The 286,404-nt window shown below is 50.4% G+C and overlaps 3 protein-coding genes and 1 long non-coding RNA gene across 6 annotated transcripts in view; 1 reads left to right on the forward strand and 3 right to left on the reverse strand.

Moving 5' to 3' along the window:
* The first annotated feature begins 33,957 nt into the window (after positions 1 to 33,957).
* DBH (dopamine beta-hydroxylase) lies at positions 33,958 to 72,597 on the forward strand. Its single transcript, XM_006123799.5, has 12 exons — positions 33,958 to 34,299; positions 39,341 to 39,487; positions 44,689 to 44,946; positions 45,909 to 46,085; positions 46,566 to 46,668; positions 52,386 to 52,552; positions 55,036 to 55,179; positions 55,582 to 55,620; positions 59,616 to 59,675; positions 62,884 to 63,011; positions 65,604 to 65,763; positions 72,431 to 72,597. The coding sequence occupies exons 1-12, from the start codon at positions 33,958 to 33,960 to the stop codon at positions 72,563 to 72,565; spliced, it is 1,860 nt and encodes a 619-aa protein (XP_006123861.3). The 3' UTR covers positions 72,566 to 72,597.
* Positions 65,758 to 79,304, reverse strand: LOC142819333 (uncharacterized). Its single transcript, XR_012897192.2, has 3 exons — positions 78,050 to 79,304; positions 72,044 to 72,231; positions 65,758 to 67,054 (listed from the first exon to the last, which is right to left on the reverse strand). It is a non-coding gene; the product is annotated as an uncharacterized LOC142819333 (long non-coding RNA).
* A 9,570-nt stretch (positions 79,305 to 88,874) lies between these two features.
* SARDH (sarcosine dehydrogenase) lies at positions 88,875 to 214,152 on the reverse strand. Its single transcript, XM_075905253.2, has 21 exons — positions 213,998 to 214,152; positions 210,507 to 210,834; positions 207,846 to 208,024; positions 204,610 to 204,789; positions 202,262 to 202,385; positions 201,630 to 201,730; positions 194,839 to 194,943; positions 192,271 to 192,400; positions 178,852 to 178,938; positions 178,511 to 178,601; positions 159,707 to 159,848; positions 154,805 to 154,888; positions 153,314 to 153,427; positions 151,462 to 151,600; positions 149,911 to 150,024; positions 142,833 to 142,980; positions 138,615 to 138,708; positions 106,668 to 106,830; positions 102,740 to 102,908; positions 101,312 to 101,447; positions 88,875 to 89,272 (listed from the first exon to the last, which is right to left on the reverse strand). The coding sequence occupies exons 2-21, from the start codon at positions 210,826 to 210,828 to the stop codon at positions 89,147 to 89,149; spliced, it is 2,748 nt and encodes a 915-aa protein (XP_075761368.2). The 5' UTR covers positions 210,829 to 210,834; positions 213,998 to 214,152; the 3' UTR covers positions 88,875 to 89,146.
* Positions 214,153 to 219,834: 5,682 nt separating this feature from the next.
* VAV2 (vav guanine nucleotide exchange factor 2) overlaps positions 219,835 to 286,404 on the reverse strand; it is a 412,625-nt gene continuing 346,055 nt past the window's right edge. For 2 of the 3 annotated variants that reach the window (XM_089772904.1, XM_075905173.2), the window contains 19 exons: positions 267,763 to 267,862; positions 264,017 to 264,112; positions 263,493 to 263,561; positions 255,242 to 255,328; positions 252,868 to 252,953; positions 252,025 to 252,157; positions 249,542 to 249,651; positions 247,671 to 247,772; positions 243,663 to 243,751; positions 241,478 to 241,494; positions 240,555 to 240,576; positions 238,261 to 238,388; positions 237,303 to 237,377; positions 235,490 to 235,542; positions 234,185 to 234,301; positions 232,901 to 232,988; positions 232,673 to 232,796; positions 226,786 to 226,940; positions 219,835 to 225,094 (listed from right to left, as the gene is read on the reverse strand). In XM_089772904.1, coding sequence (XP_089629030.1) covers positions 225,050 to 225,094; positions 226,786 to 226,940; positions 232,673 to 232,796; positions 232,901 to 232,988; positions 234,185 to 234,301; positions 235,490 to 235,542; positions 237,303 to 237,377; positions 238,261 to 238,388; positions 240,555 to 240,576; positions 241,478 to 241,494; positions 243,663 to 243,751; positions 247,671 to 247,772; positions 249,542 to 249,651; positions 252,025 to 252,157; positions 252,868 to 252,953; positions 255,242 to 255,328; positions 263,493 to 263,561; positions 264,017 to 264,112; positions 267,763 to 267,862 — 1,696 coding nt within the window. In that variant the 3' untranslated portion in view covers positions 219,835 to 225,049. Of the gene's footprint in view, positions 225,095 to 226,785; positions 226,941 to 230,309; positions 230,397 to 232,672; positions 232,797 to 232,900; positions 232,989 to 234,184; positions 234,302 to 235,489; positions 235,543 to 237,302; positions 237,378 to 238,260; positions 238,389 to 240,554; positions 240,577 to 241,477; positions 241,495 to 243,662; positions 243,752 to 247,670; positions 247,773 to 249,541; positions 249,652 to 252,024; positions 252,158 to 252,867; positions 252,954 to 255,241; positions 255,329 to 263,492; positions 263,562 to 264,016; positions 264,113 to 267,762; positions 267,863 to 286,404 lie in introns of all 3 variants that reach the window. The other variant, XM_075905174.2, reaches the window with a different exon arrangement.

The following is a 286,404-nucleotide window of genomic DNA, read 5'->3' on the forward strand; positions in this document are numbered from 1 at the left end:
CGGTTTCTTGCCATAGTCTCACAATCTGTACTACAGCCACAACCCACGGCTCTTTAAAAACACATTCCTATTGCTCAGCTGCCCGTTAATAGGAGGAACAGTGCTCTCTCTTTACATTTCAAGTGCAGGACTAGTCCTAGTTTTTAGTTCCACATGCAATTAAACCACATTTGACCCCATCCGGTCTCTTCCTGCTACTAGCTCCCCACATCTCTGTTTCAGCAACCCACTTATCTGCCTGCAATCGTAATCCCCTCATATCTTTGGTCACATCCAGCCTTTGCAGCTCTCTGGTGCCTAATGTTTGGATCATAATAGGATTAAGAATTAAGCACATACTATGCAACATTAGCAATAACAACTCACGTTTGTTTAGTGTAAAGACTGTAGTGGCACCTGAAAGCCCTCGCTCTAATGAAATGCAGTTGGGCATAGCAAAATCCAGACAAAAACTCCAAATTTCAAGTTGTTGTTATTTAATATTTCTGTTAGAAGTACACTCAGTGCATCTATACTGCACTGTAACTCAAAATAAGATATGCAAATTGTGTATCTTATTTCAATGCTATTTTGAAATAGCTTATTTAGTAATTTGGAAATAAAGTATTATTCCAAAATGTCCCTTACTCCTTGTAGAATGAGGTTTACAGGGATGTCAGAATAGTGAGCCCGAAATAATGGGCTAGCTGTTAACGCGCGGGATAGCTATTGTGGGATACTCCGGTCACCTCAGAGATCACGAGACGTAGCCTCAGCGATCACGACTCGGCCCTCATAGTGCTAGCTGTGGTGTAAACTGGAATGACTTGTGACTCCTAAAAGCTTGCAGTGCAAAAAAGCATCATCGACAACAGTTCTTCCAAAATACTCCAGCAGGTCTTTGTGATTCTGGCCCTGTTTCTGTGAGGTGCACAGTGCATTCAGCTCCCGCTGGGAATACTCAACCATACTCCGGAAGCAATGACACTCTTGCCTGATCACAACCTTTGCCATACAAATCATTTGCTAAGTCATCTTGATGGCATGAAAATCCAAATGCTTGTGGTGGGGGGTACCCCGCTGAAGGCCAGTAGCATCCTCCAGGATTGTTTCCATTATCTCTGAAAGAGGAGAGTTTTCCTTGGCAAGCAAGAATTTCCATTACTTGGACTATTCTCACAGCTGCAGTTATTCCTAATATTTAAGTTAATTCTTCCTCTGCTGGAGTTCTAAGTCCATTACTTCTTGTTCTGTTCTTGTTGACTAATGAGAATAATTGGCCCCTGTGCTCTTGATAGCACATCTGCTCTTTTAAGACGGTCTCACTTACAGCTCACTTTTAACCCACGGAGAGGGGAACAGTTGCATTTAATTAATTACTCCCTAAATAAACTAATTACTGCCGGTAATTTCAGCATGCTTTGCACAGGCGTTTGAACTGTGTGCTAAGATCTGGTGTACAGACCATCTCTGCTGTTGACAAGATGTGAAAGAACCAGGCAGGAAATAGCCAATTTGTACTAGAAGAGTCCATGTGTGATTTGTTTTATTGATGTTCTTGGCTAATATTGGCATTACTACAGCATAGTTACTTTTCAAATTCATTTGATGTTTGCTTGGACTTAGGCTAATGTCCGCAAAGAATACTGAACCATCACACCAAGAAAACAGGCGCTTGCTCTTTTTTTTTAAACTTTGGTGAGTCAAATATCATTGCTGAGTCATTCCATTGTATAGCGATGCAGTGTGGATCAGTTAACCAGGTTATCAAAAGTACAGTTATTTGCAGGGTGGCAGTGTCCAGGAGCCTCAGTCATGTGCATGCTAGGCACTGTACAAACAGGAGACAAAGATAGTCCCTGCCCAAAAGATCATAAGTCTAAGTATCAGAAGACTAAATGGCAATGTAATCAAAGCCTGGTTAATCGCACACTGGCAGTCCAGACACCTGTTTGATCTCCCAGAAGGCAATTCATTCAAAAGCAGCTGGCCAACTTCACATTTCATCTGAAACCCTAATCGTCTGGGAAGTTGCTGATGTCCCCCCAAGACCAGGAGATAAACAGAGCGGTGACAGGCAGGAGCTCTGTTCGGCATTCCTGTGCAGGAGGTTTCAGATGGAGACACATCTGTTTCCCCCTCATCAGTAGTTGCAGATTATTTGCAGTCCAGCTCTGCTGCTATATTCACGCATTCAAGCAGCATCCTTGCAGCCACAAGTTCTGGGTTTTGCTGACTTCATCGGATGCATCGTGCACCGCTGTGTGCAAGGCTGTGTCCCCACTAGTGCTGACTCAGCAGTCTGTTGCAATAGACCCCAGCCTTTATAGCCCATGTGCTTCCAGGACAGCTATCTGGGCAGAGTCCAGACACCATTTTAGGATGCATCTACACAGCACCCTAAACTCAAAATAAGATACGCAATTTGCGCTATGCAGATTGCATATCTGATTTCAAATCTATTTAGAAATAGCTTATTTTAAAATTTGGCGCATCTACACAGCACCAAATTTTGAAATAACATGCTATTTCAAGACATTCCTTAACCCTCATGGAACCGGATGCCGAAATAGTGCACCCGTTATTTTGAAAAATATTTTGAAATAACGGGCGGCTTGTGTAGACGCGAGGTAGCTATTTCAGGTTATCTCCGATATCCCAAAATAGCCATGCAGTGTAGACGTACCCTTATAGACCAAGCTGCTGTGTTCGTGTCCAAATATTAGACCCAGTGTGTTTCAAAGCCTAGGTCTGAGTAGCACTGAGGCAATGGCTTGGACATCTCAGATCCACTCCCGGAGCACCCTCATAGACTCATAGACTTTAAGGTCAGAAGGGACCATTATGATCATCTAGACTGACCCCCTGCACAGTGCAGGCCACAAAATCTCACCCACCCCTCCTAGAATAATCCTCTCACCTATATCTCAGATATTGAAGCCTTCAAATACTTTGAAGACCCCCAAGATGCAGAGAATCCTCTAGCTGTGATCTGTACCCCATGCTACAGAGGAAGGCGAAAAACCTCCAGGGCCTCTGCCAATCTACCCTGGAGGAAAATTCCTTTCCAACCCCAAATATGGCGATCAGCTAAACTCTGAGCATGTGGGCAAGACTCATCAGCCAGACACCCAGAAAGTTCTCTATAGTAACTCCTGCCTGATATCCCTTCTCAGAAGTGAGACCACATGATCCAGGTGCGCTAGACTCCAAGACAGCTGCTGGCCTCCCCAAAACTCTCCATCTGCTCTAATGCATCCCTTTCCAGAGTTCCACCCCCTCAGAGGGACTCTGGTTTATTGTTTAACCCTTCAAGAATCCATGACCATTACAGCAAAGAACTTCTTAAGCACGCACACACACTTCATTCTAGCAAAAGCACGGATAGTCACAGACCCATATACAAGCAAGAAGCGTGCAGCAAAACCAATCCCTTAGAGTGCCACCACCACTTCGGGTTTTGGTCAGTCCTTTCAGGGTCTCCAGACCATCGTCTTGTCCTGCTCAGCCTTCAGATTCTCTCTTTCTGCCCCTGCAACATGCTCTCCATTACTTGCCCGGGTTTAGCAATCAACACATTCCTCCCAGCTCAGAGAACAGGCGTCTTCTTAACAGCAGCTTATAACCTCTACCTTTCTTCTCCCGGCCTGCTGAGGTGTTTCTAGCATGCCTCCCTCAGGCTACATCTAGACTACAAGCCTCTTTCGAAAGAGAGCATCTAGACTGCAACCACTTCTTTCATGAGTGCACCCAGAAGCACCCAGGCAGTCTGGATGCTCTCTTTCGAAAAAGCCCTGTTTGCATTCAAGAATACCTTTTTCCAAAGAGCACTTTAAAAAAAAAGGCGTTCTTCCTAGTAAAATGAGGTTTACTATGGTCGAAAAAACCAACGCGTTTTGATTTAATTTCAAAAGAACGTGGCGGCAGTCTAGACACAGGGGAAGTTTTTTCGAAAAAAAGGCCACTTTTTTAGAAAAAACCCTGTAGTGTAGACACACCCTGAGAATCCTAAACATGGAGAAACCATTTTCTTTTAGTTTGGCCAATCTCTTTAGCGTTGCCCTGCTAGAACAAGGAATGAGTCATTTCATAGTTCCTGCTCTTTTGATGGTCCTCTAACTCCTTCCCAACAGGGGGATGTGAAATTGGGGAAATGGTAGGCATTATAATAAGCTGCCTCTTGGTATCTCTTGATAGTCCAGTGGCACATTCTTCAAAATGGTGTTCCAGTGTCAGATGAACGACATGATGTGATATAGGCTTATACAGAGATACCAATCTACCACACAAGCACTGTCAGCACAGCAGAGCTAGAAGAAGAGCACTCCACAGCAAGGACCCTGGATCATCCCTTCTTGCCTGAGGTTTGACAGTGTGATTAGAAACTTGACTGGAAAGCTGACGTTAGTGGAGGTACACCAGTTAAAACCATTATATATTAGTAGAGAATCACGACCTGCTTCGTCTCTGGGGCAGATTAACAAGGGTGGGCCAAACAGCCATTATGATAGCCCCTAAGTAAAAACATCAGTCAAAGAATACTTGAAATGACATTACAAATCCTTCAACCACAGGAGACAGGAATTATTGGGAAAATCTCTGGCCTGTGTTATCCAAGAGGACATACTAGCTTATCACCATGGTCCCTTCTGACTTTAAAATCTATGAATCTGTTGTAAGTAATAAAAACCCTTTCTTAGTTAATCTCGGCTCGGAGTGAATGTTAGAACAGGTTGGGAAGTGACCTTTTAAATACGAGTTCAATAAAAACATAAATAATTTTGTTGCTAAATGTGTCATTGAAAATTCGCAATGAAAACAGAAAGGTCTGTTGCAAGAAAAAATATCCTTTAGATTTAAAAAAATTGTTGGTTTTTTTTGGTTGGAAAACATGGGAAATGGTCGATACTCTCCAGTCATTAGCTCTACCCACTCCTTATATGGCCTCCTTTACGATGGTATCTGAATGCCTTGTGATCTTTAATATAGTTATTCTAACACACCTGTGTGAGGTTGGGCAGCATTCTGATCTCCATTGTAGAGAAGGAGATCTGAGATGCAGAACAGCTAAATGACTTGCCCAAGATTACATAGGAAGACTGTGGCAGAGAAAGGAATTGACTCTGGTCTTAAGTTTCAGGCTCACACCTTAACCACTGGTCCAACCTTTCTCCAGAAAACATATCACAGTGCCCACATTAGGGAAACTCAGGTTCAGATCCAACCGTCATCACCCAGCATTCCTTGGCTTGCAACAAGCCAATCTGAGAGCTACACTTGGTAGGAGTGAGAAAGAACCCAAGTCTGAATAATGCCATCTGCAGTGGAATACCGAAGCAATTCACAGTTTTCATATTTATTTCCAATATTCTACAGCTCTCACTTCCATGGTAACTCGGTGGATGATAATTAGGTCACTCCTGTATTCACGCATCTTTCAGCAACACCAGTTATTCACTGGACACAGTTCAAATCAAACAGATGGCCTATCGGGATTAAGTAAAACACAAGAGGAGCTGAAATAGAGCTAATTCTGAGCAGCAGGCACCTAATACTGGTAGATGCTCACGTCGTCTTCTCTGCTCTGCCTGATGCTACAGTTGACTCACATTTGGTTTGTAGCACTCCGACTTAAAAAAACAAAATTAGCTTTTCGTAAACAGCCTGCATATATAATATGCAGGCAAAGACACACACACACACACACACACACACACACACACACACACACACACAAAGATACAGGTGACATCATGCAAATTATTGCCGTATACAAAACACCCTGGTCTGAGTAAGCATCAATTGGATTTTGATTTAGGGGCCAGATACATTAATTAAAGCTGGATTTTCATAAGGAGTCAGTATCTGTAAACTATCCAGTCATTATGAGGTGTTACCACGATGAATTCACCACTAAAAACCAAAGGCATTATGTAACTGCCACAAATAAAATTAACATTTTAAATCCCTGGCTCTGATTTTTAAAAAGGCAGAACATTTTGGTGTGTCAAAAGTCCCCAAGGTTTTACCTTCATGGAAAAGGACCTGAATACCAAAGCTCAAGATACAACTGACTCAGTGGGTATTTTGACTTCATTTGAATTATGTAAATTTTTTTAAAAAAATTATACATCAGGGCTGTGTCTATATTGGCACCCTTTTCCAGAAAAGGGATGCTAATGAGACCAGTCGGCATTGCAAATGCCGCGGGGATTTAAATATCTCCCACGGCATTTGCATGAACATGACTGCCGCCTTTTTCCGGCTCGGGGCTTTGCCAGAGAAAAGCGCCAGTCTAGACAGGATCTTGCGGAAAATAAACCCTTTTCCGGAAGATCCCTTATTCCTACTTTAAAGTTATAAGGGATCTTCCGGAAAAGAGTTTATTTTCCACAAGATCCCGTCTAGACTGGCGCTTTTCTCCAGCAAAGCCCCGAGCCGGAAAAAAGCGGCAGCCATGTTCATGCAAATGCTGTGAGGGATATTTAAATCCCCCGCGGCATTTGCAATTCCGACTGGTCTCATTAGCATCCCTTTTCCGGAAAAGGGTGCCAATGTAGACACAGCCTACGAGAGCAGCATATCCCAACTACAGGCAGAAAGTTCCATATGAAGATGGCTCCTCTGCCCTTAAGATCTGTCACAGTATATTAGCTAGTGCAGTGGTTTTCAAACTATGGCTCATGATCCAGGACAGGGTCGTGGCGTGTCAGGCACTGGGTCTTGTTGCTGGGGGATCAGGTGAGCAATGGGGGTGTTAAGGCAGCTACCTGCTTGTCCTGGCACTGCAGACTGCACAGCAGACCTGGCTCCTAGGTGGGTGGGGAGCACGTGCAGGGCTCCGTGCACTGCTCCTGCCCCAAGCACTAGCTCCGCACTCCCATTGGCTGGGAACCTGCTGCTGGCTGCGTCTGGGGCACAGCATGGTCTGTGATGCCAGGAGAGGCAGGATGTTGCTTTAACCCCCCCACTGCACCACTGACCAGGAGCTGCTCAATGTAAACCCCTCATGCCCCAGCCCTGACCCCCCAAAAGCTGGATTCCCCCCTCCTATATCAAAGCTCTCCTCCTCTGTCCCACCCCAGAACCTACACTCTAGTCCAATGATGTTGGGTCCCAGACACCAATGATTTTCTAGCACATCATCTCCCCACAAGCTGAAATTAGCACAAGACCCATGTACCACTTGCATCCCACTTAACCCCTCAAAATAGGGCTTGGGGACGTAAAAGGGTTACGAATGCTGGCTGCTTCTCTAAGTGGCAAATTTCATCCTCAGGCGGCCTATTCTGTCCTGTGATACATGCTCACACCTGTTGTTGAATCAGCGGGAGTTCTCTCTAATGTCCCGCTCTGCATTTTTATATTGCATTCATCACCATGGTTTCTGTGTGAATTAGGAGTGAGCATCTGAAGGCAGAATTTGGCCTTGGTCCTTCGGTAACAACAGGGTTTGATTAAGTGAGTTAGTGAGAGCAGCTGATTTAGAGACTTCTGATTTCACTCTGGGGTGAGATCAGTGCTTCAGTCTTATTTTTATTTAATTTCCTCTTTATTTTTCAGCTCTTTATCCAGACTGGCCAAGAAAGGTAGCAAAGCCTGATGTATAAAGCTGGAATCTCTTCATGTTTCACTTTGCCCACCTGTACATGGGGATAATTTTACTTCACCTCTGCTTTAAAAACGAATGTCTATAAAATGGGTTGTGACCTCCGGATGCCAGATGCTATGCAACCACCATCATCATCATTATTATTAATTATTATTGTCCCAGCATTGGAAGTTACTGAAGTAGAAAGATAAGAACTTACTTGGACGATGACAGGAATAGGGTAGGCAAGAAAGTATCCATCTGGCAAACAAAAACAAGCGAAAGACAGAACAATGAGGCAGAATAAATTCCCAAATTAGAAAAGAATGAGTTCAGCTATTTTACAAAGGTTGCTGCTAGACCTCCCAGCCACGGGGGGGGGGGGGGGGGGGGGAGGAGGGAAGGGAGAAGATGACCATGCAATAGCAACAAAAGAGATATTAGTTACAGTATTGCCAATCCCAACCATTAAATAATCATAAGGTTGACTTAGAATCATGACATATTATTAAAAAGGATACATTTGGAGCTTATTTATTTGTCCTCTGTTTTCTGAATTTCTTGGATGCACGTGGGTCATGTTTTCAGGTTTTTTCTCTGAACTTATGAGGACTAGAAATTGAATGTTTAAAAAAAGCAAAAATGAGCGGCTCACCTCATCACCAGACTCCAGAAGCTGGGGCTTTTAGAAAAGCATCAAAGTCACAAGACTCATGATAAAATAAATAGAACAGATAATCATCAAGTGATCCTCCCCCTGTCACCCATTATCAGCTTCTCATAGTGGCTAGGAACACCATTCCTGTCCGTCCTGGCTAATGGGGCCTATGCTCCATTAATTTATCTAGTTCCTTTTCTGAACCCTATTAAAGTCCCGGTCTTCACAATATCCTTTGGCAAGGAGTTTCGCAGGTTGATTGTGTGTTGTGTGAAGAAAAACTTCCGTTTGTTTGTTTTTAACCTCCTACCTATTAATTTCATTTGGTGACACCCTCGTTTTTGTGGGAGTTTTGCCACTGACTTCAATGGGGCCAGGAGCACTAAGATGAACCAGGAAAAATAGTGGAATGGAAGTAAAAAACATTTTCATCAGCTCCATTCCAGGCATTTTTATTTTGTATGTTGAGCCCTTCAAAAGCAGAAATCAGTTCTGCTCATTTCCATGGTAACTCAGATAACACAAATACTGTGTCTATTCAGCATCTTTTGACTAGATTTAGTCAAGTGGACACTGCTCAAATCTTGCTGACCTTGCTGGTAAAAAGATAAAATCCCAGGGAGAAAAATCAATAGAGGAAAAGAATCTTTCTCCTGAAACAGCACCTGAAACTACAGGTTCTTCTTCTTTCTGACAGGAACAAACAGCCACTGTAGGGCCTGTGATTGCATTTGTGAAGTATAGTAAAATTTGCTCCTGTACAGAGGATCTAGTACAAGGCCTGTGCATGGGTTAAGCTGCCAGATAGCTCTGTCTACACTAGGGAGATTTTGCTGGTACCACTATATCAACCAGGGTATGTCTAGACTGCATCCTTCTGTCGGAAGAGGGATGCAGATTAGGCAGGTCAACATTGCAAATGGGGCAGGGATTTAAATATCCCATGCCTAATTTGCATAAAAATGGCCACCGCATTTTGCCAACTCAGCACTTTGTCAGCAAAAAAGAGGTAATCTAGAGGGGGATCTGTCGAGAAAGAAAGCCTTTTTCGACAGATCCCTTATGCCTCCTGCAAGGTTTACAGGATCTGTCAAAAAAGGCTTTCTTTCTCGACAGATCCCCCTCTAGACTGCCGCTTTTTGCCGACTAAGTGCTGAGTAGGCAAAATGGGGTGGCCATTTTTATGCAAATTAGGCACAGGATATTTAAATCCCTGCCTCATTAGCAATGTCGACCTACCTAATCTGCATCCCTCTGCTGACAGAGGGATGCAGTCTAGACATACCCTCAGGAATTATCTCTCTTCCTCTCTCACCAACATAGCTATGCCAACATCTTTAGCAGGGCTAAAGTCAAATTAAACTGCGTCACTTCAGCTACGTCAATTACATCTTACTCGCTCTTCTGAAACAAGCCCCAAGAAAAGATGAGAACCAACTGGCTACTGTTTGTGCTGTTTTAAAACTTCACATAATGCACCTTCCCTCGCCGTCTCTTCACATAATCCTTTGCTGCTCTGTTTATTTTAAAACAATAGAGGAAGGGTAGCCAAAGATGTAGAGCAGGGCAAATTGCTGGATATTTTACTAACTCATTCTCCACATCTGCAGAATGTCATGGGACAGACACATCTTTTGAAGCATGTGCAAAAAGATACAGGCTATCTGGGGTGTAAAGATTTGGCTGCACCATAAGTAGCACTCTTTTCACGCTTTCATAGAAAGGAGGTGAAGCCAACATACAAAGGACAGTGGGCACCACGGGGTTAAATGTGGGAGGGTCTCATTGGGTTAAACGTGGGAGGTTCTTAAACACGGTTCTCATTTTAGTTCTGACACAGGCTCACTGTGTCACCTGGGCTAAATGATTTAGGGTCTGATCCAAATGCTCGCTGAAATCAGCACACACGCTGGTGAAATTCACTCTTATGCAGGTGGCCAACCCAAAGCTTTGGCGCTATTCAGTTCCGCAGAAACTCTCCAAGTGGGATTTTACGTAGTGGCACAGATCTGCTGCTGGCCCCAGGCATGTGGGCATTTCTCACCTCCCTATGCCTTAAATTCCTATCCGGTTGCTATAATATTTACCCAGCTCCTAGTGGGACTCAGAGGCTACTTCATGAATGTTTGCATGGTGCCGTGGGAGGGAGGGTGATACAGAAAGATAAAGGACAAAGTCTTTACATTACTGAAAGGCAAAACCTGGCTTTCGTGTGATAGCAGCAGACCTCCCCTTCCTGAGAATCTGGCGCTTCTCCACGCTGCGTAGGTACTGAATCCTGGAAAGCTGCTTCCTTCCACTCACAGGCAGAGAATTGGAGAGCAAACAAATGAAGGGCCCCAGGCAGAAGGCGAGGAAGTTGAAGTGGCAACAGGCTGGGCATGTCACAGCAAGCATGGGTGAAGGATGGGAGGTGAAAAGCGACTGCACGTTACAATGGAGACCCAGGGGGACTTGCAGCGATGGCACCCGCCACGCAGAAACACGTGGAATCCCGCTCAGTCCAGGGATCATAGCTCCAGAATGAGACCTTCACTCTTCTGTGGCAGAATGATGCTGCAGTGACAGATTTATCCCTAATGGACCATCTGCTGGGGACACGTTAAGCTGCCTTACAAAGAGTGTAGATGTTGGCAGTTATTTAAAAGCAGCTTGACTTTAGGACTTTTTTCTTTAATTGGAGCTGGGATGTAATTTTAGTCTCTATTACGTGTTTAGATCTGTTACTATTATTTATTTAAATGCAACCATGTTGAAACTGGGGGATTGCTTCCTTGCACAGGGCATGGCACATGGCTTGATCTTTGGGTCCAGCTGAATTCTGCTTGATGTAAGCAGAGCCCTGCAAATCTGTGGATCTCTGCTTTATATCCACGGGTATCCACATCCATGGCTGTGGCTGCAGATACCCGTGGCTTATATTTGCAGATATGGATGCAGATGCGCATTTTGTATCCATGTAGGGCTCTAGATGTAGGGTTCTGATGATGAAGGGAAGGCACAGAGAGTGTTGTAGGACAAGAAGCAATGGGCTTAAATTTGGCAAGGGCGGGTTAGGTTGGAAATTTGGAAAAAACTTTCTAACTGTCCGGGTGGTTAAGCTCTGGAATAAATTACCTAAGGAGGTTGTGGAACCTCCATCACTGGAGATATTTAAGAGCAGTTTAGATAGACATCTATCAGGGATGCTCTAGACAGTTCTTGGTCCTGCCATGAGGTCCCTTCCAGTTCTAATGTTCTATGATTTCATGATTCTATGTATATACACCAGCTTCTCCTGTCACCACTCATGGGCTCCTTCTAGCTGAAATCACAGAACACTCTGTCGTCATCTTTGCATACAGCAAGATCCTTATTGGCTGAACTCCCTTCCGGGTACGGCAGAATCAGAGGCGGGCCAAGGTGATGCACATTAGGGTTGAGGTTTGACGCCGGTGATCTCACCAGCTCAGTGTGGGAGGTTTTGACTCAAAATGGCCACCGCTCGCTGCTAGCCCCAACGTCGGATGGAATCAGCTGAGCGCCAGGATTCTGGACACACCCCTTGATCCGCAGAGAACATCCTGCTGGGCCGGCCAAACTGGTGGCCTCTCTGCTATAGCTGTGTTGATTACTCCATGGGGCAACAGCGCTGGCCAAGAACCTGGCTCTCTACACTCGCCTCCCCCCACTCTTGTGCACCATCCCAGCAGTGCAGAGGATCTACCCTTCTGTCTGTCAATGAGCTGATGGAACCCGCCTGAAAAGACAAACGTTCCGATTCTAGTGTCTGAGCCATGCAGGGATGACTTGCACTGAGTAGGAGGCAGGCCCTGCAGCTGGCATGCATGGGTGCACATGCAGGAGCATGGATTCAACTGACTAGGGTGCCCGGGTGCACATGCAGGGGCAAAGAATCCCTTGTGGTCTGCTGATTGCTTATAGGCCGAGGCAGCCCACCGCTGCAGCTGCGCCAATAAAGGTGCCACTTTCCGTCCAATAAGCATTCCGGTCGCTGTCATCTTTGGCAGGAGCCAGCAACGAAAGCAAATCACAGGCCGAGGGAAGCAGGCCGAGGGAACCAAACACCAACATGCCGTGAAGGGAAAACAGTCCCCTTGCTCAGGGTGAGGCAGACCCTGGCAGCACACAGAGGAGACGCGAAGGAACAAAAGGAGGCCTTTCAAATGACTGATTGCTGGCTGCCAGCAGGGCTTGCTGCCTGCCGACAATCAGAATCACTTCTAATCATGCTCACTTTTCGCGGCGCGTGGTTGTTGTTGCTTGTTTCGCTTTCTCAGCTGAAAGGGCCTCAACCCGGAAAGAGCCCTCGAAAAGTATTTTGAACGCCGTCCCCCTCCACCGCCCGCCCTCAGTGAGACTGAAAGCTTGCCTTGATTGTACCAGTGTGCTCTGTGAGCTGTTACAGAGACCAGAGCTGGCCTTGGGGGCAGGCAAACTGGGCCCGTGCCCAGGGCGCCATAGCCACAGGGCGACAGGTGTGACGGCACATTGGGGTTTTCCCTTCTCCTGCACCCCCGTAATGGCACGGACAGACTCCACCAACCAGCAGAATAGAGGGAGTTTATTGCTTCTTGTACTAGGGCGTCCGTGCCCGACGGGTCCCGGGGTCCTCGAGCCACGTCCCGTGTGGGCTCGGCACCCACAATATCTAGTCTTCCCGCTTTCAAGGAGGGGGATTCGGGTTGTCGGTCGCGTGCTTTGTCGCCGCACGGCCGGTCCTCTGACCATGCACTTCCCCCACTACTGAGGGGGAGGGAAAGGGGGGCCCGGGCCCGCCCTCACTCACGGGCCCCAGCCCAGGGCCCTAAGGACGCGGAACTAGCTGGCTCCGGTCCGGCTGACGGGGCTCCTGCCGCAACTCGTCAGCCCGCCAGCTCGAACGAGCTCTGCCCTGGGCTGCTTCCTTTCCCTCCTCAGGTGTCCCTCCTCCCCCCCCTCCTCGGGGGGCGGTCACCTTAGGTTCGTCCGTCAGTCTGGCGGTCGGATACACGTACACCTGCCCCTTCACGCCGGGGCTGGTTCTACAGCCTGGATGGCCACCGGGTCTGGACTCCGGTGGGGGGGGGTTTCCACCGACCTTCCCCTCTCTGCAAGCTATCCTACCCTCCTGCTCGCCACCGCTCGCTTCCCCCTCCCCTCCTAGGCGGAAGGGGTTCCTTTTTAAACCTCCCGCCGGGTTTCCGCCCTCACCCACGTCATCGGGTGGGCGTTACCACCGCCGCCCGTCCGGCCCCCGGGTTGGCTGGCTACCCTGTCCGTCCAGGCGGGGAAACGCCGCCCGCGCTACCCCCGCGCCGTCTGCCGCCTTGCTGCCGCTTGTCGGAGGGGCGGCCCGCTTTCCCTGCCCTGGCGCGGCTTGCGTGCACGCCGCACACCCCTGGCAGGGCCTCTCCCCTACGCCTATCAAAGCCTGCTCGGCGGCGCCCCAGGGACGGGTGGGGGTCGCCCCGTCACACTTCTCCAGGATACAGCACAGCACAGATGTAATCTGGTTACAGGGCAGGCCTAGGATGCCTCAGCCCCCCTTGAGATGGGGGAGTCTGGGCCCCTAAATCCCAGCCTGTTGCCTAGGCTGCTTCCTCCATGATACCAGCCAGAACCCAAACTCACTTCCAGCCCTGCCCCCAGCCAGGGCTCCACTCCCCTTCTTCCCATTGTTCCACTCCCTGGGAGATAACTCGTCAGACAGGTTCAAAGCCCCTTGCATAATGACTCATCCCCTGCCCTGCTGCAGCCAGCAGCCAGTGGAGGTTACTCACAACCCACTGCCCAGCACAGCAACCAGCAAGGTGCCCCCCACTACGTCACAACAGGTAACTGGGCAAGGGTGTTGCTGGGCAAAAGGAGGGAAGGCACTGGGCTGGCAGGGGAGGGGGACACGGCATGCTGGAAGCGCAGGGGTGGATTTGGGGCACAGGTGGGAGGAAAATGCAGGCGTTGGGAAGAAGGGGGCACTGTGCAGAGGTTAGGGGCAAAGGGGGAATAGGACAGAGGTGCATGGGTTAGGGAGCCCAGGGGCGACAGGGGAAATGGATGGTGTTATGCCCACAGGATCAGGGGCACCAGACCCCAAGTTTCCATAGGACATCATCCCTCAGGCCAGCCCTGGCAGGGATGCCAGCTTCTACGGGGATGCATTAATGAGACTAATGTGGAGCAGCTTTCCCAGGCCTTGTCCTAGGCTCGGGAGGATTAGTCCCACGTATCAGCGTTCCGCAAGCGACTATTTTCTGGTCGTTGAGATGCTCTGTGGGAAAGGCCATCCGTGCTATTGCTCTCAGCCTCTCCTGCTGAGAGCCAAGAGAGCGCTGCCTGGTAAATCTTCCGGGAGAGGAATGTGGAGTCACAGGCACTGAAATTCTGTCCTGTGCTGAGGGCCAGCGCCAAGCCAAGCTCGCCTCCCTGCGCATTGGCCTGGTGCACAGACAGCACACCTGTAAAACTTTGAGGCCTAACCATCCAGCCCGACAAAAGCCATTGAGACCTGCCTTGGCATGTTATTGGCCTGTCCTTTGGATACACGGGGTTTGGATCAATCGAGGGTGACTGGGTAAGGCTGTGAAGCTGGGGGGATGTTAACCAAGACACGGATAGCGAGAGGGAGTTTCACATCAAAGGACGTCACTGAGACGTGGCTTTGTTGCCTCCGAAGCCATTTTCATTGTGCAACGAACGCACGAGTAGAAATTTGACTGGGGACAGCAGAGACTGATGTGCTTCATGACACTCCACAGAGGAGCTGGGATCAGTCTTCCAGGAGTTGTCTGTGCACAGATGGGCAGAAAAAAACCACACACACACACACACACACACACACACACACACACACACACACGTACATACATGCACACACATGCGCGCGCACACATGCAAGCGCACGCACGAGCACACACGCGCACGTGCAATAACTAACAAGCCCCTCTCAACAGATTTGCAGCTACATTGTTTTAGGAACATGGCAGGACGGGAAGGGCCCAAGGCAGAGAGTTATGAGCTCCCCGTAACCTTCATCTCCTCAAACACACAGAGATTATCACTTGTCCTTTCACTGCCCCCTACCAGCCTGGGTTTCTAGCTATCCGACCAAGATACTTACATGCCTCCTATTAGTGCCCAATCTGAGCCAACCCCGTCTTTAATGTCTTTAACCTCACCAGTAGGTCTATAAAATCATGAGTGGTGTGGAGAGGGCCGATAAAGAAAAGTTATTTATTAGTTCCCTAAATAGAAGAACTAGAGGACACCAAATGAAATTAATGGGTAGCAGGTTTAAAACGAATAAAAGAAAGTTCTTCTTCACACAGCGTGTAGTCAACCTGTGGAACTCCTTGCCAGAGGAGGCTGTGAAGGCTAGGACTATAATAGAGTTTAAAGAGAAGCTAGAAAATTTCATGGAGGTTAGGTCCATAAAAGGCTATTAGCCAGGGGATAAAATGGTATCCTTGGCCTCTGTCAGAGGCTGGAGAGGGATGGCAGGAGACAAATCGCTTGATCATTGTCTTCGGTCCACCCTCTCTAGGGCACCTGGTGCTGGCCACTGTCAGCAGACAGGATACTGAGCTAGATGGACCTTTGGTCTGACCCAGTACGGCCATTCTTATGTTCAGTAAGGCCAGGAAGGTTGGCAGGTCTATTCTACCCATTTTGCAGCTGGGAAGTGAGGGACAGAGGCTTGCCTTCACTGGCGTGTTAACTCACATCCCAGACAAACACAAAACCCATTCACTCCGCGAGTGGCTTTAAGTCCAGCCTACAGCTGGCATCAGCCAAACTCACCAGCTGCTCGTCCCACCACTCTGCAACCCAAATGCCCTTTCACAGTCTGCTTCCCTCCCTCAAGCTAAGCTAACTCAAGAGGAGATAACACTGCAGGGGAGACACGGGGAGTACCTGGCAAAGCCACAAACTGAACCCAGGTGTCCGGAGTTGTAAGCGAGCGGCCTCTTTCCTCTGAGAGGAGAACTCCCAGTGATGAGCTATGCCATCCCTTCCATGCACATCCTTCCTCAGTAACGAGCTGGGGCCCCCAAAGTCATTGCATGCAGGATCTTAAGCCAAATGCAAAACTTCTCCTCCTGGGGCCCTAGCCACTAGGCAACACAACCCTCCCCTGCTTTTAGGTATTTAAGCCAAATATGCCTGGAGAATGCTTCTGCCGCTTCCTACTATTTTCAGCGATTTTAGGTGTTTGTGGAAATCTTTCTTGTTTATATAACAAAGACACAGCAGTGTTTGCGATACCATATCCATGGTAACCCTAATATAGCATGCACGGAGACGCAGGATTTCATTATGGGGATAAGCCGCAGGAGGATTAGGAAGGAGGGGGAAGCATCTCGAGGATGCATCGGAAAGACACCTCGCCGTAAGACTGGACTTGAAAGCGAGGCAATAGCAGCGCTTCTTGCTACACTTTGGCCAAGGGACAGTCTTCATTTACCGCAGAAAAGCCTCCGCGTCTTCACGGTACGCACACAGGTATCTCAAAGGAGCAGCGAGTCATCTCAAGCAATTCACAGTCCCCTAACTGCCCTTTCAAGGAGCCATAATAAACGTGCATGCGAATCAGGCCCTTGCTGTCAGCACCAAAATGACTCTACTTCTGCCAGCTCACTCCGCCCCATATCTGTTGCAAGAACTAAAAACAGCACGACGAGCCTGCGACGGCCCTTTTGACCCAATCCTGACGTCTTTCCTCAGACAGAGCGCCCCACGGAAACCTGTGGGGAGTTTTATCTGCAGGGCGGAGCCGGTTACAGGCCGTCTTCGCTGTAAGTCCAAGGTACGTTCCAAAAGACTTGGACTTATAGCAAAACAACTTAAAGTGGGGAATTTTTTTTTAGTGGCTGGCTTCTATTTGTGCACATTGGAGGGTGCGTGCGTGTGTGTGTGTGTGACTTAAGAGCGGGGAATGGGAGGACTTATATCAGTTCCTACACGCATCAACGACTTTAGTGCAGAACGGATGCATACTGGCGTGACTTATAGCAGGGCCCTTTATTTTCTTTGGGACTGAGTCTGACATCCCCGCCCACCAGGCCACACTGAGATTGAAAGGTGGGGGGGGGGGGAAGCACTACTCAGGCAGGGTGTCAGGAGCTAGCTCTTAGCAAGTGACAAATCCAAAGAATCGCATCTGCCTCACTAGCATGGAAGTACAAAGTTTGCTGATTCTCATGCTCCAGGGCACAAACAAATCACCAGCAGAGGCAGAGAGAAATGTTCCCTTTCCTCACATGGCACCTTCCAATTATAGGAGTCCAGCCTGAGAGACGGGCTCCCAGACGAGACGAGCCATTGGACTACTCTGCAAAAATCTGACCCCTCCAGTCTGTCTCTTCCTTCCTCTGCTCCTCCCCAAACCTCGGCCTTTGTTCTTACTGCTGCTCTGCCTTGCACCTGCCATAAAGCAACAGCCAGCCGAGCCAGCGGCGTAGTACGTACGCCCCGTCTGTGGTGCTAGCGTCAACTCTCGCTGCTTATCCATGTGCCGTTCTTTATCCGCTGAGGACCCCGGAGGCCACGATTATGTTCACTTGCAACCAGTGCTCAGTGCGGCGCCTGTTACCCCTTAATATCGTCAAATAAGGTTTGCTTATTAAAAAAAAAAAGCCACTTGTAGGTCTGTAAACTCAATGGGATGCCACTTGTTTACATCCAGGATGTGCCTTGATTTCACTACCATGAGTGCCTGGAGCAAGAGGCAGCCGTTCCATTGAAACAGAGGTGCTCCTAGTCTACAGAAATACAACTAAATGACATCAGATAGTCCTCTACAACTTTACTTTCACATGACCTGTGATGAGACACACTGAAGGGTTATCTCCAATGACTGACCTACTCCATGAGGTATGAATAGATGTTTACACCATGTACGTTTCTTATTACAGTATTTGTACTGTGACAGTACCAGGGCACTGGGGGTATGTTTAGACTGCATCCCTCTGTCAGCAGAGAGATGCAGATTAGGCAGGTCAACATTGCAAATGAAGCGGGGATTTAAATATCCCGTACCTAATTTGCATAAAAATGGCTGCTGTTTTTGCACACTCAGCACTTTGTCGGCAAAAAGAGGCAGCCTAGAGAGGGATCTGTCGAGAAAGAAAGCCTTTTTCGACAGATCCCTTATGCCTCCTGCAAGAAGGTTTACAGGATCTGTCAAAAAAGGCTTTCTTTCTCGACAGATCCCCCTCTAGACTGCTGCTTTTTGCTGACAAAGTGCTGAGTCGGCAAAAACGGAGGCCATTTCTATGCAAATTAGGCACAGGATATTTAAATCCCTGCTTCATTTGCAATGGCGACCTGCCTAATCTGCATCCCTCTGCCGACAGGGATGCAGTTGGGTAGTGGTCTCAGCACACCATCTACCCATCCGTGGTCAGTTTTTATATACACACACACTAGAAGATTTACCTGGCGTTGCTTGGGTCCTTAATTCAAATAAGTTTTGTTTTTCTTCATTTAAATCATTGTTTTAGGGTGGGGCTGGGGCTGAGGAGTTCAGTATGCAGCTGCCCCAGGAAGAGAGGCCTACCTCAACCCTTTCTCTGGGGGACACAGAGGGTATGTCTACACTACCCCGCTAGTTCGAACTAGCGGGGTAATGTAGGCATACCGCACTTGCAAATGAAGCCCGGGATTTGAATTTCCCGGGCTTCATTTGCATAAGCGGGGAGCCGCCATTTTTAAAACCCCGCTGGTTCGAACCCCGTGCAGCGCGGCTACACGGGGCACGAACTAGGTAGTTCGAACTAGGCTTCCTAGTCTGAACTACCGTTACTCCTCGTGAAAAGCCTAGTTCGAACTACCTAGTTCGAGCCCCGTGTAGCCGCGCTGCACAGGGTTCGAACCAGCGGGGTTTTAAAAATGGCGGCTCCCCGCTTATGCAAATGAAGCCCGGGAAATTCAAATCCCGGGCTTCATTTGCAAGTGCGGTATGCCTACATTACCCCGCTAGTTCGAACTAGGAGGGTAGTGTAGACATACCCAGACAGACACACATACCCTCTCAAATATATAGTTACTAGCTGGCCCTTTCTGCAGCCCTGCCCCTGCTGGCCCAATGGGATTATAGCTGTCCTGTCCTCATCTCTGGCCCCTTGCTGCCCTCTTGTGGTCATTATACAGTATAACTGTCCCTCCTTCCGGACCCCTTCCTTTCCATTTTATAACAAATTCAAACCGCATCCCATTGTCGTGGGATAACCAAGCCCTGACCTTACTTTAAGTTATGATAAAAAGAAACTGCATATCAAATGTGGTGGTTCTAGATCTCACCATTTAGGAGGAGTTCTTGGACTTATAAATGGACAGATGGACACACTAAGTTTCTAAAATATATGGTAGATATATTCAGAGGGAGACGGTGTTGGTCAGTGGTTAGAGCACTGGAATGGGAATCAGGAGTAAAGGATTTGATCCCCAGCTGTGCCACTTCCTTACTGTGTGACCTTGGGCAAGTCACTTTGCTTCTCCTTGCCATCTGCATAATAAAGATAAAGATACTGATCTTCCTTTGTAGAAACACTGAATTCAGTGGATGGAAATATCTAGATAAGAACCAAGCACCAAGCCTTCATTCTCCACAGGGCCCAACCATACAGTGTTAGTCCCTTCCCTGTGTGTCACGTCTCTGCGCCCTCTTGTAATTTGCCTTTCCCTGATGCACAGCCTGACTCAGACTCCACATAACCTGATCAGCACCGAGGAAAATTTGATCAGGGCATTCAAGCATAGTACACAATCTTGCAGTGAATGTGAGCTGTGAATGTCAGAGGCCCTCCGGCAGCGAGACCGGCTTGTCTTGTGTGTCCCTTCGTTAGCAACGCAGATGGCAAGCTCCCTGTTTTTCCCCTTTCCAAATTCAATTTACATTTACGGTTCTGTTGCCTTTTATTATTGCTGGGAGGAGGGCTGCCTCCTCTAATCCCTAATTTAGTGCATCAATAGTGTCTAAACCTACTTACCTGTAAGTAACTCTTTGTACCATGAAGGCATATTTGCCTCTTGCTGGTGGGGGTACATGGAACAACGCAGAGATACTGCTTCTTCAAGGTCCCGAGGACAAACCTTTTACGGGATTGATTTCAAGGCTCTGGAAGTTGAATCTTATCTCCGAATAGGGCTGGGGTGCGGCAGAGGCATTAGTGGCATGGTTTTTTGGCATGCCTCCAGAGCTCAGAGGTTAAACATAGGGTTGCCAGATGGTTTGGACAAAAATACTGGACACACTTGATCTCATATGAGGGGAGGAACTGGCCATGGGAGGAGCGGGGCTGGTGGGGGAGATGGGCGGGGAACTGGTTGGTGGGGAGCAGGGCTGGCCGGGAGAAATCGGGAGTGGGGAACCAGCCGGCAAGGAACAGGACTGGCCGGGAGGAGGTCAAGGGGAGCGGTGCTGGCTGGGAGAAATCGAGGGTGGGGAACCGGCCAGCAAGGAACAGGACTGGCCGGGAGGAGCTTGGGTGAGAGTGGGGCTGGTGGGGGAAATGGGGGGGAACCAGCTGGTGTGGAGCAGGGCTGATCGGGAGGGGATCGGAGGTAGCGGGGATGACCGGGGAGATGGGGGGAAGGGGGGACTGGCCAGCGGGAGCAGGTCTGGCCAGGAGGAGGTATGGGGGAGTGGGGCTGGCCGGGGGGAACTAGCCGGCAGGAAGCGGGGCTGGCCCGGGCACATGCAGATCCTGGGGCGCTGCCTGTCCCATGAATGGTCCTGGTGGAGCACACAGGCACGTCCGGCCCCGGGGATTCCATCTCGCCCCAGCCCCACTGCATAGTTGCATACTGCCTAGCTGGTGAGCGTGTCTACCAGCCAGGCAGTATGCAACTATTTACTGATACTCATGATAATAATAAAACTTATTTTATTAGAAAATACTGGACATTTATATGTCCAGTATTTTCTCAATGTGTTTGCCGGACAGAAAGCTCAAATATCAGACTGTCTGGTTCAAAACTAGACACCTGGCAACCTTAGTTAAACATGCAGCATACAGGGCGAAGATTCAAGTCATTCTCTCTGAGGCAGGAGCTGGCATTTATTGAATGTTTGTACAGCACCCAGCACACCGGGCCTCTGACCTGTCTGAACATTAGATTCATGTAATGGGTCCAAGTCAGCGGGAAGCGGTGCGGACTCTCGCTACTGCCCATTAAAGAGCAATTGCAATGTCACACTCTAGAACTAAGCAGTTTATCAGGCCCAGCCCTGGGTCACGGCGTTGCGGAAAGACAAAAGTTTACAAGGGGTGTCGGGGGGGGGGGGGGGGGTGTTCAACAACAGTTCAAGGTTCAGGCCGAGTCCCAGCCAGGCCGGGGTTGGGTCTCCTAGCTGGTGGACAAATGCAGGGGTTTTATCTCCACTGGGGAACTGACAGTGGTGTGTGGCAGCCACAGGGTTGGCGGGGATTCGGACCACAGCACGCCGACCAGATCTGTGGGTCCACGGGGATCCAAGCTGTAATGCACTTCCCACCCGACCCCCATCTCCTCAACAGCCGTGGGGTTGGCGGTCCCTGGTCCGCTCCCCAGATCCCCCTGGGGGCCTACCTGGCTCAGGTGCTGCATCTCAGGGTCAGCTGGGGACGGAGGTGCTGGCAGCGTGTCCATTGGTTCTGGCTCAGGTAGGAGCCCAGGGGGACTGGTCCAGTCATTAGGGCCAGGTGGGGGTCATTTCGGCGAGACTTTGGGCCGTGGTAGCAGTCTCCGTGGCCCGGGCAAGTCGTCACGGGCCGGCAAGTGTCCTAGCGGCCAAACCCAGTACTCCTATCAGGTCCCTTCACTGTGGGAGCTGAGGCTGGGCATCTGGTCTGTTCAGCCACGAGGCTCCAACTGAGCTCTGTGCTCTTATATACCCTAGCTTCTGGCTTCCTGTGGGCGGGGCTAGGTGAGGCTGGACCCGCCCACCAAGGGGTCTTAGAGGGCCCTTCTTCTTCCCGGTCAGAGGGAGGCCATGTTGCTGTCCCAGATCCATTACAGTGCACTCACAATAAGTCCTTTCACTGCAAGGATCCCAGGCATGGTACAGGTATTGAGCCTTGCCTTGTTTCTTCCTGCTGCCTGACAACTTGACAGCAGGCCAAAGAGGAAGCTCTGGCAGGCGTGGGATGGAACTGTTCACCCCTTGAGCAGGTGGGGCCACCGGGGTCTTGTCTAGGCCAGGGGATGTCAGGGAAAAGCCCCCTCCCAAGTTAGCACAGTTCAGCCACAATGGGCGGAGCACCCGACTAAGCCCAAATGTGGGCAAGGCTCTACTGCAGGGTTACTCAACACGCGGCCTGTTTGTTTGCGCCCCGTGATGCGGTTTGGGTTTACGCGGGGCTCAACACACCGCCCGCGGGTGGGATCCTGGGAATGTGGCCTCCTCTGGGAACACGCTCCACAACGGCGAGGCGTCTCCCAGGTGGGGTGAGCATTGAAAGATGCAAGCGGATGGTCTGGCTGGAACAAACGGGTGCAAGGTGTCGGCGTTTCTAGCCCCCGAAGAGGAGGCGCTGGCAGCGCCGGGGCATGGTGTGAAAGAAGCTATTTGCATATATTTACATGTACATGCAACCACACTTAAATTGCGACCCTCGGCATGTGCTGAGAGTATCATTGTGGCCCCCAGGGCTTCCAAAGTTGATAGCCCCTGGTCTACTGGCTTCCAAGTATTTACTTCAGTGGCCATCCCTCTTCATCTCTCTGCTCTCACTTCCGAGGACAACTCCCATTAATAGGGACATGCAGGCCCCACTTATTCAAATGGGGGAGCCAGATCATCGGAGGCCCCTGCTGGCCATTATAGGAACTGCCACACATAAGGAGCCGTCCCAGAGTGACTCGTAGCGACTCTTTCTGCAGGACAGACTGCTTTCAGAGCAGAGAATCCCCGGCCGTTGGGTCTGTGGCCTGGAAGATCAGCCAGCTCCTGGTCACAGCCCTTTCAAAAGGCTCGTTTGGCTAATTCTGTGCACACCCCTCCCACAGCTGCGGAGCGCAGCGCCAGCAACTTCCCTGCAGCACAGGGACTGCAGGAGGGGTGAGTCAAGTGCGAGTGGGGCTTTTTTTTTTTTTTGCTTAACAACTTTGGTGAGGGGCAGGGTCACACAAATTCAATGAGCATTTTAGAGGGTTGCAGTATCAAAAAGTTTGAGAACCCCTGCATTAGAACATAAGAACGGCCATACTAGGTCAGACCAAAAGTCCATCCAGCCAAGTATCCTGTCTGCCGACTGGCCAATACCAGATGTCCCAGAGGGACTGAACACAACAGGTAATCCTCACATGATCCCTCCCCTGTCATCTATTTCCAGACAAACAAAGGCTAGGGACACTATTCTGACCCATCCTGGCTAATAGCCATTGATGGACCCAACCTCCATGAACCTACCTAGCTCTTTTTAAACCCTCTTAAAGTCCTAGTCTTCATGACATCCTCTGGCAAGGAGTTCCACAGGTTGACTGTGGGCTGCATGAAGAAAAACTTCCTTTTGTTTGTTTTAAACCTGCTACCTATTCATTTCATTTGGTGACCCCTAGTTCTTGTATTATGTGAACTAAGTAAATTAACTTTTCCTCACTCACTTTTTCCGTACCAGTCATGATTTTATAGACCTCTATCCTATCCCCCCTTAGTCTCCTCTTTTCTAAGCTACAAAGTCCACATCTTTTTAATCTGGCAATCCCAGTGTCCAGGAGAAGCCGCTAAAAGAGGCCATGAGATGAAGGCCCAGGCTCTGAATCTAGCCAAGCAGTGGGGCATAGAGCCAGCTTTGCCTCCCCAGCCACCTCAGGTCCTGCACCTCATGCAGCTTGGCGAGATTCGGAGGCTGGGCCTTCACCTCATGGCCTCTTTTAGCTGTTTCTCCTGGACATTGGGATTGCAAGGTTCGAGATTTACCAGCGCTCCAGGAATCCTGGCAATTTCACAGGTATTTTTTGGAACCCGTCATCCTCTCGGTTCCTTTTCATTCCCTTCCTCTTATGCTTCCTCTCCCCCAGCACTCTCCTCCCTGGTTCTGCTGCCTACCCGGAGCAAGGGATTGGGCTCCATCTGCAAGCTCGCGTCCTTCCGTGTCTCTCAAATTCGCCTGACAGCCTGCTGGCCCTCAGCAAAGCATTTGCGTCAGAATCAGGGGTGAGTGTCCAGTCTTCCTGATATTTCCATAAAATAAACAGCCGGAGCCAGGGGTGGAAGGATGAGTCCTTGCTCTTTGCATGGATTTATGAGAAACTATTCAGGAGGATACATTGAAAGAAAGTATTTTTTTCCTCCCTTCATATAAATTCCGACAGCTTATCTCCAAAGTTCAGCTGCTTTGGAGCTCACCGGCCTGCCTTGTGCTGTGGTACTGCTGATCCTTTATGGGGAGAACAGCTCAGGAATGCCACTTGCACACGATAAAAGTCTGGGCGGGTTCTGTTCTAATCGATTTGAGACTTACATGCTTGCGGGAGGGGAGCAGGCAGGCTGGGGGTAACGAAGGGAGGAGAAATGGTCAGCTAAGGAGCCCTTTCTATTCGCCTGGGAAAGATCAAACAAGCTTCTTAGCACACATAATTAGGAAAGGTCCCAAGAAAACTGGAGAAGCGTTTGCAACGGTGGCTGGGTGGGAGGGTAGTAAAAACCGGGTGTGGCCAAATCTGCTTTCCAGTCCCTTAGTGATGGCAATCCAATGAGAAATGGGAGTGTACACACAAGTGCACACACCCACACATGGGCACATGCGCGTGCAAACCAGAACGTTGTTTTGTGGCTTTCAGGCAACGATTTCAAAGCACTAGGTGGACAGAAATCAAGTCTGGCACCCTCCTCATCCCTCGCAACAAGCAGCAGGTAAATAATGTCTCCTTTTCCCAACTAGAGAAACTGAGGCACAACGCTGTTTAGGGCACACAGGGCTGGGACCCAAACCCTCATGCCCTCTAGCCACCAAGACAGTCTTTCTGCCTCGTAAGAAGTAAAGCCAAAGGCCAGATCCCCAGGTGGGTTAGCACAAGTAGTCTGATTTACACCAGTTGAGATCCTGTCTCCGGGAAAAGCCGGCAAGAGCCATGAGATCATGACTGAACTATTCTCAGGCCTGGCTCACTCAGAATTAGGAGTGCCTTACCAGCATGCTTACCAGTTAACTGAAGGGCATGGCCAGCGGGCAGCCTGTGTGTTGGCTATCCTGCCTCTCCCAGAGTGCAGGGGGAGGGGAGGGGAGCAGGCACCACTCTGGGAGAGGCAGGATAGCCAACACACAGGCAAACGCCCTATCCCCTAGGCCACACCAGAACCCGCCCCACCACCTCACACCCACAGTGGCTTGGCTGGCAGGACTCTGGCCGGAGTGGGCCAATGGGGCTGGAGCAGCCCTTCCCCTGTCACCAGTGGTTACCCTGTTAAATAAATCATTTAACTGATTAAGCATTGTAGATGGGTTTTACATCCTTCCTCAGAATATCCACAGTTGCCTCCTTCATGCCCAGCTCCCATGATGCAGCAGTTTCTCACAATGGACACAAGTGAAATACTGATGGACAGCCAAGATCTCTCCAGTCACAGAACCCAGTGGCACTGAGCCAGACGCAGCGTAACCCCTGGGGGAGGGAAATACCAGCATTCATGTGCGGGAGGAGTTTATTTTAGGCAGCTCCTGGAGTGGGTTTTACCTCTTCTTCACCCATGTGGGGGTACATGCCGTATTCACACTGGGTCACCTAACAACGATAGATGCTTCAGCTCAATTGCCTCATTCCAGGCTAATGGTTGGATCCAAAACCAGTAAAGCCGTATCCAATTAAATGTAATGGTGCAAGAATGATTCCCCAAAACACTGGTGCTTCAAATTAACCCTAAGGCATTTCATGAGATGGAAGAGCGCAGTTTGGAACTCGGGACACATCCCTAGACACTTCAAGTGACACCCAGGACCCAGCTGGGAGTGGGGGATAATCTGCACGTACTAGGTGATAGTTAGCAGCCATTCATAAAGACCAGAGTGGAAAAGCAGGACTGTTGCTGTGTATCATAGCTCCAGGCAGTGCCTTATAATTCCAATTAAGGAACACAAACTGGAGCACATAAAACCTTTAAGGAGAGTGAGGGAAAGAGGGAGGGGGAGGGATGTACCTTTAAACTATCGCCCAAAGTCACAGCTGCCACGAGAGCAAAGAAATATCAAATATTTAGCATCTTTAAAATGTTAAATGAGTTATGCCCTGTCAAATCAGACCCATGTACAGGCTGGGGACCGAGGGATTGCTACAATTTTTTATGCACTGGGCACACCCAGGGTTGGTTTTTTCCTTCAGGATCTGTTCAGGATCGGGACCCCATTGTACTAGGCTGGGAAACAAAACAAATACAACAGATGCTAATCTCGGACACCTTTCGGCATCTCCTCCTTGCCTGGGTATTCCTGAGATGCTGAAACTCAGTGGATTATAAAGGACACCGCACCCTGCAGCATTATAAAGGACATTATAAAGGACACTGAGCCAGCAGACACAGGATCAGGTGGGAGTGACGGAAAAGCATTTCTACCCAGGAGTTTGCTGGGGCTACTCAGCAACCAGGAGACCCACTTTTCCCTTCTTCACAGCCATGCACAGTTGTGTGTTTAACAGAGCAGCACTTTCATCTTCCAGGCAAAGGGCCAGATTCTTAGCTGGTCTAAATCAATGGTGCAGCGCTGATTTACCTCAGCCGGGGAACTGATCCAGACAATCTGCACAGGGTGGCGGCATCAATGCTCCGAGCGATGTGGCAACTTTCCAGGACAGGGCTCTGCAGCAGCATCCCACAAAGTCCTACAGGCCAGGGAATGGGCCAGTGGTCACAGGTGAGGGTGGTGAACAAGGGCAAGAATTCAAGGTGCTCAGTGCTGAAGCCCGCCTTTCAAAGGTATTTAGGCATCACTCCCTTAGAGCCTTGCTGATCAACTAAGCACATGGTAAGGAGGAGTAAGGGACCCTGTGTCCACTTTAACTTACAGCCACCATTGGGCAAAATGTTTCCTGTGAGCTGAGCGCTTGGGTGGCCACTCAGGAGAGATTGGAAGGCAGGATAAGGGACCCGCTGAAAGAAGGGAGGCGGGGTGGGTTCTGGAGTGGATATGGGGTAGGGCATTCTCCTTGGAAGCCCTAGCCCCACTTCCCCCTCCGCCCACCCAGGACAGCCAACACAGGGATGGAGCTGCCTCGCACATTAGGAAGTCAGGATAAGGGTCCTGCTGACGGTAGGGAGATGGGGTGGGTTCTGGTGTGGCATAGGGGATAGCTCACTGGCTTAGGAAGCGCAGGTTAGCAGAGCACCCACAACGAAGGTTTTTTGTTGCTACGGCTGGTGCACATTTGCACCTGCCTCAGTGCACATAAAAATTTATTCCTCACATGGATGGAAAATATCCGCGCATGGCTGGAAGAAATGAGAGGGAACATTGGAGCCAGTGGACAATAGAGAAGTCCCATCTGGATAAAATACCACAGACCTCTAGAACATCACCATGCTTGTGACAAGAGCAGCCTCTTCTCAGATAGGGCTCATTACTAGAACTTAAAAACAACAACAACAAAAAGCCAACGCATGCCAGCCACTCTGCACTTTCTCTTCCTGTATTTCATACAGAATAAAAAAACCACCACCACCACCACAAGAAAAGCCCAAAAGCTTAGGAAGAAGCAAAATGTGAACAGCTCTGACTTTAATCTCCCTGCTGGGCCAGTCGATTAAAACAACCACATAAGTTTAAATTCCCTTTAACTAGGGCCTTTGCACTATAGACACCAAGGCAAACCCAACTGCATCAAGCCCCCCAACTCCTCACACAGATGCCAAGCGAATGCTGTGCCTTCTCCATCCAGCTGCTGCCGACGATGCAGTTTGAGCTTCCTCGGGCCGCGAGAAGTTCTCTAGCACTGAATGAAACATTAGAGCAGAGACAGAGCGAACGCAAGTGCCGAACAAACGATGGAACTCAAAACTCATTCTGACCCCTCCCCTGGAAGAAGAAAACGAGGAAGGAAGAAAGGGAGGATGCTCCTGCTGCTGGCTTCGTGCTGCTCAATTATTTACTTCCCAAATGAGAAGGTGGCTCAGATACACTTAGTGCTTCAAGGAGCAAATGCGAGTAAGAAGCAAAGAGAAAGGAACATTCCTTTCAACTCGGACTGCTGGGTCATTGGGTTTCTCATCGTTAAAAGGAGGCTTCACGTGGAAGAGAGGCGATTTAATGGTTGGAGCAGAAGACAGAGAGGGAGGACTCCTGGATTCCAGCAGGGCCTCTGGCTCTGTCAGTGACCTTTCCATGTCAAGTGGAGGTGATCGGACTTCCCTCCCTTTTAGTGGGATGGAGGTTTGGTGCGTTAATGCTCTTGGAGCATGTTGAGACATGAAAAACAACGCCTGCTTGCTTATCATGTGGCTTTGATGCTAACCGTCCTCCCCTGGTTTCTTTGGATGCTAACAAGCCCTACTCCACTGTGGTTTTTATTCCATCCACACCAGGAGTCTCTATGGCTTGTACAGCAGACGGGTTGTGCGTGGTGATCAAGAGAGAAAGACGTGACAGGTTGCACCTCTGTAACCGGAACTCTCTGCTCCGGCAGCATCCATGGTCCTGCCAGGATCAGAAAATCCTGGCGCTGTGGGGAATGGGGGTGAGGAGCCCGGAATGATGCAGAGGAGGGGCGACGCATGACCCAGCTGGACTGGAGGGGGCACTTGCATGGCTCAGCTGGGCTGCAGGAGTTTGGGGGGAAGGAGCCAGCATGCGGTTCAGCTGGGATGCAGGGAAAGCTGGGAAGCCTGGTGGTGGCGGCAGGGCAGGGGGCGGGGCCGGCAGTAGAGGGGCAGAAATGACCTTCCCTAGTCCGGCAAAATCCCTCATCTGGGACCAGTTAGGTACTGAGGGTGCCGGACCAGGGAGGTCCAACCTGTATTAAGGTCTGTGATAGGGGCCTCTCACTTCTCTTTAGAGGCGTAGGAAAGCCCAGTCTGCTAATGCTTCAAAAGGTCTCAGTACCCAAATGAGTGACCCCCTTTTTTTTTTCCAATCTCAGAGGGGTCGCTGTGTTAGTCTGTGTCTGCAAAAACAACCAGGCGTCCTGTGGCACCATATAGAGACTACGGGTATGTCTACACTTGAACCCTCTTTCGAGAGAGGGATGCAAATGAAGACATTCAAAATTGTAAATGAAGCTGGGATTTAAATATCCTCTGCTTCATTTGCATATCCGCGTTATGGCGCTATTTCGAAATAACATACACTGTTAAGACGTGGTTATTTCGAGAGAAAACCCTTCTCTTGAAATAACCCTTATTCCTCATACAATGAGGTTTACCAGTTATTTCAAGAGAAGGGTTTTCTCTCTAAATAACTGCATCTTAACAGCGTCTATTATTTCAAAATAGTGTTATTTCGAAACAGCGCCATAACATGAATATGCAAATGAAGCATGAGATATTTAAATCCCGGCTTCATTTGCAATTTTGAATGTCTTCACTTGCATCCCTCTCTCGAAAGAGGTTGCAAGTGTAGACATACGCTAACAGATTAATTAGAGCATAAACTTTTGCAAGTAAGACCCACTTCTTCAGGTGAATTGGAGTGGAGTTTAGTGAGACGGGGGTGTATATACATAAGAACAACAAAAGAAAGAAGATACTTGTGTAAATGAGACCAATCAAGTCAGCCTGGAGGTGGCTCATTCACAGCAGCTCCTATGAAAATGTGACTATCAAGAGAGGGGAAGTTGCTTTTGTAGTGTGTTAACCAGTTAAGATCCTTATTCAATCCTGCCTTGACAGTGGTGAATTTGCAAATAAGGAGCTCACCATTTGAACGTCTGGCCCCCTGGGCTTGTCCTGGTTCACACAGGAAGTCCATGACACAGACAGGAAGTGAAGCCAGCTCAGCTGAATCCCAGTCTAATGCCTTACACAAAAGGTATAACCGTACACCAGCTTAATTAAATCAGCTCAGAGTGGATGGATTTAAAGCAGCTGTATAGTAATTTAGGACAGGTCTACACTAGACCCAGCCGCTCGTCTTAAGATACGCAACTCCAGCTATGTAGAATACTATGTATTCTACATAGCTGGAGTCAGATTACCTTCAGCCAGACTTGGCGGCATCCCCACAGGAGAACTACCAGCTACCAGCGGGGGTGCCCTCTGAGTTTGATTTAGCGAGTCTTAACTAGAAAGACAGGGCCTTAGTTTGCCTCTGTAAATATGCAGGCATCAACTACTGCAATAGAAGTGCGTCCACACAGGATTTTGCTCTGGTTCAACTAAATTGGATTTTTAAGTCATTTCAGTTAAACCAATGCAACCCCTTTGTATGTAGGGTTGCCAGGTATCCGGTATTGAACCGGACAGTCTGGTATTTTCACCTCCTACCTAATAAAAAAAATTCAGAATATACTGGACACCTAAAATGTCTGGTACTTTCTGATTTTTTCCTGGCCAGGAGGCGAAAATCCCGGGTGCTTACCGGGTTCCACAGGGGAGCTGTCTGGCCTGGCACAGGGAGGCAAGACAGTGGGTGGCCGCCGGCTGCCTGTTAAGGCCAAAAAGCCTCAAAAGTGTTTCTTCAAGGGGCCATGCTGTTTTAAAAAAATGTATTTATTTATTTATTTTTGCTTAACAACTCTCGGGGTCCTTTTTTCTTTTTTTTCTTTGTTCGGTATTTTTTCAGAAACCATCTGGCAACCCCATCTGTATGGAGAAGTCAGTATATTCCACACAGGTCCGTGCACAACAATTCAGCATGGGGGTGCCCTTCCCATCAACCCCTTAACAAGGCCTGCTTTTTCTTACACCGGCTCGGACTCTGCCTGAAACCCAGGCCAGCCACTGGCTTCTCATTACGCGAAGGTCATGACCCTAGCTCTGGCTGAGGGGGCGAGAGCTACAGTACATGAGAGCGGTGTTCACAGCCTTTTCTTTCCAACAGCATGATGCACAAAAGACTGATCAGCTGTGGGATGGACCTCGATGCATCGAAAACTCCTGCAACGTCTTATTAAAATGTATCCCACATGGGGTTGCCCTTTAGAAATTATCTTGGCACCTCATCAGAGTATTTGTTGTTATTTAATGAGACAGGCAGGCCCAGGCCGTGGGCTTGGAACATGATACAACGGAGATGCAAAATGAACCAGGGCTCTGGGCTTTGAGGACCGCAAAGGGGGGAGAGGCAGGAGCGTTGTGCTTCTCTGGATCTGGGCTCCGAATGTGCAGAATGGGTAGGAGTTTTGGCTCTCTGCATTAAAAAGTGCAGCCGCAGAGGAGAGGGCTTTCTCGTGCCGCGTCAGCATTTCATCCCAGCAGCAGGTCTCTGGATCAGAGTGACAGCTGTGCAGTAGCGCTGACATGCAGCCGGGGTCTGCCCCAGAGCTTGTCGGAGTAGTCACAATACAGGATGCAGGTCACCCATCTCCAGAGGAGAGATTTGGGCCCACTGTGATAGGCTTACAGAAATGGTTAGAGATAGAATACATACATGCATGCACGCACACATATGTATTCACACCCATACAGAGGCACACGCGCACGCACACACACACACACACTCATACAGAGGCACGCCTGCACACACACACACACATTCAGAGGTACACACACATTCGCATCTATACAGAGGCCTGCACACACATGTATTCATACCCATAGAGGCATGCACACACACACACACACACACACACACACACACACACTTATAAAGAGGCACTCACACATATTTACACCATACAAAGGAGCACGAGCACACATATTCAGAGGTGCACACTCACACATATTCACACCCATACAGAGGCGTGTGCACACACACATACTCACACCCATACAGAGGTGCACACACACACACTCACACCCATACAGAGGCGTGTGCACACACACACACACACATTCACACCCATACAGAGGCACACACACACACACACACACTACATTCATACCCATACAGAGGCACACACACACACACACACACACACACACACACACACACACACATCCATACAGAAGCGGGCGCACACATGTATTCACAACCATACAGAGGCACACACATACACACACACACTCACACCCATACAGAGGTGCATGCGCACACATATTCACACTCATGCAGAGGTGCATATACACACGTATTCACACTCATGCTGAGGCGCACACACATACAAGCACAGGCATGCACAGACAAGCATATCCAGATGATCACCCACATACACACGAGCAGGCACACAGGAGAGTGCACATGCACGCTCATGTGTATGTGTGTGATCATCCGGATATGGAATTCCCCATTTTTTACAGTCACTTCTGAATGAAAATGGCTACACTGGCTCACTGACAGGTTCCTCGTTGCCAAGCAAAAACCCCTGTGATCTTCCAGATTCCACTCGGATAAAGATGGAGAGACTAGCAGGAATCCACTGGGCTGGGGCTCCAACAGGCACCTCTGTCCTGCAATGTCAGAGGAAATGACTTGGCCTTGGCTGAGAAGTTCTCTGAGGCCACCATTTACCTGCCCCATCTCCTGCAGCACCCCGGCTGCTCTCAGCCTCGCTGCCTTAGCGGGAACGACTCTGTTCCATGGGGGAGAATGAGGAGGAAAAAAATCAGTTGGGCAACAATGCTCCGACTCACCTCAGGGCAGCAGAGGGGCCCCCAGAGCCCGGCCTACCCGGTGCAGCAGTCTGTGAAATCAACAACTCTCCGGGCTTCGCTTTTTGCTCCAGTCAGCCGAGAGGAGTGTTCTTTGAGGCAGCCCTTTCGAGGCTCCGCTCCCATATGCCGCCTCTCTGAGGGGAATGGAGGGGCATGGGCTGGCCTAAGCATTATTATTCTAAGAGGGGGCTCCGTGTCGAGTGGTCCCACAGTTGAGCTGAAAGACAGTTGTGTGGGCGGCACGCGCAGATCGAAACCACGTTACACGTGTGTGTGCACACGCACGCCCGGCACCACGCGTGTAGCAGCCGGAAAATTCACACTCGCTGACTATGGCCCCTGGCAATGAGGGGTCTCCTCAGGCAAACAGCAAACAGCACTGAGGGATTCCACTCTCCCTTCCTCAGGTGGGGGATGGGTGACCATGGGGCATTCTCATTATATTCCATTCCCCGTCCCCTCTACACATGGCTGGGCACGTCAAGGCTGGGAAGTGGATCCCTGAAGATGTGAGGATGTCAGGTGCCTTTGGGGCCTGCCTACAGATATGGGAGAACCAGCAAGAGAGGGGGGCAGGGGTTGCAAAGGAACCACTCCCAATATTAATGCTTGGTGCAAAGGTCTTGTGTAAATTGAGGGGATGAGGCAGAAGGATCAGGCCCTCATAGAGTTGTGTGGGAAGCTAGGGGCCAAGCGTGCAGTAGGGTGTCCTTCTTGGCAGAGGGGTGAGGGGAGCAAGCTGCCGCTGTGGGCAGGAGGAAAAGCAGGCGGGAGAGATCCGTGCAGGGCTCAGGGAGAGCAGCTCGCAGGTAAACAGCCCTTTTCCACCGCGCCAGATGATTTAGGAGAGAATAAAATCAGCCCAGTCGGGTTTAATTCCCATTGATAATGTCCATGTGCAATTAGAGCCAATTAGGGCGAGGCAGAGAATGACAAGTGTTTGGCCAGGAGGTGGGGGTGGGGGGTCAACACAGCAATCCAATTTCCCAACCACCAAATGCAATTAAAGAGTATTACTTACCCAGCTTGCCCAGGAGGGCCGACACATAAATGGCAAAAGCTGGGAGCGTGCGCGCCTTTCTCCCCAGCATGCAGACCGACCGGAACAGGCGAGCCCCCTGCCCAAGTCTCCGGCTCCGGGAGGTGGCCTCCATGTACTTCACCATGGTTATGGTTTTCCTGGTCATCCTGGTGGTGGCTCTGCAAGGGACGGCTCCCCGGGAGAATTATTTCCCTTACAAGGTGCCCCTGGATCCCCAGAGTTCCCTGGAGCTCTCGTGGAATGTCAGCTACCCGGAGCAGGTGGTGCATTTCCAGCTTTTGGCCAAGGAGCCGAAATTCGGGCTGCTCTTCGGGATGTCGGACAGGGGCGAGTTTGAGAACGCGGACCTGGCCGTGCTCTGGAGCGACGGGCACAGCTCCTATTTCGGGGTAAGCTGCTTGCACACTACCAAGGTTCTAAGCCCAGAGGCCCGTCCAGGGAGTCCAACCCTGGGGTGGTTTCCTGTAGTAGGAAAGGACTGAAATGTACCAAGGTGTAGGTCCCAGTGGAGCCCACGGTGTGCTGGTGTAACCCACACACCTCCTGGGTGTGGTGCACTGTCCCGCGTTGTGGCACCGAGACCACTTCCAGGGAGATCAATGTGTCTGCTCTGAAAGCCAGTAGAGTTTTAGCTCATGTGGGAGAGGTTCATGCACTAAGCTCCATTGTCCCAGATGCGATTGGTGTTACACTGGCTGAGTGAAACCTTCAGGCTTGGTCTGTACATTTAGCTGTGGGTAGTTCACAGGTGTGTGGAGGTTAATTCCGAAGGATCAAATCCCCCAGACAGGAGTATGGTCTAGGATGTTGAACAGAGTAAACTAGTGACTGAACCACACCTGCGAGTTAGACAAGGAGAGAGGAGATAACAATGACTCTCATTTCTTGACTCCGGTGTCTTTAGAGTACTTTGGAAATAAATAAAGTAACAGGTGACTGGCTATCAGCAGCTCCCACAAGCACCAACAATGTAATTTGCTTGTGCGCTTGTCAGTCCCATTAAAAATTAACCACAGCTCCAGTTAATGACACCGGCAAAGTGTAAAAGTGACCCTCCAGAAGGTCTGCTCCTGTCAGGGTCTCTAAGCCAGACACAAGTCAGATGTGGAGCTGTAGCAAAGATCAGCAGGACATTGGAAAATACAATTTGACTGCTAGCTGTCAGGAGCACAGTCTTAGAAGAAAGTAAACCCGCAAATGCATGGTGGAGGGGCGGGGGGGGGGGGGGGGAGGGAGAGCAACAATGCTGAAAAGCTAGACAAGACACTGGATAGCTCATTTCTGATTATGCTTTGATTTTGCTATTGCAAAAACCAAACCCATTGGAAAGGAAACTGAAGTATCTGAAATAACGAATCATACGAACTCCCCCAGGCCTTTGGGCAGGGCTCACTGTCAGTTTGTTTCAGGGTAGAATGCAATGCTGATTTTTTTCCCCCCATCAGTTTGAAATTACCAATAAAATAGGCCTTCACAAGTAACAGTAATGCAATCTACAATATAATAGAAGGGTGACAGAGGGCTTGAGACATTTATCTGTGCGCTGGTTTTCTCACTAATTACCAGCTAATCACCAGTGTGGGATGACCTGAATGCTACAGGATTGCAAAACATCAGGTAATAAAGAACATAAAGGAACATTTCTAGTATGGCTTTTTTCTGTTCATTGTAAGATGTACAGCACTCAGTTCAAAAGCACTGCCTTGACTTTCAGTTCCATTTTTGGTACGTAATAGCCTCCTTTAATAACTGGAGGAGGATCTATAGAAATCGGTAGACTATTGTCTCTCTTCCCAGCAGTCTCTCTTTTGGTTCTGTTTGTCAGATGCTAAAAGATCCCAATTTCACCTTTCTCACAACGAATTTTGTATGAAAACAAAACCTGTGCTTGATTCCTGATTTTCTCCTTCTAAGAACAATATGGTCAAGCAATATAATTCCACACTTCAAGTTGAAACAATGCCAGGATGTCTATTCCATTTTATTTCTCAGACAAACATAAAATGAAATCAATCAATAGCTACTGCACTGGCGTACAAGGAATAAGATACTGCCCAATCTCCTCTTAGACCCAGTAAGAAGAAGAGACCCACTGGAGATGGGAACGTCTCAGAGGTGTGGCCGTGTTAGTCTGTAACTTTCATAACAATGAGCAGTCCTGCAGCACTTTAGCCCTAGTCTACACTGGAACCTTAGTCCGAAATACCCTACCCCCTGTTCAAATTTGTAAACAATGCGTCCACACTACCAAGCCATATTTCAGAATAACGGGCCACAGAATTTAAACTCCTGGGCTGTGTCTACACTGGGCCACTTATTCTGGAAAATCAGCCGCTTTTCCAGAATAAGCTGCGAGCTGTCTACACTGGCCTCTTGAATTTCCGGAAAAGCAACGATGCTCTACTGTACAAAATCAGCCGCTATTCCGGAAAAACTATTCTGCTCCCGCTCGGGCATAAGTCCTTATTCCGGAACACTGTTCCGGAAAAGGGCCAGTGTAGACAGCCCAGTAATCTTTTCCGGAAAAAAGCCCCGATTGTGAAAATGACGCTCGGGGCTCTTTTCCGGAAAAGCGCATCTACATTGGCCACGGACGCTTTTCCGGAAAAGGGCTTTTCCGGAAAAGCAGCCTGCCAATGTAGATGCTCCTTTTCCGGAAAAACTTAAAACGGAATACTATTCCGTTTTAAGCAGTTCCGGAAATTCTTGCCAGTGTAGACGTAGCCCTGCTTTTCATGAGGAATAACGCTATAGGTACAAAATAACGTTAGTGTGGATGCTCTGATGCCACTAATTTGAATTGATTGGCCTCCCGCAGCTGCCCAGGGGCTCTAAGTCTGAGGTAGTGCGTCCACATTAATGAAACCCACCTCAGACTCATTTTGAGGCTTCCCCGTAGCGAGGACATGCAAGTTCAAATTTGTTAAATTGGGAAGTCTTAACTCAAATGTACTAATTTCAAAATAATTTCCCAGTGTAGACATGGCTTTAGAGACCAACACAAATATATAATATCACGAGCTTTCGTGGGTAAAACCCACTTCCTCAGATGAGATGGAGAAGTGAAAGACACAGGGGCTTTGTCTACACTGCAGGGGTTTTGTGCAAGAAGAAGAGTTCTTGCGCAAAAGCATGTCCACACCTCAAAGCGCACCGCAAAAGTGCTGTGCTTTTGCACAAGAGGGCGTCCACACTGCATGGACACTCTTGCGCAAGAAAGCTCTGATGACCATTCACAGAATGGCCATCAGAGCACCTCTGCTTTTTCCCATAGGAGTTTCTTCCGCAAGAAACCCCTCTGGAGCGTCCATACCTGCCTTTTTGCGCAAGAGCTGTAGCGCAGAAAGGAGTTATGCCTCGTAGAAGGAGGTTTATCTACACCGGCAAAAGCCCTCTGTTTTGCCATTTTACTGCCGATTTACTTGCGCAAAAGCACATTTGAGGTGTGGACGCTCCACAGGTTTTTGCGCAAAAACCTTGCAGTGTAGACATAGCCATACTTGATAACCCAGTCCATACTCCCAGAACTAGTACAAGTTTTAGGCCTTGATCTACTAAATCTTTAAACCCAGCACTGCTTATGGGGCCAGTTTTGCCACCCGTAAGTAGTGCCCGGCCGTCCTTTACTTTTAGTTCCGTCTTGCTGAGATCATGGGCACTATTCGCAGAACATGTTCTGGCTGCAGATAATTAAGGTCGATAAAGGTGAATAATGGTCTGCAGTACCATCCCTTTAGTCCTCCAAGGAAAGGCTGGGTCTGATCCTACGCCAGCAGCAGCTGGTCTGCAGTAAGTCTTTGAAAAAAAATGTTTCAGCACGGACAAGTGCAATATCTTCTTAAACCCCTCCAGCCACGATTCTCAAACTGTGGGTCCCGGCCCCCAAGGTGTCACAAGCAAATTAGAGAGGGGTCGTGAGCAACTTAGAGTGGGAGTTGTGGTATCACAAAGTTTGAGAACCCCTACCCTACAGGATCTCCCTACGGGTATGTCTACACTACAGAGGTTTTTTTTTTTTTTGAAAAACAGCCATTTTTCCGGAAAAAAAACTTCACTTACGTCCACACTGCAATCACGTTCTTTTGGAAAAAAACTGAAAGTACAGAGGGGTTTTTCCGACATTGGTAAACCTCTTTCTATGAGGAAGAAGCCTCTTTCTGAAAGAGCTCTTCTGGAAAAAGGCGTGCGTGGACGGGGAAGAGGGAGTTTTTTCAAAAGAAGAGGAAAAAGCACAGGTGCCCTGGTCCATAGTAATTACAGCTTACATGCGAGAGAGCGTCCATTCAGTGTGGTTTTGCTGTGTAGACGCTCTCTTTTGGAAGACGTTTTTTCGGAAGATCTCTTCCGGAAAAGCTTCTTCTGAAAGAAGCCTGCCGTCTAGACATAGCCTACCTCTGCGCTGCTTGTCTGAAATCCAGTCCTTTGCTTAAACAGGGGTGGGGAATCTTTTTTGGGTTGGGGGCCACTGGCCTACAGAAAAATCAGGCAGGAGCTGCGCACAATTGAGAAACAAAACAAAAGCAAACAAAAAACCCTCCCCCTCTGGCGTGGCCCCAACTGAGAAGGAGAAAGACCCTCCTCACATTCCCCTCACACACCAGAGCCTAGAGGAGCCCAGCCTAGTAGATTGTGTGTGCTCCAGTCCTGCAGGAGGATGGTGGGGAGGAAGGGAAGGGGATGGAGCACCAGCACGGACACCCCAATGCTGGGGGGAAGTTGGGGGCTGCATCCGGCCCACGGGCCTGAAGTTCCCCACCCCGGCTTAAGGAACATGGATGCTGTGAACATAAAAAGTGAGGAAGTGGGTCTGGCCCATGAAAGCTCATCATCTAATAAACCATCTTGTTAGTCTTTAAAGTGCTACATAGTGCTGTATAAAAAGTGAGACACTTTTCAAAAAGTTACTAGCAGTCACTGTGCTTAGTAAACACACTATCATCACCCCCACATACGATACATTTTGATTCCCTAAAAAACATCGTTTGGTGCAGTGTAAATTCTGGGTCTGATTTACTCCTACTCTGAATCTGCTGTTCCACAGGTCCCTGGGGAAATGCCCCTGATCAATGGATTACTATTTGTATCACACATGCACCTAGGAGCCCAACTCATGGGCCAGGACTAGTGTTCCCTGCAAGCTGAGCATTTGCGCAGCCACTTTGGAGAGATGCAGATGCCACCCAGCTGATTAGCAGAGCACTCACAGCTAGGTGTTTTGTTTCTACGGGTGGTGCACATCCACACATTCCCGAGGGCACATACAATTTATTCTGCACGTGGATGGAAAAAGTCCGCGCAGGGCTGGAAAAGTTTAGAGGTGTGCCAGGTGCTATACACATACAGAGCAAAAAGACAGGCCAGATAAGATTGACCACCACGGGCAAATCAACATCTAACTGGTGATATGGAATTTTTTCCCCTCTTCCACAGGATGCTTGGACTGATGAGAAAGGGCAGGTTCACATGGATTCCCAGCAGGACTACCAGCTCCTGAAAGCACACAGAACCCCTGAGGGACTCTACCTGATCTTCAACCGAGCCTTCAGCACCTGCGATCCGAAGGACTACCTTATAGAGGTACTGCCGCGCCGAGCCATGGGCAGAGGCAAAGCGCCGGCTCAGTATTTCTCCTGTGTACGGGATGGTCTGTACTCCCGGGAGCTCTGCCATGCAAGTGGATTGGCGCATTGGGATCACTTAGCATTGCGAGCACAGGACTGAACCGATAACAAAGAGGTGAAATCCTGGCCCTACTGAAGTCACAAAAAGCCTTTGTGATCTGGTGAGGTTTAAATAGCTGGGGTCTAGTGGTTAGAGCTCTAGGTCAAAAGTCAGCAAGACTATGGCTGTGGATTGAAAGCCAGGGCACTTGCATGTCTGAGCACACTTACATGGGTGTACATTAGGAGCAATGTTCCCTCTCATTTTTTTCCATCCACGGGCGGAATAAATTTTGTTAGGTGGACAGAGGCATGTGCAGATGTGCACCACCAGTAGAAACGTATGCCCCTGAATCTCTCCTGGGTGGCCGCTCAAGTGCTCGGCTTACAGGGAACACTGCTTAAGAGTCACTCCATTGTAAGGAGTGAGTTATACGGGTGTAAAACGGGCATGATATCAGAATCCAGTCTCTGGCTGTGGCTGTGACATGCTGTGTGAATGCAGATATGTGGTCTCACTCCTCTGTGATTCATGTGCACAAAGACATTACATACACCAGAGGTGGGCAATAAAACAGAGGCAGTTTGCCAGGGTTAGGCCCAGGTGGGCCACTGCCGCTTTATTTACCTGCACCTCCACAGGTACAGCTCCCTGTAGCTCCTATTGGCTGTGGATCACCATTCCTGGCCAATGGGAGCTGCGGGAAGGGAATCAGACCAGGACATAAGAACGGCCAAAGGTCCATCTAGACCAGTATCCTGTCTGCTGACAGTGGCCAATACAGCCAGTTCCCAAGTTACGAACGCATAAACTTATGACCATTCATATTTACGACCAACCTCCTATACAGCCGGAACCCGAGTTACGAACGAAATCCGCACTTACAAACAGCACGGCCGTATGTAAGTGAATGTAATCCAACTTACGAACGGATCGAGTTATGACCTAGTGTTTGGTACATAACTTGTTCGTAAGTCAGAGACCAGCTGTACCAGATGCCCCAGAGGGAGAGATCACAACAGGTAATCCTCACTTGATCTCTCCCCTGTCTCCCACTTCCAGAGAAACAGAGGCTCGGGACACCATTCCTACCCATCCTGGCTAATAGCCATTTATGGACCTAACCTCCATGAATCTATCTAGCTCTATTTCGAACCCTGTTAAAGTTCTAGCCTTCACCACATCCTCTGGCGAGGAGTTCCACAGGTTGACTGTGCGCTGAGTGAAGGATAACTTCCTTTTGTTTGTGTTAAATCTGCTGCCTATTAATTTCACTAGCCAATTAGCCCGTCATAAGACGGGATTTTCAGGTCTCTCCTCCACGTCGGTCTTCTCTCCTGAGCCTCCAGTCTCTCTCTCTCTCTCAGCTCTCTGTCTCTCTCTTTCTCTTCTCCTTCGCCTCCTGCCTCTAACTTGGGGGACTGCGGAGCCCAAACAACTGTTTGGGCTCTGTGCTCCCCGTGCTGCATGGGGAGCGCGGAGCCCAAATAGTCGCTTGCACCACTTGCTCCCATGTGGCAGCCCAGCTCAGCGGCGCAGAAGTCAGCCGAGCGCCACTGCGGGAGGCGAAGGGGGGCGGGGCAGTGATGTTCACGGCCAGGGGGCGGGGCCTGGAACCACTGTCACCACCCCGCCCCCCTTTGCCTCCCACCATGGCACTCTGCTGACTTCTGCGCCATTCAGCCGGGTCGCAAGTGGCGCCCGGCTTATGCAAATGAAGCCCGGGAAATTCAAATCCCGGGCTTCATTTGCAAGTGCGGTATGCCTACATTACCCCGCTAGTTCGAACTAGCGGGGTAGTGTAGACATACCCTCACTCACAACACAGGCACTCTTTTTTACCTTTAATTCCCCCCTACTCGCCCTTCCAAAGTGCAGGGAATCGATAACATCTTTTAAAACTCCCCAGTCCAACCACAACCCCATCTAAGCAAATTTGGACCCACCCCAAAAGGGAGACATGTAGGAGAATCCATGAAGCCTATGGCTGTGGCTACAGATTGTACGGTGAAAGTGCTCAGATCTCATAGTGTGAGCAGCAGGATAAAGATGATTAGCTAGAGAGATAGCGAGCTCGCCTTCTTTTCACCCACAAGTCAACTGTTCTCCCCCCCTCCACACACACACACACACACACACACACTCTAAAACAAGTATCTGAAAATCAACAGCTCGGTGGCACACTGCCCGGTTTTTCATTTATGCAGTCCTACTTTGCACATGCTGTTTGTAAGAGAACATCAGACATTCATCCCTTTTGCAAGGAAGCGCCCTATTGATATTATTTCTGAGCTTGCAGGAACATTTACACAATCCACATACAACTCTTTATAATTTCCATACTATGTAGATTTTATCTGGGTCCCACTGTACTCTGCCATTAAGTACATGCTAGCTCAATTTAAATGCATCTTCTACATGCATCACCCAAAAAATGTTCCCCACCCCTATGCTACATCATGCCACCTCACAATATGGAGCCAGATGTTGTTAGAAGGACAACAAGGAAGAGGATTTTGAGCCAAAGTAGAGTCCCAAAAAAACCATTTCAATTAAATGTCTGGTTTTGGGTTCATTGGACTTATGTGAAATTGCAGACTGTTAAGAAAAAAAAATGTCCAACTCTGGATATCTAGGAAGGACTGGGCTATATGATTAAGACAAAGTGTAGTCCAGTAGAGCGAGTCGAGGACTAGAAGAAGGAACAGGTATTAGTTTCATAATAGGACAAAGATTTTAGTGGCTGTGAAATTTTCAAGCCAATATGCTTTGTTTTTTAACACGCTTCATGGTGAGAAATCTGCAATCTCCCCAAATATTGCAAACTTTTGAGGACCAGATTGTGTGCATGAACTCCTGTGAAATGAATCTGTGAAAAATGTTGCACTTTTTTTTGTGGGGAAAAAATGTTCATGCTAGTCCCAGCTCTGCAGCCCACCCAAAGCCCATGGAAATCAACAGGTGTCTTCCCACTGCCAGTAACAGTTTCTGGATCACACGTTTCACAGCAGCCTTGTCTACACTGCAGGGTTTTTGCGCAAGAAATCTTTTGCGGAAGAGTTCTTGCGCAAAACCTTCTTGCGCAAAAGCGCATCCATGCCTCAAAGCACATTGCTTTTGAGATGTGCTTTTGCGCAAGAGAGCGTCCACACTGCATGGACGCTCTTCCGCAAAAAAGCTCTGATGGCCATTCACAGAATGGCCATCAGAGCACCTGTGCTTTTTCGATAGGCTCTTTTTGTGCAGGAAACCCCTGCGGAGTGTCCACACATGCCTTTTTGCACAACAGCTGTAGCGCGGAAAGGAGTTATGTCTCATAGAAAGAGGTTTACCTACACCACAAAAAGCCCTCAGTTCTGCCATTTTACTGTCGATTTACTTGCACAAAAGCACACTTGAGGTGTGGACGCTCCATGGGTTCTTGCGCAAAAACGGCCAGTTTTGCGCAAAAACCTTGTAGTGTAGATGTAGTCAGAGTGTGTGAACATATGTGTGAGTGAATGAGAAGGATGGAGAGAGAGAGTGCCCCTTGTTTAGGGAGGGTAGGGGTATATTTCACTGTTAATGTGCATGCATTAATTTATTATACTTAGAAAAGAGCTGGAATTGCCATGAGCTGATACACACTGAAGAAAGCAGTCCAAACCATCTAAATAAATAGGGAACTGCGTCTCATTGGAGATTAATGCTAGGAAATAATCTCAGCCAAAATTACATAACTCTGTAATGCCAATCTAAGCAGCACCCTGTACAACGCAACAGTGACAGACATATTAAATAACAGTGGGCCCCCAAATTGGACATGCTTGACAAAGTAGCATCTGTGACAGGTTGGATCACAAAAATCCCCTTGGCACTGTCCCCTGGTCTGCTGATCAAGCCACTGACGCCTGCCTTTCTGCCCTCTGGAATTCCCCAGCATCTTGTCCTGTTCAGCCAGAAGCTCTGGTCTCCCCCAGCCAAGGCACAGAGTTGGGGTTATAACTCCCCAGCAAAGCAACACAGACAATGAACCAGTTCAGCTCCGGGAGAACTCAGCTATAAGATCACTCATAGCACCTAGGAAATCAACCCCCCAAAGGAACCAAAACCCCAAATAAATCCATTTTACCTTGCAGGAGAGCGCTCACAATGATGTTCACCCCCTTTATCAATGAAAGAGAGATATGCACAGTGGTTGCTCTCCCTGCTCCCTTATCCCCCCCCCCCCCCCACCGCCATAACAGTTATTTACAATGGGCTTAATATTAAATAAAAAGTAGGATTTAAGCAATTTCAAGTGAAAACACACAGATCAAAGTTAATTATTAAGTTAAAATAAACAAAAGACACCAGCTAATGCTAATACACTAAGAAGCTAGTTATATGTCAATTCTTACCCTAAACAGTTGTTCTTATCTCAGGTAAAATGCTTCAAAACAGAGCTGATCTTTACTCTGGCCTGGGTCTATAGCTTTTCAGAGTTCTTTAGAACTCTTTGTTTTCAGGTTTCTTCGTGTGTATCCTCTTAGGGTGGGTGAGGCAGTTCCAAAGGCCAGCTGATTTCCTGAAAACAAAGACCTGATTGATTTCCAATCCTTAAATAGACTTTACCCCACGGCAGGAACCCTTTGTTCAGTCTCTCCATCTCCATGGAAACGTACTAGATTAAAGATGGATTCCAGTACCAGATGACATGATCTCATGTCTTTTAGGACCAACCACAGTTTGGGCTTACAGGAAAAAAGAAAACATTTGCAGGTCATTGGTTTGAGTACTCAGCCGTTAAGTTCCTAAAGTATCCCTAATGTCCCTCATTAGCACATTTAGAATTAAAAACAGATTAACACTTCTTATTTCTAACTTCACCTACATGAACGATACATGCACAAGAACAGGATGCAGAGATTCAGAAAAGTGTAACTTTAAAAATAAGTTCCATGACTTGTTTCGTATAAAACATCTCCAAGTTACGCGTATTCATATTCATAAGCCAATTTTCATAAATCATAGGGGGGGAACATGACATCATCACCTTACTTGACTCATCCCAGCTCAAATGCACTAAAACTGCAAGGGCTCTCCAATGTTCTGCAAGACATTGCCTGCTTTACAGACTCCTTCATCTCTCATTTCAGGATGGCACTGTGCACCTTATCTATGGGGTCCTTGAAAAACCAGTCCCTTCCCTCCAAGCAATCAATATTTCTGCCATCCACAAGGGGCTCCAGAGGGTCCAGCTGCTGAAGCCCAACATCAGCACCCCTGAACTGCCGGATGACATGAAGACCATGGAGATAAGAGCTCCTGACGTGATCATTCCCAGCCAGGAGACTACATATTGGTGCTATATGGTGGAGCTTCCAGTCAGCTTCCCGAAACATCACATTGTCATGGTAAGGAGGAGGAGGAGAGCTTTTTCTGAAGAGGGATGTTTTCCACATAGCTAATTCGTTAAAGCTTAGGCAAGCTGTTTCCATGGCCTTAGCCCCCAGGGGAGGTGTTCCTCAGTTCTTTCCTTCATTGGCTAGTGCCCTGGACAAACAGTGCTCTCTGTGCTCCAAAGCCGGTCTCTGGGCCTCTCTTCACTTCATGGTGGACTGACACTGCAGCGATCAATCCACTGGCGGTCGATTTATCGTGTCTGTTTAGACACGATAAATCGACCTCCGAGCACTCGCCCATCAACTACAGTACTCCATCAGAAAGAGAAGAGTAAGAGAAGTCGATGGGAGGGCAGCCCCTGCTGACCGTACTGCATGGAAGACATTGCAGTAAAGACATCGACTTTAGCTATGCTATTTGCACAGCTGAAGTTGTGTATTTTAGATTGGCGGGAGGGTGGGTAGTGTAAACTAGGCCTTTGAGTTCTCGAGATGGGACCTTCCAGGAGACACTTTCAGCAGCATCAGCGATATGGCAGCTTCTCCCTGGCTTGGTATCTACACACCCAACCTCCCCTCGCTGATCTCTCTCTGAATGGCGATGTCCACTAGGGTTGCTCGTATCGAGTGTCAGATTTTGAGTTTCTTCTCATATGATTTGATAATTGGAAACAAATTCCATCTGGATTGTCATCTGGTTACATTTTTCTTCATTCCCATCTTTAAGCACTGTACATCATTGCCAGGCACTGTTAAACAGCCACGTCAGAAGTGGCTGCATTTCAGTGGTGGGTGAAACAAGACAACTGTATCATCAATATCTCGGCACATGCAAGTTGTAAACCGTTTTGAGATCTTCTATCTGGAGATTGTACAGAGACAGGTAGTATGGTTATAGGAGCTTTAGGTAGCTGTAAGATCATCATCACCCATTATAACTACTCATGATTTCTTCTTGGATCCCTCTTTTGTAGTATGAGCCAGTGATCACGGCAGGTAACGAAGCGATAGTCCACCACATGGAAGTCTTCCAGTGTGCCGCAGAATTTGACAGCTTTCCGCACTACAGTGGGCCCTGTGACTCCAAGATGAAGCCAGACCGACTGAACTACTGCAGACACGTGCTTGCCGCGTGGGCCATGGGCGCTCAGGTGTGCAGATAAAGCCATGGCCGATGCCTTAATTCTCATGGCCGATGCCTTAATTCATTGTGGGTGCTTTGCTTCCCCCCACCCCCAGTCCATTGGTCCCTGGTGCATCTGAAAGGTGAGTCGGAACACCCGCTCCCATTGTGCGGTGCTCAAAATCTGAATCTCGGTCTTGGGGCCTGGGTTCATCTTTGCTTAATATCCCCTCCCCCTCTCCCTCCCCCAGACACATGAACCTCATGCATGGGTTCTACTGAAATGAGCAGCGATGCCAGTACACATGCAGCACAAGAACGCTCTTCCAGAGGGGTAGACGCTTAGCCGTTCACCCAGTCATTTGGAATGGTACTTCCCAGCCCACAGCACACATTAACGGGCCACAGAACAATCTCCGCCTTGCATACTTCCCTCTCTAGCTTTCTCTGCCTGACTCCATGTATCAGCTGCACGCAATCCCCTCACAGTCTCTCCTCCTGCTTACAGGCCTTCTACTATCCAGAAGAAGCAGGACTTGCCTTTGGCGGTCCGGGATCCTCCAGATATTTACGGCTTGAGATTCATTACCACAACCCCCTGGTGTTCAAAGGTAAGCAAACCTCCAGTTACTTTGGATCTGGGGCCAGAGATTCCTGTACTGGCCAGCCTCTGCAGCACAGTCTGTGGAAATTTGTGAGCCAAGGGAAAAAAAATCATAAAAACTCTTTAGCTAACACACTGACACACTGAGGTCCCAGAGTAAGCACTCCCAGGCTGTCTTCTCTTGCAGTGGCAGGTCATCCTAACCTCCCAGGCTCATTCATTGGAAAGGGAGCCCACATTTGCCCCAAGGACTAACCGCCCATACTGGCACACCCTCACCCAGCTCAGGGAGAAGGATGCCAACTTGTATCCCAGATAACACTGCTTTCATCAGGCATTGTCTCCACTACAAAATGTCAAGAGAGAATGCACCTCAATGTGACTTGTCACGGGAAAACACCCAGTTTTGGCGACAAAAAAATTCCACTCCTATGAGAGACTTTTTTTCTTTTCCCTTCCTTTTACTGTTGACAAAGAGCCAGTGTGGCTCTTTGTTTTGTCAACAGAACTGGCTTCTGCCAGTATCCCACAATTTCTGCCCTGGTGGCTCTGCTCAGTGTTTTGTGATCTCTGCTGCCCTGCAGGCACACACCCCTTTCATAGCTCTGGGAAGTGTCTGACAGCTGAGTGAGCTGCTCTGTTTGGGGAACAAAAAGCAAATCAATGGACTTCTTCTGTTCTGCTCTGTACCAGGAACACGGTGGCAAGCAGAATGCTGCTGCAGGGGGAGGGGGTTGGCTGCTGTGCTGCTTACACAGAATTATAGAATCATAGAGTTGGAAGAGACCTCAGGAAGTCAAGTCCAACCCCCTGCTAAAAGCAGGACCAATCCCAACTAAATCATGCCAGCTTTGATGTTTGTCTTCACCAAGAGCTCAGAGATATTCACGATGCTACTCCTAGGCAGCAGAAGAAGCTGTGGGAGAATTCAGAAGGAATCCCAAGATGCACAGGGCTCAGCTCTGCCTTCCCACAATACGGCATTGTGGGATACCTATCTGCAGTGCCGTGCTCACACTGTTGATGAAGGTGCCCCCAGTGGAGACACAATCTGTCAACAGAGGGAGCATATGGGAACGCCCTCTGGTGATTTTTGTTTTCTCGACTTTTTGGGTGTCAACATAAGTTGTGTCAACAAACCGCGGTAGTGCAGATCTACCCTGAGAAGCAGCTGAGGCACTGACATTTGTCCGCATAGTCACTGTGCAAGCAAGGAAACATGCCATGGAAAGCAGCTCCTACCCAGACCCCTGCAGGGCCCAACAGAGCACCTTAATGGGGCTGCCTGTGGGACATGGGCGCCTCATACTCTTTTACTAGCTGTTCACTAGATTCTGCTGGGTTCCACTTTCTCTGCTCTGATCAGCCCAGGGCCTTGTACTTTTAACCCAGCCGAGGTCAGGAAATACTGGAGGACTCAAGCAAAAGGCCCTGCCTATGAGGGGCCTGGCATTGCTTACAGCTAAGAAAGGTTTGGCCTGGTCCCAATCTCCCTGCCTCGTCTGGCGTGGCTTGTGCTCTGCCTCACACCAGCCTCTGCAGACTGCGATCCTGCCAGGCAGTCTGGCACCATTCAGCACAGCTGGCAGGCGCAGGTCCAGGGCGGCATCAGCCAGGAGCGGGCGCAAAGGGACTTTTCAGAACTGGACTGAGAAGCCTTGGCAGAGCTGCCTTCGCTATGCCTCGCTCGCAGCAAAGGTATTAAACCCTCCGACGGGGATGTTTCTGTCTGAGCCCCTCTTGCCAGCCTTTCCAAACAGAACCCGCCTCCACTCCCTGTAGAGCTTTCAGGCAGAGCTTTGCCTCACCCCATACAATACAATCAAGGCAGACAGGCAAAGAAAATCTGCAGAGACGCAAGATCACAAAACCACCCATTACATGGGAGAGTTTTGGACTGGTCTACCTGAAACAGCTCCCACCTAGACTGGCCATGTTCTGAACAGGGATCCTGGCTTGCAACATATCACAACATAAATGGCCAGCACTGTGCACTTCTTTTACTTTTCACGTGAGGAACTAAAAATGCCTGTACAATTAGTTTAGTCGCCCAATCCCCCGATGAGGCAGATCAGCATTAGCAGTCCCATTTCACAGACAGGAAAACTAAGGCACAGAGTGGTTCAATAACTTGCCTGACAAGTCACACAGTGGCAGAAATAGACCTTAGGAGCGATGGATATTAGCCCTGGACTATGCAATCTCAGAACTAGGTTGTACATTCTTCGCCTCATACTCGAGTATTTAGAGGGACCTATCGACGTATTATCTGAGCTCCTCTTCTCTATGCTATCATCACCGCTGGGGATCTGATGCACCAAGAGGCTAAGAGACTTATAGGAAGGGTCCCATAGAAAGCATGTGGCTAAGCAAGGACTTAAGCCCAGGTCCCTCAAATTCTAGGCTAATGCTACAATGACTGGACCTTCCTGCCTGCCTGTGGGGAGTGAAAACATCTTCCTTACCCAGCCCTGCAAACTTTTGGTCTTCCCACCACTGCTTTCCGACACCAGGGCTGAATTTCATTACAGAGGGAGAAGTCTGGGTGGGAGTGGGATGGGGGAGATGTTTTTAGAAAGAATAAATAGCATTTCTTGGTTGATACATTTGACAGTCAACACATTTTTTTAAAATAAAAACTCAGCTAAATTATCGAATTTCTGCATTTACATCAAATCAAGTCACTCCGTGATTATCCCAGAGTATTTTTAGGAGGCCAGAGCATATGTACTGCAGATCAATCATATCACATTCCGAGACTCGAGAAGTAACAGGTCTATAAATATGCCGCTCGCGCCTTTCATTATTTTAACCGCTTTTTCCTTCTAACCAATAACATCACCCCATTTATTCTTGTCCGCTTGATGAATCCAACCCAGAGACAGATCCTTATAAATAAGTATGAGCCCACTTGGCCCCAGCTTATCCGGCCTTTCCCGTTACAACTCAAACCTGAAAAACATGCCCAGGGAAGGCACCGTTGGCGCTAACTTTGTTTCATTGCTAAGAGAACCCAGTAGCAACGTAAATACGGTGCACAATGTAGTGGAGTCCTCTTGAGCTGTACAATGGGGCTTTAACCCTAGACCTTCAGATCCAGAATCATAAGCTTAATATGTATGCTAAAGGTCTACATCTTTTAGATGCACGCAGCCACCAGCTCCTAAATCTTTTATGCATCTCAGCCACTGGAAGTCACACCAGTATTACTCCTAGACATGCTGGAGATTTGTCACACTCCTACCCACCCAGCTGCTATCATGGGAGCAATTTTTGGTTTTTATTCCCATTGTCGGAGAGAAAGAGTCTTCATTGGGGCAGGGCTCCCATCTGGACAAACCCACCTCAGGGCTTGTCTCCTCTTACTGGGAGATCGCTGTGGAGATCGATCTCCCAGGGTTCGATTTAGCAGGTCTAGTAAAGACCTGCTAAATAGACTGCTGATGGTGGCCCTTGTTGACACCGGCACTCCACGGGGTCACAAGGAGTAAGGGAAGTCAACAGGAGAGTTTCTCCCATTGACCTCATATATGGGGACACCACAGAAATTCGACCTAAAGTACATTGACCCCAGCCACGCCATTCATGTTGCTGGAGTTGTGTCTTAAGTCAACTCTCTTTCCACCATGTGGACTGTGCTCCAGACAGGCTCCTCAAGGATTCTTCTGTAGTTTCAACCATCCTTCTAAAAGGGCTGGACAGAGCCCTCTACTATGCCAGTCGGCCTTGCTGGCAAATCAGCCTGCTTAGTCTGCCTCCCTCCACTCTTGGGGTGAAGGCCTGGTCTACACTTAAAACATGTGCTGGCACAGCAATGTCGCCTAGCGATGTGATTTTGTTAATGCCAAATGCAGCAAAACGTAGCACAGACACGGTTATAGCAGTAAAAAGTCCTGTCGTTAGTTAGTTTCTTTTGTTCAAGGACTTGAATGGAATAAAAGGGAACTCCCAGTGCCTAGTGCTCAGTAGCACATCTCTGGGTGGTTCAGCTGAGCTCAGTCTGAATTCACCGAGAAAATTCAGGTCGGTGGGGAATGCTGGCTCACTGATGTCTAACCTCAGGAAGGGTGGCTCTGTTCTCTCTTCGGGCTAGGACGTTACCTGAAGGTGTGGCGGTAATTTCATGAATTCACTTGTACGGGAACCAGGTTGCAACGAGTGGGATGCTCAGAGCTGGGGGAAGGAGCCCGGAGACGAAGGAGATGATGGATACAGTTAGGTGCTGCATTCCAGCCCCAGGCTCTACAGAGCATAGAACAAGCATCCTGTCCACTCGTCTCAAACTAGGCAGGGTCCAAACCAGTTTGTGGGGGCAGCAGAAGAGAAGCCCCATTGCTAGCAGGCTAGTCGCTGTAATTGGGGGATGGATCTCCCCAGCCACAAGGGAGAGCAGGACCCTTTCATTGCAATGGCTGCCCTATACGTGGATTCCCAGGCCAGAAGAGAGGGACAGCTGCGAGCCTGACGTCCTGCATAGCTCAGACCACAGAACCTCCCCCCAAATCCTTCCTGGAGCAGGTCTCTTCAGTGGGGACTCTCACACCCGTCAGCACCAAAGAGCTTTTTTTGGAACCCCCGGGTGCCGAATGCCTCTAATCCGCAGAGAGCCCAGTTAGGAACCTGGCTTTGGGACTGCAGCAGGAAGTAAGGGAAAGCAAGGAGCCCTCTTACACCTCTGCATGAGATGCCCCCACATTGCCGGTCCCCGCACAGCATTGCTCTGCCGATGTGGGCAGGGAAGGGAAACAGGGGGAGCTTTGGTCCTGTCCTACCCCCTGGCACCGTGCAGGCCCGTACAGCTTTTCCAGGGGGTGTTGGGAATCAATCATCGCATTAGGGCAATCAGTGCTTACATCTCCTATAGACCTAGGGGGGAACCAGGCACTAGTTTGGGTCTCTCAGGCACAGGCTGGCCCCTTCCCTGCTCTTGGGGCAGAGAAGCTAGATGCTAACCCTTGCTGGGCCTGGATTGTCGGGCTCCCAACCAGCCCAAATCTGGGATACACGTCCTGCAGCCTTTGCACCGAGAGTCCCTAGTTTAGAAGCAGAGTGAGACTGGAAAAGGTAGAGAAGAGAGAGATTCCCATCCCTGGGTCTGAACTGAGCTCAGGGTTTCTCCAAAATCTGCCTCCTAAACATACTCCCCTCCTCAATGGACTCTCATGGTCTTCCAAAGACATTCCCACTTGATTCCCTCCTCTCCTCTTGGTGCTCCTGGGAGCGATCAGTGGCTGGGATGGCCACCAGTGTTCCCTGTAAGCTCAGCACTTGGGCGGCCACCCAGGAGAAATTCAGGTGCCACCCACCTGATTAGCAGAGCACCCATAGCTGCACACAGCCAGCAGCATGTGTTTCTACTGGTGGTGCACATCCACGCCTGCCTTGATGCACATAACAAAAGTCATTCCACCCCTGGATTGAAAAAATGTGAGAGAACACTGCTGGTGACCTTTTTAGATTACCAAGTACATATTTAGAGACCATTTAGTCCAGTCTCTTGTTGCTAGTACAACTGCCTAGGGGGAGAGGGGATTACAATAGGATTTTTAAAATACTGATACTAGGTCAAGGAATGGATGCAGTCTGCCAGCAAAGGGAAGCTGCTTTCCCGAAGTGTAGTGCCCTGACGTTGAATTTTTCATGCCTGACATTTTCCCACGTGTGATTCTTACTCCCACTGCGATTTGCAACACGGTGTTATGTCGTGTCCCCTCTCTGCACCAGGTCGTCACGACTCCTCGGGGATTCGCCTCTATTATACTGCCACGCTGCGACGCTACGATGCCGGCATTATGGAGCTGGGCCTGGTCTACACGCCGGTGATGGCAATCCCACCTGGCGAAACCGGTTTCCTTCTGAAGGGGTATTGCACAGACAAATGCACCCAAGCGGTGAGTCGGCCAGAGCCTGGCAGAGGTCTGGGCAACCTTTCCCCACTCAGTGGCACATGGAAAGTCCAGGCCTAGCGCCTGTTTACTCGGATGAGAGTATTGAGGTTTAGAGATGAACTGGCCAGGTAGTAGCTACGTGTCTTTAGCATCTGTGCATCATCCTCAGGAGGCAGGTGACCAGGTCCGTGGGTCGGATCAGTGTTTTTCAACCAGTGGTACGCGTACCCTTAGGGGTACTTGAGAAGTCTGGGAGGTACATCAACACAACTGAAATTTGGAGAAAACAGAATTTTGGTTTTAAGTTTCACCGTGTTTAATTATTTTTGTATTTTTTACACCCAAAAATTTCATCGCCCACCCGGCTGCAATTAAATTGTTTAAACGAATGTGTTGCAATGGTAGAAAAAAAAATTGTGTGTCTGAAAACTGTAGGTACTGGGGGTACTTATCATTACTTTTTTAAAGGGGGTACTTTATATTGAGAAACACTGGGTTGGATCATTAGCGTCCCCGGCGTAAGCCAGCTCTTGCCAAAGTAAGCACCTGTGTGTAAGCACATGGATGAAAGCTAATCAGGAATGAAAGAAAAGTTGCAGCAACTTGGTGTCGTTTATGCTGCCTTGACAGCAGCCTCGCCAAAGTGGCTTTGCACCATGGAGGAATGTCTCTTTCTCGCCACCCGTTGGGCACGGTTAATTTCTCATGCAGGTAGAGGGGCAAGGTGGGGTTGATGCAAGAAGGTGTGGTCCAAGGCCAGAGAGCTGATGGCAGACCAAGGACTGGGACTTGGTCGTTCCTGGCTCCCAGCCCTGTGTTTAGACTGAGGTTTTTAATCGAAGTGCTAAGACCGGGGAAGCAAAAAACGCCCCCCCTGGGTTCTCAGCATCTTCAAGCAGCTTCTTTTCTCTAGAATTGGCAGCAGACTGACAAGCAAGAACATGACGGGGTTAGGTTCCTTGGGCCAGTTGTTTAGCCCCATGTAGGTTGCTATCAAAGTCCGCGGGGCAGCCGGGTGTACCCTGCGTGTCCTCCCACGGCATCCCTCCCCTTGGTGAAGCCGCTGTGTGTATGAGGTATCGCCGATCTCACTGCCTCACAGTCACTGCGCAGCCAGCGTCCAATTCACTGCCCGATAAAATGCTTGTGGCTACAGTCGGAACCCCCCTTTCCAGCCCGTAGTACTGTGAGTTCCATCATAAAAATGCTGTTTCAAGCAAAGACCCAGGAGTGTTCTCCAGATGTTCAGAAAGTGCTGACAGTCCATTTGAAGTCAATTCTCCTGAACAGCCATCGGCTTTATCTCCCTGGTCTAAGCCCCATTCCCTGGCTGTCTCAGAAAACTTATCACTGGCCTTTCAGCTCCTGAAAGGTGCATTTTTTCTCCTTAAGACAAACCAAATGAATATTGAACACTGGTGGACGGGCACCATGCAAGGATATAAATCCCACCCCAAGGCAGCTGTCTGTTGGGGTTTTACATTTCTCCTATTTAAAGGCCCGTTATCCAATTTGATTGAACATTTTGTTACAGTACCACCTGTGGTGTGCTCGATTTCAGTGGCTGTGGGTGCCTGACCTGACAGACATGTAGGCTATGTCTAGACTGCAGGCTTTTTTCGAAAGATGCTCTTTCGAAAGCATCTTTCGAAAGAGCCTCTTTCGAAAGATCGCGTCTAGACTGCAGGCGGATCTTTCGAAAGAAAAATCCGCTTTTTCGAAAGAGAGCACCCAGCGAGTCTGGATGCTCTCTTTCGAAGACGGCCTCTTTACATTGAAGAACACCTTCCTTCGAAAGAGGAACTTTCGAAGGAAGGCGTTCTTCCTCGTAAATTGAGGTTTACCGCCATCGAAAGAAAAGCCGCGTTCTTTCGAAATAATTTCGAAAGAACGCGGCTTGAGTCTGGACGCAGGGGAAGTTTTTTCGGGAAAAGGCTACTTTCCCGAAAAAAACCCTGAGTCTGGACATGGCCGTAGGCAGAGAGGAGGGGGAAAGAAACAACACACCAGGATTTTTAATTTGGATGTGAGGGGGAATGGGGTCGGGATTTGGACTCCCTCCGTCGTCGTGTGCTTTCTCAATTTCCATTGTGACATCAAAGCAGTTTTAAAGGCTATTTTTAGGGGCCGTACTCAAAAACAATAGCTGGTGTGGAGCACTAACCAACATAAGCCAGGCGGCTTCTGCTGAATTAGAAAGTGGTGGTGAGTAAATCAGTGCTGGACAAACTGAATTGCTGGCCCCCCAAAGAACATTAATTTTCACGCTGCTAAGAGACTTTAAAAAACAAACTGCTCTTTACATTTACTTGACACTGTCTCTTTAAGTGCTTGCCCTGCCCCGCCCAGGGAAGCCATGCTCAGTTCCCGAAGAGCACAGGGAAAAAAGGGCTTTAGGAAAGAGGGAGTGATGCTGGTTGATTTATTCATTCATCGTTATTTCGGCCCACACAAGCCTGGACGTGCTCATGGGGTTTTTCTTCCAGGCTCTGCCCCCAGCCGGGATCCACATCTTTGCCTCCCAGCTCCACACTCACCTGACGGGAAGGAAGGTGGTGACGATCCTGTCCCGCGACGGGAGAGAAAGGGAAGTTGTGAATGCGGATAATCACTACAGCCCTCACTTCCAGGTACTCTCCTTTCCCCGTTGCCTGCAGCGTCAGCCCACCATGAAAACAACCCTGCCTCCATTCAATGGTTGGTCTCATTTCCCGCACACATGGGTCAAGGTTCCAATTTTTATCCTCCTGTGTGCAGAATAAATTTTGTTTATGCGCACTAAGGCACGTGCTGATGTGCACCACCAGTAGAAACACATGCTACCAGCTCTTGGCACTCTGCTCATCCGCTGGGCAGCATTTGAATCTCTCCTAAGTGGCTGCCCATGTGCTCAGGTTAGGGAATGCTGACACGGGTGCAAACCGGGTTCAGTGCCGCTCTTAACTAAACTCATCAGTGCTTAATGGGGAAGCTAGGGTAGCAAAAGGGGGAACTGGTTGCATCTAACTCCAGTGTTGTTTTTCTTCCTTTAGGAGATCCGCATGTTAAAGAAAATGGTTTCTGTGTTCCCGGTGAGTGTCAGCAGAAGCAACTAAGCCGCTCCCAAGGGTAGGACCTGGGAGCTCCTCTTTGGCCTGTGTTCCATGGGGGGTCAGATGACATCAGAGCCAGATGATGTCTTCAAAGGCCCTAGGCACTCTCATAATCATAGGCCTTTAAATTAGATTATATAGAAATTCGTAAGGGAGAAATGCCCTTCCCCTATATCCTAATTGTAAGATGTTTTCTTTTTTTATTTTCAAATTAATTATGATTTTTTTATAGGCCCTACATTTTTCCTAGGCCCTAGAGCAGGGGTGGGCAATAATTTTTGATGGGGGGGGGGGGGCATTCCAAGATTTTGGAAAGTGGCCGAGGGCTGCACTCTTCCATGATATTAATGGAGGAGGTGTGGGGTCTGGGATGGAGGTTGGGTGCAGAAGGGAGATTGGGGTAAGAGACTAGAGAGCAGGCGTGAGACTGGAGGCTGGGAGGGAGTTTGAGTGAAGGAGGCGGTTATGACCTAGCACAGGGAACTGGAGCGCAGGGGTTTGGGATGTGACCTGGGGTAGGAGGGTATTGCGATCTGGGGCAGGAGATTGGGGTGCCAGATCTGGGAGGGGTGTGGTATGGGTGTTAAAAGAGGGGGACAGAGGGTTTGGGTTGAGTGGGGAGGGGGGGCAGAATAGGGCTGGGGTGCCAGAAGCAGGCTGTGGCCCAGCGACTTACCTGCCAGCTACCAAACTAGCCAGCTTGCAGAACTAAGGCTTGCAGAGCTTAAAACATTTCCTAGTCAGCCATTCTGCCTGCTTGCCTGCCCATGTGCTTCACTGAATAACTGAGCAGAGGGTGTGGTTCTTCTTGGCTGCCTGTTATTCCAACAAGCAGCTCTTATTGGCTGGTTTCTGGCCAGAAAACGGCCAATGGGATTGTGCTGGGGGTGGGGCAGTTCCTGAAACTCCCCCCCACCCCCAGTTTGAACACAGTAATGGAGCCCTGCAGCCGTGTTTCTGCACGGCATGGGGGGCACGCAGGGGAGCCTGCTTGGAGCTCCCCGCTGCCTCCATGGGATGGATCTGGTGGGCCGGATCTGGCCCACGGGCCGTATTTTGCACAGACCTGCCCTAGACACTGTGGCTATTATCAGGGGTAGATGACCGTTCTGCGGGGCCCCGGGCAGCATAATTCTGCGGGGGCCCCCCTTTGCCACGGTGCATGCGTGGGGCTTTCTGAAGCGCGGGGCCCGGGGCGGCCGCCCCGTTCGCACTGCCCTATATCCGCCTCTGGCTATTGTGCCTAATGGATAATCTGACAACAGGATCATAATGAGCCTTTAAAACTGGGGACTCCCTGACATGATTTGATCCTACGTGCTGTGACAATAAGTGAAGCAGAAAACCGTTAGCAGGGGGTGCCGAGAGACCTGCCAGGCACCTGGACCAGGTGTGTGAGGCGGAGGGACGGCTCTGCACTCTTGGAAGAAGTGGGGCCTCAGACACAAGGGGCTGGGCGGGGGGCAGCCAGCACTCGGTGCCGCCAGGCAACCGCTGTGGTCTACCCACTACCAGTCCTCAGAGCCGCCTAGTGGTGCTCTGGTGGCAATTTAAAGGACCCAGGGCTCCATCTGCCACTGCTTCTATCGTAGCAGCGAGCCCTAGACACATGAATTTCTGGACCCCAGGGCAACTGAGTCCTCCCGCCACGTTGGCAGGCCCAATTCTTAGCCAGACGCTCTCACTTAGCCGCTAAGCACTGGCCAGGTAACTCAGCTCTGCAGGTTGAGGTTAGAGATTGGCTCCGGAGCCGTCAACGTTCACTTTGCACCTGCTAAGTAGCCATGGAGCAGATTAGCTCAAGTAGCCCCTCTCCTTCAGAGTATGTCTACACTGTGGAGTTTTTCCAGAAAAACAATACTTACATCCACACTGCTATTGGCGTTCTTTGGACAGGGGTTTTTCCAACGGCGGTAAACCTCATTCTACGAGGAAGAAGCCTTTTTCCGAAAAAGCTTTTTCAGAAAAAAGCGTGGGTGGATGTGGAAGAGAGTATTTTTTCAAAAGAAGAGGCCTCCAGGAAAAAGCACAGGTGCCCTAGTGGCCATTCCGTCCACAGTAATCACAACTGAAATGCGAGATTCGTGTGGATGCTATCTTTCGAAAAAGCACATCGCTTTTTCGTTGCGCTGTTGCTGTGTGGACGCTCCCTTTTGAAAAAAGTTTTTCCGGAAGAGATCTTCCAGAAAAGCTTCTTCCGAAAGAAGCCTGCAGTCTAGACATAGCCTCAGTGACCCTGGTTTTCTCCTTCCCTTCCGTCTTGCTGCACTCAAATCTCCATCCTTGGAAAACTCTCTGCCCCCACCCCAAGCCAGCTTCAACCTGCAGGAGCGGCATGCAGAGCCCTCCAGGAGCTTGCCATACAAATGTAGCAGGAAAACCATATTCAGTATTATTACTAAATATTAACAATTGGAATCCATTTGCCCACCAGCTGTTCTGGGGATCTCACAATCGCATTGTTCCAGCAGCATGAACAGACAACATTGAGCAGAAAACACTTTTTAGGCAAAAAAAAAAAAAAATTACAAACACTTTTGGAAATTTTCGTGGCTTGGAAACGCCCTGACCAGCTTCAGAGGCCGTAATGACTTTACGCCAATGGGAGTTAGGTGCCTAGCTTGCTTAGGCACTTCTGTCATGCCACTCACTGCCTGTCTGCTGCTTTAGGTGCTTAAAAACCTTTCAGAATCTGGTTCTAGATTCCTTAGCACAGGGATGGGGAACCTATGGTCCATGGGTTGCATGTAGCCCCTAAAGCCCCTGTGATCTGGGCCAGCCCATCCGGGAGGGAAGGTGGGGGGAGGCATCTCTGCGCGCTGCTGTGCCTCTTCTCTGCAGCTCCAGGTTGGAGCTGTGTAGCTGCATGTGCCAGGGGAAGCTCCGCCCCCTGCACTGCCCTCATGTGCAGGCACCCCCCTAACCCTCCTCCCGTAGCTCCCATTGGCTGGGAATCACAGCCAATGGGAGCTGCAGGGAGCGATGCCCACAGCTGAGAGAGCCACATGGAGCCATCTGTGCCCCCGCATCAGGAACTACCCCTGGTAAGTGTCCATACCCCAACTCCCTACCCCAGCCCTGAGCCCCTCTCGCACCCTAATTCCCTCCTAGACCCCACACCCTAATCCCAACCTCCTGCCCTGAGCCCACTGCCCTTAGCTCCAGCCAGAACCCCCTCCTGCACCCCAAACACTTTGTCCCCAGTCCCACCCGAGCACCCAGTTGGAGATCTGACTCCCTCCCACAGCTACCCGCCTGTCTTCACCCACTGCCCCCTCCCACACACTGAATCAGTGGCAAAGCCAGAAGAGCCCACTTGGCCCTAACTTCAGGTGGGTGGGCAGCAATGGGGGTGGGCCTGGATGCAAAGTGGGTACGGGCCACAGCCTGTTCAGGCCCCCCTGTGGCTACACCACTGCACTGAACCCATTTTGTTGTCTCGCCCTGCAGTCTAGGGAGCCCAAAAGAAACCTAATCACCCCGGGCCCCCAGAGGTGTTAATCCCGCCCTGCCCACGGTGAGGCTCGGAGTTTCCCCGTGCAGCAGGACAAGCCGACACTTGCGATTCAGCCCCTCAGCAAGTCTCCGAGCCTCGGCACCCCCCTGCAGGGCTGAAGCCTGGGCGCCAGCTCGCCCTACTGCCAGAGAAAGCCCTTGTGTGTGGCCCCTGACTGATTTTTCTGGGGTTCAGCAGCCCCCAACCCAAAAAAAGGTTCCCCATCCTGCCTTAGAAAGTCGGCAGGGGTTGGAAAATCGCGCACGGCAATGACTGGAACCCTTCCCTTCAGAGAATGGTTGATTGGCACAGACACTTACCCGCAGGCCGGCCTGTCAAAGGGCCTGATGTCATCTAAGCCGCTGTGGGGATGGAGTCTGGGATAGGGCTCCCATGGCACCCTCCTGGCCGTGCAGATATAGAAGCAGTAAGAGGGTTTCAAGCCTAACGCTGTGGCAATATGTGCTTACACACACAGGGCGATGTGCTCGTCACGACCTGCACCTACAACACAGAGGACAGGAACCAAGCAACGGTGGTAAGTGTGCGCACAGGTTACATACGTCCCCTACCTGAGGCACGGCCCACGTGTCAGAGACATCCCACTGGAAATCCTGGACAAGCCCCGAATTGTAAAGCTGACAAGCAGAATTAAACCTGGGACTTCTGGTGCTTCGTGCATGAGCCTCTTCCACAGGGGCCGGGGGGCCACGGACCCACAGGAAAATCAGTCGGGGGCCGCACACAAGTGAGAAGTGACCCCTGTCCTAGAAGGAGAAAGACATTCTCCACATTCCCCTCACACACCAGAGCCTTGGGGGGGCCCAAACTAGTTGATGTTGTATACTTCAGCCCCATAGAGGGACGGCAGTGGGGCTGGAGCACCAGCATAGGCTCCCCAATGCTGGAGGGGGAGCCCTGAGTCTGAGGGTGAGTTCCAGTCATGCCCAGGAGGCGTGTCTGGCCCCCAAGCCGTAGGTTCCCCACCCCTGGTATACCGCTTGCGCTAAAAGCCAGCTGGCTCTCAGCTAAGGCTGTGGAGCAAACTCATTCTCTCTCTGGGTATGTCTACACTACCCTCCTAGTTCAAACTAGGAGGGTAATGTAGGCATACCGCACTTGCAAATGAAGCCCGGGATTTGAATTTCCCGGGCTTCATTTGCATAAGCAGGGCGCCGCCATTTTTAAATCCCCGCTTGTTCGAACCCCATCTAGCGCGGCTACACGGGGCTCGAACTAGGTAGTTTGGACTAGGTTCCTATTCCGAACTACCGGTACACCTTGTGGAACCTAGTCCGAACTACCTAGTTCGAGCCCCGTGTAGCCACGCTACACGGGGTTCAAACAAGCAGGGATTTAAAAATGGCGGCTCCCCGCTTATGCAAATGAAGCCGGGGAAATTCAAATCCCGGGCTTCATTTGCAAGTGCGGTATGCCTACATTACCTCCGCTAGTTCGAACTAGGAGGGTAGTGTAGACATACCCTCTCTGTAAGAGGTCTAAGTGCCACTACATGGGACAGCGCACCACCCCCAGGAGGTGTGTGGGTTACATGTGCACATGTGTGCACGTACAGGTGTGTATGAGACAGGGAGGCACAGGTGACAGGTTGCACTTGATCTCTGTGCACTCTTACCTCGAAATAAGCTACACAATTGGCACTATGCAAATTGTGTTGCGTTGCTTATTTCAATCTTATTTTGAAATAAGGCGCTATTCCGAAATGTCCCTTAAATCTCTCGTGCAATGAGGTTTGCAGGCACGTCGGAATAGAGAGCCCGTTCTATTTCGCTATAATGGGCTTGCTCTTAAGACACAGCATAACTATTTCGCGATGCCAGGGGTATCCTGAAATAGCTCCGCAGTCTGGACCTAGCCTTACACTGTGGGTCAATGCGATTAGATGAGTGCTGCTGCAGGTTAGACACGTGTTTAAATACCTCACTGAGTCAGTCTCAGAGGGGTAGCTCTGTTAGTCTGTATCTGCAGAAACAACATTGCGTCCTGTGGCACCTTAGAGACTAACAGATTTACTAGGGCAAATGAGGACGTGGGATTTAGCCACAAAAGCTGATGCCCTAATAAATCTGTTAGTCTCTAAGGGTATGTCTACACTACTCTCCTAGTTCGAACTAGGAGGGTAATGTAGGCATACCGCACTTGCCAATGAAGCCTGGGATTTGAATTTCCCGGGCTTCATTTGCATGAAGCCGGCTGGCGCCATTTTTAAATGCCGGCAGTTCGAACCCCGTGCCGCGTGTAGCCGCGCGGCACGGAGTAGCTAGTTCGGATTAGGCTTCCTAATCCGAACTAGCTGTACTCCTCATTCCACAGGGCTCCTTGTTGTTTTTGCTGAGTCGGGGCCATCAGCCATTTCCCCAAAGAACAGTGACTGAGGAATGGGTGCGCTAGCTGACCACACCTTGGGTATGTCTAGACTACATCCCTCTATCACTAGAGGAATGTAAATTAGACATTCTGAAATTGCTAATGAAGCGGGGATTTAAATATCCCACACTTCATTAGAATAAAAATGGCCGCCGCTTTTTGCCGACGTGGCACTTCGCTGGCAAAAAGCGGCAGTCTAGACAGGGGTCGGTCGGCAAGGAAAGCCTTTTCCGACCAATCGCTTATGCCTCGTGCAACGAGGTTTACAGGATTGGTCGGAAAAGGCTTTCCTTGTCAACCGACCCCCGTCTAGACTGCCGCTTTTTGTGGGCAAAGTGCCGCATTGGCAAAAAGCGGCGGCCATTTTTATTCTAATGAAGCGTGGGATATTTAAATCCCTGTTTCATTAGCAATTTCAGTATGTCTAATTTACATCCCTCTGGCGACAGAGGGATGTAGTCTATACATACCCCTTGTGCTCTCCTTAGGTGCTAAGTGAAAAGGAACATGGGTCATTTTAATTCCCATCACAAGCCACTATCCCAGTTAGTGATGGTTCATGAAGACACGCAGAGTTGTTAACAGGTTGCATTATTAGAGCCCTGCAAATCCACTGACATCCACTTTATATCTGCGAGTATCCACCTCTAAGAGGCAGGTCTTAATATACAGGCACATGAAAAGAAAGGAGTACCATGAAAAGAAAGACATCTACACCACACAATCCAGCCTTGTTATCAGTTCCTGCTAAGGAGAAGAGAAGAGCCACATTAACAGAGGATACAGCATGCTTTGTGTGGTCTTTGGTTTAGAGGTTCACATCTCTGGTTAAAAACCACAACGGTTTAGCGCGGTTAACGTGGATCAGGTTTTTATGGCATCTATCTATCAGCATGCCCACCCCATGGGAATTTTTGATAGTTTGAAAAATTCTCCAGGCCCAAATTGGGATAAAAAAAAATCAAAATCTGAACATCTCTTTGTTCTGCCCTTCAAAACAATATACATTAAGTTAAATTTCCAAATGAAAAGTTACGTGAGACTGAGGAACCAAAACTTTTTGTTTCAGAAATGTTGAAATGGGACATTTTGACAATTTCAAAAGTTTTCCCCTGCCCAACTTGTTTTGAGCCCTTTCTCCTGAACAGGTTTGGTTTTGCCAAACCGGAGTTTTCTGCAGAAAACACAGTTCAACCAAATCCGTTGCTGCAATTTCCTATTTGAAACCCAGTAACTGCCCCGGCAGCAGTCTGGGACTGATGATGCACACGACACAGGAACAAAGAGCAGCTGCTTATTTTTGACCAGGGAGGGTGCATCAAAATCTGCACTCATGCCTGTTTCCCTTCTTTCTGCAGGGCGGATTTAGCATCATGGAAGAGATGTGTGTCAATTACGTGCACTATTACCCCCAGACGCAGCTGGAGCTATGCAAGAGCGCTGTGGATTCTGGCTACCTGCAAAGATATTTTAACCTTGTGAACAGGTACAGCATCCTCCTCAGCTCAGGCTGGGCCTCAGTGGATGATGATGAACAACAAACCATTTGCTAGTAAAACTAAAAATAGGTCATGCCGCAAGTTAAAACCTCTGTTATGCGGTGGCAGAGCTGGGTGCACGAAGGCCATGTCGGCTCAGGGGGAGCAGAGGAATGATTCATACTTGGGTGCTTGAGCAAAAGCACAAACCAGGCTGTTGCTAAAGGAAAGGTTCGGAGAGAGGTCGCTGGGAAGGGGACATCTTGTTTCTCTCGGTGTATGAGGGAATGCAGGTGACTCTACTGTTTACAAAAGCAGTTTTAGGCCTTTCACTTTCCAATGGTCAACATACAGGGGGATCTTAAGTACGGATGACAGCAAAACCCCTCCAAGATATGGTCCCCAAAGTTATAGAGGCTCACAATAGCCAGGATGCTCACAATGGTCCCTTATGATCTACAAAGCTATAGACTGCAGAAGGCCACTTATTACTTCTGGCCACCCATCTGCACATCCAGGTGCTTAGATAACCCCCATCTCCGTAGGATCAGAGCTCTGAAAATGTGTCCATGTAACAGGGTGCAACTCATTGTCATGGCGCCTCCTGCTGGTCACTTGGGAATGAGCTCAATTCAGCCCTTCCAGCCGGGGTCTCATCTACTGTTAGCTGTTTAGGTGTTAGTGGTTCTGCCACCTTACGCAGAGACCCGTGTCCCTCCCAGGCCTCAGCGCCCTCCCCTCTGGGCACTGTCCTGCCGCAGGGTCCCCACACGCTGGAGTCCTCCCCCTTCAGGGAACCCCGAATTCCCCTACACCCACCTTGCCTCAGTGACCCACTGCCAGTTGTCATCTAGCCTCTGCCTGAGGGGCAAACTGCAGCCTGAAATGGCCACTCATCGTAGGCAAGCGGGTGTGGACCTGCTGCTTTCTCCTGCCCTGGCTGCCTCCCTGCAGCTCTGCTTGCTTCAGGAGTTTTGTGTCCAGTTCTGGGCACCACACTGCAAGAAAGCTGTGGAGAAATTGAAGAAGGTCCAGAGAAGAACAACACAAATGATTAAAGGTCTAGAAAACATGAGCTAGGAGGGAAGGCTGAAAGAACTGGGCTTGTTTAGTTTGGAAAAGAGAGGACCACGGGGAGACATGATAGCCGTTTTCAGGTATCTAAAAGGGTGTCACAAGGAGGAGGGGGGGAAATTGTTCTCCTTGGCCTCTGATGACAGGACAAGAAACAATGGGCTTAAACTGCAGCAAGGGAGGTTTAGATCGAACATTAGGGAAAACTTCCTACCTGTCAGGGTGGTTAAACACTGGAATCAATTGCCTAGGGAGGTTATGGAATCTCCATCACTGGAGATATTTAAGAGTAGGTTAGACAGACATCTATCAGGGATGATCTAGACAGTGCTTGGGTGAGGGCAGGAAACTGGACTTGATGCTACCTCAAGGTCCCTTCCAGTTCTATGATTCAGGCCCTGCAGCCCAGGTCTTTGCCTGCTCAGAGTTCCCCAGCGCTGACTGCCTTTCCCAAGCCCTATTTTGTCTAAGGAAGCCTCCATCTGCCCTGGCAGCCAGAGCCCTCCTGCTCCACAGCTGGAGCAAGAGTGAGGGCATGTCTACACTAGGAAATTATTTCAAAATATTTACTCCTGAAACAACTATTTCAAAATAGCATGTCTACACTACAGGGAAGCCTCAAAATTAGTCTGAGGCAGGATATTGGGGATATCCCAAAATAGCTACGTTGCATCTACACAAGCCGCCCGTTATTTCGAAATATTTTTCAAAATAACGGGCACACTATTTCACGATCCCAGTAAACCTTATTGCATGCGGGATAAGGGACGGTTCGAAATAGCGCGTTATTTTGAAATTTGGCACCGTGTAGACGCGCCAAAGTTCAAAATAAGCTATTTCAAAATAGCTTTGAAATAAGATACGCAATTTATGTAGCGCAAATGGCATATCTTATTTCAAGTTTAAGGTGCTGTGTAGACGCATCCTTAATGCGGATGTGCTACCTTGACGTGCAGCCCCAGGAAGCCCGGGGGAGTAGTGACTTTGAATGACTCTAGGGAGTCGTTATTTCGAAAGAGCCACAGTGGAGCAGCCACACGACCGCTATTTTGGAATAACTATTTCAAAATTAGTGTGAGTGCTTGTGGAAAGCGGGAGTGGTTATTTCGAAATAATGGGCGCGGCAGTGTGGACGCTCCCTTCTTATTTTGAAATAACTCCCTAGTAGAGACCAGGGCTGAGTGAGTCTTCTCCTCTCAGGCACCCTTATTTATACAACCCTCACCTGGGTCCTAATTGGCTGCTACCACAGGGCTGGATTTAACCCTTCGTAGGCCAGTGTGGTGCAGACATAGTCCAATATACAAGGCATAAAAAGAAAGGCAGTTCCTGCTCCACAGATCCTGGAATCGGACGCTGTGGTTCTATAAGGTACTGAGCATGTCCTGTACTGGGGGTCCCTGTTTTAAATGCACTAAGGATGCGCACTGCCCTTCAGGATCAGGCCCCAGTCAAGGAGGAATTAGCCCTGTCCTGCACAGAAAAGGAATCAGCACGGCCTCTCACCGCTGTGTCTCCCGCCTTAGGTTTAACGACGAGGAGATCTGCATGTGCCCGCAGGCTTCCGTCCCGCAGCAGTTTTCGTCCATCCCTTGGAATGCGTTCAACAGAGACGTTCTGAAATCTCTCTATGGCTTTGCTCCGATCTCGATGCACTGCAATCAATCCTCGGCTGTCCGCTTCCCGGTACGTACGGCCCCCCTCAAACAACCCATCTGAAAGCATCTGTGTGACTATATAGACACAGTGTAACAGCGTACTGGCTCCCGAGTCGGAGGTGCTGAGGTGGGTTAGCCCTGCAGAGTGGTGCAGAAACGGGCATAGATGGATTTTATTCTCTCTTGGACCTCATCAAATTCCTTACTAAGGTCCAGTGAGCGACACAAGTGTAAAGCTATTGAAAACAACAGGGCTTTCCACAGATTTGGCCTAGGGACTCTTCCTTACAGGTGTGGATGCATGAGATGTAAAGAACTCAGCTTGACTCTAGGGCTGAAATCAAAGCGAGTTTGGCACCTACGTGGCTTTGAAAATCCCAAGAGGAATTTAGCTGCATCTTTAGACACCCAAATAGCTTTGAAAAATTGGGCCCTAGGAGTCCAGCACAAAGTTGCCGTGTTCAAATTTAGAAAAACATGCCACAGTGATGGGCGCAGTCTAAAACACCTCGTTATTATGTAAATTAAGTTAGATGAGTCTTATTTGCACAAATCCATTTCCTGAGTTGCTTCACAGACACAACCTTTAAACTAGAAGCTCCTTCTGAAACAAGGGAAAATAAAGGGCTCTTTTCCCAATTTGGGAAAATTATATTGACTCCCAATAGAACTAACCCACTGAACACAAAATCGGTAACATCATAGGCTGGGAGGCACTATGGCCTATGGTGTAGCGCACTGCACCGCACCAGGACTTGGGATACTTGAGTTCCAGTCCTGCCTCTGCTGCAGGGTGACTTTGGACAGTCATGTCCCCTTTTTGTGCCTCAGTTCCTCAACCTCTAAAATGATAAAGTGCTTTGAGACCTTTGAATGGAAAACACCATCTTAAAGGATGATGATCCACCCTAAGCACAGTTTACAACCTCATATCACTTCTTAATCCCATGTGGGTCAGCACAATAGACTTGCCGACCATACCCTGAATTCTTTTCGGAGCAGGTGTAATCCAAAGCAGTGGGGAGAAAGAGACAACAGATTGAAAAGGAGGCGCTTCAGTTCTCCATGAGATTGTTGTAATAAAGTCTCCATTTGAGCTGGCAGAGGCCTGTTAAACTCAATGAGCCAAATTCTGCTCTCAGGATGAAATTCTCCCCTGCGCAGGGGGCCAAAACAAAGATCAGTTACATCCCCGCTAAACCCTCATTTGAGGATTTCAGTGCTGCCCAGACCTTGTGCCAGCTGTCCACAGGAGGCGAATTTCTCTCCCAGTTACTTCCATTGAACGTGCTGGATGTACAGAGGTCAGATGAGGGCAACTGGAAAGAGAACTGGAAATTAGTGCAGTCCTGGCACTAACCCAAAGCAAGCAATCAGGAGTTTAAAAGTGAATAAGACAAGAAAATAAGAACTTCCCCCTCCTTCTCTGTTTGGTTTTCCAACCGAGGGGGATTTTAAGCCAGCTCATTTATTCCACAGAATTCCTGTCAAGAGAACACTAGCTTCTAATTAGCTGCTTGCCTTTCTGCACTTCAGCGATCCCATGTCTGTCTTGCTTTTCTGGAAGAGCTCTGTGCTTTTAATTATTTAGTAACATTAAAATCCCTTTCCTGCACAGAACACAACGGAAGGTAATAGCTGTGTGAGGCAGTCATGAAGGGAAAGGTACTTTCTGCTGACATCCCCTTCTATCAGAGCTTGCAGGGTATTTATTTATTTATATCTATAAACGCGCAAGCAATCAGAAAAGAACAACTTTCTTACCGTATTCTAGACATCCTTGATGTCGCTTGAAACACAACAAACAGCTGAGGCGTTACCTCTATGCACATTGTGAGCTGCATCTATGAGAATTTTTTTTGACATAGGCTGTGTCTACATTGGTGCGATCTTGCGCCAAAGTGGTTGCTTTGGCACAAAAACATGCTGCCTGTCTACACTGGCGGGGAGTTCTTGCGCAAGAACACTGACGTTCTAATGTGTGAAATCAGGGCTTCTTGCGCAAGGACTATGATGCTCCTGCTCAGGAATAAGCCCTTTTGTGCAACTGATCTTGCGCAAGAGGCCAGTGTAGACAGGCAACATGAATTTCTTGCACAAGAAAGCCCGATGGTTAAAATGGCCATCAGAGCTTTCTTGCGCAAGGGAACGTCTACACTGGCATGGATGCTCTTGCGCAAAAGCACATCTCTTGCGCAAAGGCACATGCCAGTGTAGATGCTCTCTTGTGCAAATACTTTAATGCAAGAACTCTTGCGTTAAAGAGTCTTTGCGCAAGATCATGCCAATGTAGAAGTAGCCATAATGTATTTTTTCTCCCCAAAATGCACATTCACGTCAACCAAAACCTGTTGTGGATTGATGCTAAAATCTTTCGTCAAAAAGAAAAAAATACCTAGAAATGTTCAAATTGTTTGGTGGCACCTTTTCTCAAGAAAACCTTTTGAATCAAAAGGACTGGTGCTGTTAAATTCTGCGCCCATTTTATCAAAAAAAACAACCCCCCTAAAAAATGAGACAAAACTGTTTGCTGGAGGGTTGATCAAAACCGTTTTCCCAGAAGTTCGTTTTTATTGAACAGAAGAATTAAAAACGATCACGTCAAGTCAACCCCAAATGAATTTGTCTTTGATTTTTTGGGGCAGCCATTGAACCAAAAAGACAAACAGTGCTTCACGCAGCGCTAATATTGAGAGAACCGTGCAGGGCCCCCGCATTGGGAGCACAGATGGTGCTGCGGGACAGGGAATACGTTCGTTCTGCTGGGCCGTAGGCTGGTATCACAGGGGTGCGGCAGGCTAGGAGGTTTAGGCACAGCTCTGTGAGGTGGGGTCCTAGCCTGGAGTAGCAGCATTGCAGCCCAGGTGAGAGGCATCGGCAGTGCTGGGTGTTTTCAGACGCCGACATGGTGCCTTTTCACACCACTAGCCGGTGTGTGGAGGCCCTCACTGTCACAGGCACCCAACCCACAGGACACTTGCCAATGTGTGAGGTGCAGGGGCTGCATTTCAGGCAAAGTCCATTTTTCATGGGCTTGTCCGGCTAGCTCCCTCCCTCTGCTCCCCGGCAAGAATTATAGGAAGCAGCCTGAATGAGCACAGCCATTATGGGCAAATGATGCTCATTAAAGTGGCGGATGGATCCCAGTCAAAGCACAGGAGAATCAGCTCTCCCACCCCTGAACCCTAAACCCGCCCTCTCGAGGAGCAGAGCCCAGGAAACTAGACCAGCCACTTCTCACCTTGGATTGAGGTTAGGGTCCTCCGGGGGTATGTTAATTAGGATGGAGTTATTCATGGGGAAGAGCGACTGCACCTGTAGAATGCTCCTAATGTCCTTCCATGGCAGGGGTCTCAAACTCATGGCCCAAGGGTCATCTATGGCCCGAGCAGTTCCACAATCTGGCCCTGCACAGCTGCCGGCACATGGGTCCCTTTGACCGGTGGGGGGGTGTTCGTACCCCTCCCCCAAGCCCAGCTCCTTTTCCGCCTATGCCCCAGCCCCCCAGACTCCTCACCTCTTCCCCCCCATTACATTCCTTCCCTCAAGCCCCCTCCCCAGAGGGATGCGGCCTTGGGGATTACCAGATGGTCTGGCGCAGGATGGCTGCAGGGAGCAGGCCCGGCACTCACCGCGGCAGCAGGAATTGCGGTGAGTGGAGCAACCGGACTGGCCTGGGAGACGGCCGCGGAGCATTGCTCTGCTTCCCCAGGGCTCCCACTGCCGCAGTGAGGGCCTGACCCCTGCTGCGAGCCTGGCCCACCCAGGGCCCCATGGGCTCACCAGTGGGGGACCGTCCTGTCCACAGAATGGTTGGGGCAACCGCTGCGGGGCCCCCAGAGTGTGGGACCCACCCTGAACCGTCCTGTGGACAGGACAATGCTGCACACCCTTCCCCCGGGCTACCAGGATGTGCGGGCAGCAGCATGGAGCTAACAGCTGGAAGCCGCGCTAGCCCCACTGCATTGCCGGTGGCGGTGGCAGGGGCCCAGGAAGGGGCGGTAAATTGTCTGGGGGTGGCAAGTGGAGCTAGGGGACGTGTGGGGGAAGGGCACACAGATCTCTTCCCCCCCCCCCAAACCCTGCCAGAGGGGGCTGCCCTCTGGCCTGCCAGGAGGATTTGAGGCCTGGCATTGGCCCCAAGGTAAATGGAGTTTGAAACTCCTGCTCTATAGCTCTTAACACAGGGCGGATGTCTGAGAGAGCTTAACTGACAATGCCACAGCATGGGGTAGAAAGTAGGGATGTTACAGTGTACCACTGGCTCCTGGCCCCATTCCCAGGGAGCAGGGCTGGGAGCCAACTTAAAACATGGCTTCCAGGGAGCTGGCAGCTACCTTGCACTTTTGCCTCTGTATCAGAGGCAGCATCGTAGGGTGGCAGCTGGCTCCCTGGGAGTGGGGCGCAGCAAGAGGGAGCCAGCACATGCTGGGAGCCAGCTTAAAAGACAACTTCCTGCATGCCCTGGCTCCCGGGGAGCCAGCTGCTGCCCCGTGCTACAGGCTCTGCAGTGTAAAGCTTATACTGCAGCGTCCGCAGTGCAGCCGGCTCCCTGGGAGCGGGGCCGGCCGCTGGGAGCCAGCTCCTGGCATGCCCTGGCTGCTGGCCCCACTGCCGGGGAGTCGACCGCACTGCGGGCTCTCTAGTAACAGCTTCATACCACAGAGCCCTCAGTGTGTAATCATGAAACCAGGAAGATTTTTAACAGTTACCTAATTAACCACTTGTTAACATCCCTAGCGGAGAGGCCCTGGGGCATTCTTAACACTGAATGTTCACCACAAGAAGGAGCTGGCCTCCTCACAGCTCAGGAGCAGCCTTTCCCCCAGTCTGGACGTGGTCGGATCTATGGTTTGTGGTGGGCCTCTCTGGGAGGGACAAGCGGCTGGACAGGGGTTTTCCCAAACATGATGGGCATTGGCGCCACAGGACGACTTTGCATCCACTGCCAGATCTAGCTCCCTGTTCCTTTGCAAGCTCTGTGAGACTCTCTCCCTGGCTCAGGTCAGCAATGCACCCGTCTAACGATGCTTGCCCTCACATAATGATGCCATTTATACCGGTGCAATTCCAATATAATTACACCGCAGGCAGGAGCTTAAAGCAGAAGCCAGCCCTCAGATTTCATTTTTTTGTTCATTACCCTGCAGGCGCCAAAATGACCAACCCTCATTATCGCTGCCTTTCGAATGGGCTGAATACAATTTGCAATCGCACACCGGTTATACCTTCTTTTTGCTCTTTAAGCACTAGCAAGTTCTCAGGAGCTCGTGCGGCACACCCGTGTCTGGAAGGCAGTAGCTGCCTCAGTGTGCAAAGAGTGGGTGGATATAGATGACCAACATTTTCACCAGCAGGGAGCTACTTGCCAAATGAGCTGTCTTTATACACCTGCTCAGGGCAAGCACCGTGGAATCCACAACTCAGAGCAGCTGGAAATCCAGCTCCAGCTGCTACCCTGCCTTGCTTACCTCAATGCAGGTCTCCTCACCAAAGGAATATGGCCTAGCTTGGAGGGTGTTCAAATCCAGGGATTCTCAAGCTTCATTCCATCATGATCCCATAACATAAGAACTAGGCGTCATCAAATGAAATGAATAGGTAGTAGGTTTCAGACAAACAAAAGGAAGTTTTTCTTCACACAGCACACAATCAACCTGTGGAACTCCTTGCCAGTGGATGTTGTGAGGACCAGGACTTTGACAGGGTTTAGAAAAGAACTAGATCGATTCATGGAGGTTAGGTCCGTCAATGGCTATTAGTCAGGATGGGTAGTAAGGTGTCCCTGGCCTCTGTTTGTCAGAGACTGGAAATGGGTGACAAGGGAGGGATCACTTGATGATTCCCTGTTCTGTTAACTCCCTCTTGGCCATCTGGCATTGGCACTGTCGGCAGACAGGCTACTGGGCTAGATGGACCTTTGGTCTGACCCAGTATGTCCATTCTTATTCCGTGACCCTTGGGGATGACCAGAACCTGAGCCCACCCAAGCCCCCTGCCCTAGGTGTGCTGAGGGTGGAGCAGGAAATCTTGAGATCTCATTTGAGCCCTGATGCTGACTCACTGTGGGATCTCCACCTCACTGCCTCAGTGTCCCCAGTAGCTCGACACTTGCCGTACAGGGGGCTTGTTAGGGCTAAAAAAACAAGGGCTTCAGCCCCAGGTAAGGGGCCTGAAATCTGAACCCTGCCACCCAGGGCGGAAGCTTTGATGGCAGCCCTGGGGCCCATCAATTTTAAGGCAGGCCTGGCAACCCCATAAAAATGGGGTCCCACCCCACAGTTAGAGAACGGCAGTTCTAATCCTACCTGCTGGCCACGAGGCAGCGCCTTCTCGTCACCACGGAGAGTAAAATGCTCTGAACGCATCCCGCAGGCAGATGCTCGGGTGCTGTGCAACAGCGTAGCTCCGCGGACACGGGAGGCAGACTGACGGACGCTGGCTAGGATCTGGTGCCAGGGTCTGGAAGCCATTGCTACAGTGTGCTGGGCCTGACCTGGGAAAATAGGAGGGAGAAACATCTCAGCTCCACCTCATGGACTTTGGGTTATTGAGCCAGACCCTTCTCCAACCCCACCCTGTGTGGTCTTGTTGTTATTTGTGCTACCGTAGTTGCTCAGTCCTGGATCACACCCAGGCTCTCCGCACACAAACACCCCAGGCGCTGACCTGCTAACATCGAACTCTCTCCGCAGGGTGAATGGGAGAAGCAGCCTCTGCCCAGGATCACCAGGGTGCTCCCGAAATCAGCCCCCCACTGCCAGCCCGCCCGAGAGACGCCTCCCGCTGTCCCTGCTCGCGTCAACTGGGGCAGGGCAAAGGCAGAATGAAGGCTCCGTGTCTGCCTGCCCCGCCGCGGCAACGCGCCACGCGTCGTCACCGGGACGGGATGCGCCTCAGCCCGGGGGTGGTTTGGGATTTGGCTCAGCTTTTGTAATGCTGCCACGGACGCGGTGGGCACACGCCAGACCGGCTCCCCTGCCAGTTGCATGCTCTAGCCCTTGCTCAAGGCAGCTGGGGCTCCGTGGGTGAGCTGCGTTCACACCCTGGGGGGGCAAGGCCTGGGTGGGACACGAAGAACACCTCTCCGCACCCATGCAGGCCCTGCTCCCGCAGGTTGGGCCCCAATCTCTGGGACCACACCGGTGTAGAAACCAACCCCACACGAGGCTCTCCTACTGAGCCAGAACGGCCGAGGGATTTGCAGGTCACAGCGCTGGCTGCTGTTCCATCTAGACCCGGGGCTGCCCTGTATTTTATACCCTGAAGGGTGAGGCGCCCAGTTAGATAGGTGCTATCTAGAGGGCAGAGGGCAGGCCTGGGAAATGTGGAGACCTAATTCCAGCTCTAGTGCTGCCTCGCAGTGGACCCTCCACCGCTCTGCCTCAGTGTCCCCAAACACGAATAATCAGTCGCTCGACACTTGCCTGACAGGGGCCCGTCAGGGCTCATTCGTTAAAGTTCCGGACGTACGCTGAAGATGGCAAGCGCTATTATTAGCGGGTGATTAGCAGTGCCAGCGCTGAGTAAGACAGGCTGCCGCCCCCGAAATAACAACACTCCGGATTTCCATTGTGCTTTATAGCCAAGCACTCACCTCCCTTCTTCCCCCTGCCCCGCACGCTCCGTCTCTGCGCTGCCCCTGGCCAGTGCTATCTTATCGGGAGGGAAATTGAGGCCCAGCGAGGGAGCTGCACTGGCCAGGGGCAGGCAGAGCAGCAGCAGCAGCAGCAGATGTTCCTGGCCTCCAGCCATGCGCTGCCTCTTCCCCTCAGACGGGTTAACGACAAGCCCGCTCCTCCCCAGAAGGCGATGGCGTGGGCGCTACAGGCTGAGCGACGCTGACATGTCACTGACAGCTCCTCCTGACATTTGCCGCACAGACCTGGGAATGCCTCCCTCGCCCCCTCGCGCAGGACCAGGAAGAAGCGATGGATCTGAGGGAGGATTTACATGAGGGGGGCTTCTCTCTGGCCGGGGAGGGAGAGCAAATCCCTTAGCCAGAGAAACGAGTCCGTTAAGGAAATATACATTGGCACACACAGCGAAGCCAACCTCCTGGACCCAAGAGGATGGGCCACAGGTTTAGCTGGGGTCAGTCAGCACCAATAGACTGTCCACCAGCCCCTAGGCATGCAAATCACCAGAGGCCCCAAACAACAGAGCCTGCCCACACCCTCACATTGTCTTTTTTGCTGTAGGAGCCTGAAGGAGAAATCCTCAGAGAAACAGGAAGAGGCCTGGGCTAGTGAAGAGGAGACTCATCCCTCCCTGGTCACGTCAGCACAGCCCACATGTTTCCAAGGCCTGGGCTACACCTCAAAAATAGCTGGGCCTAGCGACATTGCTGCGGGCTGTGGAAGTTCCACGCCCGGCACGACATCGCTTGGTCCCCTGGGTCCCCACTTCCGCCAACCGCACTACCTCCGCTTGGCGGGATGGATTAACTGCCTCATGGGGAAACCGCTTCTGTCCGGAAGCATCCGCACCAGGCGTGGGCTAATACTGGCCTGCAGGACGGATCCGGTCCACCAGGGTTAGTCCGCCACGGCTACGTTTACCTTCGCTTCCACGCGTAGTGGCGATCGCAGCTCCTCTTGGTTGTGGCCGTTCCGGGCCAATGGGAGCTGCTGGACGTGGTGACCGATCTTCACGACTTCCTGCTGCTCCCATTGGCTGGGAACAGCAATCCGTGGCCAATGAGAGCAGAGATGGCCGGTCCCTATGGAGGTGTAGGTAAATATAGCGGTGGGGCCCGCCCACCCCCGCCAGGGATTAACCCCGGTGAACCACTGCCTTTTTATCATCCACCCTGGTGGTGCAACAGATACCCAGCTACAGTCTTGCCATTATAGCCATTCTCGGAAGGACATGGCCTGAGGGAACAAACAGAAATCCCTGAGCACACCAGGCCAAACTTGGATCCAACGCGGGTGCAACAATGGTCATGTATGTATCTGGGCCACATGCAGCGGTGAGGGAAATTGAATGGACCTGCCCCTTGTTTACTCTTGGATCTCTTTATGAGAGCAGAAAAGGACCTTAACATATTGCTCCCTTGGCCAGAGGCTTCCTGGTGGCTTAGAGCTGGAAGAAGGTCTCTCCCTGCAGTCCCACGACCCCACCCCGCCGCACAAAGTGGCCAGTGTCTTGGAGCTTTTCTCTGCTCCCAAGCAGCAGCCTGTACATTAGCACAATCCTGAAGCTGCTCTGACTTAGGCCCCAGAATACAGGGAGCACGCCGATGACTTTAAGGCCCTTTCAACCTACCTCCATACCCGCCCCGAGTGCAGAGAAGCGGGCCTGAAGCAAGTGTTTTAGCTGATCCGAGTTACAAACGAGATCAGTGCCTTCCAATGCGTTGGAGGAAAAGCCTCTGCATCACAGCCCCTCCCAAACACTGCTTCCTCCGTACACGCCCTTCTCCATGTAACTCCCCACACAGCAGGGGACCTGGACAAGTCTCTGTGCTGTTTTACCAATGGGGAGGAAAGAGAGGGAAGGTCTGGCCTACAGTCCAGGCCCAAAGACCCATCCCTGAGCAGGCCCTAAACTCAGAGGCTACGTCTAGACTGGCATGATTTTCCGCAAATACTTTTAACGGAAAAGTTTTCCGTTAAAAGCATTTGAGGAAAAAAGCGTCTAGATTGGCATGGACGCTTTTCTGCAAAAGCACTTTTCGCCATCGGGGCTTTTTTGCGCAAAACAATACCGCGTTGTCTACACTGGCCCTCTTGTGCAAAAGCATTTGTGCAAGAGGGCTTTTGCCCAAACGGGAGCAGCATAGCATTTCCACAAGAAGCACTGATTTCAGAGAGTAGGAAGTCAGTGTTCTTGTGGAAATTCAAGTGACCAGTGTAGACAGCTGGCACATTTTTCCACAAAAGCAGCTGCTTTTGCGGAAAAACTTGCCAGTCTAGATGCAGCCAGAGGGTTTTACAAAGGGCCACTCCACTTAGTACAACAGAACTGCATCTACTCACAGGGCTGCAGGCTGGGACCAGCGTAGCTGCGTACTCAGGCAGCCACCCAGGAGAGATTCAAAGGCCAAGCTCATTCACAGAACATCCCCACAGCCGGGAGCAGGTGTTGCTACTGGTGGTGCACAGCTGCACATGCCTTGGTGCAAATGACAAAATGTATTCTGCACATGGGTGGAAAAAAATCAGAGGGAACAGTAGCTGGGACCTTGCTGTTTTCTTTCCTTAGGCCAGGGGAGGGGAACGCGCACTCACTAAACAGGTGATAAGGAAGGGGGAGAGCATGCTCCAACCCATAATATTCCAAGTCACCCAGTTAACGCCAAGATGACCATTTTACCACAGGAGGCCGTTAGTGCAAACTCCTCTGCCAGTTGCAATTGCTCAGGGCATTGCCCCGGGTTCTCTCTCAGCTCCTGAAAAAAGTGCCCCCGTTGGGGTGGGGGGGAATAAGCCGGCAATGGCATTGTGCCTCTCCTGGAGCTGCAGAGGGGCTAAAGACAATGCGCCAGCCTGTCCATGTGGTCGAGTGGATTGGCAAATGGGTGTCCCTGGCTTGGAAAAGCCGTGCCACTTGGCCCCCGGGAGCATGCGGGGTTTGTGCAGAGGCGCGTCCCCTGAAAGTCGAGCGCGGGAGCTGGGGGTGGGGGCATGAACGTAGCAGAAGGAGAGCGCGGGCTGGAGTCTCATCAGGGACTCCTGGGTATATCCGAGGCAGCAAAAACGCACCTGATCGCGACCGGCAAAGAGAATAAACCCTTGGAATCGCCAAGGCAGCTCTGTCTCGTCAAGTCCTGGGTCTGCGGCTGCACCGGGAAGCCGATCAGAGCAGGGGGGAAAGAAGTGAGCAAAATCCCTGCTCTGCGTACCAGTGGCCTAGTGCCGCAGTGCCAGCGACTGCACAGGAGAGCCGGGCTCGGGCAGCACCGGAGCCCCTGGCACCCGGGTAACCAGTCGCGGGTTCCCAGAGCACCACGCAGCGTGCACACTGCTGCAAGCCATGCCGGGAGCAGCTCCTGCTGCCAGCGGCGGGCGAGGGTGTTCCAGCCTGGACATGGGCCTTTCCCTCCACACAGGGGCTGCCGTGTCTCTTGTGACCCCCGGGGCACTTGGGAGCTGCATTGGGGCAGGCTCAGTGCAGGCAGGGTTTGAAGTAAAGCGGATCCCCTCGTCCTGTCTGGCTGCATCAGGGTGAGCAGCGCTCCCCTTCTTCCCTCCCGCTCTTCGGGGAGCACTGCCCCTCGCAGCGCCCCTCCCCGCCCTCGACTGAGGACAGCTGCCTCGCTGACATCAACCTGCCCCCATGCCCAGCCAGGGAGCTGGCACAAGGAGCCTTCTGGCCCCTTCAAGACCCTGTTTGCAGCGCCCACAGGCATTGCAATAGGCGGCCCAAGGCACGTGAGCCGGCGACGTGCCCTTCCCTTCCCCGCCGCCAACTTTCCACAGTGGCTAGTGGCATCGGGCCTGCACAGGCAGGTTTTGATGGGTGGGGGAGGACACTGCCCCCAAGCTGCCCCGGAGGAATCTGGGCTGAGGCCTTCTCGCCTTGCCCCAGTGCAGCCGTGTCAGAACTGGCCGGGGCTGGAAGCTATGGGGGGATTTTGGCTCTGAGAGGAGCCCTGGGGCGCTTCTCTCTCCAGGAGCCCAGACGGGCAGCGCCCTGCGCGCCGCAGACCTGCAGGAGGGGCTGGCACACACCTGCCCTGGGAAGTGGAGCTCGGCCAGGGGCCTCCACACACTTCTCCACAGAGCGTCAGGAGGCCATCCCTGTGGCTGTTCTGTCAGTGGTCCCCTGTGCTGGTGGCTCCAAGATCCCTCCATGGGGTGGCACAGCAGGGATGCGTCAAGCACGGGACAGACATGCTCACGTCACCCTTACAGCCGGGGAGGCAGGGAGCTGTGGGCAGCCACCCGGCCGGGGCAGAGCAGAGAAGGGGTTAAGTCCCTACCCTTCCTGCAATCTATGTCCTACAGCCTGGGGGTGTGGCCAGGTGGCCTTTGAGATACCTTGGAGCAACCAGAGTTAGCTGCTGGGTGTGATGGTCCCTGTCGAAGGTAATGCCACATTTACACACCTCTTCCCAGCCTACTAAGCATGCCCGAGATGGAGCCATCTCTGGGCTGGGGATGGATTGATCTGATTGATTGAGGTTTAAATAATTATTGCAACAGCAGCTTCTGAAAAGGCCTCTGCATAAATGGGCCCTGTCAGGGGGTGCACACCCCCAGTGTGCCTCAGTGCCCCCTGACTGTCCTCATATAGCCCCTCTCAGGGCAAGTTGCAGTCTGTATGGGTTGCTCATCATAGGCATTTGTCTCAACAGCTCAACTTACCTAGTCGGCCTCATGATCCACCCACAAGCCAGGGGCTTTATTTCCAGCCCCTAGCCCTCCTCCAGCCTTTGCTAGTCATCTCCTGCTGCCTCTCCAGTCAGCCCTCCACTGGCTCCCCCCTTTAGCAACCTGTGCTTCTCTATATATACTTGCCAGCTGGGCTCTCCCTAGTCCCAAACAGCTCCAGCTGGCCTCTTTCTTTCTAGCCCTGGCTCAGGGCCTGAGTCCTGGTCTTAAAGGGCCAGTGCAGGGCAGGCGCCCTGTCACAGGCCCTAATCACTCATCTCTGCTACAACAGAACCGCAGCCACGGTCACACCGCTATTCCCAAAGGAATGCTTCCCTCCTGAACCCTCACCGTTCCAGCAGCCCCCTCCAGAAACCCAGCTGGACCCCAGGGGGAGCATGGAGCTCCCACATACCATGCAGCTCACGTCCCCAAGTTAGGGGTGGCATCAGGAGCTGGGGGGGTACATGGCAAATTCACTGTCCGCAGCAGATCTCCAGATGGGCTTTGCGGTAAAAGCAAACAACCGGGCAATGCAGAGAATGAAGCAAGACTCCCGGCACAGCGGTGGGCAATCACAGAGCTGCTGTGGTTCCGTCGCCCTTCCCCGCCTCGCCCCCGCTCATTCTAGGTACACAAGAGCAGAGAGCAGAACTGCCCTGTCCCGGGAGAGCGTCTTGGTTATGACAATCTTCCGGCCCCCTGAGAGGAAGGAGGGCCACTCGTGCGGCCACTCACTAGCCCAGGTTGCCCATGGCTTCCCTAGCATGAGTTTTCTCTCTGCAGGAGGACACTGATTGCATGGAATGCTGAAAAAAAGTACCCGCCTCTCGGGTAAGGGTGATCTGTGAGTGCCCTGGGGGATGGATGATACAGGTTGAACCTCTCTGGTGTGGCACTCGCTGGTCCGGCAACATCCGTGGTCCGGCATGATGTTAGTTAGCTGGATGTCTACTTTTCATGGGTGTGGCCAACTTTCCTGCGGTCCCATGAAGTTTGTTTTCAGCCACCAGTCCTGGCTCTCAGGGTTCTGTACTATTATTTAGCTCTAACTGACCTCTACATGTCTTTTAAGAGACCAGTTAGCAGTGGAAGTGTTGGTCATGCTGCTAGAGAATACTGACCTGCCATGGTCCAGCAAATTCTCTGATTTGGCACCAGTCAGATCTCAAGGGTGCCGGATGAGAGGTTCAACCTCTACATCTCTATGTAGCACTATGCAGAGGATGTCTCCATTCTAGCTACACATTTGTAGGGCTAGTTGGACATTTTCCTATGAAACATCTTGCCCTCAGAAAATGCTGCTTTCCCAAAGTCAAAACTTTCTGCTGAAACATGTCACTTTAGGTGAAATTTCACATAATAGAACACAGCATTTCGATACGGGCAAACTTTCTGGAATGGAACATTTTGATTGTCTGCTTCATTTTTTAAAGTATTATAAAGTAAGACGTCAATGTGAGAATGAAACATTTCAATTTTATAGAAACCTTTTGATCAACCTCAAATAATTTTTTTTCAGAATATCATTTGGCTGGAAATTTCAATTTACTTTGGTTGGTTGGCTGGTTGTCATTCTGTTTCGGAATGGAAAAATATTCTGAAATTCTGAAACGTCCCATGAAATGGAAAGTCCAGTTCCCGCCCAGCTTTAAAAGATTCCAGATGGGTTGTACTTGGAAAAAAAACCCACCTCAGCTTTACTCTGTCCCTTCAATAATCAGATTTGCTCCCACTAAATCTCTTTGCGGTGACCAAGCATAGGGTAGGAAGATTTCCCACCTTGCAGAGTATTTCAGAACTGGCAGGGCAGGCTTTTGCAACAACAGCTCAGCCTGATAGTCCTATTTCAAAAGAAGCAAGTGTCTCATTTTGAAATGAAGAATCCAATCTGCTTGGACTAGTTTTGCATGGAAGATGCAAAACACTTTTTCAAAATTCTCAAGCGGTAGCGGTTTCTTTCAGGAAGATAAAGCTGCATTATCTCTACCCAGCACACAGTTAATCCCTTGCATGGTGTTTAAGCACAGCATGGACGGGAACATACATCTTCTGTCTTTCTTACATCTACAGCTTAATTTAAAAGATACACTGTCAAGAAATTTTCATAGATTTTAAAGCCAGTAGGAAACATTGTGATCATGAAGTCTATCCCATTATTTTGGGTTGGTTTAGAAAGAAGGTGGGCGGCACGGATAAAGGTTGGAGGAAAGATACTGCTAACAGAATATATTGTCAAAAATATGGTTATATTTTTAAATTTCCGATAAAAACAGGGACGGAAACATTCCCCCAAGGTGCTGTAAACCCCACAGTCTTGAGCGAGGTGCATGAGAACCAGGAAGTGAAACTGACCATAAAGAGAAAGTGAAAATAACCCGTTCATGTCATGTGCAAGAAACAGGACTATTATTATATAGGACCAATCAACCCCAACCGAGATGAGGGCCCCATTTTGCTAGGTACTAGACAAACAAACCGTGAGATGCAATTGCTGCCCTGAAGACCCAATAGCCCTGGAAGGATTATTCCTATTTTACAGATGAGAACTAAGGTTTAGAGAGATGATGTGATTTCCCCTAGGACAGACAGGCAGTCTGTGGAAGAACTAGCTCTGTGTTAACAATTCAGGCAGGGTAGCAATGGCCGTCAGGGCGTGATCCCCAACTCCGGATCTCGGCAGGAGTCTTGGCGGTCATTTAAAGGGCAGCCACACTGCAGAGGAACTCACCTTTCCAACCTGAATTCCCTGCTCTTAGAAAGAAGAAGGCAGCAGGGGGGATGCGTGTTGCCAGAAGCCAGTTGTGTCTGCCCAATGCTGGCCAACAGGCCCAGGTCGATGGAACCGTGATCCGACGCTGGCCCATTCCCTCGATTGCACGGTTCCTGGACTCGTCGCAGAGCAGACATGGGGCAGCTGTCCTGGGGACGGAGTGCAGGAGCAATGTCGCCCAGCCAGGCAATCTACAGCAGGAGTTTCAAAGTGCGGTCGTGGCCCAGTACTGGGTTGTGGAGTGTCTGGCGCTGGGTCTCCTTGCTTAGCCTCCCAGGGACCCTGGTGGCTCTGGTCAGCACGGCCGAGTGGGCCATTAAAAGTCCCATCAGTGATGCTAAGGCTGGGTCATGACCCACTCTTTGAAAACCACTAGGCTAGTCCCACTATGTTCTGACACTGCCCTGCCCCCCGGAAGTGACCAGCAGCAGGTCCAGCTCTTAGCCAGGGTGGGTCACGGGGCTCGGCATGCTGCCCCTGCCCCAGTCATCAGCTCTGCCCTTCCATTGGACAAGAACTGGCCAATGGGAGCTGGGGCAGCAGTGCCTATGGGTGAGAGCTGCATGGAGTTGCTCACGCACCTCCAGCTAGGAGTCAGACTTGCTGCTGCCGTTTCTGGGGGGCAGCGCACTCTGTGATGCCGGGACAGACAGGAGACTGCCTTAGTACTCCTGCTGTGCCATTGACCGGGTGCCACCAGTCCCCTGCCCCAGCCCTGAGCCCCACCAGCCCATAGCCCCCATCCTGCACCCCAACCCAGAGCCCTGACCCCTCCCGCACCTCAACCCCATGCCCCAGCCCAGAGACCCTTCCACACCCTGAGCCTCTCATTCCCAGCCCCATCCTGCAGCCCTCACCCCACCCTCTGCCTCCTCCCGCTCCCAGATCCCAAACCCCTCAGCCTCAGCTCTGTTGGGTCATAGGCATCAACAGTTTTCAACTGGGCCACCTGAAAAAAGGTTTGAAGGCCGCTGCTCGGCAGGGTTAGCTCGCAGCTCTTTGGGGGTGTGGGCCTGAATCCCTCCACAGCCCTGTCTCCGCTTCGCCTTAGGCAGACGGTCAGGTGAAATAGTTTAACGGTTCCTTCTGGCCTTCAAATCTATAAACAATGATTAAGCTAATGACTAGGGCAGAGACCCCCCTGGCTACCTCCTTACCCCAGGGCAAAGACTGTCTGCTGCTGTGTTGCCACGAGCTGCCTGCCCCTAGGCAGAGAGAGGGAATTTCTTACTGAGCCGACACCGGTAAATTCATTCCGCTCCTGGCGCGTTCGTGGCTGGGCTGGACCCTGGTGAGGAGGCACGGGAGGGGGTATCAAAAGCCCCTCCAGTCACGCTGCTGGTTTGCTCCCTTAATTAAGGTTGTGAGTCACTGCTGGAGAGAAGGCCGTCCCCCTCCTCTTCCCACGCTCAGAGAACATCTCCTCCCTAGAGAGAGGAGGCGGAAGGTTTCTGCAAAGTCCAAGTGCAAGATGTGACGATCTTCTCCCCTTTCCCCCTCGGGTCTGGATTCACTTCAGCGAGTTGCATCCTGGGAGGACGTGAGAAGCCCTGAGAGCACTGGGAGGGGCGTGGGGCATGCAGCCCTCTGGTGCTCTGGAAAGACATCCATTTGCTCCCAGCACCCTGTGCCCTGGCCTCCTGCGACACAAGACACACAACTGCGCAGAGGAGAGACGGAGCATTCTCTCCTGGCCTTGGGCGCAGGAAGTAGGGGTGCACCATCATCTCCATGGTTGGCCAGAGACGGACCCTCCAGCCTGCACCCGGAGTCTTGGCCACCAGCCCCAGGAGCTCTGCTGCAGGCCCTGGGGTCCCAACCACCAGCATCAGGGTCCTGGTCGCCCAGCCCCATGGTGCTGGCCCCGCACCTGGGGCTCCACAACTGCCCCTGTCTGTGGCCCCACCATGGAGTGGTGAGGGGCACAGATGGGGTTAAGGGGATGCAACTTAGCACCCCCCACCCTAAAAATTGTGCCAGCATCACTGCTCTTGGCCCCCAGGCCAGGGTGACAAAGGTGCCGCCTGTCACATGCCCGTAGCAGCAACTGACAATCCCCACTCATCTGAAGTCGAGGGAAGAGCGCTTTCCAGGTCAGTCTAATGCCCTCGCAAGCAACATCAGAGCCCCTTGCCCTCTCCAGCAATGGGAGTGGCCGGGCGGACTACATGGCAGACTGGGATGCTGTGAGGTTTAGGGTCAGCTGGGTGCTAATTTCAAGATGCACAAGGATGGGAAGGTGCAAGCACTAAGTCAGATGCCTGATTGGGCTCGGTCCTGGGGTCCACTCACTGTGAATGGTACCTCCTGCTGGCCATGCTGGGAATTAGCTTGGCCAGACATTGCCCCTCCAGCGGTGTCTGTCCCCACTGTGGCTCCTCACACCCAAGACTGTGGGCTCCTCTTGTGGCTTGGCCCTCCACTTCTAGGGCACTCAAAGTCCTTCCAGACCCACTGGCTGGCCTTTCCAGTGGCCTGGTGTGATGGGGTGGACTAGGCCCCGACATCCCTGCTGGAGGCTGAAAGTCTTGCCACACCCTGCCCCAGAGACAGGAGCAGAAGAGAGGTCCTCCAAGCAGGATAGAGTGGTGGCCTCTGCAGTGGCCAATCCGAGTGCAGCAGGCCGCTATAAAAGAAGCTGCTGGGCCAGGGCCTGGCAGTTCCCTCTTGGACCTCAACTCAGCCAGACCTAAGGGCTGACTGAAAGAGCAGCAGCACTTCAGACAGCTCCAAGTGGGAGCTGGACTTCAGACTTGGTCAGAACCAGGCCCACAGGCTGAAGACTAGCCTGTAAGCCAAGGACAACACCTTGCAGAACCCTGGCCAGGGTCCAGGAAAAACTTAACCGCAAAGCCTGAGAGAAAGGGCTGGACAGAGCAGCTTCCTGCGGAAGTGGCAGGGAACGCGACAGCAACAGACTCCATTGATACTCAGCAGACAACTGCTACATACAGGGTCCCAACGACAGGCTGCACAAGTGGAGTGACTCCCAGTGAGGATGTGAGGGGTGCAGGATGAATGGGCGAGGCAAAATCCCACCGGCTTCCATGGGAGCAGAAGTGGGGTCATGAGTCGCTAGAGACATCGTCCTCTGTGGGCCGCCTGGCAGTCATGGTGCACTTGACATCGGAGGAGCTCAAATCACTTTCCAAAAGCCAGCCAGCGTCTTCTGCCGAGAGAGGGAGTCATGGAGAACGGCTGCGATTTGCCCAGGGCCACATGGCTCCTTGCACCACAAGCCACAGCCAGTCCCATTAGAGCAGTGTGAAGATCATCAAGACAGGGAAGGACATTGAAAGGAGACCAAGAGGCTAGGTCCCCCACTCCGCCTGGCACGTAACCATTTGCTGGCTAGTGGCCAGAGGGTTAAACGCAGCCACGATGTTTAAAAAATACAGGGGTTAAAATCTAAGGTCTTAGCCAGTGGGTGAGGAACCTCTGTGAGCTGGGATTTAGAGCAAACATTCACAGTTTGCACAGTCCTGGAGTCTGTGCAAAGGGATCACACAACCGGCAGACTCTCTATGGCCCAACTGAGCACTGATTGGCCCTTTATTCCGGGATGGTCCAAGAGGCGCATGCAGTGGCGCTGAGGTCCAGGGGCTTATGCCACGGCGGCCTATGTCTTCTGGGTTCTGCCATAGCACCGATACGGCCGCGTGACCGTGGCAGGGGTCTGAAAGGAGCGTTCTTTATCCCACCTGAAATGCAGGCAAGGCTCAAGAGGGATTGGGCTCCTCTCAAGTCGCTCTGTAAGTGAGTGACGCGGGTAGGCAGCGGGGGCTGGAACCCTCCCACCTTTCCCCTTCACGATTTAGGATCCGCTGGCTGTGCACCTGCAGTGAAAACTGCCGTGCCAAAATGAGCGCGGCCTTGCTGGTGGCTGCGCCTGCAGCTGCCATCTGCTGGATTCAATCCTGGGTGACTGACTGTGCGGGTTGCTCCTTGCGGGGAAGGAAGGGAGGCTGCAGAGTGACCACCTGGAACGTTCCGACAGAGCCGAAGAGACTAATAAAGATGGTGGAGATTCGAGGCCAAATGCAGCACTGGTGTGAACTCATTGATGTCCACGGGCAGGCGGTAATATAGGAAAAGGAAGGCACAGCCTTCCCAAACTGCCTACGTGCCTGGCCGCTGAAGGCTGGGACCCTTCCCCCAGCCACTGGGGAAGGGATGGGGGCATGGTGTGGCAGCCCTGGCCCTCCACATAGAGAGGAAGGATTGGGCTAGCAGTGGGAAAGGCTTGGGTCCAGGAGCGGGGCCTCAGGCGGAAGGCAGAAGCGGATAGGGCTTGCCTTCCCCAGCTAGGCTTTCACCTTTGCCCATACTCACATCAATGGAGTTGATGCCACAAAAAATGTGAGACTTCATCAGCATGGAAGGGCATAACAAGCGGGGTTCCACAGGGGTCTGTTTGGAGACCTGTTCTGTCCAATATCTTCATCAACAATTTAGATATTAGCATAGAGCAGTGTTTCTTAAACTTTTTAATACTGAGGCACACCAAACAATAATTTTTTTTATGAGGAATACCAAGGATTTTTTGTTAAGCAAAAAAAAAAAAAAAAAAGCCGGGGAAAAAGTTATTGAGAAAAAAAAAAGTCACCTGCCCCTTTAAGGGTGGCCATTTTGAATTCTGTTGTTCTCTGCGGCACACCTCTGACTGCCTCGGAACACAATTTAAGAAATGCTGACATAGAGAGTACAATTATTAAATCTGCAGATGATACCAAGCCGGGAGGGGTTGCAACTGCTTTGGAAGATAGGGTCAAACTAGAGACATGGACTGAGGTAAACAGGGTGAAGTTTAATAGGAAGAAATGCAAAGTGCTCCACTTAGGAAGGAACAATCAGTCTCACACATGCAGAATGGGAAGCGACTGTCTAGGAAGGAGTACGGCAGAAAGGGATCTAGGAGTCATAGTGGACCACAAGGTAAATGTGAGTCAACCGTATGACACTGTTTCATGATCTGGGATGCATTAACAGGAGTGCTGTGAGCAAGACATGAAAAGTCATTCTTCCATTCTACTCTGCACTGGTGTATTGGTGTATTGTGTCCAGTATTGGGCACCACATTTCAAGAAAGATGTGGAGAAATTGGAGAAGGTCCAGAGAAGAGCAACAAAATGATTAAAGGTCTAGAAAACATGACCTATAAGGGAAGGTTGAAGGAATTGAGCTTGTTTAGTTTAGAAAAGAGAAGACCGAGAGGGGACATGATAGCAGTTTTCAGGTATCTAAAAGGGTGTCACAGAGAGAAGGGGGGGAAATTGTTCTCCTTGGCCTCTGATGATAGGACAAGAAGCAATGGGCTTAAACTGCAGCAAGGGAGGTTTAAGTTGGACATTAGGAAAAACGTCCTAACTACCAGAGTGGTTACGCACTGGAATAAATTGCCTAGGGGGGTTGTGGAATCTCCATCACTGGAGATATTTAAGAGCAGGTTGGATAGATATCTCTCACTGATGATCTAGGCAGTTAGGTCCTGCCATGAGGGCAGGGGACAGGACTCGATGACCTCTCGAGGTCCCTTCCAGTTCTAGGATTCTATGCTTCTATGAGACAAAAAGACCAAACTGAACTTTGACAGCGTGGAACGGCCAGAGGACGCTTGGACAGGAAATGCATCCAGAAAGCAGCAATGGGCCCAATGCTGAACCTTCTGTCAGATTTCCACCCTGGCCTTCCCCACATTCTGGGGATATGTGTAAATGGGACCGAGGTTTAAACCACCCCTGTTCAAGCATCTGCCAAAAACAAGCTAACCCCCCGCATGTGTCCAGTGAAGAATTAAGGGCCTGACCCAAAGCTCATTGAAATCAATGAGCTTCACTCCAGTAGGCTCCAGAAGCCATTGGTGTGGACAGATTTGTGACTGAACTCCCCTCTGAAGAGCTGTGTGAGCCACCGCCTCGGTATGCGGCTTCCTTTAGTCTACAGGAGCTTCAGGGGGTAGCCGAGTTAGTCTGTTACAGAAAAAAACAACCAATCGTCTAGTAGCACTTTATAGATGAATCAAACATGTAGATGGTATCATGAGCTTTCGTGGGCACACTGGTCATCTGAAGACATGGGCTGTGCCCACGAAAGCTCATGATACCATCTCCATGTTTTGTTAGCCTATAAAGTGCTACCAGACCATTGGTTGTTTTTTAATCTACAGTCAGGGGTCTGGCCCCAGCTGGCAATTCGTAACTGTTTACCTGGATTAGCAAATGCCTTTCCAGAGCCCACCCTGTTCAAATACAAAATACGGCTGTTCTGTGGGTAGCCCCTTGCATTGCTGAGCCAGGCGACATGGGTGACAATCACCGGAACCTGCCAGTGAAGCTCGGCCCATCTCTGTCCTTTGGTGGAGAAGGCATCTCTGCTAGGGCAAGGGCAGCAGCATTTCTTAGTAGCCAGCCCCCTAGCAATGGCCTCACGTCTCTGCTGGAGTCAAGAGATCCAGTGCGTACCAAGAGGGAAGACTGGCCTCCTCATAGGAGGAAGGTTTCTTTGTCTGCCATCAACGCTGCACATATTTGAGATCCCTGTGATGGAACAGGGTGTGTTGGCTCCGGACCCTCTACTCAGCAAAGCACCTGATGCTTCACACCGGACTGACACCAAAGGGAGTGAAGCAGGAGCTCCAAGCTGAGCCCAGGGTTAAGTGCCTTGCTGATCTCAGGCCCCGAAGGCGCTAGTGTGATCAGGGGCGGGAGGAAGGAAGCTAGAACAGCAGATCCTCTTTAAACAAGTTAATCCATACGCAGGCCTGCAGGGCTTTCCGGCAAAGCTCTCATAACTCCCTTGGGGGCCGCAGGGATGTGCGCAGCACATTTGGAACCAGCCAAGAGTGACACCGTATAAACAGAACAGCCTCCTCACAGTCCAGTGAAAATCCACAGCAAGCAGCACATAACTCTCCAAAGGGTAGAACAACTGTCTCTACCCCCGTCTCTTTCAAGACAGAGTCCATTGCTTATTGGCCTAACCTGTTCCTAAGTATCTGGGGAAGAGAGACCCAAATCCCTGCTTGACACATGAGAGCGCCCCTTGCATACATGTGACACAGACACTCACCTGCCAGCTCATCCTTCCCCACATTTTCACCCGTTTGTGTGAGGCACATCCGGGACTTGCCGGCAACTCGCGTGGGAGAGTCCAAGCTTGGAAGCCAGCCTTCTGACGTTCTTCCTTTCAGGGCGCATCCCACGACATTTTATGTGGTCCTTCCACGTTCCTATAACTGCAGGGGTAACACCTGCTCTGGCCCCCTTTCGCAACCCACTGAGGAAAGAATATGGGATGCACGGACGGACAGAGCAACACGGGTTGGCATAGCAGACAGGCCGTCCAAAGAGAAATTCTCAGAGCTGGTGAGAGACTTGGCTGGGCCCTGGGAGGAGGTGGCTCCGGACTCCCCAGGAGGGGCGGGCCTTGAGGGGAAGCAGGCAAATGGGGACTAGCCTCCTCCAGCCAGCCCTTCAGCACTGCCTGTCACGAGGGGCTCCAGGGGCGATTTAAAGGGCCCAGGCTCTGGCCAACGTAGTGGTGATGGCCAGGCGCTCCAGGTCCTTTTAAATCACTGGGCCCTGGGGCTGCGTCTCCCTTTGTCTGCGCCCCCGTGGTGACCCTGGAAATCTTTTAAGATGTCCTAAACAACCAATGCCCAGACATGCTACCAGCTGTGTGGCCGTGCCATGCCCCCGACCCCAGCTGAAGGGAGTGGATTTGATCCCCGACACACCCTGCAGACTGTCCTTGCACACTGGTTTTGCTGGGGAAAGGGGAATGTGGTCGTTTGAGATCTTCTTGCCCTTGTCGTTCTGGAGACGGTAGAGCACGTGTCCTTCCCTAAGTATCCTTGAAGGGTTAATGCGCACAAGAGCCCTGGCAGTACACCCAGGGCTGGAGAGCTGCTATAGATCAAAGGCAAGGAAGGGTAGCAAAATCTTCTCCTCTCCATCAAAACCATTTATGTCATTGGGTAGCACATGGGGCCTAAGTGTGCCCAATGGAGGAGAGCTGAAAGCGGATTGGAGTGTGCACCGGACCATGTTTTTCAGCATCCCCATGAGCTTTATTGTTTCCAGTACAATGAAAGAGCTAAATGCCCAGGGCAGGGCCACCGAGAACGTGCAGCGTCCTTCTGGGGCTGAGCAGACACAATGGTACGGTCCTATAGCGAAGCTACATTTGGGGGCTTTGGAAGACACCAAGTCAACACTGGAGTGGGAGTCTAGACAGTCTGCTGTTAATGTCCATGTCCCTCCCTCAGCCTTTCCCCGGCACTGGTGCGTGATTCCCTCTCCAACCACAGTCCCAGGTTCTCAGTAGATCCCCTTCACTCTCTTGTTCTCCGGATCGAACGGCGACTTGGTATGGGCCGTGGCAGGGTAGGTCACTCCCATCCTCTCCAGCTCATATTCACCACTCTTCACAAACTCCAGGGAGACCTGCAGTGGGGACAGGACAGAGGCAGTGAGATGTGGGACTCCCCCACGTAGCTCTCCCAATGTGTTAAACAAACCTGGCAGGGTGTAGTGGGCATGGCCAAGAACATTGCTGGGCTGCGACAGCGTGTTTGGAGGCTTGCTGTCAATGCTGCGGTGATGAAGAGCATTGGGCTCTGTGGGTATGTCTGCACTGCCACCCTAGTTCGAACAAGGGTGGCTAATGTAGGCATTCGAACTTGCAAATGAAGCCCAGGATTTAAATATCCCAGGCTTCATTTGCATGTTCCCGGGCGCCGCCATTTTTAAATGCCCCGTAGTTTGAATTCCCTGCCCGCAGCTACACGCGGCACGGAGTAGGTAGTTCGAATTAAAGCTCCTGCAAGGAGGTTTAATGGTAGTTCGAATTAGGAGCTTTAATTCGAACTACCTAGTCTGTGCCATGTGTAGCTGTGGGCAGGGAGATCGAACTACAGGGCATTTAAAAATGGCGGCGCCTGGGAACATGCAAATGAAGCCCAGGATATTTAAATCCCGGGCTTCATTTGCAAGTTCAAATGTCTACATTAGCCACTCTAGTTTGAACTAGGGTGGCAGTGTAGACATACCCTATCACCTTTTGCTTCCAAATTTACTGATTCAACTCCAGTCTGGATTAAGAATGTCCAAAGGCTCACGCGCTAGTCTGGTCGTTCCCCCTGTCGACATCAAAGCCCTTTGTCGGCAGCCCAGGTAAACCTCATTCCACGAGGAATAACGGGGCTGCCGACAAAGGGCTTTGATGTCAGCAGGGGAGCGTCCAGACTAGCGCGTGAGCCGACAAACAGCTGATCAGCTGTTTGTCGGCTTAGCGCGGCAGCCATGTAAATGTAAATGAAGCCGCGATCATTTAAATCGCGGCTTCATTTGCCTTTGCCTATGTGTCTAATCTACATGCCTCTGCCAACAGAGGCATGTAGTCTAGATACAGCCTAAATGTGTGGTGCTTACTGCTTCTGATTGACCTGTAACCAGTGGGGGCTGGGACAGCTCCCCACCGGCCATGGGCAGGGGGCTGCTCCAGTTGCACAGGGGGCCCATTGCGGACAGGGGGTGCTCCTGCCGGTGCTGGGAGCCAGTCAGCCCCAGCGTGGAGGAACCTTGTGGGCTAGGGGGCTGTTCTAAATGGCAGCAGAGAACTGGAGCCCTTTGCCCAGCCGGGCACAGTCACCCCACACCGGTCCTCATGCGGGCGGCAGCATGAAAAGAAGCCAGCCCAAAGGTCTCCTGCCGTCCGTCCTGCTTCAGGGCAGCTGCACCGGCATCCATCAGCGTGTCAAGCTGCACCCCCCGCACATGCCACCCCCCCAGCGGCCTCCTGCTGCAGCAATTATCCTGTAAATCAGGCAGGAGTTGTCGCACCGAGCAGAGAGACGAAGGCTGCACGTTAACATCAGCTTGATGAACTGCGCCTTTCCGCTGGAGGCCCTCCAGCCAGCACCTCCGACTGAAAGCAACGCTTGCCGCACAATAGAAGCTGGCAAGGTCGGGGGCCTATACAGAGAGGCCTCTTGTATGCGATGCCGTGCTGATTGCCAGGCTCGATTGCGTTAATTGGGGGTTAACAGCACCTGAAAAGGCCCTCAAGGGCAGAGGGGGCAGAGTTCTGGAAAATGACTGAGCTGGCTGCCAAATTAAAGAATTCTTGATGGCGGGTGTTTGAATGGGGAGCACTGAGCTACCGGGCTGCCTGGCGGGGTCGAGCTGAATACTTGCTTGTCTCTCCAGCTCTTTACACACAGGAGGAGCCAACCCTCTCCTCACATCCACCCCTGCTGCCTCGTGGGCGTCACGAAAGAGCCCCGTGTTAGTTTGTGCTAAGGAAAAGCATTATAGCTTTACACATTAAGCCTAATCTGTGGTACAAGAGGGAAACTGAGGCATGCCACTGTTGGGGAAGGCTAGCAACAAAGAGGTAATTCGAGGGAGTGGAAAGTCATGAGTACCGATAAAGCGCCCTTGGTCTCGGAAAGTTGTAGCTCACTCGCCCATAGAAGTGTTAAGGAACTAGCTGTAACGGGTTCCCCTAACAGATCTTAGGCAGTATTTTAAGTTATAATAGGCCACCCCGATGGGGGTAGAGATGTTTTCTTGTCTTTCAGATCATCAGAAAGCGCTGGTGCCAGCTGAAGAAACAACAACAACAACCACCACCACCCATGGTTCTGTGTCATGACACAATAAGTTTGTGTTCTGTCCAAGTTTGTCTTGTGTGTCTTAATTGTAATAAGAATTGCAAATATTGTTGTGTGTAAGATATTGTTTTAATGAAAGGATACTTTGAGTAAAGCAGAAGCATGAATTTAAACCAACAAAATTAATAATTAGGCCCAATCAATTGGCAACTGTAAACTTAGTCAATTGGCAACTTTAAACTTTAGTGAAAGGATGATAGTTTAGTAATTGTTTAGGCTAGGAGAATGTTAACAATGTCTCCACAGGTGAATAAAGAAGAAACTGAAAAGAAGCAAGGAGTGCATCACGTGAACAGAAGGACTGGGAGTGGGGTAACAGCCCTCTCCCCCACCAGATTAGTTTTGCTTTAATGGCTACACAAATGAAATATTTAGCTTCTGTAAATTTGTACACCAACCATAAAGTGGTTTGGCAAGATATAATAAGAAATCTATAAGTAACAACATGGCCAAGTGGGACATCAGCATATTTAAGTAAAGATGCCCACAACAATGAGGAAACTAGTATCCTCACCATTGCAATAACAGCTACTTGCCCTGCTACTTACTGGTGCCTGATGCCTTAAAAGGCCTCAAGAATTATGGAATTGCATAAGTTAACAATTAAATATCTGTGAACCATGCTTGGTCCTATAAGAGAAACAGTGACTTTAGTAAACGTAACCTCCTTCAAGTCACATACATAGAACAAATACACAGTTCTCTGAGTTAAAGTTTGTATGGAATATTGTGGGAAAGAAGCTAAACACTGACATCAGGCCACTGAAGTTGGACCTACTGACTCCCACTGGGGCTTACCACTTAAAGCCCAGACAAGGTAACCCCTGAGGCATGGCTGTCATTTGTTAAACAATGGCCATTGCTAACTTGCCGTATTATTAACCAGGTCCTTGAGGACAAAATAAAGCCTCCCAATTGTGCATTGTGCCCTGAACAGACCCCTGTCCCAGAACCAGGACAACTGTCACTGGTCCTTACCTTGGTGATGTTCCACACTGGTATAGACCAGCTGTGTGCTAGACTGGCTAATCAAATTGGCAAGTGCCTAATTAGGCAACGACGGGGCTTAGCAGATACCATCGCAGATTGGTTTAGGCCTGGAAACTCTGTCAGCAACACTTATGTCATAGCCCAGAAATTAGCTGTAACGGGTTCCCCTAACAGATCTTAGGCAGTATTTTAAGTTATAATAGGCCACCCCGATGGGGGTAGAGATGTTTTCTTGTCTTTCAGATCATCAGAAAGCGCTGGTGCCAGCTGAAGAAACAACAACAACAACCACCACCAGGCTGGTAGATGCAATAATATCCAATGCCTGTAAAGGCCTAGACACCAGCCAAGCCAACCGAGTGATCCTGGATAGTTTGAAAGATCTGTCCAGCTCTGTGTCCACTTCACTAGATCTAACCAGATATTTGGACCAGAGATTAATTAGATTGTTAATTAATGGAACTAAATTAAAGGTATTAGAAGGCCAGTATTGAAGAATAGGATAGCTTTGACCACCCAGCCCTTATGGTGGTGAGTCCCCATCTCCCCCGTGCCTACCCATGGGAGTGGGGAAGTAAAGAATCCATGAGGACCCAAAGGCCCACAGATGGCAAATGGGAAAACAGATTAAATACTGTGATGCAAAGATTAAATAATCGGCAGACCCCTACGGGCAGTCCGATCAGTAAGAGATTTCTTCCCTACAGGGAGAACCTCTCCTGGCCACACTGTGCCACTCAAAGATTCTAAATATGCACCTGAAGACACTGTGGTAATCAAACACCCTAGTTTGGGAATGCAAACCCGTGTACTGCACTCCTACAAGGGAAAAGGAGTCTGGACCACTGCAGACGCTGGGCTAACACCAATAAGCATTACTGAGGTTTGGATTGTATCCAAGACCGGCGAACTTTTTGTTTTATTACAGGAAACTGAGGCAATGGCCCTGAACAGTGCTCCAGTGGGATGTATCCCTCCCAGCGCTGGTGTGAATCCGGGAAACCATCATGAACTTTTTGTATATATACCGCTTGCTGTTGCAGTGCTTGCAATCGCTGGTTATAGACTGAACTATAAAAAGAAACCTAAGCTGAAGCAAGACATGGTACTCCAACTCGCCATGGTCTTCTTCCTCATCCCAACTGCTATTGCTGTACCAGAACACCTTACTTGACTCCTCTACTAGACTGGAAATCGAGTTTGTCCCTCTCACCCCAAACAACTGGTGGAACAAGAGCAACATCTTCCAATGGAGACCGGTATGGTTCGATAACAGCGACCACCGCAATCCTCAAAATAACTTTAGGGGGAGGCAAGGAAAGTGGCAACAGATAGTATGGGGTAAGACATGCTGTAACTAAGAATGTAAACATCTCATGGCTAAATTAGTTAGCCCAAGAGCTAGAATTTTCCCTAACTCCTTTTTTACACTCTGTTATAACCACTGGTTTAACCACTGTAATTTTTGTAATCATTTTCTGCATAACCCTATGTATTGTGCAATGCCTAGTTAATGCAGCTATCTTTTCTGTGCACATTCGATATACAGCACTAGGAAAGGACCCACGCCAATTCCTAGATCCTGAACCTTCTATTCCGGCCATCGGGCACTTCTAGATTCCCCCAAGGTGGGCAAGAGGTGCTGGTATCACCGCCATCTTGTATCCTGGGATGTGGTGTGTCGTATCAGGGGGTGGAATGTAGCCAGACAGAAACCCCCCCTTGTAACATCCATTTTTGCTTGCCTGGAGCATACAGGGCACACAGAGCAGAAGGCCCAGGCTGTGTGACCGTGAATGGCTGTAAACAGAGATACGCAAATTGCTGACCAAGAGGCTGCCAAGGAGTGCCCTTGACTCAAACCCATATTGATACGAACACACATCCATCCGCGGGGGGAGGAATCTCTCGCCCAGTAAAAAAAGGTCTAGTGCTCACAATTTAGTTATCTCTCTTGCAAGTGTAAATTAACTTGAAACTTGCTTGTAAGAACTGACGCCACAAAACGGACCAGTACAATTCGGCATCTTAGATAAGAAAGAGGATACGGGCCCCCAGGGGTATATAGATGGGTCCAGCAGCGCATTTTATCTGAGTGTCAATCTACCATCTATCTGCTGGTCGGGTTTGGTGTTTGATCTCCCGAGGTTCCAAGGTGACGCCCACCTCATATTCGTCTTTCCTAGGAATTGAGAGACCGGCCCTGGCCTGACACGCTGGAGTCGAGAGGCACAGAAAGGGGTAAAAATTGTACCTGGATGTGGTCCTTTGTTTAAGTATATATATAGTGTTAGAGCTCTTTAAAGATTAAGCTGTCACTTGGTACCATTATTTCTATTTTCTATCTTTATTTTCTTTGTAACCATTTTTAAAATCTGTATTTGTTAGCATTTAAGAAATAGAGCAATAGCCATTGTAACCATATGCTTTTATAAGTCTTTTAATAAACCTGTAACTGTTTAAGCTTTAACCTGACTCCTTCAGTTGCTGTAACAGAACCAAGCACAATTTAAAAGAACTTCAGCCGGTCATAAAGGGACAGACATAGGGAGAGCTTGGGCATTTGGATCTGTGTCACTCCCAGGTGACAAGATCCGTTGGGGCACCTTTTCAGCCTTTCCTAGGCAGCCCTCTGTGAAGGAACCCCTGTGTTCTAGCAGCTAAAATCTAAGGTGTAATAAGCTCTTCCTATATAACGGGGCGTCTGTTGGCCTGCTGGCCACCCTCTGCGATGGGACCCCGGTCCTAGCAGTAAAGACACGGACGTTAAACCTTTTCTCGGAAGCATACACACACACACTGCCCTGACCGTCGGCTGACATAGTTCTGTGGAGGAACGAGGAGGCTCACAGAGGGGAGAGAGAAGCTAATGAAAGAGAAAGGGAAGGAAGCCGAGCTAAGTGACCTGAGCATCAATTCAGAGTTGGGCCCAAAGTGGAATCGTTTAAGGGCATCCCGGCGGCTGAATGCAGCCTGGATCCAAATCATGGCTAGCGTAGGTTTTGGCTGCATGTGCATGTGAGGGGTTAACTCTACAGCACTGGGCTGGCACGCAGATGCTCTCTGCTTTTTCTTCCACTCCCTTTCCCTGCAATGGGAGGAGAACTGGTGGCTAAACAGAAAAAAAACCATGCTGGAGGCAGCTCTGCAGAAAGCCAGCAGGGTCTCAAGCCCTGGCAAAGAGGGAGCGAAGCGTCACCTCAGAGAGAAAAAAGCAGCACTTGACTCTGACAAGCTTCAAACCTGGCGCGCCTCTCTTGCCCTCCTGAGAGTTCAGCTCCAGCTTTATCGACTTTGGTCTCTGGAAACTGATATTTTCCTACAATGTTTACTGGTGGTGCTGCTGCAATAATTTGCAACTACCGCCTACAGTGCCCCCGGGTGCCAGCAATGGTGAAAAAGACCAGAGGAATAGAAGAGGTTTTGCAAAAATTCATGTATAGTCACCAGAGTCTATTTCTCCGGCTCCCTCTGCTTATACCTACAGTTGCTGCTAAGGGAGCTTGTGGGACTAGACGTATTTAAGCATCGTGAGAGCCTGTCATAATAAGATGTCACCATGTGGCATCACATCATGATGCCTGGAAGCCAGAACGGGTTGGAGGGTTGTTCATTGTAACAGGCTGAAATGTGGAATGGCTCAGTGGGCAGGCTGCTTGCCTGAGACAGAGGTTCAAGATGCTTCTCCACCAAAAATTCCCTGTGTGATCCTAGACAAGTTTACTAGCTTCTCTGTGCCTCATATTCCCATCTGTAAAATGGAGATAATTGCCCTGCCATGCCTTAGAAGAGGATAAACACAATAAAGACTAAGAGATGTGACCTACAGTAGCAGGCCTCTATAAATAGCACCTTACTTAGGTACTAACTAGGGGTCAAATTCTGTTATCACCAGACTTCTCCTGCTTTTGATACCACCGGCAAGGGATAACGTGCTGTTCCAGCTCACCTTCTAGCCTGCGCCTGCTTTCAAGTGGGTGCCAGAGTGTAACAGAACAGCTTAAACAATGAGGAGCCGTGTGGCACCTGAAAGACTCACTGATTTATTTGGGCATAAGCTTTTGTGGGTAAAACTCACTTTGTCAGATGCATGGGAGTGGAAATTGGCTGGGACACAGACACAGACACACACACGCGGGAACATCCAAAGAAAGGGGTTACTTATCAAGTCCAGGACTAGAGTTAATGAGGCCAGTTCAATCAGGGGGGAAGTGGCTCACTCCCAGCAGCTGATGGGGAGGTGTGAATATCAAGAGGAAAAATTGCCTGTGTAGTGGGAGAGTGCCATTCTAAATCCTTATTTAGTCCTACTCTGATTGTTGGCAAATGAATTGCAGCTCTGCTGTTTCTCTTTGTAGCCTGGTTTTGAAGGTTTTTGTAGCAGGACGGCAACTTTTAAATCCATTACTGTGTCTCCAGGGGGTTAAAGGGTTCTCCTGCTGGGTTTTGTATGTTATCTTTCTTGATGTCTGATTTGTGTCCATTTATCCTTTGTCACAGGGACTGTCCGGTTTGGCCAATGTACATGGCAGAGGGGCACTGCTGGCACTTGTTAGCATAGGTCACATTAGAAGATGTGCAGGTGGATGAACTCCTGGTGGGTTGAACAGCTTGATATTTTTTAGAATCATTTCCATTTCATTAACAGGACCTCTCTTGAAAAGTAAGGCATTTGATACAGTTTTGCATTACCGTCTTATCAATAAACTAGGGAAATATAACTTAGATGGGGCTACTATGGGTGGGTGCATAACTGGCTGGATAACCATTCCCAGAGTAATTATTAACGGTTCACCGTCATGCTGGAAGGGCATAACAAGTGGGGCTCTTCAGGGGTCTGTTTTGGGCCCGGTTCTGTTCAGTATCTTCATCAATGATTTAGATGTGGCATAGAGAGGATACTTATTAAGTTTGCAGATGATACCAAGCTGGGAGGGGTTGCAACTCCTTTGGAGGATAGGGTCATAATTCAAAATGATCTGGACAAACTGGAGAAATGGTCTGAGGTAAATAGGATGAAGTTTAATACAGACAAATCAAAGTGTTCCACAAATGAAGGAACAATCAATTTCACATATACAGAATGGGATGTGACTGTCTAGCAGGAAGTACTTCAAGAAGGTATCTAGGGGGCATAGTGGACCACAAGGTAAATACAGGTATGGCTACACTGTCGCTTTTTTCAATCCTTTTTTTGGAAGAGGTTTTTCCGATATTTGACCCATCTAGACTGGGCCAAATTTCGGGAAAAAAAACCCTCTTTTGGAAGCCCCTTTATTCCTCATGGAATGAGGAATACAGGGGCTTCCGAAAGAGTGCATTTGCTCTTCCAGAAAAAAAAAAGCGGAATAGCAAACACATCCCTAAATGCGGAAGAGATTTTCTGGGATACGTCCGGTATCCCAGAAAAACTCTTGTAGTCTAGCCATACCCTGTGACTCAACAGTGTGACACTGTTGCAAAACACCCAAACATGATTCTGGGTTGCATTGACAGGAGTGCTGTGAGCAAGACACGAGAAGTCATTCTTCCGCTCTACTCTGCGTTGGTTAGGCCTCAACTGGAGTACTGTGTCCAGTTCTGGGCACCAGACTTCAAGAAAGCTGTGAAAAAATTGGAGAAGGTCCAGAGAAGAGCAACAAAAATGATTAAAGGTCTAGAAAACATGAGCTATGAGGGAAGACTGAAAGAACTGAGCTTGTTTAGTTTGGAAAAGAGAAGACTAACAGGCGACATGATAGCGGTTTTCAGGTATCTAAAAGGGTGTCACGGGATTGGCGGGGGAGGTTGTTCCCCTTGGCCTCTGATGACAGGACAAGAAGCAATGGGCTTAAACTGCAGCAAGGAAGGTTGATGTTGGACATTAGGAAAAGCTTCCTAACTGTGAGCTTGGTTAAGCACTGAAATAAATTGCCGAGGGAGGTTGTGGAATCTCCATCACTGGAGATATTTAAGAGCACGTTAGACAGACACCTGTCAGGGATGGTCTAGATGCAGCTTAGCCCTGCCATGAGGGCAGGGGCCTGGACTTGATGATCTCTTGACATCCCTTCCAGCTTTACTGTTCTATGATTCTAAGTGCTCATCTCTGGAAATCCTTTCTCTCAACTGAGGCATAGTGTGGCTTCCTTAAGCACAATGCAAGCGGCTGTGTTTGTGTGGTATTTCTTCCACCGTCAGCTCTCTCCCTGTGCAGCTGGTTGTAATACCCAATGCAGCTCTATGGCTGTTCTACGGCCGACAGCCTGGCTGCCCAGAACTGTGCAAGGTGCTTTCAAACCTGCACTGCAGACTCCAGCTTAATGAGATTCAAAGCAAAAAACTCCTGATGTGGCAACTTTTAAACTCTCTGATTCCACACTTCTTGTCCTTCTCTCTGTTTGAAGCATTCATGCCTTTTTCCATGCTGCATCTGTCAAGGTCAACAGTGTCTGAGTGGGAGGAGGAAGCCACATCTGAACTGCAGCAATGCTAGGCCCCTCCCTCTGGCTACCCTAGCATCGACCGGCCATTCATTTTAAAGCTACAAGACCGGAGCTTTTAAAATTTCACCTCTCCTACCGGAAACTGGCATTGGAGAATACTGAGTTGCAGTGTAAAAGAAACTTCCTTTCCACGGAATTGGTGGGATGTGAAGACTTGAGGGTTGTATATTAAGTCTGGGCTTTTAGCAAGTACCCAGGGGAGGCCCGTCCATATAGGCAAACTAGGCAGTCACCTAGGGTGCCAAGTTAAATGGGGTGCCAAACGGTGGTGCAATATCATTGAGGGGTTTGGAGGTAGGGGCACCGATTGCATGGTTCACCTAGGGCACCAGCTGCTGGCAGATAGTCTAGGACCGCCCCTGCGAAGTACCTGGGACCATGTACCTAAGTCCCCCCCCCACACACACACACATACACTTTCTCCCCTGTTAGTGGCAACCCTGCAAAAGGTAAAGCCTCATCACGATCTCCCACTAATTCCTAGGGAATGCAATGATTGCCAGGGGCAGGGCATGGAGATAGAAGAAAGCTGTGATTTTTCCTAGAGATATGATCCCATATTATTTGGCAGCTTGCTACATTGCTTTTACCTCCCCTTCCCCCCAACAATACACACACACACACACACACACACACACACACACACACACACACACACGAGAATCATAAGCCCGTGGGGCCCAACCATCAGGCATGAAGCAGAATAGCAGAATCTTCTTCCCCAAGCCCGTTAGATCTTACAGTTCCATCAGCTTCAGCTTGTGCCTGTCACATCACAAGATGCCAGGAGAGAGCGGGAGAGCAAAAGGATAGGGCTGGAAGGCTCTCTCCATCCATCAGTTCACGGCATCAGTTCTTCTAGGTTCAGGAGGGAAGGAAGCAAGAATACTCCATGCCGAGAAACAATGGGCAAGGGGAAGATACTGGCGCGGGGATAGGAAAGCAACTAACTGGACTATCAAATCGCATGGCTCCGGACAGAGCTGAGCACCCTTATTGCCACCGGATTAAAAATCAAGGTGACCACAGGGGAATTCAAGCCAATCACCAATTGATGAGCTAGTATTCGCCTGCTATGTGTATGCGATTAAATTGGTCCCTGTGGATTTTATCTTTAGTCCTCCCCCCGTATAGATTTTATCAGCTCAATATCTATAGCACATGGGTTCATTAGAGCGCCCTCTTTCAAATTTTAAATATGATGAGGCTATTTGGATTATGTACTTGCTGTGTTCCTATTGGACAGACACTCCCAGGATCAAACTAGGGCTAGTAACTGTTGCAATTAAACACAGAGTTGTGGCTTGCACCTGTGAGTGAGTCGGGAGATCGGGCTATGCCAAAGAACAGCATGACAGTCACTAAAGAGAAAGCAGGTGCTAAACTGCTCCAACTTCTCGCTCTTTGAAATCTCTTAGGCCTGTTAATACAAGCTAAGAACTGTGTGAAGGGATGCGAGGGCACCATGCAACCCCTTCAGTCCCCAAATTAATGCTTGTGCTTCCCTTTAAAGATGAGTGTGTGTGAGGTTTTCAAAAATAAATGTTACACTCCCTCGCCCTGCGAATCTTCTGACTCAGAGAATGAAACATCGCATTCCCCACACATGGATGTGAATTCTCCCTGCATAATTTTGCTCCTTCCTCTCTGTGCATCCTCATGTCTTTCTGCTTCCCTCTCTGCATCCTGCACTCTGCCAGCACTGTCAGCCTCAACACAATATGTCTCATTCTCCAGCCCTCCTCCTTCAAAGCTGCTCCCTACGCTCAAAACAAGTGTCCCAAGCTAGGCTGCATCTACTCATGTCCAGCTTGAAGACCCATCTCTCCCCAAACATCGAGAACTGGAACCGTGCCAGTAGCTGACTTTTTTCGGACCACTGACTCATCCCAAAAAATCTAAAATCATTTTCAATTCAACTTGCCGTGGACATTTTTCAGAATTTTCAGCAAACCAAACAGATCGGGAAAACACTGGCTCCGGGTCAAGAGAAACATTTTGTCTGCCCTGAAAGGAAACATTTTGTTTCATGTGCATGTTGTTTCTGAACTTTAAAAATATTTAAAGTTCAAACCCAAGCAAACGTTGAAAGGAAAAGTCACTTTGAGACAAACTGTTTGGTTTATAAGTTGCCAAAATGGGGGGGTTGATTTTTTTTTTTCTAATGAGGTGACTTGGTGACTTCGCAACAAATTCTTAGAGTCATAGAATCCCTGGGCTCAAAGGAGCCGCAAGTTCAGTCACATGACAGCCATTCTGAGGTAGTTCTGGGTAGACTTGGGGCGCCTCACACAGCTGGAGGTGTCATGGGGTACTATGGTCTCTATACTCACCGGTCCTCCATCAGGGTTCCGGATGTAACCGTAGGCAACAGTCTTGTTGATGGCGAATCCGAAGTCCGCCCTGCGGATGTGACCGACCACCTTGCCATTTCTCCAGATGGCCTCCAGTCCAAACATGGGCACCTTCCTGCAGGACCCAGAGCAGAGAAGAGCTTTATCAGAGAGCAGCCCAGCAGGGCAGGTCCTGGCTGTTCTTGGGGGTTCATCGAGGGCAGATGTGATAGGAAATCAAAGGGCTAAACGTGCGGATCCCAGCAACGCACTGTGCAGCCAGGCTTGGTGCTAGCTTCCTGAACAGTGCTCTCCATCCAGATGTGCCACAGCCCGTCTTCTTCCAGTCCTGGGTTCCCACACAAAGCCTTGCACCCAGTCCTAACTTCCAGCTCCAAGGCCACCAATGGGGTGGTGGCAAAGGGGGCAACTGCCCTGGGTCCTGGTGATTCAAAGGGGTCTAGGGCTCCAGTGGCACCCAGAGCACTGAGCCCTTTAAATCGCCGCCAGAGTGCCATGTGGTGTGCTCCCGGCAGCTCTTAGGGACTTGGGAGCCTTCCGGAATTGTGGGATCCCCCCATCCCCAACTTGCCCAGGGCCTGATGTCAGCTCCCCTGTACGGCACTCTCCCAGCCCTGGAACCACCCCGCTCTGCCAGGGTACCGCAATCCTGACGTGTTGAGGCGACTGCCAGTAGGGACACAAAGTAGGCACCAGCCTCAGGGGGGCTGGGCACATGACCTGCACATTGACAGCTACATTATTCAGATGTGTCAGTCCCACTGAGGACGGGAGGAAATTTTTTCAGTCTTCTGAAGCTGGAGAGTAAGTTCAGGATGATTCAGGCAGAGGGAGGAGGGTTCTTATGCGATTGACACCAAGATCTCTTGAAGGCTAACAGCTAATTTAGGCACCATCATTTTGGAAGTATTGGTGGGATTATATTTTGCCACGAGCGTTACCTGGCATTTAATACTGAATTTCATCTGCCATTTTGTCCCCCAGGTTTTGTGAGATCCCTTTGGAACTCTTTGCAGTCTGTTCTGGACCTGACAATCTTGAGTAATTTGGTGTCATTTGGAAACTTTGCCACCTCACTGTTTACCCTCCTGGCTGCTGGCGGGCCCAGCCTCTCCACACCTGATGATCAGGGAGAGACACGAGCCCCTTTCCCCCCACCCCTTCCAACTATCTCAAATTGCAAAATTCCCTGCTAGTTTGGTTGGAATCAGACAACCCTGCCCCTTTTCACATGGGAAAGCTGATAGGAAGGAGTTTGATCAGACAAAACCAGAACAGAGGAAACAGCAGAGGGAGTTTGTAGCTGAGCTCCTAGTTGGATCACAAACCGCAGGGTGGCTTCTGTATTTAATACACCCAGGCAGAGCTCACTGAGCCAACACCGAGCCCAGGGGTGGTAGTACTTACTCATCAATGGTGAAGCAGACCAGGCGCCGGAAGACTCCCGTTGCTTTCTGTGTCTCTAGAGCTTCCCGTCCAAGGAAGGGGATGCTGGACTTCAGTTTACAAGTGAAGGCCAGGCCTGCTTCGAGGGGGGTGTCGTCAGGACGCAGGTCCGCATGCCAGTGCCGGTACCCTGCAGAGAACGACAGAACCATGATGGGTCTCTCCGTGTGTTCCCTCCTTTTCCCCCAGTCACAACAAGGCCTAGGGGAGTCGGTGTGACGAGAACAAAGCACTTGAACCTCCAAGGGCTTGGTCTGGCCCTACTCCACCCTGGGCTTCTTCAGGGACAGTGAGATGAGAGGCAGTTATGCTTTAAATGGCTCCACTGTCATGCTTCTCTTGGCTTCACAAGGCATACCGGCGCAGTCAACAAAGGCTTCCCTTGTCGACTGCGGCACGTCTAGATGGCCCTGCTGTGCCGATTAGCTGATCGTTGGCACAGCGTGGCGGCCATTTTGATGTAAATGAAGCGGCGATTATTTAAATCGCCGCTTCATTTTGCTATGTCTAGTAAACTCATCTACATGGCTCCGTCGACGGAGCCATGTAGTCTAGACATACCCATACTGTCGACAAAGCTTCTGTCGACAAAGAGCGTCTAGACTACATCCAGTTCTGTGGACAAAGCAAGCCACTTTGTTGACATGAGAGTGTAGACGCAAAGGACAGTGTAGATGCAATAACGCCTTTTGTCGACAGAACTCTGTCGACAAAAGGTGTTATTGCTCGTAGAATGAGGTTTACCGCTGTCGACAAAACTGCCGAGTTCTGTCGACCTTATGTCGACAGAACTTGGCGGTAGCGTAGACGCAGGTATAGTTTTGTCGACAAAACACTGTAGTCTAGACACACCCAAAGTGCCCCAGAACACACCGCCATTCAGGAATTGCACGGCTGTGGGCACAGAGCAGTTCCGTCCCTTTTATGCTAGCTGAGGATCCTGTTATTGTTATTCCTTGTGGGCCCCTATGGGCCCCTTGTGACCATGGATAGACCAGCAGAGATTGTTCTAAGGGAAAGCATGTGGTTATTTCCATTCTTCCCCCTCCCCATGAAAAATATCTCCCACCACCGGGAACCCTGCCTCCCTCCGGAGCACTGTCCAGACCTCACCTCCCTCTGGAGTAGTTCATCCCCCTCACAGCACCTCACATCCACCAGCCCCTGTCTGGAGTACCTCACCCTCCTGTCAGTGCCTCCTCTCCATTGGCCCTAGAAGAACACGAAGCCCTAGGAGAGAAGGTTGAAATGCCTCCATCAAGAAAGGGCTGGTTTGTTGGCTTGTTTTTGGGAAGGAAAACCTCTTTTTTGATCAAACTGGACATTCCCACCATTATTTCTATGGGATTGTTTGGTTTTGTTACAAAGATTGTGAGTAAATGCCCCCATTTCCTGAGCATCTGTAGGGGCTAGGTCACTGCTCCAGGGCGATGGGTGAATCTACCGGTAGGCCACCCAGTTTGGAAAAGCCATTGGCGCAAGACATGCTTCTCTGAATTCTCCAGCTATTTGCATGGCTGAGCTGGACATCTCCTAGGCAGGGGATCACCTTGGCGATTTCAGATACTTCCTGCTTCCCATTTGGTCAGAAAACGGCCTCTCTCAGGGGCAGTGGTATTTTGGTGCCTCGGCAGGAAGTGCTGAGGCAGTTGCCTAGAGAAAAATGATGCAGAATAGGGAAGGAAACCGGACGCTCTCTAAAATATCCGTCTGATTTAATTCAGATGGGCGCCTCCAACCTTGGAGCCCCACTTGGTGTTAGCTCTGGGGAGTCAGGCAGGGATGCTCAGGGCTTCCAAACAGCCACAGAAGGAATGGGCCGCAGGGGAGGAAGCTAGGAACAAAACAGAAGAGGTGAGGGGAAGGCAGAGAAAATAACTTCATGCCAGGTGGAGGGTAATGAATAAACACGCTGCACAAACTGGCTGTCAGGGACCACTCAAGCAAGGAACATCAATAGCCTCTGTGCGTGCGTGTGGGTGTAAGATGGTGGGTGCAGGAAGGCTGATGGCGTCTAGGAGGTTTGAGTCACAGAAAAGGTGCCGAGGCATGAAGAGGAAATGAAAGATATCAGAGGGTTGTTAGCCTTGGGGCCCTGCAGATGGTATGTGGGATGAGTCTGTGGTTAAGGTAGAGGCCTGCAACCCAGAAGAACAGAGTTCAGTTGCTAGCTCTGTTGCAGGATCTCTGGCTACGTCTACACCGCAGCCTTTGTCAGCAGAGACAATGTAAATGAAGCGCTCATTAGCATTTCTTGGGCTCTCATTTGCATAGTCTCTTCCGATCCATTTTGTGGAAGAGGTTTTTGTGCAAAAAAACCCCACAGTGTAGATGGGGCAAAAAACCCTTGCGCGCAAGATCCTGTATACATGCTTTTTTGAGCAATAAGGGTTCTTGCGCAAAAGGGTTTTTTTGCGCAAAATCGCCCCGTCTACACTGCGTTTTTTTGTACAAAAACCTCTTCTGCAAAATGGATTGGAAGATGCTATGCAAATGAGAGTGTGAGAAATGCTAATGAGCGATTCATTTGCATTGTGTCTGCCGACAAAGGCTGCAATGTAGATGTAGCCTCTGTGTGCAACACTTCCTCTCTTTGCGCCTCCGCTCCGGGAGTCGGCAGTGCTACTTTCCTCCTGGGAAGGGGGCAGTGAGGCTAAATCCATGATGGTCTATGAGGACTTGGATACTGTGGGGAGGCAGGAGGTACAAGGGTCTGGGTAGGACCCCTACAGAGTCAACAGGAGTGGCCAGTTTCTCATGAGGGCAGAATAGCCCACTTGAGGTTTTTCATGTTCCTTTTTCATAGTGTAAAGCTGAACCAGTTTTCAGCCCCTTTCGGAGGTGACCAGGAAGCTAGAGCTGCATGAAACTTTCCTGACTCACATCAAAGTTCTCCTCAAGACAGAGGACCCTGCTCCAGAGAGAGATACGGGTTTCCCTTTCCCACAGCTTCACTTTGTGCCAGGAGAATGTTAGTGGCCTCATGTCTCATGGCAGAATTCTAACAACCCTTTCCCTCCGTCCCTTTCTGTTTTAACAGCTAAATGCTAAGAAGAGAGGCCAGTGAAATGCAGCAAAATAAACCCACACATCCCTCTTCCTCTTTGTTTTTGTTGCCTAAGGCTGTGTCTACACGAGGAAACTATTTCGAAATTAGTAAATTCAACTTAACTCCCGATTTAAGAAAATGGAACTAGCGTGTCCACACTATGGGGAAGCCTCGAAATGAGTCCGAGGCAGGTTCCCTTAATGTGGATGCACTACCTCGGACTGAGAGCCCCACAAAGCACTGGGGAATAATTAGTTTGAATTACTCTGGGAAATAGTTATTTTGAAATAGCGGCACCAGAGCATCCACACTACCGCTATTTCAAAACAACAATTTCAGAGTCAGTGTTACTCCTGATGAAAAGCAACAATGCAGATTTCGAAATTCCACGGCCCGTTATTACGAAATAACAGGGTTGGTGGTGTGAACGCTCCGCTTATTAATTCGACCAGGGCAAACAGACCAGCAAGCTTAGTTAAAACCAGTGTGGACTCAGTGAAGAACTGGATCACCTCAGCACGGCCCACCTCTAGTTACCCACCCATTATGGTGGAGTTCATGGTTTGTCCCTGAAGCAAGAAAATCTCTCTCCACAGATGAGGGATAGGAGTGACGGGATGTTTGTGCAAAGCATTGGGGACAGCTGGAAGTTCTGGCTATGTGTCTGAACTGGCAGGGTTATTTGAACCAAGCCCAAACACAAACTTTTCAAGCTAAGACAGGGGCTGATGGCAGGAAATCTACAGTCTTCCTTTGCTGGCCGCCTGTGTATTGTCCCCGCCAGGTGACAGCCGAGCAACGCATGCTAGTACCGGAGAAAAGCAAGTTCGCCTGAGAAACCTTTCTCGATGCTGAGGGAGTCGATGGCTCTGTACCCGGCGTTGGTAATGCCATGCCTGGCCCCGGCCTTCATCACAGCCTGGTAAACCCGCATACAGTCCTGCTTGGGCACGTGCAGCTCCCAGCCCAGCTCACCCACAAATGACAGCCTCATGGCTCGTACCTGTGGAAACACAAGCGATCAGACTCCTGGGGCGTGGGGCTGCCTCTCAGTCAAGGCCTGGGAAGGGAGGGGATAGGGCACCAGGCTGGGAATCAGGAGACAGGCGGTCTGGTTGCAGCTCTGCTCGTGCCTTGCTGCATGTATGGACAAGCCCTTTGCGACTCGTTACGTCGGTTACCTCCTCTGTACAATGGCACGTACCCCCCTGAGACGGCCAGGTGAAAAGAGCTGTGGTGCATTGATAATGTCTCGCAGCAGACCTCGTTTAGGGTTGCCAAGTGTCGGGTTTTCACTCCAACAGTCTGGTATTTGAGGGCTCCATCCAGTTAAAAACAACAGGAAATACCGGACATGTGTAATGTCCAACCTGCAACCTCTGGCCCACTAGGGCTCCAGCTGCAGCCCGCATGCCCCCGCTCTGCCCCCAGCCCCCCCCCCCCCCACGCCTCTTGCGCACTGGAGCCCCATACTTCCCACTTCTCATGGGCGGCGGGTATGCTAGGTGGAGGAAGGCACTGCCTTCCCGAACTGCCAGCCTAGCTCCAGCCATACTCCGCCCCAGAACACCTACTGGGGAGGAGAGGCTGGGGCTGCATGCCCTCCTCCCCCATGCATCAGGGCTGGGGAGGTTGGGCTTGCGTGCTCTCCTCCCTCCTCATAATGCTGGGGGGCGGAGCTTGGGCAGAAGGGGCGGGACTGAGGGCTTCACCCACGGCCCACGCTACTCCTCCTGCACCCTCCCAGCACTTTTGGAGCACCATGAATCCGCTGATTCATGCTCTGTCTCCACTCCTCCCCCTCCCTCCCGGAGTTTAAACGGTCGCGAACAGGCAGGGGGAGCAGGCTGCCCACCACGGCTCTCAAGACATTTGTGTCAAACCAGCATCTTTTTATATCTTTAGCTCATCCTCTCCTGATGCTTATGGCTCCTGGGAGACACAATCCGTGGACACAACTGATCACTGAACACACGATTCTGCGCTCGGTTCTTGAATCTTGCCTTGTGCTCCCTCCAAACCAGCCTAGTGACAACACACTACGCATATTTATCACATGGCGGATCTGCTGTGGCAACCCATGCATTTTCTGCTGTCTCACCTTTGCCTGTTGCCCAAACCCTATGCTATAAACTCAGCAAGGCCGGGTCAGTCCTGTTGGACAGGAATATTCATCTCACCTGCTGTAACCTTCGGCGTGGGGTTTTGTGCCCATCTAAGGGCTAATCTATATAACAGGAAAGCGCCTACTACAACTGGCAGCTGAGGGAGCAACTCCATGGGCATGGCTACAGTAGGAAACTATTTTGAAATAACTAAAATCGATTTAATAACTCCTGAAATAACAAGATCAAAATACTGTCTCTTTACTATGGCGAAGCCTCGAAATTAATCCGAGGCAGGTTCCTTTAATGTGCAAAAGCTTCAGAGGGGTAGCCGAGTTAGTCTGTAACAGGAAAAACGTAAAAAACAACAAGTAGTCTCGTAGCACTTTAAAGACTAACAAAACATTTAGGGTATGTCTACACTACCCCGCTAGTTCGAACTAGCGGGGTAATGTAGGCATACCGCACTTGCAAATGAAGCCCGGGATTTGAATTTCCCGGGCTTCATTTGCATAAGCGGGGCGCCGCCATTTTTAAACCCCCGCTCGTTCGAACCCTGTGCAGCGCGGCTACACGGGGCACGAACTAGGTAGTTCGAACTAGGCTTCCTAGTTCGAACTACCGTTACTCCTCTTGTTTTTTTAAGTTTTTCTATTAATGCGGTCACACTACCACAATTTAGAGCCCCAGGACACACTGGGGAGAAATTAGTTTGAACAACTCTGGGGAATAGGTTTTTCGAAATAGCAGCACTGGAGCGACCACACAACCATCTGTTCGAAATAACTATTTTGAAATTAGTATTATTCCTCGGGGAAAGCAGAAGTACAGATTTTAAAATAAGCAGCCCGCTATTTCAAAATAACGGGCTTGGTCGGGTGGACGCTCTGCTTATTAATTCGACCTAAGGGGGATTATTTTGAAACAAAGCCCTAGTGTAGATCAGGGCCTTCGGTGTGAAAGGCTTGTAGGTCTGAATCCTACTGGTAACCTCGCCAGGGTTGGTAAGTTGGCCATTCAGTACTGGCCCGGAGGCATTTTTCTGCACTGATGGAGTCCTGCAGCATGGTTTTTGGGGGAGCTGTGCTGCTGGAGGAGCCATGCAACTGAGGAGCTGTAAAAGTAAAGTTCTCCTGGTCCCTACAAACACCATGGCTCATCCTGCCAGTCCAAACCAGAGGAAAGGTGTTGCGAAATGTAAGCCACGTGCGGGTATCCAAACACTTGGGACATGCTCTGGATGCTACAAACCAGGGTTTATTTTTGTCCTGGGTCTGTGGCTTTGCAGGCCCTGGCAGGATGGGGGAGTTTCCTTTTACCGTCACTTTCAGTGCCACAAGTAGCTGAGAGAGAAATGTCAGGAGGCTCCCGAAGGAAGCCTGGTGTGGAGAAGCAATGTAAGGTAAGATCAACGTTAGCTAACAGGGATCTTGTTTGAGGCAGGGATGTGCGTCGGGCGCAGGAACTCAAGGGTAGGCAAAGCAATTCCCCCTACAGGTCAAGCACATTTTTAGGCAAACAAAATTATTCAGAAAGGTCGATTTTTAGGCCAGTTTTGCCATCAAATTGTTTTGACAGCCTCTCCCTTTCTGGGGCTCCCGCACTTCAAGGGGAATTGCTGTGATGTACGCGGAGCCCTGGGGATGGGGCACGGGAAGGGCAGCCAGAGAACAAGCCTTGTCTTTCGACGTGCTCCCTACTCGGTACTAGGTCCTCCATCAGCTAAAGCCTGATGCATGCAGCGGGCTGGCCACTAAGGTCTAGTGTGCCAGGCACAGGATGTGAGTGAGGAGCCTTAGGTTTGATATGCCACTGGAAAAATTGGGCCACTGCTCTGTGCCTCAGTTTACCCACCTGTCTAATTGTGCTAATGACTCCTTACTTACCAAGGTGTACTGTGATTTGTGACCCTGGCGATACACAGGGTAGGCACAAAGGGACCAGCAAACCAACACAGCTCCTTGGTACCCCCATTTTTGCAGATGGGTAAACTGAGCCATAGAGAAGTGACCTGCTCTTCCCATGGCCTGAGAGAGAGGGGCTGTGATGAATTGAATCCAGGAGTCCTGACTCCCAGCCCCACCCTTCTCTGGAGCTACAGCCATTCCGCCAGCTGATGATCTGGCCTATAACTTTATTTCTGTGGCCAAAATTAGCTCCAGGGGAGGAAATGCCGTGACTTCACCGAACGATGCAAAGGGAGACAGCAAAGATGGTTCGTAAGTTACACGGATTAATTTATGAGACGGCACGCCTTTCCCTTCCCCTTTCCTCCCCGTTCTATGCCAACAGGCAAGTCCTGCTCTGTCAACATCCAGCTTGCAGCTGATTAGCTTGGGGTTCTCTCTGTCTCGGTGCCAGAGCTCGGGTCTACGTATACAGGGCTGTAAGAACTGCCCCTGTCTCCAGCCCAGCTGCACTGGCTGAGATGGGCTTGCATGTGACTCTCAAAAGTATCCCACTAGCCCTCAGACACCTTGTTATTCTGCCTTCCCAAAACCTTCCTGGGTAGATGTGGCCAGACCCTGCCTGGGGTCTTCCCCCCCAGTCGTCCCTCTTCCATCTTAGCTGGGTCGGTTACGGTGTTTGAATTCAATTCTTTCTTCTCTTTTTAAGTGGTGGGGTGATCCGCCAGGCACCCCTTTCCCCCGCCCTGCCCCGGAGGCTGAGCGGAGGCAGATACCTTCTTTGCTCTGCACGATCTTTGTTGCATCCAGTCGTTCCAAGGGCACCTGGGTAGCCCTACAGCTGCTCTGCTGGGGCACCAGGCCTAGGCAAAGCCTGACCTCCACAACAGCAGGGTGGCCAGCAAACTCCCGCAGTGCTGAGGCCAACATCCCCCCATCTGCTGGCCTTGAGAGGCCTAATATGACTCCCATCAAAATCAATGGCAAGACTTCTTTGGGGCTTCCCCATGTGGTGGATCAGGCCCTTACTATGTTAAGAACAAGCTCCCCTTTCTTCCCCACTTATGCATCCTCAGAGACTCCCCAGAGACCTACGGACCAGCTCTCCCTCCTTTGCGATGCTCGGTTGTGCAACGGGATGTGTCCGAGGTGTCTGATTCTGACCCAGAACCAAACCGCACCCAAGTTCTGATCCATTTGGAGCCGGCTCGTGGAGCATGTTGCCCGGCGTGCGAGTGGGCAGGTGGCCCTGTGCTTACAGTAGCGTACTCCTCGCATCTGTCCTCAGAAGCTGGGGGCGGGAAATGCGCTGGTTTGGTTTTCCGCCTCTCTGACCCGCTTTGCAGCCCTAATGGAAGTGGGGAGGTATTATTCCATGCCAGAGACGACAGCGAGCGAAAGGGTCTCGGCCAGGGAAAAAGCAAACACAATGATGGTGAGGAAATGCAAACAGAGCGGAGTGGCAGGGGCTTGATTCCTTTAAGAAGCCCTCCTTGAGGAAGCCTAACTCAAAGGCCTCTGCAGACAAGGATAAATTCAGCTAGACTGCTCCCTAAGAACGCTGCCCACAGGGGACTCTCCAACTGCTTTGCAACAGCCCTGGGAGGTGGGACGTGCTACCCCCACTGCAAAGGAAGACACTGAGGTCAGGTGACTTTCCCCAAGTTGCACGGTGACTGGCTCTAGAACCCAGAACTCCTGGGCACTGAGCAATCAGAGAATCATTCAAATGTAGGGCCAGAATGGGCCTCAGAATGAGGCAGGATCAAGTATACCTAGACCCTCCCTGACAGGTGTTTAGCTCATAAAAAGGACAGGGATTCTACAGCCTCCCTTGGTAACCTGTTCTGGGACATAAGTACCCTGAGAGCTAGAAAGTCTTTGCTAACATCCAGCCTAACCCACACTTGTGGCACAAGCGGCTCTGCGTGCAAGCACCCGGTTTCCTTTCACTGGACTCTGCTCCTCTTCTCTTCAGCTATTCCAAGGGACGCTTGTTTACCCTTGGAGCTTAGATCCACCTGCAACCATTAAACAAATCTGCCATCTGTCGTAGATGACGGGAAATCATCACTTCAGCATCGGCAGCAGAGAGAATGCTGAAAGCTGAGGAAATACCATCTAGATTCCTAGGGTGAGATTGGAAAGGTTTGGGACAATCTCTGCACCACAGTAACAGCTGCTCTAGAAACAGGATTATACAGCCAGACATGCACAGGGCCAGAGAGACAGAGGTGTATGAAGTCAGACAGACACACAGATGTGTATGAGGTCAGACAGACACACAGATGCGTAGGGGCCTAAACAGACAGACAGCTTAAAGTAAGCCTGGGAAAGGGCGTGTCAAGGGGGACACAGCCGCACACGGTGTCAAGACCTACAAAGGGAGAAGTGGACATCGGCCGCGAAGCAAGCTTAGCTAGGCAGGACAGGGACCTGTAGAGGCTCTGTGAGCCGGCTTGCAGGCGGAGCATTGGGGCCTCACAGAGGATGCTGATCTTTCTACGGGTGCCACCTCATGTCACCCAGTCACCCCAGCCTGGGACTAGCCTGGCCCACCTTTAGCTCCGTTCATAACACACAGGGGATAGGCACACGGCTGCCCGGCTTCCCTTTCCTCCGCAATGCTCCCAGCCCTCCCCCAACGCTCCACAACGGTGCAGAGAAGCAAAGTCCCTCTCCCCACCCTCCAGAGCCAGGTCCCTGGGTTCCCCACCAGACTCTAGCAGGCCTCTGCCCACTTTCCTCAAGTCTCCGCCGTCGTTCGCAGCAGCACGAGCCTCTGGCCATGCTCCAGGCCTCAGGGCAGGTTTGGCTCCCGGTGCAGAGCTGAGCGAAGAGCATCTCGGGCTAACTGCAGGGTGGGTCTTTGCATTGCAAGGGAAGGGGGGAGGGTAGATTTGACAGTCGTGCAGCAATCTCGGGGAGAGGGAGGGTAGACGCCCATGGGCATTACAGGAAACTCTGAGTTTGGACTAGGAAACGTAGCCATGGATAGAGGCTGATCCTGCACCCACCGGGGGCTTTACCGGCCAGTTTCATGGGAGGAAGGGAAGGTCCCTGACAAGAACCAAGGCTGGTCAGGCTTCCCCAGAGAGGCCGAGCCATGTCTCTGTCAGAACGCAGCACCCACTGCATCCCAGCAGCTGGTCTGCCCTCTGATTTTAAACAGGACTGAGTGAGGCTCACACACGGCGGGTTGTCGGGAGGTCGACCAGCAGGCTCCTGCAGTGCGAGCTACCTCAGCACCCCGGGCACTCAGCCAGACCACGCTGTGCTGCTACATCCCCAAGGCAAGAGATGGGGAAGGGAGACTATGATACCAGAGAGACTCCTATGGAAGTGAAGGTGCAGGGGGAGGCAAACAGAGGAGCAGTCAGACAATTCCATCCCCCTTCAGTTTCATCTGGGTAGGGGAGTCATCTTCACTTCCTGTCCTAAACTGCTGCCTGGTGTTGTGAGCAGCTCTGGCTCCCCCCCAGAGATAGCTGCATGCCAATTAGCTGTATTTGCCCAGGCTCTGAACCTAAAAGGTTCTTCTTCGGGATGTAAAGGGTTAACCAATTAACTGGTAGGGGGCTCAGCCCAGCCCAGTCGGAACAGGCCGTCCATATCACAGTCCGGAGGGCTCAGCCCAGACTGGCTGGGGCAGCCCCCACTTGCGGTGCTACTCCAGTCCGGCCCAGCCCCATGCCACAGGCGGGGACCAATCGCTTGGAGCACCCCTTCCCGCTGCCGCAGGGTCACAGTTAACTAGTTAAACATTCCTTTTAACCGCTTAACTGTTTCACGGGGATTTTACATTCCTAGTTCCTATGACTTGTTGATTTCAACCCCTATTGACTTCGGCGTGAGCCTTGGCTGAGTATCTGCTAAGAAAAGCTCAGATCTGTCCCAAAAAGCACATTGGAAATCGGCTGGATCGATGTAAGCTCATATGATTACTGCACAAAACACCCTGGAACAGCTGAGCGAGTGCTGCTAGACAGCCAGCTGGAGAGCAGAAAGGACAGCGTCTTTATCAAGCCGTCAGCCCAGGCAAAAACTTCCGAACATACCAGACAAAGGGATGCAAGCATGCAGGCTGCCTTGGGACGCGTAAAAATCAGGTGCATTGCAGCTAGGGATTGTTGTAATCACCGGGCTCTACAGTATCATTCGTAAGTCACCCCGTGTAGACTTGGCCCTCCGCCAGCCTGCTGCCTTTTACAGATTCCACAGCACTCCGCGGTCGACGTCCCACACCTTCCAGAGGACTCACCAGGCACCGAGTGGCATGTTGTGCCAAAGCAACGCTTAGATCCTAGCAGGAGAACAATTTATGCGCGGTCCAGCAGCTTCTGAGTCACACTTGTGTTCCTACTCACAGACAGCTATCTGCTCAGAGTTCAAGCAATAGAATGTGTCTTTATAAGGAATCAAATGGATTAAACTCCACACGGGGCCCGGCATGATTAGAAAAGTATGCTTCTGGGACTAAAATGTTATCCTCCCCCCTCCCCCCAAGCGTAATTCACTAGCTAGTCAGCACAGCATGCAGATCTGGAGTCCAATACAATTTAAGTTCTTGAAGAGGAAGAACAGGCTGGTGGCTAAGGTAATGGGCCGGGGGCTCAGAACATCTGGGGGTTGATCTTTTAGTTTGGCCATAGACTCCCTGTATGATCTTGGGCAAGTCACCCCATCTCTGGCCACTGTGGGAGAAGTGCGGGGGAGTGGCCAGATCCCTAAACAGACAGTGGGGATAGTACGAGGTTGGACCTCCCTGGTCTGGCACCCTCGTGACCTGACTGATCCCAGAGGAGGAATTTGGCCAGACCAGGGGAGTTCATTTCTGTTCCCCCTGCTGCCGGCCACACTCGCTGCCCCACTCGGCTTCCCGGCTACCCTGGCAGCCCAGCTGGGTTGTGTACCGGGCTTCCTGCCTCCCTATAGTCTCCCCCCATGCCAGACTTGCCCCCCCAAGTCTAGCAGAGCCACACACATGCTGAGCTTCCCAGCTCCCCCACCCCGCCAGCCCAGTTGAGCCATGCACTGGCTCCTGGCCCGACAGGCAGCTCAGCTGGACCAGCCCCTCCCCCCCCACTTCTCCCACAGTGGCCAGGACTCTTTGATCCTGGAACATCCATGTCGCTGGACCAGAGAGACCCGGTTTACAAAGGTGCAACCTGTAGCTCTGCAATTGACACTGTAAGCTCTTCCAGCCAGGGGCCATCTTCTCCCATGTATATCCACAGCGCCCAGCGCAACAGGGCCCCGATCTAGCCGCTCCCTAGCCATCATGTATTTACCTCGCAGAAGCGCTGTGCCGCTGGACCCAAGTCAGTCTGGCCAGCCGCCGTCGCTCCAGGCCACGCTCAGGATCACAGCGTTTGGGGTGCGGTAGACCATGACAGAGGCACATGGGTGGGAGATCTAGAAGAAGGGCAGTTGGGGCTGGGGGAGAGAGCCCTCTGTCCCACATACAGCTCCTCCCCCTCCGCTGAGGCCCCGCCTCCACCACAGGGAGGGGAAGAGCATGTGCGCACCCCAGCATCTCCAGAGCAGTGGGGAGGGAAGAGGCCGCATGGCCCGAACCTCCCTGCCCCCAGAGCAACAGGGAAGGAGGAGCCATGTAGCTCCAGCCTCCCCGGCCCCTGGAGAAGCAGGTGGCCGCGTAGCCCGAGCTGCCCTGGACCACAGGGAGCGCAGGTGCTGGGGGCAGCAACACTCTGCCCCCAGAATGCATACAGCAGACATTCTGGGGGCGGAGAGTGGGCGGGGCCAGGCTGGCGATATGGGAAAGCAAAGCCTTCCCCCGCCTATGCCACCGGACGCCCAGGAGGGCAGCAGAGAGGCAGAGCTGACTGGGTGCTCGGTACTTGGCTAGGAGAAGGGACTAGGCCTGGAAGAACTGTCTCATGTCGAGACAGGATGTTAAATTGCGGTTAATTTACTACTGGACTGGTGGATAGGCACTTCCCTATTCCTCCCCCCGGTGGGGCTCTTGTCCATTTCAAAGGAGGAATGTGGAACTCTGCATATAGCCCGGGGCCAGCGGGAAGTGCTGCTGACTCCGGGCTGCACGCGGCGTGCCAGCTTTGAAATGCACAGGCCTCCCCAGCGGGGGCTCTTGTCCATTTCAAAACCCTGGAACCCGGAGTCAGCAGGGGGACTCCTCAGCTGACCCCAAGTTCCAGGGCAATGCCGCGCGGAACCCAAGGTTAGCTGGGGAGTCCCCAGCTGACCCCGGGCTCCATGGCACTTTGACGTTTTAAAGGGGCAGGGCCGCACAGCTGAGCCACGGATCAGCTGTGTGGCGGCTGCCTCTTTGAAATGCCACCTGGGGTTTCAAAGCAGTAGCTGCACAGCTGATCCCTGGCTCAGCTGTGAGGTGCTGCTGCTTTGAAATACCCCTTCTCCCCCCTCCGCTTTGCTGTCTCTATCTGATAGAGGCAGCAGGGAGGGGAAGCAACTAGTCAACTAGTCCTTAACTTCCTTATAAGACAGAGGACAACTGGCACATGCCATGAGGTCCTTCAGGGTGCGCTCAAGGTCAGGATAGAGGCATGCTGGCATTTTTCTGAAGAGCTGGAAGGAAAGCCTCCTCTGTCCTTCCTGAGCACAGCGAGTGTTCCTTTGTTGCACGAGCGCTAAAATTTACCGCACAACACATTTAAAAATACCCAGCAGAGGCCTTCTAAACTGCAGATTATTCACACTTCTGGAATACAATGACACACTTACAATTAGCAATACAATGAGGCGTCCTAGCAATCCATGCGGCCTGACAGCCCCGCACGACTGCGCCAAGGAAAGGAGCGGTCAGTGGCGCTCGTCTGAGGTGACTCTGGAGATGACAGTTTAACGTGACGCACTGCGGTAATCTAGATTCGGTGGATGAAATAGTCATGGATTCTAAGTGAGAGCAAATATTCAAATGTAGGAGGTGTGTGTGTGGGGGGGAGGGGTAAGCAATGTCTAGGTGGGCAAAGTTGGTTACCAACTTCCCTTGCATGATGCACCCAATGATAGAGTCCCCAAGTGCATGGTAGCAGTACCAATGACTTTCAAACCCACCTAACGATCTCCCCAAACTTCCCTCTTGTTCCCCAAAATAAGACATCACCCAGGCAAAGCTTCAACAAACACCTGGGCCAAGCCAGACCTGAAGAAGACCTCTGGATAGCTCGAAAGTTTGTCTTTCCCCAACAAAAGTTGGTCCAACAAATGATGTTACTTCACCCGTCTTTGGCCTGATGGGAATCAGGCCAAGCACAATCCCCACAAAGGTCAACCAGCACTGGGTCTGTCTACACTGCAACCAGAAGTATGACTGCATGTAGCCATAGCTGTTAGCTGCTTGATGGGTGAGTATGTACAGTATATATGGCGGATCCTGGGCAGGAGAGTTTGTATAGCTCATACTGCTTCCACTTTGCTGCTCAAGGACATCAACTAGCTAGATCACGTGTGGGCAACCTGAGGTCTGAGTGCCGCATGTGGCCCACACGTGGCCCGTAAGACATTTTGTTTACTGTTGCCCATGTGCAGGGTGGCCAGATTCCGCTGGTTTTCGTCCGTGTCATTTTTTTCCGAAAGTGACACGCATCGAAAGCAAAGGCACATGAGGTGAGGTGCGGGCTGACTGCACACCACACTGCCCGTGAGAGCCGGGTGCTCCCTCTGCATCCAATCAAAGCCCTGCTATAGTTCAGTCGGCTCACCCCGCACATCCTACACATGCCAGAGCAGTGAGCAACACTGTCCTATCCCGGGAGCCGGTCTTAGTTACGACAACCTTGTGGCCCACTGAGAGGAAGGAGGGCCTCTCACTAGCCTAGGTTGCCCCTCGCTGAGCTAGATCAAGGCTACTCAGGCACGTCAAACTTCCTACTGCAGTGTGGACACCCCCAGTTCTGTTGGATCAGCAGAATGCTGACACCATCCTGGCCGTAGGCATTTCCATCTGGGGACTGTCCTGTTCCGTCCTGTGCCGCAACACCATGGCGGTACAGCTAGGCGTCAAGCCAAAGGCTCTACAGCAAGAGTATGACATGGAAGGCACCCTCATGAACACCCATTCGCCAGCAAACAATGCGCCAGGCCCCATCATTTGCACAGCTCTGGAGTGCCAAAAGCAAAGCATCGCTTCCAAGACACCCAGCGGTGAGCCTCTGGTTTTCCAGTGCCTGAGCCAAAGCTCACACACAGTGAAATGCTGTGGAAGGCAGACATCATCCGGCAGGAGATACACCACCAGCTTTTCCTCTTGTGGTCCCCATACGTGAAATTCCCCAATGCTTATCAGGCACAATGGCAACATGCAGGTTTCCACAGAAGGAGCATTAATGAGATTCCCACAGGGTCTGACTGCCTTTCATTTTTGGTTTCCTCCCTTCAAGTTAACTTCACTTCGGAGGGTTTGGCGTGTCAGCACCTTTGGAGAACATGGGATAGCTTCGTTACCTTGCATGGAGCACTAATTGGAACAGCTCTACCCCTGCAGTAGGGATGAATTGGGCATATTTTGCAGCGCTCTGGTTTGATAGCGAGTTAAAGATGCCCTGGGATGCTGAGCTTTTAGTGTTTGCTGAAAGATTTTGTAGGAACAAAAACAACCCTTTCCCAGGCAGCCCCGGTTAAAAGAAAAGGAGAACTGAGGCATTCACCCTGGATATACTCTGCTATTTCTCGAAGTCTTACAGAGCGATTGGGAGGTTCCCTCACCCCCACTCCCTTTGCAGCAAAATCTGTCACAGGTGCAGATAAGAACATCAGAACGGCCATACTGAGTCAGACCAAAGGTCCATCTAGCCCAGTATCCTGTCTGCCGACAGTGGCCAACACCAGATGCCCTAGAGGGAGGGAACACAACAGGTAATCCTCACGTGATCCCTCCCCTGTCACCCACTTCCAGAGAAACAGAGGCTAGGGACACCATTCCTACCCATCCTGGCTAATAGCCACTGATGGACCTAACCTCCATGAATCTATGTAGCTCTTTTTTGAACCCCGTTAAAGTTCTAGCCTTCACTGCATCCACTGGCAAGGAGTTCCACAGATTGATTGTGCACTGACTGAAGAAAAACTTCCTTTTGTTTGTTTTAAACCTGCTGCCTATTAATTTCATTTAGTGACCCCTAGTTCTTATATTGTGGGAATAAGTAAATAACTTTTCCTTTTTCCATACCAGTTATGATTTTTATGGACTTCTATCATATCCCCCTTTAGTCTCCTCTTTTCTAAGTTGAAAAGTCCAAGTCTTTTTAATCTCTCTTCATATGGGACCCGTTTCAAACCCCTGATCATTTTTTTGACCTTTTCTAAGCAGAGGAAAGATTTCCTACAGGTTGGACACAGGGGTGTGGTGCAGGTACAGCCCTTATCTTTTCCATACATGATGAACTCAGCTTCACACAAGATGGGGATGCAGAACTTTGAAAAAGTAACGCCGTGCTGTTTCAGGGAGGAAGCCGCATCTGCAACCGTTTGCTCCACTTGGAACAACTGAACATCCTCTCACCCTTGTCTTGTCTGTGTAGATTATACAAGGCAGAGGCCGTCTCTCTTGCCGTGTGTTTGCACAGCACCCAACACAAGGGGGCCCAGATGTCAAACCGGGCCCTTTCCCCACTGGTGCAAAACAAATAATAATCAGCAGTAGTAATAATTATTCAGAACAGGCGAGGATAAGCAAGTGAGCGAGACCTTGTGCCAGGAGCGCGCCATGTGCAATGAGACAATCCCAAGCACTACATGGCTGAACGGTCTCCTGAAGACACCAAAAGACATCCAGAAAAGAATTGGGCAGCTTTGGGATATTCCCATGGGCTTGAGTGGAATGGCCCATGAGGAAATGAAGAATCTGACCCACAATCTATTTTCAGAATACATTGCGCCATGCCCTTAATGATGATGTTTACTCCTCCCTTACTTTTGCATTCCCTGGGGCCGCATCAGAGCAAAGGGTACCTGAATGCCTCTTGCCCCTTTTCAGTTTTAACACCTAAGCCAGGTGGCTAAATATTGGGCTGACTCTAAGCAACCCACAGAGAACTTGCACCAGTGGGCTCTGTGGTAGGCGAAGAAAAGCATCTGGCTAGTCCTACAGAAACGCTGCAAAAGGGAACGATTCTGCTCTGCATCTCATTCGGGGCTCTGAGGACCCCTGGCTTTATACTTCTCAGCTCTGATGCTCGGGTCACCCAGGGGAGAGTTAATCGGCTATCAGAATTTGCCAGGAAAATTGACTTCTCCTGCCCCTTAATTACTCCAATTAAAATCAACTGCATTTAGATCTTAATAAAACCCAGTTGTTATTTTACTGATTCACCTCAGGACACTACATTATTACTTCAAACACCACAGCCACTTCTAGTCTCATTACGGCTGACAAACTTCCGCTGCTCGTGAATGGAGAAGACCCAGGTTTCGAGAACCGAGCTTGGCTAGATGGTCTAATGATGAAATCTATGCTCCCTCCCACCTTCAGATTCCTTTACAAAGCCTATCTATTCTCTTCCCATTATTAAAAGGTAGAGCGTATTCATAATCTTTCTCCTGGGACTACAGAGCAGGTCCTAGACTCTCAGGCTCCATCTACACTGCTGAGTTTTTGCGCAAGAAGCTTTTTGCAGAAGAGATCTTCCGCAAAAACTTCTTGCGCAAGAGCGATTCCACACTGCATGGACGCTCTTTCGCAAGAAAGCTCTGATTGCCATGAATAGAATGGCTACCAGGGCACCTGTGCTTCTTTTGATAGGCTGTTTTTGCACAAGAAACCCCTCTCTGCCATCCACACACACCTTTTTGCGCAAAGGCTTATTCCTCGTAGAAAAAGGAATAACTATTGTGCAAAAAGCCCTCTCTTCTGATTTACTGTAAATTTACTTGAGCAAAAATGCACTTGTAGTGCAGATACTCCAAGAGTTTTAGCACAAAAAAGGTTGGTTTTGCATACAAACTCTGCAGTACAGATGTAGCCTCACAATCTAGCCCACAGCATAGGAAAGATAGGAAGGAGGGTGACAGACCCCCTGGCAAAGCCAGGAGATCTTTGGTGATGTGAAACTCACAAGGGAGTCCTACAAAAAGTGGAAACTAGGTCAAATTACAAAGGACAAATAAAACAAATCACACCAGGTTGTAGGGATAAAATTAAATGGGCCCAGACACAAAACGAGATTAAACTAGCTAGTGACATAAAAGACCACAAGAAAACATTCTACAAATACATCGGAAGCAAGAGGAAGGCCAAGGACAAGATAAGCCCATTACTCAATGCAGGTGTGGAAACAATAAAAGAACATGTGGAAATGGCAGAATTGCTAGCTGACTTTTGTTCTGGTTTTCAACAAAAAGGCTAGTAGCGATTGGACGTCTAACAGTGAATTTCTGTGAAAATGAGGAGGAGCAGAGGCTAAAATAAAGAATGAACAAGTTAAAAATTGTTAGAAGACATGATAGACTGCAACTTTAAAAATGAGTAGTCCTGTGGCACCTTAGTATGTCTACACACAATTTTTATTTTGGGAGAAGGATGCAAATAGCACTGCGCATTTGCATACTTCCTTTGGGTTTTTTTTTCAGAAGACGCTCTTCCGGTATTTACCCGTGTCTACACGCGGACGAATTTCAAAACAAACCCCTATTTTGAAAGACCCCTGTAAACCTCATGGTAAGAGGAATAAGGGATCTTTTGAAATAGGGGTTTATTTCAAAATTCAGCCACGTGTAGATGTGAGTAAATACCGGAAGAGCATCTTCCGAAAAAAAACCCAGAGGAAGCATGCAAATGCGCAGCGCTATTTGCATCCTCCTCCCGAAATAAAAATTGTGTGTAGACATACCCTTAGAGACTAGCAAAATATGTAGAATCATGCACTTTCATGGATGAAACCCGTTTCATCAGATGAGTTAGAGGCCTTCAAGTCATCAGCGCTGATGAAATACATCCTAGAATACTCAAGGAGCTGACTCAAGAGAGATGGACGCCACTAGCGACTATCTTTGAAGAGTCATGGAAGACAGGGGAGAGTCCACAGGACCAGAAAAGGGCAAATATAATGCCAGTCTGTAACAAGGAAGTAAGGCCAACCTGAGGAATTACAGACCAGTCATCAGCTGGTGCAGTCAACTAAGTGGCTAAGGGTCTGTTTATAATGGGTGGTCAGTAGCCATCAGTGACTGTGAGCAGACAGGGACCTGAATGGGTGGGTTCCAATTGTAGACCAACCTCCCCCACCCTCTTCGGTGCCATATTCCGGGATGTTAGCTATCCACCAGCATGGGCGTGTCTCAAACCTGAGATGTTGCCGCACTCTTGGAGCTCCCTGGAGAAACAGAGACTGATTTTTGTTTTGTTCTGCATTTGTACAGCTCCTAGCACTGTCCTGGTCTGTGACCAGGTGCCCCTTGGTGCTCCCTCAGTACAAACAGCAAATAATAATCCTCCTCTTGCCTCGTCCTTCTTTCAGGCAAGCTGTTGGCACGAGCCTCTTGTTAGCTCTTACATACACATTAATCATAATGCTGTATTCAAATGGAGAGGCACTGCCCTCCTCCCCACCTTTCCTATGTGCTAAAGACATGTCTAAAATAAAAAGCCTCCACGTGGCACTGAATGCTGCTTTGAGATGCCTTAACCTGAGCAACAATAGACCAGGATGGGAGAGGAGGGGGGGAGCAACACAAAAGGTATTGTGAATTTATTTTGAGCTTCCTTACAATAGAGTAACACTCACCGCGCCTGCCCGCCTTTAACCATTGTCTTGGAAGTGCAATGAAGCAGGAAGGCTGGAAATCTACTGAGGCTGAGGAACACGCAGGCTACGGAAAAGCTTTTTGCTCCATACAAATGTGTCACCTAATTAGAGAACAGCGAGAGATCGAGACCCTGTAGTCAGCTGCACTATTAATCACGGCAGGAGACGCTGTGGGCAATGACAGCCAACTCCATGGTTCATTTAAGCTGCCCGGGGTTGCCAGATTGCTGGCTTTGGGAACATGATTAACTTTCTATACAAGAGCAACTTCCTCCGGATAAAAGTTCAACCTAGCTCCTTCCCTTTCAATCACTTAGCGAAACGGCAGCTGGGACGAGGTGGGGGTGGGGTGGGGAAGGACCATTCGGGTCCCAGTGGAAGTGCAGCCTTCAAACCATGCAGCCCTCCGAAAGGGCGGGGTGGCACTCACTGGTGTCAGGCAGTCTGCAGAGCTGACGGGCACGCACAGTTTGTATGCACCCACGTATGGCGTCGCCAAAGGGCTGGGGGAGTCCTCGGGCCCTGCACCCCCATCAGCAGCCAGATGGGTCTCTCAGCCGGCAGGGAGCACAGGATTATTAGTCCGCAGGGACACAGCGTAGCACAGACTTGTCAGCACAGAAACCAGAAGCAGCCAGTACAAACCATCTTGGGGAGAGGGGGCTCCGAGCCAGGGCCCTGGCCTCCCCCTGCTTCCCCAACCAGCCCAGACTGACTCACTCCCTGCTCCTGGTCCTGGACCCTGCAGCTAGGCCCCTTTGTCCTGCTTGGCGAGGGAGTGGGGGGGGGGGGGGCAAAAGGTGTCACCTGGTCACACCCCCTCCCAGGCTCAGGCCATTGTGTACATGAGGGAGGCGATCACGCTGACATTCCCATTACTGTCTAGGTATTGGTGCAGTGTCCAGGGAAACTGAGGCACACATGCGGGGCTACAATAGGACATAGAACTCACATGCGACTTAAGGTGGCGAATACAATCTCCACTCCGTCACACATGGGCATGCACCCAGGCCTGCAGCCGCCCCAAGTGCATGTGTGTAGGGCTATGTATCATTAGAAAGGCGGCTGAAGGGGGGGGGGGGCAGGCTTGAAGTCCCCAGCACAGAGATACTACAAGCTGCTTGCATTCATTTTTTCCTGATCTCATGAAATCGGCTGTCCTTGCTGGGATTCTGACACCGCTGGCCAACTCTTCCCATGAGATTTCACACGGAGCCGTAAACCAGCACCATGCCCTCCATCTGTGAGTCACAAGCCAGACCTTAGTTTAGTCCAGGGGTGGGGAACCTAAGGACTCCTGGCTTATCTGGATCCAGCCCTTGAGGTTCAGGGCTCCCCAACAGCATTGGGGAACCCACTCTGGCACTCAGACCCCTTGCTGCAGGGCTGGAGCACACAAAATATACTAGCCCAGGCCCCCCTAGACTCTGATATGTAAACAGAATGGGGGGGGTCTTTCTCCTTCTCAGTTGGGGGCCACATTAGGGAGGGTTGTTTTTTTGGTTTTTTGCTTCTCACTTGTGTGCGGTCCTGACTCAAAAAAAGGATCCCCCTCCCCCGAGGATGAAAATCCAACCACTGCTAAAACGTAAAAGGGTACAGGTCTTTGACATTATGCACAGTGTAAAATGCTGATATATATATATATATATACGGGACTCGCCAGCTGCACGGTTCTGCACTCTGCGTATGCACAGATCGCTCTACACCGGCTCTTCCGGGGTGTAATCTACTCGCCACGGGCGAGTAGATTACATTGTTTGTCGAGCTGTGAATATATATATACATATACACACACACACACACACACACACACACACACACCAGAAAGTCATTAACTCAGCTGGAATTCTCCTTGCGCTGATTTTGTTCAACGAACGAGTTGATTTGTGACAACCAGTGTTCCCTCTAATCTTTTCCATCCATGCGTAGAAAACGGTTTTTATGTGCATGACAGGCATGACAGGATACTGGGCCGGATGGACCTTTGGTCTGACCCAGTATGGACATTCTTATGTTCTTATGACAGGTGGTGCTCTAGAGAGGCTGGCTAATTACCTGCAATGGAGGACACACTTGATGGATAGGGCTTGGGGGAGGGAAGTTTGCTAGCTGCATCACTAGCCACCCATAACACATGGCCTTATTATTCCAGTCCAGGAAGCACCGCGTAAAAGAATGGTTTCTTATGACACCATGGCCCCTGACAGACAGGTGCAGCACCGATCAATGCAATTTCCACTTGCCTGGCTGGGGCTGTAGCATGTAGCTTGCCATGAAAGTAGATATTCCAGAGGCCCCAGCTATTTTCACTATTCAGCTATAACGCACTTATCACCGGTATTACGGGTCCAAAGCCTCCAGTCCCTGACATGAGGGGGAACTAGGACCCAGCACAGATTTGACCCTGTAGAAGCAGAAGGCACAAATGACCTGCTGTTTTAGAGAAGCCCCATTAGTGTTTGCGGCTGAGAGGAATCAGTTCTTTTCCCGTCTCTCCTACACGCTGTTAGGGCACTCAGGCTGGAAGAACGGCGGGTTAAGTCCTGAGTCAGGAGCATTATTGTGTTTGCAAAAGCAGAGCTTTTAAGACACCAGAGCGGCTGGGTTTTGCCTTTAGGGCCACAGCACAATTCTGCAAGTCACACGCCCACTGCGAACACTCAAAGGCTGCTTGACGCTCCGCTGCGCCTGGACTTTACACACAAGCACACTCTCTCTCTGGATATACTGTGCTGTACGTCACCCCGGTACTGGAAGGAAAGGTGTTTGGGTTACACATCTGCTCAGGTGTTTGCTTAGGCTCACCTGGGAAAAATGTCCATTCGGTTCTGAAACATTCAGCACGGGCTGACAAGTTGGAGCACCCCATGTGGGGCCAGAAAAATCTCACCCACGAAATCCTTAATATCTGCTGTCCCAGCGGTTAAGATGTGGCAGGTGCTGCCTGGAATCCTCACTCTGCAACAAGATCTATAACCAGGTGCTCACCACCCTATTGACTGGGGCAAAGGAGGAAATACCACCCTTTCCCTCCCCAGAACATCTTTCCAGCATCCAACCACTAGTTACTAGCTCCTGGACATTCTTGAGCAGGAACAAGCTCTTGGGAATGGCTCTTCTTAGACCCTGACTCCACCACTTTGCCCTTTTCTATCATTTGTTTTAGGAGAGCCTCTGAGGTCCCCAGCAAAGATCAGAGAGCCCCATTGTGATACGCACTGTATTCACACCCACACAGGGAGAAACGGCCTCTTCTCCAGAGAGCTTATACTTCAACCAGATATAGCAGACACGCCTGGAAGAAAAGAGGAGCTATTTGCTCCATTTTAGTGATGGGGAAACTGAGGCACAGAAAAATTAAATGACTTCCCAAGGTCACACAGAGCTTCCCTGACAGTGCCAAGATCTGAAATCAAATTTCTATAGTCCTATTCCGGTGTCTTAACAAAATCATCCTAACTCTGGTACCTTGTATCTGAGGAATTCAGAGCACTCTACACTTCATGGATTTAGACACACAACACCCTGTCTTTTAAACATGCACGTTATTTCAAAATATTTTTCAAAATAATGGGCGCACTGTTTCAGCATCCCTGTAACCTTTGTTCCACAAGGATTAAGGGATGTGTCGAAATAGCACGTTATTTTGAAATGTGGCGCTGTGTAGATGCACCAAATTTTGAAATAAGCTATTGCGAAATACAATCGAAATAAGATACGCCATTTGCGTAGCGCAAATCGCATATCTTTTTTGAGTTTAGGGCACCCACAGATGCCCAGTTACCCTTCACACGATGTAACCTCATTTCATAATGATTAACTTTTCCATGAAATGTCACCTTGAAAAACCCTGATTTCGTAGCCCGGAGACTTTACTTTATCAGGGTTCTCCCCCTCCCCCTCCCCACTCCGTGTGTGCAGAATGGCCCAGTTTGCACCAACAGAGGTGAAAAATTCACCTTGATTTTCATCTGCACGACATTTCAAATTGTGAAATTCAAAGTTTGTGGGAGGGTGTGTGTGGAGGGGGAGAGCACAGTTTCCACCATATCCAGAAGGGCTCTTCCCTCTGAAAAATGGGACCATTTTTACAAATTCGAAATGAAAGGCCAGTACAGTCCCACTTGCATGAAGATCTCATTTATACATCGCTTATGAATGAAGGGTTAATACACAACAGATGTGATAAGCATGTTACCCACACGAGCAGTAAAATGCTTTAGAAGGCCAGGAGCTCATCCTGGATAGCTATAAGCAATCTAATGACCTGTTGGATAATCTATACTAACTAGCCAATTAGCCCGTCATAAAATGGGATTTTCAGGTCTCTCCTTCATGTCGGTCTTCTCTCCTGAGCCTCCGGTCTCTCGCTCCGTGTCTCTTTCTCTCTCTCTCCTCCTCCTACTGCCTCCCCCTCTCTCTCACAGCTCTCCTCTGCCTTCTGCCTCTCTCTCCGTCTCTCTCTTTCTCTTCTCCCCCTCCTGCCTCTCACTCTCTCTCAGCTCTCCTCTGTCTCTGTCGGAGATGCACGCTTGTCCAGGCCCCGCCCTATGGACGTGTACGTCACCACCCCGCCCCCCTTCACCTCCTGCCGTGGCGCTCGGCTAACTTCTGCACCGCTCAGCCGGGCTGCCACGCAGGAGCAAGCAGCACAAAAGGCCTCTCTCTCTCTTCTTCCTCCTACTGCCTCGCCCTCTCTCTCTCTTAGCTCTTGTCCGCCTTCTGCCTCTCTCTCCACCTCCCTCTCTTTCTCTTCTCCCCCTCCCGCCTCTCACTCTGTGTTTCTCTTCTCCTCCTCCTGCTGCGTCTCTCACTCTCTCACTGTCCTCCGCCTCCTCCGTTCTCCTCTCTGTCTCCTCTGCATCCTCTGTGTCTGCTCCGCTTTCCTCCTTTTGAATCCGGCGCCCTTTCCTGACGTCAGAGACGCACGCTCATCCAGGCCCCGCCCCCTGGCTGTTCCCTCTGGGCGGCGTTGTTGGGGAGTGTGGACCCCAAATGGCTGCTTGTGCCACTTGTTCCCGCATGGCAGCCTGGCTGAGCGGTGCAGAAGTCAGCCGAGCGCCACGGCGGGAGGCAACAGCGCCGCCCAGAGGGAACAGCCAGCGTTTCAGCGTTACAGAGTCACAGACATTGGGCTACTATATCTATACTAAGTGATTGCCCATTTATTAAAATATCCACTAGTCATTGATTCGTCCTTTCTGAACGGCGTCGGAAAGCACGCTTCACCTCAAGCGCCACACCAGCGCCGCACTTGGTTTCCGACGTCCTTTCAAACACCTCTGCCCGCCCGTTCCGAGGAACGCCTAGAGGTGGTTGGGGATATCAGCTCTTTGTAAGTACATTCCAGGCTGCAACCCATGCATTAGCCAGCGGGCTTCACCGCTAAGTGTCTGCCTTAATGCGCCTGACACTTCCTGCCTCCCCAAAAGCACCAAGCATCATCGAAGGGCCGGCTCTGTCCTTATCCATTACTGCTCCCCTGGTCCTTAGGAGAGACGGAGGAACCAGAAGGAAGAGGGAGAGGCTCTTTCAGCCCGAGGAAGCAGGCAGGCAGTGCGCTGAGGCCCAGGACTGCAGGGCAGAGGGTGCTGCGGCCCCTTAGCAAAGATAACGCCTCCCCATAGGGCCAGCCCACAACATTTTGGCACCTGAGCTCAAATGGGGAGCTCAAATGATGCCCTCATGCCCCCTTTTCTCCTGCCTGCCTGTTATGTCTCTTGTGCCCTCCTTCCTCCAGCACAGCACTCCGCCATCTCTGTGCATCTAGAGCAGAGAGAATACATAGGCACCTGCAGCAGACACAATTTTCTACACTCTGGGTCCTAGTGGCGCCCCCCCACAGTCTGGCACCTGAGGCAGCCGCCTCAGTTCGCCTCATGGTAAGGCTGGCCCTGCCTCCCCAGGAGCATATGGCAAGGAAAGGAAGGGAGCCGGCAGTTAGTCATGGAAGGACGGGAGCACGGTCTGAGCAGCAGAGCTGAGACACAGAAATTACCAAGCCAGTGGCCTGGAGGTGCTTGGATCGGGTGAGTTCAAAACCCGTCGCATTACCCTCCCTCTGCTCCCCCTGCAGTCAGCGATAAACCAGCTACTGACGTCTATCGGAGCATGGCCGGCCAGTACTTTAGAAAAACCCGGGCAGCGTCTCTGCCAGAGCCTCAGATCCGACACCCTGGGGGGCGTGCGTATCAGCTGCCAACAGAGTTTGGAACTGGCCTCTCCTGGATAGCGCCTGTGATAATCTGCCGCCCTCCCGCTTCGGAGCTGTCTGTGGGAGTGGCCATGTCACCAGCTGTGCAGCGGAGCAGACTCTGGCCAGGGACAGCTCTGCCACACATCAAAGTTCCCTACCTGGGCACTGCTGGTTTGTAAAGAGCAGCTCTCTCAAGACATGCCTCCCTCCTGGCACAGGAACGCTCCCCTGCAGAGGCAGAAGGCTTTGTGCTAAGTTTTACATGGCACACGGTAGCTACGGAGCGTGGCGCTGCTTGGCACTAAAGCACCATACCCTCGACTTTGTGGATACCACCAGGCATTTCCTGATCCCAAATTACAGCAGCACCAATGCCCTTGAGTTCCCAGGCGTCATGGTGAAGAGGGGAAGCGCTGTCTGGGGAAAGCGATGGAACAGTCACCCTGAGAAGCAGGCAGAGACGCCGTGCTGCTTCGACATTCCTCCCCCTGGGGAGCTCACAGAGCTACCAGGGAATCCCAAAAAGCGCAGGGATCAGCTCTGTCTTCCCATCACATTGCACTGTGGGATGCTCACCCACAATGCTTTGCTCTAGCCCTCCACAGGGGGCCAGACCTGTGGCCATGGAATGTGGACAACTGGAGGCAGACAAGCTGGCTTGACCGGTTTTCACTTGTGTCGACTTTTGCATATTGACAGCAGCACTTTGGTCGCCAAGCCTTCCCAGTGTGGACGTAATCGTTGATGCACCAATTCCCACCAATCACACGCTCTGAGGCGCTTGTTAATGTTACAGCACATCTCTGTCCCCTTGTTTCCCTTCCGAGAATGTGGCTGTTCCTAGGAAAACCATGGTGCTTTCCTCACTTTCAGTCACGCACTTCCTAAAGAGCCAGTTCAAATCATTACAATGATCTCCCTCAAGCCAGCAGCCGCCTCTCTTGGGAGCAATGTCTGAAGGACAGATCTCTGTGCCACATCTGTTTCAGCCTGCTCCCCTGTTCCCCCTTCCTGCTTCTCCCTTGCAAAGCGGAGGGCAACCAAAATGATTAGTGGGCTGCAGAAGAGAAGAGTGAGGCAGGATGTGATAGCAGCCTTCAACTTCCTGATGAGGGGTGCCTCTTGAGGTCTCTTCCAACTCTGGGATTCTATGATAGTGTAGTGAGTATTTCATTTCCCCTCCTCATTCTCCATTCCCAGGCAACCCCAGAGCTACCACCATTGGTGATCGCTCTCGTTCCCATTTGTGTGTGTTGCTGATCATGGGGATCGCTCAGCTCTTCTAGGCAGACTCACTCCCCACCAGCTCTGGGATTTGTCTGCGCAAATCGCCCGAGTCATCTTAAATTAAGTTTTTAGCTCTTTGAGAGAATCGGACACCCAGAGGCTGCTGTGCACAAGCACCGAGACAGTCAGACACATTATTCATTTTCATTGCAGATGAGACTGTAGCCACAGCCCGGATCTGACCTTTGGGGCAAGTGCATGTGTGTGGTTTGGCGCGCGAACCCTGATCTAAATTGTGCACCTGGCCTTTGGCTCTGTTCGGGGCTAGATGAACAACCCAGAGCCAAATAACTCCAAGCACTGGGGCTGAGACAAAGTCTGGATCTTGCTTGATTGTTTTCGTCAGGCGTGTCTTCAGGCAGGGAGCATGTCTCCTAGGGCCCAGTGCGCTTCTGCTGTTTGACTTCAGTGGGCACTTGGCCTCTTTAGGGAACATGGTATCTGGGCCATGGGGAATAACCTGCCGAGGCTGCAATAGGGAACGGCTAGCAGGAGCCGTTTGAAAAGCGAGTCAGGCAAATCTACGGTGGAAAACTAACCTCTTGCCAGCGGGGATGTGGGCCCGGATAGCGTTCTGGGCTCCTGCCAGGTCAATAAACGTTACAGTGCTCCTCTCCCGCCCCACTGCTGGAACGGTGGGGAGCCAAGAAGGGCTCAAACCAAGCCCCCACGAGGATCATTCCACCCCGTGGCTCCGGATGTCATTTGCTGGCTGCACGTGGGCCTCTCTGCGAACAACTGTGTGCGTCGCATAGCGGACGGCTGAGGTCATGGCTGACCCTCCACGCTCCTTCTAGGCTCTTTATCGGTTTTAATCAGTTCAGTCTCCGTGGCCTGGGGCAGGGCCGTTCTACTTCCCCACTTCCACAGCTGCTTGGGTCGGCTCCAGTTTATTGTCTGCAAATATTTGGATGGATCTATAAACCGCAGCGCAGGAGCCAGACTGCTTCCCAGGCTTTGCCGGTGCTGCTCTCAAAGGGTGCTGGCACCTTCACCCAATGGCCCAGACAATGAGACGGAGTCTGTCTCCCCCACTACGTCCAAACACTGCCAACAGCATTCTGGGGTAACATAGAGCCCCAATGTGGTAGGGGTGAATTTTCAAGTGCCTGGCTCAAGCACTAGTGAGGGGAACATGAGGGAGGGGGTAGAAATGGGAGGGGACAGGCCCATACAATATGGTGCTATAGGGATTTCTGGTTGCCCCTGGACAACCCAGAATGGGAGCTATTCCAGCCCCTAGGACATAGCAGGGCAAAGAGGTGGCATAAAACTTTTGGCCCCACCTCCAGGAGCCAATGAATTTAAGCTGAGGGTGTCCTCTCACAGGAGCCGTAGGAGAGAGAAGGGAGGAGTGGGATCCACAGATTCTCCCACTGGCTGCTGATGGGTGCTCAGAGCTTCCTGTAGCATCCAAGTTCTCCATTGACTTACCCACATATGGAACTGCAAGGCAGCCACCAGGTACTAGAAACAAGGCTGTGCTTAGTCCCTGACCACCCCTATGGAACTGGGGCCCATCTGGCTGCCCTGGCAGGACCCATGCTGCAAGAAACCTCACCATCCCATGGAACACCCTCCTGTGTGCCCTAATACTGTCTTTCTTGTGGCAGGCTGGAATGCCCACAGGGTTGTCCATCACCCAACAAAGAGCACCCTCAGAAACAGGGCAGTGGGAGGTGGAGGATGTAGAAAAGGAGCCTGTCTGTGAAGGCAGAGGTCAAGGGGTCGAGCCCCCCCTGCAATGTGGGGTCACCCAACACAAGCTTGGCCATGGATGGACCTGGCACCTTTGGGACATTGGATGGATAAGGGGGATCCAGAAAGTAGGGAGGTTGGGGGGCTCCTCCAGTGGCGCAGTGAATAAGGTACCTGCCTCCAGAGCCAGAGGTTGAGGGCTCGACCCGGAGCGGTAGGCTTGCCCAAAGCCAGGTCCTCAGCACATGGTTAAAAAACGTCTCGTGAGTTGTTCCCCACTGCTGGGCATGGTGGGGGGTGCATGGGCAGCAGGGTAGGCTAGGCACAGGAACAAGCAAAGGAAGGAACTAAAAAGGGAGGGGAAGTGTTGAGAAGAGACACACCCTTGGGGAAAGGGCAGCTTATATTCTGGACCAACGCCCCACCCGGCACTGCTTGGAAATGCGAGCTGAATATTCCTTACCAACGGGGGTCCCCAATCAAATGTCCTCGCCTCCACATGCCCCTGCTGATCCTTGCACCCCTCTCTAGAACCTCATCCCTGCAGGAAAATGATGTTCAGCAGCCATCTCATCCCATAATATATTCCACGACAGCACTTGGGGCTCAGTTACATAACCCACACAGTCCCTGAAAGCTCCCTCGCTTTAATCCGCTGGCACCGGCTTTGCTCTCCTTCACAGGCAGCTCTGGGCCTTAATTCTCCCGTCAAACAAGTTTCCTCGTGCGCTTTGCCTGAATGTCAACACGAGCCTGAGATGGCCAACAGTACCATTTCCTGTTCCATCACCGAAATCCGCCCACCCCAACCCCTCCATTGAAGGACAAACCACAGTCTCTGAGCATGGCATGAGCTTGCAAGGGGAGAGAGAGAGATAAAAGGTCAGGAAGGAACTGTGGTGCTCTGCCCCAGATGGGACATTACTTACCATTACAGCATGAGACTCAGTCTACTTTAGAGTGCCTGGAGGGTCTCATTTACCAGATTACATTTTCAGCAGCAGCAGCTCCATTTTACATTGTTTCTGACTCTCTGAACCACCCTGGTGTCAATATGTTGCTCAAGTTCACCCGTGCAAATTTCTCTGGAGAGATGGGGCCCTCCAGGACACTGTCCAGATCAAAGCCGGCAACTCCAAAGATTCCTGAACTCTGGGAAAGCTCAGATCCAGACTGGACCTCAGGGGCGTGCTCCCAATTGCAATGGAATACTTTGTTACATATGGTGCGCCAGCATCAAGTTCACAGAGGCTGAACCAGTCCCTGCCCCCAAGGACCCCAACAGGGTGGGACTGTGCAGTAAGAAAGATTCGAATCTATGGATCTTACACCTCCGCACAGTCTCGGCGTGCCATACGTGGGTGGCAGACATCGGTCACAAATGGTTTGTTCTCTCTCGCCTCCTCTCCCCAGGGGCGAATTGCGTGTGCTGTGGAGTGCTTTGGTTTTGGGGTATTTTTTTAAACATGGCTATTGGCACAGAAGGGAGAAATATTGATACGCCACGTCGCACAGGTGGCGTTTCTGCACATTCAAGTTATTCCGGAAGACAGTCAATTGTGAACGTAAAGTGAAATCACTAATCTGGAGTAATTCCGTACGTGGGCATGCTTATTCCGAAATGAGAGTGGCCTTGTACCGGCTTCGTTTAATTCCCACTATTCAGGAATCATTATTCTGGAAGAGTTAAGGTCTTGAACAGGTATTCCACAGAACCTCCATGTGCAGACAAGCCCCAAACCAGGAAGCCTTTCAAGAAATGAGAGCGCAACTCTTCACTTTCTGCCCCACTGATGGTTTAAGTCTATTTATCCCTTTCTTGGGGCTGTGTGAGAGGCAGGCAATATCATAAATACTCCACATCAAGCCCTAACATCAGTACTGGACCCAGTGCTGTGAAAGTGCTAATGCAACGGTTTCATTACGTGCAACGGAGACTCATGGTGCCCCACAAACACTGTATATCACCATCCTCTCTGGCATGCTTGTGTTCACTATCGCACACCAGACAGAACTACAGCCCTAGGATCAGGTCAGATCCTTTGTGTCTGCAAATCTTTATGGGGGCAATGGAACCAGGCCAGAGTGATGGATTTTTCTTAGTCTTCCAAAAGAAAACATCTAATGTTTCCTCAGCCACAAGGGAGCTAAGCCCCGGGTATTAGCATTAGGAATGATTCTTCGCACATGTCACAGGCATAGCCACAATCTTTAAATATAAAGTCTTAGCAAATTCAAGACAATCCGCACTTGCACAGGAAGCTTGAAGTTGTCAGGCGTCTTCGGTGATCCAAAGCGCTGACTTCTCAGGGTCCCCACACGCCGACATCTTAAAGGGAGAACATCGCCTATTTGACGTTTAATCGCGCACCGATTCGTAAAGGAGGGCTCCTGTGTCAAGTGAATCTCTCCCACTAGCACTAATCCCAAGGCCATAGAGAAGGAGCTTTTGTTCCTTTGACACAACTGCAAGTCAACGTGCTCACATGAGGACTTATCACCTTAGACAACTCCCAGCTTCTTCTCAGAGCTCAGGCTGTGCATTGCTAAGGAAGAGCTGTGTAGGCTGGAAGGGAATGCTGCAGATTGGCATGCAAATGAGAACGCCGAGCATTGTGGAAAAGCATGCTGGGGGTTGGCATGAGAATGCCGAACAGTGTTGAAAAGCATGCTGGGAGTTGGCATGCATATGAGAACACCGAGTGTTGTGGAAAAGCATGCTGGGGGTTGGCATGCAAATGAGAACTCCAAGCATTGTGGAAAAGCATGCTGGGGGTTGGCATGCAAATGAGAACTCCAAGCATTGTGGAAAAGCATGCTGGGGGTTGGCATGAGAATGCCGAGCATTGTGGAAAAGCATGCTGGGAGTTGGCATGCAAATGAGAACACCAAGCATTGTAGAAAAGCATGCTGGGGGTTGGCACACAAATGAGAACACTGAGCCACCCACTTTTCTCCTAGAACTTTTCTTTCCTGCAGAACCAGAACAGAGGCCTTTGACACAAGCCTCACTCACTGTACATCGGAGGAACCATGTTCCACCATGGCACAAAAGTGGTACAAGTTACCATCATCATTGACACCAGTCCTGTTCTAGACACGCACACTGCATCATAGAGACATAGGATAAGACACATTCCCCACCCTGATGAACCTACACATGCGGCGGTCTCGTGCACCTAGACCGATAACCGTGTGCATGTGTAGACCAACACAGATAGGTCTTCTGGGCTGGGCCCCTGAATACTTGGGGTTGCTATTGCTAGGCCAGGCTGCAGTTCTTCACTGAGTACACAACAAGAATACTGAGCCACCCGTTTTGCTCCTAGAATTTCCCCTTATTAAAGAATCATAGGGGGTGGGCAGTGTTCACTCTAAGCTGAGTGCTTGGGTGGCCCCCCAAGAGAGATTAAAATGCTGCCCAGCAGAGCACCCCCCCCAGCATGTGTTTCTATGGGTGGTGCACATTGACGCACAAAACAAAATTTATTCTGCACATGAATGGAAAAAAAGTAGGGGGACGATGGGTGGTGTCTCTATCACCCCCCCCCCACACACACACACACATTCTATAGTGTCTAGGAACGAATCACGTAGGGACACATTCAGATGTTCCTTTTCACATAGTTCCTTCCTCTCCAAGCAAGCCGGTTTCATTTCCCTATAGAGCAAGGAGCTACTCCGAAAGATCCGAGTCTGTCCCTTTTAAGGGGTTATCTAAACACTACAAGCTTGTGTGAGTGCTGTGTGTGTGTCTGTGTCTCTGCCAGGCCGTTTGCTCTTCAGGCAGCTCTTGCTGGGATTCTGGACACTCCACAAGCCCCGAGGGCGGGCAACAATTCCCAGCCTGCACCCAAGCTTCAGTGCAGGTGAACAAGACAAACAGCAAACTTCAGCTCCGAGAACGATTCTCCCTGCCAGGCTTTAGGGTCATCCAGCAGGCTATGACCGTAGGAGCTGGAAGAAGATATGGGGGCAGACGGCCGGATTACAGCGCGGGGAAGGACGGGGAAGAGAAATGTCCAAAAGCCACACACACAGCAGCTGCCACCTCCAAGAACACTGTAACACTCTCTAGACATCTGGTCAGCTCTTAGACATTCCCCCATCCGCTCCCCCCCACACGTGCATTGAGACCAGAGCTGGAAACCAAAGCCAAACTGCATGAAAAAAACCCCAAATCACATACAAAGGCCTTGGTCCCTGAGCCGATCTGCCCCGCTCCTCCAGTGTCCAGGTTCAGAGATCCAAAGGCCAGAAGGGGTCACTGGGATGCTCTGGTCAGGCCTTCTGTATAACACTAGCCCACCATTAAATCCTGGAGCAGATCCTTTAGAAACACTTCCCATCTTGATTTAAAACCATCCTGTGCGGGAGGATCCTTGGTAAACTGGCCCCGTGGTTAATCACGCTCACTGTTACAAACGCGCACCTCGTTTCCAGGCTGAGTTGGGTTGGATGTGGCCTCCAGCCACTGGCTCATTCGACTTGTCCGCTCGCTGGAGGAGCCCATTTGTCACACATTTGCTCCTCGTCACGTAGGCGCTGACAGATAACAGTGTCCCAGGGAGCCACCAGACACCATAAGGAGTGGAAAGAGGTGGGGTCTTAGAGCTAGGGAGGGGTGAATCGCTGTCTTCAACCTCTCTTTGCCTTGCCCTTGAGGGACACTAGACTGCGGTTCCCTGTATTAAAGAACCATTGGACTGGAAGAGATCTCGAGAGGCCATCAAGTCCAGTCCCCTGCCCTCACGGCAGGACCAAGCAGCATCCAGACTGGGGTAGGGAACCTAAGGCCCAAGGACCGGATGCAGCTCCCGGCTTGCCTGGATCCAGCCCTAGGCTTGGGGCACCCCCCAGTATTGGGGAGCCCGCATGTGTGCTCCAGCCCCCTCCCCACCCACTGTCAACCTGTGGGGCTGGAGCTCACAAAATCTACTAGCCGGGGCCCTCCAGGATGTCTTTCTCCTCAGTCAGGGGTCCACCTTGGTGAAGGTTTTTCTTTTCTTTTCTTTTCTTTTCACTTGTGTGTGGCCCCCGACTGATTTTTCTGTGGGTCAGTGGCCCCCAATCCCAAAAAAGGTTCCCCACCCCTGACCTAGACCGTCCCTGACAGGTGTTTGTCTAACCAGCTCTTAAAATTTTGTAATGGTGGAGGTTCCACTGCCTCCCTCCGCAATTCATTCCAGGACTTAACCACCCTGGTAGGAAGTTTTTTCCTAATGTCCAACCTAAGCCTCCCTTGCTGCAATTTAAGCCCTGGTCCTAGCCTCAGAAAGGCAGACAGAGCCCACAGCCTGGCTAAGCCCAATGCAAAAGGAGTCACTGAATGCTTCCAGATAATGGAGTCTTGGAAAAATCCAGAAAGCGGAGAAGGGAACAGCTCAGAATCCATCAGATTTCCCTCATGTGAGATGCCCGTTTGTCAGTCACCCAAACTGTAGCCAGGTGGGGAAGCCGACACCCTCTGACAAGGTCAGGGCCCTGTGTGAAACAAGCTAGTCCAGTTCAACACCGCTACCAATGCCACCGCGGCACTGGTACCCCCGACATGTGGGGCAGCCACAGAGGAGGCCAAGGACTGACTGGGCCGTGAAGATGAGATTCCCTCCTCTCGCCTCCCAGGGCAGGGCTGTGGCATGGCTGGGGCAGCGCTCTGACAGCTCTGGTTATACTCTACCCATGCTAGGTCACAGGGTATTTCTCAGGCTCCAGAGTCGGCCATCCAGCAACTTCATCAGAAAACGCACGGCCAGGATGTGGGGTCCACCCCAGGTACATGGGAGTGAAGGACACCCAGAGAACTGCATAATAAATATTTCAGCCTTCCTAATAAAATCTGCCAAGGATCTTATAGAAAAGGGGCATCCCCGGCAAGGCTGTCTGATGTGGGGGGTGGGGGGGATTTCAAACATGCTTCTCTTCCTTGCTGCTGTCTTCTTCTCTCCCCCCTCCCTTGTTGGCCACAGACCCCTACCCATCACTCAGCTCAGTTAAGCCCGTCCAGAGCACAACTCGAAGAGACACCTTCTCTCTGCAGCCCTGCACGGCACCATGCTTCTTCCAGCAGGAGACCAAGAACGCAGCCTCCGCCAGAGACCGGCCTGGAGCAGTCTGAGCCCTCATCCTGGCTCCTGTCCCTCCAGAGCAGCGGAAGCCCCCTAGGCGAGGCAGGAGAGCGTCCGGCTGATCATCTCCATCAGGAGCAGGTTTGGCTCCGTTCCAAGGCTGAGTTTCAAAGAGGGACTCAGCTCCATGCTGGGGCAGCTGCCTCAGGCCGGGGGGCAGGGCGGCCAGTGCCTAGTGTGTCCATTTGCACGGCGCAGGTGGAGCTACGCAGAGTGGGGAGTCCCGCTGCAGGACCAGCCTGTCAGCCAGAAGAACCGGGAGTCCAGAGCACTCGCTGTCTCCGTTTGCCCCGGTGTAACGGCACGTGGCAGGCAGGGTGGAGTGACCCACAGGCTTGTGACAAGGGCGCAGAGTTTAAGGCCAGACAACTACCAGATCACCTGGCCTCAGCGGGCTAATGGTGCAGAACTCAACAGCCCTGCCTAGCTGGCTCTAGAGATCTCCCATCTTCACCGCCCACCTTCCTCCCCCTCACACACACACGTACCACAAACCTGGCCGCCGTGGCCCAGGTGGGTAGATGCCTGCGGTGGTGAGGGGGTATGCCCAGCATGGGCCTTTCTTGGTACAGCATCCCAGTTCAGGAGGCCCTGCTCACAGGGTAGGAGGGGGGGCGTGTGAGAGGCACAGCCAATCACAATGCTTTGTCGCCTTCACGGGAAAGGCCCTAGAGACACCCGGGAAAACCGCCCAAGCAAAAACTCTCAGGCTCCTACCGTGCATCCAGCTGCCTTCACCAGCTTGTGCGAGGAGAAGGGGAAGGCCTCGTTGCTGAGATCAGTGTCGAGAACCTCCTGAAGGACCGTGCGGCTGCAGAGAACGAGCAGAAAACTCTGGTGAGAAGGAGGCTACACCCCAGGGCCAGGAGGTCGCTCACACGACACCCACCACACCGGCTCCCATGGAGGGTTCTGCTTCTGGCCTGGCCTGTGTGCTTGGGAAGGACAATCTTCCTCACACCTCCCCAGCTTTCTTCTTGCCTCTTTATTCTGTAGCCCCCTCTAGGGTCTGTGGGACAGGCACCCTGCTGGCTGCGTGGGGCCGCTATATACAGACAGCAGCCGATTGCTCCTGGCCTGTCCCCTTCCTCATCACAGCTACTCGGAAACCTGAAAAAGGAAAGCTACTGGTGTCTCTTTCACTTGTGCTCCATGGGGTTGCACAAGAGCTGGGAGAGCACACAGTCTTACTGAGAGTAAGTGCAAGATGCACATTTCTCTATATGTCCTCTTAGGGCACAGGGCTGGGATGCCAAGGAGCAAGGTGCTACTCTGGCTTCCGACACAGACTCTGTTAGTGACCTTGGGCCAGTGACTTAGTCTCTCTGTGCCTCGGTTTCCCCCCCTGCACAATGGGGACATTCGCTCTGCCCTGGCTCACAGGGGTGCTGTGAGGACAAATTCAATGATGTTGGTAAGATGCTCAGATACTGCAGTGACAGGGGCCAGACAAGGATGTAGGGATGGAAAAGTTGATCATCAGACAAAGGGCTTGGGGGTCCTATTCTCAGCTCTGACACTAACTGTCTGTGTGCCCGCAGGCGAGTCACTTCACCTCGCTGCTCTCCCATCCGTCCAATGGGGCCCTGTTTCCTAGCGGGTGGGTAACTTGTGGGACATACCCGACCCGGCTTTGACATCCCAGCATCAAAGGTGCCAAACAAGGGCAAAGTACTGCAGGAGCCTGGCCAGTTCCCAATACGTCTCCCTCCCGAAGCACAGCTCCCTGCTCCCCTGACTGGTGTAGAAACCCCTCCCCTTCTGGGGCATTTCCCTGCCCCCACTGCAGCTGTGAAGAGGCCTGCCAGGGAATGACACCCGGTGAGCCCCGCTCACTGCAACCAGGGAGCCTCATGCATTGAAATGCAAGCACCCCTTGCCCTCCCTTTTACGTAACTCTGGCTAGGGAGCCCTGGGATGCGCTCGCTTTTGCCCAGTACATTCAGCACCTCCAGCCAGACTGGCTGCTGCACCCGCAGTACTCGACCCAGCCCCGGCAGCTGGTATTTAAACAAGCATCCCAGCAATCCCATCTCAGCTCTGCGGAGTGCAGCCGGGGAACGGAGGTATTCTCATCCCCCAGGCTGAGTCACAACCCGCCTCAGAGGGGCATGTGCGGCAGGGAAGGGTCCGGAGAGCGCTGACTCAAGCTACCAGATCTCTGCCCACATCACGATGGGACTCCACAAACCCCAGGGGCTAGTGCGTTAAACGAGACGGGTCGGAGGATGTGATAGCAGGGAGGGTAGCCTGTAGAATCCTCTCCCCGTCCGTCCACAGAACCACGGCATGGGGGTTTTCCAAGCAAGCAGTGTTGTCTTCAAGCCGTCATTGGCAAGTCCAAGTTGAGTCTCAAGTCACTACAGTTCAAGTCTCAAGTCGAGTCGCGAGTCCCTAAAGTCACTTTCGAGTAAAATCCCAAGTCGAGTCTCAAGTCTTAATTTAAAAAAAAAGTCAAGTCACTTTTGTACAAGCCATTTTCGGACAATTTTTTCACCAAGTCGATTTAACAAAATTGGCAAGTTCAAGTCGAGGCTCAAGCCACAAACAATGAACCCGAGTCGAGTCTCAAGTCGGGGCACCTAGGCGACTTAAGTCGGACTCGAGTTCAAGTCGTAGGACTCGAGTCAACAACTCTGCAAGCAAGCTTGGCAATTTGCCAGAAGTGACAAAGCAACTGGTGGGGTGGGGGAGCGGTGTCTAGATTTAAAAAAAATATCCATGTGGGTTTAGGTCATAAGGACCCATGAGATCATCTAGCAAAACACAGGCCAGAGGATTTCACCCAGTGATTCCTACAACAGCCCCATAGATTTTGCCCTTCTCCAATGTCACAGATGCTTTGGCAGATAATAGATAGCAGGCTTAAAACAAACAAAAGGAAGTTTTTCTTCACGTAGCACACAGTCAACCTATGGAACTCCTCGCCAGAGGACATTGTGAAGGCCAGGGCTTTAACAAGGTTCAAAAGAGAGCTAGATAAATTCATGGAGGTTAGGTCCATCAATGGCTATTAGCCAGGATGGATAGGAATGGTGTCCCTAGCCTCTGTCAAAGGCTGGGAAGGGACACCAGGAATGGGATTACTTGGTGATTTTCTGCTCTGTTCATTCCCTCCAGGGGCACCTGGCATTGGCCACTGTTGGAAGACAGGACAATGGGCTGGATGTGAGCAAGACACGAGAAGTCGTTCTTCCATTCTACTTTGCACTGATTCGCCCTCAACTGGAGTATTGTGTCCAGTTCTGGGAACCACATTTCAGGAAAGATCTGGAGCAGATCCAGAGAAGAGCAACGATAATGACAAAAGGTCTGGAAAACATGACCTATGAGGGAAGACTGAAAGAATTGGGCTTGTTTAGTTTAGAAAACAGAAGGGACATGATACTGATTTTCAAGTATCTAAAAGGGTGTTACAAGGAGGAGGGAGAAAAATTGCTCTTGGTCTTGGATGATAGGACAAGAAGCAATGGGCTTAAACTGCAGCAAGGGAGGTTTAGGTTGGACATTATGAAAAATTTCCTAACAGTCAGGGTGGTTAAACACTGGAATAAGTTGCCTAGGGAAGCTGTGGAATCTCCATCTCTGGAGATATTTAAGAGCACGTTAGACAGACATCCATCAGGGATGGTCTAGATGGTACATGGTCCTGCTATGAGGGCAGAGGACTGGACTCGATGACCTCTCGAGGTTCCTTCCAGTTCTAAGACCCTATGGACCTTTGGTCTGACCCAATATGGCCATTCTTATGGAAGAGGGAGGCGACTCATGCCTGAGACTGAACTTAGTGGTATTAAGACCAAGTATTGCTTCCCCATCTTCTCCCTCACAGGCCTGGAGTGTTCAGTGATCAAACCCATGCTCAGCTCAACAGGGTGAGGGGGTTTCATTTCTACTTGCAACATACAGCCCACTCTACGTCAAATGGGGTTAGAGTACAGCAAGCCAGCAGGAGGTCCCCACAGGGCTACTGGTCCTACACACCCTTCCAGGGCTCACCTGTCATGAGTGATGCCACGAAGACTGGCCGGGCTACTCAACCCAGCAGTTGGCATTGAAACCAGTGAGCGGACTCATGGTACCATAATATGCTCCACACATGGCAATAAGTGTTGGCAGGGTGGGTCCATATTTCCTACTGGCAGCCGGAGGATGGGACAGGGACCCACAGATGTGGGGCTGTGCTGTTACAGCTGGAGAGAAGTGCGGGGGGAAGGAGACACATGACCGGGAAGATTCTCCCATCACGCCAGGCCTGGCTACAGAGCAGCTCTTCCCAGCCCCACTGAGCTCTGCAGAGAGGAATTCCCTCTCCCCACCCCCAAGCATGGCGGCGGCTTTTCCTTCGTTAGCCTCCCCTCACCGCCTTTCACTGGCAGCAGCCCCAGTGGCTGGGGACATGCTAGCTGCTTCCAGGCCTTGAACTGACTCTCATAAGTGCTGGCTCGTCACCTCTGACAGACTCATGCCGGAGTCTCAACGAAGTGCGAAGGGCGGCTGGGATGCACCACTGCCTAATGCACACTTACAGCTTAGCCAATGCTTTTCAGCCCACCCTGCAGCCACTGGCATGGGGTGGGAGCTGCCGAGAAAAGGGACTGGCCTACTCAAGAGTCCGGCTGCAGCACACTCCCCCTGGGGTGCAGTGCAGGCCACACGCTAGCCCAATATCATTAGCCCTCTGTGCCCTAGCTCGCCTGGGGACCAAGCCCTCAGCTGCACGGGGAAGACAAGGCCTCTTTCTCCGCATGCCACTTGCTTCCCCACAGCCTGCCTTGGGGGTGAGGAAACCCAGTTTCCAAGCCCCCCGCACAGCAACCTTTCGCCTCCAGTCCCCTGGCCTGGCGAGGAATTTGGATGGTGCTCAACTCAGAGCCTCTCCAACAGCCTCTTCCCAGGGGACCCTGGTCGCGTCTCCAGCCTCTCGCTACTTACCTCGCCGGCCCCTGGACGCTGATCATCCCCAGCTCCTCGGAGCAGTCCACCAGCCTGCACTGCAGCTTCCTGTCCTGCAGCACCGTGCGGAGGTGCGACCAGTTGTGCTGCGCCACGGCTCCGCCAACCGCCAGGTAATAGCCATCCCCTGCCAGGAACACGGGCCAGCCGTTGAGCCAGGGAGACCCAGGCCCACCCAGCAGTGAGCCAAGCGCTACAGGGCTGGAGCTCGGCGCCACTTGGCTCAGTGCCCCAGAGCCCAGACGCTGCTCAGAGCTGCTTGGGTTTGCAAGGCCGGGCTGGGAGCGTCTCTCTCAAAACCCTGCAGTCCTTCCTCGGGCAAAGTTCCCCTGGACGCCAGTGGGCTGGAGCCTGCGAGAGGCTAAGCACCCTCGAGGCGAACACAAGTCAGAGAGCTGTGATCAAGCCTAAGGGGAGTTTTTCCTCAGGAAGGACGGAGTAAAGTCTGAGGAAGGTCAGGGCCAGAGGATCGCCAGGAGGAGAGGCAGAGGGAACTGGGCTTACTTAGTCAGGAGAAGCGAAGAGTGAGGGGGGATTTGATAGCAGCCTTCAACTTCCTGAAGGGAGGTTCCAAAGAGGATGGAGAGAGGCTGTTCTCAGTAGTGACAGATGGCAGAACAAGGAGCAATGGTCTCAAGTTGTGGTGGGAGAGGTCCAGGTTGGATATTAGGAAAAACTATTTCCCTAGGAGGGCGGTGAAGCACTGGAATGGGTTCCCTAGGGAGGGGGTGGAATCTCCATCCCTAGAGGTTTTTAAGTCCCAGTTTGACAAAGCCCTGGCTGGGTTGGTTTAGTTGGGATTGGTCCTGCTTTGGGCAGGGGGCTGGACTCAATGATCTGCTGAGGTCTCTTCCAGCCCTCATCTCGGGTTCTATGAGTCGTCACTTCTGCATCCTACCAGAAAGGGAAGATCAAGCCGCAGAACAAAACCATCAAACTTGACACTAGGTTGAAATTTTGGACAGAGTGGTTTCCACATCTTTCCTTTGAATGGTGCTGATTTCACCTGACGGAGAAAGATTTGGGACCTGATTTCCTCTCCCCTCCCCCGCCCCCCAGTTGCAGTCACCCCTGCGTAAAGTGGGGTGCACAATGTTACCAAAACAGCACAGGGCTGGGGCATACGTGCTCTGCCCAGGTGTGAACACGTGACCAATGGTGGAGGCCAGGGAGAAGCAGAAAATACAAATACAAAACTTGCCTTCTGTTCAGCTCCAAAATCTACCCCGCCCCCATATGAGGGTAGGGGTGGGGTTACTATTCAGGTGTTCTGCAAGGCGCTCCAAGAGCACTAGTGCAAGGGTGGTGTGATGCAAGCGTGCAGTGCCTCTGACTCTAACCTCTTAGGGGATGTCTACAGGGCAACTGAATGCCCAGGGCTGTCCCAGCCCAGCTGATCGCAGGGTCTGGGCAGTAAAACTGCTTGGTAGACATCCAGGCAGCATTTCGCTACAGAGCCCAACCCCCAGGATCCTGCATCTGCTGATCTGGGGCTTTTCGTCCAGTGGCCTCTCAGCTGTCGCGTCGTTCCCCTGCTTGTATGGCTTCCCTGATTCTGCTTCAGGAGTGAGGAACCTTTTTCAAGTTGGGGGACGTTGACCCACAGAAAAATAAGTCAGGGGCTGCACAAGAGTGAGAAGCCAACACCCTCCCCCAAAATACCACCTCACTGACACGGCCCCGACTGAGGAGCAGACAGACACTCTCCACACTCCCCTCGCACAACAGAGCCTGGGGGGGCTGGACTAGTGGAGTTTGTGGGGGGGGGGGAGCCTCCAGGACGAGCTTTACTGAGTCAGCTGAGGGGAGGAGTAGGAGCATGTGGAGGGGTAGCACCGGTGGATCTGATTTGCCTGACTGCAGCCTGTGAGACTCGGGGCTCCTCCCCCCACAGCGGGGAGCCGGCGCTGGTGCTCCAGCCCTGTGGAAGGAGTTGCGGGGAGCGGGGAAGGAGGAAGGAAGGGAGTTGGGAGCACCAGCACCCCAGTACTGGGGTGGGGGAGGAGCCCAAGCTTTGGGGGCCAGATCCAGACAAGCTGAGGGCCAGATCCAGCCCTGGGGCCTTAGGTTTCCCACCCCTGGCTTAAGGCGTCTGCTTAAGACATCCCAGATGGGCTTTTTCTTTCTACAGTTAATACGAGAGGAGCAAATCGCAGGCCTGGAAACCTTCAGCATGTAGCACTCCCCTTCAAATCAACAGGGACACTGCTCCCCAGAGCTTGCAGGCCTGGCAGTTCCACGCATCTTTGTCAGGGACCCTGGAAACAAACCGCAAAATCTGCCACCTTAGGATTCGGGGAGCTGCCGTCTTTTGAGCCAGTTTGCCTTACTCGCAAATTCAAGGTGCCACATGCAGGGCCGGCCTGAGCCCTTTTGGCGCCCTGGGCCTGGGCGTGCGGCGCCGGTCCCGGGAGCAGGTCGTGAGAAGCAGGTCACAAGGGAGCATGGGCCCGCCCCCGGGGCGCACGGCACATGCGCTGCTCAGCCCGGCCTGGCCAGCGCTGCTGGCGCACACGCCGGGCCGTGCAGGTCCCTGCAGCCGTGGGGGAAAGGGTGCTGTAGCCGGCGCCGCAGGCGGGCTGGCGCTGCGGGAGCCGGGCACATGGCTCCTGATGGCAGCTGTAAGGGACGCTGTGTGCCCCTTACAGCTGCCATCGGGCACCCCTCATCAGTTGGCGCCCTGGGCAGCTGCCCGTCTCGCCCATGCCTCCGTCCGGCCCTGGCCACATGCCACAGCAGCAGGAAGCATGTGAGCGGGGCAAGCTGGAACAGCGGAGGCGTACCCCATGGACAGGCTTACAAGGGCATCGCTGCCATCCGACACGGACCGAGCGACAGGGCACCTTGTCCTCACAGGCATGTTTTCCAGAGAAACGTGACGGCTGCGTGCGCTCAGTGGCAATGTCGCTGCACCGGGGACCTGCGCTTTGTGCCTTCAGTCCAAAGGGACACCAAGAAGGCAGGGAAGGAACGTTGCCTCTGGACAAATTCAGCACAAACACGCTGGGATCAAACGCCTGGGGACAGCTAAGCGAGGTGTTGCCACTGTGCATGTCCCAGTCCCATTGCACGGCCTCAGCTCCTGAGATCGCGAGAAAGGTCCGGGTAGAAAAGACAATCCTCCCTCAGCATCGCATCCCCACTGGGGTAAAGTGACTAAGTCCATGGAATGATGCTGATTTACATCCGCTGAGGATCTGGCCTGGCAGCCTGATCTCCATAACAAGATTTCTCCGGCATAGCGACATCAACTGAGAGCTGGGGGTGGGGGGAGGGCAGGATCACCCTCTCTATCTACTGTCCAAAATTTCACCTTAGTGTCCAGTTGGATTGTTTTGTTGTTGTTCTGTTTTGCTGCTTGATCCACCCTGCCCGGTGTAGACACAACTAAGCCAGCTGAACAGTGCTTTTGTAAGCACAGCAGTGTAGCTATGGAGAACTCCTCCCATTGGCTTACACACTGTGTCTCTGCCAGCCTCGCTACACCAGTCTGGAGTGCAAACAAGGCACATCCACAGCTTCTGAGGGTGCTGGAATAATGTATATGGGGGGGGGGAGGGCTGAAAGCCATTGAACCAACTGTAAATCCTGTATAGAATGGAAACTATTTTAAGCCTGCGGGGGCGGGAGAGGGGGGGGGGGGGTTCAGCAGCATCCACCCACATCCCTATTGCCAGCACTTATGATGCTTCTCTACTAGGGAGCTCTATTGGCCCAGCAATATCAGACTTGGTACAGTGTTTCCTGTAAGCTGAGCACTTGGGGGCCATCCAGGAGAGATTCAAACCACCCAGCTGATGCCCACACCACCTACAGCTGGCAGCATGTGTTTCTATTGGTGGTGCTCATATCTACATGCCTTGGTGCACAGAACAAAATTTATTCTGCACATGGGTGGGGAAAAAATAGAGGGAACATTGCCCAGGTTGGCATAAGGTCATAGAAATGGTACTTTACAATTCTCAGAGATATTGGCCTGATTCACCTTTGCCCTGCATTTGGTGCCAGTGCATCTGGGTCTAAAATGCCACCCAATTGGAACGGTTGTGTTCAAGACTGATTTTGCATAAGCCTAAACAGCTGCACAAGCCGTAGGTCCAACGGAGGCTCCAGCTCATAGGTTCCAGGTTTCCATCTGCACCGCCTTGCACCTCGTGGGGAATTTGGATTTAGAGGGAGGTGCCAGCTGACTACCAGCCTGAAGCAGGGGCATCTTCTGGGCTGATGGTGGGAGAGGAAAGGAATCAAAGGATTTCTCTATTCATTCCTGGGCAGTTCCCACCCATGCCACACCAAGGTCAGTGAGGCAGAGGGCTCTTCCACAGGGCATGGGGATTGTGCCTTGGTCCATGTTTCTGCTGCATTCACGCCAACGGGGAATTTTCCTTAGCCAGTAATTGGGAGAAGGGACTTGGGAGAGGCTTAGTGCTCCATCAACCCTGCCTCTACTGCGCCACACGCCAGGAATCTGTCATAGTGCTAATAAGTGCAGCCACCTACTGTAATTGAAAAATAGATCTGCTTTTATTAAACTCCTCCATCACCCATCAAACACAGCAGCTCCCCTCCCTCCTTCAGGGGCGTGTGTGTCTGCGTTCGGTGCTCTGGAAAAACAGCACTGGCAGGAGCCAGGCAAAGCAAAGGCAGGGGTTGTGGAGATGTCCCACACATGGCTCTGCCCACACCTCTGGGCTCCAGCCTGCAGCATTCACCAGTCCCGCTCCGCCCCAAACTTTGCCATGGCATCTCCCTCCAGATTTGCAGGGCTCCCAGTTACTCTAGCCCCAGGTTGCTCCTAGGCTGAGCACGCCCCACTAGGAGGACAAATGGAAGGGGGAGCCACCAGCTTGTTTTCACTCCAGCCCTAAGCCCAAGCTTTCTTTTTCCTGGGCACGTGCCACTCCAAGAAGAACCTGATGTTGTGCTGAAGCTGCAGTGTCATTAGCCAAGAAACTCCCAGGAATCTGAGGCAAAGCCATTTGTAGGGTTGCCAGATACTTTCACAAAAAATCCCAAGCATGGTGAGGTAAAAAATTGGTTGAGCAAAAAAAAAAAAAAAAGATCACTGCACCTTTAAATCCCCATGCTCTCCCCACCTCCCTCCCACCCCCGCCAGATGCAGTAGGGGAAGAATGTCCCCACCGGTCTTCCGTCCAAGAAATACCGGTGTCCGGTATTTTCTGTTTTTTTTTTTTTACCAGACAGAGGCCATGAATACTGGACTGTCCGGGAGAAAACCAGACACATGGCAACCCTAGCCATTTGGTGGAGCCATTGGACACGAGCAAGATGCCCTCCCCTATGAGCAGCCTCCTCATTCCATTCCATTCCCCTTCCCACCCCAGGCTGACTGCTCTGCTCCCTTCTAATTCTCTTTTACTGCAGGGGAAGAGACTGGCAGGGGAGGTCACCCCTGCCTGAGAGCCATTCAGAGCAGCAGCATCCGAATGAAACCGGTTGGTTTACAAGTGCTGGGGGGGGGGAAGGGAGCACTAATTGGGTTACATCCACTGATAGCTGAAGAGGAGGGGGGAAAGAAAGGCCAGGTGGCCAGTATTAAGGGATGCAATCACCCTCCGGACACTGGCTAAGAGAAACATGATGGAAATCAGCTTAGCAACATGCTGCTCCAAACCGAACGGGCAACAGCGCTTCCCCCTTTAACGTGGCTATAAATCTACTGGCTTCCACAGAGCAGGTTACAGCACTGTCCCGGCTTCTTGGTGAGCCACCTGCAGGGCCTGGGGATCCTCCTAAAGTCCCCCCCCCAACGCATCCCGCTTCCACCCATGTGCTTTGCTCTGAAGAGCAGGACGAGGCTGATTGGAGCCAGCTTGTGAAGGAGAAAACCAGCCCCGATTCTGGGCTGCGTCCAAGTCAAGCTCAGTGCAGCCAGGATGGAGGGTAAGGTGGCGGCGCAGAACCTCCCTGGCTCTTGTACACTGGAGCGCACAGATACCAGGACAGCCCTGCTGGAAAGTAGAGCAGCCCCAAGGCTGCCCTGAGTCACGCAGCCTGCAGGGCTTCATGCTACGGCGCCCCCTAGCACCACAGAACAGGTAGAGGACAGTGAGCTCCTCCTCCAATTCACCTTGCACTGTGGCTGCCAGGAGAGGTGGCTTGGGGCTGTTCTAGCCCCAGGGAAGGCGCACCTCTGTGGTGGAGCATTTCCCCAGCATGGGGAGCTGCAGCCTTTGTGGCCTCAGACCTGATGGAGAGGAGCTGCTGGAGGGCACAGAAACCAAGGCCTTGTTAAGAGCCATTAGACTCGCAGTGGTTCCCAAACTTTTTGGCATCATGCCCCCGTTTTGATTTTTGAAAATAGCAGCAAAACTTGTTGAGCAAACAAAAATAAAATAAAAAAAGGAACTGACCGGGGCAGCAAAACTTGATGGGGGCGGGGAGGCTGGGTCGCCTCGCGCCCCCCCTGGAATTTCTTCCCACCCACCCCCCTAGGGAGCACACACCCCAGTTTGGGAACCCATGCTTTAGATCATCAGACCAGCATGACACCTGTCGTGCCACTGACAAGAGCCTCAGCACATCCTCTGTCTCCCCATTGCCCTGATGGGTCTCAGCATGACAAAGCCCAAAGTCTTTGTGACTCTCCCTGCAGCCAGCCTGGGGGGGGAGGGGTTTTAGTTACTGATCACAAACTTCAGGAAGGACAAGCAATCCAGCCCAGCTGTTTATGTGGGTGTGGTGGTGGAGGGGGGGTTGACTAAAAGCTGGGCCCAGAAACAAAGCCATAGTAATACAGCAAGACAAACGGGTGTCCGTTAGTATAGCTGCGCTGCCTTGACCACTTACACCGCTGATACGAACAGAGCGATGAGAATTTACAGCAGCGGCTTGCCAGCGCACAGCAACGCTATGTGAGCGTTTGGGACAGGAAGTGGTGATGGTGAAAAAAAGAGAGGAAGAGGAAGAAGAAGGCTAAATTGTACATGGCGGGGCAGAGGGGATTCTCATCAGCCGTAATATTTGCCAGGGGAGCTTTTCCATCTACGGCAAGGAAGGGATTATTTCTCTGCCTTCAAACACTTGACATTTTTACCTTCGAATGCTGGGGTCAGTGAAGCGACCTCGATCCCAGGGCTGATTTGACTCACGGTCAGATCACTCTCAACACCGCCCCGTTTGTTTAGCATGCAGGTGTAAACAGTCAGTCCTAGAAACAGGAGGGAAACGACACACGTGGGGGATCAAACCTTCCAAATGGCATTTTAGCAAGTGTCAGGCCTAGAAAAATGCAAAAATCTAGCCAGGTATTGGAATCCTTCTAATACCTGCACAGCCGCTGACTGTGCCAAGACATATAAGCTCTCCCAACCCACCCCCTCCTCCCCCACTTAATCTTGATCTGCAGCCCTCTCTATTAATCAGGAACAACGAGGCGTCCTGTGGCACACTAGAGACTAACAAAAATACATATAGTATCATGAGTTTTCGTGGGCAAAACCCTCTTCTTCAGATGGGTTGAGAGAAGAACATTGAAGAAGTGGGGTTTGCCCACAAAATCCCATGATACCATAGATTTTTTGTTAGTCTCTATTGTGCCATAGGACCACTCATTTTTAAAGTTACAGACTAACACGGCTACCCCTCTGAGACTCTTATTCAGGAGTTAGGCCTCCCACCGGCAGAGTCAGGTTCATGAATTGCATAATGAAAACAAACGGGGACCTGAAAGGAAACCCCAGGAACTCAACTTTGCCTTGTGGTACAGATTTGAAGCCATTTCTCTGGGCATGAAAAGGTTAATGAGCTAATACAGAGCCCTTTCAGCTACCAAAAAATGAGCTCAACTTGTGTATGTACAAGTCTAAAGAAAACAGTGAACTCAGATGGGACCCCCTTAGAATCAAGACTTCCTAAGGAAAGCAAGCACCCTGAAGGTTAGACAATGGCATTAGCCGTTTAGCTCCAAAAGGAACACACATGTTAGAGGTCAGACTCTCAGCCGGTGTAACTCAGCATAGCTACCCTGACGTTCATCTAGCCATGCCATCTGAAGATCTGGCGCTAAATCCCTCATTAGGACACCTTCAAAGGAGAGTTGCGTTTGAACAAGGAATTGCAGCTGAATGGGTCCAGTTTTCCCCTCTCGTCAGTGTTGCCTGATTGATTTCAGGGGCCATTCTTGGTTTACACTGGGGCAAGAGAGAACAAATTCAGTCCCAAATGCATCATTCTTCCACTTCACATCCTTAGCAAACTCCCCACTGATACCAACCGATTGGCCCACTAGGTGTCGCCACTGCTTATGCCAGTGCTTGTCTTTCCCCGGCAATGAATTTTAGGATGCTGAATCTCTTAGGATGGGATTCAAATGTCAGCTGTGCCAGATTTAAAAGTCATGGGGTTTACACCAGTGTAAAGGAGATCTGACGGCAGCCTGGGAGAGGGCAGAGAAAAACCTTCCCTCTCAGCTGCTTTCCAACATTGTCAGCGAAAGCAATAATTTAAACACCGACAGTTCAGGTCAAACGACGTACGTCTTGATCAAATATATAATTTTGTAGGGTGGCTTTTTTTTGTACAAAGCGCAGCAGAAACATCAATAAAGCTGGCTTCTGTGGCCAAAATAACAAGGTTGAAGCAGTACCTGGTGACTTGCTAACATCAGCGGAAAACAGCCAGTCGGCCGCTTGCCTTGCTTCAGGACCAACCAGGTAGAATTTGCCAAAATAAGACATGTCAAAGACAGCCAGCGCATTTCTGCAGGTTAAACATTCATTCTTGATCTAAAAATGAAAGCATAACCAGGTAAAGTCACGCGCCACAAAAGGAGCCATCAAAATAAATTAAAATAATTTATGTAATGAGGCAGCAGAAACAACCAACCAACCAAACAAAAAGTGGATATGTGACTTAAGCCAGAGCTTTCTGTAGCGTTTAAAATGTTCCTTTAAAAATAGATATTAAAATGGAGCACCTCTGATAACAACACAGTTCCCCCCACACACTCATCTCTTGCTTCTTATATCCATAACTTGTCTTTTGAGTTGGTGTCATCTTGTCAAATTTGTTTTTATTTCTCCCTAGAATTTATCTCCCAAGTGCACTGGATTTGATGGAGTTCTGAATAGGGGATCGCAGCATTACAGGAATGGCACAATACAGTGTGTGGGAGCTTATAAACTTGCTGGAGGGGGGAGGGGAAGGAATCAAGTCCTTCCCATGCTTGTTCTCAACCTCAACTCAGCTTTTTCTATTAGGAAAGCAACAATAAAATTCCATTTAACCATGTATTTATTCTGCAGTTCCAAGCCTGTAATGAAGGTGTTTTTCATTATCTTGGCATTGGAAAAAGTTCAGAAAAGGGCAACAGAAAATGATTAGGGGTATGGAACAGCTGTCATATGAGGAGACATTATTAAGACCGGGACTTTTCAGCTTAGAAATGAGGAGACTAAGGGAGAGGGGATATGATAAAGGTCTATAAAATCATGACTAGTGTGGAGAAAGTAAATAAGGAAAAGTTATTTGCTTGTTCCCGTATCACAAGAACTAAGGGTCACCACTGAATGAAATTAATGCAGGTTTAAAACCAGCAAAGGGAAGTACTTCTTTGCACAATGCACAGTCAACCTGTGGAACTCCTTGCCAGAGGATGTAGTGAAGACCAGGACTTTAACAGGGTTCAAAAAAGAACTAGATAAATGCATGGAGGATAGGTCAGGAATGGTGTCCCTAGCCTTTGTTTGTCAGAAGCTGGGAATGGGCAACGGGATGATTCCCTGTTCTGTTCACTCCCTGAGTGGCAGCTGGCATTGGCCACTGTCAGAAGGCAGGACACTGGGACAGATGGACTTTTGGTCTGACCCAGTATGGCCATTCTTATGTTCATGCTTAGAGGCATTTTTCAGTAAAGATGGGGAAAGCGGGGCTCAAACCAGTAGGGTTTTGCAGTAATGGTTTGGCTCCTGGTCTCATTGCTCTCCCCCCACCCCATGGGGTGTAAGATGTGTAAGATCAGTGGTTCTGCTCTCCTCTGATGCGGCTTGGATCCCTCCACAAAGGGCTCTTTTCAAAACTCCCCCTCCTGCTGCAGACTTCTCTCTCGGAGAAGAAATGAACTGGACAGGGGTCGATAGCATAGAAAGAACCTGATTCAAAGTGCCTTGCGAGTCATGCACTGCACATACGGGCTCTCCGCTCCCTTTTCACAATGCACCGAGCCGTTAAAATCCACTCCCATTGCCTACGTGCTATGGAATCCAGGGGACTGGAGAGAATTCCAGCCTGAGATAGTCTGAGGTTTATTAAGCACTTTATAAAGCTCTGCAATTCTCCTTGGCGCCTGACAGAACAGAGTGAGACAAGGCCCCTCCTCCCAATTCCTGACAGCCCCACAAGACCGTGACAAGCAGCTCAGTTGACGTTTTCCTGTCCTGCGACAGCGCAGAAGGGTCCAAAGAGGGAGCCTGCTGAGTGGCAGAGCCCTTTCTACTCACCAAGTCGTGGTGAGGTGGGAAGCCAAAGGTGTATTCATCCCCTAGCAGCTGGTTATAGAGGTAGGAGCCATGGGGCTTTCGGCCGTAAGCACCATAGTAGTCGTAGTCCAGAACCTAACAACAAAAAGGGCAGGAGAGAAGGACAAAGGAGGAAAATCACAGACAGTGAAACATTAGGGAGAGAGCTGAAAGGGCAGGACCGGCCGCTGGGTTTGGGTCTGTGAGCTGTTCTGATAAGATTTTTGCCACCTTCAAACCACGCCTGCAAGACAGCCCATTTGTGCTGGATCTAACTGCGGATGCAAGTTCCCATGCAGAAAGCTCATTTCAGATGTCCCCTTCCCCCCCCCCCACTCCACCCCTGCTCCCCAGTTCTGAATAGGAATGTTACGTTTAGATTAATCGGTTAATCAAATAGTCAGTGCAATTTGCATCGACTATTCGATTAGTTGATAAGGGCACCTCCGCCTTTGAAGTGTAGCAACGGTCCCAGGGGCTGTTGCTACACTTAAAAAGCGAAAGCGCTGTGGGGAGCTCCGGGCCAGGAGGGGACTCAAGCAGTTCCCCGCTGGTCCCCATGCTCCCCGCAGCATTTCAAAGCAGCAGCACCGCATGGAGCCCAGGGTCAGTGCAGGAGTCCCCAGCTGGCCCCCAGCTGCACGTGGCATTTCAAAGCAGCAGCACCGCATGGAGCCCAGGGTCAGTGCAGGAGTCCCCAGCTGGCCCCCAGCTGCACGTGGCATTTCAAAGCGGCAGCACCGCATGGAGCCCAGGGTCAGTGCAGGAGTCCCCAGCTGGCCCCCAGCTGCACGTGGCATTTCAAAACGGCAGCACTGCATGGAGCCCAGGGTCAGTGCAGGAGTCCCCAGCTGGCCCCCAGCTGCACGTGGCATTTCAAAACGGCAGCACTGCATGGAGCCCAGGGTCAGTGCAGGAGTCCCCAGCTGGCCCCCAGCGGCATGTGGCATTTCAAAACGGCAGCACTGCATGGAGCCCAGGGTCAGTGCAGGAGTCCCCAGCTGGCCCCCAGCTGCACGTGGCATTTCAAAATGGCAGCACTGCATGGAGCCCAGGGTCAGTGCAGGAGTCCCCAGCTGGCCTCCAGCGGCACGTGGCATTTCAAAGCGGCAGCACCACATGGAGCCCAAGGTCTGGCCTCAGGATCCTCATGGCGCTGCTGCTTGGAAGCACCCCCATCGGTTCCTCCCCACCTTGCTGCCTCTTTCAGATAGAGGCAGCAAGGTGGGGGGGAAGCAACTAGTCGACTAGTGTGTCAACTAGTTGTTCACATCCCTAGTCCCGAAATAAGAAAGGGTCAGATTTGAAGTTCGGGAGTTAGAGCTTTTCATGCCCACTGCACACGCAGGTGCACGCACACACACGCACCTAAAACCTCTCCTCCATTCCCTTCACAGGCCCCTCGTGCACTGTTTAATAGGTCTCCGTGGCTTTGCCCCACGGGGGTAGCCTGAGAAACGCAGCTGTGCTTACCGGAGCTGCGCCCTGTGGATTAAACCATCCAGGTCTCTCCCAGCCATGCCTCTCCTGGAACACACAGCCTTGCCGGAGAAGCTCCTATGGACACAGGACAAAAACAGCTGTGTGATAGAGACACCGGGGCATCCAACCCCTAGTCACACGGGCCTCCCCCAGGGTCATTTCCAGGCTGTATCCCGTACTGCCCTGGCTACGGCCGAGCGGGGTCTTGGTCAGGAAGCTGGCGCTGGCCCCAGCCTGGGGGCGGGGTAGAGCAGTCTCAGGTGTGCGCACTCCCTCGGGGGTTCTCAGCCTTTCTCTTGCTGCGGCCGCTCCCAACATGCTATAAAAAGTCCATGGCCCACCTTTGCCATAGCTGCTCTTCTGCATTTAAAAGGGCTGGTGTTGGGGGGGTCAGGGCCAAGCATTTCCCCCATGTTTCTGATTTCCCTGCCCCATCCCCTTTACCCTAACGTGAGCCCTTCCCCAACATGCTCTCTCACTGTCTCCAGCCCCCTGCTTGGTCACTGAGCCTGAGCTGTTGATTTCTGATGGTGGCTTATCTCAGGGGCAGGGGGGTTTCTGCCCTCTGAAGCACCAGACGCACCAGGAAACAGCCCCAGGAAGCCCTTTCCAGGCCTGCCTGGTTTTTGTCAGTGTTCATTAGATGGGGAGCAGGTGGTGAAAGGAAGAGATGGAACAGAGGAGAGAAGCCTCACAAAACGGTTCTCTCTGTGCGGCGGGCATCCGCTGCACATTGGTCTGGGCAGGGCGGAATCCAAGCCTCTGTAAGCGATGCACTGGGGAGAATCAAAGGAGAGAGAACAGTGGGGTTCACTGAGAAATGCAGCTGGTGAATAAACAGAGATCAGACCTGGAGGAAACTGTGGCTTGTGTCGTGCTGAATATCAGGTCCCTGCTGGCCTTAAAATCTATTAATTGGTTCAGACAAGCACTGGATCATTAAACCAGGGAATGGGACTGTACAGAGAGGGGTTTGGGGTCAGTTCAATCTAGGGTTTTCTTCAGTAGTGGTCAGTGCATGGTTTAGGCATGGCAGGTGTTTGAATAGTTGGGGGAATGAAGTTTCCTACCAGACCCAGACAAAGGTTGGATGGCTTCATGTTCTGAAAAAATACAACTTGTGTCTTAACACAGCTACACCCTATTGTGTGAGGTGCTGTACAAACACAGAACCAACTGTTCCTGCCTCCAGGAGTTTGCTGTCCAAGTACCAGACAAGAGACAAGGGAAGGATACAGAGAGATGGGAAGAATATTATGAAAGAAAACAATGAGATAGTACTGGCCAGGATGAAAGGGAGTGCATCTTAGACTCACCCCAGTCAAGTAATAATACAATACTAGTGGGCTGCGCCCCATGCTCACTACGCTCACCAACGCGCACCCCGCCACCCCCCGCTGCCCCGGCCACTTTTGCTTTCACAGCCAAAGAGCATGAGAGCATGATGATGTCATTCAGTTGTCCTGCAGGAAAAACGGTTTTATATATAGAGGGAGAGGGAGAGAAAATCTTGTAGTGAGGAGTATACGATTGGGTTATACACTGTTAATTGGTAACTGATTGATAATAAGCAAAAGAGCCACATTTTCTCTAACAACAATTTCTAAAGTAGTAAAATAAAAATTAATATTTATATGCCCTTTTTTCACTTCTTCTTCATTAACCCCTCCAAAAAAGTCTCTACTTGCAGTAATTATGTGAGCTATCAGGACATTTTTGTTTTGTGTTTCTGTTAAAAAAGAACATTTATTGTTGAATAATTAAGAAGTGATCCACATCTATTTATAAAACTCACACATGTTTTGGCAATTAGTGTATAAATACCAGGCTGTCAGTCAACCGGGCACCACTTATTAGACATGCTATTAAAATGAAATTGAATTCTTAGTGAGGGAATGGCTGTCTTGCTGCTCAAGACTCTGTACTACAGTGAGGGTAACTTGGAGGACTGGAATTAGCAACCAGCTGAAACCGGCTCAGGAAGCTTCCATTCTGATTCTTGTTCACACTGCTGCAAAGTTAAATGGAGTCACTCCAGATGTACAGCAATGTGAATGAGACCAGAACCTGGCCCTCAGGCCGCTGAGTCCACCTGCAAGCAAAGCTGGTGGTGCTGAGCAATGGTAATTGTGGGTGTTGCATGTGCATGAAGCATCTTTGAAAAATTGGGCCTCTTTTTTAGGGCTTCCAATTTGAAAATGTTGGCCTGAAGGGATTGGTTCAAGAGGACACAGCAGGTCAGCCAGGGTACGTCTAGACTGCAGGGTTTTGTCAACAGAAGGTTTGTCAACAGATACTGTCGACAAGGCTTCTGTTGACAAAGAGCGTCTAGACTACATCCAGTTCTGTCGACAAAGCAAGCCGCATTGTTGACATAACAGTGTGGACGCAAAGGACAGTGTAGATGCAATAATGCCTTCTATCGACAGAACTCTGTCAACAAAAGGTGTTATTCCTCGTATAATGAGGTTTACATATGTCGACAAAACTGCTGAGTTTTGTCGACATCATGTCGACATAACTCAAAGGCAGTGTGGACACAGGTATAGTTTTGTCGACAAAAGTGGACTTTTGTCAACAAAACCCTGTAGTCTAGACACAGCCCCAGAGAGGCAGGAAGAGAAGCCAGTGGTCCTGATTCTAACCACGCAGCGGGCTCGCACTTCCAGAAAACTAAAAAGCATTGGGCACCAAATTGCAAAGCCTTTTCCAATGAGGCAGACACCCAGTGGCTGTGTGTACATTGGCACCCTTTTCCGGAAAAGGGATGCTAATGAGACACTTTGGAATTGCAAATACTGCGGGGGATTTAAATACCCCCCGCGGCATTTGCATGAACATGGCTGCCACTTTTTTCCGGCTCGGGGTTTTGTCAGAGAAAAGCGCCGGTCTAGACGGGATCTTGCGGAAAATAAACCCTTTTCCGGAAGATCCCTTATTCCTACTTTCAAGTAGGCTACTTTCAAGTAGGAATAAGGGATCTTGCGGAAAAGAGTTTATTTTCAGCAAGATCCCATCTAGACTGGCGCTTTTCTCTAGCAAAACCCCAAGCCGGAAAAAAGTGGCAGTCATGTTCATGCAAGTGCCACGGGGGATATTTAAATCCCCCACGGCATTTGCAATTCCAAAGTGTCTCATTAGCATCCCTTTTCCAGAAAAGGGTGCCAATGTAGACACAGCCCCAGTGTGATCCCAGGAAAGTTGCTATTTAAAGATTGGTTTGTCTCCACATTTCCAAGGCCCCATGTCACTTCAATCCCTCTCAATTCTGCCTTGTAAGTGTCTCCAGGAACAGTCCAGCCGTAGCCCAGTGCAGCTGGGACTGAACAGAGAGACAAAGCCAATGGGAACTTTTCAGTGTCTCTCTTAGAACGTCTCTCTTGGCCATGTCAGCCCAACCTTTCTGAGGGATTCAGAGTCAGCAGCAACAGCTTGGTAACGGAGCCCTGACATGCTATTCATCAGCTATTAATACAGAGCCATCTGCCTGCATGTGCCATCTGCCCAGGCGGCAATCCCCACCTGTCAGGCTGGGGAGGCAGCCAGGCAGAGGAAGGGCTGGCTTTTAGAAAGCCCTCCTCACACAGGGGTTCGACCACAGGTGCAGTGGGAGCAGGAGAGGGGAAAGCTCACCGTACTGCTCCATCCACATGACCCCGCTTTGTGCTAGTCATGCAGGAGACCCCAGGCCCAGTTCACCACTGCTGTATTTGGGCATAGCGCCCTTAATTTCCAGGGGGCAGTGTCTGGTCATGTCAGCAATGGGTCAGGCCTCTGGGCTTCATCCCTGTACCCAATCAGTCACTCCGGGCACGTCTACACTACAACGTTAATTCGAACTAACTTAGTTCGAATTAGTTAATTCGAACTAAGCTAATTCGAACTAACGCATCTAGAACTAAAAACTAGTTCGAATTAGCGTTTTGCTAATTCGAACTAGCGCGTCTAGTTCGAACTAGCACGAACTAGTGCTCCCGGGTGGCCAGGCTGGCAGCTCTCCTGCCCAAGCCGGCCACTTTCCTGTGACTAGTGCGGAGATCGTGGACGAGGTCCACGATGTCCGCACTAGCCCAGGTGGGTGCCCGCCTCTTGCGGTCCCGGGCAAGCTCCCGGGAGCCGCCAGCCTGGTCCCGGGAAGAGGGGGAGGGCTGGGGGGCATCAGGTGGGTGGCTCGATCCGTGCCAGGTGCAGGGTCTGCTGGCTGGGTGCTGGCAGGCTTGCACCTGGCACGGGCACCGTAGCCAGCCCGTGCCCCTTTAAGGGGTCCGGGGCCGGGAGGGGGGCAGTAGAGTTTCCCTGGTGTTGGCCAGAGTGGCCACCATGGAAACCTGGGGAGGGCTAGCCTCCCACTAGTTCGAATTAAGGGGCTACACACCCCTTAATTCGAACTAGCTAGTTCGAACTAGGCTTAATCCTCGTGGAATGAGGATTACCTAGTTCGAACTAAGCGCTCCGTTAGTTCGAACTAACTTTGTAGTGTAGACATACCCTCCCTGAGCCAAAAGGAATAGCAAGAGTAGCCTTTTGCATGGCTCAGTGGTTTGCCTTAAGGTCCAATAAGCGGCTGCTTTTCTGGGTGCTGAAAGGAAGGCCCGGCCATTGGCCCCTCACGGTTCCAGGAGTGGGCCCGTGCTCATGAACAAGTCTTGCTTAGGTTTCACATGGCAACAGAGGTTCCCTCGAAGCTGCGCGGCAACACGGCCCCGCAGCTGCTTAATGAGCCCCACCCAGAGGCACATGGAGCTGCCTGGCTGGGGGAGGGGCACTTCTCCCTCAGGGACAGCAGCAGCTCCCTGCTGAGGACAGAGCAGAGAGTCTCTCCCAGCCAGTAGGGAAGGATGGGCCTTGCTTCCTAGCACCCACCAGCCCTCCCCATGGAGTGTGGGCACCCACCTCATGCAGGGGATCTTTCCGCATGTTGCGCCCAGCCAGCGGCTCGTCATAGGGGAAGACGACCGAATAGTTCTTGGCATACGACTCGTGGCTGCGCTCCCGGATCCAGCGGTTGTTGGCGGTGAGGGAGTGGTGAAACCTCCTGAAAGGCCAAGAGAAGGCGACCTTCAGAGGCAAAGATCCCAGCCTGAGCTCTGAGGACCATGCGGCCTTCTAGCAAAAGGAGGACGCCATTATTACTTGGACTGCAGCAGCCCCTGGAGTCGGCAGCTGAAATCACAGCCCTCTGGTGCTCGGTGCTGGACATACACATCGTGAAGTCTACACAGGCACGGCAGTCCCCTGAAAATCCTGGCTGTGCAAGCACCTCCCGGCTGGTGCAGAGCTGGCAGCAGGGCTCTGGGAGGCCCTGCTCCCAGTCCCCAAGAGGAGGCATCAGGGCTTGCCGGGGAGGGGAATGAGAGGGAAGGGGCAGGGCGTGGAGTCTGAGCAGATTGTACCAGCGCTATTCTCCGCTTTCCAGGGCCTACGCACTGATTACCAGGTGGAGAACTGTGGGTACCCGTGAGCTGCTCACACACAGCTCTGCCACTCCCCTCAGCCTGCTTGAAACATCGCATGCTATCCCAGCGCCCGGGCACTCACACCGCTTTAGCTCAACCCGCGCCATTCCCTGCCCTCCCCCATGCACTCAGCTCCGTGCCATAGCCCCTCTGTTAGTTCAGTCCTGCCTTCTCACAGTGCCTCTCTCGTGCGCCTCATTCTCCAGCAACCCCCCCATTCTAGTCCCGCTCTCACCCCCCAACTCTGCCGATGTGTGGCGCCTCCTGCCGCCCCACGAGTCCCATCCTGAAGCCAGTTACCAGAGCTGCTAATTACAATTATGCCCGACTGTGTTTCTGGGAGGAAGGTGGTTGCAGGAGTGGGTTGTGGAGTCCTACAGGGATTGCTGGAATGAGGCCAAACAACTCCATTTCCTCACAACGAGCTTGGACTAGTTCTCTCAGCTCTCCTGAGGGGAGGATCTAGTGTGCTAATACCCTACTTCTGCCCACACTTTGCCTGCCAGGCACACGGCACGCTGGGTGCTCTAACCAAGCCCTTTCCTCTCACTTAGGCTATGTCTACACTGCAGGCTTCTTGCACAAGAAGCTTTTCACGGAAGAGATCAGAAAAGAGATGCACTTTTGCACAAGAGAACGTCCAGACTGCATGGACACTCTCTCACAAGAAAGCGCCGATTGCCATTCACAGAATGGCCACCAGGGCACCTGTGCTTCTTTCCAGCGGCACATATAGGGCAGGGCGAGCGGAGCGGCCACCCGGGCCCCGCGCTTCAATAGGCCCCGCGCCAGCGCTGGTGTTTTTAGATGACATCACATCTCTCACCCACTTCCCTGGGGAGCCAGCCTCCTGCCACGTTGGTGCTAGGTTAAGAGCGAAGCTGAAGCGCAGACACAGCCCCCGGGGTCAGCCGCCTCTTTCTCTCTCACAACCTCAGGCTCCCCTCCCAGGTTGCCAGTTCAACTCGCAAGAGAGCGCGAGGGGAGCAAGGAATCTCCTGTGGAGCGCGAGAGAACACATCGCCTGCCCGTGTGTGGCTCATCACAGCTACCCCGGGGCGGATGGCTGCTGGGATCTAGAACGACATCCCCCCTTACACACACACACGATCAGGCCACCTGAAGCCCCCCGAATGCAGGGCCATCACCCCTTCCCAGTTCGCTCTGTTGCCCCCGCCACTGCCCTGCGCGCCGTGCCTTTCGAGCGCTGGAGGGGGTGTTGCGATGTAGCTCATCACCATGGGTGGGGGGGCCAAACAGCAGCAACGCACCCATTTTTAAGCAGCCGAAAGCTCCCCAAAGTGCCCATCCCGGCGGTTTTGGGTGACCCGGGTTATAAACACGAGGCACTGCCGAGGGGGGAGGGAGCCCCCGGTGCCCAGAGCGGAGCCCCAGGACATGGGGGAGGGAGGGCGGCCAGTGGCACTTACTGCAGCATCTGTGCTCAGCCCTCAGAGCCCCAGCAGCAGGCAGCCGGCAGCCAAGCGGCTGCAGCTACGCGGCGCTGACATAGCCCGGCCAGGGCTGAGCCTGCGGAGCGAGCCCCCCTTGTGGCGGCACTTTTCCCTCTGCTCTGCTGGGCAAACTTCTCCCAACTTCACTTCTCCCGGCCCTATTTTGCCCCCCAAAAAGGAAGGCGGGCGGTATCCCTCCGCCGTACTCTAACCTTGCCGGGCTAATGGGCAACTTGGAGAGAGGCCTGTCCTGGGGCAGGCCTGCTGAGAGCCCCTGTCAGGTTAGCTTTGCTCTAGCAAGGGTTTCCTTCCCTGCGCCAGGGGCAGATGCTTGTTCAAGCCCGCCTAGGATCACAAGATATGAGGGTCAAAACGGCAGCCTGGCTACTCTGTTTCAGCCAAAATTACAATATAATTAATAATTACAAATTTTCATTTAATGCAGAATTTTGTTTAACAATGAATTACAATATAATTAAAATAAAAATTATCCAACTAAATTAAGTATCTATCAAATTTATCCAATTCACATGTAGTATGATAATAGCCTTCAATCTGCGCATTTGACGCTTTTTTCTATTTTTTATCCAAAGGAAGACTGAAAGAATTGGGTTTGTTTAGTTTGGAAAAGAGAAGATTGAAAGGACATGATCGCGGTTTTCAGGTATTTAAAAGGGTGTCACGGGGAGGAGGGAAAACAATTGTTCTTCCTGGCCTCTGAGGATAGGACAAGATGCAATGGGTTTAAACTGCAGCAAGGGAGGTTTAGGTTGGACATTAGGAAAAAGTTCCTAACTATTAGGGTGGTCAAACACTGGAATAAATTGCCCAGGGAGGTTGTGGAATCTCCATCTCTGGAGATATTTAAGAGTAGGTTAGATAAATGTCTATCAGGAATGGCCTAGACAGTACTGGGTCCTGCCATGAGGGCAGGGGACTGGACTTGATGACCTCTCGAGGTCCCTTCCAGTTCTAATATTCTATGATTCGATGATAAGGTGCCAGTTCTAGGATTCTATGGTTCTTCTCTCACTCTCCGTCCCCATGATGGGCTGTCTGTTCTCCTCCCACAAAAAAGATTTGCCCAAATCCAGATGTGGAGGCAGATGTTGGGATTTAATTACGCTTCTTTGCAGGACACGTGCTGAGCACCACATGAGAGATGCTGTTCTGTGCTCAGAGGAGCCCGACTGGAGTCCAGATCCTGGGAAGACGATGGAGGAAGAGTGCCTCTGACTGCTGGATCATGGGATGGATTGCTTGAGGATTTCTCTGATCCGATCATTCCTTTTGAAGCCTTTGGCACAGGCCACTGTCAGAAGATCGGCAGCTAGACTATTGATGTGACCCCGGATGGCCAATCTTATGGTAGGGAGAGGGATAACTGTGCTCTTGAGTTAGGTTGGGGCATACCATGGAGGAGGCATAGGGCCAACAGAGAACCATACGGGGACCTCGTTTTGACCCTAATAAATATATTTAAAATAGAAGATTTACCTGGTGTTGCTCAAGTCCTTAACTCAATTCACTTTTTGGGTTTTGGAACATAAAATGAAAATGGGCCTGCTTCATTGGAATCAATGCATTGCTCTGGGGTGGGGCTGGGGCGGAGGGGTTCAGTGTGCAGGCTGCCCTGGGGAGAGAGGACAACCCCAGCCCTCACTCACCACAGCAGCTTGGGGTCAGGTGAGAAGCACCTCCCCACGGCCACTGCAGCTCCAGCGGGCACAGCTGGGGGAGGGGTGCATGTCCCCACAGCTGGGACAGGTCCAAGTTCATCTGCCCCCCCACCTAAAGGGCACCTGGAGGGGTGGGAGGTTGGGGCTGGGGCAGTCCTGGATGCATGGGTCAGTCCCAGCCAGCCCCTTTCACCTGCCTGGGGATTCTGTCTCTCCTTTATGGCAAGGGCGGGGAAACTTTGTTGGGTCGGGGGCTGTGGACCCACACAAATATCAGTTGGGGGCTACACAGAAGTGAAAAGACAAACAGAAAAATCAAACGCTCAGTGATGTGGCCTGACTGTGAAGGAGAAAGACGATCCCGACAGTCCCTTTGCACACCACAGCTTAGGGGAGGCCAGCTAGTAGATTTTCTATGCTCCGGCCCCACGGTGGGATGGTGGAGAGGCTGGAGTGTCAGCATGGACTCCCCAATGCTGGGGGTGAGCCCTGAGCCTCAGGGGCCAGATCCAGGCAAGCTGGGGATTGGGGGCTGCATCCGGCCCCTGGGCCTTACGCTCCCCACCTCTGCTCTGTGGTTTGATGAGAAGCAATCCCATTCCAGGGACATTCCATTTCCCCATTTTCCTGGCACAACCCTGATCTTGCTTTAAGTTATGATTGGAGGAAACTCTATACCGAATTTGGTGCTCCTAGCTCTTACCATTTAGGAATTCTTGAATAGACAGACTGACACAGACAAACAAATGCGTTCAAATATATAGTAGATGCACTCACACTCTTCCTTGTAAATCAACTGGAAGGCCAGAGGGGACGATGACTATTTTCTCTATCGACACCCTGCACAACACAGAGCAGAAAGCCTTGCCTAGCAATTTCCGCATCCAACCCATAACTTTTGGATGAGCTCCAGCGTATCTTTTAGGAAAACATCACATGGCTGACAGGGTTGGAGGATTAACTGTGGCCTCAGTGATTAGAGCTGGCAGCACTTTGAAACTGACATACACACGCACAAGCATATCCACAGTCACTGAGAAAACACACTGAGCAGAGGGAAGTATTGCCCTGCATCTGAACAAGAGGAGCTGTCAGCTCCGGAATAGGATTTGACAGGGAGATGCTGCCTTGATGCTGCTTTCAGCTCATGTTCTTTCTTTATAAAATCCGAGAAGATTTACCCGGCATTACTTGGGTCCTTAACGCCATTAAATGTTGTTACTTGGAAGCTAAAATGAAAATGGACGTGCTTCATTTGAAACATTGCTTTGGGGTGGGACTGAGGAGGAGAGGTTCAGTATGCAGGCTGCCGTGGAGGTAGAGGACTACCCCATCTCTCGCTCACAGAGAGGGGTGGCCCGTCCAGATAGGCGAACTAGGTGGTCGCCCAGGGTGCCAAGTTAAATGGGGTGCCAAACGGTGGCGCAATATCATTGAGGGGTTTGGAGGTGAGGGCGCCGATTGCATGGTTCATCTAGGGCACCAGTTGCTGGCAGCTAGTCTTGGGACGCCCCTGCTCACAGGTGAGACTACCCCATCTCTAGCCGCAGGTGACAAGCGCTTCCCTAAGGCCACTGCAGCTCCAGTAGGCACAGCGGGGAGAAAGGTGCATGTCCCCCAGCTGGGGCACGACCAGGTTGGTCTGCCCCTTGTGCTCCCCAGCCAGAGTGAGGGACGCAGTAAACTGGGCACTTTCCCCTCGCTCCCTGAGGAAGGGGAACAGCCAGCAATGTCCCCATATGAATTTGAGGAGAGGGGAGAAGCTTCAGCCCCTTTACCCTCCTTAAAGGTGCCTTGGGGTAGGAGTGAGAGGCCCCGGGCTAGGCCAGTCCTAGATGGAGGGGAGATGTGCATTCCCAGCCAGATCCTTTCACCTGCCTGTTGATTCTGTCTCTTTCTGCCGTTTTTTTGAGAAGCAATCCCATTCCATGCACATCCCATTTTCCTGGCACAACCAAACCCTGACCTTGTGTTACGTTAAGATAAGATGAAGCTGCCTGCTGAATTTGGTGGTCCCAGCTTGTACTGTTTAGAAGGAGTTTTTGAACAGACAGACAAACGCTCTCAAAGATCTAGTAGGTTCCAGAATTAGAATATCATATGTTTCGGAACTACAGTTATACCAGCTTATTCCCTTCAGATCCTTAGAGGGAATAAGGGAGGGGGCTGTTGCATGCAGTATGGAGGACGTGTTCTCCTCACGGAGGCGTTTCATACACTAAAAGGAGCGTTGATAACGTGCAGCACTTAAATGCTGCCTTTCCTCCTGGGGGATCACGCAGTGTTGTGCAAAGATGGCTAAGCCCAGCACCACCCATGGAGATAAGCAGAGGTTAACCACCCTGTCCAAAGTCACATGGTGATTTCACTGCAATCGGGCCTCCTCGTTCACGACCCCATGCTACAGCCCGCAGATAACATTGCTTCCTGGGAAAAGATCAAAGCCAGATAGCCTCTGCTACACGCACACTGCCGGGGGCTTGGCTTTGATGATTTCTGATCCTCTATCAGCAGTTCCTTGGAGTAACCCTAATCTGCACAGGCACCTGGGTCTATGACGTGGATGAAGGATGAACCAGCCTGCAACGCAGCGCGTTGTGAACAGCCAGACACTGGTCCAGTAGCATGTGTACCGGTTAGCAAACATAGGAAGCATGACAGGGTCCGAGTGGATGGTGAGCTCTGTTGTGCTCAGCAGCAGAAGCCTCCTTTTTCATAGAATCATAAAATAATAGGACTGGAAGGGACCTCAAGAGGTCATCGAGTCCAGCCCCCCGCCCTCAAGGCAGGACCAAGCTCCGTCTACACCTTCCCTGACAGATGTCTATCCAACCTGTTCTTAAATATCTCCAGAGAGGGAGATTCCACCACCTCCCTTGGCAATTTATTCCAATATTTGACCACCCTGACAGTTAGGAATTTTTTCCTAATGTCCAATCTAAACCTCCCCTGCTGCACTTTAAGCCCATTACTCCTTGTCCTGTCCTCAGTAACCAAGAGGAACAAATTTTCTCCTTCCTCCTTGTGACACCCTTTTAGATATTTGAAAACCGCTATCATGTCCCCCCTTAATCTTCTTTTTTCCAAACTAAACAAGCCCAGTTCATGAAGCCTGGCTTCATAGGTCATGTTCTCTAAACCTTTAATCATTCTTGTCGCTCTTCTCTGTACCCTTTCCAATTTCTCCACATCTTTCTTGAAATGTGGCGCCCAGAACTGGACACAGTACTCCAGCTGAGGCCTAACTAGTGCAGAGTAGAGTGGCAGAATGACTTCACGAGTTTTGCTTACAACACACCTGTTGATACAACCTAGAATCATATTTGCTTTTTTTGCAACAGCATCACACTGTTGACTCATATTCAACTTGTGGTCCACTATGACCCCTAGATCTCTTTCCGCCATGCTCCTTCCTAGACAGTCGCTTCCCATCTTGTATGTATGGAACTGATTGTTCCTTCCTAAGTGGAGCACTTTGCATTTCTCTTTATTAAACCTCATCCTGTTTACCTCTGACCATTTCTCTAACTTGCTAAGGTCATTTTGAATTATGTCCCTATCCTCCAAAGAAGTTGCAACCCCACCCAGTTTGGTATCATCTGCAAACTTAATAAGCGTACTCTCTATCCCAATATCTACATCATTGATGAAGATATTGAACAGTACGGGTCCCAAAACAGACCCTTGAGGAACTCCACTTGTTATCCCTTTCCAGCAGGATTTAGAACCGTTAACAACAACTCTCTGACTACGGTTATCCAGCCAATTATGCACCCACCTTATCGTGGCCCTATCTGAGTTATATTTGCCTAGTTTATCAATAAGAATATCATGCGAGACCGTATCAAATGCCTTACTAAAGTCTAGGTATATGACATCCACCGCTTCTCCCTTATCCACGAGGCTCGTTATCTTATCAAAGAAAGCTATCAGATTAGTTTGGCATGACTTGTTCTTCACAAACCCATGCTGGCTATTCCCTATCACTTTATTACCTTCCAAGTGTTTGCATATGATTTCCTTAATTACCTGCTCCATTATCTTCCCTGGGACAGACGTTAAACTGACCGGTCTGTAGTTTCCTGGGTTTTTACAGACATTCTTCTGATAAGAGCAGCAACTGGTGAGACCACAAGTGCCTTCAGGCAGAAGAGGGGCCGTCTATCCCCGTGGGTGCTGATAGGGGAGTGGAAACTGAGGCACAGGACAGTGAATGGAAGAACCCAGTCTATTTTGATCTTAAAAACTATACTTAACCTCTCCCCCTACCTCTTACACACACACACACCCAGAAACCAAAGACCCTCTAGAAGACCAAAATCTAGGAAAGTAGGGTTGCCAGATACTTTCACAAAAAATCGAACAAAGCAAGGGAAAAAAAATTGGTTGACCAAAAAATAAATAAATAAAGGTTGCTGTGCCTTTAAATATCCCCATGCTACATGCACCCTTGCCAGACAGAAGAGTCTCCCCGCCAGCCTTCCAAGAGAAACAGGGGCAGAAATAACAGACTGTCCGGGCAAAAACCGGACACCTGGCAACCCTGGAGAGGAAGCCAACAGGGAAAGAGAACTCTCCAGTTTATTGGGCGGCATGGAGTGATTCTGGAAAAGAAAAGGTCCAGTATGTTGCACCTTGAGCCATTTTACCCCGGGGAAATGGCATTTGCTCTAGAAATGCAAAAGAACTTTCCCCAGGGGGAGAAAGGAAGATAGACTTTAAAAGTCACTAAATCCACCTTGGCTGTGTCCTGGCATTTCTCAGCAGGCTAACGAGTCCTGAATAGACAGCCCCAATGGCTGTAAATCTGAAAGAGGCTCATCAGGCATGCTCAGACTTCTTGTCAGGCCCGTGTCACTAGGCAATTAAAGATGCTCAGATTATTAAATAAAATCTCGACCCAGCAGCAGCCTTATTCTGATTGCCTTCCCCATGTGGGGTTGATTTCTGCTATAACTCTTCATTGCAGATGGAAGGGCCAAGTACAAGCAGGACCTGGATCCAAAGAGGACCTGGGAAATTTGGGGGTGATGGGACCTACTCGCACATAGGATCTTCCTGCACGTTCTGGTTTGGGGGGAATAGTTGCTGTCTCTAGCAATCTGAACAATTTCTTCATGCAAAGGCTGGCCACTGGAACATTGTTGTCCGACAGGAAAACAGGGACCCCACAAACTCAGAGTCAAAACATCAAAAAAATGTGAGGTCAGTGCAGACTGCAATAGGTTCTCTCAGCGCCATTCTGAAGTCAGGCCCACGTCCTGAACAGGTGCAAACTAGAGTCGCTCCACCCCACTCAATGCCCATTTACATCAGCTGAGGATGCAGCTCAGGTCTGAAAACAGCCTGAGCCTCCTCGGCCTCTTCTTTGCACCTTGTGTGCACGATAGCGGGGAGAAGTGGGCTGAGTCTTCGCCACGCTGCACGCTGGGAGGCCATTTTCACCACGACCAATGGAGCACAACAGGCCACCACACCCAAAGTGGCAGCATTTCACACTCCCTTTGCACAGGTGTAGAGCGACTGTGCTGGCTGCCAAGCTGTAATAAAATCTGTCACGTCTCTTCCTCCGCTCTCCCGCCAACCTGGGTATAAATGTATCACCACACGCATCCTGTCCCAATGCACCACCCGGGTGTCACCTCGGCTCAGAACCAAGCAGCCTCCTTGAAGAGACTGAGCCAGTCTGAACACTTCCAAGCAAGTCCCTGACATGGTTCTGCCGTGTTTCCTTCCAGTTGTTATCATCAGCTGTCAGCTGGCACCAGAGCCCGAAGGCAGTGCTGCCAAGAGCAGCTTCCTCAAGCGCACATCGAAAATGGGCTGGCGTTTCAGGGGCAGGATCAGCGAAGGGGAAAGTGTGACAAACCCTGGAGCAATACACCTTCCAGCTCTCTCCCTGGGTACAAGAAAGACCCACCACCACCACCACAGGGTGTAGCCGGAGCCAGACAGGGGACTGAACACACGTCGGCAGAGCTCAGAGAAACCAGAGCCGCAGGTAATTGGCTCTGACTAATGAATCCGTGTTGGAGAGGCCTCGATGCTTCCGTGACATGCTTGTAAAATGTGTGGTGGGTGTCTCTTATCGCTGGCCTTTTGAAGGCTCAGCTCCTTCGAGTCCTGTCAGCTGAAAGGAGTTCATATTTAACTTTGTTACACTGGTATAAATCCATAGAAGTACTCAGGCCTGCCAATGGGGAGGAATAGGGGGCAATTGCCCCAGGGCCCATCCATTCAAAGTGGCCCGGGGCTCCTGGCTGCAGTTGCAGGAGCCTCTGGTGCTTGAAATAGCTACTGGATTGCCCCAGCTCTTCTGCCTGAGGTCCTGCCCCTCCAGGAGGCATGGAGCCAAGCCCCCTCCCCAAACTTGCCTGGGGGCCCGTGGAAGCTGGCAGCCTCCCAGACATACTTAATATACAGCACTTTGGATCCACAGGCCTCAAATGCACTCAACACAGAATGATAAATCTCATTATCTTAATTTTCCCAGCGGGGAAACTGAGGCCCGGCCCAGGGATGTGACTTGGCCTAAAGTCACTCAGCCGGGCAGTGGCAGATCCAGGAATAAGCCCCCTGAGTCCCAGAACAGTGCACAATGTCTGGAGCCACACTGCCTCCCATAGCACCGCCGCCTTCAATAGATTACCTGTGGCTCTCTACTGGCGAAACCGAGTCCTGGAAGTGGTTCTTTGCCTCCCTTTGGTCTCTGCAGATTAAAAGGGGAGGTGGAGCCTAACAACTCCCATCTGTTCGTTATCCAAGCAAATGGAAGAAACAGAATGAGACAATGGACCTCGGCACTCGGCAGGATCCGGCTCACGCCTTGTGTGACCAAGCTAATCTCACCTCTTGGCCACATGTTTATATGCTGCACGGACCAAACTCCGCAGCCCTGCCTGAAGCAGACTTATACCAGCGTACCTGGGGGCAGAGTATGGTCTCCTTGGTGGGAAAGGCTCTTTTAGGCTAAGCTCTGCTCAGCCTTCGGCAAGCCAAGCTAACCTGCATGTACCCCCCTCTGCCGCAATGCGGTTTGAAGCCCCCCCGCCCCCCCAAGAAAGGAAAAAGCCCTGACTATTCTTTCCATTTTTGTCCAATTCCCCCCAGACTGAAACAGACATAAAACCCAAAGCATTTGAAATTTGCTGGACATATTTTCCTCACACAAACAGAAGAGCTCCTGGAAGGAATGTGCTGCTTCAGCACAGGCTCATATTATTATGAACAGAGCCCTATAACTCACAGACCGTAACCTCCTGCCCTTTTACTGATGGCACCTTTCCCATCCACCGACTTTGGCAAACCAGGGAGCATGACTTGCAATGCAAAATCACAGCAGGCTGCTGCATTCCAACCCAAAGCCCCCAGGTCTGGAGGAGGGGAGGGTCAGGCATCTGGCAAGCTAGAATATCATTCTAGGGCCTTTTCAAGCAATGCTTTCGACTCCCTTCCCCCATTTTCTTCGTGCACAGGAGATGAGGGGCACTGGGGAAAACAGCCACGCAAATCACAATTTTGTCAGGAAAAAAGGCTTTGGGGTCTTTTTAAACAGAAGCTTGGTCCTTCTCTGTTCTCCCCTCTGGCCAATAGAATTTTTAAGGCACTGAGGTTCACAGCCAGGTTTGCAGACTGTTCTACAAGTCTGGCGAGAGAGGTGGGGTAGGTGATGTGTTGGTTCAAGAGACCTTACTTCAGAGGAACACCCCAGTGCTGAATTCCCCTGGATATCAGGAAATCTGGGACCGGGAGCCAATACTTTGCATCGGGCCTCACGTCCTGCTGTGTAATGGGCTAAACATCTTTGTATCTGGGGAAGCTCAGGTAGGCTCATGCTCATCGTTATCCTCGCCATTAATCAGCGGTTCGACACAGCGCAGAGTCGTACGACATGGGAGCCCCACCGGCAAAGAGCAGTGATAGGGTCAACTCATCGCCATGGCGCCCACTGCTGGTCACTCTGGGAATTAGCTCTGTTCCACCGCAGGGCGCCCTCTTCTGGCCGGTGCCTCACTCGTCATTGTGCTCCGCTCTGCTGTCTCTTTGGACCCGCGTTGCTCTTGGGAGGGTGGTGTCCTCTTCAGGACACAGTGCCCACTACTCCAGTCTCTCGCCCCTTTCCTGAGGTATCAGTTGTTCTCCATCTCACACCTGCCACCGTGGCCAACTGCAGCCAAGGTCTAGCCCCTCACCTCAGGGGCACCTGTGTAGGCTATGCTCCATAGAGGCTGGGTGTGGTGCAACAGGAAAGGAGAGACCCAAGCCAGCCCAGTACTCTGGGTCCTGGGGAAGCCATCCTTCTCTCCCCTTTACTGCTCCCTTTCCCTGGGCCATTTCTCTGTGACCCTTGCACCTTCTTGCCCCTTGTATCAAGGCCACAGCCTGGCAAGTAATAGGACGGAGCCTCTCTCCAGCTCCCTTGAGCGTGCCCAGCAGTGATCTTTCCAGGTGTTTCTACTCCCTTCCTAACCAGAGCAAAAGCAAACTCTTCTCATCCCCGCAGCCTTTTATAGGGCCCAGCCTGGTCCTGATTGGCCGGCTGCTCCCTGCCCTGATTGGCCAGGAATGTGCAAACCTCCTTTGCCTTGCCTGTAACCCTCTCCCAGCACCACAAGAGCAGTGGGCCTACTAACCCTGGGCATCAGACAAGTCAGCTCACTGAGATCTGGTATTGCTTGGAGAGCTGGGCTCAAAAGCCACACTTCACTGCCACATGCCGCAGCTCATCCATCCGCCATCTTCCTGGAGCCTCAAGACATGTGTCAGGACAGGGAGCATTAGACAGAAGCAAGAGCAGCAACTGCTAGAAGATGAAATATTTACCTGTGAGCGTTTGAAAGGATAAATATTTAAATATGCAGGAAAGGGAGCTATTTAAAGAGGAACTTAAAACATAATTTTAAAAACCCAGCAAGGATTAACACAAGGTTCATGACTCCAGGAACCACAGGCCATCCCGCAGGCTGAGGTCTGACCCGCCATCTGGCAGAGACACAAACCAGCCTGGCGGCTAGAAAATCCAATATGCACAGGAACTATAAGCATCTCCACACCGCGCCTTTGCCCTGCCTAGATTCTTGTTTGGAAAACAACATTCTGTTCCCCTGTCAGTTTCAGCTCGTCCTGGTACTCTTCACGTGCTGTGAAATGTTCATCAGCTGCCCCCTTCCAGCCAGAGGTGGCTGTACATCAGTGGTGTGTGAAGCGATGGATACATACAAGTCACCCTTGGTGTAACCCCAGCAAAGCTAGTGGAGTTACATGAAGGCACAAATCTTGAGCGACATGCTTTTAAAGCGCATGAGGATCCATCAAGATGAAAGCTTCTGTCCTCGAGGCTGCGTGCGCGCTAGAATGGCAAGATAATTATTAGACATGGAGGAGGGAGGTTGTCATAGCTGCCCGGGCAACCCAAATCCCTTCATTAAATTTGAAAACCTCAACTGCAGTTTAGAGAGATAAGACAAAGCTTCAAAGCTCGGCTCTGGATCACAAACCCCACTAGGCTTTTAGTATGAGCCCAGCACCTCTTATAGAATTGTAGCAGCTCCTTTCCCAGCTAGATGATCTCTCTCATGGCCACAAAGCTAGGAGCAGGAAGCTCATACAACAGCAACGGGCAATCTAGGCTAGTGAGTCGGCCACATGAGGGGCCCTTCTCCATCTCAGTGGGACGCCAGATTGTCGTAACCAAGACGGTCTCCCGAGACAGGGTAGTTTTGCTAACAGCGCTTGCATGCCTAGAATTTGCAGGGTGGGCCAAATGAACCGTAGCAGCGCTGTGATTGTCAATGTTGTGTGCAATCAGCACGCACCTCCCTTCACGGGGCCTGGTTTTAAGTGTGTGTCACTTGTGATACTGGCAGGAAAAAAACCACATGGACAAAAACCAGCAGAATCTGGCAACCCTGCACGTGGACAACAGTAAATACATGGGTCTCAGCCCACCACTATCACATACTAGAACTTTCTACTGTCCATTGCTGGCAGGAAACGGTTTTTTTCCACCGCACTAGCCTAGTCCAGTGAGTCTGTGCTGGGTCTGTGATGTGACTTTCCAAGCTTGCGTCTGACAATTTTTTTGTTATTACGCCTATAAAACAACAAACCCAATAAAGTATAATTGAAAAGGAAAAAAACAATTACTGAGCCGACATCTGCGCATTTAAAACCTCATGGCCCATGTCCTGCTGTGGGGGGAAGATAATCTTTTGTCAATTGAAAGCGTCACCCCGATTATTAACTTAGAGGAGTAGGCACTGTGCTAATTGAACAACAACAAAACCCAGATGTAATTACCCTGTCTTCTCTCATCACAGCAATCTCCTTGGGTCTGATGGAAGCTGTTTGCATGAAAACGCAAGGAGGGAAATGAGATAAACCCGACATGTAAATTCATTACAGCTAGCCAGTGTAATTAATTCCTGCTCTTCAGAAAGGCAAGGCAGCTCACGAAAGACTGGCCCTGAGCTCACAGGGAAATCGGCATTGTCGGATGCCCAGTTTTGACTATCCGGTGGCGTCTAAAAACGTGGCTCCCATTCATTCCCCCAGAGGCACACCCTCCATTTCCCTTACACCTCGGTCTAAGGCAAGAGGAGCAGTGTTTGAAAGGGGCTTCGATCACATCTCTTACTTTGCCCCTGCAATATTACCTGAGCTGCCCAGCCTGTCAGTAGAGGATGCTGTCTGCATGTGGGGTCTGGGCTTGATTTTGATCAAAAGAATTTTTTTGGTTCCTGCAAAGGCTACACTCCTCTCCCCATTCTCTGAGCCAGACCGCTTTGGCAAGAGCGCCGACCCCGGAGCCCAAAGCCATCCACCAATGCCACCAGGAGTACTCAATCCACAGCCACTAGCAAGTACCAGGCCAGCTGTGTCCTCTGACCCCCGCGCTCTCTCGATCCTGACCTGCCATGTGGCTTTCAGCCTGAATAGACACGGAGGGGACAGGAGGGAGCTGGGAAGAAACTGACCCAAAGCCAGACAGGGGCAATCCCCATGTGTAGGCGTTATCATTCCGGAAGCTTCTTCTTCACTCTGAGTAACTGAAAATGCACCCTATCTCCACCACATACCCCCCACGTTAGAAACCTTTGGCCAGAGGGATTCAACCATTAGTAACAGAAAAGAAAGATTGGCAAATCCCTCCCAGCACATCCGTCCCACGGCCTCCGCCCCCTGCACATTTAAATCCCTCACACAAGCTGGGCAGGATGTGCATGTTTCTCTCTCTCTCTGGAGGCAAAGCAAAGCACCCCGGAGCACACGGCCTTAGGGGGGTAAGAGATTCATGTCCTGAAGGGTCCCTGGTTAGAGACATAACACTCCCACTTGGCTAGACATGGACTCAAGCCCCCAAGTTCAGAAGTGGGGTTCCACCCTCCCAAAGGTGGAGGTGTTTGGGATGGGAGCTTTGGTTCAGCCCATTTAAAGAAGATACAGGGGGGCTATTGGCAAAAATTCAGTCCAGTTTGGGGGTTGGATTCAACAGTGATGCCCAAGCTCGTGACAGAACTGAAGCTACGAGAACTTCCGAAAAAACGTCTTCCGAAAGAGAGCAGCCACACTGTCAAAATGCATCGAAAAAGTGATCTGCTTTTTTGAAAGAGAGCATCCACACTGAATTGAGGCTCTCTCGCATGTAAGCTGTGATTGCAAGGGACGCAGCGGCCACCAGAGCACCTGTACTTTTTCCTCTTTCCTCTTCTTGCGAAAGAACGCTCTCTTCCCCGTCCACACATGCCTTTGTGTGAAAGAGCTCTTTCGGAAAAAGTCTTCTTCCTTGTAGAATGAGGATTACCAATGCCGGGAAAATCCCTGTTCTTTCGATTTTCTGCGGAAGAACGCAATTTCAGTGTGGATGTTCCTCAAGTTTTGTCGGAAAAATGGCTGTTTTTCTGACAAAACTCTGTAGTGTAGACATACCCTGAGTCTCACGACAATGGGTGTCTTAGGAAATCACCAGCCCCGGCAGTCCCATAAACACATGCAAGTCAGAGCTGTCCTGTGGTAAGAACCAGTTCTGGTTCTCTGACATTTGCAGAGCAAAACTTTGAGACATGATCCTGGTGTTCCCTCACAGATCACAATCCAGGGAGCAGGGCAAAGGAAAAGAGTGCTAAAAATCAGGATAATTAAAAAAAATCTCTTGATATTGGTTGTCTGGGAGCTGCCAGTTTCAAACGCCCTAACACTATTGGGCGACTGAGAAGATGGTTTGCTTTGGATCTCTTTCTAATAGTGACCGTCAATAGAGACCACCACTCTAGGATCATAGAATCATAGAGCTGGAAGAGACCTCAGGAGGTCATCAAGTCCAGCCCCCTGCCCAAGGCAGGACCAATCCCAACTAAATCAACCCAGCCAGGGCTTTGTCAAGCCGAGACTTAAACACCTCAAGGGATGGAGATTCTACCACCTCCCTAGGTAACCCATTCTAGTGCTTCACCATCCTCCTAGTGAAATAGTTTTTCCTAATATCCAACCTAGACCTCCCCCACTGTAACTTGAGACCATTGCTCCTTGTTCTGCCATCTGTCACTACTGTGAACAGCCTCTCTCCATCCTCTTTGGAACCTCCCTTCAGGAAGCTGAAGGCTGCTATCAAATCCCCCCTCACTCTTCTCTTCTGAAGACAAAACAAATCCAAATCCCTCAGTCTCTCCTCATAGGTCATGTGCTCCAGCCCCCTAATCATTTTGGTCGCCCTCCTCTGGACCCTCTCCAATGCGTCCACATCCTTTCTATAGCGGGGAGGCCCAGAACTGGACACAGTACTCCAGATGTGGCCTCACCAGAGCCGAATAAAGGGGAATAATCACTTCTCTGGATCTGCTGGCAATGCTCATCCTAATGCACCCTAATATGCCATTAGCCTTCTTGGCTACAAGGGCACACTGTTGACTCATCTCCAGCTTCTCATCCACTGTAATCCCCAGGTCCTTTTCTGCTGATCTGCTACTTAGCCATTTGGACCCCAGCCTGTAACAATACTTGGGATTCTTCCGTCCCAAGTACAGGACTCTGCACTTGTCCTTGTTGAACCTCATCAGGTTTCTTTTGGCCCAATCCTCTAATCTGTCCAGGTCACTCTGGACCTATCCCTGCCCTCCAGTGTCTCTACCACTCTCCCTAGCTTAGTGTCATCTGCAAACTTGCTGAGGGTGCAATCCATCCCCTCATCCAGGTCATTAATAAAGATGTTGAACAAAACTGGTCCAAGAACAGATCCTTGGAGCACTCCACTGGAAACCGACCGCCAACCTGACATCAAGCCATTGATCATTACCCGTTGGGCCTAGCAGTCTAGCCAGCTTTCTATCCATTTTACAGTCCAGTTATCCAATCCATACTCCTTTAACTTGCTGGCAAGAATATTGTGGGAGACTGTATCAAAAGCTTTGCTAAAGTCAAGGTATATCACATCCACTGACTTTCCCATGTCCACAGAGCCAGTTACTTCATCATAGAAACTAATCAGGTTGGTCAGGCATGACTTGTCCTTGGTGAATCCATGTTGATTATTCCTGATCACTTTCCCCTCCTCCTAGTGCTTCAAAATGGATTCCTTGAGGATCCCCTCCATGATTTTTCCGGGGACTGAGGTAAGGCTGACGGGTCTGTAGTTTCCTGGATTGTCCTTCTTCCCTTTTTTAAAGATGGGCACTACATTTGCCTTTTTCTAATCATCCGGGATCTCTCCCAATCTCCATGAATTTTCAAAGATAATGGCCAAAGGCTCCGCAATGACATTTGCCAACTCCCTCAGTATGCTCGGATGCATTAAATCTGGGCCCATGGATTTGTGTATGTTTAGCTTTTCTAAATAGTTCTTAACTTTTTCTTTCTCCACCAAGGGCTGTCCACCTCCTTCCCATACTGCGCTGCCTAGTGCACTCTCCTGACTAAGAACTGGGCTCTCCTTAGAGTGCTTTAGTGTTTCTGCTAACAGATGGCCCTCTAGCTAAAGCCCTCACTGGCATTCAGAACACACAGTGTTCCCTGAAATCTGAGCACTTGGGTGGCCACCCAGGAGAGATTCAAATGCTGCCCAGCTGATTAGCAGAGCAGCCACAGCAAAGTTTTTGTGTCTATTGGTGGTGCACATTGGCACATGCCTTGGTGCACATCAAAAAAATATTCTGCACATAGATGGAAAAAAATCTGCACATGGATGAAAACATTAGCAGGAATATTGGCTGAAATCCCTGCTTTGCCCAATCAGCCGTATGCAATTTTGGGCAAGTCATTTAAGATCCCTTTAATCTCTGATTCCACTCTGCGATAGAGTTCAGTGGCGGGGGTGTTCCCATGGGTGTCCGGTAGCCTAGGCCGGGAAGGCTCTGCCTTCCCAAACTGCCAGGCATGGCCCCACCCACACTCCACCCCCAGAACGTCTACTGTAGGCTTCTGGGGGCAGAGTGTTCCTGCTCCCAGTGCCCGCCCTCCCTGTGCTCCAGGGGCTCGGAGGCTGGAGCTGCATAGCCTCCTCCCTCCCCAGTGCTCCAGGCCCAAGGAGGCCAGGGCACATGCTCATGCCCTCTCCTGTCTCTTCCCCTCACCATGGTGGGGGGGAGGGTGCACACGTGTGCTTGGCACGTTGTCCCACCTCCTCTCTCCCCGCAGTGGGTGGCAGTACCTGTAAGTGGGGCTGGGGGCCTGTCTCCCATGGCCCCAGCTGCACCGATCACACACTGGTGTAACACTGACAGACCCCAGTGGTTTGTGGGCAGAATTGAACCTGAGACCTTTGGAACTTAGTGTATGAGCCTCTACTGCAGCTCTACAGCAGACTCATTAGTCTCTCCCTAAGTGGCCTTGGTGAGTTATACAAGCCCCCCCTCCCTTCATGTTCACACTCTGTGCCAACCACAACAGAGCCTTCGTTTTGGTTGTGTGTTACCGTAAGATTAATAATCAGGTCAATGTGAAATGTTTCCACCCAGCTCAATGGAGCTGGATCTGCAGCCGCCTCGGTGCTCCCAGCTCTTGCCAAGAAGCAAAGCAGGACTAAACACTCCTCCCACATACACAGTCTCCTTTAGACTGACCTGCAATCTCTACCAGAAGAGATGGAAAGGATTCAGGGTCTGGGTAGATACTAGCCTGATATCATAGCCGTACATATCCTTTTCGGGACGCCCATGAATGATCCAGTGGGCCAATTCCTTCCCACAGCCACCTCCGAGCATCATCCCTGAGCAAAAAAGGAGAGGACTGTAAGGGGAGCCAGGGAATCAGTTGGGTTGCTTTGAACCTGCTATGTAACCAGAACACCCACCGATGGACCCAGGAATTCTGTTTGTCACACGAAGGCAAGATGGGAGGCAAGATGGGAGCCCAGCCCTCCCCTACATGATGATGATGAAGTGTTCCTCCAGATAGATAGATAGATGGATAGAAAGAGAGAGAGAGAGAGACTCACCCTTGTTTAGGTTCGGTCTTACCTGCACTGTTGAAGCCACAGCCCAAGAAAAAGCCTCGAACTTCTGGTGCTTCCCCCATGAGGGGCTTATGGTCGGCAGTGAACGATTCTAGAATGCAGAAAAGACGACACAGCCCATCCATACAGCCCTGTCCAGCCACGCGTTTCCCACGCATTGTGGAGACTGGGCTCCCACTTCCAGAGTGGTTTTCAAGTGGTCTCAGCGTTGGTCTAATCTTCCTCAGTGAAACCAGAGTTAAATCAACACTGAGTGACCTTGAAAAGACCACCTCGAGGGTCCAGCTTTCTTTGACATCCCGTGGTGTAAAAGAAATCCCTGCTGTCCCTTTGCATAGGGGTGTAAATTAGCAGGAATTAAAGAAGAATCGTGCTTGGGTGCCATGGTAAACTGTACACGCCATAATGGTCCGATCCAAAGGTCAAGGTCAGTCAAAAGGTTCCCGTTGGCCACTGTTGGCTTGACCCTACCAAATTCATGATCCACTTTGGTTAATTTCACCATCATAGGATTTTAAAATGGTGAATTTCATTATTTCAGTGATTTAAATCTCAAATGTCAGGGTGCTGTCAATGTAGGGGTGTTGGCCCAAAAAGGAGTAGGGTGGGTCACAAGGATATTGGTGAGGAGGTATTGTGGTACTGTTACCCTTGCTTCTGAAGGCAGTGCTGCTGTCAGAGCTGAGCAGCTGGGGAGTGGTGGCTGCTGACCAGGAGCCCAGCTCTGAATGCAGACCTGCCAGCAGCAGTGGCGCAAAAGGAAGGATGGCATGCGTAATAATTGTCACCTTTACATCTGTGCTACCACCTGCAGAGCTGGGCCCAGATGGCTGCCCAGCTCTGAAGACTAAGGGTGGCAATACCATGCTGCCTTAAAATAACCCTGAGGGCCCCCCCCCCCACTTCGGGTCAGGATCCCCAATATGAGAAATGCTGATCTGGCCCATGAAATCTCGTTAGTGTAGAGTAAAAGCACACAAAAGACATAAGAACATGACAACGGGGAATCGTCAAGTTAGTCTATAAAGTGCTACCAGACTATTTGTTGTTTTTTTCTGACAAACAGAGGCTAGGGACACCATTCCTACCCATCCCTGGCTAATACATATTGATGGGTCTAACCTCCATGATTTCATCTAGTTCTTTTTTGAACCTTGTTAAAGTCCTGAACTTCACAACATCCTCTGGCAAGGAGTTCCACAGGTTGACCTCCTCATGGTCTGTCACGCATTTTTCACAGCTGTGACTAATAAGGCTCTAGAGAGGAGGCATGATAACAATTGGTCGACACAGACAGAAACTGGTAGGTACCAGGAGACAGAGACATTCTTCCAGAATGGTCTTTCCTCCCCACGGAGAACCCAGACACACTTCGATACAACCAAAATAACTTGCTGGCATGGCTAACCTAGGGCAAGCAGCAGACATCTAAGGATTTGTCTAGGGGTAAGGAAGAATATCAGGGCAGGAAACAACTGAGCCTCTTTCAATGAAAGGCATGCCTCAAGCCAAACCTCCCCCTCAGCCATGCTAGAGTTTGGGACTTGGGGGATGTTCCTTTACTCAAAGGATACCTTGTGCATTTGATCTTTGGAGGCATGGGGGTTTGCCCCAAAGCTAAGCCCCCTGCTTTGCCCAGAAAACACGCCACTCCCCATTCCCACCACTGTGTTCGGCAGAACCCCGGCGCACTTCTCACAAGAGTCGGCGGGGGCGGGTGCTGAGGTGACGACAAACGGCAGGAATGGAGATTCCATTCTGAGCAGGGGTCTACACGTTAGGCCAGGTCCCAGGCTCCACCCACTCCATTGCTGAGAGAGGACTCTTCCCACCCAGATATTTTCCTGGTCCCTGCTCCAGGCTAGTTTGGATCCCAAGTGATGGAGGCTGCGCTGCCTCAGTGGGAGACCCAGTCCTGCCCGGCCGAAAAGGAGTCACCCTCTGCAGCATCTCCCTGACAGGGAGACGTCATTGTTGCTGTTCTTTATCATATCAGGCTGCTTCTGATTAATCCCCCTCACCCCATCCTGGTGCTCTCCTGCACATTTCCCTTCTCAAAGCACGTTCCTGGCACCGGGCCTCCTATACCCCTTCACAGAGCCAGCACTGGGCAAGGAGCACGTCGGAGCAGGAAGTGGCATCCTAGAAATTGGGGACCTCTGCAAAGCCCCCCAATGGCCCATGAAGCTGAGGCACCACATGGGCAGCTCTGGCCTGCACCCCGAATCCCCCCTGGTCCCTGTGTAATAACACCACCACCAAACCCTCATCTTGTGCTTTTCATCCACAGACCTTAAAATGCCCTGCAAAGGTCCGTATCGTTAGGCTCACTGTAGAGACAGGGAAACTGAGGCATTCTTGAGGGGAAGTAACTTGCCCCAGGTCACCCCGCAGGCCAGTAGCAGAGCTGGGAATAGGATCCAACCAAGTCTTTTGAGCCACAGTCCAGTGCTCTACTCGTGACTTCACACCTCTGATCTCCGACCCCTGTGCCAGCTAACCGAGAGGGAAAGTGGGAGGCTAAGCTTTGCTAATGGTACACATGGAAGAGTCCCTGCCATTAAGGGTTTCCCTTATGTTTCCAAGGGGCCAGGAGATCTCGGCAGCATTGGTCTGTCCCTGCACATGAACAGTTATTCCAAAAGCCAGGCCATCAGCTGCATGGGGAGACCCTGAACAGGAAACTTTAACCTTTCTGAAGGACCTTTCTGAAGCACAATGAATCTTGTGATCTAGCTAATTTAGCAAATGCTCCAGGAGTTATTACTTCTTCCTAAATTAGTGTTTTAAACCAGCGTCTTTCTCTGGCTTACTCCCATCCAATGCAAGAGAGTGGTCGTCTTTGTGAGGGCCGGGCCTGGTTAATATTTCTTTATTGTTATTATTTTCGTTTTCTCTCCATCTGTTTCGGCTGGTATGCTTCATGAATTTCAGATAAATGCTTCTTTATTAACCTAATGGATTTCAGCTGAACAGATGCCCAGGGCTCCTGCATTAATGATGTCTTGTTCTACCAATTTCCATTCCAGAGAGGGCTGTCAACCAGGATCCTAAAAAAAAAAAAAATTCTTTGTTGGGTGGGAAAAAAGATCCACAGGCCAACAAGGTTTTTTATTAAACCTGACAGTTCTATGCCTCCATTTGTCTGTCCTTCGGGGTGTTAGATCCTGGTTTCATGATCCATTGAGTCTTGATTGTCCACCAAATGGAAATTAGAGAAGGTGCAGAGAAGAACAATAACAATGATTAAAGGTCTAGGAAACATGGCCTCTGAGGGGAGACCGAAAGAATTGTGTTTGTTTAGTGTTGAAAAAGGACAATCGAGAGGGGGCATGATAGCAGCTTTCAAGTATCTAAAGGGGTTTTACAAGGAGGAGGGAGAAAAACTATTCTCCTTAACCTCTGAGGATAGGATAAGAAGCAATGGGCTTAAATTGCAGCAAGGGAAGTTGAGGTTGGACATAAGGAAAAACTTCCTGTCAGGGTGGTTAAACACTGGAATAAATTGCCTAGGGAGGTTGTAGAATCTCCATCAATGGAGACATTTAAGAGCAGGTTAGACAGACCTCTATCAGGGATGATCTAGATGGTGCTTGGTCCTGCCATGAGGGCAGGGGACTGGACTCGATGACCTCTGGAGATCCCTTCCAGCTCTAGTGTTCTATGATTCTATGAAACAATTTCCAGCTGGTTTAAGTTCTTCTCTCTCACTCACGAGAAAGGAGAAGGGATTTGGGAAGAACCAATGAATACACTCTTCAGGGGAGAGACCATTTTTTTTGTTCTGTGCCTGTGCAGCACCTAGCACAAGAGGACTCTGGTCCAGGATTGTGGCTCCTACCACAAGTCAGACACGTAAATAATAATAAATGCTGCGGGATTATTATTGTGTCAGTGCCTAGAGTCCCTCTGCAAACCCCGCTGAGATGGCCTGTGCCTTAAAGAGCGCGCAGTCCCATATGCACCGCAGCATATATGTACAGGGCCTTTCGTCTGGAAGGCTCCCAAAACTGGGGATTTGGCCTGCAACTCCTCTTTAACTGCAGTGGGATTTGGGCCCTAGCTGCATGGCAATGCAAACCGCAGCTGGCATGCAGAATCCACGACACTCCCCCTGAAATCGAGTCATCTCAGAAGCAAGCTGTGTCAGGTGCTCCAGGGTGCATGGCAGCAGTACTCAACTGGGCGAGACCAGGAACACCCAGGAATACAGCAAACACTTGCAAAATATGGCAAGCAACATGTGACACCCCCCTAAACTGGGAGGCAGTGATGCCTCCATGACTCCCTTTCTCTTTGGAAAAGCACAGCAGGCTCACACTGACCATATGGTCAGTATCTTTGTTTTGGTGCCTAACAAACTGTTGCAGATATTGATTCAAGGCCGACTCTTTCTCAGTCAGCTGCTCTTATCCCAAGGATGGAGAGATGCTGTTCTCAGTAGTGAGGGATGGCAGAGCAAGGAGCAATGGTCTCAAGTTGCAGTGGAGGAGGTCTAAGTTGGATATTAGGAAAAACTATTTCACTAGGAGAGTGGTGAAGCACGGGATTGACAAAGCCCTGGCTGGGATGATTTAGTTGGGATTGGTCCTGCCTTGGGCAGGGGGCTGGACTTGATGACTCCAGAGATCTTTTCCAGCCCTAGGATTCTATGATTAACCTATGCCTGGCCTGCTTAGCATGGGCAAGCCAATAAGACTACAGGTAGGACCTCTCTGGTCCAGCAACATCTGTAGTCCGGCAGGACCACAGATGTTGCTGGACCAGAGAGCCCTGGTGGCTGGCTGTGGGTCTGGTGGCAGAGAGACTAGCCGACAGGCATGTAGCCAAGTTAGCATCCTGGCGGTCAGCAGTCCTCAGGGAGAGCCTGCAGGTCTGCAGCAGGGAGCCAGAATTGACTTCCCCTGGTCCAGCAAACTCCCTCCTTCGGGACCGGTCAATTCCCAAGGGTGCCGAACAAGGCAGGTCCAATCCGTACAGCTTAAGGAAGTCTGGCTGCAGACAGAGAGCTATTCATGCAGAATCTGTGCTTAGATTTGTGGCTGCATCTGCTCAAGCCAAGCCTGAACCAGCATTTGGCTACTTCTGAGCTTGAGAGGTAGGGTCTGAACATCATGGCTTCAGCTCCCCTCTCCTTTCTAGACTCGTTAGAAGAAAGTGTTTGTCTTCAGCAGGGCAGGTAGCCAGACAGCCACAGCTCACTGAGCAAACAGGCAGGGCTGTAAATCAGGGATGAATAGGGGAGAAAGCTGATGGGGGGATTAGAACCCAAGACTGCGGCTTACCAATTAACAGGGTGAGTGACAAGATCAGCCATGCTGGGCCAAGATTTTTCTACTGGTAAATCCCTTACAAGAAAACTGAGACTTAGATGTTCATCCCCAGATTTGTCTGCTCTGTTCTTGATTCTGCTTAACCACAATAATAATAAATTATAAGAACTATGAACTCAAAGCCCCTGCCATCCAAAGCCTAGGTTGCGTGCAAAAGATCTTTCTTGTTTGGTACGTGAGGTCTGCCAGAACCCCGTGTCCAACATGGGCTACAGCCATCCGCTGGCAGAGAGGACAGACACATGTGGCTTTGGCAACCTCACATATTGGACTTGTAGAGGGAGTTTATCAGCTCAGCGTAGATATTTATTACACTCTTTGCCTCCAGCTCCGAAAACCTAACCAAGCTGTGGAGAAAGAGAGCCAGAAAAGAAAAAGGAGATGAATGTCTGATAGAAACAGGAATCAGGACAGACGCTTGTGCACTGGCTAAGAGCGAGGCAAGTGCTTGTAAAGCACTATGGTCTTTGTTGGGTGAACTTGGTATCCAGGACCCAAACGGCTGTTGTCCTCATTTTCCCAGCAGAGTTCGGCTGTCAGGTACCCACCTCCTTCCTGAGACCTCTACCATCCTCAGCTCCTGATGGAGCTTGGTGGGAATCAGGTTTCTCCATTTCATGGAAATTTTAGACATCGAAATATGTTCAGTCCCTAGCGAGGCCGAAAAGGGAAAATCTCACAAATGTCATGAATGAAAAATCCCTACCTGGTCTATGGTTCAGCTCAATCAAAACCTTCTGTTTCAACCATTTCCAAATGCCGCGTGTCAGGTTTCTTTTTGGAAAACTGTCTTATTAATCGGAATGTACTAACTTTTCAAACAAGCCGTTCCGACGCAACCAATGGGATCTTTCTGTTTCAAAAGTGGCAAGGCCTCTCATTTCAGCCATTTCAAAATCCTTTTCCACCCCAACATTTTCAAGTCAGGACAGTCACGGAAATGGACCCGGTTTCATGAATAGTTTCATGAACAGGCAATCTGGGCAAAAAATGATTCAGCCAAAAATTCCTATCCAATGCCAATGCAATGCAAATTCAGGCCCAACTAGGGGCTTGTGAATCTGGAGCAGAGGAAGCTAACTTTTATCCTTGCAGCTACTAGGAAATCCCAGCTATCCACAGTGATCAGCACAATGACAGGCCTAAGGGGCTAGATGGCATGGATGTGTTCCTATCTGCAGGATAACCCTTGTAGATGATCAAAAGTTTCCAGGACCCAAAAGCCTGGTTAACTGGGCTATGCTTGTACTCTCTGTTCCAAGAACAAATCTTTCCTACTTGAATCTCTTCCTCACTCCTAACCCACCCTGTTAGCCCATGCCACCTTCACAAACTGGTATCTTACGTCCTTGAATTCTAGCCATGCCATAAATGGTGATTTTTACCCCTCCCCTCCTCCATGAAGCAAATTGAACCTCAGAACTAAAAAGGAGACAAGCATTTCTTTTATAAAAGATTTACTGTGCATTGTGAACACCGCATATTTTTCATTTGTTTGTGTGTTCCAAACCTGCCGTGACTTGGCTTTCACGGACCGAATACATGCAAATGTAGATAAAGAGTGCGGGGGATGTGGGGAAAGGATCACTGAGCCTTTAGAAATAACATTTATTGCGTTACCAATATCTTACATGAAAAAGTTGGCTTCCTGCTGTGAACCTGGCTTCTCCGGGGAGACTGAGCGCTGTACTTACACCCTGACTTAATCAAAGCGGTGCTTCCCAGGGCCAAGGCATCTACCTTGTAAATGTCATGTTCTATCTGGTTAGGAGCAAAAGATGTGTCCTACTTTCCTTTCGAGCAACGGTGCAGCTCTCCCTGTGGGGCTGGAGGGTTTCTCCTTTTAAACACTGCAGTGAAATGAGAGCAGATCCTTATGGCGCAAACTTCTCCAGTAAATTCGCAGCAGTCTTGAAATGGAACCTCATGGGCCATTTCTCCCACTCCCAGGTAGCACTGCACTATAGCTCATTTTAGAGTGAATACCCTTTTATATAAGTCTTGCAGACGCCAGTCCAAGAACTGTCAATAGTGTTGGATTGGCAAATATGGTAAAACTTTTCCATTCTAATGTCTAGAGAGTTCAGACATGCTGCCTGAACATACCATCTGGATATGTCCACCCAAAAGATTAGTATTAAAATAGTCATCAATGCTGACTTTTTTAAGGGTTGTCATTAGGTTTCAGAGTGAACACCAAGCAGCTATAAACAGGCAACCAATATCCTCAGAGCTATTGTTTCAGAGAGTCTGCACCCTAAGGCTACGTCTAGACTGGCAAGTTTTTTCTGCAAAAGCAGTTGCTTTTGCAGAAAAACTTGCCAGCTGTCTACACTGGCCGCTTGAATTTGCGCAAGAACACTGACGATTTAATGTAAGATTTTCAGTGTTCTTGCGCAAATACTATGCTGCTCCCACTCAGGAAAAAGCCCTCTTGTGCAAATGCTTTTGCGCAAGAGGGCCAGTGTAGACAGCTAAAAACTGTTTTGCGCAAAAAAGTCCCAATGGCGAAAATAGCAGTCGGGGCTTTCTTGCGCAAAATCGCATCTAGATTGGCATGGACGCTTTTCCATAAAAAGTGCTTTTGCACAAAAGCATCCGTGCCAATCTAGATGCTCTTTTCTGCAAATGCTTTGAACGGAAAAACTTTTCTGTTAAAAGCATTTGCGGAAAATCATGCCAGTCTAGACGTAGCCTAAGAAGGATCATGCTTCATCTGATAATGTGCAGGCTACTATTGCACCTAAGAATGTTTGTATCTGTAAGAGCTTTAAACAGTTTAATGTTTTTCCTTCAAAAACCAAGAACTCAAATTCTGCAGAAACTTAACAGGCCTCCTGGTCACATTCCCAGTACAGAGCAACCTCCTGATAAGAACAGATCTTCATGAACTGGGCCAAAAGCAAATATAGTTTAATTTGTACGAGGTTAGTTTTGAACCACGAAGAGCAGAGTTGAAAGGCCACCTAAAAGGCGGACATTTGGTGAAAGGTAGGAAATATCAGCCCACATCCAGGGTTTGGCAGGATAATGGCTAACTCTCTTGCTAACTAGCAGACAGACTGCAGGTATATGCTGCAGGGATGACTAGGGAAGATGCGCTGGCCCAGCTGTGCCTAATTAACTCATCCCCTTAGGACACTGTCAAAGTACTCTGAAGAGTCACAGCTGGTTGAATCGCTGGGAAGGGAGGAAGATGCTATCAGGAAAATTGCTCTCTATGCAGACACCCAAACCTTGCTTGTGCAAAGTGTTTTCCAAAGTCTCAGTTTAAAACCTCTGACTTTGGGAAGTTTTAGAGAAGTAGCCATGTTAGGCCAGGTCTACACTGAGGGAGAAATTTGAGTTAAGATACACAACACCAGCTACAAGAAATTGCATAGCTGGAGATGACCTACCTTACACTGAATTTCTGGGGTGGCCCCCCGTGGGAGGTTGACGTGGAGTGCCGGGGTCAACAAAGATGCCCTCAGTGTTTGATTTAGCGGGTCCTTACTAGACCTGCTAAATCAAACCCTGGAAAGTCAATCTCTGGCACGTTGATCTCCACATAAGCATAGACAAGGCTTTAGTCTGTTTCAGTAAAAACCACGAGTCCTGTGGCACCTTAAAGACTAACAAGTTTATTAGAGCATAATAAATAAACTCGTTAGTCTGTAAGGTGCCACAAGACTCCTCCTTGTTTTGACTTTGGGAAGTTGTTCCTGGTCTGCCCAGGAGCCCAGATACATGAATTGGACTTCTAGAGTGTAGACAAATGCATATGGCCTCTGGGCTCTTGGCCCCATGCACAGTTCAGTGCCCATTTTCTGCAAAGCAGACACCCTGGGTCTGCTTTCCTGGGAGTTGAGAGCCCACAAATCATTTAGTGGTGGTTGGTGCTGCAAAGATGCCGCCTCCCTGGAAATCAGGCCATCAGTCCCTGCTGACTAGAATTAGTATTGCCAGCTCATTCCATGGATACGGTGATGTCCAGACAGCAGAAACCTTCAATCCAACCCTCGATCAGCAGGGGCTGCCAGAGGCTGGTGCAAGGAGCTTAGGCTAAATGTCGGAGGAGCTGCATGCTACTGCTTGACTCTACCCCTGACTTCCTGTGTGACTCTTGGCAAGACACCACACCTCTGTGCCTCAGTTTCCCCATCTCTAAAAATGGAGCTAACTACATTACTTTGCAATCTGGAGATGAAAAGCACCGAGGGCCCAATTTCCAAAGACATTCAGGTCCTGAAAGAGGCAGATGGGGGCCTAGTGGGATTTCAACAGCACCTACCTGCCCAACACCATTGCTTCCGCAGCTGCATCATTAGGTGCCTCATCTAGCTCGAAGTATCACAATCATTATCTCTCGGCCCCAGAGCATTAGAATATCCCCGATGGCATGCCTATGCAGGAAACTATCCCCGTGTCGTGCAGAGATGTGAAAGGAGCTTCAAGGAAAGAGGAGTGGGGAGGCTCCACCTGCACTACAAGCCTCCGGTGTGAGTCTGCTGCTCCCATACACACTGGCATGGCACTACTCAGCGAGATAACGCAGGCGTAAGTAGCAGCATAGCCAGAGAGGCAGCAGTGGAGGGACGGCTGAGCCATGCCACATACATGCCCACTGGATTCAGGAGGATTCTGGAGTCATCCCAGCTCAGCGATGCCTCTGTTACCGTACTCCCCAGCTATTCATCCATGCACCAGTTCAAAGAGTGCTAGCATGGTAGGACGGAGGAGGAGAGCTTTGGGGTGCAGGAGGGGGCTCTGGCTTTGAGGGGGCGGTCAGGGCTGGGGCAGGAGGGTCTTACCTGGAGCGGCTCCCGGTCAGCGGTGCAGCAGGGGGCTAAGGCAGCTTCCTGCCTCTCCTGGCACCGCAGACCATGCGGCGCTCCAGATGCAGCCAGCAGCAGGTTCCCAGCCAATGGGAGTGTGGAGCTAGTGCTCGGGTCAGGGGCAGCACATGGAGCCATGTGTGCTCTTCACCCTCCTCCCAATCTAGGAGCTGAACCTGCTGCCCCTTCTGGGGCACAGCACAGTGTGGTGCCAGGACAGGAAGCTGCCTTAGCACCCCCCTGCTGTAACAAGACCCAGCACCCAACATTCCACCACCCAGTCCTGGGGCACAAGCCCTAGTTTGAAAACCACTGCTCTCACTGGTTAGCAGTTTCCATCCTGCAGTCTTACTTTCCTTAGGGTACATCTACACTGCCACACTATTCCGAAATAACTTAGTCCGTGTCGACACAGAAGACAGTTATTTCGAAATAGTGTCAAAATACTGTCAAGATGGAGGACTTCTTACTCCAACTCCTGTAACACTCATTGCACGAGGAGTAAGGGTATGTCTACACTGCCACCCTAGTTCAAACTAGGGTGGCTAATGTAGGCATTTGAACTTGCAAATGAAGCCCGGGATTTAAATATCCCGGGCTTCATTTGCATGTTCCCAGGCTGGCGCCATTTTTAAATGCCTGTAGTTCAAACTACCTGCCCACAGCTACATGCGGCACGGACTAGGTAGTTCGAATTAAAGCTCCCAATTCAAACTACCGTTAAACCTCCTTTCTTTACCCTCTCTGCTAATGACCTGCAGCTTGGAACCTGTATTTCCAGCTAGCTGCATCAGGGTATCCTTTACTCTCAGTGTGGCAAAGCGTTCCCTGATCAAGTACAGTGAGGAGGCAGGATGTGTCTGAGACCAGAGGCGCCACTGCATTTCTCCTAAACACAAAGCTCATTCTATTCTTCTAATGGGCTTGGAACTAAAATTTCTCAATGGATACCCTTCTTTATAGAACCATAGAGCTGGAAGAGACCTCAGGAGGTCATCGAGTCCAGCCCTCTGCCCAAGGCAGGACCAATCCCAACTAAATCAACCCAGCCAGGGCTTTGTCAAGCCGAGACTTAAAAACCTCTAGGGATGGAGATTCCACCACCTCCCTAGGAAACCCATTCCAGTGCTTCCCCACCCTCCTAGTGAAATAGTTTTTTCCTGATATCCAACCTAGACCTCCTCCACTGTAACTAGAGACCATTTGTCTTCCAGACAAAGCATCGCAGTTCTCCTCCCTGTCTTCCTCACAGCCTCGATTTGAAGGCCCAGACAGGGCCCACTTTTGCCGCCACAATTTGAAAAGATCATGCAAGGTGATGTGCAAAGGGAGTAAAAGGAGCTCGCCATCTCGCAGCATGGCCTGTTTCCAGGATGCGCCCACAAATCAAAGGCCGGGTGCTCTACAATCAGTTACCAGCACGGAGGGTGTAACATAACTTCACACCTGCAATGAGCAAGAGGCCAGTGTCTGGAAATCTAGCCTTCAACGCGCAAATCTGGTGGCAGCAAAATCAGCAGTAAATCTGGACCCACTTTCTCTGGGATTCGTTTGGCTGCAGCCTTTTAGCACCCAAACCACTGAGCAGCGTTGCCCAGAAAATAAGGAAAAAGAAACCCAGTGGAACAAAAACTCCGGGGCTCTTCTCCTCCCTAGCCTAGGCGTCTGGCGCCACCTTCAGGAATAGGCTATCATTGCATCCCGCTTTTATTCCTGCAGGATTATTTCCTTCAAAGAACAATCCGGAGCAAAGGAGAGCATCCAGGCAGCGGTCCCTGCGGTGTTCCCGTCTATGTGGAAGAGCTACTTCACAAGTTGTGCACAGCCGCTCCCCCCTCCCATTGCTCTTGTGTGGCCAGACGGCGCCGCGGGACCGATGGAACGTAGAAAGGCGATACCTGCCCCAGCCTGTCACTGGGCTTTTGAGAAATTCAACCACCATCTGGAATGGGGGCCTTGAAGGCATGGGGCAGGCAGGATGAGCTAGGGAGCCCTCGGACAGAGATGCTGATGGCCAGAACAAGACAACGTTGCAATTCTGGGGTTCCCCTATCCCACTGGCACAGCCCTGCCTGCAGAGATACACCCCCCAAATAAAATCCATCTTGCGTGGACAGAGTCAGTTCAGCTTTGAATGCCAAGGCAGGCCAACCAAGTCAATATTAGCTCTAACTTGCACTCTCTCAAGCTGTTCGGAGTTAAGCAGCTCCCAGGAGGGGCCGGGTTCTTAGCTGCCTTTGAGAACACTGAAGGAAACATTTCTATTGCTGCCTGGCAGTGTAGAGCCCCACCGCTTGAAGAAAACACGGGGGCAACGGCAGCAGGAGACAAAATTATTTGATCCGTGCCCCAGATGATCATGGCAAGCACTGATCTGTAGAGGCATTTTCCACCCGTATCGTTGTGCAGCCAGCACATTTGGAGGCTCTCTGCTTATTGACAGGGTCCGATCCAAAGCCTACTGAAATCAATGGGAGCTTTGCTGTTGATTTCCATTGGGGCCGGGCAAGGTCCTCGTTCCGTCTCTCACTAGAACAGTGGTTCCCAAACTTTTTGGCATCGCACCCCCTTTTTGTTTTTTAGAAACCCTCACGCCTCCCCTCCCCCAAAAATAGCAACAAAACTTGTTGAGTAAAAAAAAGGAACTGACCAGGGCTGAAAAACAGTTGTGGCCCCTTTAATTCCTGGGACCAGTGTAAAAAAAGGGTGCCAGTACTTCAGAGGAAAGCTTGTTGACCAAAAAAAAAAAGAAAAAGAAAGAAAAAGGTTGCCCTTTTAAGAGCATCTGCCCAGGACCCTCCATCCTCCCCCCATCCCAGCCAGCCTGAGCTGCACGTGTTCTGGTGGACGCCAGAGCCAGGAAAAACAGAAAATACCGGACATTTCACGTGGTATTTTCTGAATTTTTTTTACTGGACAGAGCAGGCTCTTTCCTGGGGGCAGATTGACATGGGGACTGGGTCGCTTTGTGTCCCTCCTGGGCAGTCTTCGCACCCCCACCCCCCCAGTTTGGGAACCTATGCACTAGGGTGTGTGAATGTGTTATGTCTTTAAGGAAAAGCTCAGGAAGACAGGCACTTTATCCGCTCCCTGTTTGTCTCCTTGCGTGGGTGGGTAGGAGAAAGCAAGAGAGACTGATTCATACTAACCCTGCCTATCACTATAATCACTGCTAGCTCTCAAATAGGAGAATACATATTTAAAAAATCAGCACAGACTCATCAGGAACAAAGCCGTATTAATGGCACGTCGTGCGCACTGTCACAATATTACCTGGCCCGCAGACAGTGGATTTAATTCCAGTTGTCTCCAGCACCGGGACTCTGTTTATTGCACCTTCAATGTGCTGCATGAACACATCCCAGTCCAGATCAAAGAGGCCAAAGGCAAATTTCTCCGAGACCTGGAAGAAACAGGAGCCAAGGTAACAGAAGTGAAGTCACAAAAGATGTTTATTTTATAACAAACACCCCATTTTGACAGCTGCTTAGCGCCTGCTTCTCCTAAGGGGCTGAATACCTCCATTGCCCGCTGAAGTCAGCAGGAATGGCGGAGGCTCCATGCATCTGGGAATCAGCCCCATGGGAGAACCCCAGGCTCTGTTGAACTCAGTGAGAGTTTTGACAGTGATTAAGACTCAAAAAACGAATGCCCGCCAAACAGAAGCTGCTTTGGAAACGTTGGTTTCACAGGATCTCGTCTGCTACATTGTCCGGCCAACGAGAATGATTGTGAAGTGGCCCTAGTACCTCAACCACTTAAGCCAGCGATGGGCAATGGGAAACCCCTCTTGTTCTGGAGAGAAGGCAGAGCAGGCAGGAGGAGAGGGTGGCATTTTTGTACTTTGAGCGTGATGAATAATTGTCCGTCGTGGTGGGAGGTCTGGGGGGTAGTTTGGGGGACACAAATTCAGATTGAAGGCCAGAAGGGACCACTGTGATCCTGTAATCGGACTTCTGGTATGATCCAGACCTTAGGTTACACTCAGGGAACCCTGCCTGTAGCTCAACAGCTTGTGAGTGAACTGGAGTGGCACCGAAAGACTCCAAGTGATGGAGAATCCACCATCCCTCCAGGGAATCTATTCCAAGGGTTAATTACCCTCAGTTCATGCCTACCATGGATAATAAGTACAGGCAGTCCCCGGGTTACATACAAGATAGGGACTGTAGGTTTGTTCTTAAGCTGAATCTGTATGTAAGTCGGAACTGGCATCCAGATTCAGCCGCTGCTGAAACTGATCAGTTTCAACAGCGGCTGAATCTGGAGGCCAGTTCTGACTTACATACAGATTCAACTTAAGAACCCCAGGCATCCCCAAGTCAGCTGCTGCTGAAACTGATCAGCAGCTGATTCCAGGAAGCCCGGGGAAGGGGCTTCCTGTAGTCAGCCACTGGTCATTTTCAGCAGCGGCTGACTTGGGGACGCCTGGGGCAGAGCAGCTGGGGTGCTGCTGGGTTGGTCCAGTGGCTCCCAGAGCGGCGCTACGGGACCAACCGGCAGCGCCCCAGCTGCTGTACCACAGGCGTCAGGAGCAAAGCCGCGGAGAACGGGGGCAGCGGGACAGCCCAGACGCGCCGTGGCTATCCTGCTGCCCTCGGGCTCCGTGGCTTTGCTCTGCTTTGCTCCCCATCCCCCTGGTCTGCAGACCAGGGGGACGGGGAGCAGAGCAGAGCAAAGCGGCGGAACACGCGTCTGGGCTGTCCGCTGCCCGCGTGTTCCGCCGCTTTGCAGACCAGGGAGAGGGAGGGCCCCGTTCGTAACTGCGGATCCGACGTAACTCGGGGACTGCCTGTAAACAGTAACTGGCATTTGTTCTTTCATACCTCTCATCTTCCAAGCCCAGGACACTCATTGATGAATTCCCGTGAGATAGGCACGTTTGACACATGTGGGACACGGTTAGTGAGAGATGTCAGCTGCCCCGAGCTACAGAGGGAGTCATTTTCAGAGCTGTGATTAAAACTCTGCTGTTCCTGGCCCCCTGTGCCGACCAGGTCAGCCCAAGGCCTAAGCGCCCCTAATGCTCGGGGGTATTGGAGTTGTGGGTGGGCTTGTGATGACTGGGGTGAAGCTCACTCTGAACATGCAGGTACAGCTTCTAGTTAAGGTGGACACGCTCCTTATGGCCTCTCTTACCATAATTTAGCCCTCCCCTCGCCCCCAGCTTTGACACAGACACTCTCTCCCCATGCCTGCACACAGGGAAAAGAAACGGCAGAGTTCGGCAGCCCATTGGGAATTGTGGGACCGCACTAGAAAATTTCCCATGCCAGCGGGTTAGTCTGTGTCCTCACTAAAAAGCAGGCCGGCCGCAGGCACAATCAGAACCCGGGTTTCACCTGCACCCCCAGCCAGCCCTCATGGAAAGCGCCACTTAAATTGGGCCACAGGGTGGTGTATGCAGACAGGAGAGGTTTCAGAGGCAACACATGAGGGAAGGCCCAAGTTGACGCCGAGGTGAAGACATGCCTCACATGGTTTGCCCAAGGTCAGGACAAGAAAGTAGGGCATGAAGGGAACTGAAACCTGGATCTCCAAAGTCCCAAGCTAGTGGCGTAAGCAATGCGCCCTCCTTCCCTCTCCCATTTTTGCTCACAGGAAGTGCATTTTACGCAAGCAGGTCTGGGCCTTGTCTCGATCTAAGCCCCATCCAAACAGAAGAACCCGACCACTTCCCCCTGCTGGCCCCAGCTGACTCTTCGTGTAATGTGTTTTCATATCGGACACACTGGCACTGAAGCACGAGAGCTAAGGAGCTCACTTCAGCGCCTACTTTGTCATAACGGCTTTCCTTTTTACATGCTTTATTCCCTATGAAAACCTCTCAGCGCCGCTCACCTCCTCCCAGAATATTGGATTTGACTCATATCCGCCCACGGAAAGGGCATCGCCTTGGAGACGGAGATACACCGAGGCGTCATGATCGCGAACGTTCGGCATATTCTAAACAGAGGTAGAAAGAAATAGCATCAAAACGGGGCAGGTGGGGGGAAAAGTGGGTGCACACAGGCTCAGAGACCCGGGGCATGTTTCTGCCCATGGGCAATGTTTCAACAGTGCACCCCGGGCCCTCTTCTTCCCTGCAGTTGCATTCCCCCCAGCACAGAAATCCTCTATAACCTCCTCATCAAAAGGCGGAGCACCCCCCGCTTCCCCCTGCGTGTTGACAGGTCTCTGAGCTCGGCGGACAGAGCCACAAGGCGGAGGGAGAAAGAAGCCAGCTCTAGTGGTTCGCTACCTGCGTCACTTCTGGCTCCGCGCTCCTGGCAATCCCGCGTTATTCCCAATCCTCCTGCCTGCTCACCGTTCTATTGCCCCGTGTGGGTTTATCCGGCCTCCTCTACTCCATGATGGTGGCATTCCTTATTTAGAATATATTTATATTCCTTATTTTGAATATATTTAGAGGAATAAGGGATCTTTCGGAAAAGGCTTTATTTTCCGAAAGATCCGCGTCTAGACTGGCCCTTTTTTCCGGCAAAGCTCCGAGCCGGAGAAAAAGCGGCAGCCATTTTTATGCAAATGAAGCAGGGGGGGATTTAAATCCCCGCTTCATTTGCAATTGCGATTTGTCTAATTTGCATCCCTTTTACGGAAAAAGGGATGCAGTCTAGACACAGCCCTGGGTCCTAGTGGCACCCCCAAAGTCTGGCACCTGAAGCGGCCACCTCAGTTCGCCTCATGGTAAGGCCAGCCCTGACCCCAGGCAGCTCTGCGTTCAAAGCCTCCCTCCAGACATTTGGCACATTTTTAACGAGCACGTTTTCCTTCACTGTTTCCAGTCCTATTTCCTTTCCGCAAATTTCCCCCGCCCCTCCCCCCAGCCTCCGCCACATGCAAGCACGCGCTGGTTTGTTGTTTGAGCACCTGAGTTACTATCGGGCTGTTGAGGGCACTGGAGCAGCACATAGTGCAGAGCTGTGCCTGCTGGTTGGTTGTTGTAGGGTTGCTCATGATGGCTGCTCACACAGCAATATGTTATTGGGGGCGTTGACAGGTGAATTTTAACTCCCTCGAGTTCTAGGTAGCTTGGCTCCCTGTGTGGCTAGGGTTGCCAGGTGTCCGGTATTCTACCAGACATTCTGGGTTTTGGGCCCTCAGTCCGGTAAAAAAAATCCAGAAAATACCGGACATGTGCAATGTCCCATATTTCCTGGATTTCTGGCTGGGCGCCGGACGGAAGCCTGGCGGGGGCGGGGGGAGGGGCTGGGAGGCAGGGCGCAATCGACGCTGGGAGCCCTGGTTGTGTCTGACGCCGTGGGGAGGAGAAGAAGCCCTGTCTCTGCTCCTGAGCGCGTGGTGGAGCCGCAGCCGGACTCACTCGCACTTCTCCGCACCGTGCGCAGGACTGACAGTGCCCCGGGATCTGCACGTGCCCAGGTCAGTTCCCCCTCGCCCACTTTCCCTGCCCCTTTCTGACCAGCTCAGCTGCCCCCTACCCCCTCCCAGCCACTTCTGCTTCCTGCCGGCCAGTTCTTCTCCCAATCTCCCCTGTTCATCCTTACTGCCTCCTTCCCCCCGCAGTTCCTCCGGCCAACCGCGCTGCCCTCGACCCCTCCCTCATCTCCTCAGGCCAGCCGCACTGCCCCGACCCCCTGCCCGCTATTTTTTCAAAGCATTTTGAAAAATAAGTCATAGTATTATTATGCCTATTTTATAGCTGGGGAAACTGAGGCACAGAGACTTGCCCTACGTTACTCAGCAAGCCAGTGGCAGAGTCAGATGGAGAACACAGTGTTTTGATCTAAATTGAAAGGAAGAAGGATTTCTCTCTTACCCCACTGACGGAGCAAGATGAAACAATACAACAGCTCAGACACTAATAATTAAAGAATAATATTCACTTTCTTTAACAACCTAGCATGCAAATGTTTAAGTTACACAAATGGAATTATTGTAGGGGCTACTATATTTTTCACTGATAAATTAACAATAATCACCAGAATTTCAATAAGAGCCGCTGTGGTTAGTGGGCAGGCCTCTAGCCTCACAGTCAGGAATCCGAGGTTGTATTCTCGGCTCTGTCACTGACTTGTTATACCACCTTGGGCATGTCACTTGAGCTCCTTTTCCCCTTCTACACTTGTCTATTTCAGTAGTAAACTCCTCAGGGCAAAAACTGTCTTAAGTAAGACACTATGTCTCTGCAGTGCTTAGCGCAGTAGGAACTCGATTTTGGGTCGGGTAGTAGGTGCTACTGAAATATACAAATGATATCATTAAATGGCACTTTTCAAAATCAAATGTCAGAGAATTAAGGTACAGGAGGAAAACTGATGGGTTGTTCAGAAAATGTAATACGAAATCGACAGACCATCAGTTAATAACACCTCCTTTTGTACAGTTTCAAGAGCACCCCTATATAATTCCAGAGCAGAGAAATGTATCTGAAATTTTGTAGGATGATTCAAATGCTTTCCGAAAGCTGCATATTTTGTAATCAGTGTCGCAGGACTTTCCGATAAGGGGTGTTTGCTAAGATGAACCACAGTTGCTGTGGGTTACCTGGATTCCTTTGTGAAACCCAGAACACATGAGCCCCAAGTATAATTTTGTGATGCAAGGTGACGAGGTTGCCAATCCCCAGAATAGTCCTGGAGTCTCCAGGAATTAATCTTAAATTAAAGATGTCAAGTGAGGAAACCTCCAGGAACAGGGCCAACCAAAACTGACAACCCTAAAAGGTGGGGAAATAGAAGAAACAGGGTCCCTGAATTAAAATATTAGTAAATATTAAATAGAATGATAGTAATTTAATAAAATAGTTATAATAATTATATTAATTAGTAGCATCTTCATAACGCATAGGTGCCCCATTCATGGAGCAGAACCCCAGCAGGAAAGGAGAGACTGACTGGCGTAATGCACAGAACTGGGACTCAGAAAACTTGGGTGCTATTCCTGGCTCTGCCACTGGCCCGCTGGTGACCCTGGGTATGTCGCTTGACCTCTCTGTGCCTCAGTTCCCCCTTTATCACAAGAGCGATGTCCTCTGTAAAGTGCTTTGCGATTGACTGGTGCAAAGCCCAAGATAAAACATACTATTAAACAGAGGTGAATGATGCAGCCACAGTAGCATTTAAGCCCTGAGTCCACAAAGCATTTAAAAACACGCATGGCTTTGAGGGCTGAGCTCTTAGGTATGTGCCTGAAGCCAGAGGGGGAATAATTCCCTCCTTTCACACGCTGGGTCAGATTCAGGCCTCGAGTATCTTTCTTGCAGCTCCCATGGACCTGGTGGGATGGATGGGGGAGAACCGGCCTGTTTCATCTAGGCTTGTAGGAGGCATGAAGAGGCCCCTCCGGTATGTCTTTAGGCTGGAAGCCATGAACATCCAGCCCTCCCTTGGGAACCATCCCTTTCCTGCCCAGCGCTGGCTCCTGCTGCCCAAGAGAGACATCTAGCTGCAGGCTGGGGTAAGAATTTTGCCGAGGCGACATTTGTTTCTGAAACGTGGTGGGCAGGGGATGGGGCAAGGGGAATCTAGGACAATTCCAGCCTCAATCACCGGATTTCTCCGCTCCCACAGTGCTGACCAGTTTGGGGCGGAGGGGACGTAGAAACAGGCAATGTGCTCTTCCCTGCAAGGAGGGGGATCAGAGGGGCAGTCTTGTGGCATCATTAGTCCTGAGCAGGGAGGCAAGTACCCAGCTGGCATCCCAATGGTCCGGTAGGTGGGTGAAGCAGAGCTAGTGGGGATGCTGGGCAAAACCACGCTGGACCAGAACACACAAAGGCCAGGATGCTTAGACACACGCTTGTGCTGTTCCACTAGTCCAGTCACCGGTACTGTGGGGATGGGAGTGGTGCAAGAAGGAAGAGAATACAACAGAACGTTTGGGTCTGGCAGGCCCGCTGATGGGGGGCAAGCGGGGCCCTTTAAATTAATGTGGGAGCACAGCGAGGTGTATTCCAGGAGCAGCTGTGAGTGCGGGCTGGTGGGGGCAGTGCTGCACACTCTGGGCGGGGTTGAGGACTGGCTGCCTCCAACCCCATCCCTTCTGGGAGCACGAAGCCAGATTCCTCCCCCCACCTTGCCCAGGGGCCCAGCAAGTGTTTCGGCCCCGAGGGGTCTGGGCAGGCCCCAAGAACAGAACGGATCAAACAGTGCAAGTTATCTGACAGCTACAGCCTTCGCCAGTCATTGCTAGGGGCGTCACATCCCATTTAATTAGTTAACCAGTTAAACATTACATTTAATCAGTTCACTGATTAAACCGGGGTGAGCATGGGGGCCTTTTCAGCCTGCTGGGCTGGAGCGGACCCCCCTGCCACCCGCTACGGCCGGTCAGTTCCTGCCTCCCATTCTGGGAGCCAGCAGCCTGGTGCAAGGGGAGGGGGCAGAAACATCCGGGGGGGAGGGCTGCTGGCTCCCAGACCGTGCAGGCTCGTGGGCTAGGAGCCAGCAGCCCTCCCTCCCTGCCTGCCGCTTCCACCCCCACCTGCCTCCTCCCCACGCAAGGCCCTGCAGGGCTGCTCCTTGAATGGGTGATGCTTGCCAGGTAACCGGTTACCAGGTCACAGCCCTGTTTGTTACACACAGTGATGTCACAGGCACTTTACTCTGCAGGGGTTTGGCGTGAGCAGATGGAGAGTGACATGCAGGGGGCAGGGAAGGTTGTGTGCCCCAAATGCCATGTGAGAGGGGCTAGCCAGCAGTGTGGGGGAAGACGGGGGGGCTGGCGTCTGCATTGGGATCCAGCCTCCCCCCCCCCTTCACTGGCAGCGGCGTGGGGAGCGGGGGAGGAAGCAGAGCATGGTGGTTCCAGCGGCTTTGCTCCCCAGTGTGCTACGCTGGGGGAAGGGACGGGACCACTCTGCATCCCCCCAACAGGAAACGGAGCAATGCAGTAGCCAGGGGAGCAAAGCAGCTGGAGACACATTTCTCCACTTCCTCCTACTGCCAGAGAGTGAAGGGAAAGGGTGGACCCCGGGTGCCAGTGTTAGCCCCTCCCCTACCCCATTGGTCCCCCAGGCTGCCTCAGTTGGGGAAAGAGGTGGGGCGGAGCAGGGACAGAGAGAGGGCAGACCAGGGGCAAGAAAGAGGCGGGGAGAGGGCGCGGAAAAAGCAGGGTGGAGTAAGAGCAGGGAAGGATGAAGCAGGAGTGGAGAGGGTGGGGACTGAGGTGGGGGGGTGTCCCAGCCCTTTTCTGAGTTGGGGGGGTCACACGGTCAGTGGGCCCATCTGGTCTCCCCTGACCAGTTACCTCTGCCCAGATGTTCCAATGTTACAGAGACAGTGCTGGTATCCAGGGCGTTGTCTTATATAAGCACCTGTTACTCCCCTCCCCCCATCTCCTGTTCCAATTGTTCACCCTTGCTCTCTGGTCACTCGAAGCAAGTTAGGACATTTTGAAGGGGAAAAAAAGAGGAGAATAGTTTTCATAAACATTTTTGCACATTTCCCCCGGCTTGTCACCAGCCCTATTCAGTGCCAGATCATTTGAACCAATGGATTCTTTGTAAACCTTGTGCAATTTGGTGCTAGACAGCCATGTGTTGTGTGTTCGCTATATAGCAGGTCACCTACAGTCACATGGTATTGTTTCCATTTCTGATTGGCTGGAGAAAGCTTTACCAATTAGAGGAGCCCTCCCTTTTCTGTCTGCAGAATTATCTGCCAGCGTTCCGATTTGTTCAATAAAACTACCAGTGAAATAATAAACATGGATGAACTACCCGCTGGAGGCTCACACACAGTACGCGCCCCGGCTGTCCAAGGTCTGATTGCAGCTTGAGGGGCTATGCCCGGGCTAGCAGGGCACCACGCAGCCATGTAGATGGGCCACTGGGGGCCTCAGAGCAAGCTATACAAGCACAGCGAGGGTCTCAGGGTACACACGCCCATTGCTCTGTTGTGCTGAACCCTGTGCAGTCACATCTACTCTGCCCCATTAGGAGTGCAAGCAAGGGAGTGTCTAGCTATAGACACACCTCAGACAGCAATGCAGATCTGGCCAATGAGTCACAGCACTTCTGCTTTCAGGGGCTACTCTATGAGTAGAACCTTCCTCTGCCTGAGCGCAGGTCTACACTGGTAGAGAAAATGGATGCAAGACACGCAACCCCAGCTATGTGATTTGCGTAGCTGGAGCCGACATACCTTGCCTGATTTCCTGTGGCAGCCCCACAGCGGGAGGTCGACTGCTCCCACCGACTTCCCTTACTCCTCGCGACAATGAGAAGTACTGGCGCCAACGGGGGCGCCCTCAGTTTTCCATTTAGTGGGTCTTTACTAGACCCACTAAATCAAACTCTGGAGGATTGATCACCAGCACGTCGATCCTCCAGCAAGTGGAGATGTGGCCTGAATGTCTGTGGCTAACCAGATAAAAGGGGCAATGGATGCAAACAAAGCTGGAGAGTGGGCTTTAGGGGTCAGATTATTTACAGATGTTTTCTCACTCTATACCCCAAGAGGAGCATCTCCTAGAGCAGATGGGAGTATATTGCACACATGGACACCTCTAGGAAAGGAGAGGAGGTTGGGTGTTTTGGAGAATCAGATGATTGGTGAAAACCTGGAGGACACACCCCAATAAAAGTCCCTTCCTGAACGCCCCGGCCCCCAGCACACGCCCGTCTGATGGCAAGCCCTCCAATTAGAGAAGAAGAGCAATGAACTGACCTGAATGCCCTCTATCCGCTCTGTCACCACGTATGCATGATGCATAGCCACCAGGGGCACGTTCACACCAGCCATCTGGCCCAGGGCTCGGGCCCACACTCCTGTCGTATAAACAAACCACCTGTTGGTGAGTGATCACAGCCATTGCCCCGGCCACCTCGGGGACATATGAGCATCTGTGCGTAACCCAGATCTCTAGTGTGGTCCATTGTCATCTAGACCACAGCAACCGATAAGACCAAGAGACTTCTACAGCATGGCTTGAGCGGCAGCTGGCTCCCAAACCATGCCGTAGAGATCTCTTGGTCTTATCTATTGTTGTGGTCTAGGTGCCACTGCCTGGGACAGTGAACCACACTAGGGGTGTGGGTTATATGTGCTAGAGACCTGAGGCTTAGAGTCCACCGTGCTGCCCTCTGACATGTGGAAACAGGGCGTTAACAGGGCCCTTTGGCTCAGTGTTACACACAATCAGAAGCTGCATTCATCTGGCATCATTCCCCTCCCTGAGCATGGACTGCCACCCTCAAAGGCAGGAAAAACATCTCCTTAATGCTGGGACAGAAGGACTGGTGTCCTCATCAGATTACACCCCGGGGCAAGTTTGTAGCTATGCCGCTTTGATTTCCTACCTGCACAATTCACCACACATGGTGTCTGGATGGTCCCATAGTTTGTTTCCACTGCAGCTACTCTTTGCACACCCAAGTCATCGGCTCTGACCTGAATACCCGTCACTGGGCAATTCTCTATTACCTGTAGAGAGACAGACAGACAGACAGAAAAGCAGGGATATATTGCTGTAGTTTGAATGTGAAACACTGGACTCACGATACCAAAAGACTAACCCAAGGCTCCTAAACAGGCTGAGTGAATAGAACATTGCTAGTTCATTGGCAATTTTGAAACATCAAAAGACATGGTTTCAGATCGGGCCAAAACCGAGCTGGAAAAAATGAACACATTTACATTTCAAAGCAAATGAAACCGTTTGTTTCCACTTTGAACACTTTTGAATTAGGAAAATTATATTAAAGGACATTTTGAAACAAAAAAAAACCCATTTCAAGCCAAAAAATCAAAATGCTTGGGTTCAAAAATGTCAAAACAAAAAGCATTGGATTAGGGGAGGTGGGGTCAAGGGTGAAATGAAACCGACGAGAATGTACAAGTTTTAGCTGAAAATTTTTGCTCAGCTCTACTCTGGAGACACAGGCCAGTGGATTTACCCTTAGGCTCCTCTTCCCAGGACAGGAAGTGTTAATCCAAATGTAGATCTGTCATTTCCCTCCCCCCCCCCCCAACCTCACCTTTCATAAAAAGAATTCCTATTACCTGGAGGGGAATTTAATCTCCCTCTTAATGTTGGCTTTAAACTACCCATCAGTGGCCTTTTAAGGCAATTTTAAACCTCAGAGAACTATTATTACTTATAGGATGAACCTCTCTAGTCCGGCACTCTCTGGTCTGGCAACATCTGGGCTGTGTCTACATTGGTACCCCTTTCTGGAAAAGGGATGCTAATGAGACACTTCGGAATTGCAAATCCGCAGGGGATTTAAATATTCCCCGCGGCATTTGCATTTACATGGCTGCCGCTTTTTTCCGGCTTGGGGATAAGCCGGAGAAAAGCGCCAGTCTAGATGCGATTCTCCGGAAAATAAGCCCTTTTCCGGGGGATTTCTTATTCCTACTTGAAAGCAAAAATTTTCAGCTAAAACATGTACATTCTCGTCGGTTTCATTTCATCCTTAACCCCACCTCCCCTAATCCAATGCTTTTTGTTTTGACATTTTTGAACCCAAGCATTTTGATTTTTTGGCTTGAAATGCGTTTTTTTGTTTCAAAATGTCCTTTAATATAATTTTCCTAATTCAAAAGTGTTCAAAGTGGAAACAAACGGTTTCATTTGCTTTGAAATGTAAATGTGTTCATTTTTTCCAATTCGGTTTTGGCCCAATCTGAAACCATGCCTTCTGATGTTTCAAAATTGCCAATGAACTAGCAATGTTCTATTCACTCAATATTCTATTCACTTGAAAGTAGGAATAAGAAATCCTCCAGAAAAGGGCTTATTTTCCGGAGAATCGCGTCTAGACTGGCGCTTTTCTCCGGCTTATCCCCAAGCCGGAAAAAAGCGGCAGCCATGTAAATGCAAATGCCGCGGGGGATATTTAAATCCCCCGCGGATCTGCAATTCCGAAGTGTCACATTAGCATCCCTTTTCCGGAAAGGGATGCCAATGTAGACACAGCCCTGTGGTCCAGCATGACATTAGTTCGCCGGATGTCCACTTATCATGGGTGTGGTCAAGTTTCCCACGGTTCCATAAAGTTTGTTTATAGCCACCAGTCCAGGCTCCCAGTGTTCTGTGCTGTTATTTAGCTCTAATTTACCCCTAAATGTCTTCCAAGAGGTTATGTTGCTGGACAATATTGACCTCCAGTGGTTCAGCAAATTCTCTGGTTTGGCACTGGCCAGTTCCCAAGGGTGCCAGACTAGGGAGGTTCAACCTGGATTTGTATTGCGGTAACAAGACCCCACTATAGTAGCCACTGTACAAACACAGAACCAAATGTTGGACCCATCTCCACTGAGCTCGTCTCCTCTCCTTAACAACTTGTTTTTCAAGGTGTGGCTGGCTTGGTCCCACACGTTTTTTCTCCTCTCAATTCCCCCAGCTCCTAGGGCTCCATATCAAACCCACCATCTCTTCAGCTGATGAGCATGTTTGGGACGTGCTTCCAAGTCAGCTCAGAGCCTCGCCCCAAGCTGCTAAGCGGGGGAGCTGTAAAGCAGGAGGCGGCAACTCTGAAACAGATCTGGGTTTGAGAATGAGAGAGGCCGGGCAGGGCAAGAAAAGAAGGCAGAAGGCTCATGGCAGGGAGGGGCGGGGACCGTACCGAAAGAGAACATCTGGCTGAGTGTGGGAGAAGCTACACGGCTCAGAGGCCCACACAACTGTGCAATAGTCAATTACCAAAGCGCCTCTGGCAGTAGCTGCCCTGCTGAGGGTCGTACAGGTGCCAGCAGGATCCATTGTGCCATCCTTAGGGACGTAGAGCGTGCCATAAAGATCATCCACGTTCATCAGCGGGTACAGGTCCTTGGTCTCTGCGGGGGACAGGACGTAGGATTCGATGCCATAGACTTTCCCCAGCTACAAACGAGACACGAGAACAGGCCCATTAATGCAAACAAGGCAGCATGGGGCGGCATCTCTACACGACACTCAACCAGGTGAAGAAACCACAGGGCCACATCTGGGTCCTTCCCAAATAACTCCATGCAAACAAGCCAGGCCTGCCCCCGCACACACACACTGACGAGCTTCCTGGTTTCTGGTGGATTCCCAACATTCAGAACCTGGTAAGCACCTCTCGTCGGCTCAGTCACTATTTAAAGGGACATTGCCCTATGCCTACATAAGCAGGCAGAGCAATTGGAAATATGCTGTACCACTGGCCGAGTTTGATTTTGCAAAGGCCAAACCAGGGATGAATTAGATCTGGGGACCTTTTTACTTGAGTCCCCAAAGCTGGGTACAGTGGAGAGGGGTTTAGAACCAATTAGTTTGCTTTTGTTCCCTCTACCTGTCATGAGCATTATAAATCCATTAGGCCACTGAATCGGAGAGTCCTGAGACGGACACAGGTCTGACCATAGGGTACGTCTAGACTGCAAGAGCTCTTCAGAAAAAGCTTCTTTTGAAAGAGAGCATTCACGCCTCAAAACCAGATCAAAAAAGCGATCTACTTTTTCGAAAGAGAGCATCCAGACTGCTTGGACACGCTCTCAAAAGAAAGCCCTGATTGCTATTCACAGAATGGCCACCAGGGCACCTGTGCTCTTTTTGATAGCCTCTTTTTTCGAAAAATGTCCCTGTTTTGCATCCACACACGCCTTTTTTCAAAAGAGCCCTTTCAAAAAAGATGTTCTCCCTCATAATTTGAGGTTTGCCAATGTCAAAAAAAAACCCTGCGTTCTTTCCATTTAATTTCAAAAGAACACGATTGCAGTAGGGTGAAGTTTTTTCGAACACAATTGCAGGTGACGTTTTTTCAAAAAAAGGGAAGTTTCAAAAAAACAATGTAGTCTAGACATACCCACAGTGTGCATTTCAGGGCTTAAAGAAGAAACTAATGTCGCAGAACCCACATGTATGGTGATTCCTTGAACTCAAATGCTAAAGTATGCTACTCCCCAGCAGGGAAAGACAAGAGGGACACCGAGCCAGCCATGGCTGGCCATCTCTCTGCTGCTCTGGGAGAGTAAAAAACACTTCCTTATTCACTTTCTCCGCACCAGTCACAATTTTAGAGGTCTCTGTCGCATCCCCCTTTAGTTTTCTCTTTTCCAAGCTGAGAAGTCTCTGATACAGAAGCTACCCCTGGCCTCTAATCATTTGTGAAGCTCTTTTCGGAACCTTTTCCACTTCCAGTCCATCTTTTGAGAGATGGGGCGACCAACTCTGCACACCGTATCCAAGAAGTGGGAGTTAGCATTGATTTATATCAGTGGTCCCCAACACGGTGCCCGCAGGCGCCATGGTGCCCGCCGGGGCATATGTGCACCCGCCAAGTGACCAGGGCCTGCCTGAGCCATTCTTGCGCCCCAGGCGCGCAGCGCATATGCGTCCCCACCCCCGGCAGCGCCAAAAGTTGGGGACCACTGATTTATATGATATTTTCAGTCTTAACAGATTGGAGCCAGTAGCATTCAAGGCTGCATTTTGATCTATGACCATGCTGCCCAACATGCTAGCCACTAGCCACAAGTGGCGATTTGGCTGGCTGAGGGTGACTAACTGGCTCACAAAATTATTTCTATTTTCAGAACAACGTGGCTAGTTCACTAGAGTGGTAGCCACTAGAGTGGTCACTGCTTCAGAACCGGTTGGACACTATGGATCTATGAACGGCTCTTCTGGGCCACGGAAGAACACAAAGCTCTGGCTTGCCAAGACCAACGCACGCTACAGCCAGGGATCAGACATTCCCAAAGAGAGTGGATTGGGCTATTGGACAAATCACCAGAGGAGATTAGATGGCTCCAGAGGCTGTCCATTGGCCGAGCAGTGCTTCCCCTTGGACAAAGCTTCCCCCCCCCCGCCCCAAACCAGAACAAGATTCGCATCATCAATCTACAGTCGCCGCCTCCTGAAAAGTAACTGCCCCAAGCAGAGATTTCGTTAACCCACTCAGGGAGAAAAGCCAGAGGGGCCAAGCAATCTGCTAGGGATTTGGCCAATCTATTGCGCACGGAAGGTGTTCGGATCCTACAGTGATGGGCAGCAGCACAAAACCCTTAGGCTATGTCTACACTACAGGGTTTTTGCAGACACGGCCACTTTTGCGTAAAAACCCACGGAGCATCCACACCTCAAACACGTTTTTGCACAAGGAAATGAACAGCCAAATGGCAGAGCAGAGGGCTTTTTTGTGGTGGAAGTATACCTCTTTCTACGAGGCAGAACTCCTTTTCGCGCAAGAGTTCTTGCACAAAAAGGTGTGTGTGGATGCTCCACAGGGGTTTCTTGCGCAAAAATTGCCTATCCGAAAAAGCACAGGTGCCATCAGACTTTTCTTGTGCAATGTGCGCAAAAGCACATTGCATTTGTGATGCGCTTTTGAAGTCTGGATGCGCTATTGCGCAAGGAGTTTTTGTGGAAGATCTCTTCTGCAAAAAGCTTCTTGCGCAAAACGCCTAGGCTGTGTCTAGACTGGCAAGTTTTTCTGCAAAATCATCTGATTTTGCAGGAAAACTTGCCGTCTACACTGGCTGCTTGAATTTCCTCAAGAACACTGACGATCTCATGTAAGATTGTCAGTGTTCTTGCGGAAATACTGTGCTGCTCCCGTTCGGGCAAAAGTCTTTTTCCGAAAGGGCCAGTGTAGACAGCTCAGATTTGTTTTCTGCAAAAAAGTCCCGATGGCGAAAATGGCCATCAGGGCTTTTTTGCGGAAAAGCGCGTCTAGATTGGCCACGGACGCTCTTCCGCAAAAAGTGCTTTTCTGGAAAAGACGTGCTTTTCCGAAAATGCTTTTAACGGAAAACTTTTCCATTAAAAGCATTTCCGGAAAATCATGCCAGTGTAGACGTAGCCCTACAGTGTAGACAAAGCCCCAGGGAGCTAGATCCCCTCATCTAGTGGATGGGCAGCTCCAGCCCCGAGTCGGTGAAGAGACGGACGGCGACGCGGGGGCTCCCACTCACAGACATGAGCCTTTTGTACTCGTCCAGCCGCTGCTTGTTGGAGGCGATGAAGAGCCCACCGTTCTGAATCCACCCCGCGTGCAGGCCCGTCTCCTCCTCCAGGTCTTGGCTGACCACTTGGCGGGTGTGAGCCAGCAGCTCCACTTCCACGTCGCTCGGACGCAGCTGCCACAGCAGACCTGGGAAAACCACAGACGCGCCGGTAGAGCTGGGCACCCCCTCCCTATTCCCAACCCTACTGTACACGCCAAGCGGACACACGGACATCAGCGGTGAGAACTGCGCAGCAGGCGTGTTAGCCACAACACTCTGCCCTGGATGTGCTGTGGTTTGCTGGCTCCCTCTAGTAGCTGGACCCCCAAAGGTCTTCAGCTACCCCTGCTTATGGCTCTCTCAGCACACTCAGTAGAGCAGGGGTGGGTGAAAAGGCCTCCATGGGCTGGATCCAGGTGGATCTGGCCTGTGGAATCCCTGCTGCTCCCCCACCCCCATAGGCCTGGGGCCAGGGGAGTGCACGAAGCCTTTTCTGCTCTGCCCCCACACTGCGAGCAGCACGCGGCGCTTCCTTGCAGAGCGGAGGAGGCTTTGCATGCTCCCCCAGCCCCATTGGTTGGGGGTGGGGGAGTGCGCAAAGCCTTCTCCCGCCCTGCCAGAAGCATGCGGCGCTTAGAAGGGCCACGCGCTGCTCGCAGCGCGGGGAGGAGAACAGAGGCGGTTTTGCGCGCTCCTCCGCCCCCAGGGCAATCAAAGCCTGGAGGTGGGGGAGCAGGCCAAGCCTCTTCCAGGGCATGGGTGCCTAGTGGAAAGGGGGACAAAAGGGATCCCCCACTCCTTCCTGTTTAGGCCCCGCCCCTTCCGGGGTGGCCCGGGGCTACTTTAAAATTTTTTGAAGTGACCCCCAGGCAAAAATGATTGCCCACCCCGGCAGCAGAGGCTCATGCCTTTTAGATCTAGAAGACAATCGCTCAATTCCTATTGCTGATAAGAACATCAGAACGGCCAGACTGGGTCAGACCAAAGGTTCATCCAGCCCAGTATCCTGTCTGCCCACAGTGCCAATGCCAGGTGCCCCAGAGGGTTAGGGTTAGTGAACCGAACAGGCAATGATCAAGCGATCTCTCCCCTGCCATCCATTTCCACCCTCTGACAAACAGAGGCCAGGGACACCTCTCCTTACCCATCCTGGCTAATAGCCATGAATAGACTTAACCTCCATGAATTTCTCTACTGCTCTTTTGAACCCTGTTATAGTCCTAGCCTTCACAACCTCCTCAGGCAAGGAGTTCCGCTTGACGGTCCGTTGGGGCACCAAGCCCACAACCGAGGCATTACAGCACCACAACTTGAGTGTGGCACCTTTACAGCCGTCATACAGCCTGTCACAGCCACCACCGGCAGCAGCAGTCGCTGGCATTGATGGCTATCGTAAGAGAGAGCCCACAGACTGACAGAGCCACCTAGATTGCACCAGCCTCTGACCCTCTGTGGGGGCACCGCCAAGTCAGGACTGGTGTCCACGGGTAGGAGTGGACGCTGTGGCTGAGCAGCAACAGCTGGGATGAAAAGCCACGGATCAGGCACTGGAGCGATATGTGGGGTGTTGAGAGCTGTTGACCCACCCTGAGTAGAATGGAAATCACTTCAAGGCAGAGGGTGTAACAGCAACCCCCACCCTCCGCCCCGCCCGCCCATTCCAGCACTCCAGCAGCAGAGGGGGGCTGCAGTCAGAAACTATCAGAGGGAATTCCCTCAGCAGTCGCCTGGCACGGACTGCTGGTCGGAGCAGTCCCTGCTTGTGGGGCACCCGGGCTCACCATGGACTGAGGCTTCTCCAGCTGGCAGGCCAGAGCAGCCTTTGCCTGTGGCAGGCCAGGGTGCCCCATAGCAGGGCCTGCTCCTGTGTTCTGGCTGGAGCAGCCCCGTCCATGGCGAGTTTCCTGTGGGGCCGGAGCAGCCCCCGTGCGCATGGCAGGCAAGGAGCTGCTCCAGCCCCCACTGGTTACCCTTAAGCAGTAAGCCTCGCCTGTTAAGGATTAGGCTTACTGGTTAACCCAGTGGTCCCCAACCTTTTGGGGCTGCCAGGTGCCCGGGGGCGGCACCACGCATGCACCGTGCGCCTGGGGCGGGGGCTGCGCATGAGCCAGGCGCCCGGGGTGCAAGAATGGCTCGGGCCAGCCCTGGTCACTAGGCAGGCACACATAAATGCCCCGGCGGGTGCCATGGCGCCTGTGGGCGCCATGTTGGGGACCACTGGGTTAGCTGGTTAAACCTTCACATCCCTAGCATGGACCTGGCCAAGGAGGGACCCAGCGACCTGCCTTGGGAATGGGGGTAAGACTCCGGAGCAACAGCAAAAGGGGAGTTTGTTTCCCCTCTACCTGGCGAGGGGAAGGCCCGGCTTCTGGAGGCCTATGTTGTCTGGCCTGGGCGACCCTCTTATATAGGGCCAAGGAGTAGCTAGCTGAGGCAGAGAGACTCTTAAAGGGCCCGGATACCACAAAAAACCCTGCAAATGAGAGCTGAAGGAACAAGGCCTTTCCCAAGTCCCCCAAACGGGCTCTTCCCTTCCCAAGCAGAAAGATCAAGCGCCACACACATGCCAGCTCTGAGAGGGGCATCCCCGTGGGTCCAAGACCGCCCCTCCCGCGGAGTTCTGCTCACCCGCCGTGTGCCAGGTGGTGCCCGACGTCAGACGGTCTCTTTCCAGAAGGACCGCGCTGCTCACCCCCATCCTGGCCAGGTGGTAGATGGTTTGGCATCCCAAACTGCCTCCGCCCACCACCACCACCTCGGCTGATTCCGGGAGCGGCCTGGTCGGCCCTTTTCCGTGAGGCCCTTCCTCCTTCAGAGTCGTGAGGTAAGGGACGCTCTTCTCGGCTGTCTGGCCGGCCCCGCTGCTGAAGCACCTGAGGCGGAGGTTTCTCCCAGCGGCTGGCCTCTGGCGGGAGGCAGCGGTTCGGACCACGGCGCTGAGGTAAGCCATGGTAACCTGGGATTCCAAAGACAAACCTTTAATGGACCAAGCCTAATCTCACCATGCACAGGGTCGGATTAACTCTGCTGAGGGCTCAGGGCTATTAGATTTTGTAGCCCCCCCCCCCCCCCGACCCCAAGGCTCTGGGGTAGGGGAGCTCAGGGCAGAGGTGGGGATGTGGCGTCGGGGAGGGAGTTAGTGTGTAGGAGACGGTTTAGGGCAGGAGATGGGGGCATGGGATCAGAGAGGGTGTTAGGGTGTGTGAGGGGCTCAGGGCTGGGGCAGGGGGTTGTGTGCAGGGAGGGAGTTATGGGATGGGAGGGGGCTTAAGGCAGGAGATGGGGGTGTGAGGCTTGGGGGCAGGAGTTAAGGTGAAGGAGGGGCTCTGGGAAGGAGGCGGAGGTGTGGGTGTGGGAGGGAGGGAGGGTGTGTGGGGGCTCAGGGCAGGAGGTGGAGGTGTGGGGTGAGGGAGCGAGGGTGTGTGGGGGCTCGGGGCAGGAGGTGGAGGTGTGGGGTGAGGGAGCGAGGGTGTGTGGGGGCTCAGGGCAGAAGGTGAAGGTGTAGGGTTTGGGAGGGAGATGGGGCATGTGAGGACTCGGGGCAGGAGGTGCGGGTGTGGGGTGAGGGAGGGTGTGGGGGGGCTCAGGGCAGGAGGCAGAGGTGTGGGAGGGAGGGTGGGTGTGGGGGGCTCAGGGCAGGAGGGAGAAGTGTGGGGTGTGGGAGGGAGATGTGGTATGTGGGGGGTTCGGGGCAGGAGGCAGAGGTGTGGGGTGTGGGAGAGTGGGTGCGGGGGGGGCTCGGGGCAGGAGGAGGAGGTGGGGGGGGGGGGCTCGGGGCAGGAGGCGGAGGTGTGGGAGGGAGATGGGGCATGTGGGGCTCAGGGCAGGAGATGGGGTCTAGGAGGGAGTTCGGGTGCGGAAGGGGGCTCAGGGCTAAGGTGGGGGTTGGGTGCAAAGCGCTCATCTGGGGCAGCTCCTGTTTGGTGGCGCAGGCCCCTGTGAAGGGAGGGGGCAGGCAGCTCTATGCACTGCCCTACGCTTGCCTGAAGGCACCACCCACCACATCTCTCATTGGCTGGGAATCATGGCCAATGGGAGCCGCGGGGGGTGGAGCCTGCATGCAAGGGAAGTGGATGGATTGAGCATCCTAGTGCTTGCAGCTCCAGCCTGAGGGGTAAAGCAGCATGTGGAGCCATCTCCCCTCTGCCAGGCAGGGCCAGAACGCAGGGGCATAATGGTTGCAGCCCAGGGCCCCGGGCTAAGGAGGCCCTGTAAAAAGATCTACAATTTTGGCATTCTGGAGATTTTTTGTGGGGCCCCCCTTAGCCCTGGGCTGCAGCCACTAAAGTCCCTTTCTTAATCCAGCCTTGGCCAGGCGTTACCAATACAAAAGACTACACTGGAGTTATCGTCGTACTGTTTGGATTGCCCCTCATGGGACAGGGCCCCATTGTGCCGGGCACTGTACAAACACAGAACAACATCAGCAAAAAGATGGTCCCTGCTCTACGGCCACAGCCTGGAATTTCAGATCACAAGTGGCTTTGGCGCAAGATGGAAGTGCTGGGGGAGGAATGAAAAAGAGAATCACGTGACGTCTCCCTGGCCCCAGCTCCTCAAAGCCCTGGTAGCCACACACCCACTGTGTCCCTCACACCAGGAGCACATGAAACACATTTACCACAAGGGATAGCGTCCCATCAAGGACAGACCTGCTAACAAACAGCAGCTGCCCAACGCAAACGCTAAAGCAGTCACCTGAAGTATCCACCTTCCATTGGCAGAGGCTTGCCAGCGGTAATGGACCAAAGAACCGGGGCATTTCTAAAGCCCCATATCTATTCTGCACACACAAGAGTAACTCCCCCCGCCCCCACCCTGAGTTTTTAGGAGCTTGAAGCACTTGGCAGTTAGATTGTAAACTCTTTAGGCCAGGGAACCCTCTTTTGGTTTTGTTTGCACAGCATTTAGCTCAGTAGGGTCCTGAGCTAAGCCCGGGGCTTCCAAGTACCACAGTAATACCCAGGATTTTTTTGCAATCGGGGTGCCATCAACACAACGAAGGGAGCCCCTAGAAACAAACCCCAGCCATCCCTGCCCCTGTGGTCAAACAAGGTAGGTGAAGTGCAGGCCTGCCAACAGCAATGCCAGGCCCCAGGACAGGACGGTCAGCGGGTCCCCACCTACACACAAGCCATGGACAGGGTCCGCCTGACATCTGACTGGTGACCAACGAGCTGCCGGTTGGTGCTTGGGGTAGGGGCAGTGCCTGGAGGCCACATCCCCTACTCCATGGCTGCAGGAACATGCCAGCGGCGTCTGGGAGTGGCGTGGAGTGAGGGTGGGTAAGAAGCTGCCTTAGCCCCACTGCACTGCTGCAGTGGCAGCCAGGGGCCCCTGGGCCCCAGCAATTGCCCCCTTTGTGCCACCCCTGACCCCGGTCGGCAATCCTGGTGAAGTGCTGCAGAGAGAGACGGAGAATCCATTACTGGGTGAAACCTCTCCTCCTCCTCTCTCCTGCCCCCAACCCCATGCATGTCCCCCGCCTGCCTGCTCTGCCTGTGAGCTGGCATGAGGCTCTGGCCCCAGAGGCAGGTTTGGGGGTGTTGTTTCACCTCCTCCCTCCTGGCTTTAAGTCCTGCTCTGGGTCCATGTCCCGTCCCAGCTCTTGCAGAGTCAGCAGGGCTAAGGATTCCTTGCCAGGGAACCCAAAGACCCCAGAGACCCGTGACTTCGGCCAGCAGCTCCCGGCTCCCTGTCGCACAGAGTGGAAAAGTTTCGCTCCACTCGGTACTGAATAAGCAGCCAGACCCCCCCAGCCAGACCCCTTATTACTCTGCCAGAGGTTGATATTCCCGTCTCGGAGCTCCAAGAAACTCTTCCCCCTGCCACCGCCTTTCAAAAGAAAATCCAACCGTGCAAAATGCTGTGAGCCCTGGTCTTGGGCCCCGCTCCTCAGATTTAGGAGAGTCTGGGCTTGCCATGAGCTTCGCAGCCTGAAACATTTAAGACACAATCTCATCTCCGAGCCAGTCCCAGGGACCCTTTGGCTACTCAGACGGATACAACCCTCTCTGTACTGATTTCCCCTCCGCTTAGGCAGGCTCGGCTTTGCCTGCTGGCACCCTGGGCTGGCTGAGCAGAAGCCCAGCTGTCCAAAGGAGTCCAGTTCACTTTACCTGGGCAGGTGGCTGCGAGGTGCTTGTTTCCTCTGAAGCTCTCCTGCTGCCTCTCACACACGCTCCGAGCAGTAACTTAGTGCTTGAGAGAACTGCAGCCAGACTTCAGTCACTGCTGCTGCTGGCCAGTTACAACTATTCCCAGAGTCTGGGAAGTCAGGCCAGTCCCACGTGCACTGGCTTGTGGGGTAAAGGGAGGGATATTGCGCTGCTGTTGGTTAGCAGAGACTGAAGGCTGCAAGGATCAGAGCTGTTAGCGATGGAGAAGCCCTTTTAGCTTGCTCACTCTCTTCCTTCTGACCAAGGCAGGGGACAAAACCAAAAGCCCAGCTGGGAACTGAACACAGAGCCCAGATGGCTTTCCTCTGGGCTTGGCACAGCGGCCTGCCATCTGTTACGGGCAGAAAGAGCATCCAGGAAGGAGGCGCCACATCTGAACAGTCAACCCAATTTTCCTGCTGTTAAATTAACCTCCTGCCCTTAGAATGTCCGCAGAGTAAAATCAAACCGGGACTAGAGTTTTAACTGGAATTGGACGCAGGCCGCGCTATCCAAAGCTGGGGTTCAGACATTGGTGCGCTCTAATTTTTTTCCCACTCGTATGCAGAATAAATTTTGTTGGGTGCACCGAGGCATGTGGCGATGTGCACCACCAGTATAAACATGTGCTGTCGTCTGTGAGCACCCTAGTAATCAGCGGGGTGGCATTGAAATCTCCCCTGGGCAGCCCAAGCGCTCATCTTACAGAGAACACTGGTTCAGATCCCAAACGTTTTTTTAAAAAACCATTTTATTGAGAACTTTCTCCCCCTCCAGATTATTATTTATATTACCAAGGTGCCTAGAGTTCCCAAATGCGATCGGGTCCCTTTGGGCAGAGTACAAACACAGGGTAAACTGGGTGGGGCAGGCTAGCTCGGAACAAGTCATTCTGATGAAAACCCCAATCAGCAGGATACAGAGATGCAACTAAGCAAGACTCTTGCTGCATGCTTTTAGATCCTGCTTGCAATTATTTTTTATTTGACCCAGGAAAAACTCAGGGTAGAATCATTATATTTCTAATTTGAGGGACATTTGACTATCCCGAACATGCTGAGACCGATGCGGCTACAACTACACTATATATATATTTGTACTTACCATATATCCCTCAGAGGCTGGGTTTAGAAGTGATCTCGTGTTATGATGAGCCATTATAGCTAAGGGCAAATGTTCTAAAACTTTCCAAACTAGCCCCTTTCAAGACTCTTGTGTACCCCCAAGTTTCACCTCACTTAAAAACTCACAAACATCCCACTCTCCCTACCTTTAATATCATCAATTCACAGACACTTACCTTCCTTCCTCCCCCTTCCCCCCCCCCCCCCCGCATCCCCCTTCTGTTCTGCAATGTGATTTGTCCTTTTCATATTTGTCCATTTTTTTAATTGTATCCTTTGGTATATATGGTTGTGACTACTTTCTTCCACTATTTGATCTGAGGAAGTGGGTCTGGCCCAGAAAGCTCATCATCTAATAAACCATCTTGTTAGTCTTAAAGTGCTACATTGTCCTGCATTTTGCTTTAAAAACTACTTACTTACAAAATCAGACCTAAAACGTCCCAGCACTCTATTACTGACAAATGGGTTACTTTCTCCTTTTTATCATCTAATTATAAAATAAATCAATTAGAATATAAATGCCATACTCACATTTCAGGGTACAGTGTACAGAGCAGTAGGAACAAGTCCATAAGAAATTTTAGTTTGTACTGACTTTACTAGGGTTTTTGATGTCACTTGTAGTAAAACTAGGCTAATATCCAGCTGAGTTGATGCACCCACTGAAAGACCTGTGTGTACCGTGGGGCCACTTCAAAAAAGATGCGTATGGGCCGCTCCGGTTTGTTTATCTAAAGGCTGCTTCTTGCTGTTCCCCTTGGCTGGAAATGGCAAACCGGAGCCATGAGGTTCTGTGGCTACAGAGCCTTTAGATAAACAAACCAGAGCAGCTTTCTCAAAGAGAACCACTGATCTCCGGCATATGACAACAGCTTGGGATGCTCATCAAATTCAAAGCAGATCTAGGGACCAGTGATTAAAAGGCCCATGTCTAATGGTGTCTCGACTACATTGCTGCTCTTGGCCAATTTTACCAGAACTGAAGTCATACTTGTGGGTACAAGACTGATCTTTGTTCCCACGTTCCACACATGGATTGTGTTCTTGTCACCAGAGCTGGGAATGCCCTGCGGATGGAGAAACGAAATATTGTCTGAGAACCGGTCGGCGTTTTCTAGGTCCTGACACACCTTGTAGCTAATGCACAAATGAATTAGTCCCTCATGCTGCAAAAATCACAGCTTACGACAAACCCAGTGCTGGAAGCACAGGGCCATTTTACTGCTGCCAGAAGGTGGTGTCAAGCTGCATGTGGCTCTTTGTACCAGCTGAATTCCTAAAAGGAAGGTGATAGCAATGTAGCCCTGTTAGTCTGGTGTTGCTGAAACAAAATACAGGACTGTGTAGCACTTTAAAGACTAACAAGATGGTTTATTAGATGATGAGCTTTTGTGGGCCAGACCCACTTCCTCAGATCAAATAGTGGAAGAAAATAGTCTTCCACTATTTGATCTGAGGAAGTGGGTCTGGCCCACGAAACTCATCATCTAATAAACCATCTTGTTAGTCTTTGAAGTGCTACACAGTCCTGTCTTTTGTTTTAAAAGGAAGGTGAGATGACAGAAGGGCCTATCTAAATTACAGGCGGCTGCAGAGTCTCCGCTATCGACTCAAGTGCACAGGGAGCAGAAGCCAGAGACGTGGGTTCTGCAGTCCAGGGTGGGCAGGTCACATCCCCCTTGTGTGCCTCAGTTTCCCCGTCAAATGAGGCTCGAGCTGCAGCCCAGCCCGGGGGCGGCTCAGATCTCTGGCTAAGGGCGATGCGAGCCGTTGTGGTGACCGGCTTTGTACCGGACTCCTTCGGGGGAAGCCCACGACGCGCGTCCATCGCCAAGATCTGCAGCGCCTCTGTGCCTCTCAGCTGTTCGGAGGCAGCGCGGGTCCTGCTGGCGCTCATGGTCGGCCTGCGTTGCTCGCACGTGTGCAGCGTGCAAGAGAGCCAGGCTCTCGGAGAGGGGAGGTGGCTGCGCGCCGGGCTCTTACTGGCTCCCAGGGGCCGGGGGTGGGAGGCGGGGACATGCCTAGTCAGCAGCTGTGCTGGAGCGGGTGCAGCCCCAGACTCTGTCTCCGTGTCGGTGGAGCCCAGCAGCCGGAATCAGCTGAATCTCTTTGCTTCGGATCAGAGGCAGCCTGAGCTCCTCCCTCGGCCGCGGCTCTTGTCCCATCTCAAGGACGGCACTTGCAGCATGTGTCTGCTTGTCACCAGCCTGGTGCATGCCCAGGTACAGTGGCAACTGCCTCTGCCCTGAGCCAGGTGGAAAACGACTGTTTCTCTGCTTGGCTTTCTGCCTCCACCCCTGTGCCTGAAACTCCCAGCTGATCAGATTTCCCATTGAAATAACAGTGGGAAACCGACTTTCCTGAAACACCCAGGCTGTGTCTAGACTGGCAAGTTTTTCCGCAAAATCATCTGATTTTGCGGAAAAACTTGCCAGCTGTCTACACTGGCCGCTTGAATTTGCGCAAGAGCACTGACTTTCTACTGTCTGAAATCAGTGCTTCTTGCGCAAATACTGTGCTGCTCCCGTTCCGGCAAAAGTCTTTTTCCGAAAGACTTGCGCAAAAGGGCCAGTGTAGACAGGTCAGATTTGTTTTCCGCAAAAAAGCCCCGATCGTGAAAATGGCGATCGGGGCTTTTTTGCGGAAAACCGCGTCTAGATTGGCCACGGACGCTTTTCCGCAAAAAATGCTTTTGCGGAAAAGCATCCTGCCAGTCCAGACATGATTTTTCCGAAAATGCTTTTAATGGAAAACTTTTCCGTTAAAAGCATTTTCGGAAAATCATGCCAGTCTAGATGTAGCCCCCGTGATGCTGACCCCCAGTGGGCTTGCTTGTCCCTTCCGTTTACCTCCCCTCTCCCCATTCGCTAAAAGAGCCATTCCACGCATTGAGCTCCTTACATAGCCTCCGGCGCAGCACTGAGATCCCAGACACCTTCCCAGGAGCAGAAGGATTTTGTCTTATCCAGCCCTGCTGCTGTGCAGCCCCCTTGGGGTTCAAGGGGTTGGAGCCAGGAGTGGCAGCGACTACCATCGTCTTGGTCTGGAGCTGAGAGGGGAAAGTCTCCTTCCCCCCTCCTCAGCCGTGCAGCTCCAGGTGGCTGTCTCTTGGCTCAGAATTCTACTACCAGTTAACCTCTCTAGTCCGGCACTTCCTGGTCTGGAAACATCCATCGTCCGGAATGATGTTAGTGAGCCGGATGTCCACTTTCCATGGGTGTGGCCAAGTTTCCTGCAATCCCATAAAGTTTGTTTATAAGTGTCCTGTGAAGTTGTTTAGCTCCAATTTACCCCTGAATGTCTTCTAAGCGCACAGTGAGCAGTGGAAGGGTTGGCCATGCTGCCAGACAATATTGACCTCCCGTGGTTCAGAAAATTCTCTGGTTCAGCACCAGTCTGGTCCCAGGGGTGCCAGATTAGAGAGGTTCAACATGTAGTAAGTTTGAGGCTCGGGGAAGGGCACAAAGTTCTCAGGCATGAGCCAATGGAATAGCTTCTGGCCAAGTGATGGGGAAGGCTCTGATGCTTCGCGTCTCCTACGGCATTGTGGGTCTGGCTTTGGTTCTCTATCTACAGCTCTGGTGCTGTTGGGATTTGGCTCAGGGTTATGGCTGACTGATCAGAATGGAAGAGCCCATGGGATAGAAATTCCACGTGAAGGTTCACAGATGGCCTGTCTTGGCCCATAAAAATGGGCGTCAGTGTCTGGGGGGAGGTTTGGCTGGGACGACTGGAACGTTCCCCGTATGAGTCACATTGAAAGGACCCTCGACTGCTTAGGAGCTGTTTTCTGAATCCGCTCCGAAACTTTGCCGAGAAAGCGAAATGTCACCAGCGAACATTCTGCTGCCGCTAGCAAGTTCTCCCAGCGAATGTGTGTGCGGAGGGATTGTTAAAGGCTATTGCTGGAGAGTCAAAGAGAAAGCAGCCGGGACGCTATTTCATCAATATTTTATTATTAAATAAATTATATGGCCCCTTCATAGTGAAATCTTGGGTCCCCCCTTCTCTGGTGCAACAGGTCTAACTCTATGCGGCTTGCTGACTTTTACAACATTAGAGAATGCTACTGGATTCAGGATACGACTTTCTGACATAACTAAAGGCCATGCAGAGTTAAGATTGATCGCGCAGAATCCTGCACGTAAAAGCCCATCGAGGCAAAGAGGAGCAACGCGGTTACCCTAACTGCCGGCTTAGCAGAATCTCAACGTAGCAAGAATTCTAAGTGACCGTATTATCAATGCACGTGCATTTTTAATTTACCCAGAAAATGAAAACAATTGCTGGGGGGGACACAAAGAAAAAGGCTCACTGTGCAAAGCACAGCAGGCTTTTTAAAACCAGATTGGTTGTTTCATTGGAAAACATAAGTTTTCAGCCTGTAATAATAAATTTTTCTTTAAGGTTTGGGAAGAGATATGCAGCCTCATATTCCAGGATATAAGCAGCGAACCTCACATTAGTTAATCAGGACCCAACTTTACTCTCGGTAGATTATCTCCTGGCTACCTGGAGCAGAGTTCCTTCATCTTCTGAAGCAGCTGGGGCTAGCCACTGTTGGAGAAAGGAAACTGGATTACATGGGCCAGGGTCAGACCTATTCTGGTAGTACCTATCTTCCTATAGCAAACATTTTGAATCAAGACGTCCAACATGAAACCAACCCTCTTATGCAGAAAAGAATGTAAGTTTATTTGCAGTAAAAACCATGGTTGGGGAAAAAAATTCGATCAGCAAAATTACACTTCCGTTTTGTTGCGGGATTTCCTTTGATGTGCTGTAACTGAAAAAGATCTGGAAAACCTCATGCAAGAAGGGTTTCTAAGTAGCAGCTAAAGTTTCTATTCCAGCATTACAAGCTATTCCAAATGATTTCCAAATTCTGAGCTAGAAACTATTCCATAAACAAACTTTGTATTTTAAACTCCCTCCACCCACCCCCTCTATTTCAATTAGTGCAGTGCAAAGGAAAAAAAACCTCAAGGAATTTACATATTATTTTCCAACATATCCCGTTACAATTTTGAATGGTCTGCGATGAACTAAAATATATATACAATTTTCTTGCCATCATAAAAAACATTTCTCCTTCTTATTCACAGATATATATCATGGCAATTGGCTGAATAATTACTTACAAACAAGAAAAATCTTTTTAACAAGTTTCTTACAACAGTAAAATAGAGAGCGAGAGAGAGAGAGAGATTTTCTGAGGAATGACTAATTTTGACAGAGCGAGGATGGAGAGTCATTCCCGGTTATAGACAGATACTGTGTCTATTACATAGTTTGGTAACTGGCAAAGATACTATCCATGCTACAAGAAAGAATGAATATGGCTCCAGTGATATGGAATGCATGCTTTTTTAAAATACGGGTTATCTGTTCACAGTCCCTCATAATTTAAAAATGTTTTTGAACAACAGAAATGTTAAACAGGCTCAGTGAAGGCATAAGAAGTGTCCGGGACATAAATGACCCATCTTGAATTTTCTTCCCTTTGATCCATTTTTCGTTGGGTCTTCTGAACCCAAATCATGCCCTCATTGCTACAGAAGGTTGAATCAGGCCCTGTGGTTTGTCTTGCGGCTGGTGATTTTTGGGTGCCTAACTTATGACATCTTAAAGACTTTTCCTCCCAGGGAGACGATCCTCAGTGGTTTTTGGAAATCAGGACCCTTGAAGTCATCTCAGGATGGGCACCCAAAATCACTAATCAGTCTGAGAAGCTTGGCCTGTAAACTGGGATTCTCAAAGGAGCTCAATGCACGTGGGTACCCAACTCCCAATTCCCTTTCAATGGGAGCTAAGCCCGCATCTCAGGGGCTTGTCTAGATGAGGGGACACTTAAGGAAATTAATCTGAATTAACTAAGGGCGTGATTTTACATTCGATTAGTTAAACTGAGTCAAGCCACTGTGTGGTCCCCCGTTTGGAATGAAAGCGTTCCTAGCTAAATTCAAACTTAATTTCCAAAGTGAAGTAAACTCAACTGAATTAAAGGACATTTTACTTCTAAATAAGAGCATCCACCCAAAGATTGAATGCAGTTTATCTAATCCACTTTAAAAAATGATTTTGAATTTATTTTCCAGAGACTATGTCTACACTGCAGAGTTTTTGTGCAAAAGTGGCTGTTTTTGCGCAAAAACTCGTGGAGCGTCCCCACCTCAAGTGCGTTTTTGTGCAAGAAAATTTACAGTGAATTGACAGAAGAGAGGGGTTTTTGCAGTATAGGTATTCCTCTTTCTCTGAGGAATATCTCCTTTTTGCGCAAGAAAATTTACAGTGAATTGACAGAACAGAGAGGTTTTTGCAGTACAGGTATTCCTCTTTCTACGAGGAATAACTCCTTTTTGTGCAAGAGATCTTACACAAAAAGGTGTGTGGGGATGGGAAACAGGGTTTTTTGCACAAAAATAGTCTATCTAAAGAAGCACAGGTGTCCTGGTGGCCATTCTGTGAATGGCAATCAGAGCTGTCTTGCAAGAGAGCTTCCATGCAGTCTGGACACGCTGTTGTGCAAGAAATTTTTGCGGAAGATCTCTTCCGCAAAAAGCTTCTTTCACAAGAAGCCTGCAGTGTAGCTGTAGCCTGAGTATCCCCATATATACAAATCCTTAGCCTCTTTTTAAGCTTCCTTCTCCAAAGCTCTGCCTCATTCCCTTTCCATATTGACAGGTGGAGCTGACAAAAGTCAATAGGTACAAAGGTCACGGACAATCAAGACTGAATTGGAATAAGTTGGCACCAGACAACAGCCTGTAACAAAACCACAAAAGATCTGGCAGCTCAGTTCTTTCTACCACTCTGCAAGCAAAATGCATGAGGAACCTACAAATTGCAACGCCCACCTGGGTGCAGGGATGTTTAGATGGTGGCGTTTGGGCAGCAGGCTCAGTCAGTCCTAGTGTCGAGTTCAACTAAAATTATTTTCTAATCCATGTGAGCATTTCACTGGCAGCTTTGGCATAAGGAAGAATGAGCAAGTGGGGAGCTTACAGTGATCAAGATGGAACACAGGAAAACATAAAACCCCAACTCCAATATCAAAGCAAGCAGTAAAATCGTTCAACTCGTGTCTTGCCTCTAAACCATAATTTACCGTCAAAGGTAGTTGGTTTCCCTTTTTACTCAGTGTACAGACTTCTCCTTTTGGCTTTAATATCCCAGTTTGGCAGCAGTTTTGCTCCTGTGATTTTACAGATTAGACCTGGCGCATTTGCAGACTGGCTAGATACCATTTCTGTATTCATCCGTCGTAAGACGCACGGGGCTGCATTTCTCTAAAGGTGATCCCCTAGGTTGCCACACGCCTGAAGTCCGTTAGGCCAGTGCAAACCTAGAGCTCCTCTGGATTTACATCAGTGCCAACGAGAGCAGAATCTGGCCCCGAGAACCTCAAAGGCCAGGAGCAAAATCTCAAAGCTGTTGGGCTGCAGAAAAAACATGAGCGATGGGAGCAAGCCCTCAAAAGAGCACTGAGGGCGCACCTATACTAGAAGCTTAAGTCGACCTATCATAGGCTGACTTACACGTGCAGTGGCTCATGTGTGCACTACTCTCCTGTTGGTGCTGCGGGTCCTCATCTGAAGCGCATCCTCTAACGTAAGGGAGAGTGGGAACTTGGGACTCTCAGCTCCACGTGCACTTCCTGGTGGCCCGACTGGTGCTGTGAAATTGACATGATCACCAGCCAACGCCGGAGGCATCCCGAAAAAGCCCTGCAGTCTAGCCGTACCCCCTAAAGATACCAACGGAAGTCGTACGGCCCTAGTAGAGGTGGTTATGTGGGTGTAACAGGCAACTGACATGGGCTCTGATGTAATTAGTCAATGTAAGCTGCCTGGGGTCGACCTAACTCTGCAGCGTAGAGCAAGCCTCATCTAAAGCAGCGGTTGTTAAACTTTTTTTCTCATTACCCAGGTGAAGAAAATTGTTGATGCCCAGGACTCAACATAATTTGACTACAGTGTGGTCTCTGGGATGGGGTGGAGGATGAGAGCTTTGGGGTGCTGGAGGGGGCTCCGGCTTTGGGGGGGCAAGGAGGGGGCAGGAAGGGCTTCCCTAGAGTGACTCCTAGTCAGTGGTGCAGTGGGGGCGGGGGATGTGCTAAGGCAGCTCCTGCCTCTCTTGGCATCGCAGACCCTGCTGCGTCCCAGAGAGGGTTCCTAGCCGATGAGAGTGTGGAGCTAGTGCTTGGGGCAGGGGCAGTGCACGGAGCCCTGTGCACTCTCGTTCCCCTTCCCCCCCACCTAGGAGCCGGACCTGCTGCTGGCTGCTTCTGCGGCACCACACAGGCTGCGGTGCCAGGATCGGCAGGGAGCTGCCTTAGCCCCCCCACTGCTCACCTGATCCCCCTGCAGCAACAAGACCCAGCACCTGACATTCCACCCCCAGTCCTGGGTGGAGACCCCTGGTTTGAAAACCGCTGCTCTAAAGCAACAGGAGGAGAATTCCTGGGGCTTGGAAGTGGGGGAGGGTTCCTTGCTGTGGACACGTGGTTGTTTTGATCTGTGCGCTCTGGCAGGAAACGCTGGACAGCACCTGGCTGAGATCACGGGACTCTGAGACCGGGGGACAATTCTGCCTGTCGTATGAAACGCACAAGGTGGAAAGCAAGCGACCCAGGAGTGTGTTATTCAGAGCAGTGTAACGACGAGAAAGACAATGTGAGGGACAACACTGTGCTCCCCTTTACAGGCTGTGGAGGGGAGCGATGGGAAGACCTTGGGCGTAACTTAAACGTGCTGGTTGGAGGAGGGAAAGAGAGACTCGTTCTTCAGATAACGAGGGATTCTGCCTGTGGCCATACTCAGATGAGTCAGCCCCACCCCGAGATCGATGAGGCGGGGATGTACCAGGGCTACATGGATGGGCCATTAGCCCGCCAGGGGCTGCTGCGGAGTACAGGATAGTGGGGCTGCGAATGGTGCGGGAGCTACTGCCGTATGTGCCACCCAGTATGTCCATGGCTCCTGAATGCTCTTCCCAGGGAAGGCACCATCTGCAGCCCTGGCGCACCCCCAGACATCCCGGCCCAGGCGGGACAGTCTGGGTGAAGCGCCGTCCATCCAGCCAGGGCAAAGCGAGTGGGATCAAAGCTGGTCCGAGAGAACGGACCTGGATGGCAAAACTGGGACTTTCGCATGCAGTGTGGGGGTGGCTGTCTCCAGGGTGTGACTTCACATCCGCCTCTCTCTCCAAAGCCTCGTTCCTCGTTTACCACGGGTGTCCCACTGAGCTCCCGGCGAGAGGCCTCCTCACCGTGCCTCTGCTCTGCTTCCCAGAGCCCCTCAGGAGGGCAGCCACGTGGGGCTCTGCCATCGAGCACGCTGACTGGGCAGGAAAGCCCATTACCCAGAAGGGTCGGTTCTCAAGCAGCAGGGCGGGAAGAGATTCTCCTCCTCGGGGCTGGCTTGCTCCCTCTCCGGAGAAATCTGAAATGCTCCCTCCACCCTCAGTCCCGGAGTGAGATTTCGGCCTCCGCCTCCCAGGAGCCCCAGGGTGGCTTTTGAAACACCCTCCATGAGGTGGGTGTGGATGACGTAGCTGAGCATAGCTGTGTTGAACTCTTCCACTCAAGCAAGGCTGTCGCGCGTGGACACTTCTGCTGCTGTTCCGGACAAACGTTGTCAAACAGGCTCAATCTCTTACACACAAGTGACACAATCCAGGACCGACAGCCCGTGGCACCCCCTGATGTGCGCGCACACGCTTTGCAGAGGACTGATGGTAGAACAATTCACAACAGACTTGTTGTTAAAATTGGAGGGGTTTTGATTGTGTTTCACTCAGAGCCCCGGGCGTTGGGACAACTGTGTACAGTCTGCAGCGGCTTGTGCTGGGCGCGCGGCGATTTCTGCCAGCGATCTCGTCTTCGTTACACTCCCTCCTCCTCCACATAGGTCGAAGGAAACCAACCAATCTGCAGCAGAAATGGAAAGATGAGCGAACCCCTTCATCCCGGGCATGCAAAGGGATCCCCTCCCCAAACTGAGCAGAGACAAACATTCCCTGTGGAATGGGCTCCGTCACCCTACCAGTTACGTTGCCTCAGAAGTCAGGTGCTGCCTTCGAAGGGCTGACACCTATACAATAGCTTTCTCCCAGCTATCTGGGGGCTGAGATTTTAGCCTGGGTGGAAGGAGCACTTGGTTCTCAGCGTAGTCCAGTAATTAGAACCTGGGACAGAGAGTCAGAAACCTGGGTCCTATTCCCGACTATGCTACTGATTCTGTCTGTACAGCCTCGTGCAAGCCTCCGTGCCTCAGTTTCCCCCATTGTTATAAAAGAAATGACCAACCTCCCCCTTAGAGGGCTGTTAGGTGGACTGACTCACTTTATCTGCAAAGCCTGATGGGAAGCACTGCAGAAAGACAGTGCATTGTTGTGAACAGCAGCATTACATTGTGGAGTAGTCACGCTGGAGGTTTTGCTTGCACCCAACACAACTGGCTGCTGTCTGTGATTCTGAGCCACGGACTTTCAAGAACTGTGTTTGTGTCAATTCCCAACATAAAGCCACCAGGTGGATCAGATCGAGCTGGCTGCCCGGCCTGAGTGACTGGCCCCAGCGCCGTGCCTGGGCTCTGTGCTTCCCTGCTTTTCGGTGGCACTGTCAGGTACAGCGCTTCTGAAAGGCAGGTCTCGTGGGAACCGTTGTACCGCATTGGCTGAGGACGGCTTCCATCAGGAGGAGGAAGGGGATGCTGGGGCGTTTCATGGTCAAGGGAAGCAAGCCAGAGAAGCCCATTACTTTCTCAGACCGGAATCCAGCTGCCTGCCTGCAACCCTGCTCTACGGACGCCTTTCCCATGAGTTCCACCTTCAGTAGATGGTGGAATTCTCTGTTACTCAGGCTACGCCTGCCCTTCCAGGCAGGGCCCATACGCTGCACCCGCCCTAGCACCGCTCTAAACCGTGGAGCAGATCGCGAGGAGAGACACTGCAGGACGTTAGGGGATGTGCCTTTCACTGCTCACTGCGCACCCAAGCCAGGCCTGCTCCCAGGTCTACACTGCTCTTTTGACATGGGCCGTGTCCCGTGGCCGCCCCAAGGCCAGAGCCTTTCCTCGCCACATGGAAAGGCTCCCATGCTGTGGAGAGGATCTCGGAGGGGCAGGCAGTGGGGCAAAGCTTGGTAGCTCCAGCAGTGATGATTCCCCCTGGACAGAGACTTTTGCTGCTCTGCATAGCCACACGCCGCAGTGTGCATGCAGCCTGCAGCGTGTAGTGATATGTACAAGACATACTGCTGACAGAATCCACAGGGCCTATGTCAAAATGGGCAGTGTGGCCTGGAGGAGCAAGCACAAAATTGGGTGTCAGGCAGTCCCGGGTTCTAGTCACCTAGTCCCTGCCGCACCTTCGTGAGGTCACTTTCCCTGTCTCGGTTTTCTCCATCTGTAAAATGGGGATAATACTCTTCCATCTCCTGGACTAATGGAAGAACAGGAGATGCTTCCCTCCTCCCTTTTACAAAAATTACAATTCTCTTTGAAGCTGGGAAATTTTTGACCTGCTCTACCAGCGAGAAAACATCTGAGTACACCCAGGGTACAAAAAAGGCAAAGTAAGGTTGTTTAAATAGAAGAAACCCCTCTCTCCATCACTTACTCTTCCATTTGTTTCCCCCTTCCACCATCCCTGGTCCCCGCCGATCCGGCTGTAGATTTTCACCACATCGCCCTCCCGCAGAGAGAGCTCTCGCATGTCCCGTGCCGCGAAGTTGTAGCGTGCCACCGCCGTCCCGATGACTGGAGGGGTGACCACTGTGGGTGGACAAGGAAAGGGAATTAGAAGCCTGCACTGTAGCCCAAGATCAGCTGAAGCCTGGGAAAAGCTAGATTGTTCTCAACCTGGGTTTTTAATAGAATCCTCTGTTTTCTTGCAAGATTGGGGCAGAAAACAGCTCTGTGGACTAAGAAAGTCAATCAGATACTGAAGTATATCAGTACTTCAGCCGTGTGTGAGTTGGGATTGCAGGGTTATATCCAATTTCCAAGGCTAGGTTTTCCATTATCAACATCTCACTGGTCTCATCATGCATCTCAATCAGTTGCACCATCTAACTAGTCACTGGATATAAAACTTTCAAGAGCACCCAGGAAAGGGACTGTCTCTTGTGTATTGATCTCATTGTTGGGTGTTGCTATAGGACATTGGGTCAAACGGCATCTCTATGGAAGAGGGAAAGCAGAATGAAAGCAAAGGGTTTATAGGACCAAATTAAAATAAAGGGAACAAGAAAAAAAATCTAATCCAAAGTTACCCCCTTCATTTCCATTTGTGGCTTCACTGCTCTGACATCCAATGAGTCATCTCACTTAAGGGAGATTCCACAAAGCAATTCATATTTATACAACCTCTTTGTTAGCTATTAGGATTAGCCACAATCGTAGATTTTCTCAATTGTACTGAGATAAGGAAACTGCAAATTGCATTACAGGTTGAACCTCTCTCGTCTGGCACACTCTGGCCCGGCAACATCTGTGATCCGGCATGATGTTAGTTAGACGGATGTCCACTTATCATAGTGATAGACTTATCATAGGTGCGGTCAAGTTTCCTGCAGTCCCATAAAGTTTGTTTACAGCCACCAGTCCTGGCTCTCAGTGTTCAGTGCTGTTATTTAGCTCTAATTGACCTCTAAGGCTACGTTTACACTGCAGGCTTCTTGTGCAAGAACTGTTTTGCGCAAGAGTTCTTGTGCAAAAGGTCTTCAACAAGAGTGCGTCCACACTGCCATGTGCTTTTGTGCAAGAGCGTCCATGGCAGTACGGACGCTCTCTTGCACAAGAAAGCTCCGATGGCCATTTTAGCCATAGGGGTTTCTTGCGCAAGAAATTCATGTTGCCTGTCTACGCTGCCTTCTTGCGCAAGAGGGCTTATTCCTTGTGGGGAGAGGAATAACTCTTCTGGAAGAAGCCCTGTTTTCTGACGCTGTACTGTAAATTTACTTGTGCAAGAACGCACATGCAGTGTAGATGCTCTGCAAGTTTTTGCACAAGAACAGCCGTTCTTGCACAAAAAGCCTGCAGTGTAGACGTAGCCTAAATGTCTTCTAAGAGCCCAGTAAGCAGTGGAAGTGAAGTGTTGGTCACGCTGCTAGACAATACCAACCTGCCACGGTCCAGCAAATTCTCTGGTTTGGCACCAGTCAGGTCCCGAAGGAGCCAGACTAGAGAGGTTCACCCCATACAAGATCTGACCACTTTGGATGATGTCCTCTCTGACAGAGGCCAAAATGCTTTGTGAAAAGGCCCCCATACAGGACACAGGTTTTCAACAATACCCTAACAATGGGGACTTTCTTCCTGATCCCAGCTGTCATCAGTTTACGGTCTGAAGTGTGACCCCTACAATGCCAGCCGAAGTGCAGGTGTTAGTCTTATTAACAGACCTCGCTGATCCTTTTTAGAAACGGTACCAACATATATAGTACAGGAGGTCCAGAAATTAGCTTATGGCATACAAGTGGCCTTCCATTACTTACATCTCCCCCCAGGATTAGGAATGGAACAGGACCTGGATGTACCAAAGTGGTACAGATCTCAGTTGGTTCAGGCCAGGAAAGGGGTGTGTGTGGTCTCGTTTGGCAAACGAGTTGGAAGGCGATGTGGGAAACGTACCACTGATATTTTCTGCAGTGTCATCCTGCAGCTTTATAGAGGCTGAGAGAGGAGTGGGGTTAATGAGGGGAAAGGACATGATTGTAGCAGAGATCATGCGCTCACAGTCACAGGCAACCAAAAGGAGCAACCAGATTATTTTTTTAAGTTTACGTTTTTTGGGGGTTGTTTGTTTCTATGAAGCTTTTTTGTTAAAAAACCTATTTACAATTTGAAATGTTTTGCAAACCGAGGTTGAGCTGGCTTTGGAAAAGGAAGCTTTGCCCAGGTTTTCAGCTCTCGGGACAGAAGGAGATGCAGATGGTAACCAACAATTTAACACATGGAAAGTACATTTACTGCAGGGCTCATTCGGCCTAGTAAGGGCATCAGGCTGGAGAACAGAGTGTGAATCATGAAAGCTTTGAACTCTCTCACCAGCAGCGTGCTCAGAGCGAATTTTTTGTATCAATCTCAGACACTTGCAGGATTCCAATTTCACAGAAAAACTCTTGGGAGAAGGAGTATTTCTATTAAAAATATGTAGCATGTCTAGCACAAGGTCGCACAGGATCAAGACCTGAAAACACTATTGTCATCTAAACAATAACTAACAATAAGTTCTGAGACATGTCAACTGACATTTGCCTCATAATGTCTATTTTATAAAATGCTTTTTTAAAAATGCTAAGATGGATACAAATGTCTCCATATATTTTTAGAAATCCCAATGCAAACAGCATCTTTTAACCCAATCAGCCTTCTCTTTGGGGGGGTGTAACCAAGCACAGCAAGCAGACGACTCAGTTTTCACTGTCCATGCTGATGAAGACGCTAAACGTTAAAAAGAAAAAACAGCGAGAAGCAACTGGGCGCTCACCACCTTTTTTTCTCTTCTGATCATTTAAGGTGCTGCTGGAACCAGAAGAGAAGGAAATGTACAATGGGTTTCAAAGAGCAGAATACGGTTCCACCGTGTGAGAGGGAATTCCATCGCTTTTTCACACGGTGGACTCCTCCCAACCTGCACTAATTCTGACGCTACTGAGCACACTCAGACATCAGAGCTCAAAAACTATTGGCAATGAAAATGTTATTATTATCACGAGGGAAAAACAGGCTTTAAAATGGTGGGATGCTGATGTTCTGTTCTACGAGAGAGACAGGAAAAACGGGTCAAGCTTGAAGTACATCATGAGATCCCACTCCACTAGGTTTAGATTTCTTTTTTCTATTCCCTTATCCCTTTTCTCGATATTTAGTTCACCGTGTTTTCTTATTGGGTTTCTTGCATTTGTTCTGGGTACCAGATTCTGCCCCCGCTGAGGCACCCAAGGAGCGCCAATACCTTAGTAGAACTTTTTATATAGCTGGGAAGGGATGGCCGGAGAGTGGATGGGGGGATCCCACTATGGATTACTTTCAAGCTGATTCCGTTTGCGACATGTCAAAGAATAGGCAAAAGCCCTGCTGCTCTACGGATGGCCAGTAGATGGCGCTTTCCTCTCAAGAACAGAGGGAGCTATGTACCTGACCAGAAAGGAGTGGAGGAATTCTGAGAAGAAAAGTTGAGGCCCTGAGGACTGAGAAAAGAAAAGTTGTAGGAAGCGCAGGAAGCTGCAAAGAGGTTAGAAACAGGCAGAAGAACAAGAATTAAAAAAGAAATTAAAAATCCACAATGCAGAAGCAGCTTGCTAAAAAGAACACTAAGCATGTAGCAGGTCTGGCTCCCGGAGCCTCCACTATTCCGACAATAAGGCAGGAAAAGCTCGGGGAGGACTTAGGATACACCTGTACAATCCAAATACAATGGGGCAGATTCTCCTCCTGCTTACACCACTGTAAACCAGGAGTGAGTCCACTGAAATCAATGGGCCGAATTCTCTTGAATTCACTGGTGTAAATCAGAAGCAACATGCCAGGGAAGAAAATGAACAGAGCCAGCTGAACATTTTCAGCTGAGACTTTTTTTTTTTTTTTGGATGGAAAATGCTTTTGAAGCAAAATGAAAATGTTCACCAAAGAACTTGGTTAAAATGTTTTGATTTTCAAAGGAAAATAAAGTTCCACTTTTGCTTTTTTTTTACTCCTTCCCTCTTTTTCCACTGGGGGTGAAGCAAGTAAAAAAGCAAGTGAAAATGTTTTTTTTTATTGCCAGCATGAAACTTTTTCAAACACATTTTGGGAAAAAAAAATGAGGTTTTTTTTCCAAGTTTTCAAACAAAAAATGAAGTATTTTGCAGGAATTTTCTATTGCTGTTGAAAGGTTCATTTGTTTAGGAACTTTTCACCCAGAATACTCACCATGTTTTTGGCTAGGGCTAACAAATTGTAGGGGTACAACCGACATGAGTGACATCAGAATCCAGCCCAGTAAAACTGACACATGGATGCTCATACAGATAATCAAAAATCTTGCCCCTCCGAGGTGGAATCGGTTCTTCTCTTCACATCATGTGGCTCTGTCACATTTATTTAAAATGTGAGCCACTGTCAGACTGGATTTCTTGGGGTGTAAATAGAGTGCCCATCACTGTACAGTCTGTTTATATTTATTTATAGCAAAGGGCTTGAAATTTCTTGCACTGAGGATATTGAACTCTGCGATTTTTTGACACTGAATAGTTACCCTCACTGGAACAATACAGGCTCGCTCCTGCCACATGCTAAACACCTTCCATCCCTCACCTCAGGCTCTCAGGGTATCTTGCAAGGGTTTGGCAAACTGCTGGAGGCAGGGAGCTGACAGCCTGCTTCAGCTCCTGTGCAAGGTTGAGTGTGGGGGAGGGGTAGGCTTGCTCCATGATCCCAGAAGGGGCAGGCCTCAGTCAGAAAGGGCAAGGCCAGCCAGACCTTTGCGCCACCCAGAGCGCACTGCATCTCAGCCCTCAGAGCTGCGTGGAACATGCAGCGCTCCGGCAGCAATTTAAAGGACCCTGGGCTCTGGCCGCTGCCACAGTAGCAGCAATGGTGGCCTGAACCCCAGGCCCTTTTGAATTACTAGGCCCTGGGCCAACTGCCTGCCTTGGCCCCCATCTCCCCATCGGTGGGCCTGGGTGGAGGGATGATTCATTGGAACCCCTCCCTCCCCCCCCAAAAAAAGCGACAGCTGCTTAGGAAATGATGTTTGGAACAAGAGATCACGGAAGACGCCTCTTACAGGGGCTTTCTTAGAGCCTGGCCTGCTTAAAGGCAACTTCCCTACAAGTGCCCCCCATGCAACCAATCCAAGACCCTGTCCTCGCTGCCCTCAAGTAGTTCAAACTCACCCTCAGCCCTCCCACTAGGGAGTTATTTCAAAATAATCCTCCTTCTCCCCCCCCCATTATTTCAAAATGACAAGCGGTGCATTGTTTCTAAATAAGGGCTGGTTATTTTGAAATCTGTGCTCCTGCTTATCTCGGGGAATAACATTTATTTCAAAATAGTGGCCGTGTGGACACTCCGCTGCTGCTATTTCGAAATAACGACTCCCCAGAGTCATTCAAATTACTCTCCAGTGCTTCCTGGGGCTCTAAGTCGAGGTATCACGTCCACACTAACGGAGCCTGCCCTGGACTACTTTCAAGAATTCCCCATCGTGGGGACACGGTATTTTGATTTTGTTTTTTCGAATTTAGTTATTTTGAAATAATTTCCTAAGTGTAGACATGCCCTCAGGGTCATTGGTTCAAGTCCCGGATTGGGCACGTTCTTTTCTATAGGTTAGGCTAAATGATCTGACAATCCCTTTTTGGCCTTCAAACCTATTAACTCCCTTTGTGGAGCCCAGATAAAACTCCTGTATCTATCACACAGGTATTTCTGCAATGGGGAACCAGAGAGGTGGTTGTACATGAAATATCTGTGCTGTTGTAGATACAATTCACTGTACTGTACACACTGGGTTTTACCTGGGGAGCGAGTGAAGGTTCTGGAGGTAGAACGCTCTCGGGATTTGTACGGATATTTTAACGTCGTATCCAGCTGTTTAAAGCTCTCCTTCAGTGAGTGGCTCTGGTAGTATTCAACCAATTCCTGGAGAGAACACACCCAGAAAACGAGATCACTAACGGGGCCCCCATGCAGCTCGGGACAAGCAAATTGCACCCACAGTGGGGAAAGCAAATTCAAAAACGTACCAACAGGCTTTCAAATTTTTTGGCTTCTGTTATGTGAATCCAGTTGTCTTTCTCCACCACCTTGATGTGCTTCACTTCCTCGTTAAACCTGCGACAACAATCACAGCAGGGTCTTGAGAAACTTCCTGACCCTTACGCTTTTGCTTCTGCCCAGCTGTGGATTAGCACATTGGCCCACGAACGCTTTGTGACCATTGCCCCACTTGTCTCAACCCCCTGGCAGGTGTATTGGCCTTAGCCCCTTCCTTGATGTGGAACTGAAAGCACAAAGGTTAAGTGTCAGCTGGGAACTGAACTCAGCAGGAGAGCTGGGTACAGTGTTTAGGACACGTTATTGGCCAAAAAGTGCAGCCCTGGGCAACCCAGAATTATTCATGAATTTGCCAAAGAACTTCACTCCCAACAAAATTATCTGGGGTCATTCACAAAACCACCAGAGGAGGTCGCAGTTGAGCAAGTTCTGCCTCCCTTATAACTGTTAGCCTAGCGGTTAGAGCACACATTTGGGATGTGGGAGACACAAGTTTAATTCTCCCTTCCGTCAGATACGGAGCAGGGATTTGAACTTGGATGCTCTTCACTGCAGGAGATGCTCTACCCAATGGGCTATGGGATATTCTGGCGTGTGTCACTCAGTTGAAGTGGTTCCGTTGTGTGTAAACAATCAAACAAATGAGAGCAGGGACCGTACCAACCATTCTGAACGTTCACAATAAGCGAAACTAACCAGATGGTCACATAGCAGCATGCTAAACCCACTGGGACCTTTACTTTAAAGGCCGATACTTTAGTCATCCAGATCGCCTCGTGTTTAAACTGTCCTGTATCAATCATCAAGCAGCGCTTCATCTAGGTGTGTTCTTTTTCTTCACAGGAGTTCCTGAAGGGGACTCTCTACTAAGCCAAGCCCCGCCAGAACTGGATCGTCTCAACCAACAAAAGGGAACCCATGCTAATGAGTCTTAAACCATCTGACGCCAAGGCAGGTAAATCGACTTGGCTGCACTGCACTTGTCATTTCGAATCATAGACTCCTAGGGCTGGAAGACACCTCAGGAGGTCATCCCAAAGGGAAAAGGAAGCATCTTCTGTAGACTGTTTACCTGATGTCTAAGGCGAACAGGCTGTCATTAAAATCACAAGCTTGCCTCAAGGGTAGAACCAGAGGGCAATAAAGCTTATCAGGGCAACATGGTCTATTTCACACCTAGCTGACACCATCTCAATGCCCAGCAGTTGCTTTGTCTGAGCACAGTGAACATGAGCACACCTTGCTATACTCACTTAATACTGATGGCAAAGCGCTCGGCTTCCGCTGGTCTCTCTCGAATCAGGTACGTCCCGCTGACGTGAGACTTCAGCAGGTTGTCTGTCTGTTGCCTCTCCATGTTCCCTGCAAACCTAAAGGAACACTGCCTCTTAGGTGCTGAGATCACACTGTGGCCAGGTACTGACTGTAGGTCTGTCTGACCAGGCTCTGGTGGCAAAACAAATATGGCCAGAGGGTGTTCACACTTGCTCCCTCTGTCAACAAGTATATCCACACTGGGGGCACCATCATCGACAGTGTGAGTAGTGCATTGTGGGTAGGTATCCCATAGTGCCGTGTTGTGGGAAGGCAGAGCTGATCCCTGCACATCTTGGGATTCCCCCTGAATTCTCGCCCAGTCTCCTCAGCTGCTGGGAGAGGCATCATGTCAGCTCTCCATGTTGAGGCATGTCAAAGCAGCACAGCATCTGTCTCCTTCGCCCTGCAGCAGCAGTCTGCCTGCCGCTGTGTTCCTAGTGCAAGGCAGAACAGGAGGAGTCCGGTGATTTGTTCTCTGCTCCCTAAAGGGAGCAGCTCACTCAGTTGTCAGATACTTCCTGGAGCTTTGAAAGAGGAGGGGCGCATGCCTACGGGGCAGCAGAGATCACAAAATACTGAGCACACCCAACAGGGCAGGCACTGTGGGATACTGGTGGAAGCCAATTCTGTTGACAAAACAAACAACAGAGTCCACAATGGCTCTTTGTGGACAGTAAAGGGAGGGGAAAAGACAAAAGTCTCTCACAGGGATGGAAGGTTTTTGTCCCAGAAACTGGGTGTTTTTCCCAACAAAAGTCACACTGCAGTATGAACACTGTCACTGTTTTGTCACCACAAGGCTGTTTTGAGCAATAAAACTTAGTAGTGTAGACATATTATGCTCAGGCAAGTAAGGTACTGGTACAAATGGGCAGAACTAGAGGGAAGGGGCAGGCAAGTGAAACACAAGCTTATCCTGTGAAGATCTGCTAATGCCCTGTGCTAACATCCAACACCTCTCTCCTGAGCAGGGACTGCCAACCAGGCCAAAACCTCAGCAGGAAGTGAAATGAAAATGTGCTAACTGACTTGGCCATTTGAGCCCCCTTTGCCTGAAAGTCTCACGGCTCCTGCACATCAGCAGTGGATTGTGGGGAGGCAGGGAGCATCCAAAGTGCATTCATAATTTACCCCCTAGCGGCTTTGGGACAAAGTAATGAAATTAAAAGGCAAAGCCAATACATCTTGATGTCTGGAGCCAGGCATTTCTATCGGAATGTCCGACTTAATGACCGACTCACCACGGGTATGCTGTGTAGTCTATCTCTCTCGAAGGGGGCCGGCTGTTGGGAGGCTAGAGCAAAGAGAACACCGCGTATTACTGTGGAGCACAGCTCCTAATTAGGTTATAGATCATCTACGATACGCTGCTCCGTACGGGAGCGTTTTTATGTGCCAAGTGGTTTATGAGTTATTGGCCTCGGAGTCAGAGGAAGAGGGTTCTAAGCAATTGCTTCTCTCACTGGGGCGTGCACGTGTGTACACACACACACACACACACACACACACACACACACACTGCTGTGCCAAGTTCATTGGACTGATCCATTTGTGGGCTACAGGCAGCAGTGAAAAGTAGGGATGTAAGCGATTCATCGACTAGTTGACGATCTGATAAACAAAAGCTTATCTGATAGTTAACTAGTCCCATGGCTAGTCACTTCCCCTCCCCCCCCCCACCTGCCTCCCTCTATCAGAGGCAGCAAGCGGGAGAGCAAGAAGCCAGTGCTGGGGGGGAAGATGGCTTAAAAGCCGGTTCCCCCAGCACACTCTCCATGGGGGGCAGGAGAGGCAGGGGGGCAGAGGGACCGGGTGCGAACTGGGAATCAGCTGATTCCCAGCTCGTGCCCAATCTCAGACATTGCGCCTCTGCTTTTTAAATGTATTAAGAGCCCGCCGGCAGAAGGGCAGTGGGGGGGACTCGGCAAAAGCACTTTTTGCGGAAAAGCGTCCGTGGCCAATCTAGACGCGCTTTTCCGCAAAAAAGCCCCGATCGCCATTTTCGCAATCGGGGCTTTTTTGCGGAAAACAAATCTCAGCTGTCTACACTGGCCCTTTTGCACAAAAGGGACTTTTGCCTGAATGGGAGCAGCATAGTATTTCCGCAAAAAGGAAGTCAGTGCTTTTGCAGAAATTCAAGCGGCCGTTGTAGACAGCTGGCAAGTTTTTCCGGAAAAACTGGCCAGTCTAGACACAGCCCTCCTGTCCGGTAAAAAATTCAAAGAATACCAGACACCTGAGATTTCCCAGTGGTTTTTTTTGGGGGGGGGAGGAGGGTGTTCGGTATTTTTGTTTCAACCATCTGGCAACCCTAGTACCGCTAGTCAAGGATTCGCATGAGCTGCCTCAGTTGGGCTGAATTGGCAGGAAATGGCAAAGTAAATGAATAGAGGGAGCTCATTTGGTTACACATTAACACAGCCACACAACAGAGTGCTACATAGTCCTGTATTTTGTTTCAGCTACACCAGACTAACACGGCTACATTTCTATCACAACAGATTATAGGTCTTCAAGACAGGACTGCCATTAAGCTGCAAAGCCCCACCAAAAGTAATTCTTTTGGCCTGATCAATAACCATGGTTGTGTTCCTTTAAGGGAAATCATTTGCAGACTCCATGTAGTGTGCTCGGCTGACCTCAAACCTCCCTTCGAAATCTCCCTCTCCCCAACCCATTCTTCAGGCCTGGGTGACTGCGCCAGGCCTGCAGGCCAAAGTCACACTTCAGGAGGTGCGACAGTCTCTCCTGGGTATAGCCGGGGGGTCCCAGACAAAGCAGGCTGTGAAGTTACGCTCTGGAGCAAGGCATCCGTCTGAGCCGGGATGAACTTGCCCATTTCCAGCATCAATATTCACCCCCCTCAAACAAAATGCCAGCAGCAAGGGAGACAGTTCCCACGACTCGTTACATCCGGAGAGACTCCACTAAGCAGCCGCATGCTGGTGCATTTAAGCTGCCTCCCTTGAAGAAATGGGCTTCAAGCCAAGCCTCCAAGCCTGAGAGTGGCTAAGCGTGGAGGTGTGGGGCTCAGGTCTGTGTTTATGCACTTACCCTGGCGTCCACAGGACAGGGCTTCACCGATGAACTGGGAAAATAGCCAGACTTCTTTGTCTGTATTAACCTCCCCTGTAAATAAATAAAGAAGAACCTCAGCACTGTGCCAAAGACATTAGATGCTTTGCTCCAGTTTCGAGAACTGTGTTATGTTATGTCTCCCTGACGCAAGCTGAAAATATGCCCTGGAGAATTTATTTGGATGATGGCTTGCAAACTCCAGCGAATAAAAGTGCTACGGAAGGAAAATAAATCTAAATCTGCAATATATTTGAGACAGTCTGTTTGTCTGTCTGCCTGCCCGCCCGGGTCTCTGTTTGTTCAAGAACTCCTCTTGAAGAGGAGGCAGCTTCCTCTTACCATCACTTAAAGCAAGGTTGGGATTTAGTTGTGCCAGGACAATAAGATGCCCCTGGAACGTGACTGTTTTCCATAAAATGGAAAGGGAGGGCTCTGGTAGGTGGGACAGTTATACTGTATAATGACCACAGGAAGCCAGTAAGGGGCCAGAGATGGGGACTGGGGCAGCTATAACCCCACTGGGGCAGCAGGGGGCAGTAAGAGACAACTATCTGTGACATATTTGAGAGTTTGTTTGTGTGTCTGTGTGTTTGTCTGTCCCCCAGGCAGGGGACATGCACCCCACCCTTTGCTGTGCCCGCAGGAACTGCAGTGACCATGGACAGGTGCTTCTCCCCTGGCCCCAAGCTGCTGTGATGAGAGAGGGCTGGGGTAGTCGTCTCTCCCTGGGGCAGCTACGTACTGAACCGCTCAGCCCCAGCGCCACCCCAGAGCAATGATTTAAATGAAGCAAAACGAAAAACAAAAACATTGATTTAAGGACCCAAGGAACGCTGGGTAAAGCTTCTAGTAGATAAATAAGAGAACTTAATGACTAGTCAGTAAGACCCTCTATAAGGGCTTCTGAGCATTTCCAAAGACAAACGTCACTCACCTCCCACCACTGTGACTCCGGGTCCCCTCTTAGCAGTTCTATTACGTCCCCAGTTTGAAATGTTAACACCGGCTTCCCTGGGTGAGCTGGGATGCCATGGTAATTCTGAACTGCCACCATTTTCGGACCTAGAAAGAGGAAGGCAATAAACGCTGTGGCTGCCACAAGACCATCCTGTGAGCCACTAACCAGAGAAGATCAGCAATCAGGGTTTGCCGCTGTAGCTCTGTAATGCTCATGGCGACGTACCTTGATTTGCTCCAGCCAAATATTTAACAGGAGAGAGCCTGGCGAGCGGAAACAGCGGTGGCAGAAAAGATGGGGCCAAACTGAACCCAGCTCCTAACTCTCGGCAAAAGGGGCCGCTTGTATTGGAACTTTGGAACCTCAGGCAGGCAGAGCTGTCCAGTCCACAGGACAGTTTGGGGTGGCCGCCCTGGGCCTCACGCTTTGGGGGACCCCATGGCAGCCACCCCAACCATCCTATGGATGGGACGCTCCCCCCCCCCCATGTCGAGGCTAGCATGCAGGGCACAGGGTGGCTGGGGGGACTATCTGGGGGACCTGGTGCGGGGTGGCAGGGGAAGTCAGCTTCCCCCAGCACTCGGGAAGCAGAGCAATGCACACAGCTGCATGCCTTGTTCTGCCGCCCAGCCCAGCCGGGTCGCTCCACTTCACCACGGCAGCAGGAACCCGAGAGCCATGGCCTGGCCTGCTCCACTTCCCGGAGTGATGCGGGCCCAGGGGAGCGGAGGGGAACGGGCTGAGGTGCTCCACTTCCTGCCACCATGGTGAGAGTGGTGGCCCTGCACCAGGTCTCCCGGGAATCCCCTGGGACACATAGCTCGGGGTGGGGGTATTCTGGGAAAGGGTGCAAGAGGGGCAGGAAGAGTTGGGCGGTGTGGGGCAAGGGTGGGTTTGGGGAACGGATGGAGCAGGAGAGGGTCCAGAGAGGAGCAGAGCAGAGGAGGGGCTAGCTCAGTGGTTTGAGCATTGGCCTGATTAAACCCAAGGTTGTGAGCTCAATCCTTGAGGAGGCCATTTAGGGATCTGGGGCAAAAAATCTGTCCGGGATGGTATTTGGTCCAGCTATGAAGGCAGGGGACTGGATTCAATGACCTTTCAAGGTCCCTTCCAGTCCTAGGAGATAGGCATCTCCATTCATTTCATTTCAAGATCGATCTTTGAATCGTCAATCTCCAGGTAAGTATAGACCAGGCTTTAAACTGCTACAGTGGTGCTTTAGTGTAAACACTTACTACAACAATGGGAGGGGTTCTACAATCACTGCAGTAGTTGATCCAATTCCCTGAAAGGTGGTAGCTAGGTTGGCAGAAGCATTCTTCCCATGGACCTAATGTTGCCTGCAACGGGGGCAGGTTGACTTAAGTGCATCTCTCTGGGGGTGTGGATTTTTCACACCGCAAAAGATATAGCTCTGCCAATGGAACTTTTCCATGTAGACCAGCCCTACGCTATGTATTGTTAATGCAGAACAAAAATCCATAGTGTGGATGCAGTTATACTGGGGTAAGAGTGTCTATACTGGCATAAGGCACCTTCATGTTAGTATAACTGTGTCTACACTTGGGTTTTTAGTGGCATAACTATGTTGGCAAAAAAATCACACCTTCCCAACAACACAGTTATCCCAGTATAATTTAAGTGCAGACAGGCATTAGGTGCAAAAACTACAGTAATTCCTCATTTAACACTATAGATGTGTTTCAGAAAATGATCATGTTAAGTGAAAACGTGTTATGTGAGGTCAATTTTCCCATTGAAAGTAATGGAAAAGGTGGGGGTTGCGTTTCAAGCGGTGGTGTCTGTTGGGACCGGGACATAAGGTTGGGGGAGAAAGGGGTCTGGGTTACAGCAGGGAGGGGAGGTGTTTGGCTCTGGGGAAAAGAAGGGGAAGGGAGAAGAGGGGGATTGGGTTGGGAGTCTGCTGGGACCCGCACTGCGTCCGGCGAGGGGGGGTCGCCAGGGAACAGCGCAGCGAGCGGTGAACCCTCCGCTGCTTTGCAAGGAGTCAGGGGAAGCCCCGCGCAGCCGCTGGTGACGGGCCAGCTGGGGAAATCGTGTTATTCCGGGGACGGTCGTGTAATTCAAAAAATGTTCCCTAGAAAAAAAATCGTGCTATCACAAAAACGTGTTAAGCGGGCACGTGTTAAATGAGGAGTTACTGCATATGAAAGCCTCTTCCAAATTTGCCATCCTCAGTCTCTTTGAACCAGAATCTAATGCCGTCTTCCCCACTTTACCCATTTAGAAAACACCACCAACATCCTTACCAGGTCCTATATTTAATGGGTCCTGTAAAAAAAGAGAAAATAGTTTCTGTGCAGTAAAACTTATTGCAACTGATTGTATTTAAAGATCAAATAAAATACCGTTGTGTACCCTAGTTGCCCCTAGTAGCTCTTGTCCTGATAACAGCAAAGCTCCCCGTGCGGTTACAATTTTTTCCTGAGGTGGGGGCATGCCAGAATTCTACCCTTAATTCTTCCCTTTGGGGACAGGAAGGTTTCCATTCTCTGTATGAGGAACCTTCACAATATGGCAGGGGAAATGAGACAGTGAAAATTCACCCTCCTGCTCCGGGTTCCCAATCTACACAGTCGTTGCAGCATTGTGAGTCAACACACCTGATGGTGCACCCCCCCCCCCATGAATTACTGGCAAGCTACATGGGGAACAGGCCAACCCCAGTTTAAAAAGAGGGGCATGCTGTGGATGAGGGGCAGCACATGTGGCCATTGCTGTACATGCCAGCTGCTTTTGGGGGTGGGGTGGGGCTTGAGCCTTTGACCTCTGGCTCCCTCAGTGGGTGCTTTAGCCATGGTTCCACTGGAGTAGCTCCCCAGCCTCCCTCACTTCAGGGCCCCCCTTACGTGTCCTACATCCCAAGGGTGCCAGGTCCCCATTGGTTGAGAGCAGGGCTCGAACCCTCGAATCCTACTGAAGTGAAAGGAAGCTGGAGGTGATCAGCTCCCTGGCGGATCAGGTCCCAAGGATGAGGCGACAGGGATATTATCTGAGGTAATGTCAGCAGTGATTGCTGGGGGCCCTCCCCAAGGCCCACGTTGCCCCTCCCCTTGGGCTAGCTGAAAGCTTGCCGCCGTAATTCAATCTGGACTAGTGAACACAGATGCCCCCTCATCTCCTGTGTGACTAGGAGTGAGGCGGCAACGAGAGGGTTGTGAAAGAAACGTACCTGGTCCGCTGGAGAACCTGCAAATCAATGTTAAAACAATTGATTAATTTGGGGGAAACGAGCCCGTTTTGCACTTCCCCCTACTCTGTGGCATCACTCAAGCAGCACCTCATCGTCTTGACAGAGGGGACCAAAAGCAAGACTTGCTCCAGCGCCCGTTGAAGTCAACAGAAGCCTTTCCACTAAGGATCGTAGAATCAGAGAATCCTAGGCCTGGAAGAGACCTTAGGAGTCATCAAGTCCAGCCCCCTGCCCAAAATAGGACCAACTAACTCAGCCCAGCCAGGGCTTTGTCAAACCGGGATTTAAAAACCTTTAGGGATGGAGATTCCACCCCCTCCCTAGGGAACCCATCCCAGTGCTTCCCCACCCTCCCAGGGAAATGGTTTTTCCTAATATCCCACCTAGACCTCCCCCACTGCAACTTGAGACCATTGCTCCTTGTTCTGCCATCCGTCACTACTGTGAACAGCCTCTCTCCATCCTCTTTGGAACCTCCCTTCAGGAAATTGTAGTCTGCTGTCAAATCCCCCCTCACTCTTCTCTTCTGCAGACTCAGTAAGCCCTAATCCTTCAGCCTCTCCTCATGGGTCACGTGCTCCATGTAAAGGGATAACTGGTTACTCAGTAAGTATTGCCTTACAGGAATGGTTACTGTGGCAACCGGTAAACCAGTGCCTGCTTAGCCTGGCCGGAGCAGCCCCCACCTGTGTCATGCCCCCATCTGGTTAACATACAGTTTAACTGGTTAACATTTAAAAGGGGGTTTTACATCCCTACTTTCCACCCATATCACTGGCTGTGGGTCAGGCCTCAAATCACACCCAACACTGCCAATGCACCTCAGGTCTGCAAACAACGCTGTAGTAAGAAACACCTCCTAGGCAGCGCCCTACCAGGCTGCATGTATTGTGGGAGCTTGGGGGTGAGAGAAAGAGAGCGCTGTGTGGTTATATCCTCTCCCAGACACACTCCCTCTCACACCTCCCTCTCTCTGCCCACTCAGGGGGGCTGATGAAATATTCTTTCATTATTGTCCCCCTTCCCCAGTCCTGTTGCTGTCTAAATGGCAACACTTTTCTCTTCACCTGGAAGGAAGAATATATTGTCTTCTCAGAGACTGTTATGACAGCCAGGGAGGTGTATGAAAGAGTTTGGTAAGGTACCTTCAGTTAGCCCTCTGCCTCCCACAACACCCAGCCAAACTCTACAACTTCCCAGTCAACATGTTCCGGGGCTACATGTTCCGGGGGCACAATTGTTCCTGAATTGGATCTAGAGAGCCTGCACTTCATGTCCCACTACAGTGAGTCTCTTCTAACACTAGTTTCAGCAAATCATTCAGTTGGTTGCAAGATCCCACCTGATGCGTGGTAGGAATCAGGGCTCGCCGAACCGCAGCGAGCCCTGCTCACCAGCCGCGCTGTCCGGCAATCTGCGCATATGCAGATCATTCTGTGCATGCGCAGATCACCCGAACCCAGCTCTTCCGGGTTGCAATCTACTCGCCACAGGCGAGTAGATTGCACTATTTGTCGAGCCCTGGTAGGGATTATTAAGCATCTTTCCAACTTGCTTTTGTGCTTTATGTTCCTTTACTATATTCTGAGGATATGTCTACACTTGCTCCCTATCTCAAGATAGGGATGCAAATGTGGTGTACCAAAATTACTAATGAAGCGCGGGATTTAAATATCCCGTGCTTAATTAGCATAATCACTTAATTAGCATAATCGCATCTGGACACCATTTTGAAATCGTGTTATTGCGAAATAAAACACGCTGTGTAGCAGCGTTATTTCGAGAGAAAACCCTTCTCTTGAAATAACTATTAAATCTCATTGTATGTATCTCAAGATAGGGAGCAAGTGTAGACATACCCTGAGTATTTTGAGTAGTCCCCTGAAATATATATATATATATATATATATATATATATATATATATATATATATACACACACACACACACACACACACACACACACACACACATATAATTACAGAGGACTATTGGAAATAGTCAGTCTACATATATATATTAAGATTTTTTTCTTAATCTATTCAGAAATTAATATAAAAGAGTAGATGGCATTTACTGCCAAAAGGAAAACAACTTTTATGTATCAGATAATTCACAAAAAGCGGATTGCTTTTAAAAACAGCTAAAATGTCAAAAGACTTACTAATCTTGCAGGGTGGAATAATTTCCAAGCATTCTTTATGAGCACCTGCTCCACATTTCATGCAAAGATAGCCCTGGTAGAAAGTTCCTCTGTGAAAAGAGAAGTTGGAAATTTATTATTTTTTCCCCCTTCCAGTTCCCTCCTCGATAACCTGTTTTATTTCTTGCACAATACAAACTGAACCTCTCTAGTCCAGAACACTGATTTGGAAACATCCATGGTCCGACATGATTTTCGTTAGCCAAATGTCCACTTTGCATGTATGTGGCCAAGTTTCCCACTCTCTGGTCTGGCAACATCTGTGGTCTGGCATGATTTTAATTAGCCGGACGTCCACTTATCATGTGTGGCCAAGTTTCCCACGGTCCCATAAAGTTTGTTTACAGTCACCAGGCCTGGCTCGCAGTGTCCTGTGTTGCTGTTTAGCTCTAATTTACCCCTACATGTCCTCTAACAGTGGAAGTGTTGGTAATGCTGCTGGACAATATTGACCTCCTGTGGTCTGAATTCTCTGCTTTGGAACTGGTCAGGTCCTAAGGGTGCCAGGCTAGAGAGGTTCAACCTGTGGTTTATTCTGTAAACTTTACTATTTATTTTGTTAGTGGCTAAGACGTGAGAAAGTTGCCAGATGGACAATCTTCCAATGTATCCAACATGCAGGATTAAGAGCACCACGAAGGAAATGTGCCTCTACTCTGAGCTGGTAGAACCCACACCTAGGGAGATGATGGTCGCTCATCTAGTCCTCAACTTCTCTGTTGAGGGTGGCCCATGTGGGTGTATCTGTGCCAATGACAGTGGTGACTTCTGCAATGTGGGCACGTCTCCTAGGAAGGTGACTGAAACCCCCAGCTCATTTCATGTTGAGCCCTCAGACTCAGGGCCAGTCCTAAGCAATTGGCGGCCCTGGGTGATAGCTTAAAAAAAATACCGCCGGGGAAAATGTGTCGAGAAAAAAAAAAAAAGTCGCAGAGTAACCAGAGAAACCTGGGGAGAGGTTGGGCTGAAATGCGGTCGCGGCCCTTTTAATTGCTGCGTGTCCCGAGTGGGCTTCTGTCGGCAGCCCCTTGAAAATGGCAGCCCCTGGCGACCGCCCGGCTTGCCTACCCCTAAGACCGGCTCTGCTCAGACTCTTCAAATTGTCACCTGCAGTCACTTCTAACCTGGGGCTTCAAGCTGGTGATTTAGCCATCTAAGGTATGTCTACACTACCACCCTAGTTCGAACTAGTGTAGACATACCCCTATAGACTCCACATCCCTTTACCATCCCTGCAAGCCATCCGCTTATGAAAGCTACACCCTTCTAGAAAGTCAAACACCACCTGATGGAAGCTGAGAGTCAACACAGACCTCTATCTCCCAGTTGAGCTTGCTGTATCTGCCGAAACTTCCGGGGCTGATACCATAACTTTGGGCTAAAAGCTCAGTCATATTCAAGCAGGGAAGGTCAAATTCATCAAGTAAAAAATTTTCAGTGCATCTAAAATTATGCTTTCAAATTCCCCCTATGAAATATGCCGAGTAAGTGCAAAGACTTGTATTACTAAAGCGTAGCCCGTCATTAGCGACCAGATCACAAGCTTGCACGACTGTCCGGCAAAAAGCCACATGGATACAGTTTTTATTTGAAACCAGTGCAATCCTGATTGGTCGAACTATTAAATGTTATTGATGTTCCCACCAATCCTGTAGGACTGCCCATGGAATGATTCTCAGACTAGCATATAAAGACCAGCAGCATAATACACATAATTCTATATGCACAAGGAGTTTCTTAATGCAACATTTGTTGAGCTAATGATCATTTCATTTGCCATTCGGAAGGCCAGGCAATAAGCAGCTGCCCTGTGGGCAGGTTATAGCTTCAGCGTATGATCCTTGAATGCAAGATTTATCTACCACCTCAGGCCAGCTATTCTTGCTCTTTGCTGAAATTCTGCAGCGATGCAGAAAGGATTCCGTCTCCTGTCAAATCGGTTGATCTGTCTGTTTTAGATTGCTTCTGTCTAGCTGTGTGTCTGTCTGTGAGTCCGTCTGTTCAAGAACTCCTCCTAAAGGGTAAGAGGCCGGGCCACCAAATTTGGCAGGCAGCTTCCTCTTCTCCTAACTTAAAGCACGGTCAGCGTTTGCTTGTACCAGGCCAACCAGACGCCCCAGGAAAATGTCCATTTCCCATAATATGCAAAGGGAGGGGATGCTGTTCAGAACGACGCAGTCTGAGAGTGGCCCCTGGGGGCAGCGAGCCCGCAGGGGAGAGCAATCCTGCAGAATGTCCACTGGGGTCACAGCCGTACCTCCAAGGGAGAGTCCAGCAGGGTTGGGGCTCCACCAACTTGCCTGCCAGCGCACTGAGTAGCTCCCCACCACCATCCCAAACCCTTGCCCCCTCCCAGCCCTTGGCCACAGCACTGAGGGGAGTAAGGAAAGGCTCCTGGGGAGGCCTGGTGGGGAGGGAGAAAAATGGTCCCGATGGCTTGGGAGGGGAGAACATGCCCCTGGCAGCTGGGGAGGCTTGGGAGGAGAAGGAGCTGGGGAGAGAGAACATTCCCCTTGTGGTTGCAGGGAGGCAGGGGAGCCCTTGATTGGCAGGGGGCCTTGGGGAGGGGGAGAACAGGCCCTCATGGGCTGGGAAAGCCTCGGGGGAGAGAACAGGCCTCCAACAGGCAGAGGGAACCCCCCACCCTGAGCCCCTCCTTACCCCCATCCCTTACTCTTGCACCTCCATCACCCTCAGCCTCCTACACTCCTCCCCCCAACCTCCATCCCCAAGGCCCTGCTCTGAAGGACCCGGGCAATGTCAGGTTAAGTGTGCTAGTGACCAGATATTTATCCCCACTTTCCCATAGCACTCGGGCCGGGGCATGGACTTACAGTTCCTCTAGCTACTAGGTTAACCTGATGATTAGGGCCATTTATATGCTACAGCCTAGGTGAGCTGGAAGTCTGGGAGTCAGGTGGAAATCGAGAACAGGGGAAAGGAAAAGAACAAAAAGAGGGACTAAAAAAGACAAACCCATTTTCGATGTTGAAAACATCTAGCCGGAGGGCTGCGAAATAAAGTCACAAAGAGCTCGCTCGTGACAGTCTCCCGTGATTGTGTCCCCGTGAAATGTCTCTGTTAGACAGTGGACTCACTGTGTTTAATATGGATTCCCTCAGAGCATGGGAAGGCCATGCAGAGTCTAGTTTGGGGGAGGGGAATGGTCCAGAGAATTCCTGGTTGCTCCAGTATTGGAGTAACATGCCTGCAACGCTACAGTAGTAGGATGTCAGGTAAATGGGCTTCTCCCCATATGGAAATACAGCCTGGCTTGTGGATCAATGAGTAAAAATCTATTGTTCAAGTACAACCACAAGTCTGGGTGACACCTATGGGCCCAACTGCTCCACACAGGGTGTGGCTGAATGGTGCAATCATGAACCGTAGAGCTAATATCCCAGTTGGGGACCAGTCTTGTGAAAGACACTTAGGCTGGGATTCCCATTGACCTAGAACAGGTGTTAAGCATCTCAGGGCCCACCATGCCTTTGAACATCTCCCCTTTTGTGGGTCAGATTAAGTGCAGGACAAAGATGGCTCCATCTTGGGGTAGAGAGGGAAGTGGCAAATACAGCTCGGTCACCATGTTAACGCTAAGCAGGCATGTGCATGAAATACTGGTAAAACCACAGCCTGTGCTCACCCAGTAATTGTTCTCCAGGGTCAAGGCAAAGGAATCCATTGTGTGGAATTTCGCACCACCATTCAGTACAGTTATCAAAGCCAGAGTCCTATTATCTCATGCATGAAGAATAATTTTAAAAAAAATTGCCCTGGCCTGAAATGCCACGGCGGACAAGTAGTAAGTAAACCAGAGAATCTCACAGTTCTTCCTACCTCACATGTCTTCTCTCAACAGGGTGAAGGAACGGGGAAATGATGAATGAGCCATTACACTTTTTTTCAAATGGACTTTTTTTTTAAAAAAAACCTTTGATCTGGGAGAACCAGAAAATCATTGCTCACCTTAAAAACATCTTGCATGCTTTGCAGTTGGTTGTCTTTTCAAACGTGTACATCTGGAAGTTGTGGTGATTCGCGTTGGCTTTTTCTGGCTTAATGTTGGACCTAATGAGAAAGAGGGGGAAAAAGATCCATAAAGACAAATCCACCAAAGTTGTATCAACCTGCTCCTATCAGACTTTCTGAATTCTGTCGTTTTTGGTTGCAGCTTCTGTCTGGATTTCAGTCAAAGTTTTGCAATCACAGAGCAACCTACAGGTTGAACCTCTCTAGTCCAGCACCTTCAGGACCTGACCGGTGTTGAACCAGAGAATTTGCCGAACCATGGGAGGCCAGTATTTTCTAGAAGCATGATCCACATTTCCACTGTTTATTGGGCTCTTAGAAGACATATAGGGGTAAATTAGAGCTAAATAACAGCACAGAACGGTGAGAACCAGGCCTGATGGATGTAAACAGACTTTATGGGACCACAGGAAACTTGGCCACACCCATGATAAATGGACATCCGGCTAATTAAAATCATGCCGGGCCACAGATGTTGCCGGAACAGAGAGTGCCGGACTGGAGAGATTCAACCTGTATAAGATCTTGCACAAGAGTGAGAGAGTTGGAGTCATTTGGGGTATATCTACACTAGCCACCCTAGTTCGCACTACGGTGGTTAATGTAGTCATACGGAGTTGCAAATGAAGCCCGGGATTTGAATTTTCCGGGCTTCATTTGCATGATCCCGGCCGGCACCATTTTTAAATGCCGGCTAGTTCGGACTGCGTGCTGCGCGGCTACACGCGGCACGAACTAGCTAGTTCGGATTAGGCTTCCTAATCCGAACTAGCTGTACACCTCATTCCACGAGGCGTACAGCTAGTTCGGATTAGGAAGCCTAATCCGAACTAGCTAGTTCGTGCCACGTGTAGCCGCGCGGCACGCAGTCTGAACAAGCCGGCATTTAAAAATGGTGCCGGCCGGGATCATGCAAATGAAGCCCGGGAAATTCAAATCCCGGGCTTCATTTGCAACTCCGTATGACTACATTACCCCCCTAGTTCGAACTAGGGGGGTAGTGTAGACATACCCTTGGAGTGGTGGGAGGGGGTTGTGTGTGGTGTGTGAAGCTTTCATTGATATATTCACACATGATTCTGTCTTCCCCCCCTTCAGTCAATCAGGCACTAGAATTCACTATTATGCAGAAGGCAAGTATGAAACCTACACACAACTTATGTCCTCTAAATAGGGCTTAAATAGGATTCAAGGGCCTTGTGCTGGTTCTCTCTGCAGATTTTAGCCCTTAACTCTGATCAGTTACTCAAATATACACTCAGTGTTGCATACCATAGGTATCCTCCCAAGGTAGCAATTCATACAGACATCTTCCCCCCCCTACACACACACTTTTGCACGACTGGTTTAGTTAGACCGGGTCTACACTACAGCTGGTGGTCAGCTTAAGGTACGTAATTCCAGCTACATAAACACCATAGCTGGAGTCGACATACCTTAAGCCGAGCTTTGGTGCCATCTTCACAGTGAGAGGTCAATGGGAGAAATGACCCCATCGACTTCCTTTACTCCTTGTGAGGAGTAGGAGTTCCGGCATCGATGGGGGCATCCTCAGTATTCGATTTAGCAGGTCTTTACTAGACCCACTAAATCAAATTCCAGAAGATCAACCACAACAGTGCTGATATTCTCCATAGTCTAGACACGGTCTTAGATGCTATCACATCAGCCCCAACCCCTGGAAGTCCTATGAAAGTCAAAGAGGGTTGCAGATCAGACTCCTGGACTCATGAGAACTAGCAACTGATTCGACTAGGCCATTTTTCATTAGCAGCAATGGTGTGCACCCACAGCCCATTTTTGCTCACATTGCCATTTCAAACTGCTCCATCCACTTCCTCTTCATGTCTTCCGTCTTGCAGAAAAACTGGAAGCCTTGCTTTCCTTGAAGATGAATCAGGTAGAACCCATATGACCACTGCAACAGGAAACCAAGAGAAATGATCAGCAATTGGCTCCTTCTTCCTTACCTCTTTGTGTTGAATGCGTAAGAAACAGCGTCATGGGCGAGAGGAGGTTAACTGAGGTTCATCTGTAATCGGTTTTATGGGGTTCCCTTTAGTTGCCTCTGTTGTGGCAAAGGACTTTTCTGGTGATACGAGTAGGGGGTGGTGCAAAGACTAGCTTTGTATCTCTCTCGTACATTGCATCAAATGACTTAATGGTTGACGCTGGTGCACATCATTAATCAGAATTCACGGGAGCAGATGGGAAAGAACCCTGATCCTGAAGCTCCCAAAGCTCGGGTCCTGGCCATTAAAGCTAAAAAAAGACTCTCAATTCCCCATCAGCAATGCAGAACCTATGACACATGCCCAATGTGCCCTGTGTGATATATTCTCACTAGCCAGTTCACTACAATACAATATTAAGGAAAATAAAATGGATCTGTGGTTGCTTACCATTTTTCCATGAGACTAGAAAGCATAAGAGAGCAAAGTGGAAACACATTTCATTAAAACATGAGGCTAGCAATCTCTCCAACATCACAGCAGCAAAGCCACCAACTGTTTTCAAAATGCTCCTTGTGGCTATCTTGTACCACACTAACAAGGTGGCCAACGCCTGCTAAGCCATGGCGTCTACTAGGATGCAGATCTTGATTGCTATCACCTAAGCCCAAACCCAGCCAGGGTACGTGTATCTCTGATAGAGAAACTTGGTTTAGAAGTGCACCCAATGCAAAAAGTCTGCCCTGCCCATGCAAACCCTGAAAAAATAAACACAGGTTCTACAGCTCTGAGGCCTGATCTCATCAGACAAAGACATCCACCAGGACTTCTGGGTTGGCCATTTTTAAAGAACTAGCACTGTCTCCTGGGGCGTTTGAGCTCCAGGATGGAAACTCCCATGCAGAACGGGGAAGGAGTAACCAGTAGAGATGCCCTTTCCAGTGCAGGTCTGACTGGAGGTGCCATTCCCATTAGCTCTTCTGAACTAGGCGCAGTGACAAACTTGGCCACCCAGCCCATGCTCCCTCTCCCAGTGACAAGACAGGAGCTGGCGCTTGAGAGCTGCCATGCGTGTCACTACCTGCAATCTAGAGCAGTGGTTTAGTAGTCTGTGAAATGCAGAGGTACTTGGAGCATGAAGCTTGGAGCCCGGAAGGAGACACACCCAACGAAAGCCTAGTCAGCCAGATGCATGAATTGGAATAAGCATGCGTGTAAGTCAGGGGTGGTCAATAATTTTTGGTGGCGGGGCCACTCCAAGATTTTGGTAAGTGGTCAAGGGCCGCACTTTTCTGTGGAGGGGTGCAGGGTCTAGGATGGAGGTTGGGTACAGAAGGGTGCATGGGGTAATGGACTGGGGTGCAGTTCATAGTGTGAGGTCTGAGAGGGAGTTTGGGTGAAGGAGGAGGTTGTGCCCTGGGTCAAGGGATTGGGGTGTAGGGTCCAGGAAGGGATGTGTGTGCAGAAGAGGATTCTGTCCTGCGGGAGGGATGTAGGAGGGGATACAGGGTCTGAGAGGGAGTGGTGACCTGGGGCAGGGGGGAACAGAGGAGTGGATGGTGACCTGGGGGAGGGAGCTGGGGTGCAGGAAGCAGACTTGGGCTGGGAGGCACTTACCTAAGTGTTTCCCTGCCAGCAGCCCTGCAGAACCCCTAAGGCAGGCTGAGCTTCCTGCCTGCTGCAGCCCCAGACCACATGAAAATGCAGCCTGCTCCCTCCACGTGGGTCTCAGCTCCAGAAGGGGAGAGAGGCCCCCATGGCCCAGGCCAATCTCTCAGCTCCTATTGTCTGGTTGTTTCCAACCAATAGGAGCGGTAGACTGGGCTGGGAGTGGGGAGATCTCTCCAGAGCAGAGGAGCACACAGAGCAGCCCTGTACTTAAAACCAGCAGCTGCTATGTGCCTAAAGGTCCCGGCACGGGGGTCTGTGGGCTGGATCCAGTGGCTTGGCAGGCCGGATCTGGCCCATGAGAGGTATCTTGCCCACCCCTGGTGTAAGTGCATATCCTGTCCATTGTTCCCTATCCTCACTTCTATGGGCCACTCCAATTTGTCTCTGCATTACTCTCTCTGAACTTTGCTTCTCTCAAAGAGACCAGCTTCCTCCATTTTGGTCAAGTCATTCTGATTTCTTAAGGGCTTCTTTGTAGACTCCAGGTCAGGGACCCAGCCTCCCATTTCTCAGTTCTTTGCAAGGCTGCCCTGAAATCCAAGGGTTGATTGTCCAGATTTTACAAGAGCTATTTCTGTTTTAGAGTCTGATGGGAGAGGGGAGCCAAGGTCATTGACCTGCAGGGTTATGAAAAGTTCCCAAGTCACTTGCGTGCTCTGTCCACCTACCTTCTTAATGTCCTTATTGTTCATGGGATCATCAGTCATTTTATGGAAAAGTAGCTCGATAATTTCTTTCAATTCATAATTGTATCCTTTCCTTTTGCAGACGATGACCACTTTATCGAACAAAAATAAATACCTGCCAGAAACCAAATCCAACATCTAATTATCCACACCTTTCACAGAAAGCTCAGCAGAGAATATTGCCCAGTCAAGACAATTAAACGTCGCTCGCTGTATAATGATTTAACACTGAAGGCACTCGGCATCAATGCAAATCTCAGGAATGACCAAATTAATGAGGATGAAATGTGGGGATAAATGAGATCAAATGTTCTGCTAGTGTCACTCAACTAAATAGAAGGGAGTGCTATTTCTAAAGTAAAACCACAGATTAGACAGTTCTTTTGAAAAGGGAAAAGGGAAGGCTTTTTCGAAAGATCCTGTAGAGCTTGGTCTTTTTTTGAAAAAGCGCTATTATGAGACTATGCAAATGAAGCGTGGGAAATTCAAATCCTGGCTCCATTTGCAATTTAGAAGTGCTTAATTTATATCCCTCTGTCGAAAGAGGGATGTAATCTAGACACAGCCCTAGAGCCCCCAGGTTAGGTTGATGAGACAGCAAGTGTGAAAAATCAGGACAGGGTATAAGGCACTTATATAAGACAAAGTCCCAAAATCGAGCTGTTCCCCATAAAATCGGGACAATCGGTCACTCTATGCTGGGCGCACGGCAATAAGGGGCCCTGTGCTGCATGTAGCATTTTGCATGGTGTTTCCCGTAACTTGGGTTTCTGGGAGAATGTTTTCTTTTTCGCTGTCTATGTCTTTGTTTCTTCATTCGCTCACCTGTCCTGCTTCGTGTGGTTCACTATTGAACGGACTTTCAGTTCACCGTCTATCTTTGGCCTCCCGAATTCTTCCAGTTTCCCTTGCTGAAGATAGAAAAAGGCACGTTAGCAAGGAAAGGTTTTTAGTTCTGAACCTCAAAGCTCTCTGAATATGGCAGAAACAAACGAAACAGCTTCCAAAAGTCAATAAACCCGCTCGTCATTCAGCGCCCCCATAGTCCTGCTCAGATTCCAAAAGGGGCCCTGGAGAAAGGACAGCACCCCTGCTCACCAAAACACGTAAGCAAAAATTGAATCGCCTCAGCAGTAATGTGATGGCCTCGAATACACAGAGGGAGAACATTCCAAAGACACTAAACTGAGAAGGTGCTCTCGTGTGAGATGGTACTATGGGGTCTATCTTGAATGGCATATAAACAGGATCCCCCAAAATCAGATGGAATTCCCATAGGGATAGTTACTACAGAAGAAAACCCTAGAAGTGACGTTAGGACCCTGATTAATGAGAGGCTCATGTTTGGGTTTGATGACAACTCAAGGCAAGGATCTGGGTACAAAGGTTGAGTGGTCAAGTAATTTTTACAAGATTTCCATTCTGGGGGGCAGAAATCTCATGATATCAGTGGCTCTCATGAGATTTGCCATTGAAACTACCCTGGAACCAGACAATACAGCTCTTCCAATGTTGGCTCCCATCTGGAACCAAAACCACAGGTGTGGGGCGGAGTCAGAGACCAGGATCAGGCTACGTCAAGACTGCAGGCTTCTTGCACAAGAGATCTTCCACAAAAACTTCTTGCACAAGAGCGCATCCAGGCTACAAAAGCCCATCGGAAAAGCGATGGGCTTTTGCGCAAGAGAGTGTCCCGACTGCATGGATGCTCTCTCACAAGAAAGCTCCGATGGCCATTCACAGAATGGCCACCAGGGCACCTGTGCTTCTTTCGATAGGCTGTTTTTGTGCAAAAAAACTCCTGTTTCCTGTCTACACACACAATTTTGCACAAGAGCTCTTGCGCATGAAGGAGGTATTCCTTGTAGAAAGAGGAATATCTATACCACAAAAAGCCCTCTGTTCTGTTGATTCACTGTAAATTTACTTGCGCAAAAACACGCTTGAGGTGTGGACACTGCGGGTTTTTGCACAAAAACGGTCAGTTTCGCACAAAAACCCTGTAGTGTAGAAGTAGCCTCAGCCCCCAAGCCTTTGCAAATGCTACTCAATACAGCACGTTCATCAAGTGATATGAAACTCTCCACCTACAGCGTGCTCGGTTTTTATTATAAAAAAGGTCTTGAAGCTTTGTCATTGATCAGCACAGTACATATTTTATACAGCTGGGCATAGAGACTTGGGTTATTTCATCAGTGTGCAACATGGGTTGAATACACATAACAAGAGTAAATCTGTAACTTCCACAACAAAGCAATGAAATTAAACACAGAGCAGACTGTGTGTGTGGGGGGGAGCGATTGATTGGAAGAAAGAAACGATTGCTTTGCTAACATTTCATCTTCTGCACGTCACCACCAACTCTCAGACCTCAGCAGGGAAAAGCAGATGCTTAAGGCACCCATTCACATTCTCATGTTTAAAGAGCAACACATCTTACTCATTTCTCATACAAATCATGGCTTATATCAAGACCATTCCATCAAAACCTCTGAGCCGGAAAGGCCTCCACCCCACTTAGGAGTTTTCTCAGGTTTCTCTTGAAAACTAGGGATTCTGTCTCAGTCTGTTACAAAATCATCCATTAAATTCGACGGCGTACTCAGGCAGACTCAGGATAACACAGTGAGGTGGGCTGTGCTGAGTGTACACAGCTCTCATTGACTTCAGCTGCTCGTTCCCCCATGTGGTTTGAAAGATGAATGCCTGGCCCGTGTTTTTGGAGTTATGTTCTTGAAAATACATTACCTGTGCTGTTCTCTCACTTGTACTCCAGACTACCATCTTGCTCATAAAAATGTTTATTCATCTCCTCTTTCTACTCGCTAAACAGCAAAATCAAAATATTTTAAACAGCAGCCAGTAGTGTAAAAATCTGTTTTTAGGACAGGACAGTCCACCAACATTAGCAGCATGGAGAAATGAAGGATGGGAAATCCTTTCAAGGGGAGGAATGACAGCCTCACATGAGAATCAAGTGGGTTTTATAATGTCAGGGTTACCTTTTTGGAATTTGAACAAAATTAGTACACAGATAATGAAAAGAGGCTGATCAATACAAATGGGTCTACTAAAGAAAACAAGCACAGGTGATGAGTAAAATTTGTTAATATGTGTGTGGAGAGTCCCAGTACATTAATAAAGACAAAATAAAAGTTTGGGCATATTGCGGGGTAAGAGAGAAGACTTTCAAACTCACCAAGTTTTCTATAGACTTCTGAAATTCACGTATTTTCTTTAAGGTTTCTTTGTCTCTCTTGACTTCATTTATGTACATGGCCAAGTCCTTAAGAAAAAAAGCAAACGCTGGGTCAGCATTCCTGTTTCCTTTCTAATCAAGAATCCTTAAAAAAAGTAAAGAAAAGAAAAAGCACCACCCGACTCCAGGAATCACTTCAGAAAGTGATGATATCAATTGCTCTGCGGGAATTAAAACAAACATGTAGCACTTTGGCTGTGTCGGAGAAAATAAAAAATGTGGGAAGATGGAACTAGTCCAAAGTATTTCCGCTGGATTTAAAATAAGAATCAGTCCATTAAAATCCAGTGAGCAAACTGTCCAAGCATGTCGGGTATCACTGTCTATAATCTCTGCATCAGTACACTGCTCACACAGCAAGCGAGCTCAGTGCTCTGCCTGCTGTATCGTTCAACTCTTCTGAGACTCCTTAAGAGTCTTGGCCCAAGCATTCTCCATCCTTTCCCCAGGCGCCCCTCTAGGATTTGTCTGTGTGTGCGGGAGTTAAACAACACACATGAATGGCGACTCTGCCGCGGGAGAGGGCAATGCATGAAATTAGCATTGGAACGTATGGCTGACTTAGACGGAAGCACAGCCCTGACTTTTAATCTGGTTGCTACCTTAGTTGACATTCCAATTCCATCCAGCATAATCAGCTGAAAAGCATCAGAAAGCCCTTTATCTGATTTCTCCTCCATTCTCACCCAATACCTTGCACCTCACTGCTGCCTTTTCTTTCAACACCTTCTTCACCTGGCATTTCCTTATCATCATCCGAGCACCACATGCACCTTAATCACCATAGCTCTTCCCATCCTCCAGCTGTACATTAACTAAGCAGACAGCAATTTACTTACAAAGACCAGGTCTCTACATGCTCCTTTTTGGCATTCTGGTTCTAATCCACCAAGCTCTTTAAAACCGTTCAGCATTCCCATGTACTTCAGTGTAACTTACGCCCATGCTTACCTTTAAGCATGGGCTTAAGTGCTTTGCTGGATCAGGGTCTATTTCAGTAATATGGCTGAAAGCATCTTGCTCTGGGACCCCTCAACACAAAACCTCTAAGATCCCAACTGCAAAGGGTTGAGGCCTCTGTAAAAGAATTCTTCCAATCCCAGGGGAAACTTTAGTGGAACTGGAAACAGACTAACCAAGTGCATCTTTGATGTCTCCTGGAGTATGTCTACACAAAAGGAAAAAGTCGAATTAAGATACGCAATGTCAGCTCTGTTAATTGCGTGGCTGAAGTCGACATCGCTTAACTCAGCTTTCAGTGCTGTCTACTTTGCAGGAAGTCGAAGGAAGAACACTCTCCCTTCAACTTCCCTTACTCCTCATGGAAGCAGGACTGCCGGCATCGACCGGAGCTTCCCTCTCACTTCGAATTAGCTGTCTTCACTAGCCTGCTAATTTGAACCCCTGGTTATTGCATTCTGTCGCATATATATATATATATATATATATATATATATATATATATATATATATATATATATATATATATATATACACACACACACATACACACACACACACACACACACACACCTCGACAAACCGCTGAATCTACTCGCCCATGGTGAGTAGATTTCAGCTGGTAGCTCCATGTGCCCCGTTCACCAGCACTTCGCACATGCGCAATGCGCAGTGCCGGGCTGGCGAGTAGCTTTTGCCAGGGTTTGTCAAGCCCTATATATATATATATATATATATATATGTAGCCTATCATCTAGGCTACGTCTAGACTACAGGCTTTTGTCGACAGATACTGTCGACAAAGCTTCTGTTGACAGAGAGCGTCTAGACTACATCCAGTTCTGTCGACAAAGCAAGCCACTTTGTCGACACGAGAATGTAAACGCCAAGGTCAGTGTAGATGCGAACTCTGTTGACAAAAGGTGTTATTCCTCATAGAACAAGGTTTACCGCTGTCGACAAAACTGCCGAGTTCTGTCGACGTTATGTCAACAGAACTCAGCGGTAGTGTAGACGCAGATATAGTTTTGTCGACAAAAGTCCACTTTTGTTGACAAAACCCTGTAGTCTAGACACACCCCTAGGCTCCTCTGTCTCTTTTCCCTCAACTATAGTTCTTGTCAGCTTGGATTAAATCTGAACAACCCTGAATTTTTCAAGACATCCCCTGTGCAAACTTCTACAGCAAGGATTAATCAGAGATGATAATCACTAGCCTAAGTGACAATACTTATATAACAACACATAATAACCCTTCAAAGAGCCAGTGTCAGGAACAGCTAGAATGACACAAAGAAGGAAAAGTGATCAGGTGAAGTAGGATTCCCCTGCATGTCACAGTCATGGGAAGCTTCTACCCCCAGATTCTCGTCTGCTTCCTTCTCTGGAACATGCCATCGTGCCCCCATGGGAGAAGCACTGCCGGGAGGCCTACAGTGAACAGTCAGCCGGACAGGAGGTGCCTGTCAAGATGGTTAGGATGTGCCACCTTTACCACGTCACAAGCATTACAGCAGCCTCTGCATTGCACACAGTGATCTGTGTGCAAGACCGAGTGTCCAGGAGGTGGGATTGTCCACGTGCCAAACATCTACTGTGCAAATCTTGCACACATGCCCTTGCCTCGTGCAAATCCTCCTGCTACCTCGTGCAAGTGATGGTGCGTGGGAAAATGAGAGGTGAGAGTGAAGCTGCTGGGACACTGAAGCTCTAGGCTTGGTTATCTAGACACCTGGGTGTCCCCCCACCAGACTCCTCCAACTAAAGAACAAGGCCGGAAGCTAGGTGAAACAAACCCTTTGAAAACTGAACCGAGATTTACATACCAACTGAAGGAAAACGTTGCTGCTCCCTATAAGCCTGGCAAGTCTGACACTCATTCAGGTCTACGCTCTCGTGACGGTGTGAAAACGGGGAAAAAAATCCTGGGTGACGGTTACTGGCAGCTTCATAAAGAAAACGATGAACCACTAGCACAGCCCAAGCAAGGGAGCCAACAGCCAGGCTGGGCCCCTGGGCAAGGTGGGGTGTGTGGCTCCACACTGCTGGAAGGGGCGGGGCTTCAGGCGGAAGGGGCGGGGCTTAGGTAGAAGGGGCAGGGCTGAGGGCAGCCAGCCCGCAGTGGTCTCGCTCCAGGCTGCCTGGAGCACTGCTTGGTGCTCTGATGGCAAATTATTCTCTGGATGCAGGGGGGCACTGCTGTCACTGGAGCTCCATGCCCCTTTGAATCGCCAGGTTCACAGTATGTCTACACTGTAAACACTGTAAATAAAGATCCACCGCAGCAAATCTCAGGACCAAGGTCAACTGACCTGGGCCCAGGCTACAGGGCTAAAACCAGCAGAGTAGACATTCGGGCTAAGGTTGGAGCCATGACCCTTAAACCCAATGAGGGGGATGCTCAGAATCCTAGGGCTGGAAGAGACCTCAGAAGGTCATCAAGTCCAGCCCCCCGCCCAAAGCAGGACCAACCCCAACTCAATCAGCCCAGCCAGGGCTTTGTCAAGCTGAGACTTAAAAACTTCTAGGGATGGAGATTCCACCCCCTCCCTAGGGAACCCATCCCAGTGCTTCCCCACTCTCCTCGGGAAATGGTTTTTCCAAATATCCAACCTAGACTTCCCCCATTGTAATTGCTTCTCATAGCATGGCCCCAGCCTGAGCCATAGTGTCTACACTGCTATTTGCTGCCCCATAGCGTAAACCCGAGTCAGCTGATCCAGACTTGCTGCAATGGATCTTCTGGTTTTTGCCGTGTCGATGTACTCTCAGACACTGAAAGGAGGGTGGGAAGGACATATCACTGCTCTTCTTTCTCTCCGGGTATTAAAGTCATTGGTTTATTTTCAAAACAGGTCTCCTTCCCGGTTCCACCCCCACCATTTAAGTCCTTGCTCACCATCCAGGTCTATATAACGAACCTCTCTGCCTCTCCGTGGCTCACAGTAGTTTCCCCGATTCCACCCAAATATTTCCAACACAATGGGAGAAATCTCTGGGATAATAGTCCAAAGGAGCCGAGCTACATAGGTCTGACCCAGGGCCCAGTGAAATCAATATACAGGCTCTCCCTGACTTCAGACCAAGCCTTATATCGTAATAAGTTCTGCTCACCAGGTCTATAAAATCATGAGTGGTGTGGAGAGGGCCGATAAAGAAAAGTTACTTATTAGTTCCCTAAATAGAAGAACTAGAGGTCACCAAATGAAATTAATGGGTAGCAGGTTTAAAACGAATAAAAGAAAGTTCTTCTTCACACAGCGTGTAGTCAACCTGTGGAACTCCTTGCCAGAGGAGGCTGTGAAGGCTAGGACTATAATAGAGTTTAAAGAGAAGCTAGAAAATTTCATGGAGGTTAGGTCCATAAAAGGCTATTAGCCAGGGGATATAATGGTGTCCTTGGCCTCTGTTTGTCAGAGGCTGGAGAGAGATGGCAGGAGACAAATCACTTGATCATTGTCTTCAGTCCACCCTCTCTGGGGCACCTGGTGCTGGCCACTGTCAGCAGACAGGATACTGGGCTAGAAGGACCTTTGGTCTGACCCAGTACGGCCGTTCTTATGTTCTTATGTTCACCCATCATACATTTGTGTGCGAAATATGGATTTCATGCACCACCTCGATTCAACAAGGCACTTCAGTACATGTCTGACATAAAGCACGTGAGCCCTCCCATCCACATGGATCCAAGCGCCTCTGTAAGTTCCCTGAATCTGGTCCCCTGGGTCTGATTCCGGAAAGCACAGGGCATCTGGAATTCCCACTGTGACTGAAATTGAAGGCATGGAGCAAGCATGCACCCACCGTGGACACTACTGGGCTACGTCTAGACTACCTCCCTTTTTCGTAAAAGGGATGTAAATTAGACGTATCGCAATTGCTAATGAAGCGGGGATTTAAATCTCCCCCGCTTCATTAGCATAAAAATGGCTGCCGCTTTTTTTCCCGCACGGAGCTTTGTCGGAAAAAAGCGCCAGTCTAGATGCTGATCTTGCAGAAAATAAAGCCTTTTCCGAAAGATCCCTTATTTCATAGAGGGATAAGGGATCTTTCGGAAAAAGCTTTATTTTCTACAAGATCAGCGTCTAGACTGGCACTTTTTTCTGACAAAGCTCGGTGCGGAAAAAAAGCGACAGCCATTTTTATGCTAATGAAGCGGGGGAGATTTAAATCCCCGCTTCATTAGCAATTGCGATACGTCTAATTTACATCCCTTTTACGAAAAAGGGAGGTAGTCTAGACTTAGCCCTGGTGTAAACCTTTGTTTTTGCAGCAGGAAAAGAAACAAAAGCCTTCAGTTCACAGCCGGGGAAGGTAAGAAGCCAGACACAGCACTTAGGCCTGGCCTACACTAGGGGGCAAAGCCGAACTAAGGTACACAAATCCAGCTATGTGAGTGGCATAGCGAGAGTCAATATATTTTAGTTCGACTTACTGCAGCATCCCCACTGTGGCAGGTTGATGGGTAGGGTTACCAGGTGGCTTCAGAAATAATACTAGACACGCTTGATCTCAGATGGGGGAGGAGAGGGCAGGACCGGACAGGATGGAAGCGGGGCTGGTGGGGGGAAGGGGGAAAGTGGGGGGCAAGAGGGGCTGGCCGGGGGAGATCGGGGGGGGGGGAGAGTAGGGACAGAACTGGCCAACAGGGAGCGGGACTGACTTGGGTGCACGCAAATCCCGGGGCGCTACCCACTCCGCACCCGCCCCGCCTCATGTAGTTGCATACTGCCTGGCTGGTAGACACACTCACACAGCGTGAGCGTGTCTACGAGCCAGGCAGTACACAGCTACGTACTGATACTCCTAATAATAATAAAACTTACCTAATTAGAAAATAACGGACATTTGATATGTCCGGTATTTTCTCAATTTGTTTCCCGGACAGAACCCTCAAATACCAGACTGTCCAGTTCAAAACCGGACACCTGGCAACCCTATTGATGAGAGACACTCTCCCATTGATTCCCCTTACTCCTCCTGACCCAGTGGAATACGGAGTCAACAGGAGCACAATCAACCCTTTACTAGACCCACTAAATCAACCCCTTAGAGACTGATCGCCAGAGCATCCATCTCCCCGTAAGGGAAGACAAGGCCTCAGTGACTCACAGGTAGCATTTTTGGAACCCCTGAGTTTAGCTTTGTAACGTGAGCATGTCCACACAGGTCAATGACTGTTTAAATAACTTTGTTTTAAGAAGGCTCAACCCAAACCAGAGAAGGTGAATCACAGATAACTCAACACCTGGCACAGACATTGTCCCCTCGCCCCTCAATTTCAGTTGTGCCAGGATCCTGCAGGTTCTCTCAGATAGTTCTTTTTAGAATATTGCACTTGGGGTCTGCTTTGTAGCCCAAGATACTTGACATGGAAAACCTGATCCTGGGTTGTCGAGATTGTAACGTCCTTCAAACAACCTTCACTTTTCTTCAGGGGGTAGCTGAGTTAGTCTGTACAGGAAAAACAACAAATGGTCTGCTAGCACTTTGCCCATGAAAGCTCATGATACCATCTACGTGTTTTGTTAGTCTACAAAGTGCTCCCAGACCATTTGTTGTTTCTTCACTTTCCTGTGACCTACACACTAACTGGGTGTACGTACTGATAGGGATAACGACTTGCAGGGATAACGACTAACAAAGACACTGAAGGTTGCTGAAGTCCTAGGAAATGAAGGGGTGTTAGAAAAAAAAATAGCTGATCCTCAGACAATGTGATTTCAGAACATAGAGCGCAGCACCCCAGTAAATATTCTGTGTGGTCATGAAGATAATCTCGGTTAAAAGACTGGTTTTACAGGCAGATTTTGCTGAGTTTACATAGTTTTAAGGCCATCGGAATGCAGAAAACACTGACAAAAATGTATTTATTTGCTTTTGATGCTATTTTTCTCAAATTTGGGGGTTTCCAAAGTTTTTGTTGAAACCCCCAACATTTTCAAACATCCAGAAACTCCCATTTTGTGGACAAGCCATGGTCCATCAATCCCCCCAGATAACGTAAAGGGAAAATTCCCTTTCTGCTCCAGTCCAGTGGTATTCGGATCTGGATGATGGTGCACCTCATCTAGGCTCCATGCAGATACAGCACACAAACACACCAAGAGGGACTAATTTCCACAACACTGGTACAGATTCAAAGTAACGCCACACATGCCAATGGAGTCGCTCCAGATTTAGCAAAAGCTGAATTTGTCAAAGTACATTTACATACCAGGGTTATCAGTGCAAAGTCAGCAACCAATACCAGTTTCCCACTAGACTTTAGAGCAGAGATAACAGTGCCAGCAGCTATGTATGCATTCGTTATGAAATCACTTCTACGGGTGGAATCTCTCTAGTCTGGCAGTCTCTGGTCCAGCAACATCCGTGGTTTGGCATGATTTTAACTACCTGAATGTCCACTTATTATGGGTGTGGTTAAGTTTCCCACAGACCCATAAAGTTTGTTTGTTTATCATCCGATATTGAGCAGAATACCACTGGGCAGGAGCAGATGGGGAATTTTCCTTTTACATTGTCTGGGGGTTTGTTTACAAAGTCCTGGCTTTTGGTGTTCTGAGCTGTTGTTTAGCTCTAATTTGTCCCTAAATGTCTTCTAAGAGCCCAGTGAGCAATGGAAGTGTTGGAGATGTGGCTAGATAATATTAACCTCCCATGGTTTGGTAAATTCTCTGGTTTGGCACCAGTCAGGTCCTGAGGGTGCCGGGCTAGAGAGGTTCAACCTTTAATAGCAACTAGAGTACATATACATATTCTAAAGGAAAAGACATCTCTTTCCTTTGCCCTGATGTGCTACATGTTTCCCTCTCAAGTTTTTTCTATGAATAATTGACCTTCCTGCCCCTCCCCTGCAGGTAGAAATACTGCATCTGATTAGTGATACCCATCTCTCACCTGCAGCTTTTGCAAAGCAAATAAGAAGCATGCTTACGGAATCTTAACACCCCTAAGCCGAGCTATTGGAAATGGCTTTGTCTGAACTCTTTGCAAGTGTCACTATCTTTGCAGAAATACGTCATTAGACTTTCAGCTCTTTGGGGCAGGAATGGTTCCTGTTACGTGTTTGTACCATGCCTAATGCAACGGGGCACCGACCTCTTGGTGCTACTGAAACACAGATAAACAATAATAGCTTAGACACTGATTTATCTCCACCATTGCAACCGAAAGTTGAAGGGTACACAACTTCTATCCATTCCCTGCAGGTGGACGGCAGCACTCATACCTGCATGGCTTCCAAAGCTTCTTTGAGTTGCTGCTTTTCTGGCCGATCAGATGAATGGCTGAGAAGCTCCTGCAAGAAATATTCCAAATGCGTTAGCAAAGTTTCACACACCTCTAGCCAACTCGTGTAACGGCACACACGACAAGACATAAAGCAATTATTGCCTGCCACTGTGAACACACAGCTACAAGCAGTCGGCAGCTTTAAGGAAAGGAACCAGCAAAGCTGTTGGTGCTTAGTGGATTTGTTACACAGAGCTTGCGGGAGGAATTTCACACATAATCAGATTATATGAAAGCTTATTTTATGTTCATTAACTGCCTCTTGTGGCTAACTATTATAGAATTACTCTGGTACTTTAAAAGAGGGCACAAATATTACATTGTGCTAAATAGTCATTGTTTTGTTTAAAGAAAAAATGTTCTGTGCTATCCAATACTGATTCCATTTGCTACGGGAAAAGATCACAGATGCTACAGCAAAAGTGGCCATCGCAAGAAAATTCTTGAGACTGAAACACTTACTTTTAACAAGAGATGATACTTCAAGACCCTTTGCATTGGAACCACCAACAGATCTTGCAATTTAAACTTCCCATCCTGAACCTTTAATGTGCATTCCTAAAACCAAAACAAAATAAATCAAGAGGTGGGAAAACATTCTTCTAAAGCTGCTTTGGTTTGCTTCTGTAAACTCTCAAAGCACAATGCGTTGTTAGTGCCTCATTTTTCCAATAGGGGCACTGAGGCTGGGGTAAATGTCCCAGTTTCATCATATGTACACTACCTCCTATCACTTCCACTCGTGCAGCGCTATTTGTGCTACTGTGCAGGTGGGAGACCTAGGGTTGAGTCCCTTCATACAATGCACACTCAATCTGTGGAACTCCTTGCCAGAGAATATTGTGAAGGCCAGGACTTTAACAGGGCTCAAAAAAGAGCCAGATAAATTAATGGAGGACAGGTCCATCAATGGCTATTAACCAAGATGCGTAGGAATGGTGTCCCTAGCCTTTGTCGGAAGCTGAGAATGGGCAACAGAGGATGGATCACTCGATGATTGCCTGTTCTGTTCATTCCCTCTAGGGCACCTGGCATTGGCCACTGTTGGAAGACAGGATACTGGCCAAGATGGATCTTGGTCTTACCCAGTATGGTCATTCTTATGTTCTTATATACTCTTATTTCCTCTCTCCAGAAGTCAGTACTACTTCTCTGGGTTTCAGAAGTAGTGACTACGCCAGGTGATTCAGGGGCAACCTGGATCAGTTCTGATGGAAATCCTAGCCACAGAGTAGTGACGAGGCCATAGGGAGGGACTGCCTCAAATCTACGTTGGGGGGAAGCGGGGGGGGAGAGGGGGAGAGGGGAGAGGGGGAGAGAGAAAGAAAGAAAGAAAGAAAGAAAGAAAGAAAGAAAGAAAGAAAGAAAGAAAGAAAGAAAGAAAGAAAGAAAGAAAGAAAGAAAGAAAGAAAGAAAGAAAGAAAGAAAGAAAGGCTACGTCTAGACTGAAAGCCTCTTTCGAAAAAGAGTGTCTAGACTACAACCAGTAGTTTTTGAAAAAGTAGTTTGCATTACATAGTGCCTTTTTTCGAAAGCACTTTCAAAAAAAGATTTTCTTCATCGTAAAACGAGGTTTTCCACGGTCGAAAAAACTGCCGCGTTCTTTCGATTTACTTTTGAAAGAACACAGCAGCAGTCTAGATGCAGGGGAAGTTTTTTCGAAAAAAGGCCACTTTTTCGAAAAAACTCTGTAGTCTAGACACACCCACAGAAAGAAAGAAAGAAACTCCCTTATCCCAGACCCCATTACACAGTAAGACTAGAGTGCGTTGTGATTTGCCTGATGTGTTTATTAGACTAGGCAGAGAGAAAGGCTCTGCTAACAAGCAGAAATGTAATTAAATAAGGAGAAATGGATGAACAGCTTGAGGTCACAGCAGCAGTGCTGTGGATACGGGGCACGTTCGGGATGGTAATATTTTGATGTGAGAGCCAGGAGGCGGGGGTTATATAAAACAGTTCAGTTCATAATCGCATTGCTGCATTTGCCCTGCGAATCAGAAGCCATTTGTGGACAATAAAGTAACATGCACAGGCAGCCCTGCAACTTGAGATTAACATCACACACCAAGCAGGAATTTCAGTTGGAAGCAACTAGCAGCTCAAATGGCCTGTCCTTTCTGGCCCCTCTCCCTCACGGAGGCACTGTGAGGACAAAGACAGGAAAGACTGCGAGGTGCTTAGGTACGGCCATGAGGGGGGCCAGAGAAGAGCCTCGACTAATACAACGCTCACCCCTAGCTGATTAGCCCAATCAACAGAGATTCCTATGGCTGTAAAGAGGAAATGGGTTGGCTAGTCTCAATGTCTTAGCCCCAAGGAGCCATTTGGGCACACAACACAGGTCAGAGGACAATTCAGGGTCAGTAGGTCCAGTCTCCACTGGCTTCATTAGGTTGTAACAGCTTATGCCAGGACTGAGTGTGGTCCAAACCCTCTGCTCCAGAGAGGCACAAAACTGGAGCATCCAAGGGAGGAAGGGCGGGGCTAGCGCCAAGTCTGGGCAGAGCCGGCCTGCAATGCACCTGGCTCCAGCACCATGCCCGCCTCTTCCAGAAATTCAGCACCGGCCGCACGGGCTGGTTTTAATGGATCCGAATACCACTGGACTTGATGGGCAGATGCCCACTGCTTTTGGAGTGCGCCCAGAACGTCCCGATGCTGGAGGCAAGGAGCGATTTCATCTTACGGGGGTGGCGCCGTCACGGAGGTCGGGAGGCGACTCTCTCAGGTTCAGGGAGTGGCACCTGGGCCGAAGGTTGTTGGCATAGGCAGCCCGAGCACGCATTTGAGCAATGAAGTGTGAAGAAGTGGGCTTCATGGAGGGAAAGATGGCGGGTGGGAAAGAGAAGATGTGTGGGAAACCTGCTCTCCCAAGCGAGGCCGATCCACTATTGCACCCTTTTTACTGGGGAGATGGGCGGAATGAACCAGGGGCCAATCGCAGCTCTCCCGTGAAGCTCCCTACAGGCATGGAGGGGTGAAATCCTCTGGCTTGTGTTAGGTAGGAGGTCAGAGAAGACAATTCTTCTGGTCTGAAAATCCACCAATCTCCAAATGGGCGTTGAGGATGCTCAAAGGGGACAGTGAATCGGATCTTTTCCTACGAAATCTTTTCCATCATCCCTGGCTGTCATTTACTGGGACACAGCCAGCTGGCTGGGGGAAGACTTTGGGGCCTTCCTGCTATAAAGCCAGAGTATTAAAAAGCGGGGGAAGGGGAGGTTTGAAACACAATCATTAAAACAGTCCAAATATGGTGGCTACGTCTACACTGGCCCCAAATTCCGGAAAAGGCATGCAAAGCAGGTAAGTCAGAATAGGGAAATCCGCGGGGGATTTAAATATCCCCCGCGGATTTAAATAAACATGTCCGCCGCTTTTTTTCCGGCTTGGGGAAAAGCCGGAAAAAAGCGTCTAGACTGGCGCGATCCTCCGGAATAAAGCCCTTTTCCGGAGGATCTCTTATTCCTACTTTCAGGTAGGAATAAGAGATCCTCTGGAAAAGGGCTTTATTCCGGAGGATCGCGCCAGTCTAGACGCTTTTTTCCGGCTTTTCCCCAAGCCGGAAAAAAGCGGCGGCCATGTTTATTTAAATTCGCGGGGGATATTTAAATCCCCCGCGGATTTCCCTATTCTGACTTACCTGCTTTGCATGCCTTTTCCGGAACTTGGGGCCAGTGTAGACGTAGCTGGTGGGTTTAAGCCTTGCACCATGGAGGCCATACAAGTGTAAGAGGCCGATTCTGTCCTCTGCTCCATACGGTGGCTATTAAAAAGCTACAAGGGGGCTAATGGGAACCCCTCTAGCACAGGGCCTGCATAGGGGTGGGAGTGGGAGGTAGATGAGGGGCGTGGGGGTGATGTGCTATGGATATTCTGGGCTGCTTAGCAGCCCAAGTTAAGCGTGCCTCGGCTGCTGTAATTTATGCCAGGGGGCACACTGGCAGACTCATCTTAAGTACTGAAAGCCAGCGTGGAACTACCTTTGCCCGCCAATGCCCTTGTGCTGCCCCAGAATCAGCCCCCATTTCTTTCCTCTTTCAAATCCAAGCTCTTTGGGGATTTTCCGTAATCATTCACACCCAGGAGCAGTTTCCGAACCGCACAAGGAAGTCTCTCCAAGCAAGGAGGCAGAAGACAAAAGCGCTGCCGGACACCCACCTCCCCGTGCATCCACCTCCCCAGTCTCCCTCACCCCCGCTTACCTCCACTTTTTGTCGAAAGTCCTCTTTGTTCACTAGGAGGCTGTTCAGGGTATTTTGGGCGCATTCCATGTGGCTGCAGTACTCGCCATAAATCAGCAGCCTGGAGAGGATTGAAGGGCCAAACGTTTGCCAGTCGTTATTACTCATTATAAAAAAAACCATGGGAATGCGCAAAGCAAACAGCTAGCTCTCCCCTCCCCCCTCGAACCACCCCGCGGAGGATTCGCACTTCTTTACAGCGCTGACGTATTCACAGCAGCGTGTTCGCGCCCGTGTGAGAAATTCGGCAAGGCTGGTGGGGAACGGAAGGGAATTTTCAATTCATCTGCCCTCCCATGACGCAAAGTACCGGGGCTGCTCCCTCCGCTGCTGAGCCCTGGCATAATTCCAACACAGGCCTGTTGACATCCCTGCATCCACGTTTGCGGGGCTGAGGCCAGCTGTTAAGCTATGGTGCACGGCTACCACTCCCCGGCTCTGAATTGCTCTGAAGTCCCTGTTCATGCAGGAGAAAAAGACCTAGGATGATTTTTCATCTGGACACCCCTTCATTTTTCTTCTTTCCACTGACTGAGATGCTCCAATCCAGCCCAGTAGAGGGCATCCGCTTATCCACTGTGCAGTTATTTCTCAGTGCATGCACAGAGATAGGTCTGGCTCAAAACACATCAGGACTTTGGAACAGTCTGGATCTGACTCCAGCTCCTAACTTCCTGCCAAGTTCTTGTCTCTATGGGGTGTGTACTCGAGTCCCAGAGCTCAATGCCCTGGCTATTGTTAAATTGTCATCTGTGCTGCAGAAGCACATAGCTGTCCTTATTATGGGCCAGGAGCCCACTGTGCTAGACGCTGTATAAAACATAGAACAAAAAGCTAGCCCCTACCTCTAACAGCTTGCAATGTGGATATACAAGAACGGCCATACGGGGTCAGAACAAAGGTCCATCCAGCCCAGTATCCTGTCATCCAACAGTGGCCAATGCCCGGTGCCCCAGAGGGAATGAAAAGAGCAGGGAATCATCAAGGGATCCCTCCTCAGTCACCCATTCCCAGCATCTAACAAACAGAGGCTAGGGACACCATTCCTATACACCCTGGCTAATAAATACTGATGGACCTGTCCTCCACGAATTTATCTAGTTCTTTTTTGAACCCTGTTAAAGTCCTGTTAAACATCCTCTGGCAGGGAGTTCCACAGGTTGACCATGTGCTGCATAAAGAAAAACTTCCTTTTGTTTGTTTTAAACCTGCTACCTGTTAATTTTACATGGTGACCCTAGTTCTTACATTATGGGAACAAGTACATAACTTTTCCTTATTCACTTTCTCCACACCAGTCATGATTTATAGACCTCTATCATATCCCCCCTTCGTCTCCTCTTTTCTAAGATAAAAAGTCCTAGTCTCTTTCATTTGTCTTCATATGGGAACCGTTCCAAATCCCTCATCATTTTAGTTGCCCTTCTCTGAACCTTTTCCAAGGCCAAGATATCTTTTTTGAGATGAGGTGACCACATCGATACACAGTATTCAAGATGTGAGTAACATGGATTCTCAGTCCCTTTTTTTAATGATTCCTAACATCTTATACTATCACAATCTTGTAGCTCACAGCTATCAGCAGGTCAGATATATTTAAAAGGAACAGGTTTCAGGTAGGAGCATTTAAATCAATTAATAAAACTGTCCCCAGCAGGAGCGGGCTGAGGCCGGCTGCGGCAGCTGGCGCCCCAGGCGGAAGGTGCGATTAGCGCCCCCGCCTGCATGGCCGTCAATGGCCATGACATCATCATCGGGTGCCCTATCGGACTGCCTAGTCTGCCTAGGCTCCCAGGCCACCCCTGGTCCCCAGGAAGACCCTCCTTCATAGCAGGTTATGAAATGCCCCCGTCAGTGGTCATAAGCAAATATACCGCCTCATGCACCGTATCTCTTACCCAATGATGGCAACGCAAGTCACATTGCTTGCATGCTAAATGGATGCACAAGGGCTATATGAACAATTAGGTAATTAATTAAAACAGTCTAAACATAGAATCATAGAATCCTAGGGTATGTCTACACTACCACCCTAGCTCGAACTAGGGTGGTAGTGTAAACATACCCCTAGAGTTGGAAGAGACCTCAGAAGGTCGAGTCCAGCCTTCTGCCCAAGGCAGGACCAACCCAACTAAACCATCCCAGCCAGGGCTTTGTCAAGCCGGGACTTAAAAACTTCTAGGGATGGAGATTCCACCCCCTCCCTCGGGAACCCATCCCAGTGCTTCCCCACTCTCCTACTGAAATAGTTTCTCCTAATCCAACCTAGACATCCCGCCCTGCAACTTGAGACCATTGCTCCTTGTTCTGCCATCTGTCACCACTGAGAACAGCCTCTCGCCATCCTCTCTGGCACTAGGGGTGTAATAGCGTAGTCGATAAGCTGATTAACCAATAAACAAAAGCTTATAGGTTAATGCTACAGACGACACTCATTTCTCTGCCCCTCCCCTCATAAATTCTTTAGCAGGATGGCCTGCAGCCCACCTCAGTCCTGGCTTGAGATGGGTTTGGGACCCACCCTTGCTGCAGCTCTGCCCTTAAAGTATATTAGGAGCTGGGTGGGCAGGCAGCCCAACTCAGTCCTGGCTCACGCCAGGTCTGGGACCTACCCCCACTGTGGCTCTGCATTTAAAGTGTATTCGGAGCTGGGTGGGCAGGCAGCCCGACTCAGTCCTGGCTCACGCCAGGTCTGGGACCTACCCCCACTGTGGCTCTGCATTTAAAGTGTATTCGGAGCTGGGTGGGCAGGCAGCCCAGCTCAGTTCTGGCTTGCACTGGATCCGGGAGCTCAGACCCGCACCAGATAGGGGCTGCTGCCACCCTGTGCTGCTGCCTCTTTACCAGAGGCAGCAGCACAGGGTGACAGGCAGCCAGTCCATGAGGGGAGCTGGTTTTTAAACTGTATCCCCTCATGGACCAGCTCCTGTCTGGCACCCCATGCTGCTGCCTCTGATACAGCAGCATGGAGTGACAGGGGGCTCCCCAGGAGTGAGGCTGGAGTGCACTGACTACAGAATAGTCAATTAACCAATAAGAATTCATGAGGTTACACGACTATTCAATTTACCATCCCTATCTGGAACCCCCCTTCAGGTTCCAAAGACATGGTGGCCATGGATAGTCACTGAGGCCATGTGGGTTTAAGAGGCCAATTCTGCCCCCCTGCTCCGTACAGCACTTAGCAAAAACCTGCCAGGGGCTCGTGGGAACGCCTCTAGCACAAGCCCGGCATAGGGGTAGGAGTGGGAGGCAGGTGAGGGGTCTGCAGCAGCATCCCAGGAGCACTGGTTATACTATGTATTTAGTTGCCTCCCCAAACTACAGGCAGCCTGTGTAGCTGGGCCTGCCGGGTGTCAAAGCCATGGATGCTGTCCGAGGCACGGGCAAGAATGACGGGGCGACTGCTATTTTAAAGTTCATCTTGTGTCCTGGAGTTTCTCCCTCCCCACACGGTACTTCCCCTCTGATTCATTTCTGCTAACTCGCTTCCCTCGTGTGACCCTATGTAGCTGGGTGTTAAAGCAACAACACTCAGAAAGCCAACTGCAAAAGGTACCGGGGACTTCACTGGTCAGCAGGATACCTTTCTTCCTGGCTGAATGCTACATGCCATGCATTCAAACCAGACATTGCGAGGGGAGGTCAGTACCAAACAGAGGCTCTGGAGGTTCAATAAATATGAAGGTAAATGGTGCGCACACCCTACAGATCCTGCACGCACGCCGCTCAACGCAGAGGCTGCTAAACAACGGGCCCTACTGCAACCAAGTATTTCCTTGAGGTGACAACATAGGCAGCAATCCCCAGGGCATCTTAAGAGGCTTTTCCTCTCCCTTATCACTTCTGCTCTGATCTGCATTTTACACCGGGTTAGCGTGGTAAATTGCAAGAGCAGTTCACGTGCTGCATGAAAGCAACAAAGCAACCGAGAGCTCAGACGGCTTAAAGGTAAAATAACGCCCCCTCCCCACTGTCATTTGAGAAATTAATTTAATTTGTCCAACGTGGCTCACAGCACATCCTGCCAGGGCCATAACACTGCATAACTGGCTTCTGTGACAACGGCCAGGCTTCTGGTGTGCTAATATCCATGCCTATCCTACTGACTTGTATTGTCTGAACTCTTTGGGCCAGCAACATCCATGGTCCAGCATAATTTTAGTTAGCCAGATGTCCACTTTAATGGATGTGGCCAAGTTTCCCACATCCATTAAAGTTTCCCACATTCATTAAAGTTCCATAAAGTTTCTTTACAGCCATCAGGCCATGCTCTCAGGCTACGTCTAGACTATAGGCTTTTTTCAGAAGAAGCTTTTTTTTGGAAAAGATCTTCCGAAAAAACTTCTTCCAAAAGAGAGCATCCACCCTGCAAAAGTGCATCGAAAAAGTGATCTGCTTTTTCAAAAGAGAGCGTCTCCACTGAATGGATGCTCTCTCGCATGTAAGCAGTGATTGCTATGGACAGAATGGCCACCAGGGCACCTGTGCTTTTTCCTCTTTCCTCTTCTTCCGAAAGAACTCCCTCTTCCCCATCCACACACGCCTTTTTGCAGAAGAGCTCTTTCGGAAAAAGGCTTCTTCCTCGTAGAATGAGGATTACCAGTGCCGGAAAAACCCCTCTGTTCTTCCAATTTTCTTGTGGAATAATGCAATTGCAGTGTGGACGTTCCTCAAGTTTCATCAGAAAAATTCTCTGGTTTGGCACCGGTTAGGGACTAGAGAGCGTCCTGTACATGGCTTGTAAGCTCTTTGGGGCATGGAAAATTGATTTTGTTCTGTGTTTCTACAGCACTTAGTGCACTGGCCTCATGGTCCATGACTAAGGCTCTTAGATGAAATGGTAATACAACTAAATCAGAAGGTTTTCCAAACCACAAGCATTCACATTTGATGAACCCACCAATCCCGTGTTAATGCACCTTTTTCATTTAAGGCTCCCCAAGCATTTACTATTATTATTTTAGCTTCCGAACACTCTTGTGTGGTAGAAAAATGATCCCTACTTTACAAACAGAAGCAAAGTGACTTGCCCAAAATCACAGAGCAAGTCAGTTGCAGGAACAGGTAACAGAAATGATGGCTCCTAAATTTCAGTCCAGACACTTAATCACTATATGATATTTCTTCTGTGGTAACAAAATATTCAGAAAGGACTCTGAAATTAGTATTATTTGCACGACCATAGAAAACTAGAGGCCTCAACTGAGATTAAGGCCCCACTGGACCAGGTGCTGTACAGACACCAAGGCCTTGTCTTCAGTCCATGAAAAATTGACATTGCCGCGCTTGGTCTTCCGGAGTTTGATTTAGCGAGTCTAGTTAACACTCGCTAAATCAAACTCAGAGGGTGCCCCAGCCAGTATCCAATACTCCTGCTCTTGCAAGGAGTCAGGGATGCTAAGCTCGGCTTAAGATGAGGTATTCTACCTAGCTGGAGTTGTGTACCGTAAGCCAAGCTGCCAGGTCTAGTGTAGGAACAGTCCCTGCCACAAAGAGTTTACTGTCTATAGGGTTGCGGAGAAACTTGCTGGGCTTTGGCCAAGGAGGGAGGGGCCTGTCTCCGTGTCCGCAGAAAGGGCAGAGCCTTAGGAAGAAAGGGTGGAGCTAGGACTAGCCTCCCACAGCCAGCCTGGGGGGCTCCAGCGGTGATTTAAGGGGCGCTGGCAGCTGGGAGCCAGGGGCCCTTTTAAATCACCAGGCTCCAGGGCAGCTGCCCCTCCCCTTGCTGTGAGTGGCCTTGACTGTCCAAATGGATTAGACAGACAAAAGGTGGAAAAAACCAGAGTATTTGATCCTGCACGCACATGTTGGAGCTGGGGTACATGAGAAGTCTCACCATCAAACAACCCTGTGCAGGCACGGGGCCTAAGGGACCCAACTAAATGCATGCTGTTGTACATCAACAGCTCGGGTACTTTTCCGGGCAAGAGGGGTCAACAGAGTTGGAACGTCTGCATCTTTCAACGCCAGACCAGCAGAGAGGGCTGGAAACTGACCGGCTGACTTACACATCCCGGGGCAGATGCAAAGAGTCAGGGCATGTGGTGGATTCCTTTTTTAAAAATTTAAATCCTAAATCCCACTAATCCTATATGTTCCCCCCATCTCCATCCCTCCTACCCATTCGGTGTATTGCACCTGGTTAAAACAGGACATGTGCAACTGCCTACGGTAACTCAGCCATTATTTCAGAGGCCGGTTATGTGCTAGGGGAGATCCCAGTATCCCTGACCTGTGTCAGCGTGTAAATCTGCGATTCTCTAACCCAGCCGCATAATTGAACGGAGAGATTTATGGAACTCTCAATACCCGATGAAGCTGCAGCCAATACAGATTATTCCTCTGACTTTTTTCCCTTAACAACATCTCAACATGTGCCGTAATATGCAGCCAGTTTAAAAGGGGCTCCCAGAACATAAATTTAAATCTCCGTCTGACATACGAGATTTACAAAGCGTTTCGTTTTTTAAAAAATCCACAATGCACAGGAGCAATGCATCATGCTGCTGGGGAGCCTTGGAGGGCAGTGGAAAAACAGGAGTAGAAGAACACAGAGGCCTTAGAAACAGGGGATACCTGCCCAGTAGTTAAGAGGTAAGCAGAGCTCGCTGCTGGGGAGCCTTGGAGGGCAGTGGAAAAACAGTAGAAGAACACAGAGGCCTTAGAAACAGGGGATACCTGCCCAGTAGTTAAGGGGTAAGCAGAGCTCTATTTAAATCTACTCACAAGATTGCCAAACTTTCCGTTTAAATTGTTCCCCTCTGATTCTAACCCAACAGGTCACCTCTTGGCCTACGCTTTTGGCTATATCATCTGAACCCCAGGACTCCATGTCTGCTAGTGTGGTCTGGCCATCTAGCGGTAACAACGAACCATGGTATCAAATAACAATTTGCTCTGCTCATGCAAGGATCTCAGAGCACTTTGTGCACAGTAATGAAGGTTAATTTCACCACCCACCATAGGGAGGCTAGGCCAGCGTTCAGAGCTAGGGGATATCTCGACGGCATCCTTATCACCTCACCAATGTGTTGTCTCAATTCTTCCCTCAAAACAGCACTTGGATACAGAGTTGTCCTTAGTTGTACACAGAATAGGCAGATGCGTAGGGCACCTGAAAATTTGGGGCACCACTCGATCTTAATGTCCATCCTCCTGCCTCTTCCTACCCCTGGTCTGTGGCTCTGCTTTTTCCAGAGACGATCTAGTTCACTTAAAACAGAAAAAGCCCGCCAGAGCGATTAGCAGAATCCCGGGAAAGAGCCATTTGAGTGGTACTGAAGCCATTCAACGGGCATTTACCAACCCCAGGTACAAAGGGCTTTAGTTCAGAATTTGCTTTCAAACAATTTTGTTGGTGTGTTGCTGAAGATTCCAAAATCACGTCTCTAAAAAATAGTTGTTCCCCCGAGCTGCCATTGGACATGGAGGCACCATTTCATAGAACTACGGAGGGCCCCAGAAATCCTAAGGACGACCCTGCAGGATACTCAGGAAATCCTGCCTCCCCCATGAAGTCAATGGCCAAATTCCCCTTGGGTTCAACACAGCCCGGATTTCACCCGCCACACAATTTTTAAAATTCCACCTCGCTCTATTAAAAGCCCATTTCAGTGGCCCCTACAAGCAGCTTTAATGCATCGATACCACCGCGAGCCCCTAGCGAACGCCAGAGCATTATGCAGAGGGCACATGGAGTAGCTATGAACCTATTTACAAGGGAAATATTAGATTCTCTTTCTGGAACAGAGGCGGTTGCACAGAACTTGCTCTCCTGGGGGGAGAAGGGGCAGCGCAGTATTTGGTGGGATCTGGAAGCCTCGAGAGGCACTGCTCGGCAGGGAAACAACAACTTCTAATGGAGCCTCCTCTTCGTGTGAAACACACATTGAAAACTTCTTGAGTGCACTTTCTCCTTACCTCAGCACAGCTCACCCTAGCAGGGAGGTTCCCATAGGCCAGGTTGGGGGAGGGGGGGAGGGCTTTACATTTCACTCTTACGCAAATACAGAGTAAGAATGCCTGGCAACAAATTCACCCCAATGGTATCTGCTAAAGCCATAAGCATGGAACAGGAGCCGAGTAACTCAAGCGGACCTCCCCTTCTGCCTGGAAACCAAAGCCCCTGTGCTAGTGAGAAACAACATGACGCATGCCCCACTTCCACAGATCAGTGTGGCATGGAAGAGGGAACACGCCCTAAAAGCACCATGCGGGCATCTCCTGTGAATAAAGGTGAGTAGTCTGTGTAAGGGAGGAGAGAACGACAATGGAAAATGGACCCACACAGAATAAGAGCCAGGGCCAATAAGTAGCTTATACCATTCAACGTACATAAATCTTATGAGGCTTAGGATAAAAGCAAAGGAAGGGAATACGCCTTCAGATGTCATTCGCTAGAGGCCCTGAAAAGGAGAAGGATTTTCAGATTATAGTGGAGGGGAAAACCTATCTGAGAACTTTGGCAGAGTGAAGAAACCAAACCCCAAACCAGACACAGCTGTTCTGCTTTGAACATTATTAACTGTAGCCTTTTGTAATGGACAAGCAGATTGTGAATATTATATACGGTGCTAGTCACTGTATTGAAAGGACTGGAAGCTATAGAGGATCAGCCACAAATGGCAACCACAATGACACAGGGGCTGGAAGGTTGGGGGTGTTCATAAAGGCTAGGAGAAAAATTTTTTTGGTGAACAGACATAGTTCAATGGCTGAACTAACCACTGAAAGGGATTTAATCACGTCTGTCTCTGTTTTCTACAGAGCTGCCCTCGTGATACAAGTCTACACTCCACATTTAGGGTGCTTCTACACTGCAGGCCTTAACTGGAAATAAGCTACGCAAATTGAGTAGCTTATTTCAAAATAGGGAGCTTCTACACAGCTTTAATTCGAAATAGAGCCCTCTTCCTCCAACTTCCCTTATTCCTCGTACAGTGAAGGTTATAGGAGTTGGAGTAAGAAGTTCCCTAGCTTGACAGTATTTGGACACTATTTCGAAATAACTGCCTGCTGTGTAGATGCCAACACAGTTATTTTGGAATAGTGTTGCAGTGTAGACATACTCTCCGATTCCAGAGATGCTTCCTAGTGAACAGTCAGCTCACCATGAGGAAACAATTGTCTTTGGCAACCAACACGAATTTGTTTGCTTTCCTGTGAGGGTGATGCATTAGAAAGAAATACTGATGGCGCATCTTCCTTATAGCCAGTGTCCTGAACCTGGGAGGTTTAGGGGCACCTTTGCTATCGAAAACATTTCACAGGCAAAAAGGGAGAGGAACTCTTGTCTTATCCCCTGACCAGAAATTGACAGAGTTTACTTTGGGCCTTGTCTTGCACATTTGCACTTCCAATTTTTCACATTGCAAGGCAGTGAGGAGCTACGCCTCTTTGGTTGACGTGAACGGTACCGAGGCTTCACTCTGTGGCTTGTGGTTTCTCTCCTCCCTCCCTCCCTGCCAGCTGCCCCAAGCACATTGCAAATGTGAGCAGAAGAAACTGCCCTCTGGGGCAGGTGGGAAGAGTTATAGCACCAAAAGCTGCACGAGAAGCAATCACCTACTCAAACTGTAAAGCACTAATTGACTTTCAGCAAGAAAACCTGCTCCCTTCCAAAGGACCGCTTCCTCCCCCCCACCTCCAGTTTTCCGATGTCGCTAGGCAGTGCTGTTTGACCCATTTCTATCATCTCTCAAGGGTTGTGACAAATACCCCTCTCCCCCCTCCCAGAAAATCAGCCATTGGCATTTCGCTGCTTGGAACTTTCTGTAGCATTCACCAGAATAGGAGCTTGAAACAGTTTAATTTGGAGAGTTTCCTCACAGGGCCTTTGGGGGGGGGGGGCAGGAGAGGGATGGAGAGAGGATTAAATACAAGCACTTTATTTATTTCCTGCTTCTGTGTCATATTGATGCTAGAAAGAACTAGCCTCCTGCCTTTAAGCTATTCACTTTGATCGCCTTAGCAGGGGAGCTAATTCAAGGTTAATCCCAGGGACTGAGCTGCTGCCAAACACAATGCAGTCCTAAGGGGAGGGGAGTCAGAGAGGGACAGTAACTGGACAGGGTCATATAACAGAGGTCTTACTGGGTTAGACCAGCGCTCCATTTATAGCCTAGTGTCCTGTCTTCTAAGGGTATGTCTAGACTACATTGCTCCCGGTATGCCTCGTGAAAGGCTTCCCTTGTCGACGGCGGCGTGTCTAGACTGCCCCGCTGTGCCCATCAGCACAGTGGCCATTTTGATGTAAATGAAGCGGCGATTATTTAAATCGCCGCTTCATTTTGCTATGTCTAGTAAACTCATCTACATGGCTCCGTCGATGGAGCCAGGTAGTCTAGACATACCCTAACAGGGCAATTCATTGAGTGATCCATCCTGTCGTCCAAGTCCAGCTTCTGACAGTCAGAAGTTTAGGGACATCCAGAACATGGGATTGCCTCCCTGAACTTAATTGCCACTGACGGCAGCCCCCGGGAGCTATTGTCCTGGGGCCTGGGGCTCCCAGACGCCACTACTACTATGACAGCCATAGCAGCCTGCAGCCACAAGTCCTTTAGAATCAGCACCAAGACACCGGGCAGCGGGCTCTGAGTAGGGTTGCCAGGTTTTCGCCTGGACTATCTGTTACTCGGGTCCCCCATTTGTTAAAAAGCCAGAAAATACTGGACATGTGAAATGTCCGGTATTTCCTGTTTCCCTCGAACGGAAGCCCGATGGGGACAATTTTCCCTGCCACGTCAGGGGAGTGAGGAGCGCGGGGCCATTTAAGGCGCAGTGCCCTTTTTTTCCCCTTAACTTTGGTCTCCCCGCTTTTTTTTTCCTCAACAGAATTTTTTTCCTGGTGTTTTTTTTGGGGGGGGGGAGGGAGTGGGAGGGGTTGTTCAGTATTTTTGGTTAAACCACCTGGCAACCCTAGCTCTGAAATCTGGAGGGAGGTGGGAGAGGGCATCTTCCAGGGGGCACTGGGAGCTGGCTGCCCTGCCCTTTCCACTCTAGGCCCCGCCCCTTCCTAGAGTAGTGTTGCCAGATACTTTCACAAAAAATGCCAAACACGGTGGGAAAAAAATTAGTTGAGCAAAAGAAACTGCACACACACAAAAAAAAAATCACTGTGCCTTTAAATCCCCAGGCTCCCCGCGCCTCCCACCCCTGCCAGACGCGGCAAAAGAAGAATGTCACAAACAGCCTTTCATTCGAGAAAATAGAAAATACTGGACATTTTACATGTCCGGTATTTTTTTTTTAACCGGACAGAGGCTGCAAATACCAGACAGTCCGGGCCAATGCCAGACACCTGGCAACCTTATCCAGGAGAATGGAGCCAGCCCCTCCCCCAGGGGGCTGACAAGCCTGTCAGCTCCCCTGGTTGACCGACCGACCCTCCAAAAACTTCTCTCGTTCTTTTTTGAGCCTAGTGATCTTTCTGGCCTTCACATCACCCCCGCGCAGGAAGTTCCACAGGCTGAGTGGGTGTGAAGTACTTCCATATGTTTGTTTGAAATATGGTGTCTATTCATGGCAACAGCTGACCCAGAGTTCTTGTGTGACGTGAAGGGGTAAATGACACTGATCTACTCATTTTCTCCATGCCATTTACGATTTTATAGACCCCTGGTTTGGGGGGGCCTTCACACCGAGGCCTGAACTGGAGAACTTTAGAGCTAAATTCACAAACTGTTACTGCTTGAGTTAACGAGCCAATACATGCCCAGTAACAGACCCCTCTCCTCTGTGGATCCGGCTCATGGGGCGCACTGTAGCACACAGTCCTGAACGGGTCACGCTGATTCATGGCTGAAGACTACGAAGTCCCTACCTGACAACGTGACAGGGGACGTATACCTTGAGGCATCTGCTCTTTTGAAGAGGATCTCAAACCGCTTTGAGCTTGGAAAAATTCCCCGATGAAACACGGCTCCATACTCTAATCTTCCTTGAGATCCCAGGAACTCCACTATCAGTCTCAGATGTAGGAGAAAGGATGTGTGCAGAGTTTTGGGACATGATCGTCACTCCAGAATAGGCCTTAAAAAAAATCTCTGGCATTGTGCCGGCCTTCCAATTCACCCACTGCTTAAACTCACCCGGCTAATCATGACAGCTGCTTACAGAAATGTTGGGTGGCTGTCCATGTGGAAAGCTATATGTGCTAGAGGAGTTATAAAATGATGCCTGAACTGTTAAGGGATTGTTATTTAGGGCACAGAAGTCTGACAAAACAGCAGGTTCAGGAATTCTTAGCATTAAGCATTCAAAGAGGCAGTCAGCCTCTACCAACCTGGGTCAGTCTCTCTCTGATTGTTCGTGCAATATTAACGATCTAGAACCTCACTTATATATGTACCGTGAGCAAGATATTTCCAGGCCCGTTGTGCCTTCAAAATATGATTGTTGTGTATGGGATACTTATCCTTTCACAGCTCGCTCTCAGCTTGTGTATGTCTCACCTCGCATACATGTCAGAAGGCCTGGGGTTTTTGTCTGTGGATGTAGAGGCCAAGAGCAATGCACCTGGCACCCTAGGTACGTGAACGGTTGTGCCATTGACTGGCTATATCACATGGATTTGATGTCACACCCATACATGGGTAAAAATGTAAGTAAACAAGGCAACTGTGTGCACAAATGGGCAACTGTACATGCAAATGCACTTTTTAAAATGTATACATCAAAACACGAATGCAGTGGTTCCCAACCCTTTTTACACCGTGGACTGGCAAACCCATTCACAAACTTTTTGGCAGATCAGTAACATTTTATGAATATGCAAATATGCAAATAAAATATTACTGGTCTGCCAAAAGCCTGGCCCCCAGAGCCACTGCAAACAGCTGGTTTCAGCTCCATCAGCCCCCCACATCTTAAGAGCCCTGGCTGCCGGAGGAGCCATCATGGCCACACAGCTCTGGCCATGGGCACCAGACGAGCAGCCGCCATGGCTGCCAGAGGAGCTGCAAGCCGCCTGGGAAGCAGTTCTGGCTCTGGCCTCAGCTGGGGCCTCCGGAGTAGCCATGGGCCGCCCACGACACGGTTCCGTCTCTGGCCACGCCCACTGGAGCAGCTGTGGGCCGCTTGCCACATAACTCTGGGTCTGGGCAGAACAGCCACGACCTGCCACGCAGCCTGCAGCTCCGGCCCTGGGGAAGGGCTGAAGCTAGGACCAGGGCCACGTGGCGGCTGCCTTGCTGCTCCTGGGAGATGGGGCAGCTGCCCACCATGTGCTCCCATCCCGGAGCAGCTACTGTGTGGCTCTGTTGAGGAGATGTCCAGGTTCTCACAGGGAACACTGGCTGGACAGTATACCCAGCGCCGGCTCCCAGAGCCACCGTGGCCTGGCAGCCAGTGGTTTGAGGACCGGCACCGCTGGTTACGTCTCTCTACCTGCCACCACTAAGCCCACTTGGCGGAACATGTCCAGCACCAAGTGGCCTTAAACCAGAGGTAGCCGGGGGGAACTCCCCCTGTACAGGGGAAGTCTTTGTTGGAAGTGAGCTGGTCTTTCACCAGCCAGCCCCACCAACCCAGGCATTAGGGGAAGGAGGGGGATGCTGGGGCGGGGCGTGGGGAGACAGAGCTCTGCTATGCCCAGTACAACTCTGGCATACGGTCTCTGAGGGACGTTACCTGAGCGGTAGAGCTGCCCCTCTCTGGAGCTGCAGCCAGTTTCCTGAGGAGCCCATTATATTAGAGAGAGAATTAAGAGGCACGCTTCTTCCCCACCAGTTACGGGGCAAACTGACAGACATCTCTTTGCCCTTTTGCACCATGCTAAGACTATGAGGAACCCCTGTGGCCAGCAGCTAGACAAATAACCATGTTTCCTAACTACACCCAAGGCTGTGTGCTCCACATGCCCACAGCTGCTGGGTTAGGGCCTGGTGGCTTCTTCAATAGACGACAGGAAACCCCACTAGAGGGCTCCCAAACTATTTAAAGGGACACCAGCCAATGCCGTACATGACACATTCCTTCCGCTGGTGAGACCGACACACACAAACACACACACACAACCCTGCAGCATACACATGCCCCGCTCCGACCCTTCGGCAGCCAGCTGGCAGTTCGATGGGACGTCTCTTTTCAAAGCCCAAGGTTCTGCCGGGAAAACCTCAAATAATTGCCAGAGCTGGAGAAGTGACAGGCCTTTCCATCCGAAGCTCGTCAGCGCTCCGCCGGGCCTATAGGTTCCCTCGCCCCAGCTTCCAAACCCTTCTGGGAACAGCAATCACTTTAAAGCAAGCCCCTTCCCTCCTCACCCTGAGGCTGGGCAGAGCTCAGCAGCAGGCTCAAGCTAATCTTTGGGAGCGAAGAGGGAAATGAGGGCCTGAAAGATCAGATTGGCAGCTGCCTGGTGTGACGTAGCGGGGGGGGGGGGGGGGAGTGTTGTCCACTCTGGTGACTCTGGATCCACTCTGGTTTTGCATTCACTGGTTGCTTGTTGTGCAGGGTGCGCCCCCTACTGCCCCATGCTGGTCTGCAGCGACTCTGTGTGCAGTGCCCAGTCGGGGTTGGGACCCTGAGGGGAGGCACGTAGGAAATGGCCCAGCCACCTCACACCTGGGCTAGGTGGAGGAATGTGAACAACGCACACGGCTGAGAGACCAGTTGCTGGGAGGTGAGTTAGTCTCAGCTGGGCTAGGGGGAGTGAGGATGTTTTCGACCAAGGAAGGGGGTCAAGCCCCTTTCCCCGAGAGGAATAAGGCTTTCTGCCCTGGCCCCTGTGGTAACATCGCTCCTGAGCTAAGCCGTGTCTCTGAGCAGCAATAAAACCTTCTTCTCTACTGGTTGGCTGAGAGTCGTTTCTGGCTGTGGATGAGAGTGAAGGATCAAGGGCTTCCCGACGCGCCATCACACCTGGAACACACAGCTCTGGGCTGGGGGCGTTTCTCTTGCTGCGAGTGCACCAATGGTGATACTTAAAAGATGCACCAGATGCAGAGGTGACACTGGATAGGTCTGCACAGTACGGGAAGGTGTGACTGTGGCATGGGCAGGCAAACCAGAGCAACCTTTAAAGTAGTTTGCACACGTAACACAGTCGTCTAGATCAGCGGTGGGCAACCTGCAGCCCACAGCCCACATGTGGCCCGTCGGGGTTCTACGTGAGGCCCATGAGACATTTTGTTCATTGCTGCCCACGCGCAGATTGTGCTGGTTTTTATCCACATCGGTTTTTACCTACCGATATTACTAACACACCCGTAAAGCCAGGGCCCATGGAGCGAGGTGCGGGCTGGTTGCACACAACACTGTCTGCAAGAACCAGGCGCTCCCTCTGCGTCCAATCACAGCGCTGCTACAGTGCCATCGGCACCACCCGCAAATTCTAGGCACACAAGTGCAGTGAGCAAACTACCCTATCTTGGGAGACCATCTTGATTATGACAATCTTGTGGCCCCGAGATGAAGGAGGGCCATTCATATGGCTCACCCCTTAGCCTTGGTTGCCCACCGCTGATCAAGGTGCAGAGGCACAGGGTAGCCACCCAAGTACAAGCCAGCTGAGGAGCCTGCCTGCTAGCCCGCATGCACTCCAGTTACAGCCAGTGCTGAAGATCATGTCACTGCACCTACACCACTATGGTTACCCAAGCTAGCCACTATCAAATCATCAGACAACCTGAGTGGAGCAAGCCTTTAGCCCAACAGGCCATGGCTGAACTGGGGATGTTACCTGTTCTTTCCCTTTCCAGGGTGAGACCAGGTCAGTGTGGACAGCGATGCTGTGTGCATTAGGCCAGATAAGAAAGGAGAGGCTTCTCTCCAATTTAATAACGGTAATAAAAATGCCCCTTCAAAACTCCTGCTCCACATGAGTGATTAAAACTCTCTGAAAGACAGTTCTGAGGAATGGTTTGGTATCTAAGGTCTCTGGAGCCTGCGCGAGGATTTGCAGCTGCCAGTCAAGATCAGCTGCTCACAGCTGGAGGTCTGATTAATTGTTGTGTGTCTGGAAGGTTTTCAGGCTCTTCCAAAAAAAAACCCAAAAACATTATTTGTGAATTCCTTTTGAGATTGGGTGAGCAAGTTCACATGCACACAGATGCATCAGCCACCTAACTACCTCTCCTCTCCCAAGCTTTTATTCCTCAATTAACAGCAGCAAACATTTATGTAGAGGGTCCCCCACACTTACAGGCCTTTAGGTGCCTCACATGAGAGTAAGGATAACTCAGACACAACAAAAACAAAAGCACCTGGGAGTTTTCAGAAAGAGATTGCAAAAACCTCTGAGGCCAGGTCTACACAACACCTGGAAGGTCAGCTTAAGGTACACAACTCCAGCTGTATCCACAGCAGGTCGATGGGAGAAAAGCTTCCATCGAGTTCCCTTACTCCTCATGACAGCGAGGAGTACTGGCACCAATGGGAGTACCCTCAGTGTTTGATTTAGAGGGTCTTTACTAGACCCACTAAATCAAACCTTGGAAGATTGATCGCCAGAGCGTTGATCCTCCAGTAAGTGGCAACGTGGCCTCAGTAAACTGTATCTGGTATACTATGTTGGAGAGGGTCCAGAGGAGGGCAACCAAAATGATTAGGGGCTGAAGCACATGGCCTATGAGGAGAGACTGAGGGATTTGGGTTTGTTTGGTCTGCAGAAGAGAAGAGTGAGGGGGGATTTGATAGCAGCCTTCAACTTCCTGAAGGGAGGTTTCAAAGAGGATGGAGAAAGGCACAGTAGTGAGGGATGGCAGAACAAGGAGCAATGGTCTCAAGTTACAGTGGGGGAGATCTAGGTTGGATATTAGGAAAAACTATTTCCCTAGGAGGGTGGTGAAGCACTGGAATGGGTTGCCTAGGGAGGTGGTGCAATCTCCATCCCTAGAGGTTTTTAAGTCTTGGCTTGACAAAGCCCTGGCTGCGTTGATTTAGTTGGGATTGGTCCTGCCTTGGGCAGGGGGCTGGACTTGATGACCTCCTGAGGTCTCTTTCAGCTCTATGATTCTATGTGTTCGAAATCCCGACCTAGACGATACAGCCCAGAATGGCTTCCCAACGTGACAGGACCAGAACATTTCAGGACAAGCAAAGCCAGGAATCAGGGGATCAAAACAAAGTCAGTAATGTTTATGGAATTTAAACAAAAAATAGTTTGGCATTCTTTTCCTCAAAAACCTATTTTTTAATCCAAAGCCATTGACTTTCTAAAAGCAGCCTCCTAAATAATGGACTCTCTGACCCCGTAGCTTGCTATTAATGCAGATGGTATTTCTGGAGTTATTGACTTCTGAAAGGCATTTCCACGTCTAGACACTGGCTGAATCACACAGCAGTAACACCCTGGCGTTATTCCACAATAAATCAGGCCTTTGATTATTATTAAGGATATTATTAAGACTTTCATTAACCTTATCTGCATGTTCCTGGATACTCCAGTTTGCAGCTGCCAAAACTTAGACTCCTCTGTGTAACTTAATCTAGGCTTTAAATCTATTAATCCTCCCATAGGTGCAGGATGTCAGCAGCGCCAGATGGAGGAGAGAACAGTCGCTTTGATCTGTCAGACCGAGGTGCCCTCTGTAGACAAAGGAAATGATTCTGCAAGGGTGCAGCGTGTCCTTAACTCTCCCTGACCCTTTGCATCCTGCAGGAGGAGACCCCAGTTAAACACTCAACGGCGAGGAATGATTCTGCCTCCGCGAAGTCACGGGCTGTCATCTTTATTCTCCCGGGGCTCTTACAGATGAAAGCATTCGCTGCAGGATGTGCAGGCCCTAGGACGGCCAATCCAGGCTGCGGCACAATAAGGTCTGGGAAAGACTTAGCCAGCGCTGCCTTTGAATGAAGACCTCCACACAGGCCTCTCTCCCCCTGGGTCCTAGAACACTCGAGGGCTTAGCAAATATAAGGAGAGCGCCAGTCACGCAATACGGCCAGGAACATGGTGATATCATGGTGTCTGGGAAGAAAATGGGTATAGGACAATCTCCCCCACATGATGTTTCCCTTGAAGCTGCCGTTCCTTTACAGGGGGGGCTAAGTGCGGTCTGGGATAATAGCGCAGAACAAGAGGTTGTACTCACAATGACCAAACTGCCTGGCCTTTGACGCACACTGCGGCACAGGTGTTTTGGAAGGAGACCGAAAGGACTAGAAAAAGAACCTGGAGTCTACACCAGGCTCCCGCTGAATGTGGTTCGTCAGGGCAAGCTGCTGGCGGCCCACCGAGAGTCTCGGTGGCTCCCGGTGGCTGCGGTGTAGCGTTCCCAGCTGATGGGCACCATGGGAAGCAGCGGCCTGGCCCGGTGACCGAGAACGGCCAATTGCAGCCACCGGGAGCTGTAAGCAGCGTCCACGGAGGACACTCAGGTAAATAAACCATCAGGTGACCAGGCCAGCAGCTTACCCTGATGCACTGCATCTGGCCTGCAGGCCGGAGATTCCCTACCTCTGCCCTGCACTGATAGGGAATTAACCCAGCATTGAGACCTTCCTCCCAGCGTAGCTTTCTTGCACCATCTACACAGCGGGAACCCTGAATGTCCAATGTTTCCGAGGAATTTGTTTAGGCTTCTGCAGAGTCCTGAGGATGCTGCCAAGGACTGGGGGAGCTGTTTAAACTTCGTGGTGCATGCAGGTGAGCTTTTT

The sequence above is a fragment of the Pelodiscus sinensis genome, chromosome 23, assembly GCF_052426305.1.
Source record: "Pelodiscus sinensis isolate ZL-2025 chromosome 23, ASM5242630v1, whole genome shotgun sequence".
NCBI classification, from domain to species: domain Eukaryota; kingdom Metazoa; phylum Chordata; order Testudines; family Trionychidae; genus Pelodiscus; species Pelodiscus sinensis.

What these genes read in the sequence shown, in the direction of transcription:
- DBH (XM_006123799.5), top strand. Translation starts at nt 33,958, where the DNA reads ATGCAGACCGACCGGAACAGGCGAGCCCCCTGCCCAAGTCTCCGGCTC. An exon ending in GGCACAGCTCCTATTTCGGG is followed by an intron (nt 34,300 to 39,340) that starts GTAAGCTGCTTG and finishes CCTCTTCCACAG; the next exon opens with GATGCTTGGACTGATGAGAA. An exon ending in CGTGGGCCATGGGCGCTCAG is followed by an intron (nt 46,086 to 46,565) that starts GTGTGCAGATAA and finishes TCCTGCTTACAG; the next exon opens with GCCTTCTACTATCCAGAAGA.
- SARDH (XM_075905253.2), bottom strand. Translation starts at nt 210,828, where the DNA reads ATGGCTTACCTCAGCGCCGTGGTCCGAACCGCTGCCTCCCGCCAGAGG. An exon ending in ATCCAATATTCTGGGAGGAG is followed by an intron (nt 192,401 to 194,838) that starts GTGAGCGGCGCT and finishes TGTTTCTTCCAG; the next exon opens with GTCTCGGAGAAATTTGCCTT. An exon ending in AGCGTCCAGGGGCCGGCGAG is followed by an intron (nt 138,709 to 142,832) that starts GTAAGTAGCGAG and finishes CGTTCTCTGCAG; the next exon opens with CCGCACGGTCCTTCAGGAGG.